We start from the raw sequence: 288358 nt of genomic DNA, 5'->3' as shown, positions 1-288358 counted from the left end.
TCAGTCTAACTATGGAATTGCGACGTTTAACGTTCGACAACTGTAAAAGGAGGTACCAAGGACTCAAACTAGGCTGGTTGTAAGGCGTAGTTTCATCAGAAGTTGGCGGTACAGGCTACACATGGCTGTAGTCTTTCTGTAAACACCAAAGAAGAAGAAGGAGTAGAGGTTGGTAATTTGAAACAAAACAAGTAGCTTTCACCATCTTTCACCGTCTACTGGACTAAAATGGACAGAGGTCCTCAGGAATTTGTTCCTATTTAGCAAGTTTCAATTGTTCTTCATGTTAGCTTGTATTAGCTCAAATGAATGCTTGTATGTTGGCTAGTATTCGATGCTGTCCAGGCTGGTTGTAAGGTGTAATTCTGTCAGAATTTGGAAGTACAGGCTACACTTAACACATGGCTGTCTTTCTGTGAACACCATAGAAGAAGAAGTCGAGGTTGGGAATCTGAAACCAAACGAGTCCCTTTCACCATGTAAGCCATCTACCGGACAAAATCAGAGGTCTTTTGGAATTGGTTTCTATTTAGCAAGTTTCAATTGTTCTTCTTTTTGCATTAGCTAAAATGAAAGTTAGCTAGTATTCCATGCTGTCCCGAGACAAAGACAAATTAACACAACTATTGTGACGCATGCAGCAAAGGTTAGTTTTCTTCCGAGTTATATGTCTTTAGAGGTAAAAGTTCGCAACGTCAGAAGGTGTTAAGCAAAATCAGTGCAATATCCCATTTAGCACATTAACTCACCAACACCTGAAGTCGGCATACCTTTTCTGTGCAAATGAGGAAGCAAATTACACCCACATTTTGAAACACAGCCAACAAATGCATCTGGAACTGGAATGTTTAAGAAGTTGAAAGTTGATGAGAGCTTAGAAAAGATACAGAAGTGCTCGGATTAGAATCACCACCACTGCAGTTTCCATGTGATGACACAGCAGTGCTGAGAATATACTTTTGTCTTACTCAATTAGAGAACGCAGTCCGGATGTTACGACAGCATTTTGTGTCCTGGTTTAATAGTTTACAGGCCTTTTATTTGTCTGATGTAAGCCTGGGCAGTCTTTAGTTTCCCTGCAGCTGCTACAATTTCCACAGCTACCTTCATGTCTAACTCACGCTATCTAAAGATCTTTGGATTTCACAATCTCTTAACTGCTGGAGAAGTCTTGTGCCATGTGACATCCTGAAAACACTCAGCAGAGGCACAACTCAAACTAAACACATGCTTTACCTGTCTGGGCCTGTGGCAAGGAATGATTTAATCGTTTAAAACACAGCAACACGTGTACACACTGCACAATTAGACCTCTGTACAATACAAGGATTAACATATCACATGTTTTCCTCCCAGCTACAAACTGTGTCGGAGTAAACCTAAAGCACAGGGATTACCGTGTGAATAAAGTATGTTCTCAGCACTTTGAATCCACTTAAATGTGACAGCACTGTGGAACAAGCGGTAATAGGTAGCCTATTTCCAAATGTCTTTTAAGGCCAAAAACCAGTCGGAGGAGTTTGTCACACCCTGCATTGTGAAGTCACATTAACATTCCTCCTCACTCCCATGTGTACAGGACGAGATCTGTGGTTTAGCACCATTAGCATGAGCAAAAAGTGATGCTGGCTCGTGGATTTGGTTGATAAGTCCATAAAAGCAGTTGTCCGTGGAGCAGCTCCAGGCTGTACATCACTTTGACTTCTTGGCTCTCTGGTTTTTCCTTTTTGCCAAAGAATTGTTCATGACGATTAAAGCTAAGTGGACTGTTCTCAAAAAAAAATGTCTCTTTTTTTATTTGAGATACATCCTGCCCTCTGTGGACACCATTAATGTCACCCAGCCAAGTTAAGACGTTGTGAAAGCCCTCTCTCACTCTGAAGTCATTATACACGGCAGCTTGGTCGGTTGCCCAAAGCCTCACAATGTGACGCTGTAGGTAGCATCATTTTGGATGCCGTCCTTGAGCTTACTTTTTGATTTGGTTTTGAAGTCAGGTGACATAGTGTGAAGAGTATGATGGTCCGGTGGGAGTCTTTCATTCAGAAGACAAGGGTTTCATTTACATGTGAGACACTTATCAATATTGACTTATTTTAAAGGGTTTACTTCGTTTTTAGTTTCATAACTTGCTGTATTTACATAGTTGTGTTTTATACTGTGTGTTAGTAACCTAATATACATTGGTAAGGTAACAGTGCACTTACTTTAAAACTTATTTCAACTCAAACCGCGGTCTTTTTCCCAAACCTACTAAATTAGTTTTGGGACCGTTTTGTAACGTTAAATATGTGTTTATGATTGTTGCCTATCCAGATGTCACAAAATGTGAAATGTTTGCGTAAGCTTTTGAGAATGTAACCGAACTTCTTTTGAAAGTTAACTTGACTGCCTTATTTTAAAACTCTAACCTAATGTTTTTTATTGCTAACTTGACAGCAACACCCTGCACAGGCCAAACTGAAACTGGAGTGGTACCTATGTCGTCATGTTTGGAAGCTTGTTGGTTGTGGCCTGATTAGCTTGTCAGAAGACCCACTTGAAAAACTCCACCAGTAAAAATTTTTACTGGGACTTTCCAGAAGAATGTGGAAGCTTTCTGGGTCCAGCCCACTGGAATGTCCTCTTTCATAGCCAGGCAATGTGTTGGAGACTGGCTTGGCTTTGGATTGGTGTATAGGGTGTGTTGGGTTTTTGGTATCTGTACTAGGCATAAAAAAAAGAAGTGAAAGTGAATAATATAAAACTGTGTACTTGTTAATCATTAGATCAATCATTCTTCCCAACATTGGAGACAATTTGACCTTCAACCTCCAAAGGTTAGCACCTTTGATCTACACGGAACAAACAGAGTGGGAGTGGTGAATGAGTGAACCCAACTAACACATTTTTAAGAGTTCTGTGCAGTTAAATTGAAAGGAAAAAAGTCATTTTTCAAATGACATCACCAAGCCATTTATAGACCGAGCATGTTTTCATTGTAGGGCAGGAAGTACATGACATGTTGTAAAGGTGGCATGGCTACAACTCTAATCTGGAATTCCTACTGAGAAGAACAAAGCCCTTCAGCCACCTGGTATGCACTTTTCTGATGGGTCTGGGCAATGAGATACATCTGGAACCAGTCAGTCTGAAGTCTGGGTCAACCTTCCCCCTTATCAATGCGCACACTGAGGGCAATGTGGCTGGAAGTTGAAAGAGGGCAGACAGAGAGACAGAGACAGACAGAATTAGCCAGAGAAAAGTGCAGTTACTACAGAAAATACGTCACGTACAGTATTCTGTCACAAGACATAAAACAATTTGATACATTTGTAGGACATATTTAAGTTTTATTGAGCTCTATTTTTGGCTGTTCTTTTTTGCTAGCTATCGTTGTTGCAGTTATCATTTTTAGCCATGCTAGCTAACTCCAATGCCCTCTAGTGCTGGTACTAACATTTATGGTCCCTTAACTATTTATCTACTTACACTATCACCAGGTCACTGATTTACAGCCTAAGTTTCATGTTTAATATTGCTTGTTAGCAAACTAACAAACATGGTGATCAGTAAGCTAAAATGTTGCATTTATGCCTTGTCATGCTGACTATGCTAGCATGCTGACGTTAGCATTTAGCTCGAAGCACGGCTCTTATTTCATGTCTGTTGATGTTTCCAATCATTCTTTCTTGTTATTTAACGGGAACTGGGTTAGTTAAATCAAAGTGTTTCCCAAATCATTTCAACATGTTTTAAAAACACATCTCAGCACTACCGTGGCCATGTTTTCATCAGCTTCAAATCCTTCCTGCCTCTGTATACTTGTTGCTGGCATCTGTAAATGATACTATTAGCTGACATGTCAAACACTGACTGAATTTCGGGAACCGGAGTAATAATGACATCTGTATTTCGCCCAACTGTTTATTCTCTGACGGCTGAAGAATGATTGTTTGAGCTCCGATGAAACGTGACTCATCACTTTCTGAGAGACTTGGGTCCCCTCACACGTCAGTTTGTAAATAAATGTTCACATTTAGCCTTTTAGAACAAGATAAAATAAAGTGTTTCTGTTGCATACATCATGATTTTTTCTGACTTTATTAAAACTCTTTTTGTTCTGCTGTACTCTTGTGAAATCTTTCTACCCTTTCAAACCTTCAAAAATCCTTCAAATAATCACTGTGAGCTGGGTAATTATTCTCAAACTGTTCACTAAAAGGGCACAAAACCTGCATTTTAATGTCACAAGTAGACTTAGCGTTGGTTTTATTGTGTCAAAAGTTGGCAACCACTGCAATAAAGAGGGATCTGGATATTCCCATGTGTTCCTGCATGAGACTGAAAAAGAACAAAACACTTTGCATGACTGCTTTTGAAAGGTCAAAATAAGACTATTGCATGATTATAGATTGCTCATGTCGATTTTTAAGTGAAAGAACAATAATCATCCCCAAAGACTCGCAGTGCCAGGATTCTCTCCCAAATTAACTAAATGGAGCCACAAATCTGGTTTGAATGTTGGCTTTTGGCCCTGCTGTGGAGTCGGCCCCGGCAGCAAACAGCAGGAGGAGGAGGAGGAGGGAATACCAAACCCCACATGTGTGTTGATTCAACCATCTGTTGCCTTTGTTTCCTTTAGATGCTCGGGGTGGAAGACGCTGTAATCCTTTGCACCGTAGGGGTCAAGTCCATGTCAAACAGTCAGACCAGGAATGAGACAGCAAGTCTGTCTGGTTAAGAATGAAAGTGAAAGCAACGAAAAATACAAAATCACACACTTCAAATAATTGCAAACTAAATTTTAGATTTAAAACTTGATATATATAAAAAATATGCAGACAGCTGCACTGCTGCTGGGAGCATTTGCGGCTGTGCTGTGGAGCTCAGACTGATTTTTCATTAAGGGAAACAAATGAGGACTCTGGGTACGTCGTGTCCTCTGAGGCATCCTGTCGAGGGGCTGGAGGTGCAGTTTTCTACCATGGAAACCCCTCCTTTCCTTCACTCAGCATCTTGTTTTTCTTTTTTTTTTCTTTTATAGACATCTGCTGGCACTTTAAGCCATAACGCTTTTACCATGTGCCCCTGCAGCAGCTCTGCAGACCTGAAAGAAGTCCACGCTTTTCCCTTAAGACGAGCCAAGCTGCGTCGATTTGGAAAGCATGAAAAGGAGCTAAGAATGTGCAAAGTAATGTAAATGTGACTCCCAAGCATGACCGGACCAGTAGCAACAGGTACATTACGTGTGATAATTGAAACACAGCTCTGCCTCCGGACATTTTGAGGTTTTTTATGGTACAACTCACATTTTTGCACCACTCAGGAGCCGTTTAAGTAACTGTTCTGTTCTCTTAAAAAAGAGCTAGTTCGCTTATTCAGGCTTCAGCTGTGTCTGATGGAAAAAGGCTAAAAGAAGGCAAAGTTGACTGGTTTTCATCTCCCCCACTTCCTCACAAATTGAGTCGCTAGTAGAAGTGCACAGTTAGCATTACTTTGGCAATACCTCAAGAACTTTTTCCAAGGTGTCATTTTCCTGCCATTGAGGCCTTTTTTCTTGCTCCACTAATACTCTGTGGTGAACTTCATAGAAGTGTGTGGCAGACAAACTTAATTCATCTGAAAATACTTTTAAAACTTGCTTTCACCACTCAAATTAGCGCGAGGATTTATGCTTCAAGTTCAGGTTTTTATTCCTCGTTCAGTTTTGGGTTTCTTACTTACCTTGATGATGTCTACTCCTGGCACGTATCATGAAGGTGACATCACCTTAACGCTCCAGTTGCATACCAAAACCTGAGAGAGACTGAAACACTCGCATCAAACCAGGGCACTGGGTTCGAATAGAAACATCTGGATTTCCTTTTCTTTTCAAGCTGAAAAGATTGCAAGTCATCAAGTGCATCTATAGCGTACACTCATACTTTGCTCATGACAGGCAGCGGAGCATCACATGTCAACACAAACGCTTTTAATAAAGCAGGAACAAAGAATAATTGTTTAAACACCTGCTGAAAAGAGGAAAACAGAAGAAGGAGCCCAATATTCATAAGCTCTGGGCCAACACCTCATTCCCTTTTACAACAAAGCTGTTGATTTGAGCCGAGCAAAATGAAGTGTTTGCTTCCGAAACATCTGGGACGCATTAAAGAGAAAGGCCTTTGTTTCGCTTTAACATGATGTTCTAAGCTAAATACGGCAATATTACGCCATTATTTGTATTCCAGGTATTTTCAGGGAAGTGTATATTTGTTACCCGTTGTTGTTGAGTAGAAAACTAAGAATTCATCCTGCAGGGGCCTAAAATCTCTGACGTATGTTTAGAAGCAATCAATCTAGTCGTTTTCTTGATAATTCAACCAAAACTGTCCTCTGTAGTGGCACTGGAGGAAAGGTACGGGGACCACATACCTCGGGAGGCTTCATCTCCTGGGTGAAATAAACATCTGTACAAAAATGCATGGCTACCCATCCAAGTTAAGATATTTCACTCTGGACAGCCCGACAGCCCAATGCCAGCCGCAGCGTTACCATGGTTAAAAACACTAAAATGTGCTTTCTGCTCAAAACATGGAGATAATAGAAATAACAGATCGTCTACTCCCAACCTCTCAACCCAAACCTTGAATCTGAAGTGAAAAATACTTCTGGACAGATGCGCACATGCTTCTTTGTGTCTCATTTATTTTGCTCTAACATCACTGTGTCAGTGTGTTTACATGTACACATAAATTTGGGCAACAGCTCCTGGCTGTTCTTGTTTTGATTACTTTCAGGACAAACTGTTTCTATGTGTCATCACATCCTGCTCACAAGTATTCGGATCTGATGAGTCTGGATTGAAAAACACTTCATGTAGACTGAAATCAAAGGCTCATTGCGTAAATGTGATGCTTCAGTGTCCACGTTTTTCATCCGTATTTCCTCAGTGAATCGTGTTTTCTTTACACTTCAGATTTTCAGTGGATTATTCTGAATAAAGTATGATGTGTTCCAGCTATAAAACAGAATACTTCAACAGTTTAGATATAATGTGTGCATGGAAACAAACTTATAAATGTTATTCAGAATGATGGATATGCCTGTTATATAAACCCACAAAGAAGAGAAAGACAGTAAGCGATCACCATCATTACTTTTATTAAGACTTTTTTTTTAGGTCCCCTTCCCTTAAATCATGTGACAAATTACTTCCTGCAAATCACCATCTGTTATTTCAGCGACTGAAACTCAAGCACAGAGCTCCTGCAGCTCACCAGGTCACACATCCATGTAAAGAAACAGTCACTTGTGTGAAATGCCTGGCGTTTAACTTAACGTGCAGCTTTGGAAGATGAGAGGAAAGTGTCATTATGAAACCTGATTGGGACTGCAAGCACTTTACTCAATGTTTTATTTTGCACCTTGCTTGTTTTTCGTTGCCTAAAATCTGTCCTCGCCTTTGGTGTCCTTTCTACTTTCTTTCTTTGAGGAATGTTTCTTTTCTTTTTCCAAATGTGCTCCTCACATTTTCCTCAACACAGATTCAATTAGAAAACCAGAGAGCACATATTATTTCACTACAACCAAACAGAGTAAAAAAAAAAAAAAAAAGGAAGCCCGGAAGAAAATATCTGACTTCTTTGGTCTTTGAGAAACTGCAATGAGTGCAAATGTGTACAGAAATAAAAACAAATGTTGAAGTATGAAAAGCAAAGGTTTGTTCAAACATAAACAACACCATATTCAGACAGCAAAGAGTTAAAGGCCGCAGATGTGGACCGAACAGTACCAGTAACACCACTGAGTCACGCACAAACACACACGCACAGACACACAGACCCTTTGTTCACTGAGAAACCTGCACTCTGAATCAGCACTTCTTCGTTTTGGAGGAATAAAAAAAAAAGGCTGTAACATCAAATTCTTTAATTCTGAATCCAAATGAACTTTGTCATCTCATTTTTCATGCCCTCACTGAGAAATCAGACCCTCTTCCATCAAAATGATGATTCACTGTCTCACCACTGGAAAATGAACTCTGGAAAACCTTAAAGAAGCGTGTAAAGCTCACAAAAACATCCCCTACATGTCTTGAGGTAATGCTTTTAATTACAACGCAGACTCCAAATAAAAACCTCTAACCCGACTCCAAAGATAGTCATGAAAACCGCAAATTGCCATTAAGTTTTTCTGTTGTTAAACTGGATGAGTAATGTTACTGAACAGCTCTCATTAAGTAATAAACACTCACTCAAACAGTGACGATTGGGAGAGGGAATTATCAGTCGCTCAAATCTCATTTAAATCTCATAAAGATTTGTTCACTAAATGTGAAAAACAAAAGGTAAAAAGTGACACTTCATTATGATCACAGCTGGAATAAAGGAATTTAGGAAATATGTATTATTGTTTCAGGAATAGTTCAACATTTTGAATAATTAGCTTTCCTCCCAAGAGGTAGACGAGTAGATTGATACCACTCTCATGTCTGTAAGATAAATTTGGTTAGCCTAGCTTAGCATAAATACTTTAAAAAGGGGGAAACAGCTAGCTTAGCACTGTCCGAAGGCAATAAAGTTTGCCATACAGCACCTCTAGATTTAACTTGTTAACTCTTGTATGGTATATTTTGTTAGTTTAATCCAAAGAAAAAACAAATTGTAAGAATGACAAGTTTGTCCTGGACTATTTTCTAATTGTGAGCAGTCCAGTGTCAAAACCCCTGTTACAGTAAACCTTTTTGTTTGTGCAAAAATAAAAAAACGTGAAATATTCCTTTTTTAATTTTTGAGTGATAGCTAAGTCAGGCTGGCCATTTCTCTTTGATTAAAGTCTTTATGCTAAGCCACGCTAACCAGATGCTGGCTGTAAATTGATATCCAACAGACAAGAAAGCAAATAAGTATATTTCCTAAAATATCAAACTATTTCTTTGAGTTATTAAGTGTGTGGTATCGAGCTGATCTGAATGGTATTATGTGGTTTTATTTGTGCATTAGATGTTTTAAATACTCGATATGAACATTAAATCATACAGTTTTTAAACACAGAGTACATTAAACACAAAAGTCTCATATAAGGACGAATGTGCTCTGGCATTAACTAAATGATTTAATCCAAATCCTGAAATGCCAAGTTGATGTTCTGCCTTATACAACCATTTTATCCACTTATCTACTTATCTCATACTTTTCCTACTAGTTAGCGAGACAAACCTGCTGCTACATAGTAAGATCATTTTAGGAATATGTATTATTGTTTGGATAATTTGCATATTTGCTTTCTTCCCGAGAGTTAGCGGAGTAGATTGATACCACTCTCATGTCTGTAAGATAAGTTGGGTTAGCCTAGCTTAGCATAAATACCAGAAACAGGGGGAAACAGCTAGCTTGGCTCTGTTCAAAGGCAACTAAGTTTGTCTAACAGCACATTCACTTGTTAACTGTTGCATTAAACGTGAAATATTACTTTTTAAAGTTGTGAGTTTTAGCTGAGCCAGGCTAGCCATTTCTCTCTGTCTGCTACGCTAACAGACAAGAAAGCAAATAAGTATATTTCCTAAAATATCAAACTATTTCTTTCAGTAATTAATGTGTAGTATCGAGCTGATCTGAATGGTATTATGTGGTTTTATTTGTGCATTAGATGTTTTAAATACTTGATATGAACATCAAACCAAACAGTTTTTAGACACAGACTAGTTTAGACACTCAAGTTCAATATTAGGACGAATCTGGTCTGGCATTAACTAAATGACTGAATCCAAATTCTGATGATGTTCTGCCTTATACAAACACTTATCCACTTCTACTATCGCGTACTTTTCCTACTAGTTAGTGAGACGAACCTGCTGCTACATACAAAGATATCATCTTTAGTTTTCCACTATGGAAAAGGGAATTGATCTGCACTTCGTCGACTCATTCCACTCACTCATGCACACGTAAACACCCCCCCCACACACACACATACTAGAATATAAAAACATGTGCAAACTTGTTTCTACATACAACATTCCTATAAAACACAAGCCATGCTACAGACAACTGGTCCATTTAAAATTATTCCACCAGAATGCCTCCGTTCCTTAAAGGCACTTGCTGCATGATATAAGAAAATGAGATTACTGAACTGAACGACATGATATCAGTGAGTCTTCTCCACGTGATGCGGATATTTGTTACTTGTACGATAAGACACCAAAGAAACTGACGCACCAAAGTATTGATATTATGGGCTTTTGTAGGATTTGACATATTAGAAGTGACTTGAATCAGTCCCAGCAGAAGCCAAAGTGCATGATGTTGGAGAGAAGGGGACAATATCAAAACAACCCGTTTTTTTGGTGGCATGTGTTACACTATAAAACGCTATAGAACCGCTATGAATTTGAAACCTATATTCTTATTTTAATGTTACAAACACTTTAAATTATGTAAAATAAACAATATGCTGCAACATTGCCTATGTGATGTGTATTTCAGGAAAAAAAAAAAAACATACAGTAGGTCTTTAAAAAAAAAGTGTGACTTTGAATCCATCAAAGTGAAAGACTAACTGGCTTTGTACGTCTTCCCAGTAACCACTGCTTCATTCATCTGCAGGTCTTTCCAAAGTGAACCAAACATGACCGACACAAAACGCCGTTAAAAAAAAAAAGACTTCCTTTCTTTCTTGTCTGTGTTTTTTTGGCATCTTGAACTGGGCAGCAGCTCGGCGTCCTTACAGACAGTCGTACATGCGCAGGGTGCGCTCCAGTTGCTGGACAACACGCTGGTAAAAGGCTATCTGCTCCCTGAGGTAGGCCTGCATCATGTCCTTGAAGTCCACCTCTCGCCGCTGATGGAAGTGGCTCATCTCTGCCTGGAGGGCAAACCCAACCGTCCTGCAGCGTTTCCTAATGCCGTCGGCCTCGTCCTGGTCCATCTTCCCCTCGTCGCTCATCCGCTGGCTCTCCTTCACCTTGGCAAAGGCACCTGAGAAATGATATGAAGTTATTATAAAAACAGAAGACTGATTCCAGGACAACAGAATATGTACATGTTAAAGCGTCAGTTCATCCAAATGACAAAATAAACACTGATTTCATTCACCTCTTGAGGTATTTGGTGATACTGATAGTTTCACTTTTACTTGCCCAGTTTTTGAGATTCTCATCTCTGAGGTTTTGTCTCCACCCAAATCCAACAGAAAACATAATTTACTTCTCGGAATGCAGATTGTTTTGGTTTTATTTCTAAGGTTTGGGAGTTTTCCACTCTTACTGTAGGATATCCGCCTCATTCATTGCTTGTCTAACAGAGTTAGAACTTAAAATGAAATTTAACAGCAATCTGTTCTTGATTAAACCTTCTGCACTGGGTTACTCTGGAGAATCCACAGAACACACTGTCATTTTCATAGACACTACATAAAACAAAAACATAGAGCAGTTAAAACTAAAAAAAAACTGGAAACAATCAGGGGATTTTATGAAGAAATTGACAAAGATTTTTGCTGTTGAAGTCTTTTTTTAATGCTGTGAGGACAAAAACATTTCCAGGCGCCTCCACTGTAACTGGTTGAAGGCGTAAATCTTAAAGAGACAGGAATATGTGGTAAATAAACCAAAACTATCAAAATGGCTCGACACCGCTAGACTAAAGTAAGAAATTATGTCTTTTTCTGTTTGGTTGGACTGGACTTTTAAAACCCCATCGTGTGAAAATCAAGTGTTTCACCTTGTGAACATCTCCATGTGGTGTTCTTCATGTGCTACAAGACATATCAGGGACAGCATGAGCAGTCATCTCCATGGCTGGGCCCGTCTGCTTTTAAACTGCAGTGTACCAAGGACAGGCTGAACAACACGTTTTCAGATTGGCAGGTTTGAGACGTCACAAACCTAAGGAGCCAATCCCGTTAATGGACGGGGTGACGGTATGCATATCATTATGTGTAACCTATGGCAACCACTTCAGCGATGTGCGAGCCAGCGGTAACAGGCATCGTCATTTTTGCAAACTCACTTAACGTTACTACTACTAATTACTACATTTCAAGCTAGCTGTTTTCATGATGGAGGGGGCGGTTAGAAATTTGATAGTGGGCGGGGCCTATGCATATTCAGGAATTTTTAATGAGGGAGAAGGAGGAGATTTCTTGGGAGGATTTTTAGGGAATTAAATGTATTTTGCAGAAAAAAACATATCAGACACAATTAATTATTTCAAGCAGAGCATTTTATATGTCTTAAAACATTACTGGAGCTGGTCTCTAAAGTACTTTCAACTAAATAGTCTATTTTCCGACCATGTTAAATCTCACAGAGAACAACCCGATAAGACTTTAGCAGCAATAAGAAGATTTATTGTTATTGAAAAGCTGTAAAATAAAAGCTGATAAACCCTGAAACAAAAGCTGCAATAAAAGTTAAACGCAGCCTAAAAACGGGTTTCAGATTTTTATTGCTCTCTGGGTGGGTCTGCATTACTGTACATTACACAATAAGGAATATACTGCTGCAGTAATGTAAATATCCCTGTCAGCATTAAAGACGAACATCGTAACTTCTCCCCCAAGAAGTTAACTGCTGCAAAGTTGTACACTTTATAGATAAATTATGGAACACACCACACAATTACTTTTTGTTTCATTGCATACCAAACGTCTAGTTTCAGTGCAATGAGGACAAGTTGTAACCACATTCACCCAGACTGCCATGACGTCACTTTCCAGTGAAGAACATGGCAGCCTGATGGCGTGTCGCCACGCTGCATTTCCCATCAGATCAGAGAGTCTTTCACAAGCTCGTACAAGCTGAGATGCAAACCAGGAAGGCGGCTGATCTTAGTCAGACATCAGGTAAATAGTCTAGTGCTAGTTTGGACAAGCTGGTCTTTAATGTATCCGCAGTTTTATCCATTAACTGTATCTGAGTTCATGCCGTCCTGGATTTCATATGGAATTCCTGGCAGAAGTCTGGGAAAGCATGAACAGCACTTCCAGTCTGTTCCAGCGAGGAGGCGTGTGGACTTCAGTCTGTGGTGCTGACCTACATTCATGTGTTCTGTTTTCCACATGAGAGGAGAATGTGCATCACCAGATAGCATGTCTGTGGGACATAAAGGGAAGGCGCTGTGGTCGTGTGCATATGTGTGCAGCGAGGAATAACGGGGGGGGTTGAATCAACATTTTTTTGGATCAGCTAAAGCGAAATCTCATCGCAAGAAAAGCTGAAAATGCTCTTCTCACAGCTAAATCTAACATGACGCAAAGTCTAATATGAACCCTGTAGAACGAAAGAATAAAAGCAAGGCTGTGTGGTTTCCTTTTATTCAGAGACACAAAACCTCTTTCAACAGCTGATGCTAAATCTCATCACAAAGGCGGCTCGATGTTCTCCTTCTCACAGCTAAATCTGTTCTCTAACTTGAGGCGAAAATACAAAACGAATCCTTCTTTCCCACTAAAGACTAAAGACTCTGCCACAGCTCTGTGATACACGGTCAGTGGTCTGGAAAGTCACCAGATTTGTTTATCTTGCCCAACCAGACTGGCTACCACATGTTTTATGGCTGTGGCTATAAGAGAGAATTGAACTATTTCGCATGTGACAGCTTCATGGGTCTGTGCTGGGGAGATATTAGAGCCCTGTAGGGGATAAAGGAGGGAGTAGAGGAGGGCTAAAAGGGTTTCTGCAGGGCCCACCAGGGTTAAAGTTAAATAGAAGAGCTTTTTAATACCAAAAAGAGTGCAAATTTATATGCCAAAGAATTACAGTGCGATGGAAATCCAGTTGGTATATTAAATAGTTCTTATAATCAATTAAATCTGAGAACCTGGACCCACATAAAAGGCAGAAATATGAATTAAACTGATGACTTATTTTAACAAATAATATGAGAGTGCAGATCTCCATCAGGTGTGTCCAGTGTAGGACTGTCAAATATAAATCTAAATTCAAATATATAACTGAATTGTATTAAAAAAAAACAGAAAATCGGTTATTAAAATTAATGAAAGGTTAATAAACAATCAGCACTACCGCTGCTGTCTCGCGTGTTCTTCCTTGCGGGCACTCTCTTGGTTACGGAGCATCTTTGAATGCACACCACGTCACTGTATATGTTAATAATTAACTTTAGTCTCACTGAAACAGGCTAATACAACAACCGTGTGGTAACGATAGCGGTCTAGCCCCGCCTGAGAGAGAGAGATTCTCACCCCCAGCGTAACAGACAGGCGTATGTATGTTTATGTTTGAATAAATATACGTCACAGCTCGAATGTCCGCTCGACGTTAACCTAAAAGGTGTGGGAAGCCTATGTTGATCTTTTAAAAGGCAGGTTTATGTTTAAATAAATATATCTTTGCAGGTAAGTTTGTCTCTCGTTGTATTGGTATGCCCTCTTGTCGACATATTGCGCAAAAATAGATATTCAGTAATTGGAACCTATGTGTTTTTTTAAAGGAAGAATCGAACGTCATTTTTGGCCAGTTGTGACAGCACTAGTCCCGTCGCGTGTGAAAAAAAAACTGACCTTCCTTCCTTTCCCCTTTCAAACTAAATGAGTTAATCGTAACTCAATTCCTTTTCCGTCAAGATGGCGGCAGGACAGCAGAAACAGGGATCTGTTCATGTTATATTTTGCTTAACTTAAGTTGATCATAGCAAAAATCTGATTTTTTAATCACAGAAACCATGGGCGGTTGTTCAGTACACAAGCATTAGTGTGCGTCTAAAATATCAGGCTAATGGGTCCAGTGGTTAGCACGATTAGCTGCAGACAGATGCACACACAAGCACTGACACACATAACCATAATAAAACACAAGATCCCCTCAAGACTTACACCTGGCTCAGATAATTATACATTTAAAGTCATTGAAGTTTACGCCAAAATGGACACTTGCACATAATGAAAGGATGCTGGCTACTGTAGCAAACCAAGCAGCAATGTTGGCTGCAGGGCTGCACGGTGAAGACTGAACCTCCTGCACATACAGTACATGCAGCAATGCAACTTTTACTTTGGAAAGGGTTTTAAAGTAAGACTTCTTAATATCTGCAGATACTCCGTCTAGTTTAATAAGTTTTGTAGCATGTGCCAGTATACGATAGAGAGAGGAAGAATGAGGAGAGTAGATTAAGCATGACCTCAACCCCCCCGGGTGACTTAACTCATGCATCTGTTAAATTCCCCTGTCTCCCACACGGCCCTCCCTGCTCGGCCCGAGGTCACTGCAGGATGAATTCAGGAAGTGAGGCACTTCTTCTACGTCTAAATCCATCTTGTGTGCTTAACATGTAATCTGAGAAAGGAAGTGAGTCTTTAAGCTATTTGTGTATGTTTACAGCTTGTATTTATGTATTATTGGTGATTACGCATCCCCCTTTCCTGTGTTCCTTTTAAGCAAAGGCCAGCATCATCATTCTGCAAACACTGCAGATTTTTTTTTTTAAAGATCCAAACATTAGCAGCTGTTTTAAGGGAGTCTAATTTTAACTCAATCTCATCTGGGGCCATGGTCTCCAGTCACAACTAATTAAACGGTTCTTCCTGTTTAACTATAAAGCGGAGGCATCATTAAAATGGAGTGGGGCCTCTTTAGTTGGGGCTAGTTTGTAGAAATCAGCTGACCCTTGTGATTTGTCTTTAATACATCAACATAACATAACATGGGCTGACAGGTGGTGTTAGCTTTCTGATGAGATATTTTACTGTAACTTGGCTCCTGCTGTATCACAGGATATGGTTGTGCTGTGCTGAAAAGCTTTATTTTTCCTACAAATTAATCAGGCTTTTAACCGCTATATTTCCATAACAAAGACATTAGGAAACTGTTATTTGGGTGACGTGAAATGACCCCATCATAACAAATCCGGATATGAGCTATCAAAAAAGTTCAAAAGTTTAATACAATCACATATTACAAAAACACATTATTGCTTATTGCCTCACAATCCTCTCGAGGTGTGTGAGTTTGTGTGTAAATGTGTGAGCGGTGAAACAGTGCGCGGCTGAAATGTGAAAGCATAGCCACTAGTATGTAATGACTTCACTGCTGCAATGCAACAAAACCACAAACACACAACACCCCCGTTTTTCCTTCGAGACTTGGAACTGGGCTAAATGTCTCTCTTTAAAAGTAAAAGGAAAAACTATTTGGCAGGTGAGGGCATGACGTTTGCAAATGCAAGATAATGGTCAACAGTCTGGAGATCGGAATGACTGAAACAGCCATTTCTCATGTGTATTATAAGCCTAGAATACAGTTAAGTAAAAATACTGCCAGTATGAAACTTTGAACTGCTTTCATGTCCAAATACTGACATGTGAACGTGGTGTAGTGCTCCATTTATCAGTATTCGGTTTGTGTAATCAAACAGGCTCTTACCGTGGAATAAACTAAACCGTGAAGAGGCTCAAAGACTTCTAACACAGGAAGACCTAACATGACTGGGTAAGATTAGGGGATGTTATCCGAATGACCAGATGAATAAACAGAAACATTTTTCAACTGAGGACAAATGAGGCTTGTTACCACAAAAGACTGACCATGAGGAAAGAGCTTTGAGTGTGTGCGGAGGGTCTGACGTCTGTGTCAAGCACCGCAGTGAACTGATGAGATATTTGTTCTCTGTTGATACCTCAAAAAATGTGAAAGAAAACCGCAACAAAAAGCAGTTTAACAGCAACATACTGGCATTAAAAAAGATGCTTTCTTAGCTTAAGTCTTGCCAAAGCTAACAGGAAGTGCCGCACAAACTTAGGCATGAAATAGGCAGCGTTAGTGGATGATAAAGCAGGACACTAGCTCGGGTGCTAGCAAGCTAACAGCCTACACCCTAGCAAGTCACAAACGCTCCTCAGTAAAAATAGTTCCCTAAGCTTCTTCTAAGCACAAAATTGAGTTCCTTTTTAAGTTATAAAAGAGGAACAAAAAGCTAAGTTAGGAGAGCTAGCTAGCACAACAACTAGTAAGCTAACTAACCGTAACTTTGATTTAGCACTCTTGTGAGCTTGGTCTCCAGTGGGAAGATAAGTTCATATAATGAATGAACAAAAGCACTATCAATACAGTGTCTCAACTGTCTGTTACCATTCCCAAACCTTGACGATACATTTATAATCTGACAGAGGAAGGATAAATTAAATTAGAGCAACATAGCTAGTCGGGTGCCATAGCTTCCTCTATTTGAACTATCACTTCCCTTAAAGGCCAGCAATGTCAAGACAGCAATAAATTACACAGTCAAAGTTCACCAAAGTGGAACCAAACACAAAGAAAATTGTGCTTTTTTACATCTCCACTGCCAGTGAAATTACTAATTACACTGATTCCATTTAAATGAACTGGCTGCTAAACGTTGACGTTTCAAACACTTGTACGAGGGCCTTTAGTCTTCTGACAAGACAGATGAAGGTAAATGCTGACACTTGATCTTGATGGATGAGAAGAACAGAGAGAAGTAAAGAAAAGGAGGGTTAAAAAGAGAAGAGAAGAGAGACACAGCTTGAAGAATGCCTGACGGGGTCAAAAGGACTCTTCAGTCGGCTCTCTGCCAGTGTTTTAAGGGGGGCTTTAAAAGCCTCAAGGATACACAAACATGGAAAAACCCTACTGCTGAGTAAGCTAACAGTAACAGTGTTTACAGCGGCCAATCACGTACACAGATAAAAACAGAGCTGGAGTTTATGTCCCGAGCTGGAATGAGCGTCACTGATTTTATCCATCTTAAATATCTTTTGTCCACAAGCTAATTTTCACTCTGAAGAGAGAGAGGATGGGATGGGCTACTGAAACAAATATTTCCAATACTTTGATTTTTTATTACTTCAGGGATGAGGAATGTTCAAAACAGAACCACCCACCCGAGCCTGCACGGGGAATTACTTACCAGAAATGTTTCATTTGTGACAGGGTAACTTCCTTTGCACGCTCGGTATTACTTTATGCACATCAACTACGTTTTTTTGTTGTTGCAACTTTTACACTTGCGGAAATAAGACATGAAGTCTCCAAAAACGCAAACTAAAGTTCTTAATTGAAGCCATGCAAAGAGATGTTCAACAGATGTTTGTAGGAGAGAGGCCAATCTCAAACTATTGTGTTATAAATCCACCCTCTTGTCCAACATGTTCTCATCAAGATGCATTTGTTTATTAAGAGAAATATGCTTATTAATAATCTTGAAGGGAAGAATTAGCACCAATGCTAATAGCTCCGTGTTTATTGGGATGCCCAGCTGTTATTTGAAACACTATGACCAGCTTTATTGTGATTGTTTTTTTTTTCTGAACTGAGGAAGCCTCACAAAGACAGGACATCTGTTATGTCACCATACATCAAGTGAAACACATGATTAAACTTAATATTAACTGTGACATCATAATTCCTTTGTGTATTACTACAATCTGTGCGAGAGAAAGAGTTGTGATCCTGAAATCCTCTCTGGAGCTTAATGCGGTCTGCTTTGATTTGTCATTAAATTGATTCATTACAGTTTAAACTCTTCTGCTATGTAGCAGTTGTATTATCCCCTCTGAGTGTTTGCTTTGTAACTATTGTCTACTGAGTGGTGTTGCAATCACTCAAAGGAGGCGGCACAAAGATGTTCCCGTGATGAAAGATGTTTCTCCGCGATGTGGAAATCCAACCTCAACTGACGATATCAAATACATGACAAGGATTTTCCAATGTCCTAACTTTTATGAATGCCCAGAAGAACGCTCAGTTAACAATGCTCGCTTTTGAAGGTTAAGGTCACAACCATGGGCATCTTTGAAGTGTTGCCATGACTACAGCAACACTGGCAAATGCACAGAATCTTAGTGACGGTTGCAGCTTCATTCCTGTGAGGGGAGGGGAAAGATTAGGACGCTAATGGGGTTACGCTTTGTAGCACGACAGAGACAAAGAAAAGGATACAGTTTTACTTTTGGGTTGGATGTTTAGCTGCACTGGAGGTCAACCGACATTGCCTGAAGAACAATTAATCAGTGAGCTAACTGGTGAACGTGACGCCAGAGAAAGAATGGATCAAAATATAAACAAATACAGATGGCAATGACTTCTAGTTTCCATTTATTCATAACAATGAAAGTGCATGGAGTCATCCTCCAAAACCACTTTTCCTGTTACGGGTTGATGGGGATTAAAGCTTCTCCTAGCATGCAACAACTGAGCAAGAGACCGTGTACACCCTGAGCAGCTTTGTAAACAAATAAATTCACATCCAAAGGCTTCTTCAGCTTTTCTGCTTAACCCAACATGTTTTTTGGGGGGGACTCAGGAAAACCCTGCTGGCAGAGGGAGACAGTGCAACCATGTCATTCTTAGCAGGCTTTCACATAGAAAAAAGCACTGTGTTGAAGCAGTATTGGTTTGTTTTGGCAATTTGAGTACAGTGGAACAACCTGAGAACACAACATCCAACATAAGTAGCAGAAAAAAGATGTTTTTACACATCCAGCAGACCCAGGGAAACATCCATCCATCCATTATCTGTACCGCTTATCCTGTTCAGGGTCGCAGGGAGGCTGGAGCCTGGACTGATTGCCAGTCAGATAAACAACCTTTATGCTTACATTCACATTAACCAATTGTCCTTACGAGCATGTCTTTGGACTTTGGGAGGAAGCCGGAGAACCCAGAGAGAACCAACGCATGCACGGGGGAGAACATGCAAACTCCAAACATAAAGGCGCTCTTTATCTGAACCGGGTCTCGAACTATTGGAACCTTCTTGTTGCGAGGCAACAGCGCTAACCAGTGTACCACTGAGCAGCTCCAATGCAACATAAGTAAACAATTAGAGCCATGTTTTACCTCCGTTTTGGTCTCCACCAACTTCTTGAGAACAATATCTGGCTCTTCAGCTGCTAAATAAAACACTTATCAATATTGACCAACTACTTGGTAACTTTGTCTGTTGCCTGATCATGGTCATAAAAACAACAAAGTAGTAAGCTGAAGGACACAAAAATGCCCACATTCCGAGCAGCACTTACATGCACTTTAAAAGCTTATGTAATGCTAAAAAAACGTAGCATTGCGCTGAGGAAAAACTTGGGTTGGCTTCATTACCCAGGGTTACTGTTTCCTGAAGTTAGCTAGGCTAGCATGCTAACGCTGATAGTCTGAGCATGATGTTTGAGTTTTGTTGACACTGTTAAATAGTGTTGAACTTTTTGTAGCTGAGGTCATAGTTAGCGCAGTTGTTTTAGACTATATTGTACACTAAAAGGCTTAATATGCCTCCATAAATGGAGCAATTCCAGTTACCTTGATGAGGGGGACAGAGTAAGGGACAATTAAATGGAATAGCTATGGAACTAGTCTTTTCACAAAAGCTGAATACCCTCTCGTACCCTGACCTCGTAACACCACTTAGCACCAAAACCTGTGTTTCTTAGAGAAGGGGAGGGAGGCGGCGGTGGTAAAGAGAGTTCTTGGAGACATCTGTAATCTCCTTCAGTTTGAAACAACAGTTCACTGGGCCAACACAGACAGGAATGCAGAAGCATGAGGGTAGACGGTGTGTGCGTGAAGACGAGCGCCTGGCCTCTGCTGAGATTTATGAGTAAGCAAACAGAAGAAAGAAAACATTTGCTCTCCATAGTCACCACAGTCAGCAGAGGGGACTGTAGCCAACAAAATAACATACAATCAACCATCAAAAGGTGCCATAACTGGGCCACGGCACGCTCCTGCTGACTGTGCAGCATTTTTTCTGTGTGCTGTAACCAATGTATGGAATTTTAATCGTCACAATACGATCATGAGCTAATGCATGCAGGCATAATCCCGAAACTGTAAGTAAGACCTCCTCCCTCTGTTATCGCTGCAGATCAAGCAGATCACACATTTCCTCAGAACTGCCAACAAAACATCTTTTCCCTCAAACTGACAGAGCCTGCATGTGGCTTTGTAACATGTTACCATATGGAGGACGACTAACCTCTTGTCCAGATTAAAAGTCTGGCTGGCGGGTTGGAGGCGTCCCAGGGGATGTAGCTCATTCTTTCTCTGAATAATGCTCTGCTCTGGTGTGGCTCACGGGAGGTTTTATCCCACTATCAGGAATAGCTGAAGGGAGGGAAGACAAGACCACACTTTCTACACTCAATCTAAATGTCACAAAATTGAGTCCAGATAAAAAAAGAGTACAGCTAAGGTCTGCCGCATTATATTTTGAAAATGCACTGCAGATTTCCACCGCCCATTTGTCTCTACTTTCATGGTTTTATGTCATTTAACTTTCTACATCCAAGATTTTAAACACCAATTATTCCAGCGTTGGCTCTTCCAGCTTAGCCACAAATTGAAGTCCAATTTAATGTAGAAGTTCTCCATTGTTTTAGTTTGTCCACAAGAATTTTACAGAAATTGTTGCCTTCCTCTGCAAAGCAAGTCATTCCGGGTGCACAGGTGAGGCAGCTCCGGGAGCTCGGGCCAAACAGCGCCTCAGATTTCACCCAACACAATGTGTGATCGGATCAGACTGAACTGACAAACACACGCGGGGCGGGTTAGTTTCACTCTATTGTGTACTTTTTAGTGTTTAGTCAAAGAGGTGGTTTTGTCTCGGTTGAGTGCCTTGGTTGTTGTCAGGTACAAAATCTACCGACATGGCCGCTTTATTCTCACTAATGCCTGTTACAATTACGCTCCTTAGAATCTTATTCCCACAGAAAGCCTCTTGAAATATAAAAAAAGTTAATATGATAATGTTGAGTGTCTCTTTATTTTCACTTTGATTGTTGTAAATGTTAAAACGTTCAGAACTATTAGCAAACCTAGCTCAAACTACAGTTCATTTTGCTGTTTAGTGTATTTCTCAAGACAGTGTAGACGTGGCAAATCATGCAGACTTTGATAGACATCTCCCACGCTCCACTCATAGCATGCAACTGCAAGTCCAGCTGTTAGTGTTGGGAATTACGGCTCTTTAAAGGAAGCCGGATCTTATGGCTCCGTTCATTTCAAAAGAACGGCTCATCATTCTTTTCTTTCAGGGGGCGGAGGTTAGGTTTATCTGCTGGTTTATAATGTTGCTCATCGTTGACACTATGTTGTAATGACCTGATCCCGCTGCACATGACCTGGTGTAGCGAAGCTGCAGCTGAAAAAAAGCCGTCTCATTCAGAATAATAAGAGGAGGTAGGACTCCCATATGATTAATATTAATTTAAATTGGTCAGTGAAGGTTGAGTTACAAAATGCTTTGCTATCCATATTTCTCCTGAATAGAATAGTTAGCAATCACATGCAACATTAGCTACTGACTGCCCCTATTTGACCTCAAAGGCAAAGAATGCTGTACGGTGCTTCTGTCATGTTTTCACTGAACCTTTCTCGAAACACACATGGAAGATGACTTCGAGGACAACTGCGATGTCACCACTCTTATATTGGTTTTCGGATTTAGGATTCATTTGATATATATCCAGGCATCACCAGGCCCAATTCAAACAACATATCAAGAAAGTTTAGAAGAAACATCAATGACAATGTTTTGAATTTAGGTTTGGATTTAGAAACTAACTTTAAATACTTTTTCATCCTTACTATTGTTAAGACCGGTGGTTCTCAACTGATCTCGCCTCAGGACCCACAACCACCTCCTTAACGACAAATCGCGACCCAAATTTCAGATTCTCAAATTTATTTAATGAAAAATGGTGCAGTTTGGACGTGATACTGAAGGAAACATCACAGTGTAAACATAACATAAGACAACAGTATAATAGTCAACCAAAATGGTGGCAGTGCATAAGAGGAAAATATTCCCTTTTCAGAAATATATTGCAACATAAATGCGACTACTGTCGGGCTCGTCACGTTGCATGAATGTAGCTGCGGCTGGGATTACCCAATCAGCTGATACATGGAGTGTGACTAAACTACGCAACTACTGCACGCAAGTCATAGGAAACCCATGCCCTTCAAAATAAAAGCGCAGCATCGACATTTTGCTTTTTGTTTCAAGCACACATCCGCGACCCACTGAAAACAGCTCCACGACCCACTTTTGGGTCCCGACTCACCAGTTGAGAACCACGGGTTTAGACCCTGTAAGGCCTGAATTACATGTTATCAGACCATAGCCCTTTTTACACTGCGGCCCCACCTCAGCGACGTAACGAAGCTCCACTGTCATGCAGCCTTTGCCATTTTACATTGGACCACACAGCGTTCCAGCAGTTGCTTGTTTTGTCTTGTTTTGGATTTGGGTCTCCAGTGGCTTTAAGACTCGATTTATTTCAGGGCAGCAGCATTGCTCATTTTATGATTATGTGCAATTATTCAAAATAAGTACGACTCATTCAACAGGAGACAGTGCAACAAGCAGTCGTAACAGGCGGTGCGGTTGCATTCAGCAGTGCTCACATCTGCCTCTGACTCAAGAGGCCCTTTTATTCTTTAGCAACCAAATGAAATTAACCCTTCAGATCCAAAATTTCAGTTGTATTCAAACAGGATCAAAGTCTAATCACAGGATTAGCTCTGGCAGAGGATCAAAGTACAGAAGTGCACTGTTAGGAGTCCAGGCCTTTGGACCAGACAGGATTTATTCCCTCCATTATTGAAACCAGGGCAGCTGCCCAGACAGGCACCTCTGATATGGATGTCTTCAGTGGTAAGCATGAGGGGGAAAGATGAAAAGAAGACAGACGTGAAGAGGATAATGAAAGCGAGGTGAAGCTGTAGTGACAGACTTTCAGGTTGAGCAACAGCAGAGACCGGAAGAGACGGGACGCAAAGATGTGTTGAGTAAAAACCAAAACAGGCCAAAGAAAAAGGGGAGAAGAGACGTGTGAGCACACCCTGACATTTTTCTGACATTACCCAAACCCTCTCCTCCCCAAATCCATTTTATCAAGGCCACATGCAGGGACTGCCCAACACCGCATCACAAAGACAGTTAACATTCCTGCAGTTCACATGCTCAACAGGATCACAGTTAAAATAAAAACAGCTCCTACAGACCTCAGTGAAAGTCAGGCAGGAAAGAAGCAATGAGGAGATGAAGAGGAGGAGGAGGAGAGCACCGGAAAAGGTTGACCTCAGTTCTGTGTGTTCTGAGTGTTGCCACAGCTGTATCTGGTTCAGCAGAACACAAGTCACATCAAGGGGAGTTATCTGGACCGGCAGGGGAGACTGAGCAGAGGGAAAAGGTCTCTGGCTGCACAGGAACACTGCTACACAACCTCCTCCTGTACAGCATTTGTTGTCTATAGGCTTATAGAGAGTTATTTGCTTTACGTGGCAACCTCACAATGACAACAAGACATCAGGAAGTTACTGAACATGGCCGAAAAGTAATCAAGCACAAACAGTAGATTGTCACGGCCCCTCTACTGTTGCTTTTGCCCCCGTCTCCAGGGCTGCAGGCCTGCTGGCTAATCAGGAGTAAAGGACACACCTGGGCCCGGTGTGCTGCATGCATTTAAGCCAGAGCAGCAGCCAGTCTGGGGCAGACCTCCTCTCACCACACACCTCTGTGCTGCTCTGTGTTTGCACACCACATGATCCATGCAACCATTTCTACTCATCCACACCGCACACAACTGACTTTACAGATTATTCATATCTACTTGTGTTTTTTTGTAGTAAATAAATGACTTTCTTAATAAGTATACCTGTGTGTCTCTCGTTTTTGTCTCAGTCTAAGAGCCAAATCGTCATTTTGGCACTGATTTTTTGCATGATTTGACCAAAGGATCTTCATGTGTTGTCTGATCTTTAGAAAGGCTGAGGATTGGCAGGATTAAGGATTATATTGGTGCTTTTGGACAGGGCTCCTCATACAGGCATGAAAGTAACATTGCTCTTTGCGTTTTAAAGATCATTGTTTCATTGTTCTCATTCTTTGCATGAACATGCATAAACTTATTTCCCAAATGCTTTCAGAAAACAATTGAAAACTTCTGAATGAGAAGATGACACTAGAAATGTGTTTGGCCTGTACAAATAATATACTTGACTATGTTCTTCATCTTAAATTAAAGTTGTAATCTCGAAGATCTCAGTTTGGTTCTCTTTGGCGCCACCTACGGCGATAAATGGTAATTACAGAAGCACACTTCCCAGATATCCAGACAGTGTTGCATGTGTGACGTCCACAGTTGGCTCCGGTTGTAATTTTCCTGGCTGGCAGTCGCTTTCCTTTTTAGACTGTTTGCCTTCATCTGAGCGTCCAATTTGTTTCTTTTTCTTTGGATTTTTACTTGTTTTTGAAGTTGTATCTGTAGTCATCCATCTTTTCTTTGTTTGTTCAGCCATAGTAGATTACTGTTTACTCACAACACTTGCAGAGACCGGAAAAGCAGCCGCTTAGCTCCGCCTACCCTCTCTGGCAGACCAACCACTGCTGGGTGATGGAAAACGCGTCACTAACTGGGCGCCGCTCAAGTTGCACCAGACACGAAGTCTGTAATACTGCAAATGCAAAGGCTTTCATCAGTGGGCCATAGGCTCAATCATTGTGTTACCTCATTCGGCGATAGATGACTGTGACTTAACAGACATTTATTTAAATGAAAATCATCATTTTTTAAAAATAGAATATTTCATCATTCTTTGAGGGTAAAATTAAATCTCTTGCTATAAGAAGAAACATTGCTGCACAAATCTTTCTATCCTTTTCTTTTCCTTTCCTCCTAATTTCGATACTTTTCCCTTAAAGTGACAGCAAGTAATTTTGGATGCAGAGTGTGGCTCCAACTCCAACACATCTGTGAGATGAATGCCATGTTCATATTTTAAAAGTTACACAGTGTTGCTTTAAAGGGTCAGTTTGCCAAAATTAGAGATGGAGAGGCCTATTTTTCCACAGCTGGTGCAGATCCAAGCAGATATTCTTGGCTCCATGTGCTCATACGCTGAGATATCCACCTTATTCATCCAAATATAATGAGGAATCTCCTCTGTGGAGATCTGAGATAAAAAAAAAGATATCTCAAAATGTAGACGTGTGAAGCCAAAACTAATATTTACTTTTTGTGATTTGAGTGGAACGACCCTTTAATATCATTCAGCTGGCTATGTTTATCTGGGTGGAGGGACTTAATGTACCCCCCTGAATACTATCACAGATTACCTCTGACCTCTGATGTTATAATGAGCGCCAGCTGTTTGAAGAAGATATCGTTAGGCGATAGCATTATTCCTCGCTGGTAGCAGCCCTTTCCTTCCTGCTGGACTGACTCCAATCAGCTGATAGGAGTATTTGTGTGAGAGCTGACGCAGAATGCTGATACGCCGGTTCTCTGACTGTCTTGGAAAATCTAACGAGAGTCGATGCAGAAAAAGCCGCAGCTGCAGACCTCAGAAAAACCAATACTTCACAGTGATCACAGACGCTACGGTGGCAGAGTAGAGGAATGTAACTTACAGGACAAGGGCACGCTTTATGATTTTACCCCAATGAGGTTAAACACCATCATGCTTATACATGGCTGTAAATAAGGCCTTCATGCACTGTTGTAGCACTAGTTTTCAACAAATGTATTTACTTATGGCCTCTGTTGCCCCTTTCTGCATTGTCATTCAAAGCTGTGAGTACTGATACCTGCAAACAAGAGGTTCTTGAAGGTGATGCATTAAATAAACATCACCTGACTCTTTTGGCACACATTTATCTGTGAGAGATCTGACTGTAAAGAGGGAATACTGAGAACTGAAACTTATACATCCGTCTACGTGTATATGTTTGGAGTTAATGAAGGATAAAATGTTAGGGATTTCAAGGATTACTACATTCTAATCTTGTGTGACGTTCACTATTGATTCATCAGTTTGGATCTACAGTAAAGAACTAACCAACATACTGATGGAGGCCTTGGTTTCAGAGTTTAAAGCTAGGGTAGGCAATTTATCTTAGAAGCGTTCTCTTTACATCTTGACAGCAAATTAATAACAAAGTTCTCTGCCAAAAAAAGGCCCAAATAAATGTATTGGTTGGCCTACATGTCTCTCTGTGGGCTTGAAGCTAAAGCTAGCAAGCTAGTCACACAGAATGGCAGATAAAGGTAGTTTGAAATGATTAGCGATGACAAGTATGCTCTGCTCCCAACTCTCAAGTGAAGCAGTGCAGGTGGATTTGTTTCAGGGAGAGTGGCTTTGATGATTTCCCCGTTTAAATTCTGCTTTCTCCAAAGTAGCCCACCCCAGCAAACCTGATAACACATCACCTATTCTGACCGCCAAGTTAAGAGGGCCAACCCCGCCTGTGTTACTCAGGTGTCCTCGGCACATCCTGGCTGTTGGCTGTAACATTAGACAGCGACAAAGGGCTTGCCATTTTGTCTCATCAAACTTTGAAGAGAACCAAGATAAAACCAGGGTGAGAAATAACCCATTTTACACACAACATGTAGCATCACTAGTTAGGTGTATTGCTGGATTATTTTTCGTAATTGATGAGAGCTATTGTCTGACTTCTATTGTTTGACTTCTTGATATAACAAAGTAACTACTCGGACAGCTAAAATGTAAGCTCCGTGATACATACACAATTTGGACTGTATGCTAAAGAGATAGTTATTGTACTTGAGCATATCTACATCTACTTACTTCCTTCGTAATATGACCAGTAAAAAGGGTAAAAACCTGGCATGTGACGAATAAATTCTCTGTTTGCTCACGCAGTCAAAGTCCATCATTGTTATAAAAGCTTTTGTTAAGCAAAGAGAATGTGGCTGTATGTACAGTAGGTGTGTTTGTGTGTGTGTGGTTGGGTGGAGGTCAAGGAGGTGGAGCATACAACCTCAGTTGCTTCAGGCTAAAACCCTGACCTAATATCCATCCCAGACTTACACATACTAACACTATGTTCATCACTGGGTTCAAATGGTGTGTGTCTGCAAGATGGGGAGGTGCTGGAAGCAGAGCCTGACCTAATCTGTCATCCAAGACAAAGTACCAGCACAGATTGTGAAACTAATTGTGATAATAGGCCTTTAACTTAGAGTGTTCCCATTAACAGATACTTTGTGTATTATTCTTGACTGTTGCTGAAGCTTGTGCAACTCTTTCCCAATTGTGGGATTTCCCAGCACTAATGCAGGACAACTTGTTTTAGAGATAATGGTGGTTGTTCCAGGATTCAATAATTATCTGCTCCATCCTTAAAGAGCCTTTTTCCTTAAATAGACGCATCCTCAGACTAATGCTGATTGATATGACATAAAAAGGCCACGATGTTAAGTGATGGCTGGAAAAAGCTATCACTTAAAACAGGAAGCTGTCTTTGGACACTCAAAATGAATGAAGCTGCAGGAATGAAAATCTGATGAGGCTGAGAATACATCCAAACAACTGTGAAACAAACACCCCACACTGACACTACTCATGGATGATTTTACCTTTCTGTAGATGAATGATGTCGGGGAAGTTGGCGAGCAGGCCTTGGTAGAGCGACAGCTTGTCCAGCATTTGGAAGAGGTCATACTTAGGTTGCTCTGCAAACATCTCTCCAATGTTCTCGTAGGTGCGGCCTGTGTGGGAGATGGCGCTGTTGAAGGTTTCTGAGCTGTGAGGAGGGTCCAGCATGAACGCTTGGCTGATAGACTGGAAGGCGTTTCCCAGCCGCTGGAACTCCTTCCTGAACCCGCCCAGGTGCTTACGGACCAGCTCAGAGGCAACATGCGTCAGCTGCATCACGCTGTCGTCCATTTTCTTAGCGAAGGCCTTAAAGGAGTCGATCCGCTCCTCTACATCCTGAAGGTCCTGGTGTTCGTTGGGGATCTGAAGGGTCAGCATGAAGTGTGCACCAACCATCTCATCCTTCTCCGCCCGTCTCTTGCCCAGTTTCCACTGCTTGTCGTCGGCACACATCAGAAAGTGCTCAAAGCCTTCGTACTGGGAGAGGACCGGGTGACTTGTCATGTGGTTCATCCAGAGTATCAGTCGTCTCTTCCGCTTCTCAATGAAATCTTCCTCAAACCGCCCCGTGGCCTGCTTCTCGGGCAGGTGAGGCACGGAGATCACAGTGAACTTGTGCAGCAAGCGGTTGTACAGCCAGTCAAAGTGTTTGTAACGTCTGTAGACGGGACGACCTGTGTGGCTCGGCGTGACCCGGTAGGAAATGTACGTCTTGATGCCCTTGAACTTTGTCTGTTTAGTTGGGTCTTCGATGGAGCAGGAGAAGGGCTGTGGACTCTCCTTCCAGCCAGGCCCCAGAGGGCCCATATCGATGGTGTACGACTCAGCTATCTTCGCCATCATTGGTACATCACCCAACACAAATGCTTCAACCCCTGAGCGGACGAAGCTGGAGAATCTGTTCAAGTTCCTGCCGACCATACTGCCTTTCCTTGAGCTGGAGATGCTGTCCTGCCTCTCCATGTGTGGTTTGGTCCGGTAGTAAACATTGGGGTTGTTGGACAGTGGGCTCTGATGCGCATGTCCATTGGCCCCGGGGCTCCTAGTGTGGTCACCATCATCCACCACCGTCGATCTGTCATCCCAGTCGTCCCAGTCATCGTCATCGTCGTCGTAAAAACTCTGCTGCAAATGCAGGGACGAGTTTGGGGTCGAGGGGAAAAAGGAGGAGTCATTTCCTAAAGATCCTGCCGGGCTTATGGAGCAGTCGGTCACGTTAGAGTTGGAGCGAGTGCGAATAATTTCCACATAGGATGCAGGGAAGAGACCCCTCTCCCCTCGGCTGTTCTCCCCCTGAAACCAGCCGTCCACTGAGTTCTCGTCAAAGATTACCAGTTCCTCATTCTCCTGGATGCTGATCTCCTCTTTGTTCTCACTTTGGAAAGTGTAGATTGCTTTGGCTTTCACTGACATCGTGATACTCCAGTGGGTCCTAAAGCAACAAATTCTACATGCACATAGTGCCTAGATTATTATGATGCTACTGTGTTAATGCATGCTGTATAGGAAACATCTGACACTAGCTCACTGTAATATTCAAACACATCTCAAATTACATGGCAGCTGTCGGATCAGGTGTGCAGCAGCACAGCATTTCCCATGTAAATTTAATGGTCGATCTGACTTAGTAAACAAAGGCAAAGTCAGCAGTTATGTAAAACCATTGCTGCTATCCGCCAAAAAAAAAGAGTCTAAAATATGCCTACTGTGACCACTAGCATCCTCAGCTCATTGAGGCTATCACACTATTATCTTGTGATCTATTGGTATTAAAGTCTAATAATAACTTTACGCGTTAAAGGTTTAAGACATTAACTTCCTCATAACAGACTCTGACGTTACCTCCTTTCAGATCACAGCACACAACAGGTACAAAAACAAAACTGGTTTCACAAAATAGCTCCTCCAAAAGCAGCGCCGGTGCTTTTAATCCTTAGAAACTGGACTGCAACCTCGCATTGTTCACTTGAGGGGCAACTGATTCTCATTTCGGAGCCTAAAACGATCCTTGATGAAAATATTTCCAAGACAAAGTGGCCCGGCGTGAAGAAAAACAGATGGATGAGTAATGGTATCCCCGTGCATTTTGAGCCTGGTCCGCATTCCCTCAGTCTGAAACTTGCTGCGTTTTCCTTGTAAACAGGTTCCTGCGCATCCTGATTAAATTCTTTCACTGTTACCAAAAGCAAAACCGGCAACAAAACAATCTCCTGCTACAAAATATCAACACGCAGCACGGGTCAGTGTTGTTTCTTTGGGTTTATTCCTGTGCGCGCTGCAACAAAGTAACTCTTTCCATGACGTTAGGCATGGACAATTGGAGGCAACTTCGCCTTTTTTTCATCAGCTCCTTTATATTCTTTGAAAGACGGGAAACTGGCTCGACCCCGCCCCCAACTGGACAAGGAGCTGTATAACCTCCAAGCGAATACATCTAAGGGGCACTTTTAGTATTATTCAAGTCATAGATGTAGCAGTATTTGCCTTTAGCCTTGACAATTCAATTTGAAAAGAATCAAACTGACTTTTTTTTTATTAGGGAAGGTTTTACAACAATTTACATCGGATACATACATAGAATCGTACATCCATAAATTGTATTTTCTTACAAAGGGTATAGTTATTATACATTAAGAACGGGAAAGGAGTGGTACCAATAAATACATATTTCCAAAGGCTGAAACCAAAATCTGCAATAACAGTGGTAATTTAGATTGCAGCATCTAGCCTAATACATCACACCCTCTAAATAAAATCGTCTTCCTTATTTTGTTCTACTTAATTGACCTTTTCTTAAGCAAATTATGTGCTATAGAACAGAATAATTTTCAAACTGACTTTAAGTGGAACTCACCCCTGGACTCACATATTCTGAATACAGATTTCTTGACCTCAATGTTCTGATTCAACTTCAAATTTTGTATTACAGCATTTCTTCTTAAAAAGCAGTTTAAAGTTCAAAAAGTCTACAGTTTATATAAATCCATCAATGATAATAACCCAATAATGGAATAGTTTAAAGGGGCAAATCCACGTACTTTTGATATATACTCTATAGTTTGTTGATAATAATTATGCATTTGCAATTATGTATTTGTAGAAAGTGCGAAAGTCCGATCTGCAAAACTCCGGGATAGTTTGCTGTATTTAGTCGGCCAACTAAAAAAGAAAAAAAAACGCCACTGGTGGGAAAGATGACAGCGTGACGTTTCAGCAGCAGCAGCAGCCTCCCTGGATGTCCAAGGTATGTTTTTAGCGAATGTTATTTTCTGGTATCTGGCATCTCTCGTCCAGTTGTAACAATATACCCGATGTTTATGTGAAGCCAGAAGGAAACAAAATAATTTACGTAACGCTCTGGAATGAGTGTCACGAACGGCTTGTAGGCCCACAGCATGCTAGCGAGTTTAGCACGATGCTAGTTGCTACGTTAACTGACTAGCTAGCTAGATGTAGCAGTCCTATCCAAGGGTCCCCGGGCTTTTTAAGTTTTAAGACCCTATAAGATTAGAGATTATCACTTGTTTACATTATTTCTCTCGGCTCGTTATATAACATGTACTAACATTACAGTGTTATTGTGGAAACGTCCTGTCAAAAACAGATAATATTGCATTTTGTCATATTAGTATCAGTATTAGCCACCTGTGTTATTTAAGTAGCATTGAAATTAATTGACCAAGTGAAGTCCTCAGTAATTCTTCTGTGGTGCCTGAAGTCCATTTGCAGGGAGTACAGTCAGGGACAAGTATATACAGAATCTGATGTTGTCAGTAACAGGCAAATTATGTGTTTACATGTATGCAATGGCTGGGTTATGAAGATCTAATGATGGTGTCCAGCTACAGACTGCAACAGGCCAACAGTCATTTATATCGTACATATATAATATATATAATAATTTCTGCTTTTCTCTACAGTATGTTGTTATGTTGTAAATTGAATATATTTTGATGTAAGGCAGAGCAAACACCATTGGCTCTGGAAAATAAAATAAAACATCTATTTTTTAACATGTTATAGACTAAGCTATTTAGAAAAACAATAAGAATGGATTAATTATTTGAAATTGATTTGCTAGTTGCAGCCCAAAACAATACACATACATCGGGATATCTGTGTTAACATTCACCTTAAAGGGTAAAATGATCTTTCAAAGGCAAAGCAGTTTAGGATTATATTCTGTGTACACTGTACTGTTTTTTGGGACAGTTACACCTTTATGTCAGACTCTAAACTTAGAGATTATGAATGACCTGTCCCAATAATAAGGCCACTGTTTGCATTTTCAGGCTCGCACATATTGATTATCCATGAACCAAAAGACCACATTTCAGTACAATATAAGCACCTTCAGAAGTTCCAGGGAAAGAGGCAGAAGCTTACATAACCACTGGTGTATTGATTAACAGAGTCCCCATGGATGACCTGACCAAAGCCCTCTCGACCAGCTTTGCTGTGTCTAAGGAGCCCAACAGTACGGCCGGCCCCCACCCTCGGCTGGCCCAGTACAAGAGCAAGTACAGCGTGCTGGAGCAGAGCGAGCGACGCCGGCGCTTCCTTGACCTGCAGAAAAGGTAAATGTCTGGAAGCATTTTTTCATTTACTTCTTTTTCTCCAGCCACACACATAGGACTACAGTAACAGATGTCGGCTACATCCTAGACATTATAATGCTCAGTCCTAGGAAGCCCTTAAAGATGGCTTCCCCCCAGCTTGACAGAATTGGCCAACCTGATGTTAGTTCAGGTTGTTTAGTTTAGGTCTTGTTTACAGGCATATTACACGTGTTTTTGTATTTAAAATCACATTGCAAGTATTTGAAGAATTTTTTTTTTTTTCAGTAAAAGGTTAAACTACGTCAACCATGCGCGGCGTCTGGCTGATGGGGACTGGACAGGGGCAGACAGCGATGGAGAGGAGGACATGGAGAAACAGGACGAGGGGCAACAAGAGAAAGAAGACAACACGGAGGAAGAAGAGGGGATGGAGATTGAGAGGAGGAAGCTGCCAAAACATTATGCTAACCAGGTCAGTGTCTGATGTGTTATTACCCAGAGAGATTATTCCTGTTCATGTGTGAAGGACAGCACATAACGCAGTTTGTTTTCTGTTGCATTCTAAATTTTGGACAGCAGAGGGCGCATGAGTTTTTAAAATGACAGTCCTACTAGGGTGTTAAAAGCCAACAGATGAACTGAAAACGGTGTAACAAAATAAAATGAAAAGCTGAGTTTGTTCATAAAGTTCTTCTTCCTCCTTAGCTCATGCTGTCAGAGTGGCTGGTGGACGTGCCGTCAGAGCTGGACACTGATTGGCTGATGGTGGTCTGTCCCGTGGGGAAAAGATCTCTCATTGTTGCCTCCAAGGTAAGACTGCAGTACCTGAATTTTAATATTCAGGGAAGAAATTTAAGGCAACACACACAGAGCTGTCAGTCAGATATAATTGAGATTCTGTTCACTGCTTCTGACTGGCGTTTGAAGTAGTTTCCATCTCGATGTGTTATCATGCAGCCCCGATCGAAAAGCCTTATCATATTCAAAATTTGATTTACGTCAGCCAGGATCTTTTTTTTCTAATATGAATGCACAGTCATGATCACATTGAATCAGTATTTTGAGAGGATGATGGTGCTTTATATTGTTAGTATTGCTGATAGTGGGGAAAAGGATGTGAGTTGTGCCTGTGAGTAAGATAAGCCTCCTTGTCTGAGCAGCCCTGCACAAAACTACATGTGTGAGCAAACGGGGAGGAAGAAACCTGTGATGGAGAAAGCAGCTAGCCTGAACAGATTTCAATATATAACACTTTAAAGAGGTCTATTTGTATAAGTAAGGTGCAAAATTAGCACCGTATGAATCCTAAAATGATCAGGATTTTCTTCGAGTTGGTATGTGAAGAAGCAGTTTTATCAAACAACAACTTGCATTTAATTGATTTAGACACTAAATAACACAATGGCTAACACATGGCTTCAAATGTTTACTGCAAAAGGTTTGGCCCAGTTCGCCTGTTTTCAACCTCAGTCCTATTATGCTATTATGGGGAGCTAATGCCATTATGTTGGAAAGAAAATGCAATTTCGCTCTCCAATGGGCTCTGGAAAACCTCCGCCAGACTACGTAAAATGCGTCATCGGGCGGACGCCAGGGAGCTTACTAAACTACACTTCCTCAATCTAGGACTCCTGCCTCCGATGTCATGTCTCGTTCAAAATCGTCAGGTTTGAAATGTAGACAGCTGAAGATTTTTGAGAAGATCCACCGATATATTCTTATTCTATATGTCCTTGACTGGAAAACGGTAGTATTTCACTCCAGCGTCTCTCGCTGGGCCGTTCCTTTCAGAGGGAGGGGCGCAATGCACGCTGGGTGTTGTAGGAATGTAGAATGGGCGAAACCACGAGCTGTTTGTACAACTTTCTCCACAGCTATGGCGGCAAATTCAAATATTATTGCTTCTATCGATTGCAGAGAACACCAGCTTTGACTGACAGCGGCTTTTTACAGGGGGAACTGCTCCTTTTAATATAATTGAAAAAGAAAGACATCCTGAAATCAAGGCGTGCCAGACACACAGGCAACACACATTGTGTAATGACGGTTGTATTGAGTCACATTTTGTCTTGTAATTTGGAAATACTGCAAGTTACTATCATGCTGATGTAAACATGAATCACATCATTGATGGTAATATGGAAACCAAAAGAAACATGACAATCAAGAGGTAAAATTAAGTAAGATGTTTATAACTTACTGTAAAAAAGATTAACTTAGCTTTGGGGGTTTCCAGTTAACTTGCATCACTTGTTTCTCGGTGGTAAAATGTGCAACGCTTATCTGGAATCAGTTTTGTGGTAAACTTCTAATGAAAAGGCTTGAAGAGATTTATCAGGATTAGATGCAGATTACAGATAACTCTGGTACAATATGTCTGTCCTGTCATACTGGCCCTACATTACAGATTTCCTTCCTCAGTACACACAAACCTTTGTAGTGCTAGTGTAACTGACACGTCCAGACCCTGTGATGCAACCATCTGTCGCAGCATAATGACAATCATCTGGTCGCTCATTCAATATTTCAGATCTTGACCTCATTGACGACACATCTGTGAAACACTGCGGCACAGCACTGTTTAAAAACAGCGCAACGGAAGAGTCTTTGAAACACAGAAACAGCAGATGGTTTCTGTTGCTTGAGGAAAACTGAATGTGACGCGTTTCATCTGCTCCAGAGCGTTCGCGATTGTTTGTCAGACGGACCTAATGTGACACTTTTTATCTTTCTATCCGTCCAAAGTTCCTGTGCGGCTCCGTGGCTGTGACGCCACCAGGAGTTAGGAATGTAATGGCTTCTTCATGACCAACAGCACTAACAAGCTGGCATGTGGATATAATTATATTACATTTGTATATTTGTAGTGCATGAAGGGACCTTTGAATATTGCTCCAGTGTTATATTGCTATCCTTTTCATTACATTCTTTTGTTTCATTCTCACTAAATTAGAATAAAAAACTGACTGTCGTCAATCCTCTAAGTATCGTCACATCCATCCATGTGTGTGAATTAATTTACCTTGGCCCTTTCCCAAACCGGGCCCTCCCCACTCTCCGTTTGACGTCACACTTGGTCCGAACTCCCCTCACTCCGGCGGAGACAGGAAATGTGTGTAACCATGGTTTCATGTCATACAAATAACCCAAGCTACGTAAATACCAGTGTGGCAGAGTCCTTAAAATAACTCCACATCATGAGGAATATCGATTTCATCCCGAGCTTCCTTTGTGGCTTTTTATCTGTAAATATGTTTTTAAACTCATGATAATGACCTGCTGAGTTTTTACAGCCGTCCTTGTTAATATAAACACTTAATAAACTTTTCACTTGTATCGTTTCCAGACAAGAAAACGGTTTATTAGATCCTGAATATAACGGAAACGTTAAGACGCTGACGTCAGTATATTAGTACATGTTTTCCTCAATTAAATCAGTTCTCATTTGTACGGGTGAAAACACAGAACTTAATTTTAACACAGCATTGCACCTGGTCAGTAAGTCAGCATCGGTGCAGACTTGCTGGCAGAGGCTTTAACAACCCACACCCACACCACACTCGGAAACGGCAGTCAATGTGGCAGACCGTCCATGCGAGCGCGCACACGGACTGGAAGTGTGTAGGGAGCGGTTTGGGAAAGGCCCCCTTATGTCTGTTCCTGTGTCTAAGGTTTAGAAAAACCTGAGTTGGATTTTTACTGTAACATTTCTCTTGGCAGCTTTTAAAAGCATATGTCACTTTGTCACACGTTGCTATATATAAGTATAAGTACATAAAGGAAAGGGTCAACCACCATGAGAAACACATTTATTCCAAATTCTGATCTTTTCTCTCTTTATTTTGGAGAGTAAACGACATAAAAACATGGCACAAGAAATTATACAGTTTAAAGTGACAGTGCTCTCAAGGGAAGCTGTTGTCTCTTCCCTCTTTTATCATCTCTGCCTTTGCCTGTTTTGTCTGAAGGGTTCAACTGCAGCGTACACTAAAAGCGGCTACTGTGTGAACCGTTTCCCCTCCCTGCTGCCCGGTGGGAACCGACACAACTCAGCCATGGGAAAAGGTAGGTGGGCCTGTTTGTATCTGGAGCGCAGAGGTTTATTATAGTGGACCAGTCTGGCTTTTTGGTGACACAAGAATGTAAACAACCTACAGTAGCTTCTCCTATTGGCTAACATGTAGGCCTACCTGTGAGTTTATGTCTGTGTCAGGTTATATGTTACAACATTTAAACTACCTGTGGGTGAGAGCAAATTCATGCCATGAAGCCAAGTTGTGTTGAAGCCAGTTTTATAGACTACTTCTACCAAAGCTCCTGAATTTTATAAAGTATAATGAATAAAATATAGTGGATTTTGTGTAAATTGATAAAATATGTAGACGGTTTCCATTCAATAAAACGGGGATGGAAGCTAAAAGGGAAACATGGATATCAAGTGTAACATACAGGCCAGCTCATACGCTTCTCTAACAGATGATTGTTACAGATTGTGTCTTTTGTTGACTTGTGAACAAGCTGTTTTTTTGCCTTTGTTGCTGAAATGTCTTGCAGCAGTTTGCGGTGGTGTGTGGGTTTAAGTGTCTTCATCTGGTTTATTGTTGCTCCAAAACACAAGCCAGCCCCTTTAAGGGATTTGCACAACTGACTATCAGAGGTCCTGTGTCCACTAACGGCGTTTTTTGTACTGGCATACAAAACCAATGCAGTTCAGTGCTTTCAGCACTCTGGGTCAGCTGTTTTTTGTCGCTGCACTCACAGTGCCCCCAGTTGAAAATAGTTTAACTTTTGGAACACCACCGCACTCGTCGTTGTCTCTTCTTCCTCACCGACCAGTCAAAACCAATGACTGTATATATAGATGGACGATGTGTCTCCATCTGCTCTCACTGTAGGAAATTGAAGCCAAAAAAAACCCTGTGACGGGCGCTGCCATCTTGCGATGGTGACGTCATTTGGAGCCAGAGCTGCGCATTGATCAGCAGGTGGCCACTTGCTCTAACCAAAACACACACTTAACTTACCGATAAAAACAGCAAGGATCCCACACGTCAGCATATTTAACAGCAGAACAGCTTCTTGAGTTGGTCTGAAGCAAACGTTCACAGATATGTAAACTTCAATGACTGTAGTGATTGTTTTAGTTACGTCTCTTCTCGACGTTCCTCCTCTACTCTGCTAATCAGGAACAGATCGGCTGCAGGAGCCGTATTTGTCAACAGAGCTGTCAATCATCCTTTTACAGCATAAGCTATAAGCATAGCTTAAAATAAATTAAAAACTTGGTCACAAATCAGCATGATAAGAACTAACTATAATGACAGAAACCATGTTTGAGAAAAATGTATTTGACGTGTATTTTGATTTTATAGTTTGACTCATGTCCCATCTGTTAACATGGAGGAGGCGGGCTTTATGACCTATACTGTGGAGCCGTCATGCCGTCCATCTTTAGTACGGTCTATGGTCAAAGCAAGAGGGGCCAGGTATTCCGTTATCAACTTTGTCAACAACAATGGCGGAAGAGAAGCTAATCCTTTCGTTTTTTTGAGGGTACAATTTCCAGGTGTAGAGCTGCTGCTGATGCCAGAGCACGATTTCTTACATTGTTTTAATGTTTTCTTTGTAAAATTACCTTGAATAAAAGCAAATATTAAGCATACAGAGCGATTTAAAACAGACTTAACGATCACTACCGAGGTAAGCAGAAGTGTGCCAGACAACTTTCGTAACCTAGCAACAGCAAGCTCCGGTGAGAAGCGCTAGGAAATTGAGGTCGTTGGCGCTGCCAGCGCAAAAAAACGGCATTAATGGACACACGCCCATATACCACTGTTATTAATATTATATTAAGCGATGTATGAATGATTGTTATGCTAGTGATGCAACATATCTGTAAGTGGCCGTCTGTGTGTGCCTTCATGTAGACTACACGATCCTGGACTGCATTTACAGTGAGGTGGACAGAACGTACTACATCCTGGACGTCATGTGCTGGAGAGGCCACCCGGTCTACGACTGCCCGGTAATGCTTTCTTCTAATCCTCCAGCAATCCAGGAATGCTTGTCTAATTGCTTAAGTAGTAAGGTCTGGGCCACAGATGTGCTTTTTTGCCACGTTGCCCATCTCATTGGCTCAGGACACAGAAAGGAGTTTTTTGTTTACAGTGCTTGTTTTCTCATCAACAGACCGAGTTCCGTTTCTACTGGCTCCAGTCCAAAGTGCAGGAGGCGGACGGCCTATCAGAAATCGCCAAACGCAATCCTGTGAGTAACAGAGCCAGGAATAGAGCCTCTGCACATCATGTCCCAGTTTTCCTTCCCAGTTTTTCCTGTAAAGACTTAGTTCAATCTAAGGCTTTTCTGCATTTGTTTGTTGTGCCTTGCTGCACCTTGTTTCCACATATGGGATAAATAAAGTCCTGAACTTGAACTTGAACGTCCTCAGGGGAAAATGAGACAAAGGACAATTTAAGCCAAAACTCTGCATTAGAGTCTTGTGATGATTAACCACAAATCTTGAGGATTATTGCGCTTTTAGGAAACCGAGTAAACTTTGACTTCAAGTTCCACCTCTTAATCTGCCGTGTTTGTGTACACCCGAGTGGGAGCTAAATTAGGCTTAGCCCTCGTAGAGTAAACTCACCATTTGAAAGCAATTTCTCACATTTGACAAGAAGAAAAATTGTGTTTGGAACTTACAACCTCGTGCTCTGGTTTTGTTTGCTCCAACAGTTCCGGTTTGTGAGCCTCCAAAGCACAGAGTGCACAGCGGAGCCGATTCAGAAAGCGCTGTCGGCCGAGTACAGCTTCAGCGTAAGAAAAGTTTTCTTGTCCTTCAACTGTTTTCTGCAAACACTTTACTGCTGCATTTGCAGGTAGAGTGAGATAAATGTTGCGTGTGATGATGGATTTTTGAGATACCGTGTTATCATTTAATGAAACTGAATGAAAATCAGTTTAATTCTGACTTTCTGGTTGCAGGTGGATGGTCTTCTCTTCTACCATCGACAGACCCACTACACCCCAGGCAGCACCCCTCTGGTGGGCTGGCTTCGCCCCTACATGGTCACAGACATCCTGGGCATAGAGGTTCCCGTAGGACCCCTCACCACCAAACCTGAGTATGCCAGCCACCAGCTGCAGCAGATCCTGGAGCACAAGAAAACCTCCAGTGAAGTCCGCCCGGCCAACAGAAGCGGAGGCTATGAGTTGGAGTATCTATCCACCCCGAGTCAGGACAGCGGGGACACGCTGAACTTCCTAAATCAAAAGCCAATAAGAGAGGCACACATGGAGCTCTAAGTGGGAGGCCTTAACAAGATGCAAATGTCGAACTCAGTGTTTCTGAGTGGTGGCGGCCCACATATGGCTCTTTAGAATGTCTGCTGAATGGTTTTGCAGATCTGGCCAATTGCGAAGCATGGCTAATTCTAATCCGGCACTGCTCAGGACGCCCTCAGAGTGCAGATTAGTAGAGCTATGCTATATGTGTTTTTACGGCTAAAAACTAATTTACATCTGAATTTTACCTGCTGCTGAACCCAGACACAGATTAGTTTCCCTGGCAATAATTGTGCAGTATTCAGCCACTATAATTACAAACTAATATTCTGTTACGAAGTTCCATTTTATAATGCCATCGGTCACACATACATTTACAAAAGAGAACTAGAGGTTCCTTATGTGAGATGTTCTGTAAAGTGCAGCACGATAGATTTTGTGGTCAAGTGTTATTTTGATGCTCTGCACTTTTTGCACTTGCAAACAATATCGCATAAGAAACCTCTTTACATTTGTCAGTTCTTTGTATTACTATGATTGATGCTTGATGAGGTGATGCTGACTTGTCAGACTCGGTGACATGGAAACTTGATGAACAGCTGCAGCATGGACTTTTACAATGTAATGTTAAATTTAAAATTGCTTAGAAAATGTTTTAAAGTGAGTGTTTCTGAATAAATGTTTTTTTCTATCAGCTGTGTTTCTACAGATGTTTAGCTGTTTTATTTTGAAAGGTCGAGTTCAGAATAAGTTGTAACCCCTGGAAGAGGCATTTAATATAGGATTTTTATTTATTATTATTATTATATTATTTATTATGCTAATTTCAAGCTTCATATTTCACTCTGTGATACCTGTGGAGTAGTTAAGCACAATTTAAGGTAAAAAAAATCACAGCCTCAGCATGAAGCGACTCGGTCAGCTCTGTCCCTTTAAGAAACCCCGCCCCTACAAGCCTTCTTTCTACTGATTGGCCAGCTCTCCGAAGCCTGCCAAGGGGCAGAACTCAGTGTTTGAGGCACGTCTCCTACCCTGTGGCAGTGTTACAGAGTTGTTGGAAAAAGAGTAAACTTAACTTGTTCAATTTGAAATAACGTCTGGTGCTCTCGTCCTCTGGAAAGTAAACACTGATGTCTTTCCTTCACAGCTGAACACTTTCTCCAATTTGACAAGCAGAGCCGTTGAGCAGTGGAAAACATTTCCGTGGCAGACTGAGCTGCTTGATGCGCGTGTCCTTGAACTGTGCCAGGGGCAGGAAGTTCTGCTGTCACAGATAGATGCCCAAATCTAGAGTTCCTCCACTTTGTGACATCACAAAGTGAAGTGTCTGGAGAAGTCTGGGGATTACTCCAACATACTTTTACCTACAGATTTGAAACGTCACCCGCGTTTAGTCTGGACATCCAACATTGTAATATTATATATATAGATAGATATATAAATATATCTAGATATATATCTATAGATATAGATATATATCTATATCTAGATATAGATATAGATATAGATATATATATGTCTTCAAATATGAAACATCATAATACCCCCTCTTTAAACTTGAAGAGTAAGGCTTGAACAGGAATTCTCTGAACTTGTATCCTGCTCATTTCTTTGGATCCTGGTTGTTTTTCACAACTTGTTTTTTGGATGCAATTGTAGGCATATCACCATTCACAAATATGTACATTTAAGGGAGTTGATATGTTAATTAAGTCTGTCAATAGTGCCAGTTCAGTGATAAAGCAGAGATCGATGTAGAAAGTTGAATTAAAGTTTTATATAATCCACGATATATCAAAGTTAAGTGGAAGTTCAGTTAAGAAGATACTCTGCCAATTTCAAATCTAACACCTCAGACTTGACTGTACATGCACAGTCAATATTTCTGCAAGTAGCTGATGTTCCAGTATATGGTTATAGACGTGACTCATACTGCTGATAGCAGTGCTCATCAGCAGAATTCATGAGCATCTCTTCCCCTCTGCGCTGAGCTTACTGTGCTATTTGCGTAACTGAAGAGCTGGGCGGAAACTGTCAACAGGAAAAGACGTGAAAGGGTCTGGCTGGGTTGAGAACTTGGTTTGTGCAACGTGTGCCAACACATCCTCTGAGAAAGAACGTCTGAAATCATTGCCTCAGGTTAAGACTTCTTGGCTGTAAAAAGTCATTTATAATATCTTAGGAAGGGAGGCAACCTGATTCCCTTTCTTCCCTTTGTTTCCCTATTATGAGCAGGAACAAAGAGAAAGTTCTTTCTGATTTCAATTAATTTTTAAATTCCTGGGAGCCGTGTCCACCTTTGATTCACTGAGGTCTAGATGTTTTATAATTAGTACACATATTTATAAAGGTAGCTGAGGTACTGGTGGCAACTTTAAAGAAACTGTATTGTAAAGTCTAGTAAAGTGTGGAGGTTCTAAACTGACTGGTGGGCGGAGCTAGAATATAAGCCTCTGTAGGTCATTAGTATGCTCATGAAGAAGCTTTTCAGATGAGAGGTGAAACGTCTTCAAGAACTTCAACCAAATCCAGTTGCCTTTTGGATTAAGTTTAGAACATAGTTTATGTGAGATTTGATGTGAGATTAAGTTTACAATTACCATGACCTGGATGACTGAGAACTTTCACATAATCTCAATGTAATCTCACATTTTTTGTACATACATTTATGGTCCCCAGATGATGCACGTAAATCTTAAAACACTACTATGAGAATGGGGTTAGTGAAATATCTTGGATATTTACGATGGATTATAACCACTTAATGCATCCTTCAGCTTTTATTTAGTCTTATAATGAAATGATTGTATTGACTAGCTTTTGTTTATGAACAAATATCTGCAAAACTGAACTTATTTTGGCCTGTTAGCATGCTATCATTTCTCAACAATAGCATGCTAACAGGCCAAATAAGAAGAAAATGTTCAGCATTATTGTTGACTTTTGAAAGATTAGCTATGCACTCAAAGAGATCCATATACTTCAGATTAAACATTATTATTGCGAACCAACAGCATTAAATGATACTGTCTTCAGGCACACTCGCACCGAGCCAAGGATTTAGTTTAAAATGCCTGTATTGAATCAGGGCATGTTTCGTAATAAGCAGTATCAAAGACATAATCGCTGACTGGTTTTGACCCTCATCGGGTCTTCCTCAGGGCAGAGAGAAAGGTGAGGTTCCCTTATACCGTCATGTGAAGCACCAGCATATGGATAAATAAATACATCATACTTAGTCAAATTTAAAAAAGTAATACCATAACACGAACAATGTGTTAGCATAAATATTCTGTATAAGTAGTCAATAAGAAAAAAACTGGACAAAGAAGAAACAGTCATAACACGTTAAATAAACGTAACATCAATGAATATTGTGAGGCATCACTTCAAATAGAACGTATAAGTCAATAATAAAGAGGGGAGTTGTGTGGACCCAGACATGTCTTGTTTCTCTTGAGGTCAAAGCGATCCAAATATTTCAAATCAAATGAAACATAATTGCTAACCAACAGCATTAAAGGATAATCAGCTTGAGCATGTTAGCAATGTTGATGTTAGCAAAGCAACGCTGTTCCAGGGAAAAAACACTCCGAGTCGCTAATGTGACTGTAGACTTGGTTAATTTCAAATCAATTTAACATCATTCTTGGGCTAAGTTTGTCATGTGTCCATTTTACAGATAAGACACAGCCATGTTACAGGATACACTGCTAACAATGTAGAATTTAAAGCTAGCTAAACAGTGCAGGATATTATGTGCGACTCTGAGAATCGGCGAGTATGAACATTGCACTGGAAACATCAAGAAAAGTGTCCAAAAATCACAGTGAGAAAGTAAACCGCCAGATTAAGCCTTTAAACCAGCCTGCACTGCGGTGAAAAGACATGCTGTGTCTTGTATTTGTGCCACGACTTACTTTTTCTACTCTGGAAAAAATATTGTTTTCTTCTTTTCTTGCTCCTACGATGGTATCGCTTTAGCGCTCACCACCTACACGGAACATTTACAGGTGAAAATAGAACATTTAAAACACTTCTGAGGCAGTTGTTATAACCCATTCTGGGAATTGTGAGTGCTGACTGAAGGGGAGGAAAAGGTGAACAATGCGGCTGAAGGAAACTCCACAATTACCACAATGACAAAATCTGATCATGTGATAACTCCTGGAAAGCATCAAACATCACAGACGTACAATATATAGCAGTAATAGAAGATAACAGCATTTAGCAGCAGGATCTGTACATATTTCGGTATCTTAATGTAGGGAAGGAAAATGAGATATAGGCAATAAAAGTGTTGTTTGTAATAAATCATTTTTAGAAGTCGATGTTTGTTCATCGAGTACAGTCGTACGTCTTCTCTTTCACATTCAGTCACATCTAAACCAAGAGAGAGAGAGAGCGTAGTCGGGGATGTGGTTACTGCAGGAATTCAGAAATTAGTCAGCAGCCCAGGTCACCTTCCAGGAACTGAGCACCTGTCAGTCAACAGTTACACTTCTCAGAGCACTCTTGGTCTCCCACACGTTGCCCACACGCACACACATGCAATGCTGGTTACTTATGGCCTTTCACATCTTTATGAAAACCCTGTCACAAGACTTGTAAAGAGGGAAGGAGGTCTCTGTTTCTCTTGCAAGTGTTGAAACAATGATGTTTAGCCCACATGGTTGACAAATTCTGGTATTCTTTGAAGTAAGTAGCCGATATGTGGGTCCAAACAGTGCTAATGTGCATTAAAAAACTGAATCCTATGAAGAAATTAACACTAGCCACCAATATTTAAATTATTTTCTAGAGAATTAAAATAGTGATTGAATTGTTATTAAAATGGTGCCGATTAGCTTAGCCTAGCAAAAAAGACTGATCACGGGAAAACAGCTAGCATGGCAAGTAGCTAACGCTATCCATCTACAAGTAGAGTAGTGCTAAAGTACTAAAAGTTGAACTCCCATTGATTATCTTGTTTGTTTATCCAGTACTAAAAGTTTAATATGTAAAACTAAAATGTGTCTGTTTTCATTAAAAAGAGACAGAAGGTGTTAGACAGACACAGCCAGACTAGCATTTCCCCCCAGATTCCAGTCTTTGCGCAAGCTAGGCAAAGCTAATTGACTTCTGACTGTTATGAAAACTGCTGAAATTAGAGTTGTTTTTTTCATCTTTTTTCTTGCTCTTGGCAAACAAAAACAAGTACTTCTCATAACGTTAACACACATTACCTTTTACCGTTCTGTTGTATTTTCTGTAAATGTTATTGTTACAAGAAATTCTCCCTCAAAAGACTCTTAAAACAGGTTGTCAACAGCACTAAGTTATGCAGCCCTGGGTCCCCAATGTTAGCTCAGCACAATTGTGATTCATATAAAACACTTAAATGCGTTCTATCTACTTTAAAGTTATTATATAGGGCCTGGTGTGGCTCATAATGAAACAGTCTTCCACAAACTGTACATAAGGCAGTTTAGATAATTAGACGTACCTTCCTCTCTATCATTTAAAAACTGCAAAGGTGGCTTAAACCAGGACTTTCTTTTGTTGGGCTTGATATTAGGTGGGCAGGGTTGATATTTTACAAATTAAATTTTCCCAAATTACATGATGTCAGCAGGTTATTCAGGAAGTCTATTGTCCACTCTCTTTTCCCTTTAGTGTCCAGGCCAGACTTTCTCACGCCTTATTATTTACATTTTGCCTATTGTGGGATTTTTTTTGGTTGTTTTTGTTGTGAATGAATGGCTGGACTGTTTGTGTAGCACAAGATAACTATGCAAAGGTTAACATGGCAATGATAAATCTTCCCAACTCACACACACACACACACACTACCTGTTCTGTGTCAGGTTTCTTTTATGGCCTCATTAAAAACACATCAAGGTATGAAATAAAGGCCATCAATAGTCTAACAGGAAATGCAATCTCCTGAATGATTTGAATGAACCTCCCTGATGAAATATATATCAGCAGAATAATACTCCTATGGAGACCTGTAGTGTGTCTGTGGGTCATATTACAGCAACTTTATCAGACTGTCGGGTATTTTCTGTTTCCTATGAGGTCATGCAATTCCTGTAAAAGTACTGGGTTATGATGTAGCCTGGGGGATGCATGACTTGAGAGTTTCACTAATTAAATTGCTATTCTTGCAACCCACTTTTGCAGAAGGGCCTGCTCCTATTATTAGTTATTTCCTCTCGCTTTATTTCCTTCATTAGCCATGTGCAGACATGGTTTGGAAAGTGCGGTGGTGTTGACAAATCTATTTCTTGTCAAGAGATATGAAAAGGAAATGTAGACTAAACTGGAAGATAATATGTTCTTACTTATCCTACAAATTTGTTAAAGCATGCTTAATCCTGTCTCCCTCATTGAAATGTTATAATCTGTGAATATGCGAATAGGCCTATTTTAGTTTCCAAATTTGAAAAGTTATTCACAACAACAACAAAAAAGTCTCCTGGTTTCAAGTTTCTGCATCACAATTGTGTACAATTGCAACATTTGACCTCGAAATTAGCTGTGATTTCATAAAATCATGCTCTCTTAAAACTAAATAGCTTCACATTTTTGGAAATATGCCTTTTTGCTTTCTGACGTAGGGTTAGATGAGAAGATTAATTGGCTACCAACATTATGTTTTTCTGTTAAAATATGAAGCACAGCAGCAGCAGCAGCAGCCCATTAGCTTAGCTTAGCATAAAGAAATGGGAAACATATTTATCTCTCCAAAGGTAACACAATCATTAGCCAATCTTGGTTATTCTATAAAAACTAGATACCACAATTGGCCCTTCATGTTAATTAATGGCTGAGAGCAGTCACTTCCCGTCGTCAATGCTTGTTAACTGGCAACTGCCCAGAACCATGAAATAATCTGCCAAATAGCTAGCTAACCCTCGACAAGGTGAATTGTTGTTCTAAACTTTGTTATTCTCAAAAAATATATATGTAACACATTATTTAGCTATGTTTAAATATTAATGAGTAAGCTTCAGAAGTTTTGAAGCCAGATTTGTGTGGCTTTTGACTCAGCCAAGCTAGGTGACTTTGTGCTAACTAAGCTAACCACTTCCTGAAGGTGGCTTATTTAACGTCATTGGACAACTAAAATAGAGTTGTATCTAACTTCTTCTTTTAATCTTGAAACAAAAGCAAATATATATTAACTATGTTTTCCAAAATGTTATACTTTGACATAGTCCAATTTTTACACAATAGCAACACGTTTATTTAAAATGTGAAAACATATAGTAGAACAACTAGCTAGGCTATCTAGCTAACTGTACTGTAGTAAGGACATGATTAAAGTAGACACTTTGAGTTGAAGGAGTCAGTTGTTTGTCCTTTGTTTTACTGAAATTCATTTGTAGCCCTATATCAGAAACCTCTTCGTGCCGCCAATGAAAGCTGACTTTAAGACGGTGATTTTCCTTGGTGGTTTCCTATTTTTATGAATGAAGGCGGAGGTCGTGAGCTTTTGTTATTTTCTAGTCTTAACCACCAGGGGGTAGAGCAACATGCAGAAAGAATAGCCTCCAGTCTCTCTCACTGTGTAGGGCTGTGTGTGTATGTGAGTGTGTGTGTCTCCCTCACAACATAAAGGCGACGTTCAGGGGCTAAAACTTGCAATTCATGGCATGGAGGACCCAGCGGGCCGCCGCAGCCCTCTGATCTGTGAGAGGTTTCATGGTGGATGAGCAGCAGATCATGGTCTGAAGTCAGTTATCATCGAGCCGAAGAAAAAAAGCCTCGTCTAGCTGTCCTCTTTTTCTCCCCTCCTTCCCTGACTTCTTTTCCTTCTCCTCGGTGAAATCTGACACAACATCAGCGTGTTTTCTCTCTCTAGTTTGGATGGCAGATTGAGGCTGATTGTTGTGCGTGTTTCGCAGTCAAACAGTATCGAGAGAGAAGAAACATTAAGCTCGTACTGCAGCGATTCAGATGCCTTCAACTTTGAACGAGAGGGACAACCCCTAAACCCCGTTTTTACACGAGGGACAGACACACAGACATCTCCGTCATCTTCCTCTTCATGAGAAGGACGCGTCTCGGTAAAAGGTGATCAGAGAGCAGACGGGGACCATGGCAGCTACTTTATCGGTGGAGGAAGAACAGGTAGGCCTTAAGACTCTTTATGCTTCTTTCTTTCTGTGTTACATCGCCCTGTGTGCTCCAGCCTCGGCCCTACCTGGAGGTATTTCGGCCCTGTGGCATTGCGTGAGCGCACCGAAGCGAGTGGCGATGGCAATGCGCAATGAATTTGTTGCGAAATGCTCCTGAATGCGGAGCGGAAACATTGTATCGATTTCTGGCGCTCTATTGCTCTCGTTGCATCACTGTCAGTTCCTCTCCAGCTAAAGTGAAGGGCTAAAGTGTTGCGAAACAGGCCGAGCTCGCCTTTATCAGAGACCACAGATGCCAAATATTCATTTTGGGGCTTTAGAGTTGCAAATTTGTGGGTGCAGACCGTGATATTACACCGGGGGAGAGTTGGAAACGCTGTCTGGCTCCACATTTGGCTCATTCAGGAATGTGTACAGTACAAACTTGATTTGCGCTAGTAATGTGGCTTTGAAAAACTAGGAATCATCAAGTGTGTTGTGAGACATATATTCACTTATTAAACTAATATGAAGGATAGGAAGTGCCTTTCTACTACAGTTGAGGTGATATCTAAGCCTAAACGAGTTTCATACTGAAACATTTATCTAAAACTAAAAAGCTGTAAACCTATAGAAAGTAGGGATGCATGATATTATCGGCACTTTATCAGTATCTACCGATTATGGCTTGATAATGACATATCGGCATTGGCAGATCTGTCATTTTTCTGCCAATATCTTCCACAGATAAAACAAGGCTTTAATAACGCCTGAATGCTCGATCATTCCCTCAACAAGCTTCATGAATATTACAGTTTTATTTGAAGAAAATGTTACATACAGATAGATATGGCAGTTTGTACCTAAGTTTAAGTAGTTTTCTTATATTGCCCAGTAAATGTGCACAAGGCGCCAGTGGGCCACTACAATAAGAGTAGGCATGATATCAATTCTACCACAGGGAGAAAAACATGTGCCTAATATATCGGTATCGGCAATCGGCAAAAAGGGTTGGAAAACATCGGCATAACCGATATTGGCAAAAAATTTCCCTTGTGTTACATCCCTGATAAGACATAAAATTGAGAAACGGCCGTAACAAAACTTATACATACTTTTTAAAAAAAATGGCATAGTCATCCCATTACTTAACACTTCATGTTTAGAGATGATTTGCATGTTATAGGCCAAGTTAGGAAATTGATAATCCAGTCTAAACTCCAAAGTTATTCTGTCTTTCTTGCTGCAAAAAGGACTTGAGTGATATACGTGATATTGTGCTTTTTGGAATGAACAACTTGACTTACTTTTCGGATTGAAAGCCCAAATCTGAGTCTGTGTAGGTCAACCTCCAGATGGCAAAACTCATATTTACTTGTGTACTCGAAAAATATACAAAGAAAAGTAGTGCGGTCTGATACAAGATTCATGCAGTAAATGCCACCTCCAAGGAGGTTATAATCGTTGAAAGTGTTTGTGATGATTCAACTTTCATAGGCATTTTAGAGGCTAAAGTCTAAAAATGAAAGAAGAGCATACAGTTTAATCAACACCTCTCTAAAACAACTGAGTGTTTATTTAAAGCATTTGTTTGTAGTTTAAATGTTACCAGTCACAGCTATAGTAGCATACGCAGTGCAAAGAAGTCCAACATAAGTAGAGCAAATTGTTAGTGTTCCAGTACATGGTTAGGTTCTCTCTTAGCACAGAACAGTGACTGTATGTTGGGATAAAATCAGTAGATCTTGAATCTACGTATGGTTTCTTTCAAGTCTTCTTCTTCTGTGGTGCTGGTCAGGCTCGTGCTTCTCTTCCCGCTGACTCCTCTCATCATCTGGCCAGCAGAAAGCCTTATCTGGCTACTCCATTTCCTGTGTGAGCCAGGGCCCCCGCTAGGGTACCGGACGCCCTCATTACATCCACAGCCTAGTGGGGGGTGTTTGGGTGGATTGTGTGTGTGTGCGTGTGTTTGTATGAATGTGTGTGTATAGGGTGGCTCTCTCGGGAGCGTACACGGCTGGAGTGGAACTTCATTCTAAAGGCAGCTGTTAAAAGCATTTCTACTAGACTCGGGGGAGGGGGGAGTTTATGAGTTACAGAGTGCGTGTGTGTGTGTGTGTGTGTATCATGTGCTTTAGAGAAAATGTGTGTGTTGTTTTTGTGTGTTTGTGTATGTGTGCGTTTGAGTCTACTCCCAGGAAGCAGTGCAGTGAGAGAAATTGGGGAATAGGGAGAGAGTGACGTTATTGACTTCCTGTTTTGGTATTGACTCGTGTAAATGGGACTGAAGTGAAGCTGCTTGGCAACAGCAGCCCTGTATTAGTAAATAGATCTGTAATCAACTAGATTGTGGACACAAAATGTCAAGGGTCGCCATGAATCATCATAAAGAAATGCATTAGCCCTGACTGTAGTGTGAAGGTGCAGTCATGACACTGCAGTAACCCTGCGCTACTTTCCATAAACCTCCAATGTAATTTCTTTCAGCTGAGACATTAAAGCAGTCAGCGTTTACGATGTGACTCCCTCATGGCTGGAATGTGAATACAATAGACGGTATGTCAATACTGAGACATTAATGACCCATTCTGTTGCAAGGAATCATGATGGAAGGGAGTAAGACAATAAAATAAATACATGTGTGTCGGGAAGTCAGCAGGTACAATACAATGGTTCAAAATCCTGGCTCTGACGCATCTAATGCAGCTATTAATAAAAAATAAGGCTACCCCATAAGCCTGTAAAGGTGTATTACAGGTTGGCAATTTGGATACAGTTATCTATCACAGTATTGGTACAGTATGTTAGTTTAGAAACTAGTTTTATAGACCATCTTTGGCTAATCTATGGATTTAAATATTTATAGGATCATGAGCTGACGTGATTAGTCAATAAATAATAAGTAAATCAACAGATAATTAATTGGTAACATGTTAGATAACTCATTTACTGTAAGTGAACCCCCTCAGGAGGCATAATCAACAGGTGAAGGCCAAAATGCCTCCCAAAGCAGTTGGCACAGCCTACCAAAACCGCGCTCTGATTGGTCTATCCAATTGCTAGACCCCCAACCAATCAGAGCCCTGTAGCGGTAGGCTGCTAGAAAAGATAGCTAGTCCCAAAATCCAATTCCTAAGGCTTCTCGTAGTTCAACATAATACACAGATGTCATTTTAATGCAACGTGAACCACTGTAGAGTTCTTTAATACTGGTCCGAGTGCAGATCCAGAACGTTCCACATAAGCGGCAGCCATTTTGGCTCGGCTTGACTATCGCCAGTTTAAATGTGTCTACATGAGTTTGCTTGTGGTTCCAAGGCTATCTATCTGATGTGGTTCTGATGTGATCTGGCTGGGTTTTATAGTCTTTTTTTGTTCTAGTTAACTGAATATCTTTGGGTTTTGTGCCATTGGTCAGATAAAAGGAGACATTTAAAGAATTTTTGTATTATTTTCTGACATTTTACAAACTAATCATTCTAAATCAATCAAAGTACTTCATCACATTTGTTTGAAAGTCCTGTAATTCCAATCCTGCTCGTTGATATGCAAAGCTGCTTGCAATTACCAAGTCCACCCAGCGCTATAGACGCCCACTACCACCAGTTGTTGCTTTGTCAGTATAAACAGTACAACAAATTCTCTGACGGTTGACATAAATCTGTTGTCAGATGGCATGTCCTGCAATATTGCCCAGCTGTAATTTGTACATTATGATAAATGCATTTATTTTAAAATCCCTCAGCAGCAGGAAGCAACAAGAGATTAATGTCAACAGTTTCAGTGATCCATACTGCCAACACTGCGGGCATCTGTTGCATAAAAAGCCTGAATAGAATATGGTGGGATGGAGCACAGCATCAAGTTGTAGGTGGCAATTTTAAAACCTCAACAAAACACATTCAGATGACCCTTTGAGGAGCCAGACTTAAACTTGTTAATCGAGTTATAATACTCGTAAAATTGTAGTTATAGATGAGGATGAACACCCCATTTTATAGTGGTTGTTGAAACACATAAACCTAAAACACTGCCTGTGATAGTTTATATTTATCTGTTTAAGTCAATTTATGTCAATTTTCAAGCAAAAGTGCCAACATTGTTGGTTCCAGCTTCTCAAATGTGAAGATATTTGGCTTTTCCTTGTCCTACATTTTACTGAATTGCATATCTGGTTGGATAAACGGGCTATTTGACGACACCATCTTGGAAATTTATGATTGACCTTCGTCTCTGTGTTCAGACTTTTTATAGCCAAAGCAATAAATCCAAGAAATAAAGTCAGATTAATCGACAACTAAAATAATCATTGCAGCCAAAATCCATGGCATGTACGTTCTTTCTGCTGAGTTTTCCTGTTCCTATGTGCAAGAGTGAAAATTAGAGTTCTGATGCTATATCTGTTAGTGACAACAAAATACTGCGGATTCATTAGTGTCTGAAATCTCAGTGAACTTCTCTCTAAGTAAGTGAGTAAATTAATGGGTAGTCTCTTATCATCACTAGGTTGTAGTAAGTAAGTAAATAAGTGAGTCATTTCAGATACAGCCCTGGACTCCATTTGGCAGCCACTTTTCTGTGACGTCAAAGCTGTTCCTGGTAGCAGCGAGTTCTCTGGGTCAAACTCTCTGACCCTTTTGGACTTGATTTTAAGGCCGTTTGGCAAATAACCAACATCAACGTCATCCATTAACTCCCAGCACAGCTGGTTCCTACCACAGTGAAGCTTATCAATTGGTTATTGACAGTCACTGTCAACACCACCAATGAACAACAAACAGGATTATGTAATGCCAGCTGTTTACTGAAAGGCCTGAAACCACTTGTTTCAAATGTCCCACTCTGCATTTGTCAACTAAGGGCTTAAAGAGAGCTGAAGCATGACAGAATAAAGACTTGTGATCTATAATTCTGTACTTGAACCGACCTCTTAGACTGTTACGATTCATGTCAGGCAGCATAAGCCGGATTTAAATGTTTCAAAATAAGTAATAGTGAACTTTCTAGGAAAAGAAATCTCCTGCAATATCAGAACTGGAGCAAGTCAGGCAAATATTTATGTATCCTCAAGGAATCAAATAAGTCACTCCTCCGCAGTGATTCTTCCACTGCAGTCCTCTGTGCTATCATGAAAACAAACCGGTTCATCCTCAAATTCCACTTTGGCGGATATGGCCCCTAGTGCAGAAAAACCAAACAAGACGGGCTTCTCCAGGAACACAGGGTCACTGCCTCGAGTTGGCTGGCTCTCCTTAAAAGGCTAAGAAGAGAAAGAGCAGCTGTCAGAGAGTTGAAATCTTGGAAGCAGGAGTGTACCTGACAGCAATCTGACAGGAAGTTATCTTTGGCCAACACCGAAGGATTAACGCCTCGCAGTGCAACAACAAAGGGAAGGCATTTGGTGGAATATGTGGAGTTAAATTAAAGGACAGAACCACAGAATCAGATTAGTCATTTGGTAAAGTCCAAAACAACAACAATCTCTCAAAGTATGGAAACGTAAATGCATCCTTATCCCCCCAAAAAACCTTCTTACCCTTCTCCATTATACATTCTCTGGGGTAGCCCCAGATTTCTACAATGAAACAATTTACAATGATAGTGTTAAGTTAGTTGACAGAGGTTGATTTTACCCAAGCTTGAACATAACCCTTTTATGTGGACGTAAGATTTAGCCACTGTTATCAATTATCTAAAGTACGTAGTCGACGTCTTCCTTGTTTTGTCCAGCTGGATCAATGGCAACAAAGAATTGCACGCCCACAAAACTTCCTTAATTTTAAACAATAAAACGTGACAGATGACAATAAAATAAAAAAGGGAAAGAAACTAGTCTTAAACATGTTTGAATACACTTAAAGTCTTTACTCCCTGATGGTCTTCTTCAGTGAACGGAGCTGGCTAAGATGCAGGATTGACATTGAAATTTTAAGTCATGGGATGACATGTGCTCGTATGTTCAAAGGCAGTCTCTTTCAGAGATGACCTCTTTGATGTTTCTTTGGCCGTTCACTGGCTCCTGATTCATGCCTTGTTTGAACCTTTCCGTATTGATGCCATGATTGTTGTTGGTCAGGTGTTCACAGACTTTGTTGAAGAAGACTTCGAGATGTGGTTGGACACTTTGGAAAAGTAACAAGTGCCTAGATGAGCCTAGATACTTTTATGTTATACATTCAAGTCCCTGGTCAAAGCTATGGGTTGAAAGAGACTCGTGCTCACTCAATGAGAACTATTCTATCATCAAAGTGTACCCTGTTTTCCCAACACAACAGGTCATTGTAGGTCTATGGTTGTGTAGTCCATAGTTCATTTGGGAGGTTTGGAACATTTACTAGTCAATTCAAGTCGATATATAATGCCAATATTGCTGTTTAAGAGGTCCATTCTCTACTTGACTAAAAAGCTCAGGATTCAGACTAACCCCCCCTCCACACACCCGGCCCCCATGAGAATCGGATATGAAAGACGTCAGGCCTGTCAGGTGCAATCATCCCTCATCCCTTGCATGTTAAGGCCTCTGAACAGAGCAGAAGCTGCAGGCCCTCCTGGCTGTGAAAGGCCCGGCTTTCCTGAGCAGAGACAGTGGCATCCTGTCTTCGGGGCTCAGCAGCTCGTCAGTGATCGTTTTGTATTCCTGAAGAGCGGTGGACTCCCAGAACTTGACTTCCTGTCTCCCATGCACGCCCCGCCACCGCTGCTGTGAGCCTCCACAGAGAAGCGGAACCCTGTGTTTAAAGTGTGAGCTTTCACTGCCTCCTCTGTCGCCTTTTGACGATTCACTGGGTGCTGACTCGCTAACTCTGCGGGTGCTGAGGGTGGTGTGGGTGGGTTCCTGAGGGACTGTATAATAGGAGCAGAGGGGAGGACAGGAAGCCCTTGAAAGACTGTTGGCTAAATGCGTAAGTTATTTGCAAGATGGGTGGAAGGCTTTCATGGTAAACACATTCACATACAAGTAAAAGTATTACATGAATGTGACTGGTTGTTTTTATTTAACCCTTATTTTACCAGGTCCAAGTCCCATTGAGATCAATGATCTCATTTTTTAGATCTGAAGCAGTGTCTTAACTCAGTTTCATTGAAAAAAGTTCAAAAACAAAACCAGCAAACTGTGCTCTTATTTAATCGTATTACTTTATGTGGCTATTATACATATTTTTATATCAACAATGGATCACATGATTTAATGTGGGTGAAAGGTGTCACGTAAAGGGATGAAACAACAGAGAACTAGCACCCAACTCTGCAGTCCCCTTGATCTCTATTGTTTGTTTGTAGAGCCCACAACTTAACTGTTACTACTGTTTACTGTAGTTTGTATTGTAAAAGCTCTAAAACCCACTGAACACTATCTTCCCAGTTAGCAGCTGGTAAACCTATACTACTTTCCCACCAAAAATCAAAAGTTGATGCGGATTTTTCAGAAAACCCACTATTAAATGCCGATTGTCTCTTTTCCCATCGCCAGTGGAGTATACTCCTTTCGGTCTCTTTTCTGCTGCGTCACCGTCTGACGTTACAAACGCACCGGAAACAGGGTTAGTAAACAGTGAAGATGTTACTGTGGTTGGGTCTTTATTAGGGATGCACGATATTATCGACAGGTTATCGGTATCGGCCGATATTGGCTTAAAAATGAACTATTGGATATAATTAACCGATAAAATAATGGGCTGCCTCATACTTGATTCAATGCCCGACCTCGGCGCAATGTTCCCGGCGCGAAGAAGACCTGCGCGGCCCAGCGTGATGACATCACGTGTGTTTTCCCTTTAGCATGAGAGAGTTAGAAGCCAAAGTGTCCGTGGTGTGGAAGTTTTTCAAAGTGTCCGAAATAGAAAGCAAAACTGCTATTTGCAATGACTGCTCAGCTTCGGTGATGCGAGGAGGAGCCAAGGCAAAGTCTTTCAACACTACAAACTTGATTAACCATCTCAAGACCCGTCACCCCGACCGTTGTAACAAATGTGATAAGAGTATCACCATTATACTGTACGCTTATTCCAATACAGAATAGAGTTGATGATCTCTGCTATTAGGTGTGCGGGAAAAAAATATCGGTATCGGTAATCGGCTAAATGAGTTGTAAAATATCAGCATGTCGGATATCGGCAAAAAATCCAATATCGTGCATCTCTAGTCTTTATTGTATCTATTACTCATTCAGTCTATTTATCAAACTCAGACGACAAGCGCAGACGAATTTGCAACAATGTTCGAGCGCTGCTCGGACGGAGACGGGCGGAATTTGTAGCTGAGATGACGAGGAGATGAGAAGTTACTGACGGAGCATTGCATCACGCTGGAAAGTGGGCGGAGATTATTGTGTCCACCCAGGTGTTTGTGTTCCCATCAATGCCGATCGTAGATGAGGCGATAATTACCCGGGTCTGCTGCAGAGTCATTTGACCCGGGTCTGAATGCTGATTGTAGCCTTTCCCATTAAGCATAAAAGCCAGGTGTTAGCGGGTTTTTTTGACCAGTGGGAAAGTGGCTTTAGTGGCTTTGTTGAAGGGGTGGAGACCAAAATGGGGATAAAAGAAGAATGATACTAGACATACGAACAGCAGGTGGTCAGAAACGTATCCCAAATGAATGCCTATGTTGTTTGGTATCTACTTGATGTGAAAACAATATCATATGTCCATTACAGGAAACTAACCAGCATTGTCATCACGAAAGATGGACATACGTAAGCTTTACCAGCACTGAGTATGATGGCTAGTTACTGGGAAGGAGGAATCGAAAACCAGAAGTGTGTTTTGAAAACAAATAACGCCCTTTTAATGTCATTTCCATCCATGCATGAAGAACTTCTCTGTAAGTTTTTATCTCAGCACTTCAGAGCTGCATGAGACTTGCTTAACTGCCAAGTACAATTAAAAGGTCTGAGTTTGTTGCCCTGTCATTATAACAGCTTCGTGTCATGAGCACCAGTTCAGCAGGATTCCATCTTGTTCCACGCTCAAGCTGTTGCATCTAAACATGTCAACATATTAGCTTCTAACAGGAAGTTCTCTAGAACCGAATGATATTACCTGTTTATACACATGCTGCCACTTTGACGCGTCACTCCCGGGTTTTGTTTTTTAGCTCAGCCATGCCCTGGATTGTTTTATGTCACTTCACGGCCTCTACAAAGTGCCAAAACTTTTCTTAACATAGCTGTGGTTAAGAAACGAGATGAACCAGCGAAACTGGGGACTAAGCTGTGTAAATGATTTCAGTTGGCTGCCCAAATTACAGCTCACACGTCTGGTTTGAACCTCCCTGTAGATTCTGTAAACACGCTCGCACTGATCGTCCCCTTCAGACTATACAACAGTATATGAAGCACGGTTGTAGATGACCATGCTATAAAGTTGTCAAATATTCTGTGAGGCTGCAGATAGCGCTTCCTCTGAGGATGTATCGAGTTTAAAGCCCAGTTTCACTTCCTTCCTGTTTGACCCTTTCGATTACGGGAGCACAGGGTTTGTGACCACATCTGTGTCTGTTTCAGGCGACCAGGCAGTTTCTGGAGGAAATCAACAAGTGGACCAGTCAGCATGGAGTGTCACCGCTGTCAAGGGAATTGGCCGTCAAGTTCCTCATGGCTCGCAAGTTTGACGTCCTCCGAGCTATCGAGCTGTTCCACAGCTACAGGGTAAGATCACACAAGAGGATCGTTTAGAATAAAATAGGATCTGTTGATGTGAACAGAAGCACCCTCTGAAAGCCTAATAGGAAGTTCACATGTTTTTAACAGTGGTTGTGAACAGATGAAATACCCGTCCATCCTAATACAGTCCTGTGTCAGAGGGAGTTTCCCTCTAATAGTTAATGTTTAATGTCAGCTTAGTAATTGGTTAATCAAGTGTGCATTTTACGCTATTATCAATTAACAAACAAATTATGTCAAAGCAATTTTGGTTAATTTCAAGTCTTAGTCGAGCCATAACAACTTTTTTCATTGTGAAATAATGCAGACGAGACAGGGGCCTATCCCTGCTGTCATTGGGCAAGAGGCAGGGTTACACCCTCGACAGGTCACCAGTCATTTTTAGAGTCACCAATGAACCTAACGAGCATGTCTTTGGACTGTGGGAGGAAGCTGGAGAACCCGTAGAGAACCCAAGCATACACAGGGAGAACATGCAAACTCCACACAGAAAGTTCCCCCTATGTTCCACAGCGGGACTCAAAACAGGAACCTTCTAGCTGTGAGGCGCCAGCACTAACCACTGCACCACCGTGCAGCCCGCAGATGAGACAATCTTTGAGACTTTTTATTAGTTTTTTTATCATTTTAAATTATTTCTACCAGGTCTGAACTGGAAGTTGGAACTTTTGAAATGGCAAACTTCGAAGTGAAATCTGCTACTTGTGAATCATTGTTTCAAATCACGTTATTTGGCCACAGTGCAGTTCCCAAATTTAGAAACTAATATTAAAACATTTTTTATCTGCACCTTGGTTGACATATAAAAACATATAAAGACTTTTTTTATTTAATAAAATGTGCCAAACTACTCAAGATATACAATTAAGAACATTGCCTTTGACACGAGGCTCTGGAATATGAAAACTTGTTTTATGTCAGGATACGAGCACAACCAAGCATAGTCAGATTAAAACTTTTCAATGCTGTTGTTCCTCCCTTCAAGTATTAAGGTTTCTTACGTCATTCTTAAGTTAAGAATATAACCACCCAGGTGTTTGTGTTCCCATCAATGCCGATTGTAGATGAGGCGATAATTACCCAGGTCTACTGCAGAGTCATTTGACCCGGGTCTGAATGCTGATTGTAGCCTTTCCCATTAAGCAAAAAAGCCAGGTGTTAACAGGTTTTTTTGACCAGTGGGAAAGCAGCTTTAGTGGCTTTGTTGAAGGGGTGGAGACCAAAATGGGGATAAAAGAAGAATGATACTAGACATAGGAACAGCAGGTGGTCAGAAACGTATCCCAAATGAATGCCTATGTTGTTTGGTATCTACTTGATGTGAAAACAAGCAGCCATTTGCTAGGACTGGTAATGTGTCCATTAAGTTTCCGATATCCCCAAGTAGTTTATTTACACGTTACACTTGATTTTGTGAAAACCCAATGCAGTAAAATCTTACTGGAAAATTAACTATAAAAGTACCAGCAATTAAAATTGCCACATAACCACCATTTTTCTATCATACCTTCAGGGGTCTTTTTAGCTCTTTTCCACTCTTCTCTTGCGAGGTTCTTTTTTTTCCATGGCTGCAGCAGGATCCCTACAAGTATTAAGGTTTCTTACTCAGTTCTGTCAGTCTTAAGTTAAGAATGTTAGCTTGAAAAAAAGAGATAGATTACCAAGTCTCTTTACACAGTGCGAACAGGTGTTTTCCTCAAAGACTATAAAAGACTGCCTTTGTTTCTTTCCCGTAGACCTAAGGGTCATTAATTTATGAAGGGAGGCGGTGACAGTGATGTGCATGGCAAATACTTCTGTCAACAGGTTATACCAAAAATAACCAAAACCCAAGGCTGCTTTTAAAATTGTTAAGCAAAAGAAAGCCAGAAGAGAGTCAGAGGAGGGAAATATAATTGTTTTTTAACGTTTTTAGATGAGCTGACTCATCTTAACCTTTAACTCAGGATGTTTAGGTTCAACATAGTTTCCAGTTTTCTGTTGCCTAAATTTAGAAACTCATCAACGTATAATTGAAACACCCACATTGGAAAAACCAATAAGCCTTTTTTCCACAGAACCTCTTCTATTGTATTAGAATCTTGTTTGCAGGATTGTGACAAACCTGTCACAGCTGCAGTTTGCTCTTTTTCTGCCGCCACTGATATGTTCCAAAGGTCAAGATATAATCATACTCTTTATATCTGCTGCATTTTACAATAATCTGCACCAAATTCAAAGTATTAAAATTCCATTCAAAGCAGAGGACGTCAGTCAAACGACACAGAGATACATGCTGACCCAGATGTTTAAGAGTAGAGGTCATATAGAGCCTCTTCACCGCGCCTACAGCTCAGAAACACGAGGCCTTTTTCATTGAACAAATGTCCTCAGAAGCTGTAGCCAAGCAAGAGATCGCCTTAACAGATGCACCAAAAACCTGAGGCCAGACACGCACACACACACACACACGCACACACACGTACACTGAATTATACACCGGGGGGAAATTTCAAGAAGCAGCATGCAGGCTAATTCAGCTTTCCAGAAAGCTAAACGCTTATTATGAAATACGTGTTCATTTGTAACAACTGGGATTATGAGTTATGAGGTCAGAGTAAATGAGGAACACGAAGTTTAAAAGGGAAGGGTGTGTTGGGCCTGCATGCAAAAATGTATTCATCTAAATAATAGAGCAGAATATTTGCAATGGCGGAATTAAAAGTCTGATAACAGGGTGGAGTGTACTTCTCCGCTTCATTAGTTAATTTATTTTTATGCTTTTTTGGTGCACAAAAGTTGTGCATGTCTCGTGAACATTGTTGATCTTCTGCTTTTTGTTTCCTCTTTGTTTGTTTTGCTCTGAAGCAGCTCCCTCGGGAGAACTCTTAATCGAAATGTCCAAATTTAACCTCCTGAGACTCAAACTATTGTTGGGTAAACAGTTTTACTTTCTCCTACATATGTTGATATGTTTACGTGCTAGTTCCAGAGTCCTTGAAAAAGTTCTTCACATTTAGCAGCTTTATACCTACTATCAATATAATTTGTAAAATGTAAATTCCAAATCAAACTACAAAAACTATTAAGCATGTGACGTGCTCTTTTCCTGTTGTCTCAGGATCGGCTTAAGGAGGACTTGGCAGGGAGGGCGGCCATCTTGTTTTTCACTGTGTTGTGGATGTGCTTTTGCTTTAAAGTGATAATCTCGAAGATTTTCCTTTAAATAAATGTCTGTTAAGTCACCACTTTAACAAGACTAGGTCAAAACCTAGTATGTGGCTGACCGCATCAGGCCAATGTGCGCTTTTGTGGGCAATGTGTTACAAGGACTGTCCTGATGAAGCCGATGGCAACGTGTTTGAAAGCAGGCGCACGCTGCGGACGTAGGTGAGGACCGCGGACGAGCAGTGGAGGAGCAGCCCCGCCTACTCCCCGAACAAAGTATCCAGAGCCGTATAGACAGAGAGTCGCGTCAGGGGAGGTCAAATATGCTCCTTGATCCGCCATTGTGATGGCGCAACTCTCTCTCTCTCTACGGCTCTGAAAGTACCGTCACTCACTCACTCACTCAGTTACTCACTCAGTTACTCACTCAGTTACTCAGTCAATCACATACAGACACATGTGTAGGGCTTTCCCTGCTTGCAAAAATACATTATGTGTGAAACTAAATAAAAACATTTACTTAAATTTGGCTCTGATTTATGTTAGTCCTATGATTCATTCAAAAACAGAAAGTCTCACCTGAAACTACTCACACTACAGTTGTACATGCCCTAAATTACCCTTAACACATGTCTGCATGTCAGCTTGGACTGTTTTGTTTGTCCCCCAAAACCAAACAAGCACTTCACTAGAAACTTTTCCTCTACCTTTGTTCAGACAGGACTGGTACCCAGCCTCAGTCCTGGTGCTGACGCAGCATTAAGCAGAGTTAAATGAACCGTGGCGCGGCAGGGGAGACTAATCCTTCTCAAAGTCACATTCAAGACACTCATTAATGAGTCGTGTTTATGCAGGGGAACTTTTCATTGCAGAAGTAGAACCCACCTCAGTGATTATGGGATTTTAAGGTAGGTGGTAAAATCCTGCAGTGTCTCGAAGCTGTTCAGGTCATTAGAGTCTGTGCGAGACGTTTGGGAACTTTCCGTTTGCTGCAGTGGATAAACCGGAGACGATCGCTGCAGATGAATCCCATTTTGCATGTTCAAATTTGGCCAGAATGAAACCTACAGAAGTATAGACCATTTAGGGACAAAAGGAGACATTATCCTCGACTCCCTGGTAGTTATTACGTGCATCAGAGGAGGAGGACGTCTTCATTATGTGATTATCCAGAGGTTATTTTCAGATCATAAACTAAATGAGACCTGCCGTTGCCCTGGAGGTTTAATCGCCATCATCATTTTCCATTTTGATGGCAATGATATCAACAAGGTCACCAGCTGCTACTTCACTGATAAGTAGGGAACACATTTGATTATGTCCTGCCCTCAGTTCTGCCTCTTATTGTCCCTATAGCTGACACTAGCGGATACACCGCGAGTTACTATGTATATTCTCATGTTCATTTTAACCTCCTGTGACCCTGTGTACTCAAATGGGGACATCACATTTTTGGGTTTGCTACATCTTATTCTTCATTAACCTTAACAGAGACCATTGGGGTTTTTTTGTAGGCACTTTTTGTGCCATAGTTTAATTTATAATGAAAAGATCGTTCTCTTTTGCGGCACCTATGGTGATAAACGGTAATTACAGGAGAGCACACTTCCCAGATATTCAGACAGTGTTGCATGTGTGACGTCCACGGTTGGCTCCGGTTGTAACTGATTTTCCTCGCTGACGGTCGCTTTCCTTTTCAGACTGTTTGCTTCATCTGAGCGTCGAGTTTGTTTCTTTTTCTTTGCATTTTCACTTATTGTTGAAGTTGTATCTGTAGTCATCCATCTTTTCTTTGTTTATTCAGCCATAGTAGATTACTGTACAGAAGAGACCGAAAAAGCAGCCACTTAGCTCCGCCTACTCGCTCTGGCAGACCAACCACTGCTGGCTGATGTAAAACCAACACTAACTGGGCACTGCTTGGCTTCCTTCCGCTAAAGTCACCACAGACACCCAGTCTGTAATACTGCAAATGCAAAGGCTTTCATCAGTGGGCCATAGGCTAAATCACCATTGTGTTACCTCATTCACTGATAGACAGTGACTTAACAGACGTTTGTTTAAATGAAAATCTTCAAGCTCAGCTGAGGAGGTGTTTCTATAGATCTCTTCTTTCATTCTTCACAAACTGTAGATGATGCTATAAAAAGGGTAAATAAAGATTTTGCCTTTTTTTTTTACACATTGGGTCCAAGTATTATTTTTCATTTAATCTCAAGTGAGAAAAATATGAATCTGTCGCTGCTTATTTTGAATTCTGCAGCCATTGTAACATAACAAGAAGCGAGACAAAAAGGATATTAGCAATGTTCACGGCCTGTGCCTGATATGTATATAGGCACAGTGAAACTCTTTAGGGCAACGCAAATTTTTACATTCTTTCTGAGAGTTGTCGATTCTGTCCATTCATTATGAAGCTATAGCCTGCATCCTGTTAGCTTAGCTTAGCAAAAAGACAGGGTGGACAGCTAGCCTGTCTTTGTCTAAAGGTACCACCTACTAGCTCCTTAAAACTTACTGACTGACATGTTACATCTTGCTTGTTAATCCATTCACAAACTAAAGTGTAAAACATGACATGTGTGGTGGTGTGCTGTGATTCCTGGAAGTAGCAACGCCCTCTAAGATATAGTCCTGTAAATATCCTCCCCTGACACTATAACACTTTGGTTTTTATGCGAGTTATAAAAACATGATTTAGGTGTTCATTGCTGAGCTTTAGAGGTGCTGGTTGGTGGATTAGCTTCGACCCAGTTCATTTTAGCTTGTCAGCATCCAACATTTGCCTTTTATTTCAGCGTCGTCAATCACTGACTGGACATTTAGACTTAATCTCAGCTGTCACGTTCACATCTTACAGGAAGACATTAAGTCTATCTGCAGAGCTCCAATATTACATTACGTGGAAGACGGCTGCCCTGCACTATGATATCCTTTCTGTTCTGAGACAAGTATAAAAGAGAGATGTAGTGCAGTTTAACATTACCAATAACACGTGATAGATTTAATAAAAAGGAAACTAGAGCTGCAGTAACTTTAGTACATCAATAGAGGCTGCTTCCATCATGTCTTCTAGCAACTAGAAACGCCTTCATGAAAGTTGAACCCGAGTTATTTGGTGTTTGATGACTGCTACTCCAGGCAATTTACAACAGATCCCTGTTGAAGTTTATACGTGCACCCCTTAATGATAGTTAAGGGCCCACATTATTTAGAAAAAAAGAAACCACTATTACAACAGTGAATGGGAATAATACCTCCTCTGCTTTGGCCTTAGAATGAGTTCAAGAAAACTCCCACACAACCTCCTCGGGGGAGGAATGGAAACCTTGAAGAGAGGGATCCTCCTGACAGGAAAGTCAGGCGGATAATTCTCTATTGTTCGCGGAGAGGAATTCACCTCAAAGCGAGGGCCTGTTATAGTTTCACCGCAGCCCGGCTTCACCTGCTGTGTTCTGTTTTGTGCAGGAAACGCGTCTGAAAGAAGGAATCGTCAGACTTCAGCCACAGGAAGAACCTCTGCGCTCGGAGCTGCTCAGTGGAAAGTTCACGGTGTTGGTAAGAAGTTCCAGTTAATCTCCACGTAATTTGTCATCCCTTCAATGGAAAAATCCAGTCTGATGTCATATTACAGAACAATTACATGATAAGGCATTCATTTAAAAGAAAAGACAGAAAGCAACACTGAAAGAATCCTCTTGTTCCTCTTTCCCATAGACCTCTATTGTTCCCCTAAACTTATTGAAGACACATGGCCAGTGAGACAGTGTTGCACCATGACTTTTTTTTACCATTGTGATAACATGCAGGGCTTTTTCCCCACATACACCTTCCAAGGCTGCAGTCCAATGTTTAAAAAATTGCCTTTCTTTAACACTTTTGCTTGACCTTAAGGAAAAGTTTACAAGGTCAAGGTAAGATGTGAGAGAGAATGCATAAGGACTAAGGTAAAGACAACAAGTGTTGTTCAAAGAAGGCAAAAAAACATGGACAATCTGGTGAAAAAATTACTGATGAAAGCCATAATCACAGTTAGTGACGCGTTTTCCATCACCCAGCAGTGGTTGGTCTGCCAGAGAGGGTAGGCGGAGCTAAGCAGCTGCTTTTCCAGTCTCTGCAAGTGTTGCGAAAAAAAACGGTAAACTACTATGGCTGAACAAACAAAGAAAAGATCAATGACTACAGATACAACTTCAAAAATAATTGAAAAAGGAACAAATTCTACGCTTAGATGAAGGCAAACAGTCTAACAAGGAGAGCGACCGTAAGCGAGGAAAAGAAAAAAGTTACAACCCTAACCAGCCGTTGTATTCCTGCAATTACCACTTAGCGCCATTAGAGGCGCCAAAGAGAAAGAAACTGAAATCTTCGAGATAAAGAAAATAGGCTACTTATAACAAAAGTAAATTGTAAAAGTTCTAATTGATTATTTTCCTAAACAGCCAAGTGGTATGTCGCTTTAAATGTTGCTGCTACTAGACCTAGCTGGAGGGTGAATGGTAAATTGGACTGCGACCACTCATAGCTGCTTTTACACTACATGTCACATTCACACACTGGTGGCAGAGGCTGCTACGTAAAGTGCCCAACTGTTAGTCATCATATTCACACACTGATGGCTATGCCACCCAAAGACACATAGACATGTAGACTGAGCTGGGGATCAAACCACCAACCTTCCGATTGAAAGACGACCAACCCTACCACCGGTCCACAGCCACCCCAGCCAAGAGCATTATCTCCTTTCCTTTCATAAAGGATGGTCCGGTGTTTCCTACGCTGAAGGAGATAAGAAAGGAAGAACTGCATCACCTTTCGTTAGCATTTAAAGAATTCCAGCAGCTCTTATCATCTCTGCCATTCAGATATTTGGCAGAATATGGCCCCATTTGACCTCAGCCTTAATGTCGTGTTTTCAGAATCAGAAATACTTTATGTATCCCTGGGGGTAAATTCAGGAAGTTTCTTTCTAGAACACCAAATGTTTATCAATTTACAGCTAAAAATAGTCCCTGTTTTGCTTTTAGGACTTCTTAGCCTTGGTGAAAACGTTAAATGAGTGCTTGGGACCTGATTTGCCTCTTCAGTAGAAACAAATGGGCTTGAGTCAGAGCGCCACATGCGTGTTGGTGAGTCAAAGTATTGAGACAGGCATTGTTTGGTTTGGTAATTTCACAACGTTTGGGAAAAGAGAAATACAGAATAAGTCTTATCCTTTTTTTTTTCTTGCTTTGGGTGTTTTTCCTCTTTCTGATGTGATACCATTCAGAAATGTAACTTCCTCCGTACTTGTAGAGGAAGTAGCTTAGATCGATTATCAATCAACAACTTACACCTCAAAGGATCCCAACTTGCTAATCTAATGAGCTCAGTTTTCATTGATAAGAAGCTTTAGGGTCCGAACTCTGAAAGCAGCCTCCCATTATGAGGAATTTCGGGTCCTTTGAGGATGCATGTTATTGATTTACTCAGGTGCCAAGTGACGTTTCCTGTGCCATGTAAATTTAGCCTTTTGTCAGCCAAATAACCATAAAAGATGCCCCCCCTCTTCCAGCACACACACACACACACACACTGCCACTCTCCTGTGTTTCCTTCCTCATTGACGTGCCGCAGCGGCATTGATGCTGCACATCCTCTTGTCTGACGTCGGAGACCTCCAGCCTCACCAGCGGGCTTCATATCCTGTCTGAGGTATTTTTAGCCCCCGCAGCCGAGGACACAGGCTTATTTGCTTACAACGGACGTTTCTATGGTAGATTTGGTCGGCGGCTCCATTCATGTGTGGAGCTTCCACTTCTATCAGGCTTGACATGAAAAATATCCTCTGGAAGAAAAAACAAACCTACAGCATCATCACTGACAACAATTGTTCCTCCTGCTGAATTGTTGACAGCCCTTTTTGGCCACATACCAGAGACCAGCATTTGAACCTAAGTGCCCCCCTGTGGTCATTGTTCATCCTCCATCTTTGCATTGCTTCCATTTGGCTGCCTTGCTCACACACTTAAACCCAGCCCCAGTTAGCTCCTTCGAGTGGCTGACAGTGCCACATGACTTCTATGAAAACAACTTCTCCGACAAACAACTTGTAACCATAATTCATACATCTCATTAGACGTAGCGAAAGAGAAGACGGTTTCTGCACCGTCTGTTTGCTTTAAATGCGAAGCCTAAAGCACCGAGGACAATTAACTTAGTGTTAATATTGTAGGAAGCTTGTCACACTAGGTTGAACGCTGATACAACCTGTCGGTTTTGTGTATTCCAGAGTGTGCGTGATCCCTCGGGGGCCTCCATTGCCTTGTACACGGCCAAGCTTCATCACCCAAACAAGACAGGGAACCATGTGGTGCTTCAGGCCCTCTTCTACCTGCTGGATCGGGCGGTGGAAAGGTGAGGGCCATGGACTTAGAGTTCTGTACATATATCATGATATATATACACATATCATTGAATTGTGTTTTTTGTGTGTTAAGTTTTCAATGATTTTTTTAATAAAATAAGAATAAAATAGCTGTTTTAAATCTTATCTGATTAACATTAGGCACACATTTTCCATGGAATAATAGATCCTGCTGAGGCACTGGAATTAGGTGCAGCATTAAACTTCAATCTCACCAAATATATCACCTTAGCGACCATTAAAAGACAGCTTTAAAGTTGTCCTTGCTATCTACTGTATTTAAAGTTATAAGTGTTACATGCTGTTCTTTTGCTGCCTTATTAGGGGTCTTTTTAAAACTAAGTTGACTTGTGTTTTGACATCCAAAACCTTAACACTGAAACTTCTGTTTGCCCGCAGCTTTGAGACCCAGAGGAATGGTTTGGTGTTCATCTACGACATGGCGGGCTCCAACTACACAAACTTCGAGCTGGACCTGAGCAAGAAGATCCTCAACCTGCTCAAGGTTAGAATTACTGTGCACCAACGAATGGAAAACAAAGGCCAAATTATTATATATAAATAAGCAATATCACACTCGAGGTCGTGATGTTGTGCTGAATATCATTAGGCTGTGATTCGGTCATAGCCACGAGGCCACAGGCAGATAAACAAGCAAATAGCAGTAAACAGCAGATTGTTTTTTGCTCCACTAACTTAACTGAAACTGGACTGTTGTTGCCGAGCAACCCAAACATTCTCCTGCACTCTGTGTCTACAGGTGACCACAGATCAGCTACTTTGTATGATGTATATTTATCTGTTTGATTTAATTTATAAAGCGACCAGTGAAATGGGAGTCTGCTGTGTGATTCAAAGGTACCAGCTTACAGGTACCAGGTACAGTATTCAGAACACCTGGCTGATGCGGAGTGATACACAGAGTGAAAAGTCCCAGTGATGTTCGCCACTCATGGAATGCCTCTTGTCCAATCAGATTACGTGGTCAGAACTAACTGTTGTGTCAATAAAAGTAGATGCTTGATCCTGATAAATGGACAGTGTACTATAACAGCATTAGATGCAAACCTATTATCTGCATTGAGAGGACACAGGTTGAGTTTCTACTTCCTCCTTCTCAGGGCCAGGTAACAACATTTCTCCTGAGTTGTGTCCCTCATCATGTGAAGCAGCAGATTGATTTAAAAAACGGACTGGTGTCTTCAAGGCCCGTCCGAAGGGCAAAATGAATGACTCACCGAATGACTTGACAAGTATAAGCATTATATTTATCCGTACACCTTTGCAATTGAATACTCAGAGTGGTGCTTTTATTGGCGTCTACCAAGAAAATGCCTCCATCTAAGTGATTTGTGCTTTAAAGATGGTTGTATGTCATGTGGAGTCAATAACAGAGACACTTATGTGGCCACATCAGCATCAATGGCTTGTATTTCATGCCCGCATATTGATCTTAAAGCTGCAGCTGAGACGTGCACAGGAAATCCGGTGTGTGTGTGTATATGAAGAAGCAGAGTGACGACATATAAAGTGGATAAAGAATGATTATGCATTTTTGTTTTGATTGCCTTTAAGATGTGTTTGTCTTTTTAAGTAATATTTAACCTCTGTAAGGTCACCGTGCACGTTGTGTTTTCCTACTTAATTTGAAAACCCCAAAGCAAGCACATGATTCTCTAAATAAGGATTTCCAAGTAAGAATTTCTTTTTTTAAATCTGTTGAACATGGGACATAAATTATTGTTTGTTTATAAGTTGCGCTGTCTCTCTCCACCAGGGGGCGTTCCCAGCCAGGCTGAAGAAGGTGTTGATTGTCGGGGCTCCTGTTTGGTTTCGAGTGCCCTACAATCTGCTCAGCCTGCTGCTCAAGGAGAAACTGAGAGAGAGGGTAAATACAGGAGCCTGCTGCTCATCTTCTAATACTTGCTCCGTGTTTATGATGGTCCTCGTGAACCAGTGAGCGATCCGGCAAAGAAGTGCCATTGATTGTTGCAAGTGATCATTTGATTAGGGGGCTTCTCTCTAACCACTAATGCCTGCTGCCTGGGACATTAATGCTGGAATCATTGGGGTCGATCGGCCCACCACATTACTGTCCCTGAGGAATTTCATTAGGATGGATTTCTTTAGAGACGGATCACCTGATGGTCGGCTGTAAATTGTGTTTCTGGTTTACTGGATGCAAGCAAGAATGAATGAACATATAGTTTGAATACTGATTGGCTGCAACCCCAAAGAAGAGTGCCAGAGTGGACTAAATCCCTGATCCCTGTCTTTTCTAACTCCAGGTCCAGATGGTAAAAATGGCCGAGCTGCGCCAACACCTCCCCAGAGACTGCCTCCCCCAGCACCTCGGCGGGCTGCTGCCTCTCGACTCATACAGCTGGAACCAGCAGCTACTGGCAGGCCAGAACGGCCGGGTAGACCCAGTGGACGAGCTGGTTGGCATCCCGATTGAAGATGCCTCTATTCACGTCCCTGGACCAGAGTCCATGCGCCCGCAGGAGCTGCTGACACACCTCGGCCGGCTTCAGCGCTCAGGCATCCATCTGGAGTATGAGGAGCTCCGCAAAGAACCGCTGCCTGGAACCTTCCACTGTGCACAGTGAGTTTACAGGGGTTTGGAGCTGTGTGTTGGGCCTTGGGCTATGGTAAATTATAATGTGCAGATATGGGACAACAGGTTACTATTGGATGAGGTTGGTTACAGCAGTAGGTTTCATTAGTAGTGTTTTTCATCCACAGATCTGTCTACAATCAGGAGAGAAATCGCTACGGAGATGTGCTGTGCCTTGATCAAACGAGAGTTCATTTGAAACCCAGAAGAAACGAGGTGAGTGCTTTTTAATCTGTTTATTACGAGTGTCATTCATATCAAAAGAAAAAGACAGTTTGACCAGTGATCAATTCTGTTCACAGTCGCTCTCAGCTTCCATGAAATGTGCCAAGCTCCACATTTTGAAAGGCTGCGACACTGCCAATATTCTGCTTTACAAGTGAGCTGGTACTTGTCCAGCCTGAGGGAGTGTAACCATTTTCATTCTGTTGTGCTTATTCCTCTAAAATAATTTAATACTCCATCAGCCACAGTAATATCTCATCATGTCAGAGAACCTATTAGGGTTTCTTTGAACTGACATGATATACTCTTGATTTACTCCAGTTGCCGCCGTTTTTGTAACAGAAATATGTTGTTTCCACAGAGATCAGACTACATTAATGCAAGCTTCATGGATGGCTACAAACAGAGGAGTGCATACATCGGTACTCAAGGTATGACAACTGTCACATACTTAGTATTTAATGAAGTACTTAAACATTGGTATCCATTTTTGTCTGTAGGCGGCATGGATGTGTCTGGCAATAAAATAAGTACTTTTAAAATCCAAAGGGTGGGTGTGGTCATTAGGCTAAAGAGCCATGTAGAAATCTGGGTTTGGGGGTTCTGAACAAAGCATTGAAAACAGACACGACAGCACAAGATTTAAAGAAAATACAACATAGAAAATAGTCAATAGCAATGGACCGAGCACTGAACCCTGTGGTACACCAATTTTAATGAGCATTTAGAGATTTCTGAGAGCTTCAGATCACTAGCCATAAATGCCAGTTTCTTACATTTAACATCTTTTAAATGTTCCTGTAATACTTTTTAGGATATCAGACTTTTCACATAGATCAAATGATCACTACCCTGAGGGAATATGGCACATTGTATTAAGTTAAAATATTGAGCAGAGCAGGGTCTACTAACAGAAAGAGCTCCTAAATGAGTTTGGTATGAGGTGGGTCAAACAGGAAGTTAGTTTGGGGATTAGGGACACCTCGTCACACTGACACAATATACCACATTGTTGTAAAGGTGTAAAGCAAAACACTCAGCAGTCAATTTTGTGTTTAAAGAATTAGCAGGGAAGAGTCTCCAGTTTGTAATCACGATAATATTAAAAGGTAATGGTTGTCTTTATTAGTGCTGGGTGCAAGCGTAGCTCATTAGGCTGCTATTCCATGTAATCAACTGGATATGCTCCATTACACTGATCACTGATGGAACTAAAGTCATTTTAATGTGCTTCAAATCTCCTCTCGTGCTGTGTAGGACCGTTGGAAAAGACCTACAGTGACTTCTGGAGAATGGTCTGGGAACAAAACGTGCTTGTTGTTGTAATGACGACCAGGTAATGATCTTTTTTTTTTTAAATGTCAAAAATAATTCTGAGTTGTTTAAAGGATAATTGTTTCTAATTTAAGGTCAGTCAGATTGAAAATTGTTTTAAATGTATTTAATCAAGTATGTCCTGTTTCTGTGGCACAGGACAGATGAGGGCAGTCGGAGGAAGTGTGGACAGTACTGGCCTTTGGAGGAGGGAGGGCAGGAGGTCTATGGCCACATGGCAGTGGTAAACCAGAGAGTTGACCACCACACCCACTACAACCACACCACCCTCGAACTGCACAACACTGAGGTATAGCCATGGACCACTGCATGAATTTGTTACTCAACAAGAGAGTGCATATGGCGGATGTTTTCCATGTGGCAACAATTTTCAGTTTGTCAACAAACAACTTGTAGTGGGATCTATTTTTCTCTGTTTATCCGGGTCAAATGGAGGCAGGATGAGAAATGTAGCCCAGATGTCCTTCCCTTCCCTTCCCTTATTTCTGCTCGCCCTGGTGAAGTGTTTTCATGATGTCTTGTCCTCATTACGAGGTGCCAGGAAAACAGCAAAGATTCCAAGTAGTCACTGCTTCCGGCCAAGAAATAGTTCCAGGAATTAACCAAATGGTGAAACAACGGCTTTGTGTGTTTTAAAAGTCTGTCTGTGTACGGATTAAAGAAATGTGATACAAATGGTTCATGGGCAGGCTGTTTTTTACACCCTGCACAGAGCCCATCTTGCAGTTGCAACATATTTCCAGTCTTTACCACAAGCTAAGCTAAACGCCTGATTTTGACTTTACACATGAAATAAAGATATGACTGATATTGATCTTCTCATTTAACTCTTGGCAAGAAAGCGAGAAATCCTGTTTCCCCAAAATTTCAAACTTTTCACTGGAGTCATATTTCAAGAGCAGAATCCAATTTTCTAAGTTGCAAGTGATGTATAACAAGCGTGCAACTAAAAATATGTTTTATTCATCCAGACATGTGAACAGAGACAAGTGAGTCATTTCCAGTACCTCAGCTGGCCTGACTACGGCGTTCCCACCTCAGCAGTGACTCTTATTGACTTCCTGGGAGCTGTGAAGAAACAGCAGAGGAAAATGGTGAAGGCTTTGGGACTTCAGTGGACAGGCCACCCACTGGGACCCCCGATGGTGGTCCACTGCAGTGCGGGGATTGGGAGAACAGGTGAGATACAGAGTTTGAGATTTACCCCCCGCCAAATTTTGACACAAAATGCTTCAATTTGCATCACATTATTTAAATCAGTTTTAATTATTGTGCTTCATTACCAATGATCCTGTTGTTTGCAGGTACCTTCTGTGCCCTGGACATCTGCCTGTCCCAGCTACAGGACGTAGGCTCACTAAACGTATGCCAGACGGTGCGACGCATGAGAACACAGAGGGCCTTCAGCATTCAAACCCCAGACCAGTACTACTTCTGCTACAACGCCATTTTGGAGCACGCCCAAAGGCAGGGCCTTCTCCCATCCAATCAGTGAGCTTCTGCCCTGACTTCCCAACCCCGATCCATGAGCCCTGAGATATCTGCAGTCAGTCTGTTAACTCCAAGCAGTGTTGTGTGACCAATTAGTGAGACCAAGTTAACTACTTCACAGAGGATGTCCTTTGGAATTAGGCCATTCTTCATTTGCAAGGCAGACCAAGACGAGACAGTGACAAGAAAAGGCTTCAGTTTTGATATCATGATGTTTCAATGTGATAACATTCTCACTTCGAACAATGTGAGGTTTTGTTGTTGCTGATCATATCTTAGAAAATCTGTGGCAGCCTTAACTGCTCTTCTGTTGTGCAGGTCTGTGGTCTTGGGTCAGGCACATTGGAAGAACATTGTTATATTAACCTTTTGTTTATTTATTTTCCACTTTAAACGGTGGTTAAGGGGACCTTTTAAGGAGTAGTTCATCCCAAAATAAGTGTTCTGATCCCATACCAGTTAAAACTTCACTCAATTAATTTGACTTTAAATTGCATTCAGTAAAATTCTCAGATACGAAGGTTAATGGTGACCATTTTGCAGCACAGAATACATGGACTTTTCCACAGCATTTGAATGGAGAAAAGCAACATGTTTTTTTGTAGTAAAATGGGAATTATAGTCAGACAATATCATCAGTCAGGTGCAAGAAGTTAGTATAAAACTTAGTTAGCTTTGAATAAAGCTGCGGTAGAACTTGGCTGGCTAACTTAGTATTTATTGGAGTTTTTAGTGGCATGGGGAAGCTACTGACACCTTTTCATTTTGGGGTGAAATGATCCTTAAACAAAGTACACACTTTTTTCCAAATAGGGCGCTTTATCTCTACTGCCATGCAACAATAATAGGTTTTAGTTGGGTATAAGTCTTTACACTTCCTGTGTCCAGAAATATTGCGTTCACTGTAAAACATTTTAAGCACGTGGTGTATGTCACACGGATGGTACGAGCTAGTTCTGCATAGTCTCAGGAGTGTCACACTGAACACGAGGAGGTGAAACTGCCCAACACGTTGCCAAAAACGATTTAGTCCGTTTCGAAGCCTTTTGCCAAGAAGTAGCTGCATTGCTTTGAGGTTGCCTCTGCCTCGGTCATCTTCCCTGAATAGCAGTAAAGAGGGGTAAAGCACATCTTAAATGATCCGGCTGTAAACTCCTCTCTGTTATCATCTATTAAATTGCTGTACATGTGAATTCCTCTTTTCTGTTTTGTGTTTCCAAATGTATCCACCGAAACCCAGACCTTCTGTCTCACTTACATATTGAGACTCGCAGTACAAACAAGTGTCTTCGCTCACTAGCGGTGCCATCGTGCTTTAGTGATGTGGGAATGTAGTGCTAAGCGCCCGCACAAATGCATACACGCACACATTTAGAGCAATCTGCAGTGACTATGCCATCTAAGTGTACATCTGTGGGAGTCAGCAGCCAGACCTCATGAGTAGTGCAATATTTTTGTTCTTGTTTTTTTTATTTACACAAAACATTTTTTAGCACTTTTAAATGACTATTCCCAATGTGTTCTGGTGTAAGTCACCACGGCCATTACAAATACACCTTTATAGTAATTCTGTAGGTCTACATGTGATGCCAGAATAATTGGATTGTTAAATTTAGTAATGCTAAATTATAAAACATCATTGGGACAAATGGGGAGGGTTTTCAAAGAGATCCTAAATTAATGATGGAATAGCTGAATAAGCATGCACAAACCTGTGCCTATAGAGTCCTTCTTGGGCACTTCAGAGTCAGAATTTTGTTCTGAAGTATGTTTTTATTATTTTGTTACTTTACGTTCTACAGACTGTGGTTGTAATCCGTACTTTCATCTGGTCCAAGTATCTTGCCATCATTCTAGAGTACACGTACAAAAACTGAGTGTCTGTGTCATATGTTGCATTACGTCGTTGCCAGGTGAAAAAAAATATGTGTTCTTTACTACAGAATTCATATTGAATTTGCTTGTAGTGAAGCATTTTTAAGTCTGCCATCTTCATGCACTCTGATTTTAGAATTATTTTCCTTTCAATGATGGACGCAAAAATGTGCCCTATTTTATTTTTCTATTGTATTCAACAACTGTTTTCATACGATTACCCAAGATATACAGTTATCTACATTAATTTTATATTTGTTTTATTATAACCTATTACTTTATCATTCGTATGACTATTGAATCAAGCTATACTGTATTAAATACAAACTATGTCAATGCACATTTGTGAAGGTGTCTTTTTTTTTTAGTGCATAGTTAACTGGTGTAGTCGAACCGCCCTGCAGTTTATGTGGGAATGTTTCTCATATTCCAACCAAGAATTTGTTGATTATGGTACTTCCAGTCTGGCATATAGTATCACACATTTAGCAGCAAAGCACAATAAATAAAGAAACTATGTATAGACATGGAAAGATATTAAATTCAGTTCATTCCAATTACACCTAAAATCCAATATGTCAATAATATCAAAGGTATGAATTGTGTTTGTGTGTAAATAAGTAACTTTAAAGTTGCACTTACCAATATTTGTATATAAACAACGGATCAAATGACAGAATGTAATGTAAAAGGCGTTACTCTGTGACAAACCCACAGAGGATTGTGACCCAATTCTGCTCCTCAGTTCACCGCATTTTTCCACTCTCTGTTTTGCTTTTGCAGCTCTTAAACCTCATGTTCAGCTGCTCTGATCTACCAGCTGAACACTTCCTTACCAATATGAAATAGCAGCCGGACAAACCTATTGATAAACAGCATGAGATTAGATTCTTTATTGTCCTTTCCGGGAAATGTGTTGCCACAGTTTGTACAATGCATCTCGGACACATAGATGACACAAATACCATGTAAAGAAGGAACATGACGCATATACACATAACATAACAACATGACATATACACACATAACAGCATTTTCCCTCCCTCAGTTACCAGAGGGTGTTGTTTAATGATGCTATAGCGGAGGGAACAAAACACCTGCCATAGCGTGGCCCTCGTACAGGGCAGAGTCCTGTACCTGCAACCTGATGGAAGCAGTGTGAAGGATGAATTGAAGGGGTGTCCGGGGTCGTGTGCAATGCCATGTGCTCCGTGTGTGATGGCTTTGCTGTCTGAGAGATTGGGGGTGGGGAGGGCAATTATCATGGAGGCGGTTTGTGTTATACGTATGAGTTTGTTGCTATTGGCGACAGTTAAAAGTTGATAAACTAAAGGAATATCGGACTTATATTTGTTGAACATCTCAGAAACCAGGACTCCAAGTGAATGATAAAGTTGCTATGCATCTGCAGGATATGTAAACAGGCAACTTTGCAAACACATTCATTCAACAACTTCATGAAGTGTCTGTATGTGTACATGTTAAGGATGCAGCGTGTTTTTCCTGCTCGTTAGCCACTGAAACAAGTTGGTTTACAGAATAAAATCAAGTTTTTAGAGTATATACCTAAGTAGCAAAAAGCTTGAATACTGATAGAAGATTCCATAGAGAGCATAAGACGTCACAAATACGTTTGAAATTGTGTAATTCTTATGCAATTAAAGGCCTATCAAAACACAGGGACAGTATATTTGGAAGAATTACTCACTTTTTACACTCAAATATTTCTCACTTTTGGTCTCCATATCAACTCCAGATCCATATCAGCCGGCCTCTATCATCTAACGTAGATGACCCCATGAATTTTAAGTTTTATACGCATCCTATCTATAACCATAACTAAACAAATCTCAAATTACAAGGCGATGTAATGATTACCATTCATTTCAGCTGACAACTGAAGGTCCAAATCATCACTTTGGTCTTAAAATACAGAGCTGGTGGTTGCAGTACGACTCCTACACGGCTGCTTACGCTCGACAAATGAGACTGAATTTAGTAAGACTGTGGGGCTCACCACCACACCAAAGTGAGCAGTGTAAGCAACAGTAGAGCGTACTCCCAAAAACACTGAAACTGTGATGCACGCTAGGAGCTGAATTCAGAAGAGTGTGTATTTCTCCCAACGATTTGAGGCGCGAAATGTTCTCAGGGCAAATAATTGCCTTTTATTGCAGCAGTAAATCGTACAAAGAGCTGTTTATTCATCGACGCTCCCTTGAATAATCATCTCTTTTTACAGTGCGGCTCAGAAAATGTTTTTGTAGGCTAAATTCACATTTGTGCTTTTATCTGACAAACCGTCTGACTCGAGACTGCCATCTATTGACAACATTAATAGACCGGTGCGATTTGTCTTTATAGAGCAACTTTAAAGTTTCACTGTGACAATTTTCAAGCACTTTTCATAATCATTGAGTTTCCCTTAAGTTACATCAAAAGCACATCCTACACCTGATGATATGATCGCAGACTAAACAGTAACAAGGACACTTCTTTTGAGATCTAAGACCTCCAATCATCCACTTCACTACATCAAAGAACCACAAAAAGACATCTGGTTTTTGTCACAACTTCTGTTCAGTCTTTGACTTAATCTGTCCAAGACAAAACACAAAAAGGTCGAAAGACTTTTGAAATTATATATTCAACCACACTACAATTTAGTAGGCTGGTTGTGCACTGTTATTGAGACATTGCACATCCTGATTTTATAAAAAGAGCCTGAGGAACAGCTCGTCGAAGAATTTGTTCTTAAAATAGGTTGATCCGCAGCAAAATTCACAAAGCATTTCTGTGATCTTGGAAGGCTCTTGGACAAATCGAGTGTTTGCCACCATCAATCAACGATTATTACAATGATTATAACATATTCACGTCATTAATATCTGGATATGCCAAGCAGTGGAGGAAGAATTCAAAATGTTACTTGTCTTAAAAGTACAAATTCAGTGTTTTCCATTACAAGTAAAAGTCTTACAACAAATAAGTAACTCAGTTACAAAAAGTAGTCAAGTAAAAAGTTCAATGAAATAGGAGAATCAGTGATGTATTGGTAGTTAACGAATCATCTCATGAGCCTGCTCCTTTGAGGGAACGACTGGAGTCAGCTCCCATCTGATGATATTGTTTTTCTTTTACTTAATAAGTCAATAAATAAAATATTATGTTAGAAACAATGCAGAACTTCTCACTTTGGAGCCATAAGGTGATATTTTATATGTTGCACAGGTGGCAAACATCCAAAAAATGTTTAAATATAAATAAAATACATGTGTAATAGTGTTTACACGTACCAAACATAGTGTTCAATTAGGCTATGGCATTTTTTACTAAATTATAAGTTTAAGTATAGCCTAATAACATTGAATAATTAAAGTAAGATAACACTAATGTGTCAAACCATTGTTACATTTGGCTAAATTATAAAGGGCTGCAGTGATTCTCAATTAAGAGCTGTTTGGGAGCTAAAAGAGCCGGCTCTTGATGTTACTTGAGCTGAGCCAAATGATCAAGCTCACTAAAAAGAGCTGTAATTCCCATCGCTAATTAGAATAAAATCTAAGTAAAGGACACTTAGTTAATTACAGAACTTGCATAAATGTAAAATAATACTTTCAACAACTGTTCCCAATCGTTTTCCTCTACAGTAGAGACCCTGGGTAGGGATTATACTAGTGCCTACACTGTTTTCATGAAATGGAGACTCTGCTGTTTCCCTGACGCTGCCTCCTCGGTTTTAGCGGGTGATATTCAAAATAAAATGACGTGTACTGTAGTATGCGCCAATGCCAACGGAGGGGGGCGTCTCCAACTATTTTGTTACAAACACGAATCCGGAGTAAGGAGTCTTTTTCCTGGGTATGTAACAGCTGTTTAAACTATATTATATTTACAGTATTGCTGCTACAACAAGTGAACGGTGTGTACTTAGAGCCGGAAATCGTAGCGTGGTCGGTCGCGCCTTTTGTGTCTTTAAATGAATTGACGGAGGCTTTTTAATGGTCGTACACGGGAACAGAATAATAAGCCAAAACATAACGTGGTAGACGGGTAAAATCTGCAGGGCGTCATTTAATCGGCTGGTAAACAATATGTCCCCGGGGCTGTGTGCTGATGTGCTGTCTGGAAGTGCAAACATTTTGTCTGCAGGGTTGTGTGAGCATGTAACGCTAATGGATCTGGAGGGGGAGGGAGTTGTTGTGGTGAGGCAGGTTAGACATTTTACTCCCGACTGCTGAAGTAAACAAAGAATAGGCTTGGATTTGTTCACAGCTCGTTCGTCCTAGGTGCAGGATAAACTAGGGCTGCGTTTTTTAGTGGAGGAGAATGGCGTGGCTCCGCGGTGTCGCCGTAGTTCTCGTTTCGTTTGACTTTGGCATTGTTTAGTAAGGGCAACTGGATCAGCTCTTGCCGCCCAGAAAAGATGCGGTGTCGATCGCCTAGGCCCTATTTCCCACTGCCAAACGGCGTTCAAGCAAGGCGTCAGTTTCCCAGCTGATGCGTTTTAGTGCCATGAGCCTTTTGTTTGGAGAGTGCACGTCGACTGACGCGGAGTACACGGGCTAGATGATCCTCCACACCGAGTGGCTCAGTGTTGTGGGGATCTCCACAGCCCGCACTGCGTTGTCTTGCATGCTTTTGCAAAAAACTTGACAAAAAATGCTAAAAGCACTCTTCATTGTGCATTAAAACCAAGCGTAATGGTAGTCAAAATCTGGCTTCGGATGTTTTGCAAAAAATGCACGCAATTATGCGGGGGAAACCAGTCGGGATAGTGGAGTACTATGCCTGTGTGTACGTGTGAAATGTGAGTGTGTGCTGCAGCCTACGGTCGCTGCAAGCTGAATCCTCCGCCTCGGCTGGAAGGAGGAATCCCGGGCTGGTGTTGCAGCTCCGCCTGTCGTGGGCGAGGGTTTATTTTGGAAGTTCCACCTTTTTGGGATTTGCAATGACGGTTGCATGCAATGATTGGCTGATGTGTTCACAAAGAGGAGGGACACAAGTGTAAAGACAGACTCCCTCCTATTCAACGTCACGTGTTAACAAACTCCAGGAAGTAGCTCGTCCTGTAGATAGATGAACATAGTAGTCAAAATTTGATTTCTAAAAATGACTTATACTCACCAACCTTAGTTTATAATAATATTACATTTGGTGTTTTAATGGAGGATAAAAAAGGGAAATTATGTATAATACCCTGATTATTATGGCCAAACAATTCATTCACAAAAGTAGATTTATGAGGACTTCTTAATCTTCATGAATGAGTTAAAAAAACTTCCCATAAACACTGAAATGTATTCAAACTAAACAAGCCTTGGAGATCTACAAAACTAGTAGTCTTATTTATTAATTTCATTCTGTAATTTCATTCATCTCTATGTTTTTGTTTTGTTCTACTGAGCCATGCTTAGTCAGTAACTGTTTTTATATGCCAATTCATAATTGTAATGGCCAGACTTTGATTATGCATAAAGATATGAAAAAAAGATGCCAATACTAGTAGATGTATAGGACACTCTAAATATTACTGTTGACCATTAGTTAATTTAACATTATAATTTTCCTCAGTGAAACTTGTTTACTAGAATTACCAAAGATTAACTCACACACAGAAACCAGGGGTCAGGTGGTAAGTATAGTACTATTAGTGGTTTTATGGGCGCAAAGTATTAAAAAGCTGCAAGCCATAGTGCGCTGTGTACTAACAACATTTTTTTGTGCAGGAAAAACAGTTGTAGTTATGATTGATGATTTAGTCTCAATGGATAGTATTTACTCAGTATTCTTTATTAAATTAAATCCAGTTAAACAGATACAATGAACATCAAACTGTATTTCTTCTCAGGGGAATCTAAGAGCCAGAGCTTTACTGTCAGAGGGGAGATCTGATCACTTAAGCAATACGGAATAGTTACAGAAGCCTTACTAGAAGTATTACTACTAAAACTATTGTTATTGATACTTGCAGAGGGTCTGTATTCCTATATACTGGCATAAATTGTAAATTAATTTAACATACAGATTTATACACACTATTATTCACCATACTTTAGCCAGTATTTTATTTTTATTTTGCAGGCTTACAAAAAAAGTTCCTTAGGAATATCCTGCAGACAATGTGAGGATGATCAATAATCATGCAGGACTAGTTAAAAATATATGTGCAGACAAAGAGGAAAGTCAATCCTTCAATGATAACGAAAAACATAAACATTGAGGACTTGGCGAAACACATTTACGTTTGCAGGTGTCTTACACAATCATAATACTGTTACCTTATATGTTATACTGTCCCCACATTACACAAGCGTTACTCCTCTCACTGCTGGCATTGTCGCGCTTCAAGTCAAAATGGGCGTGCGTGGTTACCGTGCAATAAATCCTTGATTGACAGTTCGGATTCACAACCCGGGTCCCATGCCCCGCCCTTCAGTGGGTCCTCCGAACGAACTGACCAATAGCGCGTGCCAGGGGGCGGAACTATATCTGAAAGCCCCGCCTCCCGCCACAGCGAACCGAACGGAGATTGTTTTCCTCTCTCGGGGAGATTTTCACTTTGCAGCCCCACAGCTTGAATTGTTTATTTTAAATCACACGCCACTGATAAGTTGCTTTTTAGCACTTACTTTGGTATCTTTCCGGTCAACCCACATTTAACGGATTATCAAAGCATCACTTGGTATCTTCAGCTTGCTTTTTTAGGAGAGGGGTGAGTTCATTCAGCAAGCTAACACAGCTAGCAACATATCAACCGTTAGCAGACGTTTTTAGTAAACCACACGGGAGATCGCCGTTTCTTTGCATGTCACTCACTCGAAACTAGACCTAGCACGAGTACTCTATTAAATCGATAGCTAATGCTCGCAACAGATTGCCTGTTTCAGCTGCAGCGATCGCTATTAGTTAGCTGCATGTGCTTTCCTGCTAGCCCCGGACGGAGATCGGTGTTGGGCTACTCATGTTGTTTACATTAGCTAGCAGCTAACTGGCAGCTCAAAGCGCCTGACGACCGAACTAGTTCTCGGCATAGTTTAAGGGAAAATACTTTTATATACTTTAGAGATATGTAGGCTAGTAAGACAGATATATTTCGTACTTACCTGCGTGAAATGTGGTGTAAATTGCTGCCCTCCTGCGCCACGCTCTAAATGGCGGGCGTGGGGGAACTCGAGGTCGGTGCTTGTGTTGCCAGGCCATAAAGGGGATGGTGAATCGCTGTTGTCGGCTAACGGCTGTTAGCATGTAGCACACATAGCTGTATTTGCCTCTGCTTGACTATATACCAAGTGGAGTTGAGGGTATCTATAAATACTGCTGCCTCGCTTTCTCTGCGCGCGCCTGTTCAGAGCGAGAATTCTGGTTTTCAACTGTCGGAAGTGTTACCAGCGCACTAGCTCTTCACTTTGACAGTCATTATGTCACTTTCGCTCCATATTTGGGCTTTGAAACGTAATTTATCCACACCTGTCGAGTTTCTCGCTTTGTCTTTTGCAATTCATTCAAATACTTAGGAGTTGTTGCCGTCTTGAGGAAGTTGTGAATGGCAAGCCGACTGACTCCCACGTTCCCACAGCACCTGTTTGTTGCAGCTGTGACGTAGGCTGTCTGTGTTTCATTGGCTACGCAGACTGCAAGTTTTACATTCAGCGCGTGTTAACATTTAGATGCATTTCAAGATGTGCTTCTTATTGTAAGTCATGGGCTTTTTTCACAGTTTAACAGCAGGAAAAGCACAGGTATTAATAAGAACTTTAACAATGGTTCTGTTCTATTCAGGTGTCTGAGAAAGCCATGACAGGCAGTCAGCGTGCACACAACCAGGGTAATTGAAGCAGTTAAATGGAATACAGCCATCATTATGCTACTATAAACACCTGCGCGTCTCCTACTGTGATATGCCAAAACGGTCGTCTGTGAAAAAGGCCTTTTGCTTCAGCAATTTGCTTCGTTGACAGTCTAAGGCAGGCAATGGGAGAAAACGTTTTGTCAGTGCAGTGCAGCATTGTGTATTCACAAGGGTTTTTGCAAGTTTTTGTATTTTGAAAGTGCTTCGATTTGATTCAACTTTATAAATCAATTATTTCAACTTGATCTATAACATGTTTTAAACTAATAAAATGTAGGCTAGTTTAAAATGCTGTACAATTGATTGACTAAGGATGAATGATGTCAAAGATATCATAGATGCAAAATTAACTGATTATAGTAAAGCAGTAAAATGTAAATAAAGTGGTGTAAAATACATAATATTGTTTACCAGTAAAGTCAAAACACAAGGTTTCAATGAATGAAACTGTTCTTCATAACAATGTGGATGAAATGTATGAAAGGTAATAATGTCATAGTGTTTTAGAGGCCCTTTCTGAGAGTTTTTCATAATCAAATGTTACTTTATCGCCCAAAGAAAGAGATCAGTAACTCAAAGATACACTAAATAAAACCTCCAGGACAGTGGCACAGAAGCAAGAGCTGTGCATTGATGTTAGAGACTGCTCTATTGTTTGTTTTAGCTCCCTAACTGCTTATTTTTCCCTAAATATCCCTCTGTAATCTGCCATGCACACACAAAGTTTTCTCATTTTCATACTGACGCTCCACCATCCCTGTGGTGACGTAGTAGGAGCTTAGTTTTGGGGCTGATAGCACATCTCTTGTGTATACAATCCTGGTCCTTACACTGGAGAGCTGTAATCAGACACTTGAAGTCAGTCTGCAGTGACATTTACTTGCGTAGTTCCCTGGAAAAAAAAACCCTAATGAAAAGCAAAAACTAAAGAGTACATGCACCATCACAAGCTAGTAAGCCAATACAGTCCCAATTTGACCTCAGGCGTTTTTGTGCAGCTAAAAGAATCAGATGTTTTGTCGGTTATATGGTCAGAGACCGTGTAAGAATTTTCTTCCTAAGCTGCATGAAAGTAGTGGTTAGCTGGCACTGTGTGTATCTATATATTCACTGTAAAAGAGAAAAATTACTGCCATATGTTCCTCTTCAAGTTCCTGAATGAAATCAACAGGCTGATTTAATGGATTCTGATCACTTGACAGAAGTCTGCCAGTTTGAAATGGGGTCCATATGTTCTTTCTTCCCAGGTCTCTCAGCTCTTACAAGTATGAGTTCATAATGAAGAGGCGACTGGAGGATCAGGAAACGGTTTTTGCGTCCCAGCAGCGGCGCCTCGCTGGCAACGCGGAGGCTTTCCAGCATCGGGTCCTGGCCCCTGCTCCAGCCCCAGCTGTGTATGAGGCCGTGTCTGACAACATGCAGCCCACAGCAGGCGTCCAGTACTCCGTCCCCCAGGGATACCAGGTAAACTCTGCATGTCCACGAAAGCGTAATGTGTTTTAGTGTTCAAAGTAGGTCAAACACAGCAGTGTAAGTCATAACTCAGACTGTTATTCCAACCCCTGTCAGTTTGTGCTGACTGTGAAGAGACTGAAGATCCGTTTTTTTCTGTCAGCACACAGCATATATCACAAGATAGATAGTTCTATGTGTTAATTAAAAGTATTCCTCCTTTAATATAATGGTCACAGTGCCGGCCACCACATCTCTTTCTACTAAAGTTTAACTATTTGCCGTTATTTTTGTACGTTTCTGCTTCCTCAGGTTCCCACTGTGGCCCAGAACAGTGGCGGGCATGGGCACACTCCGAGCCCGGCCGTCCATGGCGGGTCCCACCACCACAGCCCGGCAGTCCAGTCCCATGGGCCCTCAGTGATGTCAGGTCACAGCCATACAGCTGCTCCTCAAGCGTCAGCACAGGGCCAGCAGCAGTTCCAGAGGCTCAAGGTTAGTTTGCCCGTTTTATTTTGACAGGTGTCAGATAAAACATGCAAATGTCAAAGAGTTTGCATGCTGAAGAAGTTGGTTAAAAAACATATACATGCATTTAACCAAAAATCAGCTGCAGTAGAGATCTTTTAATAAACTTTATAACACTGAGAGTTAAATTTTGACTTTCTAGCTGCTCTGTTCTCAGCGTCTGTCAGCATTTTGAAATGTGATGGTGGGTTAAACAGCCGTTATTGGCTTGTGTAAGTAATTAGTAAGTATTTATTGTTTGTTAGAATGATTGGTGAAAAACTGACTTTTCTTCTTCTCTGCCCTGAAGGTGGAAGATGCTTTGTCCTACTTGGACCAAGTGAAACTGCAGTTTGGCAACCAGCCTCAGGTCTACAATGACTTTCTGGATATAATGAAAGAGTTCAAGTCTCAAAGGTGAGGCCACTGTTTTTTAATGGAAAAACACTGTGAGTTATTAGGATGCACACTCTGTGTAAGCAAGCTCTCTGGATCAAAATGTACATTTTATGAATTAATACGTCAGACAGCAGAATAATACAAATAATTCTCATTCAGATTTACTTTAGAAGATACGACATTATTATTGGGCAGATCAAGTCCAGTGTCCCAAAATACATGAAAAGTCCTCTTTCAATTCTGTAAAAAACATTAATTTTTCCCGCCTCAATAAAAGTAATTGGCTTTTATATATCAGTTCCCATTTTTAAAGAACAACCAGTCTCTTATCCCTCACAGAGAGTAGCCAGATTGTTCTAAACAAATGGCAACTTTAAAAGTTCATAGGTTACAAATGCACTCACATCCCAGGAATAATAGTATGAAAGTTGATGACTTAATCTCAGAGATTATTGTACAGAGGTGATATTTGTGTTACCATTGGTATTACTGTGATACAGGAGCAGGTTTGGTTTGAAACTTTTCTTAAACAGGTACACAAAAGAAGTGATTTTCAGGATATCATCCAGAGTAATTTTTAATTCATTCTCTTGTTTTTGTTTGTTTCAGTATTGACACCCCCGGGGTCATCAGCAGAGTGTCCCAGCTCTTCAAAGGTCACCCTGACCTCATCATGGGCTTCAACACCTTCCTGCCACCCGGCTACAAGATCGAGGTCCAGACCAACGACCTGGTCAACGTGACCACTCCCGGTCAGATCCACCACATCACACCGCACGGCATTTCAGTCCAGAACATCCCCATAACAGGAGCAGCCACCCAACACCAGCCCCAGCTCCCATCTGCTGCAACCACAACGGCTCCGCCCCTCCTGACGCAGCCAACCCCTGCCAAGATGAGCAAGGTGAGGATTTCAGAGTGGAAAGTAACTAAAGGTTACTTAAAGTTCTTAAAAATTCTGTGTTTTTATGTTGCTGCATCTGGTTTAAACCTTCAATGTTGTGGTCTTCCACAGCCTCTTCAGCCCCAGGCCTTGACACCCAGCAGTCAGAGCAATCCGTCCATACCTGCGTACACCTCCCCTCGCTCCCCGCCCATGCAGCTTCATCTGCCTCTCAGCGGGACCCCCACCGGGCCACCCATTCAAAACAACCAGCCTGTGGAGTTCAACCACGCAATAAACTACGTCAACAAGATCAAGAACCGCTTCCAGGGCCAGCCCGACATCTACAAAGCCTTCCTGGAGATCCTCCACACGTACCAGGTCAGTGGCAGCAGCTGCCTCTTATCTTAAAGTTTGTTTGCTGATAAAAAAAAAATGCTCTGTAAACTCTCCTATTCCTTAAGATTTCTGCCGTGAATTCTTTGTAATCTTGTGTTCATCCATCACAGAAGGAGCAGCGTAATGCTAAGGAGGCTGGTGGGAACTACACCCCGGCTCTGACGGAGCAGGAGGTCTACGCTCAGGTGGCAAGACTCTTTAAGAACCAAGAGGACCTGCTGTCGGAGTTTGGCCAGTTTCTCCCAGACGCCAACAGTTCGGTGGTGAGCAGATTTGTGATATCAAGTGTTTTTGTAGCCCTGGTGTTCGGAGAAGAAGAGAGTGTATTCATTAAAATGGTATATTTCTCCACAGCTGTTAAGTAAGACTACAGCTGAGAAGGCAGAGTCGGTACGGAACGACCACGGCGGTACCGCCAAAAAGCTGCAGCTAAACAACAAGCAGAGGCCCAATCAGAACGGCTGCCAGATCCGGCGTCATCCAACTCCGGGGAGCACAGCCCCTGTCAAGGTACGTACATGCATTTCGACGAACTATTAATGTTGTGTAGTCAACTCCTGTTTCCTCTTTAATTCCTTGTGTCGTGTCTGTCCGCCATCGCATCCTGTCTTCTCTTTGCTTTGTTGGTGATGCTGCAGAAGAAGCCCAAGTTACTGAATTTGAAAGACTCCTCAGTGGTGGAGGCCAGCAAGCATGGAGTCGGAACAGAATCTCTGTTCTTTGAGAAGGTGGGTTTTCAATGTGCTATCCTTTTGTGTGTTTATGTGATAGATAAACGGGGTACGTCAACTGATATATAAACAGGATATGAGAAAAGAAAACAAGTCATAGAAGTATGGAGATAGCCTTTTTAGGCAAAGCTTGTCAAAAATTTCACTTAACTCCAGACAACGCTGAAGATATAATCTAGTGTGAAAATGTTGAAATAAAGTAAGTTAGTAGTATGTAAGAGATAAAACTTTGAAGAAGATAGATTTTGGTCACTTTATTTTATGTCCATTTGGCTCAGTCACATGTTAACTAACTTTCTCCCCACAGGTGCGCAAAGCCTTGCGAAGTGCAGAGGCCTACGACAACTTCTTGCGGTGTCTGGTCATCTTCAACCAGGAGGTGATCTCCAGGGCTGAACTAGTGCAGCTGGTGCTGCCGTTTTTAGGGTTAGTACTCAATCATCGCACTAGACTTGACTGTTTTTTTTAACCGTACACTATAACATTATTTGTGTATTTCCCTTATTATGTCCTACAGAAAATTCCCTGAGCTGTTCAACTGGTTTAAAAACTTCCTGGGATATCGGGAAATGTCCCACATTGAAACGTACCCAAAGGAACGGGCCACCGAGGGCATCGCCATGGAGATCGATTATGCTTCCTGTAAGAGACTAGGCTCCAGTTACAGAGCCCTGCCCAAAAGCTACCAACAGCCCAAGTGCACTGGCAGGACTCCCCTTTGTAAAGAGGTAAGAGCAGTCAGAGTTGTGAATAGAAATCATCATAAAGATGAAAAAAAGTCACAAACTGTAAAACCTCTGTGTCGTACGTAAGTTGTTGTGGTAAATGTTCTGATACCTGAAACTCCAGCTGTCTTCAAAAACTGCTGAACAACTGAAACCAAAACATGTAAATGTGGACGTAAACAATTTGCATAAAGAGGAGCATGAGCACATCATAAGATACACATGTCTGTCAGTGGGAAGTGATGCTTTTTAGATCAGTAAGTGCTCAAAGCTACCTTCAGTGTCTCTTATTCATTGATATCATTTGAGTTGAACTTTTCTCATTCGGAGTGTGGGCCCTGATGATAACAAAGTGTGCCTTTCTGTTCTGTCCAGGTCTTAAATGACACCTGGGTCTCCTTCCCCTCCTGGTCTGAGGACTCCACGTTTGTCAGCTCCAAGAAGACTCAGTACGAGGAGCATATCTACAGATGTGAGGACGAACGCTTCGAGGTGAGCAGACACATAGTTTGTTTCTTTCTTGTCTTTTGTCCTAAAACATCTCTCAATGGCGAATGATGGCCGAAGAGAATATTTAACAACCCATAGACTTAGCTACTATAGCTAACACAGAAATAAATACTATAACTGCTGTGTTTTGTATCCACAGTTGGATGTCGTACTGGAGACCAACCTGGCCACCATCAGAGTCCTGGAGACGGTACAGCGGAAGTTGTCCCGCATGTCCGCAGAGGAGCAGGCCAAGTTCCGCTTGGACAACACGCTGGGCGGCTCCTCGGAGGTCGTACACCGCAAGGCCATCCAGAGGATATACGGAGACAAAGCGCCCGACATCCTCGATGGCCTGAAGAAAAACCCTGCTGTGTCTGTCCCCATCGTGTTGAAGAGGTGAGTGTCGAACCCCAACGATATCTGGTTCCACTTATATTATTAACTGTGCTAGCTTCAAGCTTGTGTGTACATCCCTTGACTTTTCCTTCTCTTCTAACCAGGTTAAAGACGAAGGAGGAGGAGTGGCGGGAAGCTCAACGAGGCTTCAACAAGATCTGGAGGGAACAGAACGAGAAGTATTACCTCAAGTCTCTCGACCATCAAGGCATCAACTTCAAGCAGAATGACACCAAAGTGCTTCGCTCAAAATCCCTGCTGAATGAAATCGAAAGCATTTACGATGAGGTAAACGTCATCGTCAGCTTTTTGTCTAAGTTATCAAGTCTGTATGTAACACATACTGCCTCAGGAAGCTGGTACACAGCCAGCATGACACTGAACAACATATCCTTTGCATCTAAAATGCTGACATTGACTTGTTTTTGCCCTGCAGCGCCAGGAGCAGGCGTCTGAGGAGAACTCCACTCCACCCACAGGCCCCCACTTGACGCTGGCGTACGAGGACAGCCAAATCCTGGAGGACGCCGCCGCGCTCATCATCCACCACGTCAAGCGGCAGACCAGCATCCAGAAGGAGGACAAATACAAGATCAAGCAGATAATCTACCACTTCATCCCCGACATGCTGTTCTCCCAGCGGGGCGAGCTCTCCGACGTGGAGGAGGAGGAAGAAGAAGAGGACATGGATCTGGAGGAAGGCGCTTCCAAAAAGCACAACGGCGTCCCCGGCAGCGGGAGCCCCTCCAAGTCCAAGCTGCTGTTCAGCAACACGGCGGCGCAGAAGCTGCGCGGCTCCGACGACGCCTACAACCTTTTCTACGTCAACAACAACTGGTACATCTTCCTGCGACTGCACCAGACGCTGTGCTCGCGGCTGCTGCGGCTCTACGGGCAGGCGGAGCGACAGATCGAGGAAGATGTTAGAGAACGAGACTGGGAGAGGGAAGTCCTGGGACTGAAGAAGGAGAAGAACGACAACCCTGCCATCCAGCTGAGACTGAAGGAGCCCAGTGAGTAAAACAGGAGGCAGACTTACCTTACGTTTTGGTTATCATCAATCACACTGTTCTCTTTTATTTTCCTTTTGCAAACAGAGAATAAATCCTCGGTTTCCACTGACTTTCGGCCACATTCCTGCTCTTTAACACATTGTTCACATTCCTCTTCTTTCTAGAGAAAATCTGAGTTAGGGTTAGTGTGTGTTTAACCAGGAAATCTCTGAGCTTTGTGAAGCATGATTGAATTGAAATGTCGTCAGTCTTATGCCATATTTATCTTTCTTCCCTTAGTGGACATTGAGGTGGAAGATTATTACTCAGCCTTCTTGGAGATGGTTAGGAATCTGCTGGATGGAAACATGGAGGCCTCTCAGTACGAGGACTCTCTAAGAGAAATGTTCACCATCCACGCCTACACCGCCTTCACCATGGACAAGCTCATCCAAAGCATCGTCCGGCAGGTTTGTTCCTTCACCTTAAAGTTGCTTTGCAGCTGCATTAAGCCTCTATTTGTCTGACATTTTCAAATAGTTGCTTTCCTCTTTAACTCATGTCCCTCTCTCTCTCTCTCTCTCTCTCTCTCTCTCTCTCTCTCTCTCTCTCTCTCTCTCCAGCTCCAGCACATCGTGAGCGATGAGATCTGTGTCCAGGTAACGGACCTCTACCTCTCAGAGAGCGCCAACGGAGCCAGCGGGGGAACCACGTCCACCCAGTCTTCAAGGAGCTCTGCAGAATCCGTCTACCAGCGGAAAGCAGAGCAGATCATGTCTGACGAGAACTGCTTCAAGGTAAATACAAGAAGCTCCTACAGGCATTAGAAAAGGAGATGTATTTGACTTTTTCATTAGTCCAGATATCCCACTCCCCGATCAGCTGAGAGCATGAAGATTCCTCTTGTTGTGTCTTATTTAAATTCTGTTCTTGGGTGTGTTAACAACTCATAAATATTCCCTATGCTTCTCCACATTATAACAAATAGAAATCTAAATGTCTGAGTTGAAAACAAAGAGAAAGCTGTACCCGTCAGCCTCAGATGTTTTTGTCACTCTGCATCTAATCTGTATTTAGGGGACAGGGGGCAGGGACGCAGATTTTAGGTATGGCAAGTGTTCTGGTTTTCCGGTCAACGCAGGAATGTCTGCGGTGTATGCAGGACATCCCGGCTCCCACCAGCGTCTATCTGGCGATGACTTAGCTTCTTATTAATCTCTATAAACAGACTTCTGCATGCTAACAGCTAACAATCTGTTCTAGATCTAAAATTCAGCTTGAGATAAATTCCCTTGATGCTGTGTCACGAAAGCAGCTCAGCTTTCAGATTTCCCGACTTCCTCGAATGCATCAAAAATGACGGATCCGACCTCTGTTTTAACAAACGAGCATTTTAAAAGTAGTTTTCTTCTCCTCTTGAGGACAGACCTGACAAAGCTTCATTTTTACTTTTTGCTAATCTGAATCATGATGTTGAAATTTCAGCAAAGATAGGACCCGTTAATTAAAGTCAATCACAAGAAAAACGGTTTATTTTTCTGTAAACAGCGCAGCACGTGGAAAAGGAAGTCTAACCGCTGGCTACACGCCGACATGTTCACCGTTGTCCCCGGAGGCCGTAGCGTCGTCAGACTATTCGATGGGATCCGACATTGCTCTTCATCTCAAGAGTCTGACATGAGCTCCAAACTTTCAAAACAGCTGGCCTGGAAAATATGAACACGGGGCCTGCAGCAGCTTACACATTATTCTAACATGATATAATTTTATGAAGATAATGTTGCTCTCATGGAGCACTGGCAATGTGGAAAGCAGCTTTAGGCCTCCTGCCACCTACAGGCTAATTTCCCTTTTGACCTACTTTTAAAGTTTCTTTTAACAGTTGATAAACTGCTCAGTTCACGCAAGGAATAAAAGATTGAATTTTGAAGAAAACAAAATTTTCTGCAGTGTCGGTTTTACCTCAAGCAGTTACATTCACTCCAGTTAGATGAAAAAGTGAAGAGAGAGACAAAATGTTTTCTGTAAGTGGTTTTTATTTTCACGTTTGCAACACCAACAGAAAATGTGGGTTCAAACAAGACGGTGATGTTGCAGCTCCCGTTGTTGCACCCTCTGAGCCTCAGGACACCCTGGTTATTTTCATCTCTCACACTGAATTAATTTCCCCTCACACTTCACCGCGTGTCTGCCCGTCTCTTTCAGGTGATGTTTCTGAAGAACAGAGGGCAGGTGCAACTCACAGTGGAGCTGCTCGACACAGAGGAGGAGAACTCGGACGAGCCCATGGAGGCCGAGGTGAGGAAATCGAAGAAGGTGTCGGTTTGAAGGCTCAGCTGTTGAGCAAAAGTTTGGATTCACATTGAACTTGAGCAGCAAGGAAGCTAATGGATGCTGCGCTATTTTTAGTTAAGTGAGAGGCGGGGCTTGACAGTGATTAAAGGTGTTAACATTATTTTTAAGATGAATCACATGATGTAGAAAAGTCTCAAACGCTTGACTATGTGTCGGCTTTGTCCTTGCAAAGTTCATGGTTAAAGCCCAACACATTTTTAATCGTGCAGTGCTTCTTGATTGATTCGGCTGCGTCTTTAATGTCAGGTAAGATCTGTGAGTATTAGCTTCATATCATATAATAGAATTAAATATAAAATGAACGGCTTTTTGTCTCCTACGAGGGTCCACTTTTCCACTTTTGTATTTGAAACACTCGAATTGACCTGTTGCCGACCTTTACACAATGCTGGTGTGAGAAGTCCTGGACCCACATTATGTCTTAATTTCTTTTTACATGTTTCTGTGTGCAGCGTTGGTCTGATTACGTCGGACGCTACTTAAACCCAGATTCCACCACACCTGAGTTGAGGGAGCACCTCGCACAGAAGCCGGTTTTTCTTCCCAGGTGAGTCTGCATCGATGTTTGTGAAATTTGCAAATAATTATTTGAAGTAGAAACAAATTGATTAATGTGAAAAGTTTATCTGCTGAACATCAGAGGGTTTATAAAACTCTCCCATAAATCTCTTCCCACAAATGGCTAAGTCCAACATGTGTCCTTTAATTGAATTTACTGTAATCGATTAGTTCTGACACATTCCTGCTGGGTCTCATCGGTCACACTCATCTCGTTTGTCTCCAAACTAGGAATCTAAGACGGATCAGGAAGTACCAGAAGGGCCGGGAGCAGCTGGACAAAGAGGCCTGCGAGGGAGGCAAGAAATCCCTGGAAAAGGAGAAAATGGAGTGCATGTTCAAACTCAACTCTTACAAGATGGTTTACGTCTTTAAGTCAGAGGATTACATGTACCGACGCACCGCCCTGCTGCGAGCTCACCAGGTATCCAGTCCTTCTTCCTGTCACTATCAGCTGGTAATGGCTGTTACTGGCCTCAAAATGACTCAATGAAGCAGCTACTCTACCGAATGGATTTCTTCATATCTGTGTTGGTGTTGGAGGAACAGTGATGTTACATCTCTAAATCTGTTGTGTGATTTGAGGGTGTAGGTTAGCCTTTGTTAAAACTTGATTATTACCTTTTTTTAAATAACAGTTCAAACAGTTCCGATTAAAAATAACAATAAAAAACAAGTGAAAACTTTTGAAATAGAGAAGAAAAAATCCAGTGTTTAAATATAACACCAAGCTCTTCATGGGGTTCTTCCAAGTGCCCTTCTTAGGTGTCTGTTTCAACCCTGCACATTACAGTGATTAAACAGGAAATATTCCTTGCAAAATCTTATTGTCAAAGAACTAAGTCGTAATCTCGAAGATCTCAGTTTCGTTCTCTTTGGCGGCACCTATGGCGATAAATGGTAATTGCGGGAGCACACTTCCCAGATATCCAGACAGTGCTGCATGTGTGACGTCCACGGTTGGCTCCGGTTGGAACTCTTGATTTTCCTCGCTGACGTCGAATTTGTTTCTTTTTCTTTCTTATTTTTGAAGTTGTATCTGTCGTCATCCATCTTTTCTTTGTCTGTTCAGCCATAGTAGATTACTGTTCACTTGCAACACTTGCAGAGACCGGAAAAGCAGCCGCTTAGCTCCGCCTACCCTCTCTGGCAGACCAACCACTGCTGGCTGATGGAAAACGCGTCACTAACTGGGCGCTGCTTGTGAATTTTTCTGCACAAGTCGCCACAGACACCCAGTCTGTGGCGACTTGTAAATGCAAATGTAAAGGCTTTCATCAGCGGGCCATAGGCTCAATCATCATTGTGTTATCTCATTCAGCCATAGATAGTGACTTAACAGACATTTATTTACATGAAATTGTATCACCACGCTCCTCATCGGGTTGTTCCAGGCTTTCTTGTTAGGTGTTTTAAACCTGCACATAACATTAGTTAAGCAGGAAATAGTCCTTGCAAAGAATTGACCTTAAACACTAACAAGGCTATAAAAACATTGTTTATAGGGTCACCAGCCATGTGGAATGACTTCACAAACTGAATATGGGCCGTTCGTTGAATGTTGGGGCTGTTAGTTTCCAGTGAGGGAAGCTCTACTGCATAAAATCTACCCAGTTTAATTTCAGGACATTATGAAAGATTTATGTTCATGTTTTTATCGTCTCACGTCACAATGTCTCTTTTCAGTATGATATCAACTTCTTGACAAGTGTCTCTCTTGTCTTTCCTCAGTCACACGAGAGGGTGAGCACGCGGCTGCACAATCGCTTCCACGCCTGGGTGGAGGCGTGGGTTAAAGAGCACGTCACCCGCGACATGAACGCCGACACCAACAAGTGGCTGATGGGCGAAGGGCGTGACGGCCTTCTGCCCTGCACCACCAGCCGGCAGCCAGAGGTCCTTCACTTCATGAACATCAACAAGTACCGCGTCAAGTACGGCACACCCAGCAAGGCGCCGTAGCCGAGGAGGAACGAGAGAGAGAGACTGATTTCTGGGGGTGTTTGTTCTCAAGTCAAACAGGTCAGGAGTAGAGGTAGGGACGAGGGCTTATTAATGTGTTTTTAAGGCCGACATGGGAGCACAATTAAGCTAGCTACCGTGTGTGTTGCACCCAGGGCGGCAGGATTACTGATTTTACCAGCGTTTTTAGCTGGGCCCATTTTTTCACAGGGCCTTTGGTGCCAAAACTTAGGAATCGTCACGATCCAGTCGCAGACCTGAGCTCTTACCAGCACTCGGAGCCATTTCTCAAACAAAGTTCCCTCGGGCCTTTTTTTTTACGACGGGGCTTAGCGACGTAAACGGTGAGCCTGTGAGAGATAGAGTGGTGCTTTTTGTACTTTATCACATCCGAGCTTTCGGGTTAGTTTTCGACTGATCGTTTTGTCAGAGTAAGAGCTCCATCAGAACCAATCTTACAGGGACTTCTTGTTAATAGTGTTATTCCACAGTATCCGTGGAAAACAATATGGTGGACAAGTGCACTTATTTAGGGAAGAGGAAAATGTCCTTTTTAAAAGTTTTGTTTCCCTGATTGAAGGTTTCAGAGGGAGCACAACAAAGTCTGAGAGATCTGGTTCAGACATTCCTGCGTTGAGGCCAAATCACGACTATGTATCTATCACTAAACGGAAAGAGGGACGCACTTCCTTTTCTGAAACACATGGCAGCATTATTAGAAACTGTGCCTGAGCCCCAAACAGTATTGTCGGGTTAACATCCAAAAGCACTGTCGCATTTCTGTAAAAAAAAAAGAAAGAAAAAGAAAAAAAATTAGCCTCACAACACTGTTTGGTCTCAGACTGTAAAATTGTATAGCTTGTGAATGTCAGATACTGACATGTATTCCAGTGTATGTGTTGTGTATATATATTATATATAGTTCTATTAACACAAATGATCCTCGCCGCCCTGGTAGTGTCAACCTTTTTAAACTGCCCTCCGCCAATACACCAGCTTGTACACACACACACACATAAACAGACACACACTCATTCTGGGAGGACTGTCCGCATTTATGCCGCTCACCTTGTACATACACTGTATATAGTCTCAGACTTTTTATGACAGATCCGTGTTGTTGTGCTAGTAATACTTTCCAAGCTTACTGTGGACTTTAGTGATAAATGGCTAAAGTTAGTATGTATATGAAAAAGACAAATGCAAGACCATTTATTACAGTTTTTACCAAAGGGAGTTGATTATAAAAATAGCTGTTTTCCCCCTTTGTGTGTTCCTTTATGTCTTTTCTTTTTAATTTCTGTAGTAAAAACATGTGGAAAAGTAGAAATGTATCCAGGTCTTTCAGTTTTTATATATAAAAAAATGTTTTTTTCTCCTCTGAATGTGACATTCGGTTAAATTCACTGCCCCCCCTCCCCTCTTTTTTTGAAAACCGACACCGTCCGAGGTGATGGTGGGACTCATTTCAAAGTTCAGTCCTCAGATGAACAACGGTCTCACCCTGTGATGCACGCTTCCCTCCTCCCTGGATAGATTTCTGCTGCAAACATTACCCCACACCATATTTTTGATAATGGAAGAAGTCACTCGAGCATGTCTTTAGTCCCTTTATTTAGACATTATTTAAAGTAATAATAAAAACGACATTTGTAGCCTATGGAGCCCTTTGTGTAGTTGTTGTCTTTTATTTTTTTCAACTTTCATATTTCACATTCAGTTATTTATGAGCCGTTCAACTGTCAGGAAGGAGGAAGGAGAGCTTCTCTGTTTGCCTCTCCATAAATAGATACACCGATTAGTCCTGGTTTTCCTGTCAGTTTCAGTTTTTGAATTGAATTGTTCCTGACGATTCACTCTCAAAGCAACATGATGCAACATTTTACTTGATGTGCAGGAGGCAGCTTTTTGTCTGTAGTAAATAAAGTATATTTAATACAGCAACTTTTTACAGAGCAAGTTCACATTGTGCTTCACAGGAGTGAAATAAAAATAAGACCACAAAAACGATAAAAAGAAAAACTAACAAGATACCAAAACAAAGGCCAGTAAAATAAATGCTGACACAACAGATAGCTACAGTTGGAGCCAACTAACTGAAATTAATTTACCATTTTTAGTAAGATAATTCTGGATTCAAGACGTAGTTAACTTAATAATTATATCACAAGGAAATAACATGGAAATAACTAAACAAGACTAGGTCCAAACCTCGTATGTGGCTGACCGGATCAGGTCAATGTGCGCTTTTATGGGCAATGTGTTACAAGGACTGTCCTTATGAGGCCGATGACAACCTGTTTGAAAGCAGGTGCATGCTGCGGACGTAGGTGAGGACAGCGGACGAGCAGCGGAGGAGCAGCCCCGCCTACTCCCCGAACAAAGTATCCAGAGCCGTATAGACAGAGAGTCGCGTCAGTGGAGGTCCAATATGCTCCATGATCCGCCATTGTGATGTTGCAACTCTCTCTCTCTACGGCTGTGAAAGTACCGTCAGTCAGTCAGTCAGTCACATACAGACCTGTGTGCAGGGCTGACCCAAAAATGATTTTATAATAAACAATTTTGCACCCGAAGGTTATTTAAAAAATGCTACTTGTGTCTGCATGACTGGTATTCAATTGAATTCTATGTGGTATTAAAAAGACCTTAAATGTAAGTCGACGCACCCTACAGACGGTGATTTAAACTGCGCTTTATTTCCTTATGTAACAGTGAGCACATAGAAAGTGGTTGCATCAGCAGGTGGTGTTCAGTACATAGATACTGTTCATGCACACCTCTGTTAAATTATCTATTTCCTTCAAATCCTGCAGAGGGCGTCCTCTCACTGTCCACCAACATGAAGGGCTCCCTGCATCTTCCACACAGTTTCGTCTTCACATGGGTCAATATTAAAAGATCCCTCCAAAGAATCATTGTAGAAACTTCATTGTTTTAACAGAAAGGATATAAATAAGTATATGTTTAATCTTTCCAACATTTACATTTTCAACACATTTATATTGAAGAGTTGCTGTTGAGATTGCAATCAATCCTAACGAACACGTTAGGATTGATTGCAACACGTTTCTTAAACCAGCACTCTTTCTAAAGGCCAACAGGGGCCTGTCGTCAAAATATTGAACCTTCTATCTCCAAAAACGCAAGAAGGCAGCAGCCAAACAAGTACAAAACAGACGGTGATGCTAGATGGCAATGTCCACATCCTATGTACAGTCAAATGCAATGGCTGATTAATGCTATAAGCTTATTACAGGGTTACATGGGTTTCACCATTTGCTTTTTTTCCTACATTACCATGCAAAATGGGGCACTTTAATACATTTTTTCACGAGTTCAGAAACTGTTTGTTTTGGTAACGGTGGTTATCATCCCAACACTCCCTACTTGTTACCTCTAACAAATTAGTTAAGTGATTAAAAAAGTTAAGTATGTATTATAATTTGGTGGAACTGTTTCAGCCTACTTGTAGCACCAAACAGGTGGTCCTCAAGATCTTGCAGTTTTTAGCGACTTCCATGAGAAATGGGACGTATTTGTGTAAGATCCTGCTCAGATGCAGGACAATCGCGCTGTGATGCTATAAACTAAATTCCACAGGGAAGCTGGCCCGCTTCCAGTTGGCCTCTATGGGTGGTCCTTCACACCGTACAGTGAACTGAGGGGAACAGAGAAGTGAGGCTGAACATGTCCCAAACCCAAACTTTCCATCACTCACAGTACCTGCAGCTTTCAGACCCTTAACAAAACACATCCTCTCAAACACACACACACACCCTTTACACACTCGGCCGTCCTCGTGCTGAGGCCCTGACGAGGAGTGAGGCCGACACATGCCAGCGGAGCCCTCCATGCCTCCCACTGGCAGCGCTAACAATGGGTTCCTCAAAGGCAGCACCGGCTGAGGGGGAGTGGAGGGCTTTTTTTTCTTCTTTTTTCACAAAGCTCTTCTGCGTGATTTCTTCCTTGGAGTGCACACTCCTGAACTTTCAACAGCTTTCAGCTCCCTAATGTCGGCGCTTCCGTAACTTCTGACTCAGAGAGCAGAGCTATTGTCACAACTACAGAGCCCGTATTGTCCCTCAAGTTTGGCACTCACAACGTGGAGCAATTAACTCACTGAGAGTAACCACGTACATTTCTGTTCTTTACTCTCGTGTGTGAGGAGGCGGAGGTTTTTACAGCATTTGCTGCATTTCAAAATTCAACAGGCACTTTCAATCTTTTACAGGCGTCAGAGCTTTCAAAAGGAACAAAACATTTGTATTCCTGTCCTGTACTTCTTGAAGGAGCAGACAGTCTTGGCAACCATCACAAGAAGTCTGCAGCATTTGGATGATGGCAGGTGCACAAGACTCTGAATAGCTTTGCTGAATAAAGACAAATCATCCCAAACTGTGATGTATTTTTGGAACGAGTTATAAGGTTTGAAGCGCATCAAAAGAAAGATGAAGCTTGAATTGGAGCAGCTTTTAATAACACAAAGCGCTCGTCATTTTCTCACAACTCATCCGTCTCACATCCACCACAGTGGGTGATTTCCCCCCGCTGCATCCAGAGGCTGTTTTTCTCGACATGAGAGGATGTTTGTGCGTGGTGGTGGATGCACCATCCAGCTGAGACATCTGATGCACTGGTTGATTTGTCTTAATGATGAGAGAGCGCCACCCTGCAGCCTCCTCTCCTCTGTAAAAGGATTAGTGAAGTCTGGCACTCTTACATAACAGCTGCAAGCTCCCGTGATGCTCATTTCAAGCAACTTCAACAGACAAACAAAATCTCTCCAACAACTCTTTTAACCTGTTTACAGGAGAGGTGTCAAACACTATGCAACAGCTCACACGTGTTGTAGGCCTGCTAGCAACGTGGCTTCACTTTGGTCGAGACTGCAATCTCAATTATTGGTTTAATTCCCATGAAAATTGCTGCAGACATTCGTGGTTTCAGGAGGATGAATCCTTATAACACTGGTGATCCTCTGACTTTTCCTCTAGTGCCGCCATGAGGTTCAAATTTATGCTTTTGTGTGAAATGTTGGAAAACGTTGGTGATCCTCTGGCTCTTCATTTAGCACCATCATCAGGTCACAAGGATGAATCTTACCAACTTTGGCATTTTTTCCTCTTGTGCCACTGGCAGGCTGACATTTTCGGCTTCTAGTAAAATATCTTGGCAACTATTGAATTACGAATTGCCTTGACATTTGGTGCATATGTCCCAAACTTTAGCGCCACCATCAGTCAAACTTGTGTCCAAATGTTTAGTTGTTGACCACCTACCTGCAAAACTAACAACATTCTTACAGCCTCATTGAACGTTGTGTTCAAATAAGCAACTGCATCCTAACAGACTGAGCTAACATAGTACCCTTACAGACATTATACCTGCTGTTGTATGTTGAAATTTGCATTTAGCCCAAAGCACCCTACAGCCTTACAGAGATGCTAGCATGGCTGTAGCATTTTTCTTGCTTTCTTGGGGGGGGCTTTTTGCTTTTATTTTGTAGGACAGCTTAAGAGAGTCAGGGAGCGGGGGAAGACATGCACCAAATGATCGGCAGACCAGGAGACAAACCTGCGATCAGTGCGTCGAGGACTCAATCAATCAATCAAATTTTATTGGTATAGCGCCAAATCATAACCAGAGTTATCTCGAGACACTTTTCAAAAAGAGCAGGTCTAGACCGACTCTTTGTTATGTTATTTAAAGAGAGGCCCAACATGAATCACCATGAATAGCACTTAGCAATATTCGGCACATTGGCAGAAAAGCTTCCTTTTGACAGGCAGAAACTTCGAGCAGAACCAGACTCATGTTGAACAGCCATCTGCCTCGACTGGATGGGCCGAAAATGGGATAGAAGGAGATGCAGGACAGAGACAGGCAAAGAGAGCAACAACAACATATGTTCTTGTTACATGAACAACAACAGACACTATTAGCATTACCAGCAACAATAATGATACTATGGTGAAGACTGAGTGGCTTCTGTATTTGTGGCGCCTGCTCTACCAACTGAGCTAAACCAGCGCCCCTTTTTCTTGCATAATTAACACAACAGCAATACCTTATAGTCATTTAGGTACAATGATAGAAGGTAGTCAAATGATAATATTTATCCTTCCTAAATTGAGCCATCTCTTGAACTTTGCATTTGCACTCTAAGTTTGTGAACTTAAACGTTAACATTGATTATGTGTGACTCAGATATGATGCTGATGTGTTGTTTTTCAAGTTACTGTCAACTTTGTTTCACATAATGAAGTTATGATCTCATAAACATTTCCAACGGGTAATGTGTTTCGAATCACATGAAAACAAAGACGAGTGACTCATGTTTAGATTTATTGACGCAGCTGTTGAACTGCGGCTCTGCCCTGATTGAATCGAGTTTATCAGAAGCCAAAGGGCAACGTTTCCACACGAATTACTGACATGAAGATCAATATTACATGTGTTCTTAATCATAATCAAAAAGCATCACTGCGAAGACTGTGAACCTTTATTGGCCTCTACGCCCGTTGAGTTGTCAGAATCGATTTTTCAAGTTCTCATCCCGATAACAGAGCACAAGAAAAATCACCCAATGTCGTTTTTCTGCCAGTAAACGTTGGGGTTTATGGGGAATAATAATTGTTATTGAACTTGAGCGTGACTAAATATATCACATGATGATAGTCATTGGGGATGTCAAAAGGCCCAAAGCATGCTGGGTAATTTAACATGTGACAACACCCTCCCCACCCACACACTTGGCTGAACGTGACCTTTCCCATCCTCCCTGAGTGTTCACATCTGACACATGTAAGTTAATGTGCTGCGTGTGACACCTTCTACACCAGAGCGGAGGCTCATTCAGCACCATCTGTTTGGGTAAAATACAGGTGCACTGATTTGCATTTTTGACACCCGTTCTGTTTAAGTTTAGCGACGTCATGTCAGGCTTAAGTTGGGAACACGATTTTAAACGTGTGCCGTGATGAGTGACCTTTCAAAGAAATGCAAAAGTTAAATTACGATACTGTAGACAAAGTTCTTTTTAAAGTTCTCTCTTTCTTAGGATGGCGGCTAAAGACAATTTACTTTATCACAACTTATTTTAACTTTATTTTTGTATAATTTCCCAGTTATAAAAACACTGAACCTCGCTTAACATAGCTTATTGCGTACGAAGTAACTTCAGTTTGCCTGCAAACTGTGATGGAAGGTGATGTTACAACAAAACTTAAGGTAGCAAATTTACTCTTTGTCTTATTTCTTCTTAATTACGTTGGCTGACCTGGATGTTTAAATCTTGCCTGACCGTCTGGCTGCTCATGTTTCTTACCCCATCGGACCTCTTTCTAAATCTTGTTGCTTCTTTCCCAAACCTTTGCAACTAACCAGGAACCTTTAGCCTTCCTATTACCAACAGGAATTGTGGTAAAAGCAAAGAAAATTAAGACCAAGGTTGTTTAAAAGTGGAATACCTAAGTATGCACTAATTAGTCGAAGGTATTATATGGAGGGAGCCCATTCACTGAAGCATCCAAAACCCAGTCAAGCCCTGGGAGGAGCTAAACTGGGACACCAAGTGAAGACGAGGAGGGAAACTTTTGTTTGTATTTTCTTCTTTGGGAAGCCACGTTGTACTCGACTGTACTCACAGAGGCTCCACTGTTTCGTGCCCAGAAGAGAGCAGTAAGACAGGCAGAGGGGCCCCCTTCCCTGCAAAATGGAGCAAAACACAACAATCCCTTTATTCGGCTGTTTGGACCTGCCATCTGAACAGCGGCTTGTCATTAAATTAACATCACAGCAGGCGCGCGCCCTGGCCCTTGCTTCCCGGAGCATTGTGGTGCACTCAGGAGGAAACTCATTCTTTCAGAGGATACCAGGTCAAAAAGCAGGGGTGGTATAGACTCGACCCAGCAGCCTTGGCGTTGAGAAATGGGAACAGTCGCCGTGCTACTGTGTCAAGTCCTCGCGAGGCCGAGTGTTGAAAGGACAACCTTTTAATCCCTGGCAGCCGTGAAGGACAGAGACAGATTTGCTTTTTGTTTTTGATGTTGGGCCACTTTGTGGCCACATCCACCCCGAGGACACGACTGTAGTCCGGGCCAAGGCCTCCAACCACTGACGGGGTTGCAACACATTCACCGCAGTGATTTTGTGGCTGTGTTGGCCCGGATCGTCGACTCATGTGTTGTGCACCTGCTCTGGGGAAGTGTCTTGCGTAAGTTCCCCACTGGTCTTCCAAGAGCAAGATTTGTAGGGTAGTAGGGTTGTGCTTGGCTTATGCACCAAAACAGTAAATTAGCCTCTGAGGCGCACTGAAACACAAGACAGAAAAGACGAAACCCAGACTTTACCGTCTTCGTTCTTCAAAATAAATAGGTTTGGTCATCCAATTGAAACAACTGTGCCGTGGAGTCCATCCCGTGTGAATGGGTTCATTTATTCTAGTCAGCCAATTCTCTTTTACCCCAAAACAACCTTTCTGGCAAAGACAACAAAAGCAGCCCAAGCTCACCAGAGAAAGAAAGAGAGTACTCTTCATACAAGCAAATGAAGAGGATTCTGAAAGTTGTTAACATATTTAGTTTTTATCTTTTCTCTTACCGTCGTCCACAACCTTTTCTCAGGCAGATAACCTCCAGCTCTTCCCGTGGGATTGCCTCACACTTTGAGGGCGGGCTTGCATCGTGAACTCTAGGTTAGACCGTCTTTAGATGGAGAACACAAGTAGTTCCTTTTTTTTTAGCAGGTTCCTGATATCTTGGACTGTATTCAACCCTCTGAGCGAGCTGAGGCTTGACACTAAGGTCCTCATGGTTGGCTGAAGTCCTTCCATGGTGGGGATACTCATTGTACTGAGGAAGTTGACAAATTCGGTTCTTTCACAACTGTTTTATGCATGAATATCGTGTGTGGAGTCCAATAATGACCAGGTGAAAGCCAAAAAATCAAGGAGGTGTCACTTAACGATCAACTGTAGTCCCCCTTTGTTTCGCTACCAGTCCCTAGATTCAGCTGTTAAAGGCAAAAATGTTTCAGATCTGCTTCCACTATTGTCTCTCCTGCTTTCTATTCACTGAACCTTGTATTTTACCCTCCTTTCTCCGACCACCTTGTTGGTAAAACAAGGAGCTGCACAGACAATCAGTTTAGAAAGGCTAGTGAAGCAAAAGAGGTCAGATAGACGAACTGACCAAGACGCTACTGTGTCTGTTCGTTCTAATAACATTGCTTCTACATGACAGGCCCTGAGGACAAGTCACATGACGACCAATTTTCCTGAAATACTTTGTGCAAAATATAACAAATGTCCCCGTGTGCCCCTCTGAATTTAAAACCCATTGCGAGGAATGAAAGTCGTCTGTCTCCGTGAATAGACGACCCCTGTTAATGTGATACTGTGGCATTAGTCACGCTGGAGCGACAGGGCCCTGCTTGGAAAGCCTTTGACTGTATTTGCTCCAGTCTGTCTGGTCTTATCTCGCCGCCCCACTCTGTCTTTAATCTTGTTGCCTCGGAACTGCATCAGACACAAAGACGTGTCTCTCGGGAGCGTCTGGGGAAGAAGCAGAGCCAGTGACGAATGGCGGGAGGGAGCGGGGAGGCTGGAGCATGATGGGACGTGAGGTTTTTTAACCCCCAGGCTCAGTTTAGGGTTTTCAAGACACGTCTCTGGGTTTTTCAGAAGCTGTTGTCATCTGTAGTTGTCGGATCAAGCCGCAATAGTAAACTGAGTGCAGCCTTTAAAGTGCTCTAAAAGTAAGAAGTAATTTCCCTGACAACCCGCTACTGAATCTTAAGGTGGCACTGTGATGTCCGTTTTTAAAGTTTAGATGATTGGAACATCCAATCATTGATCACTGTCCACTTTATGACCACTAGAGGTGCTGTGGAGCAATGTTTTAATCATATACTGTATAAAGAAGTGGATGTAGCCACCCTAGCGTTACAGCATTTCGGTCTTTACTGTCTTGTTGTTGTGGAGCTAGGAGTGACCATCTTTAGGCGGGAGGGCGGACTGCTGGTTTTAGGGACTTCTGCACTGGCTTCAATTTTGAAACCACAAGTAAATTAACAAGAAAAAGAGGCTCTGATACTGTTTGTTCCATTTTTTATTGTTTCCTGTCACTGAACATGGAGACATAATTGAAGCGACTGATGACTAAATACTACGTAAACAGCTGACACCAGGGTTGCAGATATGAACACCGACATATCCAGCTACTGTTCTGCTGAGCAATACTCACTACACATACCCAGATTACAGAGACATTGCTATTGTTTGTGGAGACTATGCAGATTGAGTGGTTACACAGGATACTTTGCAAATGTGTAAGCATGTTAGCTTGGCAGAGTGCTGTTGGGTTCCAAAGAAGCTGTGGTCCAACTGAGTTCCTGCCTTGTCCTGATGAAGGTTGCAGAGCTTTATTCCCGGGCGTAAATCCGTGTACACACGACGTCATCCGCCCCGAAAGTCTGGAGGAGACAAAAAGACAATTCTGCATTTTAGAAACGTGACAGTAATCTGTCCCTACAGTTAGTCGGCAATACTATATTGCATTAGGGTCACATTTTAAAGCTGTTTGCTTTTGTTGTAGAAACACCTGTGACAGGAGGCCTCTCAGATTCAGTTTGTCAGATTCAGTGTTGCAATGCAATGTGATGTCATCTGGCAAGGTGTTGCATCAGCCAGTCATATGGAAGCCCACATAGAACATTTTTCTACAGTTTACTTAGTAATCATATGACAAAAGATTAAATTATTGTTGGTGTAATAATTTGCTTCCTTAGATAACTGGACCGTCAAACTGTCACCAGCACCTAAAACAAAACACAACCCCACCAGTGAAACTCCTGGCATTGTCAAAACCAAAATAAAAACCAAGCTGGTAGTTCATTTGGAGTTGAACGCCTATGTACAACATACTAAACCCCTCCCCCACACCCTCCCTGACGTCTGATTTGAGGGTGACTTCATTCTTTCACTTGTCCAACCGACTGTCCAACAAGCACGTCTACCTCAGGTAAGATGAGGTTTAACACGCTCTCTTTCTTTTCATTTTACATGAATCCTTTCATTTTTTGTTTGAACAACCACGTAATCATCCCTATTTGTACCAGATAATATGCGTGGACAATGAGAGAGGACAGGGAGGCATTGTTTGCGGCCATTAGTATCAAGTATTAAAAGTTCTGCCTATAGATGTGGTCCAGACTACAAGTTGTAGAGAGACAGAACTTCTTGCAGTAATCTTTGGATTCTCCCAAACTTGTTTAAAGATTGTTGGATTAACATAATAGCACCATATTGTTTGTAATATGAGGAAAGAAACAAATGACAGGCCTGAAGCATGATTTCAGAATGTCTAGGAAATCCCATTAAGCAATGATTTGTGTCTCAACATCATATTCAAATGTATGCCCATCAATCTAGGTCATACTGCAAACTGTTGATGATGAAACCAAAGGTAACTGCTGATTTATGCGTCTCCTGGAAGAACAAGCTCGATGTGATCGAGTCCAATCGTCTGATGTGCTTTTCGTTTTTATTTCATACTTGATGTAGTTGGAAAAAAAAATCCACAAAACTTTGCCCTTAATGTGTTTTCAGACTAAACCAATTAAACGGATCATGCAAATCGTATGGAAATGTGCCCCACTTACAGTGTGAACTGCCACAGACCATCAGACCATTGCCTTATGATCGCTAGTCCTCCTTGTCCAGCTGAAGCTGGGCAATTGTTGGGTTGTCTCTCTGTGTCAGGGGCTTTTTTTGCAACAGATGTGATTCAGATTCAGTCAGACAGTGTTTTGTTTTTTCCAGTTGATTGTCCTACAAGAAAGCGGTTGTCTGGGTACAAAGATGACTCATGCCTCTTTGTTCCTCGAGGCAAACAGTCTTCCAGGATTTCGATGGTACAGTATTTATTTATTAGATTTATAAAAGGCCTGCAAGTTTTTAGCTTTGCAGTAAAACTTAACTGATGTCATTTCCTAACTTATTTTTGAATGAAAGTTTGGTCATCTGGCAGACTAGTCGATAAGGTTTCATATGAACACACGTGAATGTATAATAGGTTGCATATCAGTTGCATGTGTTTCAGTTTACAGGACTTTAAAGAGGGGGTATTATGCTGTTTCACATTTTAAGACATATGTATAATTTCACAATGTTGGATGTTCAGACTAAACGTGGGTGAAGTTTCAAATCTGTAGGTCAAAGTATGTTGGAGTAATCCCCAGGCTTCTCAGCTCAGTCTGCATGCTGCTGTGAACGCCAGGTTTCACACAGTTTTCTCTACATGCTGCGCTTTGTGACATCACAAAGTGCAGCCTCAGCAGGCTTCGGAGAGCTGGCCAATTAGAAGAAGGCGGGCTTGTAGGGGCGGGGTTTCTTAAAGGGACAGAGCTGACTGAGTTGTTTCAGGCAGAGGCTGTATGAGGGCCTGAACAGAGCACCAGTGTGAGAGAAATTAAGAGATTTTTTAACTGTAAATTATGATAAGATACTCCACAGGGATCACAGAGGGAAATGTGGAGCTTCAAATTAGCATAATCCCGCCCCTTTTAAGTTCTGTAAGATTGAACCAACGCTAACAACAAAAGCAAATACATTTTCTGTTGAATGTCATTTTGAATTAAGAGAAAGCCCTCACAGCAAACTGCATTTTGGGCTTCATTACTCCAATATACTACACTAAGCATTTATGAGTTCATGGACCGATGTTAAGCAAAAATGATGAGGATATAAAAGGTTATATTGGAGAAGAATTGTGCAACTTTTGAGTTGAGTTTGACAAACATATACTGTAGGTCAACCACGACAAATGCAAAATGCTTTACTGTCAAAGTCATGCAGGTTGGATTCCCTCCATCCACTTCACAGGATTTTGCTGCCCCCACATTTTAATTTGGAAAACACTTATATACATAAATATATCTTTTTAGATATATAGATGTATAAACATCTTCACCTAGCAAAAGGGTCTTTCTTGCTTACACCACTCAAGCTGCTGTGGAAGCAAAACTAGGGCAGACGTCTCAGGTGAATGATGACAAGATTCACTTGTTAGTGTTGCCATGGCAAAAAAATATAAGCTGCATGCTCCGAGTACCAATTTGACACCGGTTGCCTATCTGTAACCCTGATCCATAACTGAAAAATGTTAATACTTTTCAGTTGACACTGCTAAGAAGAAGGCCAAATTGCGACTCGAAACATGGGTTCTCTGCGAGGCTGTTAGATGGTGTGACAGCAGCCGAGTCTCTGCTCTTCTCACCTCAGTCCTCCCTGCTGTCACAGCTCGGCCAGATCAATCTCCTACACTACACGAATGCTTCAGCTCCTCCGGGGCAGCCGGGGCCAAAGTGTCACCACAGGGGCAGGCGCTTTAACACATTCTGCTTTTATCACCCAAACATCAGAAGAGATTTCTGCCTTCTTCAAAGTCTGAACAATGGCGAGCTTCTAGAGGAATATTAAGCTACTATTTAAGCACTGAACATATGAGCAAAGCTGCTCTATTCCCAGTGTTTGCTTCTGGTAGGTAATATAAAGCCAAGCAAACATCCTGTGATTACTTTTTGCAGCCCCTAGCTTCTACTTCTTTGGATATTCATCTTACAAGTAGTCAAGGAACAACAAAGCAGACCGTGGGAGCGTAGAACGATGAGAGAGCAAAGCTGTTGAGTCCCTGAGAACTGTTCGCCCGGTCCATTGGTCTTGGACTGCTCCCCTGCACATCGTTCGAGGGGCTTTAGACCCATTGACTTCTGCCCATATTAATCTGGCTAAATACAGGGGGTATTACTGCTATGTCAGCGTAGCAGCTCCTCTTGTTCTCCTTTCACATCTCTCCGCGGGGTGGATGAAAGCTCGGCTCCTTGGGAAACGGCCTCTCTTATTTCCTTTACGGATGAATCTCCAGGGCGACGTCATACAGACCCTGCCTCGTTTCATTAACCGCTTCTCATACAGAGCTGCTTGAAAAGCCCATCTTTATGTATCTCTCGTCTTCATGAGGACAAGCCACATCACAGACGAACCATACAGATCAGCTACCCATCAGGCCACAATCTGTCTGTACTTTTTAGAAACTATTTCTCCGTCTTCTCTTTGTTGAGCCAAGCTTGAAATAAGAGTTCATTAATCTACTGAACTTCCGAGCTTTTTGTCCTTGTAAAGAGTGTTTTTTTCCCTCTCTCTTTCCCGAGCAGTAATCTATTAAGAGGCTTTCAGTGAGATGATGAATCATCGCCGTGCCCTCACCAGTATGAGCTCATCGCCGTTTAGCTCTCGGGTCCAGTAGGTTTTGGGGCCATCGCCATCCACCAGAGTCTGCTTACAGTGGATCTTGTTCTCCGTCTCCCAGGTGGGGAGACTCTGCCGATGGGGAAACAACAAGGCAGCGAGGTTAGTATGATGTTAAAACACATTAGCAGGACAAATCTTTAAAGGGTCACTTCATTACGGCATCACTCATCGGTGTGGTTGGGCGTGGTAGCAAATGACCCTGTTGCACTTGTGACCACACCAAACAGTGATGTCACAATGTACTGACACATCATGTTAAGAGGTTAAAAATATATAAATGACATTTATATAATGATAAAGTATCGAATAATGATGTGAATGGGGTTGCTCGTAGTGTGAACCCGTAGAGAATTACCACCTGAAACTGCACCTGCCCTTGGCGCCACAGAGTTTTATACCGTTTGTCGTTTCGGTTCACTCTCATTGATCTCATAACCAATCAGAGCAATAAATGGCCCATTATCAGTTGTTATCACTACCGTTAGAAAGCTTCAGACGGGGCCAACTGCACCTTAAGTAGGCCAAAAGGTGCATATTAATCTTTATTATCCACATGTCCCCAGCAAAGCCTGATCGACAGACGGTACGTAACCTAATGACATAGATGTTCTATATTTAGGTTTCGGAAAGGGTTGTGGTTTTAGAAACAAAAACAAGGAAGTGTAGTCAAGTTAAATACATGACATAACATTTGTCCGTTAAGATAAAACTACATAACCTTTAATCTCTAAATAAACCTGATCTTCTGCGATTGTTTGGCCCAGAAAAATGTAGTTACAACTATCACCGTTACCGTCGGCTGCCAGCTACCGCTAGCTACCGCACCGCTAACATTTTTGAGTTACTGCTAATTCATTGGGATGAGTTACGTCAAATTTCTTTGAGGATTGAGTTAAGTTAACTTTTACTAAGATAGACTGTTAGGTTTTACAGTATGCTGGGACAGTTTACCCATACAGAGAAAAAGGTTTGTGTATAAGAGAGCCCTGACCTCAACTGAACACCTTTGGAATAAACTATAACATCTCCTATGAGCCAGGCCTTATCGTACAGATCAGTGGCTTTCCTTTCTATTTTTTTTTTATTGCTGAATGGAAATAAATCCCTGACCAGAGTTATAATAACTTGTAGATCCCTCCAAGATTAGTTCAGGCTGCAAATTCATACTTGTGGTTTAGAAATGAGTTATTCAACAATCATAGAGGCTACAGTAAGTGTGACTTTTCCACTTCCTTTTGGCCATATATTTCACAGCTGACCTAAAATAACTTCTGTCATGTGCTCATTCATCCATGGCCGGAGCTCAAGGAACAAAGAAATATGATATTATAAATGAGTTTTTTGGCAGACATAAATCCTCTTAGCGACGCAGTCATTCAGGGTCCCTCCTTTGCTAATTTGCTTGAATAATATTTCAGATGACTTCAACAGGATTAGTCAAACTTTGACTTCAGGATTAATTTCTCCTGAAGTAATTGACTCAAATTACCTCCTCGAGAGCCCAGAACTCATAAAAGACCAGGACCAAGGTGACCCTGTGGCGGTAATGTGTGTTAATGGAGTGGATTTATCATTTTGGTCAGCTTAGGGTCCATTAAATAAACTAGTCATGTCATCACCTCAACGATCCAATGTCACCAAATCTGCTCTGTTAGAGGAACAGCTTGGCAAACGAGGAATCAGTCTTAAAACAAATTAATTGATCTGCTAGTTGGCAGGTTTTCTTATGGTTGGAGCTAAGCTAAGCTAGGCTAACCAGACTGTAGCTTTATATTTACACTTTACAGTGTTGGGAATACAAACACATATTCTTGCAAAGTTTTAGCCAAGATTGGTTTAAAACTGTGTCAGTAAAATATGAATGTCCAGACAGGACAGTTATACCCCTTTCCCACCTAAATTTAGCGTGTTGACGCAGGTTTTTTAGACCTGGGAAGACCTGCTAATAAATATCTCTGTTCCCATTGCCAGTGGACTATACTCCTGTCTACGCAGCGGAGACAGGGTTAGTAAACAATGAAGATGTTACGGTGGTTAGGTCTTCATTGTATCTATTACTCATTTATCAAACTCGGCGCCAACAAATTTGGAACGATGTTCGAGCGCTGCTCAGACGGAGACGGGCAGAATTTGTAGCTGAGATGACGAGGAGTCGCAGAAGTTACTGACGTAGCATAGCATCGCGCCGGAGAGGGGGTGGAAATTAGCGTGTCGACACAGGTTTTGTGTTCCCATCAATGCCTATCAGAGCCGAGGTGTTGATTACCACGGCTAACCATCAGTGTGTTTTTGACCTGTGGGAAAGCGGCTTTAGAGTAGCTTAGCATAAGGTCCTAAAAAGGGGGAAACATGTCCTCGCTCTGCCCAATGGCAATCCAAAATCCACCAGCACCTCTAAAGCTCACTATTTACCATGTTATTACTCGTTTATTTAATCCATCAAAAAACTGAAGTGTAACAAGAAAAACTTTTAAATGTTTACCGACAGATTCAGACTCGCTGTGACCCCCTTTTTCCAAATCTTATGCTAATCTCTGCTAGCGCTCCTGTATGTAGCTTTTTGTTTTACAGACAGATAGAGTTTTATCAACCCTCTCGGCTAAACAATAAAGTGACTATGCTTATTCCCCCCAGGACATCAAAATGTTGGCCTCACATCGCTATCTGACTTTGATTTGATTTTCCCACCCTGCTGAAATTTGTTCCCCATAAAAACATACCCAGCTGTATTTTTCTTTTCCATGTAGCATCTTAAGCTAGTGATCCCGCTCCAAAGCCTGGAAGTGATCAAAGCTGCCTCTGCTTCATCCAACTCAAGCACAACATCCACGTCCAACTAAATCAAATCTGGGCAGGCCGATAATGAAAATGTTTTTATTAAACATTTTCTTTGCATGGTTGCAGAGTTGTAGTGTTGCTCACAGTCAATTTGTTTGGTAATTTGTCCGGTTTAGTAGGCGTAGAGCGGCACTGCGCTGGAGAGAGCAGCAGAGAAGAAAATCTTAATCACCATATCAAAGGTAAGGAAAGCCATCATGGATCCCTGCAGGCTGCCGTCCGCAGACTTTGCCAAGCTGAACAACAGCAGGGCTCTCTACGGCGTTCTACTGCTCTCCCTCTGATTTCTTTATTTAATAAAGCCGGAGCCCAGAGAGTCGATTAGCCACGGCTCCATTTTAACGTTAGCATCAGTCTTAGCCTCTGACTTGGATGGATTTTCTCTCATTGTCTCTGTTGCGCGTTAAGTCACAGACAAATTCTCACACATGGTCTTTCTCTTCCAAACATAAATTGAGAGCTTGCGCACACAAACAGTGAGACCAAGACAAATATGTCCTGCTTTTTCTGTAGGATCTTTATTTATCAGAGCATCTGCTGCCCTTGGCTTTGGTTCGGTCTGTTAAAGACTTTCAAGTCTCTGTTGTTCATCAAAGACAAACATTGTGCTGAAAAAGTGGAACAACATCTCATTTCCTGCTGGGTTTAAAGTTTTTATGTTACATTTTTTGTTACATTTCCTCCAGAACTGAAATAACACACTCACTGCCTCTTGGGATTGTCTTATCCCAAAGTTTGATCCCATTATCTCTCTTAAGTCAGTGTTTGCTTATCAGTTTTTAATTTTCTGGTGGATCCGTTTTACCCTCACTCGTGAACAAGACCCAAAGATACCTTAACGTTGCTCATGCTACACCTGGAGAAAGCAATCCACCATTACTTCAACAGTAAACCGTGGCCTCAGATATGGAGGCGCTGATTGCAATCCCATCTGCTTCACACTTGGCTCCAAACCACCCAAGTACCTGCTGGAGGTCTGGTTTGACGGAGCCAATAGAACCACATCGTCTGCAAAAAGCAAAGGTCTCCAATCTCGACACAATTGCCACCTTCTCGACTTCAGCTTGAGATCCCGTCCATGTAAATCACAGACAGAATCAGTGACAGGGGACGACTCTAATGGAGCCCAACACACACCAGAAACATGTTTGACTTTGTGCTGAAAAAACGGACATAGATCTCACTTTGTTTCTAAAAGGATTGGATGGTTATGAACCAGTATCAATCTCAAGGTGCGTCTTAGCAAATCGTAACCCTTAGAGAGAAGATGGACCAGTTCGTTTTACACTGCCTGTTCAAGGCGGGATTATTACGCCTCGGTTACGTTTCGTCTTCTATGTAAAACGCACGGAGGCGGAACGGTGGGTCGAAGCCGTTCTGCCTCTGAGCCGGCATCAGAGCTAGTAACAGAGGCGAAACAGCGTCTGTGTAAACACCGGAGCCAGCAGGGCGGAGCATCGCTGTGTGTGTGTATTTGAAGCATGTTTACACCTCGCGTATGATTTTCTTCCGCGTTGTTTGGTCCACTGTAAAATGACATCGGCTGCATGACGGCAGGAGCTCGTTACGGCGCTGAGGTGGAACCGCAGCGTAAAAAGGGCTAATGTCTGTCACCTCATCTGCTGGGATTCTGATGCAGTTTTTAGAATGCAGACTGAACTTTGTACCAATGATATAAAATTGTTGGTCATTGAACCAATATTTGGATCCTTACAGATTTAAAGTTACATCCCCAACTAAATGAAAGTTCCTCATCGCTTCAGGCTGCACTTTCCACAATAACCACTCACCACTGACAGGGGACAGAAAAATCTGAACATACAGAACTCCATTCAAATGAAAGCCACCCAATAAGCCAAGATTATAATTTTAAATAAGTCCCATCAGGAATGAATGGGTGGCTAAACCCACTTTTTGTCTGTTAAATTGCCGCTAATCTTGAGAGTTAATTACAAATCATCATGAGCAGCAGACAGACTGACAGGGGATTTTTCAGCCATGGGAGTAGCGAGACAGACTCTACGAACGGGGCCGCAAATCTCAAATCCAATAGCATGCCTCAGTTTATATTAGAATCAGTCCAAAAGAATCATCTCTTCTCTTTCAACAACGATTTTTCTGTCATTCGCCTCAGGCCTGTTCCTGCTTCTTCATGCCAAATGACACACTGTCAAAAGCAAAGAAACTGTGCGTCTCAGGCACTCAGGGCTGCATCTCTCCTGGAAATACATTCACCCCCAAAACCTGTGAACCCGCTGACCTCCATAGATCAAAATTACCCACATCATTACATTATAGGCTCACCTGTTGTGGGGATACTTTCTCTTGGGTCTGTGTAATACCTCTTTCCCACTAAAACTAGCGCATTGATGCAGGTTTTTCAGTCCTGGGAGAACTGCTTATAGATGCTGATTGTCTCTTTCCCCATTGCCAGTGAAGTATACTCCTGTCGGTCTCTTTCTGCTGCTTCACCGTCTGACGTCACAAATGCATCCGAAACAGGGTTAGCAAACAGCGTTTACGGTGGTTAGGTCTTTATTGTATCTATTACTGATTCACTCTGTGTATCAAACTCGGCGCAGACAAATTTGGAACGATGCTCGAGCGCTGCTCGGACGGAGACGGGCGTAATTTGTAGCTGAGATGACGAGGAGTCGCAGAAGTTACCGACGGAGCATAGCATCGCGCTAGAAAGGGGGTGGAGATTAACATGTCGACACGGGTTTTGTGTTGTGGAGCCGAGGTGATAATTACCCGGGTCTGAATGCTGATTGTAACCTTTCCCACTCAGCAAAAAAGCCGAGCGTTAGCGGGTGTTAGCAGGTTTTTTGACCAGTGGGAAAAGGGCTTATACATAACACCCTTTAGCTGATGCCACATCTTCTTTCTCTTTGTAACATTTTATCATTCTAGCAATCAGAGAGGATTTGTAACTGATCCATAGTGACACATCTCTGCTCCCCGTTGCCTCTACATGTAGCCCCATGGCCCCAAGGTGATTGATAGTAAAAGTCTGTCTCTAGCTACCAGCTGGTTTAAAACACTACATTTGAAAAGAGAAAGCAGAAAACTCTTCTGCTAATGTTTCTCTTTGAATTGTATCCCTCTTTTCATCAGAGCAGGTATGAAATCGCCTCATTATGACTTCTGCTCTGAGCTAAAGCCCGTCTGGTGTCTGTTTCTCTGTTGTCTCAGAGACCGACAGGAAGCGCCTTATCACTTTTCTCCTCCTGGAAGTGAGGAGAGTCCGTCTGATCCCACAGCGCTCCTGCAGATTAACCGGAGCTTTTTAACCTTGTGGCGTTGTTAATCAGACCTCTGCTCCTTGCCAGGCAAAGATCAGCGTGTAATCCCTTTAACCACGGGGGGCAGTCGCTCTCAGCCAAAACCCACATAGGTGCTCCTGCCAACCACCACCTGAGAGTCGGCCAACACCCCACGCACCCCGAACTGCCCCCCTCGCCCCTCCGGCACATGCTCCAGTGTCAGTGGGCGCTGCCTCCTGCAGGTCTCGATTCACTCTTGCGTATGATTGCATCACAAGAGCACAATGTGCTTGTTGCTTTAAGCCACCTCCCTCATTTCTTCTTGGTTAAAGAGCAGACTAAATATAATAGTACAATTAAATATTGTTGATTGTTGAATGGTATCCTCTGCTTCTGTTGTAGTGCGATTATATTCACCTTTTTCTCATGTTAATGCTACTCTTCATATAAAAACAGCAACCCTCTGACCCTCTGTATTATATACAGAGCAGCTTTTGCAGGCATATGCAGTCATGCTAACGCTCACACCCAAACAAGTGGATGTGGCAAATGTGTGATGACAACTAGACTTGTCGTAGCACTGAGAGTTCACGCGGCCAGGAGTCACACTGAGAGCCGTCTACCCCTGCCCAATACCCAGCATGCCCCAGGGCACAGACAGAAGGAGCGTCCTGGTATCTGAAATAGGTCATGTCTGCTCGCCTCAACTGCAACATGTAGTTCACACTGGTAAACACAACAATCTATACTGCATATTTTAGCTGTTGAATCCTGTAAATGATATCTAGTATATTGATATTGAAACCCTCAATCAAGTCTGTTCTGCACATCTGCAGATGGGCACTGTGGTTTTTCGAATAATCATATTAGGCCAATTTTTCCGACTGACTTTTGTTGACTCAGTGTAGTGCACGCATGCAATTACACATTTTTCCTTTTCCCTGTGCAATATTTCTTCTCCACAAGCATGCACAGCTTTTGTTTGCCCAAGAATTTTTGGGGTTGTAAAGTTTCCGTTTTACTGCGTTTTTTGAGGATAGGCCTTGAAACCAGGCGAGAAGCAACGCCTTGTTAAAGAACGCTTTAGTCGGGTGGATATTATTGTTTAGTTTTTTGTTACAGGTTACTTTTCTGTCATTGTCCGGAGTACACTCGAAGAACGGTTTCTTTTTCACCTGTCATTTAAACTCTTTACTTAAACACGTAAATGTATATAATACATAACTTGCCTTCAGATATCATCCGACCATACTCAGCTGTAAAATAAGGCTTTCCTCAAAGACGCCTGACGCCATTCATCTTAGAGAAACTTGACGAGTTATGCTGTGTCTGTCAGTAACTCCCCATCCTGCGTCTGTTATGCAACTCTCCTCTTCTCCTCTGCAACAGCCTCTGCAGTCTGGTGTACGTGAAGAGTATTTTCAGCCATATAATTGTAGCATACGCACCTATGGGCGGTGGGGATGGCATGCTTATTTCAAAGACTCTCCTGGTTCAAAGCTGTCCTGCTGATGTGTCATTTTAGAAGACAATGAATCACTACCAGCTCTTGGATTTACACATATAATTTTTTTTCCCAAATTTGCATCTATGGCACATGAAACTTTTTCATTTATGTCTTTTAAGTCACTATCTATCACCAAATGAGGTAACACAATGATGATTGAGCCAGTGGCCCCCTGATGAAAGCCTTTGCATTTGCAGTATGTCGTATTTTTATGGACTGGGTGTCGGTGGCGATGTTCGCTGAAAAAATCACACCAGCAGTGATTGGTCTGTCAGAGAGGGTAGGCGGAGCTAAGTAGCTGCACTTCCTGTTTCTGTAAGTGTTGCAAGGAAACGGTAATCTACTATGGCTGAGCAAACAAGGACATGATCGATGACTACAGATACAACTTCAAAATGATTAGAAAATCCAAAGAAAAATAAAAAAATTCAACGCTCAGATTAAGTCAAAGTCTACAAACAAAAGCGAGGAAAATCAAGAGTTAGAACCATGACAGAGCCAGCCGTAGACGTCTGGTTAAAGTGCTCTCATAGTTACCGATTATCGCCAGTGGGAAAAATAGAAATCTTCGAGATTGTTACTTTAAACATGATTTTAAAAAAGTTACCTATGCAACTCTAATAGTCTTATTAGAGCATCCCCCCCCTCTACTCCATGTGTTACAGCCTCCTCAAACACCCAACTTAACCCACTAATGGGATTTCTACAGCCCTACTGTTCCTCTCTGTAAGATTGTAATCAATCCATTATAACAAAAGCTATATTTTCTTAGTTGGTTCGAGTTTGAAAACATATTAAAACTGTTTAAGCATGCAGTAATTGTGCTGTTATAAGCCTGTATTTAAGTCTAGTACACCTTGTGTTTATCTACAGTTGTCCTCTCATCTGTCCACTTGCATAGATATAATAACACTGGATTACTTGTGAATGTTGTTTACCTGCTGTGTCCTCACTGTTACTGAATAAGCCTCTTTTTCTCTCCAGCTCTCCAACATCTTGGCTCTTAATTCATTAACTCCTCCTATCATTGTTAGGTGCAATGAGTGAATAGTGAATTATTCAAATAAACAGATGCATGTCATGGAAACACTTTAAAACTTTTTGGGAAAGTTTAAGGATTACCATTTCTTCCCCCAAGACCAATATACAGAGGAACTGTTTTTATGTACCAAATAATTTTTTTTTTAAATGACTAAATCAAAGGGGATTTTTTCTGCATCGACACAAACTAAAACACAGATGGCGGTTTCAGCTTTGCGGTTATCACGTTATCAGGCTCAGCCATCGAGTTGCCTCATCCCCCATTATCTAATTGTACAGCCTTCATATTTATTACACAGATGATGTAACTGTCTCCGTGTTGAGATCATGTCAGACCTCTCTTATTACGTATAACACAACTTTATGTCACATCTTGAATCGCTTTTCTAATTGTCGTCCTGCTACTTATTTGTAATCATTTTTACGGTCCTGTTTTTTTCAAACAACCTTAAAACCTTGATGTTCCTGAAAGTTAAACAAAAAGCAGACACGTCTCTACCTTCTTTCCAACCTGTGAAGCTGCTCTGACAGTGTATATGTGAGAATTCCCCATCGGGGAGCAAAGAGCTTCAAAGAGAAACTCAAGCTGTCCTTAATCCAACTGCACGGACGTGAGGGTGATACAAATGGATGAAACTGCAAGGAGGTATTAATTTTTCATTCAACCCTCAGCAACAAAAGCATACAGATAGCTTTGAGGACTTTGACTATACACTTATCAACACGGAGCGCATACCATGATAATGTTAAAAGTTCAGAGGTTAGTCGCTTACATTAAATTAGATGTAGATGTTAGGATTACAGTGCTGTTCCCTTTGTCAATACAGAAGCTAACACTTTGTTTTTGGAACTTGGGAGGACATTGCATTGACCTACGTTTATTTCACGGAGGCTTACACTTAAACCATAACCAAAACATGCAACACTGGAACACTTAATCGAAACTACATCTAATCATTGTCCTGACATAAGCATAATCCAAGTCTTTACACTGATGTTTGTTTTTTATACATTCAGGAGACTATACATTTGTCCCCACATGGGAGGTGAGTCCCCACAGAGTGACTGTGTCGTCCTTTCTGGTGACATTTTTTCTGTCACCATAAAGGAGTTGAATGTTTAAACAGTTTTTTGTCCCAACAATGTGATAAATACAATACACACACACCGTTTTGTTTTTGGCACTTATAACGACAATGCATTGACTTACATTTATTCCATGGGGACTCACCCTGACTCAGTGGCGGCTGGTGAAAAATATTCTAGGTGGGGCTGTGCTGTGCCATACTCAGTTTTTAACAACCATCCCACTACGACAGTTTTAAAAAGTAAACACGGGAAGCAAAATAGTGCATTTACATGGCTACATCCAGCTAGCCAAGCCTTTCTGGTGTAACAGTTGCAAGAAAATCCTCTGGTGTAGGTTTTACCTTTTTCACTCGCTTGTTGGTTGATTTTAATATCTGGCTGATCCGGTCCAGTTTCTTTAATCTCTAATTTACACAGAGGACACTTTTACGGAGCGTACAGAGTTTGGCGATTTCAGAATCGCCCTTGGGGGATTATTTCTACGACGCTGATTGGCCAAATTCACGTTGATATGCGTATATTGCCCCAGCAACAGTCCCTGATTGGCTACTCGTCTCTGCTTTATGGGCGCTTTTTCCAGCGCCCCTAAAGCAGAGACGAGTAGCCTTACGCTTGTTTCCCACATTTCCAATAAACATTAATTAATGTACATATTTTTTTTACATTTATTTTTTTGTATATATACATGTATATATATTACATATTTAAATAATTAATTTTGTTAATATTAGTTTTTAAAAATAAGATAAATAAAAATAAAAACACACTCTCCACTAGGGAGGGCGGCGCCCTAGCGCCCTCTATTGGCCAGCCGCCACTGCCCTGACTTATACACAACCACTACACACCAAACCTTAACACTTAAACTTAACTACATCTAATCATCGTCCTGTCAAAACCCTTTACACTGATGTTGGTTTTTAGTACCTTCAGGGGACTATACACTTGTGCCCGCTTTGGAAGCAAGTCCCTGCAGAGTGACTATGTAGTCTATTCTGGTGACATTTTTTCTGTCACCAGAAAGGAGTTGAACGTTTGTCCCTACAATGTGATAAATATCATATACACAAACTAACACGCCGTTTTGTTTATGGCACTTATGAGGACATTACAGTGGCTTAAATTTATTCCATGGGGACTGACCCCCCTGAATTTATACAATAACCACCGCACAACAAACCTCAAGATTTAATTTAAACTACATCTAATCATTGTCCTGACATAGCCATAATCCAGGGCTTAACACTGAAACTTGTTTATGTACCTTTAGAGGACTATACATTTGTCCCCACATGGTAGGTAAGTCCCCACAATGTGACTGTGTGACTAGAGTCCCCACAATGCCATCAATGAAAGCATATTTTACCACTCTATCTTTATGGTTTAGGATAAAGATTTCTCCCTCCACTCGTTTCCTGTCTATATTTGTGATTGTCATTGGGCAAAAATACCCACAAAAACCTTAAAACAAACCTTTAAAAAATACCTTAAAAAACAAAAGTAGCATTATTAACGTGAAGTAATGAATTTCTGAATTTATTTACCTCTCGTGTGATTTGTTGTTAAAAAAACTACAACCTGCAAACACACAGGTTTATAAGTAAGTGATAAGTTAATACAAAATATTTATCATTCTACCTTGCACTTTCGCCCATCCACCGTCTCTTCATCAAACTCCTCACCGACGTGGAAGTTGATCTCGGTGGTGCGAACGCTGGTGGATGTCTTGATGTAGAACTGCTCGCCGTCTTGACGGATCTCCACGTGGGGGTTGGAGGCCGCTGCCACGGCAACCTTCCTCAGCATGGTGTTTACTCCTGACCAAACAATAGGGAAAGACAGCGGCCAGTTTAACCATTTTAACAAGATTCATTTACTTATTCATGGGGAAGTTTGATTTTCACCGCCTCATTGGGTGTTATAGGGTTGTTAATTTATCACTCATGACTCAGTTATTACAACATGTTGACCTTTCTGTTGCTTTGTTAATATTTAAAACCTTCTTTGTTGGTGAAAACGAGCCAAGCAGACGCTGTTGTTATTTAACTTAATAACAGAAATGTGTATTATGATATTTATACAGTTTATCTTTGGTGCAGTTTAATGACTCATGATGATATTTGTGTCCCTTGAGGTAAACATGAAAGAAGCTTCCTACTGGTGACAGACGGGGTCAATAAGAATTATAGGTTTAATTCATGGATGAGATTAAAGAAGATTAAAGAAACAAGGGAAATAGTGAGATTAAGGTTGATCTCTGTACTGAAAGCTGTGAAGTCAAAGAGAAAATGTGCAATAATGGAAAGATATTATTAGTGGAAATTGGGTCCTTTTGTTTTAGATATAATACAATTAAACATTTGTCTGATAGAAAAGAGAATTAGAAAACTTAAAGTCTTTATTTTTGGATCACATATGGCCTCTTTTCGTTCTATTGGTGCAGAAATTTGCACCGAAACGTGGTCCAGTATGTTCTTTTGTCTTTCTATTCTGCCTTACCCCCAGACCCCACCCAAATTTAGACCTCTCCAGGCCCTCATGCCAGCTTCTATCAGACTCTGGACCTGAAATTCAGGGGCTCACGCTGGCTGCGTGTCTCCTTGTATTTCTTTTTGTGCTTTAACAGGGAACAGGGAACATCTCCAAGCTTAAATTTTAACCAAGAATGGCAGAAATGCAGACGTTTCAGAGTAAAGACACAATAAATTCTTTGTGGCTCTGATAGAAACCTCAGCTATTTCTCCAAACTGGGAGAAATCTGTGGTATTTTGGCACAGAGGTCTGTGTGAGGGATTATTTGGCCATGTCCGGAGAAAGAAAGCTAACCGTTGGGCAGGTCAGCGCTGACCCTTCCTCTGCTGGTTGTAATATTGGTGTTAATGCATGTGGCACTATAAGCTTTGGCACGCCCAGTTTCACTCTGCAAGACCATCTGGCTTTCCGTCATGCCAGAGTCCTAGATCTTTAATTTTATTCTCTACCATTGAATACACAGAACATCTTTACAAACAAGAAAAAGGATTTAATTTGGCAAAGTTTTCCTTAATTAGGCTTTGGAGAGAGATCCTCCTCGTCCAACGCGTCTGTGGTGTTGCTCGGTTAACACCCATGCAGAAAACACATCAATGTGACAGCTAACACTCGACCCCACCCATGATCTGAGGGATCACGCCATGTGTTTTTATAGCATTAAATATGTATGCGAGGGAGTGAGCCAAGCAGCCTGTCCCTTTTTTTCTGATAATTAGACATTTTCTCAAATTTTAATTAGCTTGCATTTTGGATATTTGACATTTTGCATGTCTGACAATAAGCCTACATTTCTGGACCATTAATACCTGAACAAGTTGAGAAATATTATTCAGTCAATTTTTTCCCACTTTTAATGTGAACTTTGATTCCAACGCTCTGTTTCATGCCTCAGCAGTTTGTACAGTCTTTCCACTTCTTAACTTCAAACCTTCAAAATTCACATTTTGGCTCAGTAGTCAAATTGTTCATGAAGTCTGTAGTTTTTTTTAAATCCTTTGATCTCAATTAGCAAACTGTGAGCCTGATAATTTTGTACAGCTCGGTTCCCTCAGCATGTTGCTCCGCTATCTGCAGCCTGGACCTAACGATCCCCTCCTTCTGTAGGGAAACCTCACATAATTATAAAGATGTTGATGGAAAGTGGCGGCACCGGAATCCACATTGCGGCTCTCCAAAAATATGACTGATACCTTATGTAAGAGTCAACGAGAGATTATCTCCAGCAGATGTGTTCATAAATTGATGAGGTGCTAACTCGAAAAGTGGCTGATTTCTTGTGGTGGTTGCCTTATGAACCGTGCATCAAAACAAAACAGGGACGAGGTTTTGAATTATTTTTGAGAGGAATTGTTTTATTGAAGCAAAATTAATCAAAACTTAACTGAAGTTTCGGTTTAGTATTATCTTAATCTTAAGATTAAGACTTAAAGTCTTAAAGAGAACTTTAGATGAAAGTAAAAGGCTGAAGTAAATTCATCGAACGACCTAAATGAACATTGATTTTCTGACTTTCTGAGTTATTTCTGTGTAACTGTTACTATGTTACAATGTTACACTCGTCGCTTTTGTCCAAAGCGACGTACATCTGAGAGTTTATACAACACAGGCGACGATCGAGACAGGAGGGAACGAAGTCAGTAAGTGCCAACAAACAGCTTCAAGTGCGACCGGACACTGCTCTCAGTCCCAAGCCAAATCGTTCCTCCTCAAGGCTTGTATCTCTAATCACAGATCACAACTCTATACTTTAATTCCTAAAAAGATGTTCACTGATTTAGTAAAGCAGCTGTGGTTTTATACAGAATGTTACTGAAACATCTGTAAATAATGCATTTGCTGCGGACTATTTTCAGCTGCGGATTAATACACATTTGGTGTTAACAGCCACAGGACAGTGTTTTCAAGATTTATTCAAAGTGAAAAACATTACTCAGGTTCATCTTTAGGAGGAAACATGAAGCCCAGTGCCTAGTACCTAGTACATCTGGCTGTAGCAACAAAGGAAGTAGTAGTTGGCAAGATAAATTCAAGGTTTTGGTTTATTTTTGGCTGAATTTGAAAAAAGTAGACGATCGCCGGCCTTATCCTTTTAGTGTGAAATGATACAGTGAATTATATGTATTTCAAGAGAGACTTTTAGGGCCAAATATTCACTCAGAGATTGAAGAAATCTTTCATGTGCGCTGTGACGCACTGCAGTGATGCAAAACTGTCAGTTGTTCTAGCTTTGCAAAGACTAAAACTTTCATTTTAGACATTCCCAAATTGTACGTAACAGGGAGTATTCTCGCCTTAAAAGTTCTAATGTAATCCAGTGTTATGTCAGCACTTCCTGGAGAGTTGTTGAAGCAGCTCCCTGCTCTCACACAGGGACTTCTCCCTCAAGATTTCTACATTATTCTAAAGACACGCAGCCTTTGGCCGTGCCCCGTCTGTTTCAGAAGTGCCGGCGTGACGAAAGGCTGCAACACAATTGAATGACCCAGTTAAACTGGTCCAAATCTAAACCATCACAATCATCAGCTAAGACTAAGAGGGATGAAAAAAGATAGGACACAAGAGAATAGCACCGGGCTGCAGAGACCTCCCCTGGCATTGCTAATGCATGCCCTACTTAAATGCTTAACATGAATAATGTTGTGCCCCCCCCCTCCTCTCTGCATGTAACAATACCACGTCTGTTTAGGCTGGAATTCAGCATCCAGTGTTTCATATCTCCTGTAAAGCCGAGGGATCTCCCTTCAGCAGCATCTCCCCGTAGATCTCTGCGTTCTTTTCCCAGGGAGCTTCTCCGAAACAATACCATGTTGTTGGAAGTCGGGCACGGCAGTCTCAAAGAACAAGAAAAGCCTTTTTCTATATGGACATGATGGATAGTCAACCTCATGCAGGGAGGGATGTGGAGCTAGTTAAAGAGGGGAGACAGGAGAAGGAGAAAAGAGGCAGGAGAAGGCTTACCCAGGGCTTTGAGAAGGTCATCAAAATTCTCACTCCTCTTCATCTTCCAGGTGCCGGCAAAGTTAGGCATGTCTGCTGAGGCTGAGTGCAAGAGCTGCAGAAAGAACCTGTTCCACGCTGTGATGCCTCTCTCTCTCTGTCCTCTTCCCCGTGTCTCTCTCTGACTCTTTCTCACCCTCCTCCTCCTTCCCTGTGCTCCTGTCTCAGCCTCTCGTTCACACTGTTACACCCAACTGTTTCTCCGGGTGTTTTTTATATACCTTTCTTTTTCTCCACACACTCTTGCTGCGGCTGCGAGGTCTCAGTGTGCCGGCTGCAATCTTGTCTTCGGCTCCTTTATAGCTACTGTCTTTAATGGGAGTCAGAGGAGGTCCCTCCCCCTGAAAGCTGTGTCCCATTAAAACAGAAGACGGCAACTGGCATGTCTGCGTTCTCCGGGGGCCTGACGACTAAATTCATTCTTATAGAGCGTATTTATAGTTTGTCAACAAGTTTGTTATCTACAAATGTTGAGGTTCCCTTCTTTAAGTAAAAAAGAAGCATCTCAGGTCACAGGTTCTATTTATTGAGATCAAAGCCAAAATGTTTCTTTGTCAATGATTTATAGTTCATAGAATAAGTTCTTGTTTATGTTGTATACGTGTTTACATCCCCTTTAAAACGAGCTGATATTGATATTAAATGACTTACTTTTAGACTTCAAGTACTTTTCTGATCCGTCTTTACTCTGTGATGTGTTTCACTGTTGACTAAATGTGGGCGAGATGATAAAACTTTGAATAAATTAGCCCCAAAACTACCCAGACAGTAAATATGAGCAAAGAGGAGCTTTAATATTAAACCATCTTTAGATGTTTCCTTGTTGAATCCTTTCAGACATGTAAAGAGATTTGTGTATTTCTTACACACCCCTGGTATTATGTTGTATTAATTATTGAGCAAACTGTGACCCTTGCCTACCCTAAGCTTGCAGTAAATGTCCAACAACTACACTCAAAGTGTTTTTTCATGTCTTTGGGTTCTCTTTTTATTTTTGAAGAGCCTTTACTCTCATATGTTTTGCATTGCTGACTAAATCGCAACAAGATATGAGCCTCAAACCAATCCAGCACCATAAACACCGACCAGAGTGGTGGCCTAAACAAGGAAATGTGTATTGTTTTGTATTGTATTAATTCGGTATTGTTTCGTTTATATGCGATCATTTTCAGGTTTTTCACTGTTGAGCTCTGGAGTCGGCCTAAGTGTTGGATCATGTAGTCAGCAGTGCTAAGTAGCAGTGTTGCTCTGTAAGAAGATTAGAGCTGAGGTGTCCTTGAGCAAGTTAACGACCCTCAGACCAACACAGGTGAGCTGCATGACCAAAAATGAAAGATCTGACACAGTGTACAAAATGTTACTAAACATGTTCGTGTTGTGAATTCAATCACATTTTTATTTATTGACTCAAAAAATTCACACATATTTTATAGCAACTGAGACTAACCGATCAGCCATAACATTATGACCACTGACAGGTCAAGTGAATAACACTGATTATCTCGTTACAATGGCAACTGTCATTGGGTGAGATATGTTAGGCAGCGTGTGAACATTAAGTCCTTGAAGTGTTGGAAGAAAGAAAAATGGGCAAGCGTGCGGATGTGAGCAACTTGACACGGGCCGAATTGTGATGGCGAGATGACCGGGTCAGAGCATCTCCAAAACTAACGCTCTTGTGGGCCCGGCCTGCAGTGGTCAGCACCTACCAAAACTAGTACAAGTAAGGACCCGCCAAGGCTCACTGATGAGCGTGGGGAGTGAAGGCTGGCCCGTGAAAGGTGTCAGAGCACACAATGCATCGCGGTTTGTTGTATTCGGGGCCGTGCAGCCACGGACCTGTCAGGGTGCCCATGCTGACCCCTGTCCTCTGCTGAAAACACCTACAATTGGCAAGCGGGCATCAGAACTGGAGCACGGAGCGATGGAAGAAGGTGGCCTGGTCTGATGAGTCATGTTTTCTTTTACATCGAGTGTGTGTGCGTTGCTTAATTGCGGAAGGGATGGGATTGGTGTATAATAGTAACATTGGTTTTGTAATCATTGGTCAATCTAAAAATGTAACATTTATTCAGAATATCAACACACAGCTATTAATGGTCATACATTTTATAATTTGGTCATCTAAGTTCAAACATTTCATAATTTTTAAGTGGGTTATTGGATCAAAATCTTTTTCAGGGGGATTTATGTGACTCAACCCCTCTTAGAAAGACACTTCAGCTTAAAAGTTTCAACTTTTTTATGGATTAGTCATTTTGATTTCCATTGACGCACTGAGCCAAGGCCAAATCCCACAATCAGGTTTGATCATTTAAAGGCCAAAAGGAGGAAATGACAATTGCATAAGGAGCCGGTGCTTTTAAAGACTTATTGCAGCTTTGGGCCGTGTTTCTGTCGAGCTGTGCTTAAATGACAGAGTCAGAGTCACAGAGGAACGGCTATACATCTAAAGATCAGCTTAGAGACTCAGACTTTATTCAGCTTCCTGTATCTTTATCTCTGTACGAGTAAATCCATCTGATCTTACTCTTTGTTGTGGATCAAAGAGACACAATTATAGTCCCTCAAATTGATGTGCAAACAGGATGCTTACAGAATTACATAGATATATATAGATGCGTGTATGTTTCATGTTTATCCACCCTCAAAGCACTTCATTTTGTCATATCAAAGATAATGACAATCTTTTTTAGCATGCTGCAGCTAATGCCATAACATAAGGTTCATTACCCACCATCATTACTGCCCTGAAAGTACAGATGAATCACTTAGCTGAAAATAGCAGCACTGTGATCATTACTGGCTGCAGGACCAACAAAAGAGGAACATACAAGTGCCCGAGGAGGACATTAGTGATTCCAATCAAGGCTGGGAGGGCACATGCATGACGTCATAAACTGTCCAAATTGTTCGTAGAAAAACCATGGAAACAAACTATTAAAAAAGAAGTCAGAGAGTCCAGTAAAGGATCCTGTGTTTCTGCATTTCAACAAGTGAGTAATTTGTTTTCTCCACTGGAAGGGCACCGAACATGTTTTCTCCATTGAATTAGTACCCTTTGGAAAGTTCATCATGTTTTCTCTAATAGAAGGAGCCCTAAGGCGTTTTATCGTGCACATTTGGCTGCTTTAGAGGACACTTCATCCTGTTTTATCTTCAATAATCTTCAATTTTTCAAACATGGGGTCCCCAGCAGTTCAATAATGTAAAGTATTTGTCAATAATTATAACTTCTCATTTGAAGACAGATTCTGTTTCATTCCAAATGTGTTTCACTGAATTTGTATTCATTTATCTATACACCTGTTATCCCAGAAGGAGTTGTAGTCGTTGATAAATAAAGTAATTAACACTGAAGTCTTCTGTCTATAACGCAACTTTCCATTACAACTTTTGGAAATACGTTTTTTTAAAACATGCTGGCTTAACTTTTTAACCTCGACTTGAAATAATTCTCTTGAAACTTTATCTTGACAAACAGTTTTCTGAGTCTGCAGAGCTCCAACTGCTGATGCAGCAACTGTCAAAACAGCACATGTTTCTGCTTACCCTTAAGGCCCAGGTTTGTCTCTCTGCATCAAAGAGGTTTGACTTTAAGTCTGTTTATTTTTGTCAAAACAGACCAGGAGCACCTGAACAGTCAATCTTAACTAAAATATTGATCATGTTTTGGCCTTCCTGTGCACCTTAGATAGGATGCTGCCAAAATCTGTGTTTCTAAAATCTCTTCTTTACACATCATCTGTAATTATGTGTGTGAAAAAAAAAGATTGATTTAATAATTTAATTTAAAATGGGTTGTCAATGAGAGACTCTTTTAAAAAAAGGAATAATTTCTAGTTATTGTCTTCCTGTCGGCAGACATTAAATTACCAATTTTTACTCTTTTTTATTCTATTCACAAATATATGTTAATCCCATTTGTGTTTTTTCTATTGTCAATACCTATTGACTGGATGTTTCCTGTCATCAAGTGTAGTGGCCTTGGCCATGTAGCTTCTCTTCACAGCCATAGCTTGCTTATTCTATACCTGAGTAGTATTATAAACCACACATCTATTAAACAAATCTTGTTTCAAGTGTTCTTTAATGGATGAATAGTTTCAAGTATACGTTTGAACTGTTGTAATCGTTTTACAAACACCTTTTCTCCTCAGTTCCGCTGGTGGCGTTAGTGCGCTTCAAACGCTATTCGCCAACCGTTATTGACAAACGAAGAAGAAAGAAAGCGGAAGTTACGCCAAATGTTGTCATGGCGTCTCACATGTAAATCTCCGGGCTTCAGAAATTGATTAAAGATCTTTATTAGCAGATTTGAAGGTACGTGGACGAACATAATAACAAAATTGTACATTAACAATCTTCTTTCAATGCATTTATTACGGAAAACTGAGCGATCGCTTGATTTTCTGGCAACTGTTAAACAGCAAACTGCACTTTGTCGCCAACTGGATGCAGCGCCAACCTGCTATGATAACCGCTGCTAGTTAGAGCTAGCTTTCTTTCTTTAGCCATTTTATTTGTTTGTTTGTTTTTTTGCATCCGTGCAACTGCACATATATGTTGCCTTTACCCTTTAGTTTATTCAGTTATTAATTTGTCCGTTCTCTATGGCAGGTCTACAAGCTTTTTACCATAACACCAAAGTAGCCAGTGACTGTCAGTTTCTAAAAATGAATGAACTTGTCCTGCTGTGTCAAAACTAACACTCTTAAGTCTGATTTTCAGGTCATAGTAAGAAATATAACTGGATGCAAACACTCGCGGGACCAAAAAATGAGCACTCAAGTAAGCCACAACTTCATTCAGCCTCATATTTACACTTATTTGCATCACCTCACGTTTTCTGAATGCAATCATTCAAAGATTAACTGTAAGTTTGTGCTTTGATTTCAGTACAGCATCCTTTTCAAGCAAGAACATGGTGAGTAACATTCTGGTTAAACAGATCTCAATGTACATAACAAATGTTTACTTTAAAAGTAACCATTGTTATTTAAAAGAAAGTCCTGTTATTTAGACCTGACTATAACTACTTTGTAGGCTAACCTCCCTTGTTCCTTGCTCCTTTAATATCTTTAGTTTTAGTTTGTGTTTAATTTGTGTTTTTCTCTGTTTAGCACACGATGATGCAATCTGGACAGCAGCATGGGGTAAAAGTGAGGCAGATGGGTCAGAAACTATCGTCACTGGCTCACTGGATGACATGGTGAAAGTCTGGAAATGGTGAGTGTTTTCTTCTCAAGACCTTGGAAGAATATTGTTCTGACAACCATTTCTCTAGCTTGTGGTGTTTTCTCGCCCAATATTATATTCAAGATTCTCTTAATTTGTAACATTGGATTTTAAAAGATTTTTTTCTCTACAATGACCTATTGTCTCAAAACACAAATACAAAAAGTAACACTGTGACTAATAAGGAAAAAGCTGTTAAAGATATGTACAAAAAAATACAAATAAAGGGAGATTAATTTTCATAATCAAAGCTCCAGTTCAAGAAAGCACTACTTTCAGCCTGCAAAGTCAAGTCAACTTTATTGTCAGTCATCCACATTCTAGGTATACAGCTGAGCAGGTGCTAAAAAAAATAGTGCACATAACAAAACAATAAAGAAACAAAACTACATACATAAAACAAACATAAGGAATGGCATAGCTATTTTAAAGATATGACGTATGAATATTATGAAAATATATACAGTATGTATTGCACATTTCCTGAATAAATAGGAGGCACAGTGGTGAGGATGAACTGTTTAAAAGCGTCAGTGCAGGGTGGTCCCTTGAAATGTCTGTTGAAAGGCACAGATATTAGATTTGATATTAGCCTGCCTCTCTCACTATAATCTATTATTCTGAGATATTGATACAATTGGGTGTCACACTATTATGACTATTATCAATGACCCAGTTCCTCATATATGTTTATTATCTGAGCTTTTGATTACATCACTCAATATTCATCAGCAGACAGAGATGCCCTGGCGGTCGGCAAAGTTCTGTTTTATACCGCACACTTTTTATTTGTTGGCTTAAAATGTCAGAGTTTATCTTACCTGACACGGCGGAATAATCTCGTTGACTCTCTGTTCCTGCAGGTCAGACGAGAAGCTGGAGCTGCAGTGGACTCTGGAGGGCCACCAGCTGGGCGTGGTGTCAGTGGACATCAGTCACAACGGAGCCATCGCCGCCTCCAGCTCGCTCGACGCTCACATCCGTCTCTGGGACCTGGAGTCTGGAAAACAGATCAAGTCCATGGACGCTGGACCAGGTAAGACCGGGTCTCACAGGAGTTTTTATATTCATTAATCTGTATTGGCTCGTAGAATGGCGTAGTGAGAAGAGATCAGGCTCCTCTACGATAAATTACAATGAATACTTTCTCTGCGATAAAGCTTCAGCAAGATTATATTTTGATGTTTCCCTCTCAGTAATTCTTTTTTATTTCCGTTGCATGTGGTTTCTTTTCTTACCCTTTTAATTAACATTTTTTTGGGGGCATTTTATGCCTTTTATTGAAATAGAAAGAGGACAGTGGATAGTGTCTGAGACAAGGGAACAGAGAGCGGAGAGTGGGGATGACTTGTGGCAGGGGGCCGAGGGTGGGAGTCGAGCCCGGGGGCCGAGGACTGTACCCTCTGTATTTGAGACGCGCGATTTCACCGCTGAGCTAAACCGGCGCCCTTCGTACCTCTAAATTTACCAAATGAATTTATTAACTTTACCAATCAACTTCTCAAATTAATTGTATTAATTACATGCCTGTTTGTGCCATTCCCACTTACAATAAACATGTTATGTTTTTATCGTAAATACTTTATGTTAGAGGTGAAACGATTAGTTGATTAATTATTGATTGACAGAAATATAATCAGCAAATTTTTTTGATTAATAGTTTAAGTTTTTTTAGCAGAGATACTGTATATCAAACATTTGATGGTTTCAGCTTTAATTGTAAGAAGTTGCTGCTGTTCTTTCTGTTGTGTGATCAAAGAGCAGCTCCAGTCGTGTCTTAAGACATATAACATGCTCTGCTTGAAATAATAAATTGTGTCTGATTTGTTTTTTCTGCATTTAATTACCTTAAAAATCCTCCTTTTCCCTCATTTGAATTTCCTGCCCACTATGCAAACTTCCAACCTCCCCCTCCATCGCGAAAACAAAACACGTCTCTGCCACAACTTGTTGAAACTTAGCTAGCTTGAAATGTAGTAATTAGTAGTAGTAACGTTAGTAGTCAGTAGTGAGGTTGCAAACGTTACGGTGACGGTTACAGCTGGCTCGCGCATCCCCGAAGTGGTTGCCATAGGTTACACATGATGATATGCATAGCGTCACCCCGTCCATTAACGGGATTGGCTCCTTAGGTTTGTGACGTCTCAAACCTGCCAATCTGAAAACGTGTTGTTCAGCCTGTCCTTGGTACACTGCAGTTTAAAAGCAGACAGGCCCAGCCATGGAGATGACTGCTGATGTTGTCCCTGATATGTCTTGTAGCACAGGAAGAACACCACATGGAGATGTTTACAAGGTTAAACATTTGATTTTCACTGGAGGGGGGCTTTAAACAATGATCATCTTTATCTTTTTGACTGTGAACATTTTTCTGAAATAATTGCTTAATTGAAAAAGTAACTTGTTGGAATTAACAGATATTATTATTAGTATATGAGACCTTCCAGAAGCTGAATTTTAAATAGCAAATTCCCTTGAAAGAGAATTCCTGCTGCCCGTAAGCAAACTCCTTTTAACGGCTCCTTAACTAAGTGAATGTTCTACAGCTGTGTCAAGACGAGACGTTCGCTGCACTTAGCTCTGAAAACGAGGTCACCATGAAGGAAATTGTCACCTAGTTTATGTTTCAAACAAACCTGCTGGAGGTGACAGCTTCTCTGCTCTTGCTCTGCTCAGCACACTGAGCTCGCTTTATTTTTCACTGTCACCTTTCAGAGACCCCACACCCACAAATGTGTGTGTTGTAGTTGTGTATCTTGAACCAAGCTTTACGTCATCTAAATGCCATGTCACCTTCAATTAGTGACACTTCATTTCTCTCAGCGGTTGGTCCGGGTCAGTGGATTTAAGACCTTTTTTGTTTCCTCTGTGGACTTACAGTATCGAGGCATATTGGGATTAATGTTACTGTTAAACCTGTTTTTATTTTCTTTTTCTGGATTCATGTTGAATATTTGGCTGCTATTGACTTGACCAGAGCAGACTGTAGCACTGTTTTTAGCTCAGGAGCAGTCAGACAAGACAGTCGGAAAATACAGCAATTATACACATTTAAAAATATACTTGAAGCAGGTGACAGAGCAGTATTGCAGACAGCTAAAATAAACCTTTGTTCAGCCTTCTCTCTGTCTCTCTACTCTCTCTGCAGTTGACGCATGGTCGGTTGCCTTCTCCCCCGACTCCAAATACATCGCCACAGGAAGCCATCACGGCAAGGTCAACATCTTCGGTGTGGAAAGCGGCAAGAAGGAATATTCCCTGGACACTCGAGGAAAATTCATCCTCAGTATAGCTTACGTAAGGAGCCATGAATTGGTATTCTTGTCAGCTCGGCTTGTGATTGCAGAGCTCAGAGTCAGCCTGAAACCTCACTGCCTCGACTTAACACCAGCTCATTTTAATTACGTCTCACTCGCTCCAAGCTTTACTTTTGTTGTATCCCCTTGTTTAAAGTTTGACTGCAAAGGCTTTTAGAAGAGGTTATAGCTCATCATGGAGGTTTCATTTATTATCAATAATGTTGTCAGTTCAATTCTGTTTTGCCCCTTAGAGTCCTGATGGTAAATATTTGGCCAGCGGAGCTATCGATGGAATCATCAACATCTTCGACATTGCCACCGGAAAGCTTCTCCACACACTGGAAGGTGGGTTCAAACATGTGTTTACCTTACTGAGGTTAAAAACAGACACATCTAGAGCTGCAACAACACACTTGATATAGTGCATATATATAATAAATATATGAGACTAAATATAATTCAGGTTAGGAAAAAAAACTTTGGGAAAACAGCCTAAAGCTACAGAAGAATTTAAATATGTTGCAGAGCATCCAAGATAAACACGTTTTACATAATACTTGTTTTAGTTTAAAGGATGCGGAGGACTCTTGAGGTAATCAAATATTTCCTTCCTAATTAAATGTCTCCTTCCTCTCTTCAGGTCACGCCATGCCCATCAGATCCCTCACATTCTCCCCCGACTCCCAGCTGCTGGTCACAGCCTCCGACGACGGATACATCAAAATATACGACGTGTGAGTTCAGCTGAATCCGTGAATCCATTTTGGTTCTTTTGATATCGAGGCAAATGTTAATTCCAAAGATTTATTTATTTTATTTATAGTATTTTATTTAAAAGGGACCATGTACAGTTTAAAACATAAATGTCACCATTTGATGCACCGTACTAGATTATAGCTTTAAGCTAATTCGCATCTGTAGTCCCTTGGCAGGTCAACACAGGACAAACAAAAAACAGGACAATAACAAACAGTACAGAGTAAAGTATACAACAAAGTTACACGAGAAAGAACACACCGCACGAGAAAGAACACACCAAAAATGCAAAGCTACACACAGAGTAGCACATCCTAAATGCATGCCTGTCAAATAAAATCAAGCCATAAAGACTATAACATGGGAAGCAAGGTCATTGAGTACAGAGCTGAGCAGCTTTTAACAGACTTTTTAAGTTGGTTTTGAAGATGCTGATAGAGCTGCAGCTCCTCACAGCATCAGGCAGGGTGTTCCACTGATTTGTGGTTTTTACAGAAGAAGCTGATTGCCCAAAAGCAGTGCGGCGAAATGGTATCGTACAATCATTTGTAGAGGATATTCTTGAGGATCTAATAGAATTTACTGAGCGAATATACACAAAGTCGCGTAGAGGGGGAGGGGCCAAACCAATAATACTAGTATAGTATAATGAAACAGAAATATAGGCACACAGGTCTGTTGAGAGGCAGGTTGCAGCTGTGTTGCCATGTTACAGATAGAACCATAGAAATAAACAGTATAGAAGGGAGAAAAAGACGTTTTTGTTTGCGCTAACAAACTTTGTTTTACAGGCAACATGCTAACCTGGCTGGCACGCTGAGTGGACATGGATCCTGGGTTCTTAACGTCGCCTTCTCCCCAGATGACACCCACTTTGTCTCCAGGTAAAATGACGCACCGCAAAACAGCTTCAGGCCGCTACAAGTGAGAGCTTTAGCTTAATGCTGCAAACTAGTTTTTCTGTGGTGATGCTTGAACGATGTAACAAAACAGTTTGATAGAGTTGAAACAGACTCTGCTGTTGTAACTTATTAAAATATAGAAAGCTGAGCTAGGCGTGTTTTCATCCGTCTGCTTTCCCATGCTTTACCTCCTGGTGTGCAAAACTGTTGTCAGACAAAGTTTCCAGCTCACAGTGCCAAGATAAACCGAGCAGGTCAGCCAGACAACACACAGTTTAAATAAGACGAGCTGTAAAACACGTCGAATGTTCTCTCTCTGTCCTCTGTTGCTCTCAGCTCGTCTGACAAGAGCGTGAAGGTTTGGGACGCCAGCTCCAGAGCGTGCATCAACACTTTCTTCGACCATCAAGACCAGGTGACAAAAATAACCCTTTAACTTCCTCTCTAAGTGTGTTTATAATCAGATCCAAAGTGAGAAAAGACGTCGGCTGTAGGTGCTGATGTGTTGAGGGGGGAAATCAATACGTCCAATGTCTCTCACATGACCCATCTCTGGTGATTCAGCTCAGGCTAAAGCAATAATCCCAGCTGTCATTAGATCTCTGGTTGCAGGCGCCTGTGGGGAGGTTTTTTTCTCCAGCAAAGCCTCTAATTGAAATCACGGTTCCTCAGAGGAGCAGATCAGACGCGGCCCACTCTGCCATATTGTTTTTGTGTCTCATGAAAGGACGGCAAAGCCAGCACATCTGCAGGGACGAAGTGCAGCCAGTGAATACTCAGCTTTGCTTTGTTCTTCTGTGGAGGGCGGCGTTTTTCTCAGCTACAGCTGCAACTAAACATCATTTCTATCATCAGTTAATCCCCTGATTACTTTCACAATTAATCTTTCAGTTTGTAAATCTTCATACAGTTGTGTAAATGTTTATCACAACTTCAAAGAAACAGAAGTTTCTTTTTCTCAAACCAACAGTCCAAAACCCAAAGACCTTTCATTACCGATCAAACATGAGAAAGAAAGAAAGAAAGAAAAGCGCTTAACCCTGACATTTAAGAAGCTGCAAACCAGCAAATGTTTTGTGTCTGTTTGTTTGTTTTCTTGGCCTTTTTATGCTTTTATTTAGAGAGAGGACTGTGGATAGTGTTGGAAACAGGGAAGAGAGAGTGGGGATGACAAAGAGCCGAGGGTGGGAGTCGCCGCATCAAGGACTATAGCCTCTGTATATGGGCCGCGCGATTTAACCGCTGAGCTAAACCTGCACCCCGTTTTTGGGTTTTGCTTAACAGGATAGTTTGGGTTTTTTAAAGTGGGGTTTTATGAGGTACTCATCAACAGTAAGTGTACTACGTACAGTAGATAACAGTCAGCGCGGCCCATGTTAGGGGAAGCCGGCTGGAGTTCCTACACGGAAGCTAAGCTAAGCACTGCTGCATGCAAACAAACATGTCAGTTTAAGTGTACGATGTATTTGAGTTTCTTGTCATTGCTTCACATTGGTGTCAGACAGCCCTTGTCTTACTCTGCACAACGGCCTGTATACCTACACATGCAGCGCACAGTATCACAACAGCTGTTCAAGTCAGCGGTTTGTAGAAGAGTAACTAAAGTAAATAAAAGAAAATATAATATTATGGAAACAACAAAATGCCGTTCACGGTGGGCAAAAGAGGACAGTTCTGAACTTTTCACTTCAAACTGTCCCTTTAAAAATGACTATAAGGTAAATAGATTTGATTTTCTTTGTAGCTCCCTTCTCTGTATTGTTCCTGAAGATTTAAAGCACTTTGTTGCATTATTTGGCAAAATCTAAAATCCATTTGATCTTGTATACATATGAAGTGTGCAGGTGTTTGTGTCCTTTCTGTGTTGTATTTTTTTCTTGCAGATATAATGTCTTTCTAAAATGTAAATACTGGCTTGTGATTATGGAATAAAAGTAACTCAAATCCCACATCCATCCTCTCTGCTCCCATCTTCAGGTGTGGAGTGTGAAGTACAACAGCAACGGCTCTAAGATCATCTCTGCCGGAGACGACCGCGCCATCCACATTTACGACTGTCCCATGTGATGGAAGAGTCCATGGGTGGAACTATAGGAGGAGAGGAGCTTCAGAGCTGTTTACTCAGATCATGCAGTTGAAGTTGGTAATTAGTGGGAGGGGGGAGAGGGGGAGTGGGCGAGTGGGCTAACTGTAAATGCGATGGATTATTTTGCACTGGCCTTATTGGGTCAAATAAAAGGGTTGCTTTTGTAATTTTGTTTCATTGTATTTTTTTCATTTAACGCAGTTATTTGTCATTTTCATGTTGGTTGGTCTGGTCTGGTTACACGACTGTTAGACCATAGTTTGGAGAGAATAATATGCTAATAATATTTTGTTCTATCATTCTACGACATCATTCTACACATGGCCTGTCTGTAACATGACAGACAAAAGACGTTCCTGCTACAGTATGCAAGAGATGAGCAAGTTCTCCCTCTAGTGGCTGCGCAGATGTACTGCAGCTTCATGATGTAGTGACATTGCAGGGTGTTATTATGAGGGGCCGTTGGGGACATTATTCAGAGTTACCATGCATACACACAACTGAAACACTCTCACATAAACAGCTGAAACATTATACGCTCAAATACACAACTGAAAAGCTCTCATATAAAGTACTGAAAAGCATTCACACGTACACATACTAGTAAAAAGCTCTCATACAGTATACTGAAAAGCGTTCACACACACTACTGAAATAATTATTGTGCCCCCTCAGTCAATAAAATGCTTGAGAGCTAGCATTACATGTATAATGATAGATCTACAACCTACCTGACAGAATACAAACAAATTGCCAGACTGCTGTTCTTGTTTACCAGTAGGCAATTAGGAAAACTTTAACGCATAAGCAGCAGACCAATCAATCACAACGCCGATGTGCACTGCTACTGTTGTGTCAGCACATGAACAGCGACCAGCAATAAGAAAGTTTGTTTTTCAGTCACACGTACAATAACACATTCAAACTGGGCCTTTCCTCCTGCAGTACATTCATTGTGAATGAAATCACACTGTCAGCAGATACATGACATATACTTCAGCCAAAAGGAAGTTAGTAGGTTTTGTAGCTGTAGCGTCGTGTTTTTCATATCTTTAGTCTCATCACTTTCCATCTTAACTTAAATCATGTTTTAAAATTAATTTGTTGTTTTTTGTGTTGGATTGGATTTAAAGACACAGGTTTCATTAAAAATGTGAATGTGATCTGTCTTGCAGAATATTTCACAAGTTGTTGTGAGTTTGAATCAATTTATCGGACAACAACAATTTCAAACACCACAGAAGACTGAGTGTAATTATTAAAACTATGTTTTAGGGCTTTTTTTATTTAATTATATCATGTCTAAAAAACAAGGCAGACAGTTATAATTTAACTTTTATATATTGCGTCAGTACAAACTTACAGACTGCTGGTTATTGGTGTTGGATGGACTTTCTACGGAAGCCCTAAGTGGACATGCATCCACACATTTTATTCACTCCTTTTTCCCGTGATCAGGAGTCATTTCCGCTCATTTTCTCGAGATCTTGACTTATTTACTTCTTTTTGACTCGTATGCACCGCTGTAACGTCAGATGATCACTACTCGTGTCCCCAGAGTTGCGAAAGCACAAAACAAACATGGAAACAGGCTCAACTTACCTCATTAGAATGGGCAATGGCAGCATGGCATGTCGTGGTCTGTAATATCACAGTGACCTGCCTCTTGTTTTGTTTTCTAGATCGCCAGAAAATTATCCCGCTGTCAAGAGAAAAAAACACTTTTCTAGAAACCTGGAAATGGCTTGTTATCACAGGAAAAAGGAGTAAATAAAATGTATGGATGTATGTCTGCTTAGGGCTTCGGTAACATGCCGACTTTGAAGCACTCTCCCACTAAAGGTTTCAGGGCTCACAGCTGTCCCATAGTGAAAAAGTCAAGTGCATAAGGTCGTGGATGCAGACTTTTCAACGCCAAAATGTGCCATTTTCTTGAGTTTGCATATGGGTAGACTTGCCTATAGTTTTATAGAGAATATGGTGACGTTTAAAAGGTAATTTTCCACATTTGGAGTCATTGACTTAAAGAAGAATTTTAAATTTCTCAGTCCTCTCATTCAGAATTGTTGCATCAGTAGTGTGTAAATCAGACAGTTTGAGATCTGGCCACAGGAAGGCGCTGTAGATGAGGAGAATCAGGGTTTTACTGTCACACATATTTTGGCATTTGAATTCCTTTGTCTGAAACTCTCTGTAGAGGAATGTGAGTGCGAGTCTCCACAGCTTCACACACTGGAGTCTGTCGTTTATAGACATACCAGCTGGTCTGGAGAGCGTGATGCAATTTAACAGAGCCAGTGTGTGAATGAAAGGAAGCACTGTCATCCACAATAACTGTGAGCTGACGCATTCTTGAGTCCTGCAAAACTGCAAAAAACCTGCCAGTCACTAGTTCATCCATATTAGATACCTCCTAATACAGACCATCAGAATACCTGCATAACTATACATAATGAAAGCATGATGCAGCAACTCTGCACCTTAACAACTTGAATCAATACTTGATATGGACTTATATTTAAATACAAGATTCACATCTACATATATTTCTCATGGGAGAGCGAGACATGGAATGATCGTAAGAGAGAGAGACAAAGGTTGTATATATCCAAAGTTTTCATTACTCTGTGACAGATGTTATTGCTTCACTATGTTTCTAACTGCTGTGATTTTGATGGTGATATTATTCAATATTCCATTATGTCTTATTTCATGTACCCTTTACCCTGAGTGGGCTTCATTTCTGGATTGGTCTAACAGAAAGGCAGTCTTGATAGATGACTACTTGAGACGGCTAGGTCTTGAAACTAAGGACTATTGTCTCAACACTACTGTGTCATCCCAAAGGCAAGTGAAAAAGCGGCCTATTTTTAGTGCACAAAACAAAAAGCAAATGAAACAATCTCTTGGCTGGTAAAGATACCGTTAAAATGCTATCTGTTTTAAGCTCTGCATCCTCCTTAAGACCTTTCCTGACCGATGATTGATGCTTTTCCTATAAGGTTTATATGTGACTTTAAACTTACAGCTTCACTTCCCTGAAGGCCTTACATGAACAGTGTCTAAATACATCTCAGGTCTGTCATCCAGGCTAAACTTCTTTACAATGAGCTGTCTTATTTACCATTAACTTACAACGTAAACAAGGTAATACAATGGTGAACACATGAGACACATTTCTTAAATAGTTAAGAATCAATTCTCAGCAAAGGCACGATCATATTGACAAACACGTGGTCATAGATGAAAAGTCATGTTGATCACAGGAATTTCCCTCACAGAAATAACCACAATAACACAAATTGTATTTAATTTTATTATTTATTTTCAAACATAAGGTAACATTAACAAACATTAAAAGTAAACAGGCAAATTTAAACTGTCTGTAGCTGCTTGGAAACTACAGACCGAACGATGTCTTCCAAACGGTCCGTCTGAAAGAAAGACCGAGAATATTTGAGCCACTACTTCAAAATGTTCTTAAATACAGTTGAAGTGACTGTATTGTAAATCATTATAACAGCATAACATAACAAATAAATAAGTGTTTTGGAGCAGGCTTCATGTAGAATATCACATTGGCCTCGGTCTCAGTTTTACCTGATCGCCTTCTCCCACACTGAGGTTCTTGATCTGGTAGACAGTCACCTGCCCATCACTGTCCCCCACCAAGACACAGTCTGTCCCTCTGGGAAACTGCAGGGACGTAAACCTTACACCAGCCGCAGCTTGGTGCACTATGGCTGGATAGAGGCTAAAACAAGAGGTGGACATATGATTATTTCTGGCCCACATGTCACATCAGGTAAAGAGATGAAAAGACATTAAGTGAGACAAAATCAGTCTGACGCACATGTCTGAATTCAGGTCCCAAATCTCCAACTGTCCTTCTTTAATGGCGCCGAATACTGTGGACCAGTTTGGGGACCACCTGACTGTTTGCACGGCCGTCTGAGTGGACGTGAAGCTCAGCACAGGAGTAGAGAGGTCCTGCCTCCACAGCTGGATGGTCCAGTCAGAGGAGCAGCTCAGGAACACATCAGGGCTAAATGGAGACCATTCAATGGTGTGAACAGGGCACTGAAAGGGAGCATGATGGAATATGGGGTCAGTGTACTGCCATGACAAACCTCTATGTGGATTTTTAGAATGCTTTCCTTTTTAGATGACAGTAATAGATTAAACAGCACATTTTATTTTGAACTATTTCTGCCTATATATTAGATGGTTTATGGAGGGCGGACATCCCTGATCTGGACCCAACTTTTGATTGGGATAAAGTCTGGACTAATATAACGCTAGCCCTGATCACCAGCAAATACATTACAACTTTGTTCACAGAGCCTACTTAACACCTAGGAAGCTTCATTCAATGAAAACGCTTGCTGACCCTACATGTACTCTGTGTCCCAAGAAGGCTACTGGCACTTTTCTTCTGCTGGCAGTTACACTTTTGTACACATGTTCTGGGAATGCCCCCCAGTGGCCAGATTCTGAGGGATTGTCGCCTTCAACTTAGCCAAGATAGTTGAGATCAATTTACCTAATTTACACTTATTTTAAATGATCTATCTAACACAGACTTAACAATGGGGAAAGGGCAAACGGCATTAGCAGCTGGCCTCACAGCAGCGAAGAAGCTCATTGCCACACGCTGGAAGCCCCCATACTTACTTTCTTGTCAAGTATGGATATTAACGTACTTAGACATTGTGAACCTAGAACTATCCGCAGCTTGAATACATGGGGCCAAAGAGGCAACTGTGGAGATGTGGCGATCTGTACATCTCCAAAACCTTCTGAGTTGATCCTCTCTTGGCGCAGTGGCCTGGGATAGCGGTGGGTGGGTTTACTGGTTATTTATTAATTTACATTAACAGCTAAAATCATGAATTTATTTCTATTTATTTACCTTTTTCTTTCCTCTAAGTATTTTTTGTTTTTCTCTTCACTCCTTTTTTTGTTTTTATTTTTGTCATTATAGAGCTTTAATTTTGACATGCATACTGTAAGTTGTGCATTGTACTACTTACTGTAAAAGTGTGATTATCTCACTTTTGTTTTGTATCGGTGCGTATGCAAATGTCAATAAAGTAAATATTTTATCGCCAAAAAAAATATCTCCTCTATAAATCCTCTTATCATAGAGAGGTATTGAAATACACAGTCATTTACAATGCATGTATTTACACATTGAGTCAAAGGTTCGATACTGAAGAACTTACAAAGTGTTTTTTGTAAGTGACCAGAAAATGCTGACTGTTCGAGATGGAGCACTTGTAGATGTTGCCCTCATGCGTGCCGACAAGATAGACACTGGAATCCTGTCAGACAAGAAAGAAAAATTATTTCTTAAAATTTAAATTCTCCTCATGAATATTGAGCACCTGGATGAATGAACAGCTTTATAGCAAGGTAAGAAAAAGAATCGTCTCAGTTAAAACCTGAATTCTCTTGTCAACTTACTTTTGGATGGAAGTCGATACAAAGACCAGGAGTCATTATACCCAGAAGAGTGTCTTCTGTCTTCTCCAAATGTTGAGTCCTCTTTAGCTTCATTATGTCTACGAACAGGTTTTTAGAAAATGAACAAATATTATGATTATAATTACTGTTTAAGAGTGCTGCTACAAATGGATAACCTGTCAATAACTTACATTCTTACGGTAAATGTTATATATAAACTGTTGATGTTTTGTCCTGCCAATTGCCTTTGAAGTTGTAAAAATGCCATGACTATGTGGAGCTTCTTTTGCTACTTAATCATAGGTAACAATTTCACTTTTTACTTCTGAATGTCTCTCTCTCTTTTTTATCTCTTCAGAAGCTTTTATCATACATCACTTGCAGACAACAGTACCTCTGCAGTCAAGAGCATTGCTGCAGAGGACCCACTTGGAGACCCGGCCATCATTCGACACGGAGACGATATTTTCTACACTGTCCTCCCCTGACAAACTCATCTGTTGTTTGGTCCAGCTGACCTGCCACACTGGATGCACGTGCTTTCCGGAACACTCACTGCAAAACAAAAATAGAAAGAAAGCTGTGTTTTATTTATTTAAAGGGTACATGGTCCATCACACACGCATACACACAGCCCTCACCTGCTGTTCGCGATACATGGCTTGGTGTTCGTACTCGTGACAGTGTAGATGGCCACGGTGCCGTCGTACATCCCCACAGCCAGGAGGCCAGGGTTTTTGCTGGAGAAATCCAGGGATGTCACACTGCTTTGACAGTGGAGGACACGATCCGGCCACTGTACAGGGGTAAGCATTTACAATCACTGCACCTCAAAAAACCAAACCCCAATGGCAGTGAGTTATCAAGTAAGCCCCTGATCTGACAATTGGGAATAGTTTAGGGTTTAGTGTCTTGCCAAAGTTTCAAAGTAGATTTTAAAGTTATAATCTTGAAGATTTCAGTTTCGTTCTCTTTGGCTGCACCTGTGGTGATAAACAGTAATTTGTCACACTTCCCCGATATCCAGACAGTGTCGCATGTGTGATGTCCACGGTTGGCTCCGGTTGTGACTCTTGATATTCCTCGCTGATGGTCGTTTTCCTTTTTAGACTGTTTGCCTTCATCCGAGCGTCAGATTTTTTCTTTTTCTTTGGATTTTTACTTATTTTTGAAGTTGTATCTGTAGTCGTCGATCTTTTCTTTAACACTTCTTAACACTTGCAGAGACCAGAAAAGCAGCCGCTTAGCTCCGCCTACCCTCTCTGTAAGACCAACCACTGCTGGCTGATGGAAAACGCGTCACTAACTGGCTGCCGCTTGTGATTTTTATCACAACCAGTCCGTAATACTACAAATACATCAGTTTTCATCAGTGGGCCATAGGCTCAATCACCATTGCGTTACCTCAATCGGCAATTGATAGTGACTTAACAGTCATTTATTTAAATGAAAATCTTCAAGATTATTACTTTCGACTACTTTGAAAACTTACAGAAGAAAAAAGCATTTCAGATATTTCTCTGGAAGCTGAAGGCTGAAAGGAAAAAAGGGCAAAATATGTATAAATATACCGCAGGGTTTTTGGGGGACCAGCAGCAGATAAAACCTGGTTTCTGGTTGAAGGATTCAAAGTCACCGTAGCCCACAGCCAGGAGATCCTTCCAGAGACAGCAGAGCACAAACAGAGAGTGAAGTGTGACACATTTGACCAGTACAGGACAAGTTTCAGCTTTTTAAACAAAGACATGATAGTAAAAAACTACAAAAATGCCTGTTATAACTCTGAGTGGTATCAAGGGCAACTCCTCCTGTTTTGGTAATCTTACCATAAACTGCTAGACAAAATCTAGGCACAGTTGATAGAGTATAAGACCATCAAATAACATGGATGCTGGTGTGCAGCTACTGTTAGACACTAGCAGCTGTTTATGGTGTTCTGTGTTACCGGGTTTGCTTTGTTCAAGGCCATGCTTGTGATGTTGCGACCTCTGGTGAGCTCACAACCGTAAGACCAAAGAGGTTCCAGAGTAGGAGATGAAGAGCTCTCCTCACACTGCCCGCTCTGTTCCTCAGTCCCAGGCTTCACAGTGTTGTCAGGGTCTTACACAATCAAAGAAACAAGACGTATTTATTTAAATACATCTACATTTTATGACACAACACAATATTAGTTGTTTTCGAAGAAGAACGTGAGAAAGCAGTGATAACCTGAGTTTACCATCTAGTATTGGCAGCTGTCTATAAGCAGCCAGCTTGGGTTGGAGGAGGTTTGCTGCGATAGTCCTCTCCATCACTGATAAGCTGTGTTGGAATGACTCTGACAACATGATCAGCTGTGGGTCGGGCTCAGTGTTTAAGCCGCTCCTGCACTTATCCGTCTCAATCAGTAAGCTAACTGTACTGCCTGAAGAAATTAAACAAACATATACCTGTTATTGCAAAATGTGCCTTAATAAAAAACAGTCTGTGTTACATATTACAGAATATAGAATATTTAGGACTTAATACTATGAAAACAATGTTTATTTGTTTATTCTTTCTACAAAGTCGGTGTTCTCCCCGAGGCTTTTACCTGTGGTCACTGTGCTGCAGCTGCTGCTCTTTACATCTCTCTTCTCTTGGCCATTGCTGGTGTTAACAGTACTTTCTGGAAAATCAGTCTCTTCACTTTCTGTTGTTTTATCTTTGTCACAGAAAGAGTCGTAGATGTCCCAGATAGTAGCAAATGTGCCTGTGGACATGATCGAATTACAACTAAATCTTCACCTTAAAAACCTGAACTCTTATTAACCTGACCAAAATATTGGTCCATTCTAGAAACTGAATAATAATAAAAAGTAGAAAAATAAATATTATTGGTGTGAATGCCTTCAGCATTCACACTAATAATTGATTGAGGATAATTAAGATTTATTTACCTTCATCCACCATGACAATCTTGTCGCTCTGGGTCTGTTTGTCTTTAGATGCTCCGTTGAATGTCTGCGTTGATCTGACCACGTACTTATCGTTGCCCACTCTGTTCTTGCAAAGCTCAGCATATTGGATGTTTTCTTTTCTGTAAGAATGGTGAAAATGTCAACAGCTTGTAACAAACAAAGACGAATACTAGCATGTTTACACATAAACTCACATGCATCTCTTCACATTTACTGCACAGTTTATATTCCCAAGTAAAAGAAGCCTAAACTTTTACAAAAATCAACAAGCAGGGTACTTCACTCACTCAATAGCTTCTGCATCCTCAGCATCCTCAGACACAATAGTGCTGGGTATGTCAAGCAGTGAAAAGGTATCTGTCTCAGTGAGCATGATATCTATTATCTCATCCAGCATCTCTTCTGTCACCTGTTGTTTCACATGGTCTCTTTTTCTTGGCACCTCTGGCAGGGCAGAAAGACAAAAAACACAGAATATAAAAGTATGAAATGCCACAAAGAATATTTGCTGCAAAACTGTCATTTTGTCCAGATAAAAAAATGCATTCTACTGCATATGTAAATATTTATAGTCATACATTCTCATACTAAATATCAAAGACTTATTTTAAACAATGTAGGTTACAATAATAACCAGGGGGAAATGGTGATTAGAGATAAAGATATTAGTAATGTAGATTTTAAAAAAGGAATATTTACCAAATGGAGCAGGAGGGTAGGTGGGTATGTCTAGAACACTATCCTCACTATCCTTAGACATTGATGCTCTCATGCTAGATGGAGGGCTGCTACCCAAAACAAAATCATTATTGAATCAGATAACATTTTTGTGGCCATAAATGAATAGAAAGCTACACAGAAACAACTGTAACACATATGAAATAAAGTTAGATTAGCTAAACTTAGCCTTATTTATATTTATATAATTATTATAACGTCACACTTTTAGGGTGAAAATACTATTGTTCCCTCCGCTATCACTATCCCCTTTTGAAATGCTGCCTTTCTTAGTGTTTTCAGATTTCAATTAGTGCCACAACAAATAGCAGATCATCTGGTCAGAATGCGTATATGACGGTACCTGGCAGTCGGCAGATTGAAGGTTGAAGTGGATCTCAAGTGGTCTGATCTTAAACTGGAAAAGATTTCATCCAGAAATTTGTTTTGTTTGAACTTATCTCCTGGCTCTTCTTGATGCAGGGGCAGAGGAGTGACATCATTGCCATCATCATCCAACACCTGTAAATTTCACATACACTGTTTAAGTTTTTTTTGTATATATATATAAATGACTTTTTGATAGAACCTATTAACTCATACATAGATTAATTAAGACTTAAAACAGAAACAAATGCATGAATAAACTATGAATAAGCTGTTTTGGTATACCCCTACTGAACCATTTTAATTTGTATTTATTTACCTGGATTATATTTGTACTTTTAGTGCTAAATTTTCAGAAAACATTTAGCCAATGGTGAAAAATATGAGTTTTATGTCATTATGTTACTTTAAACTTCTATTCCACTACATTTCAGCAAATGTCATGATGCACTTTTTACTCCACTAGATTTATACAGCATTTTAAGTAACTGGTTACTTTTCAAATTCATATAATTTCATAAAAAATATAAGTAACAAATAAATCCTATTGTAAAATAATCCTAATGCATTATCATAGTTTTGGCAGTATATTAAATAGTAAAAATTACCCCCACCTTGCTTCTACATTGAAATGATGCTTACACGTGAATGCACCAATAACTGTGTTCTTTAAGACTTAAAAGATAACGTTACCTGAACTGCGTTGGGAACTTCACTCCTGTCATCAAGGACGCTCAGTTTGCTGCCTCTGTGTCCGGCCAGGATGGAGCCTTTGCGAGTTAGTGAACCTGTCAAGCTCCATTTATTTTTTGAACTTAAACCGAACTTAAAAGTTCCTGATGCTGAATGAGACATTACTTGAGAAGATCTAGGAAAGCAAAAATACACAACAGAAATACAGTTAAGCTAGGCTACTATTGCCAACACTATATGTAGGCTAACTATTGGTTAGCTTCCTAGGTAGGGTTAGTTAGTTATATGCTCCTCGACATTAAAAGCACGTGTTGTTGACGATGAAACTTACGAATTGAGCACCAGACTGGCTTTCTTCTTCTTGTTCTCCACTTGGGTGTACATTTTGTGTTCTGTATGCCCTCCATACAGTAGAGAAAACACCTAACTAACTGAGAGTATATCCGAGAGACTCCAAACGGCTAACGGATACAGTTGTTCAAAGTTGCCATGGCAACGTGACGCCCCGGGCGCGCGTGTCAGTTGCTGGACATCCTGAAGTTTAGTTTGGCTTCAATCTGCTCTTTATATTCGATTTCAGAGCGACAGTTTAATGAAATCAAGGGTGTAGTTTTCATTGTAACATTGGAGGGGACAACAAATTTTAAAATGTATTTAGTTGACAGAGAGTGAGGACGGAATGATTTTGCTGCTTCATCTCTCCCTGCCAAATTATTATTGTTTCATCATTGCTAGAAACTGAAAAGAAGAAATGACTGTAGTATATGAACGCCAATCTCTGTGTCTTTATCTCCACTTCAGTAACTGGTATTTGTAGCAGTAAATAGGTTTTATCCTGTAGTTTATACGTTAATTATAATGGTGTCACATGTCACAGTCGCATGCAGGGAGTGAGAGGGGTTGTCCATGATAGATGTTAGCTTGGCCAACATCCTCCTCTCACCCACCTCCTCTATGGAGTCCAGAGAACAGTCCAGCCCCCTGACCAATTTGTTGAGTCTCTTCCTGTCCCTTTCTGTGCTCCCTCCTCCCCGGCAGACCACCACATAGAAGAGTGCAGACGCCACCACAGTGTCATGAAAAGTCCGTAACAGAGTCCTGCACACTCCAAAGGACCTCAGTCTCCTCAGCAGGTGCAGACAACTTTGGCCCTTCTTGTACAGGATGTCTGTGTTGAGTGACCAGTCCAGTTTATTGGTTGCTTTTGCAGCTCATAGAGAGGCATCTGTTTTAATTTCAGTCTGTTTCTTAACCAGCTCAAAACTCCTCACAGGAGCTTTATTGAAAATGTTTTTGACAATCTAGTCTTCTTATATCATTAACGCTAAGAACCTTGGTGTGTATGGTTTCTTCTTTTTTCTTTTTTTTAACAAAATAGGTAATGTGTTAAGTACATTCCCATTAGGCCTGTGACAGTGTAGTTTAGTGTATCAATAAAAAAAAACATCATTATTGATTAACTTAAGAGTCAAAACTTGCATAATTTGCTTCACCAGGACTGTTTGGATATGGTTTGACCAAATTTGATTGACAGCAACCGAGCAGCCAACTGTCTCAGATTATATATAAACCTTTCACTATCTAATGCATATCGCTAATTTCGAGAGTCATAATCAGCTTGAACATTGAAATTGAGTAATAATACATTTTAATAATAATACATTTTATTTGTATTGCACTTTATATTTAAGGAATCTCAAAGTGCTACAGAGAAGAAAGATAAAACAAGACAATTTTTATGTGTTAGTCACCTTAAAACAAGGACAACAAAGCTGAAAAAAGATAATAAAAACAATTCTATTATGTACAAGTAGGTAAAAAATAGTTGTCAATTTCATACAATGTCTTTATACAAGTTTTGTATATTGTAAACAAAAACAAATAGCGCACAGGGGCTTTAATTTGATGTTTCTAACTGTGAAAAAGAAATGGAGACTATAGATATAGCCAATAGGGGGCAGCACATGACATCCTCATTTCCACTTGGCCAACAGATTGAAGTGTTATGGACCAAGGTTCTTAGGTAATCACCTATTTACTGAATACAAACATACTCTGTAAAAGTAAAGTTCTATACTCAAAAATGTCCTTAATCATAATTATAACACGTAATACCAATTAAAAAGTATCAGCATCGAATTTACTCCAAGTGCCAAAACTAAAAGTACTAACTATGCATAATAGCTAATTTAAAAAATAATGCATATCGTATTATTGCATTAAAATTATCCATGCGTTCTTGTGTACATCACAAGTTGCAGCTGGTCAAGTTTGGGCTAATTTCAAGTACTTTGTTTAGTGAGTTGTGAATCTTATCAAGCAAGGGGTACATATGTGTCAAAAAAAAAAGTGGATTATTAGACACTTTGCTGTTTAAACAGCATTTTATGTTGTAGGGGGTCAAAATTAAGCTAGGCTACATCTAACTATGTTATACTGTATGTAAAACCTTTATCATCAACTTGTAACTGCAGGTTGTCTGATAAATGTAGTGATAGAAAATAACAATATCTGCCCCAGAAGTATAATTAAAAAAGTAGCATAAATTGGAAATACTCAAGTGAAGTACGAGTATCTCAAAGTTATACTTAAGCGCAGTACTTTAGTTAATTTATTGTATTTGTTCGTTTTCCAATACTGCATGTGGGTAAAAAAAACATTAAAGAACCCCCCAAAAACGTTATTTCACAATTTTTTTTCTTGTTCATCATAAGACAAAGCTTCTTCCTCAGGTTGGGCATACAAGCAAAATGAAAAACAATGAACAAAAATAAAGATAAACAATAAACAAACAAAAAAAGTTATTTATGAAGTAAGTGACAAGCACTTCCGGGTGTTAGGACTACAACGTCACGTGACCGGTGCATCATCCCTCCACCCATCAGCCCCCTCTAAACCGAGCATCTCACAGATAACGGTCGTGTGCTCGTGCGCCTTTAAGAGCCGTATATCCTGCTGCCCTCTGCACTAAATCTCCATCCCTGCTCTGTGAGGGGGAGCGAAAAAAAAAACACAACAGAAAGACAGCCACCGCAATGTCCGCCAGCTCTGCTTTCAACGACGAGAAGGGGGGCTCGTCCAGCGTCGGAGAGCCTGAATATGGTCACGACCCGGCGAGCGGAGGGATTTTCTCCTCCGACTACAAAAGGTACGGAGCTACCTTCCGCTAGACGCCGATATTAGCTATTTGTCATACAGTGGGGGTGTATACCCGGCTAGCTAATGGCGGGGGAGGTGCAGCAGTATGGCCGTGATTTCCTGTCTTTTAACGTCTGAATGAAACACATAAACCCCCTCAAACTGAACTTTGTTTGCAAACAGGCCCGTGATTTGAGGCTGCTTTTCGTATTGTGGTCCTGAATCTCTCACCGTGATTTGGTCGTGGTGTCAAATTACGGCCCTTTGCTAGCGTTTTACGTGAAATATACACGCATTATCTGGTCTGTGTTTAAAACAGCGAGGTTCTTGGTGTTAATATTGGTTGTGTTTATTTCCTGTTGTGTGCTGAGATATTTTAAAGGCCTGTTGTTAGAGACTGGGGATGCCAGGCCTCAGCTGCTGCTTTTCAGCACCACCCCTGCTGGACAGCGCGCAGAGCGGCAGCAGCTCACTGTGAGCAATTCAGATACACATTTTACAAGGATTTTCAAGGACCTAGAATAGGATTAAGCTTCAGTCATGAGTGAAAAATTACGAGTGAGCCCTTATTTGATAACTGTATTTAAAAAATAATTTTGAAAATGGATGTTTGCTGAGGTTTTTGTCAGTGTTCTTGTAAGGGATCCCAGTTGTGTTCTTGTATCTTCTCGTCAATTCAGTGGCTAGACAAACATAATGATATTAATTAATAATAACCATATCCATAATTATCACAGCAATGCTATCAGTAATACAAATAAAAACAACAACAATAATAATGATAATGCCCAACAAGCTCCTGCAGTTAAATATTATTTGTATGCGTGTTTGTTGTTCAAATTTCACGCATCATATTATCCCCATAGCACAACCAATACTGGATTCTATTTAGGCTGATACTTATATTTTAATGATGCATGGGCTGACAGTAATTTTCATTTTAACTGAATCTTAATGGATCCCATTTTAAAATAATTGGTGCCAAGATATTTACCTAGTAGGGCATTTTAAAGATGAAAAATGAAATTGTCTGGATGTTTTGGAACTATGTAATGTAGACAGGTTTCTAAATGACCTCAAACCTAAGTTGGGATTTCTGATCAGCCATTTCTAGTCACTTATTGGCAGACATAAATACCCCTATGATATATCTGAATGCTGATATCGGTATTGCTACTGATATTTTAGTCTGGCATATTTATCAGTCTGACTCTACTCTTAACTCAGAGGTGAAATAAAACAATAATAAAACACATTGTGGAATCTAGACACAGAGAAGTCTTGTCTTTGATGTAGGTAATACATGCTCATTGATCATTGCAGACTGGTTGTGTGTTTAAATGCACTTTGCTTCCAAATACAGAGCTTCAGGGTTTCTATTGGTCGATTATGTGCATGTGTTGGTCAAAGGTGAACCCAGGCGAAATCCACCTTCTGAGGAGCTGGCTGCAGAGTGAATGGAAACTGGAAGTGCGTGCTTTGGTTTGTCCATTGTGCAGGCTTCAATAGTTTTAATCAAGCTAAATATGTCAAAACAGTGAGGTGTTACCAAAAAGTGTTATCAGGACTGTAAATAGAAAATGTACCATTTAAATTGTTGCTAGCATATTTAGGCTTTTTTTTTTATCAATGTGTCAGTTGTACAGCTATGCTGACTAATGCTACTTAATGCATTCATATGACTCATCAGTGCCTCTGTACTGTGTGAGTTATACAGTGTGCTCTGTGCATCACTGTCCGTTTAATTTACATTACTTTTATCACATCTTTATCAATCTGACTAAAGAGATACTCTGTTCTTGACATATATCACTTTCATACTACTTCAACATCCATGAATTCTTCAACATAAAGACTTTAAAAGGGTTAATTGCATATTTTTTTCCCCATGCAGACCGTCCTTTTGTGTAATCTGAGTGGAGTCTTGCTTTGCTAAGTTGTGGTCAGTATAGGGCAATATTTCTCAGGGTTTCTCTGAGTTTTAAATGCACTTTTCAGTTCAGTGCATCTATGCCTGCTTTCTCCTGCCTCTTCCACCTGTTGTCAATGCAGGTGTCTCAGTTCAGAAACATCTTTGATGGAAAAGCGTTGTTGTTTGTTGCCGTCACTGTTGCTCAGGTGAAATCGGTAACAAGGCTTTGCAGAATAAGCAGCAGCATCACCAACAAGCTTCACGATTATCTAGGACTGCTTTACCATTACTCACCAGCAGAGGGAGCTCATTGTTCATACATGGTGGATGGTAAGGTGGAGGACATATTTGCCTTGATGTTGTTTGCCATTATTTTGCCGTAGTTGTAAATTACATGTGTGTAAATTCTGCCTCCATAGTTGATTCAGCTGCCGGCTGGGTGTTGATCTTATCTATAGTAGATCTGTGTTTGCAGGAGTTGATGTCTCCTCAGTGAAGGTAGTTCAACCAGTTTGTCTGTAAACACGGCAGTAAAAGCACCTACTCGACCTTCACTGTCGTCTCTTTGGAAACATGGCAGAATTGTTGCTTCAGTCCTCAAACCATGTCAACCTCTCTGGTTATTACTCTTAGATTGAAAAAAAGTTTTTTCTCTATTTTAAAAGGCATTTACTGTCCTTCAGGATGAAATCACTTTTTGTAAGTTTAAATGGTTTTTCATCGTCAGGTCAGGTTTTGAGATCATAATTTGAAAAGCTCGGTTCATGGCCTGCGCTGTTTTGTAGAAGGGCTTTGCAGCACATGTTACTCTCAATCCATACAATCAAATGTTGAGGATGAATTGTCGGATCTGGGTTCATTCTGTGACTGGTTCAGGTGCCTGTACTTTTCTTAAATTATAACTTTAGAATTCCTGTCAAATCATCACATTAGCAATGCCAAGGATATCTGTTGTTTTGGTTTTCTTTGCCACTCAAAAGGTCGATAAAAGTCAACCAATATCTCTTTTATTTAATTTAAAACAAGAATTAGCTTAGCTTAGCATAAAGACTGGAAAACAGGGGAAAACAGACACCCTTGATCTGTCCAAGGTAACGAAAGTAAACTTGAAATGTCTCTAATCAACATTCCCTTTATCTCCTTTAAGATGACGGAAAAATTGACAAACAATCTGCATTCCTCTCTTTACAGTATTTATGCTAAGCTAAGCTAACCAGGAGCTGCAGCATTGCTATGCAAAGATGAAAGTGGTATTTATTTTTCTTATTCATCCACAACCAAAAAGCAGGAAGTAAGTGTATTACCAAATGTCAGTCTAGTTATTACCTTTATGTGACCAGGCAGGAAGTTACTGCACATGTCCAAGAAATAGTTCGGTACTTTACCGCTCATAACACCTCAATTTGCAAACAAGATATAGGCTAACATTACTGATATTTAAAGCTGTTAGCTGACGGCTTTGTTTCTTTAGACAAAGCCAGGTTAGCTTTTTCCCCCAGCTAACTTTACCATCTGCTGAATGGAGCATTTAATTTAGCATACAGACACAATACATGGATCATATAACTCTAAACACACATGTGCATTAGCATTTTGAAAACCATTAAAGAAACCTCGATAAAGCTAAAAGGCTCATTTCCATTTTGGTCCCAATGGATGAGAGGATTCATTCGACTCATCCAGCTTCAGGACTTAAATACATCTTTCAGTTTATTAATTCATGAAAGTCTTCGTATCTCTTGTATCTCTTGAGAGTTTCCTTCATTTAGGGAAAATGATACCACAGCACTGCACCCAAAATCAGTTTTGAGAAGAAGACGAGAAAATCTAAAAAATGCTTGTTAGTAATAATTTGCAGCAGCAGTCTTTTGTAGTCAGAAAGATAAAGAGATTTACAGAACTGGATGTTTTATTTTTGTGTTGTTAGATGGAGATTATTAAGAGTTCTTTCAAACATGTTGAGAACTTAAGAGATGAAAAACTCCAGCCTGTTCTCTGTTTTATATCCAGCGTTTACTTTACACCAGGATTGTCACCGTCAGTGTTATTCACACTAAAAGCTGCAGCCCCGGGGCGTGTATCTTGTTGACATGACCGGTTAAAAACCTTATTAGTGTTTAAGAATATCAACAAATCCTGACTGAGCTGTTACAGATCACAGGAAGAGCATATGTGAATTGTGCTTCAAGGCAGTTATTTTTGTTCCAGCCAAAATGAAATGAGTGGGAGAGAGAGAGAGAGAGAGAGAGAGAGGGAGAGAGGGAGAGTTGTCCTCATCACGACTCTGCCAAGAAAGCTGAGTCACGAAAGACCAGAAAAGAAAAATAGGACCTCACATAGTATAAAAAATGAATAGGACGGAGACATTTTTAAACCTGATGAGCAGGAGGTGTGAGTGATAATTAAAAGCATCTGTTATATACGGGAAGAGGTTTGTTTGCAGTGAGACGGCAGAAAAAGATAGAGCTCTGTGATAGAGCGAGAGTTAAGGTGAATGAAGGAAGCGAGATGTGAAGAGGCGGAGCAAAGATGACAAGCGTGGAGGGGAGGGTGTGATTACGTGGCAAACGATGGGAGAGGCTGTGTCATTGTTGGATACATGGACGTGTTGTACAGGGAGGCAGAGAGCGACCGGTGCAGCAGCAGCAGCAGCAGCAGGGACCACATGAGCAGCGGGAGGAGTCGCGAGAAGAGAGGAGGCTTCACGGCGAATAAAACTCCACGCCCCTCTCTGCCGAGCATCCATTTACTGAGCAGCTGATGTCTGCTGCTTCACTGCATGCGTACAGACTCAGCAGTCACAGGAAAAAACCTACAGTGCACAGGGGCTGTAGTGGATTTGGATTACAGCAGCAACCTTGTCACTGTGGAGAAGCCTTTCAGCAGGCACTGGAGCATTTCTGAAGAGGTTTCTTGCATCATTTCAGCAAAGAAGTGTCCACATTGGATCTACTTAGCCTCAAAGGGAAGGAGTATTTATAACTGAAGCATCTCTTTGCTGCGTGAAATCTATTCAAGGAGGATTTGGAGAATTAACACAAAGGAGTGGCTTAAGAAAACTATACTCTTTGCACTTTGTCCACTTGGGATTCTACAGGTTCCTCTCTAAAGCCAAACATGACCACCATGCAGAAGCTGCTGCAGCTGCCGGTGAACGCAGTGAACATCGTGAAGACGGTGCAGAGTCAGGTCCAGGGCCAGGAGGAGGACAAGAGCCCCGTGCTGACCCCTGACAGCGGGCAGCACTCCTGGTACAGCGCCCTGCAGCCGGACGAGCTGCGCTACCTCCGATCTGGAGGTACAGGTGGTGGAGGAGGAGGAGGTGGTGGAGACCATGAGGAACGAGCACCACTGGAAGAAGGTGGTGGAAGTGGTGGTGGCAGTTTCCAAAGTCAACCTTTGCGGTAGGATGATGCAGGAGGATCCAGAACTGTTCAACACTTAGAACTCTTACTTTTTAGAGCATTTAGCTGCTTCCTTTTCAGGGCAGATTATAACTGATGCAACTGATTAGCACACTTAAAATATTGGGAGAATAGTAATTGAGGATGTCATTGTTTCTCGGCCCAAGGGTTGGCAACCCCTAACGAGTCGAAAGATCAATTTCAAGTGTCATAAGACAATTAACAGCACAGAAAATGTACATACTTCTTAAATACAAATTCTGTTTATTTTCAGGCCTTTCTAGAATATTAGCTTTCGTATCATGAAAACTTTGATCGTTCTGTCTTCCTTTGGTGGAATTGTTTGCAACTTGCAGACATATGCATCATATGACAAGGTTTGACTACTATTAGATGCTTCATATTAAAGAGTTGCCAAACCTGCAAAAAAAGCACCTTTATAAAATGTCAAAGTGCACAAATATGAAGTGTAGCTAGCATATATATAGTGATGTTAAGGCTGCAACTAAATGATTTTTTGCTGATTACTCAGATGCAGACTTTTGACTTGGTTTGTCTGATGTTTGTCTGGTCTTTAAACTCTCAGTAAACACTGAAAATATCCATTTGAGTTTCACAGACTCCAAAAGGTTTTTCTCCAACCTACAAAAACCCAAAGGCATTCAGTTTACGAGTATATAAAAATATAAAGAGACTAAAAGTCCTATTTCCAACCGACTAACCAATTGTCAAATGACAAGTTGTTTTTGCTTAACATGTTTTTTTAACCGTTAACTTTTAACCGTTAACTTTTAACCGTTAACTTGCAACTTGTGAAACCGACTTTAATGTAGACAAAACTTCAAGTCAAAAGATGGAGACCTCCTGGCATTGGACCTCATAGTGCCCCGAAGAAGCAATAGCCAAAAAGGAAAGTGAATAGACTGTACCAGTACAAGTTTACCTTTTCATGCACATACAGTAACTCTGGCATGACACATAGCTTTTCCTCAATATTGCTCTTACTCACACATCACATGTATTTACATACTGTTTGATGAATCAGACCTCTGATGTCATTCAAAGGCTATAGAAGCTGCTGTGCTCTTAAATTAGTGCCACTGTAAACCAACCAAAGACGAACATCAAAAGTGATACTCAGACTCAGTTTAGGGTTGAGATAGATATAATTGCACTTATGGACCTTATTGAGTCATACATATAAAGTAGGTAATTTTTCTGTTTACAGGATGAGAGCTTTACTGAAGTACTCTCGTGGTTGGTTTATGTAAGCAAACTTTTCATCTGCCACCAAGAAAAACAAGAAACTTTTTAAGTCTCTTCTAAAAGAGTCGGCTTATGTAAAACAGCCTCAGCAGCTGCTTCCAAATGCAAGCTTTCCTCTGATTCATGCAAATACATTTTCATATCTACTCCTTTTAATGTTTTTACAGTCATACAGAGCTCTTTTCTTAGTGGACAAAAATTACTTTTTATCTTGTGTTATTGAAGACAGGCAAAAAGACTTTCCAGCTGTAGAGGCCTGCAGATCTCTTGGCTTTGGTGCCAGGTAACCTGACCATCGGTGTACTCTGTTGTACCACAGCGGGTTAAATAATTCAGAGGTGTTTGTACATTCAGCTGTCGTTCGGCAGGAGGACCAGCCAGAATCCAGGGAAATGGGAGAACCAATGTTGGTGTAGAGTTACTGCGAGCCCTCTGGGCAGGAGCTGAGACGTATGAAGCATGTCAGAGGGTCGTTTTTCCTGCAGGTGCTCAAGACGAGGCTTTATGTCTGAGATAATTCACTGAGGTGGCATTTATAGTTTGTTCAAATAAGTCATGGTTGAACAGAAAGACTGTGGAGACCTGGAGGGGTTCGCTTTTGTTCCTGAAACTTCTTTGAAGTATTGTACAACAGAAAAGACATTTTTAGTTTATCTTTTTTCAAACTTTTTCTTCAGTTCAACTCTGTTTTTAGGCAACTGTTTGCCACTACTAATACTAACATTATTAATATCTACAATGGCAGCTTGAAAGGCCAAGAGTCTAACATCTTCAAATCAGCATGTGCAACCACCTTAAAGGGCCAGTTCGCCGATTTTCAACCTCAGTCCTATCATGCTATTATGGTGGTCATCTGGTGGAGGCCATGGAGCTTGCTCAGGCCCACTGCTTTCAGCGAGAACAGTAGTATTTCACTCCAGCGTCTCTCGCTGGGCCGTTCCTTTCAGTGTGTTGTAGGAATGTAGAATGGGCGAAACCACGAGCTGTTTGTACAACTTTCTCCACAGCTATGGCGCCAATTTCAAATATTATTGCTTCGATCGATTACACAGAACACCAGCTTTGACTGACAGTGGCTTTTTACAGGGGCGAACTGCTCCTTTAAGCAGAATCACCTTAGCTGTGTGTTATTTCTACAGTGCTGTTTGGGTTGGCTGTTATTTCTGTTGTATGTTTAGTTACGCCACACCTTTCACATGGCCACAGACACCAGTGTTACAATCTGCTCAATATTATTACTTGTTTGTAAGTGAGATCCTGCTGACAAATGGACAAACAGCACCTGGGAAAATATGGCTTTGTCCAGCTGAAGCGCCATTGTCTCAGCTGTGCTCTTAACATGTACCTCCAAATTGGAACTATTTCACATAATGTAATATACATTTTTGGAAAAGCAAAAAACACTTATAATCAGGTACAGAATAAAGTACTTAGAGTGAAATAACAAAATTGCTAAATTGGAGCTTAATTTCAAAAACAGCTGTTATGACAAAACTTTGTTAAGGAAAATTTGACTTAACCAAATAGGAGTTGCATCTGCTTTCATTGCTTGTACGTGAGTCGCATCCAGTCCAATATTTAATGGGTACTTCCTTTGCCCATGCTGTATCTTTCCACCAATTTTCCTGAAAACTAGGCCCGTAGTTTTTCCGTTATCCTGCTGACCATCAGACAAACCTTCTTGGTGGAGGTCATACAACATGTGTAACCTGTCTGCGGTTGCAAATTGTAATTAAGTAATTACACAGTGACGGGTTTAATGTTTGGCCACTGTTGCAGCAAATGTAGTCAATGTTTTAAGGTTTTAATTAGATCTTCAAAAAGCCTGTTTGTCATCACACGCCACATGAATCCCTGTCACTTTATTAATTAGTGAAGCTGAGGAAGGTGGCAAATAGGCACAAGCCCGAAAGCTAATCAAGTGTTTGGTTGATATGTGTCTCTACACTGCTGTTACATTTTGGCACTTTGAAAGTGCTTGGTATGTTTTAAAATTGAGCTGTCAATCATAATTTAGGTTGTGATTTCCCCGTTTCCTGGAATGTCTGTTAATAACTCTCAGAGAAATTATGTGAGCTCTTTGCTTTAGGGAGTGAGAGTGAGAGTGAGACATACTGAGAACAAGGTCAGAGCAACATCATGTAGCAGCAGTGTGTGTGCTTCAATGAGGTTGTTGTCAATGGAAAAATCTGTCTCTTTTGCACAAGACTGTTTCCTGTACGATTTCTGAATATAAGCCTAAACTTGTGGAAATTGTTCGGGCATCAAAAGGAGAGACCTACATTTAGTGATTTACCATCGGTTTCATAGCCACAGTAGTGACATGGCTCAATAGGGAGGCTGGGTTGGTCTCTAAACTAAAAGAGTTTCATTGGGGTCCAAAGGAAGAGCCCTATGACTTTAGTTAGTTTAGCTATTCCCTGAGTTATCCTCTTGCAATGCTATTAGGTTGACATTTTTGGTATTGAGTGAATTATAACAACTATCTGACGGATCTTCAGGATATTTGGTACAGACATTCATGTTGCTCTTAGGATGAACTGCACCAAGTTTTTGTAAACCCTTAACTTTTTATTTAGCGACATCATCAGTACAATTATTTAGTTTTGTGCCCTGATTGGAGCAGTGGTTAACGCTGTCGCCTCGCAGCTTGAAGGTTCCAGATTTTAATCCAGGTTTGGATGTAGCGGGCCTTTCTGTGTGGAGCTTGCGTGTTCTCCTCGTGCATGCTTGGGTTCCCTCCGGGTACTCCGGCTTCCTCCCACAGTCCAAAGGCATGCTCGTTAGGTTCATTGGTGACTCTAAATTGCCCGTAGGTGTGAATGTGAGCGTGAAAGGTTGTTTGTCTCTGTGTGTCAGCCCTGTGACTGACCGGTGATTCCAGTCAGTCCAAGGTGTACCCCGCCTCTCGCCCAATGACAGCTGGGATAGGCTCCCCCTGCAACCCTGAACAGGATAAGCGGGAGAGATAGTAGATGAATAACCGCTAAACTAATAACATTCGAGCCCAATCACTACTCTGTGTTTAGTGCTAATTAGCAAATGTTAGCATGCCAAGCTCTAAACTAAGATTGGGAAAATGTTAGTGATTATAAATGCCTTGATATCAATATGTTAGCATCAATACTGTGATCGTGTTAGCATACTGCTGTTGGCATTTAACTTAAAGTCACCATACTTGGTCTGATAGCATTTCGTGGCTGTGGTCAAACAGCCTTTTTTGCCTTGTTTTATCTCCTTTCACTTGCATGATGCCCTATTGGTGCATTTGGATTCTCATAGCATTTTCCTAGGTACTGTATGAATTCTCCTTTTTTTGACCTCTTGACCTTTTCCTTGGAGTTTAAGAAAAGGAGTTTAGGAACAGAAGTAGGAAGCAGTTCATGTCACGATTTAACTCCAGCCCATAACGATTGTATTTACATTATATACATTTGTCCATTAATTCACAGGAACAGGAAACAATCCACATAACATCTATCACCACTGGTTGCTGTTTGAGGTTTGACTTTTTGTCTTTGTGTTTTGTTACGAAAAACTTCATACGACACATCAAAGGCAGTGGATGGAGGAGTTTTCAGGCTGTAATAAAGAGACTACTTGATAGAAATGTTCACATTTCTGGAGTCATGGCCAGAAGCTGTGACCCATCATCACAATTTCACAGGGAGAAATGAACCAGTGGGACCTTCATTTTCTGCTGGAAATCAGCATCAGCGTTGCTCATCCTCATGCCTGGGCTTTCAGCGCTTTGGGCAAGTTATCTTTACGTTTTTCACACAGTTTAGTTTTTAATATGTTTTGGGACGCAGCCACTAATATGCATCCAAAAAAACCAAGAGTCAGTTCACTGCAGACGTCCAAAAATATTCCATCAGAAGCAGCATTTTATAGATTCTGTCAGCTTTTAATTCGACAGTCTTTGATGAATTTAGGTTTTGAAGTGTGTGACAGAGTGAACTATATTACTCATGCACTGGATTTATTAACACTTTGATGCTTGATGCAGACGAAAGCAGACATCTTTCTCAGCACATATGAAAACTTGTGAACACACACACACACACACACACACACACACACACACACACACACACACATTGCTTGAGTCGTGATAAATCAACTGTGCTCTGCAGTGGCCACCTCCTCACAGACTGCAAGGCCTCCATTCACTGCTGTCACACCACCAAAACAAATGAAATATATAGTACACCCCACCAGCCTCCCACTCACGCAGAGGAATGATGTAAAACTTATCACCACAGTTGGATCTAAGAGTTTGGTGTTGTTGGATTTTTAGTCTGTTTGAAGTATGTGGTATTCACTGCATGTACAACCAGGATATAAAAACACCACAAAGTAAAAACAAATTATTTACACATGAATTAACTCTAAAGATGACTAATCAGAGAACATTTCCAAGCCGCACAGTCCTCTTAATGTGCGTTGCTAATAGTAAACATTTTTAAAATCTGCAACTAGATTTGGATCATTGGAAAAATACACATTTTTAAGCTTGGGTTAAAAAACTGCTGAGGACGGTAAGTTTTTTTAATAACCAAAATCTGCCCAGGAATATTCAGACTTTATACAAGGATGAATTTTGAGAATGCTACACATGACATGGCTTTCTAAATATGGCTGTGATTTAAGTACAGTACATCAAAAGGGCTAATTTAGTTTCTACAGGCGCATCCCAAACTTTTAATCCACCGCATTTAGCCAAGATTGGGTGACATTTTAGAGCGGAGGGGTGGATACTTACTGAGGGAATAATCTACTTTTATACATCTGAGTTTATGATATATTAGCCACTCACATGTTGACGCTAACACACCAAATCCAATCTGCTCTTCCTTGGCTTTTGGCCTTAACTTCCATCCATCCATCCATCCATCCATCCATACTGCTTATCCTGTTCAGGGTCACGTGGGGGCTGGAGCCTATCCCAGCTGTCATTGGGTGAGAGGCGGGGTTACACCTGGACTGATCGTCCTGAAGTCAATCACAGGGCTGACGCATAGAGACAGACAACTTTTCTCACATTCACACCTACAGACAATTTAGAGTCACCAATGAGCATGTCTTTGGACTGTGGGAGGAAGCCGGAGTAACCGGAGGGAACCCACGCATTCACGGGGAGAACACGCAAACCCCACACAGAAAGGCCCCTTACGTCGAAACCGGGATTCGAACCAAGAACCTTCTAGCTGTGAGGCAACAGCGCTAACCACTGTGCAGCCCTGGCCTTGACTTTTTAATGCTAAATGTTGTTTAGGTTTTAATGAAGGCGATCTTGCTACTTGACTTGATGCATCAAGGGTTTTGAATCTTGGTTCAGTCCTTTATGTCAGGAATCAAAAACCGGTCAGAGCAGTTCTGACAAGTTATTTTTGTTATTCCCGTTTTTGCCAGTATTTGATTGCCGTAGTTTTGACAGACTTACAGCCCATGATCCAGACAAACCCTATTAGACAGAGGTATTAATAATATCTTTATTTAGATAAGATCTGGGTGTCTGGACTGCATTGTATCCGCCATGTTGCATAGCGGTGAGAGTGGCATGAATCAGGAGCCTGAAGTCCCAGGAGAAGATCGCTGTGTGTCTGCAGCTCGGCTCCACAGACCTTCAGTCCCTCATGGAAAAACTGCCAGATGCAACAAAGGCTCTGCAGGAAGGCAGGAAATCACTTAACCTTGTTTATTGCGTCCTTTGTTGCCTTGGAAACTAGTCGGGGGGGAAAATGAGCAGCTCTGCAGTATAATCACTCCGCCCACCACGGACCGAACCCCACCTCTTTATTCCCACGCCTTAAAATGACAAGTTTTAGCAAACTGATGCCAGCACAGACACCTCACATGGAAAACACTTCCTAAAATGTGCTTACTAGAGAAGTGTGTTGTGCTGTATCAATAGTATAGTAAACGGACGTCTTGTGGTTATGTCATATCAAAGTTTAAGCAGTAAATTCAAAGGTTTGCATGAATTGGAAGCATATGAAATAATGATTGCTTTACTTGATGATAGAAGTCAACAAATCACTCCAAATGCTTGTAAGAAATCGTCTTATTGATCAGCATCTCAGTGCGTAGGCTGGTGTCTTTCCGTGGCAGCTGTATCAGTGATCTGCTGCCTCTGACAGTCGCTGTCTGCAGGTTCCTCCTGGCAGGTTTTGGTACAGACTGTCGTTGTTGTTTATGTGTGTTTGTATTGCAAGCAGGGTGGAGATGTCAGCTTACATCCACTCAGACACAGATCCTGCTGCTCGTGCGTGAGGTAGCTGGTGTGTTGCCATCATCTCTTACACGGAGGATGAGCGAACGTGGCTGCAGGGTTACATGCAAACTGGGTTACAGAAGCTCTTATGTGGTGACAGACATGACAGCTGTGATCCTCATAAACTGGAAATACAATAAAAACATGCAGTACATTGTAGGCCGTTTCTTTTTTTAGATATGGAGAAATCCATGTTGCTTCTGTTCTGATACTTTACCATGGTGATTTCTTGTACATTATTTACCTAAAGAATGTTATAGAAGAAGAGGATATAGAGGAATCTTGCTTACACCAGACTTGCAAACATATCTATAAATTCTCTTAGATCTCAACATGTTTCAGGTATTATGTCACTTTCCGCTTACCCCGCTTTTTACCCACAATTTCAAAGGTTTCCATATTTTCTAAGCGGGAGTTCCCACTTCAAAGAGAATAATTTCTGGGTCACACTTGCAGACTTTGATACATTCAGAGGGCTGAATGAGAAATGGTAAAACAGGTCTGCATTTCTTGTTTGAAGCCTCGGTAATTTAGAGTTGTTTTGCTGTTTACTGTACCGCTGAGGAGGGAAGAAAAAATGCCAAGCTGTGAGCTAATTTTGAGCGTTTTCCTCCCTCAGACACGACGACTTGAAGGAGATGCTGGACAGCAACAAAGACTCGCTGAAGCTGGAGGCAATGAAGCGGATCGTGGCTGTGAGTATGAATAATGTTTACTTTGGGATTTCACTGATCAGCAGGTGCAGCTGCTTGTCGAGTGAAAGACAAAGGCACGGGAGGCTTTGAGAAAAAAAACGTCATGTACAACACAACATGCAACATTTTTAATTCTTTCAGACAAACATGAAGACCCAAAACTTCTTCTCTGTACCCAGTTTAGTTAAAAAAAAAATGCAGCCATGGGAGATCTTATATAAACTAACTGTAGTTTGGATCCTGAATCATATGAACACAGTGGTGAAAGATACAAACTGTGCAGTCAGCTGTTAAATATTCATAATCTGTGTGAGCGTCCTCCTTCTGAAGCTCCACACCCATCTCTCCATATCTTCCCTGCAGGACCGAGGAGATAAAACGGAAGCATGAAAAGAGAAAATATAGGATAAAAAAAGGTTCCCCTCATGTTGATTTTGTCACCTTGTTGAATTTTCATTGCTTATTTTTTCTGTGTGTGTGTGTGTGTGTGTTTTCTGCAGATGATCGCCCGAGGTAAAAACGCATCAGATCTATTTCCTGCTGTGGTGAAAAATGTGGCGTGTAAAAACATTGAGGTATGTAATGAGCTCTAGTTTCAGGTATAATTTGCCAGCGTAATTGTATGTGTTAAAAAAATGTTTTTTTATTTTGCTTGCTTGTAAATTATGCATCATCTTATCACATCTTTAAAAGCCCCGTGGTTTTTTTTGCTTTATCTCACCTGAACAAAATTGCAATTTCCCGCTCCTCTTTTTAAGGTTTTTATCGCTTTGCTTCATCTCCTCTCTTCAGATTTATCCCAGTGAAAATAATTGAGTCAATCTACATAATTTGGATTTAATCTGTCTGTGTTCCTGCTCCCCTCTACAGGTGAAGAAGCTGGTCTATGTTTACCTGGTGCGTTATGCCGAGGAGCAGCAGGATCTTGCCCTGCTTTCTATTTCAACATTTCAGCGAGGGTTGAAGGTACAGCATTTTCACAAGTGATAATTCAGTCAGATATTGACTTCAGCATTTGAGGTTATAATGAGCTAAATAATGGTTTACTTAATGTACTGAGTCATGCTAGCAGAGTATATAAGAATGACGTTACCAACTGTTGCCTGTTGGTTTGTCTTTTTTAAACCTTGAGTTTGGCATGTTGGCTGTTAAAAAAGGGCGGAAGTGACCATAATTTGACGAAAGGGTGGAAAGGCATCATTACCCCTTATCCTTATTGCCAAGTTGATAAGTCAATGACAAGAGAGCCAGGCTTCATGGGGAGCTGGTTTAGCTCAGTTAGTTGGTAGAGCAGCTGCCCTTAATACAGAGGCTACAGGCCTCGACGCAGCAGGTTCCATTCCCACCCTCGGCCCTTTGCTGCATGTCTTTCCCTACTCTCGTCTCCCCGTATTTCCTGTCTCTCTTCAGCTGTCCTATAAATAAAGACAAAAATGGACAAAAAAAAGAGATCCAGGCTTTTGGCAGTCCCAAATTAATTTCCAGAATTATCATCATGCTAGATTTAAAGATACTTAAAACCAACTGACCAATCACAATTTCATTTATGTATCAGCAGGCTTCAGCAGGAAAAACACAGTGTGGCAGGCGGATGTAATCTGCTGTAATGACATCCCGGCTCTCATCGGTGGTCGTCTGACAACGATATAGCTTCTTATTAATCTTTATAACAGACATCTGCAGCAAGTTCAACTAACAATCTGTTAAAAATTACAACCCAGAATGCACCAGAGAGCCGACCTTCAATTTTAACAAACAAGCATTTTTAGAGGAATTTTCTTCTTCTTTTGAGGACAGACCGGACAAAGCTCCATTTTGACTTTTTACTAATCTGCATCATGATGTTGTAATTTAGGCAAACTTAAGAGCCATTTATTAAAAGTAAATCACAAGAAAATCAGTTTCTTTTTTCTGGTTCGTACCGCTGAAGTAAGCCAGAGCACAGGCTCTGTGTAACTTACTATTTACAGTCAAACTGAGACTCACCACAAACAGATGAACGGCCGCTCCTCTGGGGGAAGTAATGAACCATGAATTGATGCCGTTTATTTTGCTGACATATCTGGACTTTTGATCTGAACGCATGGTTGCTTCTCAAGTTGCTAACTGGACTGTAAACAATGCACGGAAGAAGAAGTCCTGGCTGGAAGGCCTAATCACTAAATGCTAAACCTGAATGCCTGACATATTCACTCCCAGAGGCTATATAGTTGTCACTTTGATGCTCCCCTGACTTTTCCTCTAGCACCCTTTTAGGAATAAATGAATGGTTCTGAGTTTGATTTTTTCACTGTTGGAAAAATTCATGTGAAAGATGCCGCAGATTGTCCCCGGAGGACAACAGATGGTGTATCATCAAATGCAGCCACAAACTCAAAGTTTTATGACTTCCTTCTTGAAAAACTAACGGCATTCCCCTTAGCCTGGTACTGCTAAGTAAGCAGCATTCTAACATCAGAAATCAGCTATAAAAATCTGAAGATATATTGCTCACGACGTTCTTGCTCTGTCCTTTTGCAGGATCCGAACCAGCTGATCCGAGCCAGCGCCCTGCGAGTCCTCTCCAGCATCCGAGTCACGATCATCGTCCCCATAATGATGTTGGCTATCAAAGAGGCGGCATCGGATATGTCTCCATATGTGAGGAAGACAGCTGCTCACGCCATTCCTAAACTCTACAGGTGAAATACCAGGACTCTTCTCCAGAGCCCAAAAAGACGATGATATATGTTCTCTTTGTAGATTATTAGTGCCTACTAGTTACATATATCTCTGCTTAAACAAATTATGACTTAGTTTGAAAGTTAAGCTTTTAATGGCAGTAGAAGAAGACGAAAAAACACTTTGTTTTTGTCCTCAATAGTGTAATCTTGCTAACTATTCCTCGAACATCCTTGTTTCATGCATTTAAATGATTTATTCTCCTCTGCTCTCAGTTTGGATCCAGAACAGAAGGACCAGCTGATTGAAGTCATCGAGAAACTCCTCGCCGACAAAACCACGGTGGGTGTTTGTTCCACTGATCCAATATTTTCTCCACCAGATTGTTTTAAAAAAAGATGCAAATAAAGGTATGAAAAATGCAAAGTGCACAAAATATTCAGAAGCGGCGTCTGTGCACAGAACCAGATGGAATTCAACGCCTCAGTACAGTTTCAAGGCTTATCATTGTTTAACCAGTCTTCCCTACCTTGCTGTTTTTGCACAGGATGTTGTAATTTCCAAGTAAAACATCCCAGAAACAGGCTGAAAAAATAATTCAACATTCAGGTTTCTTGTTCATTTGAAGATGTCATTTTAGCGTGCATGGGTAGTGTTTTGTCCCACAGCTATCCACACACTCTCCTGACATACTCCCCTGTTGTGTGATTGGATCTGTGCTCAGCTGGTGGCAGGAAGCGTTGTCATGGCTTTCGAGGAGGTTTGTCCGGAGCGCATCGACCTGATCCACAAGAACTACAGGAAGCTGTGTAATCTCCTGATCGACGTGGAGGAGTGGGGGCAGGTCGTCATCATCAACATGCTGACCCGCTACGCCAGGACCCAATTCCTCAACCCAAACATGAATGTGAGTGAAAAGCACACACAGAATCAGTATAAAGTACTAGTATACTATACTAGTATAAAGTATAACAATGATATCAGTAGTTGATAAGATCTATTTAAGGTTTTTTTAAAAAGATATAATAAGTAGGATTTTCCTTAAAAAATAAACTTTAGACAAATATAATATAAATCATCACTTATGGGCCTCTATACATGTGTGTCGGTGAGTGTGTGTGCAGACCCTTGTGCGACCGTTCCCTCTGCATCTATTCTTTTGTGGTGAAAATTCTGTTGGCGCTGTCGTGGTTCCCTGAGCCAATCACAGCGTATAGGTGAGTGTGGGAGTGGTTCAAATGAGCAACTGGGCCTCGTTCAGGCCGGCGAACATGGCGAGAGAGCGATGCAGAGTTGGCCTTCTTTCTGTTGGACAGGTAGGGGCCTCAAACCGGGTAGAACAAGCTAACTGGCGCTTAGCATGCTAGCGCAAAGGCAACCCTGTTGCTGTCGGTGTTAGCTCTGCGGGGTAGGCGTGTTCTCGCATGAGAGAGTGAGCTTCTGGTGATGAAGAGCCCAGGAGGAGGGGCCCCGTTTGAATGTGTTGTTGACAAAATGCAAAGAAAAATCCTACTTATTATACCTTTAAGATAACGGCTTTTGCCTTTATTGGATAGGAAGCTGAAGAGAGACAGTAAATGTGGGGAGTAGACAGTGTGTGATGACGTGATCGGCAGACGGGGATTCAAACCTGCTATCAGTGCGTCAAGGACTGTAGCCTCTGTATATGGGGCGTCTACCAACTGAGCTAAACCAGCGTCCCATACTTATCGATTTTATGGCATTTAACTCAATTAAGGCTACCTAGCTTGCCAATTAAATAGCTTACTTAGCAACTGTGTAACAGCTAACAAAAATACTCATAAATGATTACTTTTTGAGAATATTTTTCATCACTGGCAAGTATCTTGATCTCTAAAATGACCCAAAGACTTGTGAAAATATCCTTTCCAATTCCTAAGAGTCCTATGTGATGTCTTTAAATAGGCCTTTTGTCCGAACAATAGTCCAAAATCCAAGTAAGGGATAAATTACAGCAAGTGGGTCATCTCTCTTCATGTGTGGATTCTGCATCGGTCTGTAGGAGATTACGTCCACAATAAAGACCCACTCAGTGTAAATGTAAAAAATGTTTTTCTGGATTGACATGCTGAGCCATAGAAGAAGCCATAGTTATTCACAACAGCAGTTCATAAATAACAGAATACCTTATTTGATAAATGTTGATTGGGCATTTAACAATTTTCCTTAATGCTTTGACCATTCCTCTGAAATCTAATTGTAATTATTATTATTTTTTTTTTTACAATTTTAATGATGAACTTAACTATTTGAGTACATTAAATGTTTCTTTGTTTCAAAATCAGCCAGTGATTTAAATCCTTCTGTCTTCTGGTTCATTTAACGCTGTCTTTTTATTGCGTTTTTAATGGACTCGATGTCATTGTAAATAAGGGATGCCCCTCAATGATCTCTTGAGTATAAATAAAGATTGGTTGATTCTTACCCACTATGTCCACCATGTTTTACTCCATACGTTTTTTAAACAGACTGTGTACACTGAGTGGTGTATCACTGCATTTAATCACAAAGAAAGACAGAAAGAAAATATACTGTAAAGGTTATTTTATTGTTGCAGGTGAAAACAGTCCGTGCAAACTAACAAACCTCAGGACCAGGGGTCCGTTTCACGAAGCAGGTTTATTGAAAACTCTGAGTCTGTTAACCCTGAAATGAGGGAAACTCTGAGTTTTCCGTTTCACAAAGGGAGGTAACTCAAACCAGAGAAAGAGGGGTAACTCTAGCCTGTTTCACAGAGAGAGGTAACTTAAGCTCTCGGTCAGTTACCGTAGTAACAGACTCTATGAACCAAACCTGGTCGGGAGCAGGTTTTCTTCAGGAAACTCAGAGTTTCGTTCCGTCTCCTCCCTCTAGAATACAAAAAACCCTCATTCGACTTCCTCATTTATTCAGCCCGTCTCACGCGTATTTGAGCGGTTACAAATTTAAAAAAAAAAGAAATGTTGCGTCTCTGTGCTGCTCTGACCCCTTTGAAAAAGTATTTTATAATTATGATAAAAAAAATCAAAAGACAAATCTGTGTCAAAGTCATAACTTTTAGATTTTTCCACCGCTATTGCCGAGAGCACTCAAATAAGATGTTTAATAAGTTATTGGATTTGTTTTAAACTAACACAATTCAGTTTAATCAACATAAATTATAATGTATGTGAAGTCAGCATCATGTTAGGGATAAAGCTAATGCACATTAAAACTGGCACTGAATGATATTTAATCTGTTTAATATTTAAAATATGACTGAAGTGAGGTTCAGCCATGAGCCTGTTCTGCCTGAGCCGCACCTTTGAATGATGTTCTGGTATTTTATTTTTAACTGCTTCCATGTACGTTTTTTTCTCCCGCTGGATTGCTCCTAAATTAAAATACATTTTAGCTTCCGGTCGTGATTAAGTATAAAATAAATAGACCAGTTCAAACTTGCGCATTAACTCGAGCAGCAGTTTCTTCCCACGCCACTTCTCTCTCTTTTGCAGCTGCAGCCGTGTTACTTTATTTTTTCTAAAAACATGCTCGCATTCGCTGAACGTCCGCATGAGGATTTCGAGCTCCGCTGGTGTGACGTAGGAGGACCTCTTTTTGTGTACCGTTGCCATGGTGAATCGTGGTGTCGGGGCTCCATTAATGCTGGCTTTTTACAGGCAGCATGCACGCACTTAACTCCGGGTGAACCTACTCAGAGTTGATTGAACTAACTCTGATCAGCTGTTCTGGAACCGAAAACTCAGAGTTTCCTATCTCAGAGTAGATCAACTCAGAGTTCAGGGTTAGACTCAGAGTTTGTTGAACCTGCTTTGTGAAACGGACCCCAGGTCTCTTTGTTTTGCTTTGTCAACAACTGCTAATTTGCATAATAAAAGGATTTTGAGAGATTACAGTGCAGCCAAAATGTACAGGTGCATTTATTACGACTAAACAATACAACTTTAATTTGTTGGATTAATTGTTTTCTTTCAGTTCTTCCATTGTGACTGTGCAGAGGTACAAATTAAAAACCATTGTCTTACACGGTCGACAACTTGAATTTTTTCTCTGTTTTATCACTTGTTTCACACCCACCTGTCGATTTACTTTCTCATAAGCCACTAGAAACAAAATAGAGCAATTTTTCACGCGGTGTTGAACATTAGTATTGTAGTAATACCCAGCACATGTGGAGATAAATTGGAAGAAATCTTTTTGCTCTGTAATAATGATGCTCCTCACACAGTATTGCCAAAATACCAACAGGCTTTTTATTCAATCCGTCAACATCTACTTTCCATGCAAGAAAAAGTTTGTCCCCCAGCCTAATTTTTACTCCCCACTGTGTCTGCAGGAGTCTCTGCTGGAAGAGGGCGGGGACAAGACCTTCTACGGCTCAGATGAAGACGACGAGGACGAGGAGGAGGACAAAGAAAAGAAGGCCGAGGCTCATGCCTTGGCCAAGAGGAAGCCGTACGTGATGGATCCAGACCACCGACTGCTGCTGAGGAACACCAAGCCGCTCCTGCAGAGCCGCAACGCAGCTGTGAGGCTACTGCACTTCTGAATAATACACACAACCTTACATCAGTATCACACATCACACCCTTTGACTCTCTTTGTGAATCAGCTGCCATTGTAGAGATCATACTTTTTTATTATAACCTTTATTTAACCAGGAGAAATCCCATTGAGATTAAGAACCTCTTTTTCAATAGAGTCCTGGCCAAGATAGGCAGCAGCGAATACAAAACACAAAATTACGAAGTTAAAACACAAACAAAAGACGAATACAAAGATTAAATTTACAAGCAAATTATGAAAAACAAGTGCATGTTGTGGAGTTGGCCTCAAGAACTCTCAGTTTGGATTTAAAAGCGCTCAATGAGATTAACTAAATTAGTTTCCCGTCTTTCTGCAACATATTCCATGCAAAAGGTGCAGAGTGAACAAAAGCCTTTTTAGCCAATTCCGTAGGGGCATGTGGGACAGAAAGCAACAGATGGTCTTGTGAACGGAAAGAGTAAAGCTCAGCTTTTCTCTGTGCAATTAAGATACAAATGTAGGTGGGCAGTAGCCAGAGTATTGCCTTATAAATGAAAGTATACCAATGATGGGTCCTTCGGGTGGCTAGAGCAGGCCATCCCACCCGAGAGTATAACTAACAGTGGTGTGTCAACACTTTACAATTGGTAATAAACCTCAGAGAAGCATGGTAAACAGTGTCAAAAACATTGAGCAGAAGCATTCATAAACAGAAGATCTCCAAAATCTAACACAGACAGAAAAGTTGCAGCGAGTTTTCTCTGCAGCATCATTCCACAGTGAGCAACAGGTTGGTTTTGCATATAGTTTACTTGAAATGCATGACTTTGATTCATCTTAAAATGGATCCATTCAGCTGAAGTGTCCTTTAGCAAGACTCTTAATCAGATCTGATCGCTCACTCTGAAACAGAGACAAATTACATTTTCCCAAAGGAAATTAAGTAATGGTCTCAAAGATTAAATTCTATTTGGTGGCAACTATGGCAATAAACACTGATGCAAGTGTGATTTTTGGTAAGTGTAGTAACAGTTTACTCACAACAGTTGCAGAGAAAAGAACAGGAAGCTGATTTAAACAATTGAAGATCAGCTGCGTCAGAAATTGCATATTAAGCACCCACTTTGTGTACTTCTGTAACAGAACTGCCCGCCGTGTTATTAACACTTCCTGAGAGGTGCGTCCACATGAAATCCATCCATCCATTATCTATACTGCTTATCCTGTTCAAGGTCATGGGGGGCTGGAGCCTATCCCAGCTGTAATTGGGCAAAAGGCGGGGTACACCCATCAATCACAGGGCTAACACATAGAGACAGACAACCATTCACGCTCACATTGCACCTACGGGCAATTTAGAGCCACCAATGAACCTAACGAGCATGTGTTTGGACTGTGGGAGGAAGCCGGAGTTCCCGGAGAAACCCCACGCATGCACGGGGCAAACATGCAAACTCCACACAGAAAGGCCCCCTATGTCTGAACAGGGATTCGAGCCACCGCTAACCAATGCACCACCGTGCAGCCCCCACATAAAATCGTGTGAATTAAAAAAAATGAACTGATTAAAAAAATATAAGTCATTATTTATTTCATTATGCCACAGCTGTCGGTGTCGCTATTCCTCCTTGTTAGTTATGTTGTCATAACTGCTATATTGCATAGTAAGATATTTATGCTGTCATTGTGTCCAGTGCTAATGTCACCATTAATTGTGGCCACTTTTCATACCCATGGTACCTTACTAAGGTGTGCCATAGGCTCAATCAACATTGTGTTTGTTTATTCAACAAAAGATATAGTGATTAACCTTCTTAGAGAGATTTCGTTCTCTTTGGCGGCACCTATGGCGATTAACGGTAATTACAGGCGCACACTTCCCAGATATCCAGACAGTGTTGCATGTGTGACGTCCACGGTTGGCTACGGATGTAATTTTCCTCGCTGACGGTCGCTTTCCTTTTCAGACTGTTTGCCTTCATCTGAGCGTCGAGTTTGTTTCTTTTTCTTTGGATTTTCACTTATTTTTGAAGTTGTGTCTGTAGTCATTCATCTTTTCTTTGTTTGTTCAGCCATAGTAGATTACTGTTTACTCACAACACTTGCGGAGACCGGAAAAGCAGCCGCTTAGCTCCGCCTACCCTCTCTGGCAGACCAACCACTGCTGGCTGATGGAAAACGCATCACTAACTGGGTGCTGCAAAGTCACCACAGACACCCAGTCTGTAACACTGCAAATGCAAAGGCTTTCATCAGTGGGCCACAGGCTCAATCACCATTGTGTTACCTCATTCGGCGATAGATAGTAACCTAACAGACATTTATTTAAATGAACATTCTCCAGATTATTTCTTTAAAGACCATTTTTGTTCAGTGTAAGCTGTTATGAAATTGCACTGTCATGCATTATTCGGCCTCTGTTCTGCTTAAGTCACGCTGCTTGCTTCAAGGTGTTTCAGTGAAAAAGCTCTGATATACTGTTGCAACCTGCCCAGTACCAAACAGCAGACAGATAAAGTTAGCAATTACTTTGCTACTAGCTGCTGAACATAGTGGAGCAGTTATTGGCTGAAGGACCTGATATATTTCCCTGAAGTAAGCAGAGGCCGAACGCTGAGATAAAAGAAGAATAAATATTGGACCGACAGGAACAAGACTCCAGGTTAAAGCTAAAGCTGCTCCGTTTCACAACAGCTTATTTATATGGTAATACATACTGTGTTTACAACTTGATGTGCAAGCAAAAAAAGTCTGTGAATGCTGCAGTATGCTGAGTGAGTGCTTAAAAAACCTGAAAAAGACACACATCGTTCATTTCAATACGTGGACAGATTATCCCTTCAGTTCTTTCATGCATATTCAGCACAATAGCAGAATAAATCCAACACAATCTCCTCTGAGACACACAGCAGTGAAAGCCAGTGGTGCATTTGTGATGGACTGTTTCGTTGGAAATTATTGTATTTTAAATGGAGAATAAAGTCTCTAACCACCACCACTCTGTTTTCTCGTTCCAGGTGGTGATGGCTGTGGCTCAGCTGTATTTCCACCTTGCTCCGAAAGCTGAGGTCGGGGTGATCGCCAAGGCCCTGGTGCGTCTCCTGAGGAGCCACAGGTGAGCTGTAGCTGCTGTAATTTAAAATAAATTGACTGTTCAAATTTCTGTGCCATAATTGTGCCAGCAGGGTATTCTTAAATTAATCGCAGTCAAGCCAGTAGTTTGAGACGTCTCAAAGCGTTAACATGGATGAGAATGGAGCGAGGGGTTAAAGTAATGACAAAAAAACAAGTCGAATGCCGAAAAGAAAAGCTGTTTGTGATAAGAGAAAGCTTTAATAACCATGAAACTCAGCAAAGTGGAAAACAGTTCGACAAAAAAATAAGACAAGTGAGGGTAGTAAAATAAATCTCTCCAGCCCCGGAGCAGAGAGTGAAATTAAACAGGGAGCTCAGTGAGACTGAGGTAAACATGAAAGCATAAACCATGAGGAGTGATGGTGACACATCGGTGGCCTCGTGGCTGTTAGTCCTGAAAACTGTCAGCTTCTTATTGAACAAGTGCTCCTGTGGCGCTGGTTGTGTGTGTGTAATGGGATCATCATTCAGCAGCGACCAAACAGCAGCGGCTCTCTGCGGGGGATTTGTCAGGAATCCATTGTACTGTATGATATGTTTCATCAGACAGAATAATTGGTATGGAGTCAGTGGCGTCTCAGCTCAATTACTTCCACCACGTCAGTTCGCTGGATTGAAGAAAAATTAGATGTTTCACCAGAAAACTTGCTGGTCATGTTTGTGTGAAACATCGTCACACAAAAAGGAGATGCAGATGTGAAGCTCCACACATTTACAGCTTACTTAATTTGTGTAGTCAAATAAAAAATGCCTTATGTGGTATGCACGGAGATTAATTATTAGCCTTTTGTAACTTAGGAAAGTCTATTTTTTTATGCTGCATTTAGGCAATGTCGGCAGTGCAGAACCAGGACGCAGTATATCAGTTGAAGAGGTTTTAAGATATAAGGTTCATGTGGCCTTGATTGCTCGGTCGTGTCGATTTGCCCCCAAAACTGCCTTCTTCCACCTCAAAAACATTGCCCGTCTTCGCCCCTCCCTCACTTTCTCACCTGCTGAAACACTCATTCACGCCTTCATCACCTCACGACTGGACTATTGCAAAAGCATTCCTTATGGCACATCCTCCACAATCCTTTATAAACTCCAGTACATCCAAAACTCTGCCGCCCGTCTGCTCACCCACTGTCGCACCAGAGACCACCTGTGTCCTACAACACCTCCACTGGCTTCCCATCAAATTTCGTATACAATTCAAAATCCCACTAATCACCTACAAGGCCCTTCACAATCTTGCCCCCTCCTACCTCACCGATCCTCTTTCTCCAATACACCCCCACCCGCAACCTAAGATCAACTGATGCCAACCTCCTCACCCCTCTCACCCGAACCAAATACCGGACCTGGGGGGACAGAGCCTTTTCCACTGCTGCCCCCTCCCTCTGGAAGTCTCTCCCCCAACACCTCAGAACCTCTCCCTCTCTTCCATCCTTTAAAACCGCACTCAAAACCCACCTATTTAAATCTGCTTTTAACCAGTGACCTGTTATTTGTGCATTGTATATGTTCTTAATGTATTTGCTATTGTTGCTTCTGTTCTTTCTTTAATGTAAAGTGCCTTTGAGTACCTTTTAAAGCGCTATATAAATAAAGTGTATTATTATTATTATTATTACAACATCAGGAAGATCAGACCCTACCTTTCAGAGCATGCAAACTCCATTCGGTCCGCAGAGTCTCTTTCACCTTTAAGAAGAGCCAGCTCTTTCATCAACACCTCTGCACTTACTTTAGAAATGTGACCTTGTTGATGTTGTTGTTGATGTCGCACTTACTGACTTCGTTCCCTCCCGTCTTGATCGTTGCTTGTGTGGTTTTAGCTCTCAGATGTACGTCGCTTCGGACAAAAGCATCTGCTAAATGAAGTTGTAACATTGTTAATTTGAGATGGTGGCTGTGTAGGGGAATGAGAGGTGGACAGGCGGTGAGTGGCTGGGAGGATAAACTGGTGTCTCGAGAGCTCGAAGGCAATGGTTGATCCTAGAGCACAGGAGAAAGAAGTATTAAGAGGCTACAAAACAATTATATAAAGCACAAGAATATGCAAGCTGGCCTTAGCGTTGTACCGCAGAGGAAGACTGAATGATCTGGCAATGAATGACTGAAGAACCAGGGTATATATACACTGCAGGCTGATGGCTTGATGAAGAACAGGTGAGCCGGCTGAAGCAGTCAGGAGGTGGTGATTGGCAGAGCAGGTGAGGAGTCCATTTTCAGTGGACTCAGAGGTCAGGCTTAGGGTCATAGGCCTCTCCAGGGACAGAGTAGTAGTCAGGAAAGGCTAGAGACTAATCTGAATAAATTATTAAATTACATTAATCATATCCTACCTTTTCTCCATCAACCTCTCCTGTTTCTGTCTCTTCCTCCAGTGAAGTCCAGTATGTTGTTCTGCAGAACGTGGCGACGATGACGATTAAGAGACGGGTAAGCTACATATTTCTGATTGTTTGTGGAAGTTGATATAAAATGTCGACAGAGCTGCAGATTAACTGAGGTTTTCACTCCTCCTGTCTTCATGTTTCACAGGGGATGTTTGAACCATACCTGAAGAGTTTCTACATCCGCTCCACAGACCCGACTCAGATAAAAGTCCTCAAGGTTCTTTTTTATTCTATCTTTAATCTTAGCTCTGACTCAATGACAGACTATTGATTCCCTCAGCTCTGACGTATGTTGGTTGTGCGTATGGTATATTGCAGCATGTTTTGCCTATCCTCGATCAATTTAAACCCACTTATATTGAGGCATTATTATATTAAAAATATTTTTTTGTCTTATGCAGCTGGAGGTTCTCACCAATCTGGCCAACGAGACGAACATTTCCACCATTCTCAGAGAGTTTCAGGTACAGAGAAACAAAACCGTGGACGCTTTATGAAAAGTGAACTTTGTCTACAATCACAGGAACAAAATAAAAATTGTTTATGTGTCGCGGTTCTTTTTGGCAGACGTACATTAAAAGCATGGATAAAGACTTTGTGGCTGCCACAATCCAAGCCATCGGCCGCTGTGCTACCAACATTGGAGAGGTGAGGGACACGTGTCTGAATGGCCTGGTGCAGCTGCTGTCCAACCGAGACGGTGAGTATCTCTGTGTGATGCTATAGACAGAATTTAGGTGATACAAATTGCTGTTTTTTAATGTGATAATATCGAAGATCTCAGTTTCGTTCTCTTTGGCAGCACCTATGGTGATAAACGGTAATTGCAGGAGCACACTTGCCAGATATCCAGACAGTGTTGCATGTGTGACGTCCGCGGTTGGCTCCTGTTGTAACTCTTGATTTTCCTCGCTGACGGTCACTTTCCTTTTTACACTGTTTGCTTCATCTGAGCGTCGAATCTGAAGTTGTATCTGTAGTCATCGATCTTTTCTTTGTTTGTTCAGCCATAGTAGATTACTGTTTACTCACAACACTTGCAGAGAGCGGAAAAGCAGCCGCTTAGCTCCGCCTACCCTCTCTGGCAGACCAACCACTGCTGGGTGATGGAAAACACGACACTAACTGGGCGCCACATTTTTCTGTGAAACTCGCCACAGACACCCAGTCTGTAATAATGCAAATGCAAAGGCTTCCATCAGTGGGCCATAGGCTCAATCACCCTTGTGTTAATTCTGCGATAGAGAGTGACTTAACAGACATTTATTTACATGAAAATCTTCAAGATTAGCACTTTAAAATTAATTGCTCCTGCTATATTGCAATCGGTAAATTCTAAATTTTAATATTACCATATTTAGCACAGCGAAAAATTTAAAAGGAGAAAATATACATTTGTAGAATATTAGATAAGAATCTCGAAGACATCCAAATAAGCAGAAGAAAGAATTATTTTTAGTAACTTAATCTAATATGAAAATAAAGGGTGCGTCAGTTTACCTCCGCGGTTTAGGCGCATGCCCCATGTATAGAGGCTCAGTCCTTGAAGCAGCAGCCCCAGGTTTGACAGGTTTGACTACGACCCTTGGCTCTTTGCTGCATGCCCACTCTCTCCTATCTAATAAAGGCAAAAGCCAAAATAATAATCTTAAAAAAAAGAAAATAAAGACTTATTGAACATAACATTTATAATCTCAATGAGCTACTCTTCCTCCTGTTGCGCAGAGTTGGTCGTAGCTGAGTCGGTGGTGGTTATTAAGAAGCTGCTGCAGATGCAACCAGAGAAACACAGCGACATCATAAAGCACATGGCGAAACTCACAGACAACATCCAGGTGAGAGTCTCATTCACAAACTGCTGTCAATGTCAACAACAGCTGTACTTTTTGCTCTTAGCTATCCTTTTGGATCAGGAGTTACACCCCTGACTGGTACCAGAAGAGGTTCTTGCACACAACCGTTTCATGTGATTATAATTGTTCTCAGGTGCCGATGGCGCGGGCCAGTATCCTGTGGCTGATTGGAGAATATTGTGAACATGTTCCTAAGATCGCCCCGGATGTCCTGAGGAAGATGGCCAAGTCATTCACTAACGAGGAGGACATTGTCAAGCTACAGATCATCAATTTGGCCGCTAAGCTCTATCTCACCAACTCAAAACAGGTGTGACGGCATGTTTTTCTATCACTAGTATTGAAAAGGCTCCAAGCCTTGAACAACATTTTAAAGCAGACAGGTGTGCTCGGGTTTTAATATTGTAATTCTTTTTGAGAAACGTATTGCTCTTTTCAGACATTTCAGACACTGTTTCAACTGCTTCACCATTTACCTGTGATGGAGAAGTACTCAGATCTAATACTTGAGTTAAAGTAGCAATACCATAGAGTAGAAATACTCTGTAACAAGTAAAGTTCACAAGAAGTACTTTGGTAGATATATTTAGTTAGTATCCACCACTGGGATACATACTCTCAACATAGCAATTAGGGATGCACGATATTATCGGCACGTTATCGGTATCGGCCTAAAAATTAACTATCGGATACCGGCCAACGCTGATATCTGCCGATATAATTAACCGATAAAATAATGGGCTGCTGCATACTTGATTAAATGCCGGACCTCGGCGCAATGTCCCCGGCGCGAAGAAGACCTGCGCGGCGCAGCGTGATGACGTCACGTGTGTCTACCTGCAGCATGAGAGAGTTAGAAGCCAAAATGTCCGTGGTGTGGAAGTTTTTCAAAGTGTCCGAAATAGAGAGCAAAACTGCTATTTGCAATGACTGCTCAGCTTCGGTGATGCGAGGAGGAGCCAAGGCAAAGTCTTTCAACACTACAAACGTGATTAACCATCTCAAGACCCGTCACCCCGACCGTTGTAACAAATGTGATAAGAGTATCACCATTATACTGTACGCTAATTTCAATACAGAAGAGAGTTGATGATCTCTGCAATAAGGTGTGCGGGAAAAAAATATCAGTATCGGTATCGGTAATTGGCTAAATGAGTTGTAAAATATCGGCATATCGGATATCGGCAAAAAATCTAATATTGTGCATCCCTAATAGCAATGACATAAAAACCTACTAATTCACCCTAATTACTACCTTGTACCACCATACCAAGTATCAAGAACACCATATAAACAACCCACTACTTCACCAGAGTAACTACCTAGCAGTGGCCCACCAGATCCAGGAATCTCATCCTACTTCATTTCCCTTCTCCTCACAGACCAAACTATTGACGCAGTATGTTCTCAACTTGGCCAAGTATGACCAGAACTACGACATCCGCGATCGGGCGAGATTCATTCGCCAGCTCATTGTGCCCACCGAGAAGAGTGGAGCTCTCAGCAAGTACGCTAAGAAACTGTTCCTCGCCCTCAAACCTGCACCGGTGCTCGAGTCTCCCTTTAAAGGTACAGTACCATTTAAAATATTGCTCACAACTCCAGAACTTTCCATCATGTTTTCAAGTTTTCTTCAGTATGAATATAATAAGGTGATAGTTTTCTGTACATCTACTGGTATACTGGAAACAGAAACTGCTAATAGCTAATTCTGTGCAGCGCTAATTAACTAAATGACTCAACTGCAACATTGTACTTCCTGTTAACATCACTTAAAGCCCCAACATTACAGGAATTGTAGTCCAAAAAATATAAGTATCCACCGCATAAAAGAATAATAAAAGAAGTAGATGAACTTCGCATTAATACACTTTTTTTCTTGCACTGTTGCAGATCGAGACCACTTCCAGTTGGGTTCTTTGTCCCACTTGCTGAATGCCAAGGCCGGCGGCTACCAGGAGTTGCCTGACTGGCCTGAAGCCGCCCCAGACCCCTCCGTGCGCAACGTGGAGGTGAAGGAGTCTGTGCGTGCAGTGGGAACAGTAACATACAGAGACACAGGGGCCCTCTGGGCTCTCCAGGGGCCCCAAATGGTGGAGGGGAGCGACGGTTGCTCCTGCCCCAGAGCAGTGCCTCAGAGGGGCCGGACAGAGTCACCCAAGCTTCACATCCAATATAACATTAACTCCAATATAACATTGATTCCTCTCTCACTGGCCATCTTTCATTCATTAGCATTAACAGCTCATTGCTAACATGCATCCTTTTTGGCCTCCATCTGTCTGCAAACGGATGCTGCTTGACAACAGCTCCCCCCCTCCATGCAGGAGAATGAGTCTCAAAGGAGAAAAGAGGATTAGAGCCTCTATTTAGAAACCTCTGATTCACCGTGAAAACTTGTAGTGAACTCCTCACCCTCTCTGCTGCACTTGCTTCTGTTTGGCAGCAGCACACTCGCCCCGTCCAGGTGATTCCTCACCAGTGTTTGAGCCAATAGCACATGCGATTCAGAAAGGAACATTTTTAGAAGCTAGAGTTTTCTCTTCAAATCAATATCAACAGCAGTAAACTACACCTCCTGTAGTCCCTGATAGAGATCTAAATCTACAATAATATCATGATTCGGTAATCAGTGTGAAAGACCAGTTTTACTCTTCGGGACTACAGCGAAACAAACTTGAATTCAATCACAGTTTTTTAAGAGTACGCAATCCTTTCCTCCGTAGAGCATCGTCCCTTCTCACCAGATTCCCTCCTCTTCTTCTCCATGCCATTCCCTCCATGTGCCATCGGTTCACAACCAACAATGTGATCTGATGAAGACACAAATCAAAACTTGAGTCACTTCTGTGTCAAAATCAAGACGTAACTCATAAAACCACTTGATTTAAAATGCTCGGAGTGACCTCAAGACTTGATTTTGTCTTCGTATTTGTTGATTATTGTTATAATAGTGAAGATTTTCTAACTCACAGCTCGATGTTTCATACCCAGTTTTAACTTATCGTTTACTTGTGATGCAGATTTCAAGATGAGGCCTCAGGTGCATTGCCTTTTAACTCTGATTCGGCCGGTGGTGCACAAGAGAAATGCTCATTAAAGACCATACCAGCAGTTTCAGCCGGCTAATAAGCAGATTAGTTACATTACTGTCGTCTGTTTTCGACCGTTGTCCAAAGCATTTAATTTACATCTAATTCGATTCCCCGCCCTCCGGGCAGATATCTGTTTCCTCTGCAGAGGATTGATGCTTGCTTCAGAGAGCCTTTCCCTCACAGTGAACAGTTTCTTGCCTTCACTTTGTTATCAGAGTGACTTTACATCGTGAGGAAATCCAGCTGTTAGCAGGCGATGTTTTGTTCTCTGGTGCTGCATTCAAAGATGCTCCGACATCATTTTCTTACAGCAATCCTACTAACTAGAACAAGGTTTGCAAAAGCATACCCCAATTTGACTTCCCTTGTTGTGGTCATGCAGGAATCAAACAACATTAGCTTGTGACGTAATGTGTTGCAGATGCTCATTGACCGCAAGTTGATCTAGTTCTTGCCCAGACAAACTCGTGTTGGTTTGATCTTTGCTCACAGTTTTCAAACTGGAATAACAAGGACGCTTTTCAGTAATGATCTGCTAACTGACCAAACTCAATTGTATTATTTTAGGTCTCTAAAATGCAAAATGAATGATACTTTTAACAATTAAGTTTAAGTAGATATTACATTTGGATGTATTATGTCTCTGCTTTGTCTTGCATCCATCAGGCCAGGATCATTCAATTATTCTCTGTAGTTGTTTTTCAGACTTAAAGTTGAGACATGGCAGGATTTAAGATCACGTAAAAAAATGCAAATTATGATTTGGAAAAAAAGGTTTATTCTAAAGTGTTTACAAGTGGAAAAACTACAGAAGCATATTGCAATCACTGCAAAAAAAACTGCTCCAAATTAGCGAAATGATTCAAAACCCTGCGAGAGGCACCTGCACACACTAAGGTTGCTCCCTGCATGGAGTCATCAAACTAACAACATTACCATCTATATTAAAGGCACCAGTATCTCCCAGTGTCTCAACCCCAAACCAAAATAAAACAGGTGGGACATGCTCGCTTACATTAAATCAATCTTTCGTGTAATGAGAGCTGATCGCAGGATTTTGAAGTATCTCGTTAATTCAGAAAAACAAAGCAGATTTTTTTTTCTCAAACTGTGCAAAACGCTTCCTTAAATATACACCAGAGTAACGCTACATATTGATTTGAGGCTGATCCCTCATAAAATGATGGTCCCAATAACTAATAACTACGAGGTATAACAACCCTCCCCCCAACCTCTTTTAGCTTAAACCACCTGCTGCGACTGAAAGTAACTTGTTAGGATGCAAGTAGAGAACCTAAAAATTTGGGATGCACGATATTGGATTTTTTGCCAACAGCCGATATGCCGATATTTTACAACTCATTTAGCCGATTACCGATATTTTTTTCCCGCACACCTAATTGCAGAGATCATCAACTCTCTTGTGTATTGGAATTAGCGTATAATGGTATAGTATAATGGTAGTATAATGGTGATACTCTTATCACATTTGTTACAACGGTTGGGGTGACGGGTCTTGAGATGGTTAATCAAGTTTGTAGTGTTGAAAGACTTTGCCTTGGCTCCTCCTCACATCACCGAAGCTGAGCAGTCATTGCAAATAGCAGCTTTGCTGTCTATTTTGGACACTTTGAAAAAACTTCCACACCACGGACATTTTGGCTTCTAACTCTCTCATGCTGCAGGTAGACACATGTGATGTCATAATGCTGCGCCGCGCAGGTCTTCTTCGCGCCAGGGACATTGTACTGAGGTCGGGCATTTAATCAAGTATGCAGCAGCCCATTATTTTATCGGTTAATTATATCGGTGGATATCGGCGTGTTGGCCGATATCCGATAGTTCATTTTTAAGCCAATATCAGCCGATACCGATAATGTGCCGATAATATCGTGCATCCCTACTAAAAATATTTAAATAAGATGAATAAGTTGTTGAATTGTTAAAACTTCTGCAACTCCAAATGCTTAAAGCGCCAACGCAAACTGGACCAACACTTCTGATGCAAGAGAAAAAAGAGACAAAGTTCAAACATTAATAATCCCAGGATCACAGTCTCATGAAATAATTAAAGATAATTAATAGCGGCAAATAACATCAAAGCAGTTATTTAACTCTTTTATTGGGAATGTGGGATCTCAAGTATGTCTCAGATCTCTGCCAGTTTTAATTCAAAGTGTAATTAATGGATGAAAATGGACAATGGACTCCTTGTAGGGGGGAAACCTTGCGTGTGCTTTGAAAGTGACCAGCAATGATGTCAAATATACTTGATTTCTAGTAGAAGAGCACAAATAAGCAGAAACTCCTGGTATGATCCTTCAGTTGAGTCGCTCAGAAGCCTCTCTGGGTCATTATCAACCTGAGTGACCCGTTACATCCTCTCATGTTGTGGCTGTAGAAGCTGCGAGGGTCAGTGGATCCTCTGAAGCCCCGACCTCTCTAACAGGCTCTCCCTCTGCACATTACGCATCTCCACAGATAGAGGAAGTCGTAACCACCAGCGAGGGGCGGATCGGCTTGCTAGGAGACTGGCGAGAGGTGCCCCCTCCTCGGTTTGAGAGTGCGGTGGTGTTTGTTTGATGACTGCGCTCTCTTTCCTCTATAAAACCTCTTTCTGGTTGTCATCATGCAGTAACTGATGATGATCAAGCTGACAAGATAAGATTAACGTGATTGGACTCTGAATCAGTGCAGATTAGCCGAGGATAAACATGGCAGCTGTTTTTTGTCCCTCAAGTGAAGAGAGATTATTCTTAATCCTCTTTAAAGAGATACAAATGGAGAATTTAAGACATAAAATAAGAGTTGGTGCTAAAACTTAAAGGCAAAGCTGATTCAAGTAGCAAATTACACCAGTCTGAAGGATTAGAAAGCTGAGCTTGACAATTTATTCTTCCCCTTAGACACAAAAGTCTCAGTGCAAAGTCCATCTACTTTCCAGTCCTGGAGCTTTGTACATGTAGCAAAGTGGACATAACCACTGACATCACCCGTCGGTTCGTGGGCTGCTGTTTTAAAGCTTTCATTTTGCCGTTTTGTCTGTTGCCATCTTGGTTTTCTAAAGACAGAAGTGACCGTTATTGGACGAGAGGAAGGATAATATTGGTTGCTGTGGAATGTGTCAATCACAAGGTAGCCACGCCCTTAAGCACACCCTTCTTTATCATCTATTTTGTTCTGAATGGGAGCATGAATTTACAAAGTGAAGATCATGAGGTATTGAAGAAGACTTGAAACAAAACCGTACATTTATCAGGAAAATGTTTTCTGAGTTAATAAATCATCTGAGACGTAGGCTCGTTTTTTGTAAACTTCTAAACAACTTATTTTTGCATCCAGTGGAGTCGCCCCCTGCTGGCCGTGGAAAGACAGCTGGTTTATGGCGCTTCTGCATCAGCTTAACTTGTCGGTTTAAACTCTAGTTTCAAGTTTTCTTCAACACAGCATGATGTTCTTTTGTAAATAATGCTCCTATTTAAAGTTATAATCTGAAAGATCTCAGTTTCTTTTTCTTTGGATTTTCACTTATTTTTGAAGTTGTATCTGTAGTCATCGATATTTTCTGGTTTGTTCAGCCATAGTAGTTTACTGTTTACTCGCAACACTTCGCCTACACTCTCTGGCAGACCAACCACTGCTGGCTGATGGAAAACAAATCACTAACTGGGCGCTGCTGTCATTTATTCCAGCGAAAGTCGCCACAGACACTCAGTCTGTGATACTGCAAATGCAAGCGTTACAGACTGGGTGTCTGGCTTTCATCAGCAGGTTACCTCATTGGCTGATAGATAGTGACTTAACAGACATTTATTTACATGAAAATCTTCGAGATTGTCGCTTTAAAGGTGAAAAGACAATAACGCAGGTTATACTTAAGGACGTGATTATGTGTGATTGCTGAGCTGGTACCAGGCCGAGAGATGTAGCAATAGGTATCCACCCTCTTGTCCAAATATGGTCATTTCTGGCTGCAAAAAAACAAGATGGCAACGCCCTAAAAGACGAACCCAAGGCTTCAGAATGATCGTGCACAAACCAATGGGTGATGTCACAGTGGTTGCGTTCTTCTCTTATAAAGTCTATGGCTTTCAGCACATCCCATGGTCTTCATGAGCAGAGGAAATTTGCTAAGATTATGACATTATTCTGAGCTAAGGATGTTGAGAGTGGAGGTTCATTCTTTAACTAAAAACCAGTTGACGAGCGAGTCTCCACTCAAGGTCCACTTACCGTCTTATTTACGCTTTAGTTAAAATCCTATATGTGTTGAGAATTATACAGATTATAAACTCTACAATTTCATGACTTAATAAATTCTGCTTTTACAACATGGCATGGCCTACAGCTCCAGAACAAGCGAGTTACTGGACCTTGAGTTGAGATTGTTTCCTCTTCTGCACCTCTTTGGTCTCACGTGAAATTTGTGACACGGTTTGTGGTTGTGTCACAAATGTTGTTGTGCGATCCTGAGTGATGTGATTTCGTCCTCCATGACGGCTTTCCCCCCCTCTCCCGATCCGTCCTCATTTAACTCATTTGAACCCATGCTGCTACAACATCCTGCTTTGTCACTGATGAAGACATTTATACTAAATGCATTGTTGTGTATTTTGTTTAGTAAGTAGTAATGTTAACGTTGACTTTTTATTTCTTTATTTTGATATATTTAACTATATATTTAAGTTATATTGGAGTGTATAGATTAAAACAATACTCGCTACATAACTGCCAGATATTGTGGTAAATACGTGTACTGTGATAAATCTGGGGTTGATTTCTGTCTCTGTGTTTTCAGAACTGTTCTCACACGTCTTCTCTTTAGACCCAGAAACCTTCCTGTGCCTGTTTCTCTTGCTTTCCTGACGTTTTTCTAAAATCTTCCCTTCTTTTTCCTTTTCTCACCTCCATCCCAATCTTTTTCTTTTCTACATCTGCCAGGTTTTTACGCTGCTTGAAAGAGTCACAACACTAACGAGTGTGAGTCAGTTAGCGGCAAAGAGCCCAACTCCTTTAGCCTCAACACCCACATAACGGCAAAACCCGAGTGCTTTTTGACACCCCGCCTAACGTAGTCGCTGTTCTGTGCTTAGCTCAGCCAAAGCTACCCGAAACACAGCACCCTCTTCCTCGGTCTCTACCATTAAAGAAGTGATTCTTTTAGCAGCACGCGTGCTCCTCTGACACGTCGAGATGCATTAGCAGCCTTGTGGGTTTTAAATGGGGTTTGGAGACGTCCACACTCATTAGCTGATGGTTCTGGCTAATGAGTTTGGTCACAGAGAGAGCGAGACAGATGGCCTGTTTTTTAGCGTGTGGGAGGATGGTCACGGCTCCTCGAAGACATCACTTCTCTTAATGGAAACGCTCCCTGTATTAAAAGAAAAGCCTTTCTGCAACTGGTCATGAAGGCATCCCCTGGTGCTGACATCTATCTGTGCAAAAAAAAGAAGGAAAAGCTTCGTACAAGCGTTACTGTCTGTACTGAATCTGTTGTCTGACTGTCAGATCTAAAAGCAGATCTGACCGCTGGCTTTATTTGGCTGCATCACGCCCAGGCAGAGGCATTCATGGCCATGCTACTGTAATCTGCCCACGTCTCTGCTGCTGTCTGAGGGGTTTTTTTCCATCCGAGGCAGAGCCGAAGGCTGACTGTTTGAACTCTGCTTCCAGGTGCCTGAATGGACCAAATGCAGCAGCCGAGAGAAGAGGAAGGAGAAGAAGGTGGAGAAGCCGTTCTACTCGGACTCAGAGGGCGAGTCGGGGCCGACGGAGTCAGCCGACAGTGGTAACTTTAGAGAGCTGCTGGCTGGTTGTCCTCTTTGTCAAACAAGTGTCCACCACATGTTTTTGTATGTCTGGGTATGATATTTTAGCTCATTAAGCTAGTGGGAAAAAATGAGACATAACCATCGTCCATTAATGGATAAAGCCTCCATCCATTATCTATACCGCTTATCCTGTTAAGGTTCGCGGGGGCCCGGAGCCGATCTGGAGCCTCTCATAGGCTGAGAGGCGGGAGAAAACCCTGGACTGGTCGCCAGTCCATCACAGGGCTGACACACAGAGACAGACAACCTTTCACGCTCACATCTGCACTTACAGGCAATTTAGAGTCACCAATTAACCTAGCGAGCATGTCTTTGGACTGTGGGAGGAAGCCGGAGTACCCAGAGGGAACCCACACATGCAAACTCCACACAGAAAGGCCCACTTTGTCCGAACCAAGATTCGAACCAGGAACCTTCTTGCAACAGCGCTAACCGCTGCACCACCATGCAGGCCCCCTTCCTGTGGATAAAGACTCTCTAATTCAAATTCCTTATTATTGTTAACAAGTCCTTTGAAAAGACAGAACCAAATCATTTGTTAGGTCATGTTTCAATTACTTTTTTCTTCTCGTTATGTCCAGCTGAAATTTTAAGTGTTAAAAAAGTCGGCCTACACAGGTTTTCAGTTTTATTATAAATATATACTAGAACATTTACAGCTGGGTTTCCTGAGTCAATTGACTATCACATTTGACTATAAAAATTTAACTTTTAAGACATTTGATTATAAAAACTTTAACTTTTAAGACATTAAAAATTTAACTTTTAAGACATTTGATTATAAAAACTTTAACTTTTAAGACATTTGATTATAAAAACTTTAACTTTTAAGACATTAAAAATTTAACTTTTAAGACATTTGATTATAAAAATGTTAACTTTTAAGACATTTGACTACAAAACTTTTCATTATATAACTTTAACTCTAAAACATTTGATTATAAAGTTTCAACATTTTTTCCAACACGCTAAATAAGTCCATTTACAGTCCATTTATTCAACATGCTTTCGTAATATACAAATCACGGTGTCCATTAATCAGTCCAAAATATGAAACATAAATGCATAAACTCAGGTTAGATACACCTCGACACTATCCTAGCCTCCATTGGCACACCTGCCTGCAATTACCTGGAGCCTTAGCGTTATGCACGTAAACCCAGGCTCTACCCAGTGTTCGGTTACACAGTGTCTCATGGCAGGATAAAATAAACACAAAATAAAAACCACAGTTTGTCTTTCACTGTCATTGTCAACTTCTGCAAAATTATTATTTAAATATAAAAAATATTTATAAGCTGTAGCTCAGAATTGTCTCTCTAATCTCTGCCTTTAGTCATTTTTGTTATTCGTGCGCCGCATAAAATTTAACAATTTGAGCTGTGCTGCTCCGTCTTTTTTATTGTAACGTGTCCCTGGAGAAACATCAATAATACAAGACTATTGGTGAATGCCGAGGGGAAACAGAAGTTAAGAAGTTACTTTAGATGTAACGCTTTCATTATTCCAGTGGGTTTGATCATGATTCTTTTTTACTTAACTGAACTAAAACTAAACTAAAATAACTGACCTGTAAACCTGATTCTGTCCCCTTCAGAGTCGGACTCTGCCAGCGGCTCGGAAAGTGGCAGCGGCAGCGAGGAGAGCGGCTCAGGATCAGAGAGCGAAGAGAGCGAGGAGGGCTCTGAGTCTGAGGAAGAGGAGGAGGAGGAGGAGGAGGTAAAGGACAAGAAGAAGAAAAAGAAGGAGTTAAAGAAGCCGGTGCAAGAAAGCGAAAGGTAGCACATAATCCAACCTTTTAAAAAGATTTTTGCAAATACCTGTTCATACTTTATTTTGAGATGTACTTCTATTATAAATCAGACTTCTGATATTCGGTTTCATCCCTTATCATAACATAACGGGACCTCCAAACATTGCTTTCCTTTCCAGTGAGCAGAGCAGCGAAGAGGAGAGGAAGCACGCGAGGAAGAGCAAACCACGAAAGAGCGACTCAGAGTCTGAATCTGAGGAGGAGGACGAGAGCGAGTCTGAAAGCAGCCCCTCCGAGTCTGAAGAGTCTGAGTCTGAGGCAGAAGTCAAGAAGAAAAAAAAGGTTAAAAAAATGTTACATTTAGGTCAGAAAGACATCGAAACTAAATCTAAAACTGCATTCCTGTCATTGACTTCTGGACCACATCTTCCTGGATTCAGGCTGCACACAGTGACGTAAAAATCTGCACCTTTTCATGTCAGTTTTCTGTCATCTCCTCCCAGGCAGCTGAGTCCAAACCTCCTTCTAAGCCCGTCAAGAAAGAAAGCAAGAAAGAGAAGAAAGAAATGTCTCTGCTCGACCTTGACGACTGTGAGTTGTTTCATCTGTGTAAGCTCTGACAGAAAGTGCTGAAGTATTGATCCTACCTCAGTAGTCAAAGTCAGTCGACAAGGACGATTATTTCTAAAAATCACAGATAGCAGCTCGTCTGGTTGTCAGGGAACTATATAAAAAAGTGCTTGAAGAGATGATAGATGTTCTTACACTCTCTTCTTATCTCCTAGTTGAACCCACTCCGTCTCCTCAAGTCACACCCGTAAACACCTTCCTGTCCAACAGCCTTGTGACCGACCTGGAGGGACTATCTTTGTCTGACTCTGTTCTCTCTCCAGCAGTGAGTACTTCACGTATCTCCCACCTTCCTGAGTATCTTCACTCCATCAGACAAATGCTTAACTGTGCGGCCTCCTCCTGTCCAAGCGTGCAGTTGTGGGTTCATTTAAATGTTTTTAATATGTATTTGTTGCATTTCTCTGCTAGGGAGGTGGGCATGAGTCACACCACTTCTATATTGTTGCACCAAACCTCGATGTTAGTGTCCTCTCTGAATTGACAGGCTGAAAAATCTTACTAGGATTGTCTGGATAGTTTAAAGGATGGATAAGAATATAACGTTTTCAAAATATAAATAAGGAAATCTCAATATTTAACACATCAGATAAGGCTTTGTCCAGGACATAACATGAAGCTCTCAGTCCCTTGTCAAAGTCATCCTAGTGGTACACAACTCCTATACCGTAACATACAGTATATAAATTGTACCGGAACATAAGAAGTTAAGTTATTTCAACACTATCTGAATTTATTTTCATTTGAAACACATTCAAAACAAACACAAATTACAGCCTTCCATCTGTTTTCACCGTGACGAGTTTGCAATCCTGCTAGCTACCGGAGCGGTAGTTGAGATCAGCCTACGATAGCGTTGATTGTTTTGAGGATAGCGGCTGCTCTGCCGATCACGACGCCGCATGTCCGTGACAAAGTTTTAGTTAGATTATAGCGCCATCGTCCTAAAATACCTCTCTGCATTTCATGCTGGTATATTGGTTGCACCGGCACATAGGACGCAGCCCACTTTTTAGATGAAAAATATGTATTAAAAGTGCGTCTTATACACCGAATTTTACTGTTATGTCTTTTAATGAACACAATATGAGAAGCTGACACTGGGTGAAAAACCATTACAAAATTGGGCAACAAGATTGGGGAGAGTATCTGTGTTTTTTTTACTTTAATGCCCATTAAATAGTTTGTTTCTGTCAGTGGCAGCGTGTTTCTGACTGCACACACACTAATGACACAGATATAATCTTAAGATCGGACTTTTGATGGCTCTTAAATGTATATTGGACCTAATAGCTCAGGCTGTGAAGATTCAAGAGCAATTTAAAGCTTGTGTGATCCTCCAGATACAAGTGTCAACAGTTTGAAAAGGTCTTTGAGGGTCTGACGGCATCATTAGACCTGGATTTCGCACTTCTGCAATGCAGCGATGTTAAACTCTGAACGTCTGTTCATTTTGTGTTGGTTTCGGCGGCCCCTGTGTACCAAGCATTATATATATCCTTGCTGATACTTTCTTTAAAGACAAATCTCATCCTACAGCCTAACATTAAGAAATGTGTCTCATCTGTTTGCTGCTGTTTAATCCTGGTGGCAGCGGTTAGAGGCAATAAAAATAATCACAACGAAATAGTCTGTCTGCATTGGTTTTAAATGGAATCTGTTTAGCAGCCCCGTGCTATGTAGTATCAACCCTTTCCCAAAACTAAGACAGTCAGGATTGTTAACGATTCTCCGTCTCCGCCTACAGACCATCGCTCCCTCCAGTGCGCTGAAGAGCTACGAGCTGCTGCACCGGATCACAGGGGAGGGTCTGTCAGTGGAGTACTGCTTCAGCCGACAGCCGTTCAGCCCCGACGGAAACATGGTGGCGGTGCAGATGCAGTTCACCAACAACGCCACCTCCGAGACCAAGAACCTGCACATGGAGGACGTGAAGCTGCAGTCAGGGATGAGGGTCAAAGAGTTTCCTGAGATCGGTGAGCGACGGGCTAATGGTGGGGGCCTGAGAGGAACTGTTTTATGCCATGTGATCCAGACAAGACACCTGAACCGCCCCGGACGCTGCAGTGTGTTACAATCCCAATCGTTTTATGATATGCTCTCCTGATGTTCTCCTATTCTCTACTTCTTGTTGGAAGTAGGAGTAAGAATGTAAGATTAAAAACAAAGATTTATCCCGTATATTTCTGGTGCACTAGCTTAAAAAGGAGCCTGATATGTGCGCTCGAGTACAGGCCAGGTGATCTCAAAGACACTTATGAATCAATCAATCTCTGATGAGGGCGACTATCACCATAATGTCAACCTGTCCTGTAGCTGACGGGATGCCTTGGTGTGGTCAAATGGGCATGTGGACCCACAGTGTGTGCATAAAGAGCAGAGAAGATCACCAGAGAAACTAGCAGATGAATAACCAATCCAACAGAAGCATTTTGTAGCATAAAAGTGAAGGTAAATATGTCGTTCAAAGTGTAACATTCACAACAAAATAAGCAGTAAAGACGATAAAATACAGGTGAAATATTCGAGGCAAAAAATACGAATACAAACTGTATTTAAAGAAGCAGGATTGGATGGATTTATAGGGTTTTGGTGCATAATTAGCACCATTTGAATACTTCAAAAATGTGCTAACAACATGCTAATTGTACGCAGTATGTCGAACTCACTTATTGCCATAGTAATAATAATAACTTTATTTATAAAGCAGCTTTAAAAACAGAATGTTTACAAGTGCTTTGACAAACAAAGCAAAAGCAGGAACTCAGGAAGATTACGGAATACAAAACAGATTTAAGGAACTTTCAACAATGAGGCCAAACCGAGGGTGTTCAAAAGAAGAAAAATTATAAATGAATGAAATAATTAAATAAAAATAAAAGCAATGAAAGACCATAAAAGGTTATAATAAATAAATAAATAAAAAGACGACATCACATCAGAGGAAGAGAGATAAAAAATAAATAAATAAAAAAAGGGGTTGGGATCAATAAAATGAAAAAGAGGTAAATAAATAAATAAAGTAAAATAATTAAAATTAAATTAAAGCCATAAATGATGGTAGGAATAGGAACAGATGAATGCATATAAAACATTTTCATTTCATCATTTAAAAAGAAAAACATCACATAAAAGAAAGTCTATAAAAATGAGTTTTAAGAAGTGATTTAAAAGTATGCATAGTATGCTTAATGTTTTGTAGTGAATACTGTGAAGCACAATTTTGCACTTGTTACGCCCCAGCTCATGAGGGGAAAGGGAAGCAACATAAAAACCAGTTGTTTTTGGTTAAAGCAAAAGTTATTTATTAAGAAAGAAGTAAAATTGGTAACAATAACAAAAAGTGAGGATAATGTAACTGAAAGTGACGGTGGCTGCTGCTCAAATCAATGAGTAAGGAGAACAAACAGAGGACTCTAACCTGGAGTCAAAACACTCTCTTTCTAATCAGTGTAACAAATAAATGGAAATAAAAATTAACTAACTAAACTACCCGAACAACAAATGAAACAGCACCCCTAAATCGAGTGTGTCTAAAAAAATAGATATCCTGCATGATCGAGTGTGATCTTAAAATATACTAATACCCGGCCCAGAACTTTTCTGACGCACAGAGGCGAGCTGGTCTCGATCATAAGCTGCCTTCACTGTTCGAGCTGCACAGGTCCTTAAAGGCTGGTAGCACAGGTGGATAAAATATCCAGCCTGGAGGACACAACACACACACACACTTTCACAGAACACTACAAAAAGAGGTTAGTCACACACACAGGAAAGGGGCGCAGCTGTGGCCGTAACACACTTTATTGAGGTAATGCAACACATGAGCCACAGGATGTTCTTCATTGATATGCGACAGCTGTCTCACCAACATTCACAGTTTGTTTAATTTTATTCTGAGCTCTTAAATTTCCTTTTCTGCATTTCATTCTGGAGCAAGTGTCCATCAACCCCACACTTAAATGATCGAGAGGTTTTATGTGTTTGTTAGAATCAGCTGTCTTTTATTGTATTGTAACATTTTTATGCAGATACAAGGAATTTGACTCTGGTTTAATGTTCCGAGGCCAATCTGCAGGAAGGTACAAATGCAGCTTAAAAACAAAGCTGAACGAGGGGAGATTAAAATAAAATACAACAATTATAGTTTAAATGTTTTTTTAATCGAGGAAGCAGTAAAAAAAAACATTCCATATTGCTGATTTGTCCTCTCTATAAAATTTAAGGAAACAAAAAGCAAACACAAAAGTCAACAAGCAAAATAACAAGGAAGAAAAGACAACAAAACAAGCGTACACAGTTACCCCCTTATTTCACTTATTGTTAAAGTGCCTTAGTTATACTACTATATAGAACTATTATATACAATAACTTAAAGTATGTTAAAAAATCAAGTAAAGTCTGACACAGGGATCTTAGCACATATTCAAAGTACGCCTCCTATTGACCCACACGTAACAAACCACACAGAGCAGAGCAGGAAGCATGTTTCATCTGCTGCCGAGCTGCTGACTGACGGGGTTTGTAATACAGTTACAACACTGTCGCCTCTTTGTTGTCGTGTGTTGACAGAGCTGCTGCCAGCGGGCGAGACGGCCACAGCTGTGATGGGCATTGATTTCTGTGACTCAACACAAGCGGCGAACTTCCAGCTGTGGTGAGATTTGTCATCTCTCATCCAGGATTTGTGCTCTGAAGAAGAAATACAAAATATTATTGATTCAGTAAAAATAATAATGGTTCTCCGTCTCTATTTTCAGCACTCACACCAGGAAATTCTTTGTGTCGATTCAGCCGCCCGTCGGGGAGCTGATGAGGCCCGTCTTCCTGACGGAGAATGAGTTTAAAAAGGAGCAAGGTGAGTGCACTGAAGAAAACTATCTAGGCTGTGGTCCTGAACTTTAGACATGAGCTACTAGTTTTAATTTACGATCCTCTTAATAATTCTAAACTGGCACCAGAGGGTCATGGTTTGTTTCAGTAAATCAGACCTGAGTGAGCTTCAAAGTGTCACTACAGTAAGAGACAGAGGACACTGCACCTTTGTTGATCAAAGCTGCTCTGATGTGTGCATCCAATAACACAATATAAACCACACCCTCTGATGAAGCGACTGTAATCCGGTCAGTTGATGAGGAAACATCTTTAAAATTTCATTACATTAAAAGAACAATATCAACATCACTGTCATGTTTTCTCATCGTCAGCATTCATGTTAAGATTCTGTCCCCGTCAGCTGTTCACACGTTTCATGTGAAGTGCGACACGTTCATTATTGAAAAGTATAAATAAATACACCTTTATTAGACACGTGTATTTATTTCATGAAGTTTGTGTTTCCATTTTGTCACATTTTTTATTCTTATATCATTGTCCATAAATAAACATGACCTTTACAGGAGACTTTATCGTCACATGAACAATCACAGTCTTGCACGATGTTTCTTTTTTTTCATTAGTAAACCTTGTGATGTTTGCTGCACAGGAAATTGAAATGTCTCAAAACACACACCTGCAGTATCTGCGAGTAGTCTGCTGTTGACTCATCATCGCTTTCGGGTTGAAACCTTGTACAGGTACATCTCAAAAAATTAGAATATCGTGGAAAAGTTAATTCATTTCAGTAATTAAATTCAAAATGTGAAACTTGTATATTATATAGATAAATTACACACAAAGTGAAATATTTCAACCCTGTATTTATTACAATATTGATGATTATGGCTTCGCATTGATGCATTAATTCATGCAAAAGGAGCCCCGACCAAGTATTGAGTTCATACATGAACATACTTTTCAGAAGGCCGACATTTCTGTATTAAAAATCCTTTTTTTAATTGGTCTTATGTAATATTCTAATTTTCTGAGATACTGAATTTTGGGTTTTCATAAGCTCTAAGCCATAATCATCAATATTAAAATAAATAAAGGCTTGAAATATTTCACTTTATGTGTAATGAATCTATATAATAAATGAGTTTTACTTTTTGAATTGAATTACTGAAATTAATTAACTTTTCCACGATATTCAAATTTTCTGAGAAGCACCTGTATCTCCGAAACCACTACTTTTCAGGAAGTGAAAAAAAAGAGCACTGCATTGTCGCAGTTTGTAGTACGCCTGTCTATATATTCAGTTACCTGTATGTGTCATGATACCTACAGACGTAAAGGGTGACCAAAAGAATTGGGTTATGAAAAAAAAAATGCTGACACATATAGATGCAAGGTTTCTGCCCCGACAGGAGCGTTATGTGAAGTATTTCCATTATGTCCATGTGCCCGTTAAGACCCGCCCCCGACAGTCCAGCAAGTCATTAACATCAGCTTCTTCATGTTTGATGATTGTTGTTGGCCACAAAACGAGCTTTTTGTCGTGCTAACACTCGCAGCTGGACTGATTTTCAACAGTGGTGCATTGTGGGATATATTTAGCTTTTGAATACTTCAAATCGGTGTTAGAAAAGTGTGGGTTAATTGCAACGTGGGATGTACCCGACTGCCTTGCTGCAAGTGTGTGTGTTGGGATGCGTCCTAAGTGTTTACGGCCACTTTAAAACAGGTTTTTTAAATACAACATGATCATGAAGTGTTTGTTAGAGCAGCTACAAACACCAGTTTCCAGCATGTTTCTGTTGTTTGGTGTTTAATCTCCCGTCCTGACTAACACTGAGCCAGTCTGAAGCTCTAACAGACCCATAGTGACTCTTTAAACATGTCATATTCACGGTTCCTCCCTCTCCGTACTCGCCCCCATAGAGAAGCTTTTACAGAGTCTAGGTAAGTTGGCTTTGATAGATTTTGTTTGTTCACCTGCCTTTTTAGCTAAACCTCAACCTCACACAGACCCCCTCACTCCCCCCACTCCCCTCCTCTAACGCCCCCTGCTGTCCCCTCGATGCTCCCCTCCTGCCTTGGTCAGCAACACTAAAAAAAAACTCACCTGCATCTTAAAAAGGCCGCTCACACTCCGCTGCGCCAGGAATGACTGGACATGCTCATCCACTGACCCTAAATCACTCCTCACAGCACCATGAGAACAAGAAGGGATGATACCAGGCTCAAAGCAGCACTCGATCATGTGCACCATCGCTCATTTGTCTGTTCCCTGAGCTTTCAAACCGCTGATAACCACTGACCATGCTGGGAATCTGATGTGCTGCAGTGTCACAATGCATTGTTCTTTTTGTCTGATTTGTGCTCAACATTCATCCCTGTGATTGGCAGGTCAAAAGACACCTTGATCTGTATGTTAGAACTATGTCGTTTGACCTGCAAATCTCTTAAAATCAGTGAACCCACTTTCAAAAAAGACTTGTTACAGATGAAACGGCTATAGTGCTGAATTTCTAACTTTTAAACTACGGTATAAACTCATGAGGCATTAAACAGGCTTGCACAAATGTGCCTCTAAATTGCTTTAAAATGACTCAGAGGGTTGAGTCACTCCTGTTTTGTGTTCAGTGGGAAGCATCAGTGCATTCCGGTTTAAGTTTCGGCAGCATTTTGTAACTGTTGATGTTTTACATCAATCTGCAACTCGACTGTAGGAGATGCTTGTGTGTAAATCACTCTGTTGTAAGCCGTATATACAGTATCAGTTAATATTGATGTATATGTCTGTAGCTGATATCCTGAAAATTAATATATCTATCCACTGATACTGTACAAGCAGCACTCTTGCTTTATTAATAATCGCTTTGCGTTTTATGCTACTGTAGAGAGAAAATGAGCAGCAGCTAATTTCAGAGCTTCCCACTTTGACCAGCGCTCTTCTCACTCCTCTGCAGGCCAGCTGATGGGTATGAATGAGATCACCGAGAAGCTTACGCTGGACGCAAAGTGCCGGAATGAGCACGCCATCGTCCAGAGGGTGACGACCGCCGCCAACCTCAGCAGAGTCCCCTGCGGTTCAGACAAAGAGTGCAGGTGAGAGAGATTAAAGTCCGCCTAGTTGGTGTTAAATTTAACTGTAAAGGATCAGCCTTCTTTCCTTGTGTAAACTTATTGAAGGCGTTTGTGGACAGCAGTCAGTCTTGGCTGTTGTGGTATTGAACTCTTAAAGGATAACTTTTCAACCTAGACTCTATTTTCCCATGTGTTTGTGTGTAAGTGACTAGTGGAGATAACAATTATTGAAATCGATCCAGTATTCAGGGAGGGAGCACCGGCCGGCAGCCGCCAAATGAGATACAATGTAACTAAATGGGGCACCGCGCATACGCCAATATACAGCCACTAGTCACTTAAACACAAACACATAGAGTCTAGGTTGAAAAATCCCAAAGTTATCCTTTAAGTAAGGTCATACAAGGCTGTAAATTGTTTTACTTAGTGCCAAACTGTCTTTAACACCTATGGGGAAATTAATCGAGAATTTTCTTACAAACTGATGTGTCTATTTGGGTGCTCGTATTGTACCTGGTATGAAAGGTCATTTTCAGGAGGTGACCGTTGTAACAACAGCTGCCATGAGTTTGGTGCTCAGTTGAGTTTTTGGCTTTTGAAACATTTGCAATTAGTTTACTTATAGCCCTTTTCTAGTCTTCCGACCACTCAAAGCACTTTTACACTACATCTCACAATCACCCATTCACACACTCAAGGCCACTCAAGGCTCACACAAAGGCCTGAGTGCCAATCTAGTAAAGTATGCAAACAAAAGCAAATGTGCACTATGCCAAAAATACCCAGATGTCGCACTGATTTGGAAAAGATCTCCAGTATGCATCGGACCAGTCTGCCTCGCCTGCTGTAGCAGCATTCCAGCAGAAGGGGGCGCTTTAGCCAAGGAAGCGGCGGTTATTGTTTACTTCAGCGCTTTCAAAAGCTCCTCCATACTACTACCGCCGAACACAGTATGCAGAATGTAGTATGTAGTATATAGTATATAGTACAGGATTTCGAACACAGCCATGTCTTGGCCAAGGACACTTTGACATGTGACTGTAGCAGTCAGTGATCGAACCCCCAACCTTCTGATTGACAGACGACCGACTCTACCTGTCATTTACTTGCTTAAAATGTAATCAGTGGAATTATTTTGAAATGTTGTTATAAGCACCCCCATTTGGTTAATTATTAGCCGATGAACACAAAAGCAAAATCTGTATACACGCCTTGGTGCGAGTGAAGTTCTAAGTACTTTAATTACCATATTGAGGTTGACTACAAAATTTAATGATTTGACAAAAAAACTCATCACAATCATTAAACCTGATGAGAATACTGAAGACTTATTTATTTGATTTAAACATTTATATCAAGCGATCACACAGTATTTCATCTTATTCATCTTTATTGTAACACCATTAAAATTGAGGTTGTGGTGTGTTAGGGTTGGATGTCCCCTCTTTATTTTACGTTGCATTGTTTTTTTCCCATCATGTCAAATTGATCAAATTGAATCTGGACAGCAGGTCTGACCATCACCAGTTTACAAATCTGATTTTAAATTGATAAAGGTAATGTTGTGCTGATTATAATGTGTCTGTGAGTAAAATAAATTTTGTACGTACGTACGCAGCTGTTCACAGTCTTAATTTTTGCGTGTATTTATTCATGAACGATTCTGTGCTCCATGTACTTTTTATTGAAATTGACACGTGTATCCCTCCTTTATTTCTGCGGCTTCATCTTTACTTCCGATCTTTGCTGCTTTGACCTCAGTCCTCCTCTTCCTCCTCCTAAACATCCTGTCCACAGGTTCGCCGGCAGGACGGTCACCAGCAGCAGCCTGGTCTTGGTCACCGTGGCGACCAAAGAGGAAGGAGCCGCCCAGCTGACGGTCAACTGTGAGAAGATGGTGATCGGCACCATGCTGGTGAAGGACATCCTGCTGGCTCTGACGCAGTGACCTTACTGTCCTCTGGCCCCCTCACCCCAACGCGCCTCCCACATATCGTCCGTCACACCTGTAGCACCTCCTCCGTCCTCCTGTTAACAGTGAGGGAAGTTTCCAGAATGTTTCAGTCCAGCTTGTTGTTTTTGTTTAAGAGCCCTCTACTTTTAGAAATTACTCACTGAATGCCGCAGCTGTACGTGATATTTTTGACAATCAGACATGACTGATTTTAGACCTGTCATCAGCTCCCTCTCCCTCCTTTAAAGTTGGTATCCAAAAACACTTATTTTCCTTCCTCGAGTTAGATTTATTGGACTCCAAACTTTGAGTCTACAAAGAATAGAGATTTGTGCATCTTACATTTTCTTTTTACAAGGTCCACTTATTAGCTTTCAGCTACACCTTGTGGCCTCAGCAAATAGAGTCAATAGAGACGATTAATATAGACGGTTTATCATCAAATAGAGTCTGACGCAAGGCAAGTTTATTAATCTAGCACTTTTCACCAATAGTGCAGTTCAGAGTTAATAGCACAAGACATAAACAGACATTCAGACATGAAAGAAATGAGTTTAATAATGTCTCAGGGGAAATAATATGTGAAAATATATTTTTTTTAAAAAGAAATTCGGAAAAAAATCATGATGTAAAACACTCAATATAAAATAAATTTAAATATAAATAATATAATATAAATAACATTTTAAAGTAGAAAAATACATCTCCTAATCCTAATTTAATTATTTCTTCATCTCAAGAAACTGACCTTTGTTATCTTGAAATGACGAGATAATAAACCCGTTATCATAAGAAAACAGACTCCGCCGTCGGTAGATAACTGCATTAAAGAAATTATCATAGCGCTGCCATTCTTTGCTTCCGTACAAAACAGATAAAACAGGATAATGAATTTTATGGAGCTACAGTGCAGTTAAATATGAGAATGAGTAGTCCCAAAATGTAATTTGATAAAAGGGCAGCTGCATTCAGAAAAACTTGGAGGAGCACAACATTTCTCTGGGAGTTTTTCCAGATATGTGGTTCTTACAGTCTGAATACTGGGAGGAATGTAAGGTTCGTTATGTTCGATCAGAGATATACATCGGAAATGGAGAACATATTCTGACTGTAAAATTGAAAACCAGTCCAAGAATCGACAAGGAAGAGAGAAATAAAAGACGGCATTCACATCCAATGATTTCTCCCTCTAGGCCACGCAATAAACGACACTCTGATAATACCAAACGTACACACTCCATCTGCTGAGATACGCCATGAGATGCGGATTTGAAATCACAAAGTTAGTGGATCTTGTGTTGAGAGATTCTTTGTCAAAATAAAAGGAGGTCTTTCTCTCACCTTACTCGGACGAAACGTTAAACGATGATCCACTTTCACCCACAGAATTTAGTTGATCGTCTTTAGAAATAATTAAGCAATTCTAATTCTTTGACAGAAGGATGCACAAATCTGTCACCAATTTTAAGCTCTTTATTTATAAGCTATCAGACTATTATAATAAAGTAGATATTATAAGTATTAGGCTTTATACTGTAGGTGTACATTACCCCCTATAAAACACCACAACTAACACAGACTTTAAAATCTGTATAATCAATTTTCATGCAGTTATTTAAAGTCATTACGGTACCTGAATGTAGCATCAAGGCTCGACTGAGACAACAACTACCTACAACTCAATCTTTCCATTTTGGCACAATAAATGTTAATGAACACCTGAACAATCCTGTGAGTAAGGAAGGAGATCCATTTCAAATTCTGGCGTTTTCCTTGCCGTCATAGTGCACATGTTCATCCTAATAAGTGGGGCATTTATAAAAACTGAAGATGTATAAATGTTATTGTATGTATTGCAACATGTAATACAGTACTACTATAAGTAAGGTGTGGTGTGTTTGAGCGTGAGTGTGTCTATGCGTGCGTGAGTGTGGGCATGTTGACACTGAATATCAACCTGGCAAACATAACCTGGCTGTTTTGACTTGAAATCATCATGAAGCATCGTCATCACCATCAGTCCACTGGACAATAAGGAAAAAATCATTCATCTTTGGTGACTGCTACAAGCTACAAAGATTAAGCAATGCTTCACTGGCAATTTTCTAATGCAAATTTTATTTATAGCTGAAGTGCAGAGTGTAGAAAGATCTCTCCAGACACAATGTTTAGGGCCTGAATCAACAGTTACTTAATACTGATTAAGCAATGCAACACATTTTATTTTCTCAAAACACTGATTCATCATTGATTCGATTCAAAAGGGTAAAAAAACACCTTCTGACATCATTTTTATTTCATTTTAATACCATATAAAATTAAGAAAACAAGCAAATATAAAATTTCAGAAGAACCAATCAGTCTTTTTTTTGCTTTAGCCCTAAGAAAGATAAGTAATCTCCAATATCAAGATACCTGTAGAAAGGTAAAAATTTGTTTGACCTAATTAACATTTGAAAATGTGTCCTTCTAACAGCCTTTAATTGATTTGTTTAGGAATAGTTTGACACTTTCTTTGCTGACAGTTGATCGCTGACTGTTAGCTAAGATTGGGAGTCGGTTAGCTTAGCTCAGAGCAGCTAGCCTGGCTTTGTCTTAAAGCAACAACATAACACAATTTATCTTGTAAGCTGTAGTTGGTGAAACGTATATAAGATATAATGTGTTATTTATTGAACTTAAGGCTAGTTGACAGATTAAGTTGCTTTTGGACAGAGAAAGCCTAGCTGTTTCTCTGTTAACAGTCTTCGTTTTAAGCTAACAGGCTGCTGCTTTAGCTAGCTAACGGTAGCCTACATATTGACCACACAGGCATATGAACGGTATCGATCTTCTCGTCTTACTGTGAGCAAGCAAGCAACGTTGGTTATGTCTTCCTTACACTTAAAACACGCTCACGGCTTGTACTCGATACGTTTCCTTTTGGCTCTACGATAGGGTTTCGTTATAGCACCAACAGATTAATATTGAAATCATGATGATGATGGTCATGTCAAACATTTTCCAGTTGTGTTGAATTCATCTTATTTATCGGACAATACTGTTTTCATGCCTTTTTTGTTTATTCTGATTTCAGCTCATGTTGCTTTTGTTTGTGTCCAGCTGCTGCATGTTTCTTATCTCTGTGTTTATTTATTGTTTCTACACTGTTGTAAAAGTAACAGCTGTGTTGACCAAAGGAGTATATTATAGTCAAACTCTGAAGAAAACTGAGCATCAGTGGACGGTTATATTTTGGCCTTTTTTTACCTGTCGCATTGTTTACCATGAAACCACTCACACCTGACATTTCCAGTCACTGCAGCACGTCATAACGAAGAATGTAAAAAGTAAGAAATTCTACTTTTAATGTATAAAAATCCACAGAAACGGCTGGATAATTTATTCTCAATTCACGTCTGGAACCTTGTTTTATCTGCATCTGCTATCAAATATCCAAAGTATGGTTAATCATACTCTGTGTGTGGTTGTGAAATGTGGTCCTGAAGTATTACAAGTTTATTTATTATACAAATAAAAAATACAGAAACATCAGTCATGTGTCATGTGTCAAAAAAAACCCAGCTGGAATGTAGAAGTGTTAAATCTCAATATGACGAAGGAAGTGAAGTAAATATGTAGAGCTTAACAGACTCATTGTTTGAGTGATGATTGAAAAAAAGGAAGTTCAGGTTACGTTGGCTCAGGTTCCTTTTTGTACCCTGAGGTAGAATTGGTTTGCAGTAATATACTGCAATACACTATAAGTTATCCATGTTGGCACACAGTCGTAAAAAAAAAAACCCACAAAAGCCAAAAAAGCTAGAAAAATTGCATTTCCTGCAGAAAATGTGTGGGAATGCTGAAAGCTGAAATGCAATTGCAAAACGCAGCTGAAAATGCAGAAATGTGAACTAAACTGCTGAAAGCTGTTAAAAAGATTAAAAAGGTGTGGAAGATGAAGCTTAAAGTGAGGAAGAAGAAGCAGGAGGTGTGGAAGATGAAGCTTAAAGTCAGGAAGAAGAAGCAGGAGGTGTGGAAGATGAAGCTTAAAGTCAGGAAGAAGAAGCAGGAGGTGTGGAAGATGAAGCTTAAAGTGAGGAAGAAGAAGCAGGAGGTGTGGAAGATGAAGCTTAAAGTGAGGAAGAAGAAGCAGGAGGTGTGGAAGATGAAGCTTAAATTGAGGAAAATGAAGCTGAAAGTGAGGAAAATGATGCAGAAAGTGAGGATGAGGAAGCCGAAGGGGCAGAAGAGAAGTTCAACATTTGAATGTTTTCTGTAGCTGAAAGTATGAAGGAGTTTTAGCAGGGCAAAAAACTAGAAGAAGAACAGGAGAGAGGCAGAGGGAGAGAGAGAAAATACTGTGTATTCAATTGAATATAGTTTGAAAAGGATTTGCAAATTACTGTATTCTGTTTTTATTCATATTTTACACAACGTCCCAACTTTTTTGGAATTGTGGTAGTATAACTATACAGTATAGTACAGCAGGATATCATAGAAAAGGAAACGTAGTATGGTGTATCTCACTTAATATCACAGTATAATATAAATAAAGAAATATATATACATGAATCAAAGTATACAGAAAAACAATGAGTGGGTGTGTTTGTGATAAGGGGAGGGCAGAAGTGAAGGAGGGGGGCAGGAGGAGTGGAGGAGGGGCAGGGGAAATCATGACAGTCTGTGCTCTTCACTGCACTGTCTGATGGCAGTGGTTACAGGTGAGAGGTGAGAACATGCTCCTGTGTGTACCTGGATGGAGTGATCAGGAGCTGAGGAAGGTTTTGCTCCTCATCTCCTCTACTGACTGAGTCTGCGCTGTCCTTCATAAAAGGGGTGGAGTTTGTGTGTCGTGTTATTTAATGTAACTTTTTTAAAGCAGAACGTCAGGTATTTTTGTATCGATACTTACTCAAGTTCAGAAACCCGTAAAATCTGGTGATTTAAACTTAAACACACACACACCGCTGATATGATAAAAGTGTCTTTATTAAAAAAAAACCCAGCTTAAATAGTCACAACATATGTTGAGAACTATCTGTAAACAACAAGCTTCACAGAATCACTGAAAGGAACACGAGCCCTTTATCAGCAACTTAATCTCTAAGGCTAATGCAAAGGTTTGTACCCCTGTGACACTTCTGGTCCTTTCACATTGATTGTTTCACAAAGATTTGGTCTTCTTTTGAAATGATGCAGGAAAACGCCAGCTCTGAAAATGATCCTGAGTTGCATAGATGAACACGTGATTAAGTGTTTTTGTGAAACTTTACGAGGAAGTGCTCGCCGTGCTCGTCAGTGAGTTTAACATTAAAGCTGCAATTTTTATTATCAATAGAAAATAAATTGCAAGCTATCTTTTTATAATCAATTGATCTTTTCAAGGAGAATGTCGAACGTCTGCTCGTTCCTTTTGTCTTTTAAGGAAGAGCTGTGTTTTGGACAAAAGAAGAAATTTAAAGACATCAATTTGGCTTCTCAGAAATGATGGCGAGTATTTTAACCTGAACAATTTTATCCACTTAACACACTTAAATCAGTCGTGAACACTTAAATCAAGCATAAAAATAAATAGCAGCTTAATAGATAATAATCTGTAGTTGCAGCCGTAGTTTAAATAAAGTAATGCAGGAAAGATATGGAATGATTTGTTCCATTTAAGACATGTTTAATTTAACATCACAGCAGAATACCTCCGATTATCAACCACATAAAGACATCCTATGAGTGTTTTCACGTCAAGGTGACAAAAAAGATGTTTTAAAGAACTAAAGTGCACAAAGCCTCTAATCCATCACTGTATAAACTCCAGAAATCTTGTCAAAATGTGGTTTTAACTTAAAAGATAAGATTTTAGAAAGTAAAAATACTGACAAACTTCAAAACGTGTCCTTGACGTTTCATGCTGCGACTCGCTTCTGCTGAGGTTTTTAATCCTCACCAGCTCAACACATAAAACTGTAGTGAAAGTGTATTTCTTTTTCTCCTCGCTTTCCTGAATCTAAACTCTTAGAAGTTGGAGAGAGCCAGCTTCCTTTTGACAACTTCTCTTATTGTTGGATTTTTTAAAAGAGGCACCATAAAAAGGCACAGAGAGAAGACAGAAGGCACAGCTGGAAGCACAGACCGTAGATATGAAGGCAGCAGTCCTCCAGTCTGCTTACACGAGGACATTAACACAATGTTTGCTAATAAATTATCCAGCGATGATTCTGAGCCATCAGGTGAGCTCTGTCTGCTTGGTCTGCGGAAGCAGCAGACCCACCAGTCCTCCGGTCAGCAGGAACGCCGACACCAGCAGGATCGGCACCGAACAGTTTGTGTCCACCAGATTTCCAAAGACTATGTTACCCAAGATCGCTGCCACCCGGCCCACGCCTGTGAAGAAGCCGAGGGCAGAGGACCTGAAAGAAAGACACCGGGACTTTAACTTCACAATTTTCCCTTAAAGTCCCAAGACTCCTGCTGATTTATTTTGTGGATTTTATTTACAACTACTAAATGTTTATCTGCTGAAAAAATTTGCGATTTTGGCGCCCTCTGTGGACAAGGCTCTCTTTGCTCCTCTTGCTTCATTTGAACGAGCTAATTTATCACTCGTTGTGAATATTCGAAGAGGAAAATGTAAACAAAAGCTCCTTCAGCCTGCGCTGTAAATCAGGTATTAAAAATAACAATGTAGAAATATATATAGACAGATATTTAGACAGGCTATTATTTTTTGGCCTTTTGCCTTTTTTAAATAGGACAGGGAAGATGGACAGGAAGGGGAGGAGTGAGTGGGGCTAGACATGCATCAAAGTCACGAGAGTTTGAGTCGAACCTGCGGCCGATGTGTGAAGGACTTTGCCTCTGTTCATAGGGTGCCTACTCTACCAACCAAGCTAAACCAGCGCCCTGTATGTCTGACTTTTGTAAGTGTCAAAGACGCTTTAGTATTAAATTAAGTCTGTTTCATAACCAGTTAAAGCTCCTCACAGTAAGTTTAATCATTGCACTGTGTACTATCTCCATTTTTTTCTGTCCTGTTTTTCCTGCTGTATAAAAAAGACAGCTAATATTTTATTTTGAAGGAAATAAAGTACTTCATCTAAATCTAGGCTGATAAAAGAAAAAGCAAAGAGAAGGAGGTAAAATACCACATCATACTGTAGGTGACAATATAAACAAATGACTGTGGTATTTTCTTTTAATTCGTGTTTCATTAGGGGATCTCGAAGAAGCGAAAATGTGGACAAAGGTTTGGGATCATGTAACTGAGTTTTATCAAAGTCGGTCTATAACACATTGGAGAAGAGGTAGGTAGGGGAGCTAAAGAGGTTTAAAAATACTGAACTTCTCCTTTAATCTGGCAACCAATTTTTGTTGATCCTAGGGATAAATAAACAAATAAACAAAAGAAAAGACAAAAAAAACAAAGTAAAAGAAAAAGTACCGTAGCTGTGTGGGGTAGAGCTCTGTTCCCACCACGTCCAGGGCGTTCCAGGCGATCACCGACACACCGCTGAAGACACACGACAGGATCAGACTCTGGTACTTTGTCTGGACCACGTAGATGAGGAAGACGCTCACGCTGGACACCAGCAGGCTGGAGGCTGTGACGCAACAAAGGACAGAGATTCATAGTCAGGAGGCAGGTTATTTACACTCCCAGCAGAATGACCTTCTGTTGGTGTAACAGGGGTCAGTTAATGATCAGCATGTGGTTAAAGTTATAGTTGGAGGTAGTTGTGAAATGATGTCCAGAACTTTTGGTATGTGTGTAAAAGGTATTAGTAACTATAACTAATCAGGCCTGAAGCTCAGTGTTGACAAAGAGTGCATAAAGGTTTACATACCGGATATATTACTCAGCATATATTGATCTTGAAGAAGAACACTTGACTTAAGACTTGGCTAATATACATTTATTTCGACGTCAGACTCACAGAGCAGGGCCTTTCCTCCCATGCTGTCCATCATCAGGATGGTGAAGATGTTTCCTGGTAGGTTTGAAGCAGCGATGATGAAACCCTCCATGTACACTGTCAGGAGAGGAGAGACACAAACAGGAAGGTCAGGTGAAATCAGGAAAAAGAAACACCTATTGGAGCACTGGTTTAGCTCAGTGGGTAGAGCAGGCGCCTTATACACAGAGGCTACCGTCCTCTGTCATGTCATCCCCCACTCTCGTCTCCCCACACTTCCTGTCTCTCTTCAGCTGCTGCCGTCGGGAATGCATTTTAGATAACATGTATGTGACAAATAAACCCAAGACTGGTTTTGTTCCAGAAGCCTTTAGGGCCTGTGTCCACTAATGGCGTTTTTTCTATAAATTTCTATACAAAATCAAAGCAGTTCAGCATTTTCAGTGAAAAAAATGCCCTCTGCCTCAGCCGTTGTTTGTCGCTGTTGAAAATAGTTCAACTTTCGGAACACTGCCACTCTTGTCAGTGTCACTTCTCCCTCACCGACCAATCAAAATCAAGAAGGGGCGGTACTTCTGGTATCAGCAACAATGGCGGAGAAGCTAATCCTTTCGTTTTTTCGAAGGTCTAGAGCTGCTGCTGATGCGAGGACATGATTCCTTTACATTGTTTTTACGTTAAATATAATATAATATAAAATATCTGTGAATTACATCAAATATTAAGCATACAGAGCAATTTAAAACAGACTTAACAGTCACCACCGAGGGAAGCAGTAGTGCTGCCGGACAACTTTTGCAGCAACAGTAAGCGCTCTGTTTGAGGTCGACTGAGGTTGTGGGCCCTGCTAGTGCAAAAGCACCATTAGTGGACACAGGCCCTTAGTCTCTTAAAAACTCAAAGTACAAGAAAAGGTCTGCTTAATACTCTCTACTTAATATATGCTTTGTGGTGGTGGAGTTTTGTTGGCCAGATATGGATTAGCCACTGCTATAAATCCTTTTTATTTAAGCACTTTCTAACACCCTATTTGTGCATGTATTTTTACATTTTCGTGTTTAAATGAACTGATTATGTACTTGTGTTTGCAGGCTCCCTTGTCCTGTTTTTCCCCTTGAAAGATAAATTTCCTTTCATTATCTATACCACATATCCTGTTCAGGGTATCCTGTCTTGTGTTACCTGCTTAGGGTCGCGGGGTGCTGGAGCCTATCCCAGCTGTAATAGGGTGTGAGGCGGGGTACACTCTTGACTGATCGCCAGTCAGTCCACAGGGCTGAGACACAGAGACAGGCAACCTTTCACGCTCTTACTGACACCTACGGGAAATTTGGAGTCACCAATGAACCTGACGAGCATGTCTTTGGACTGTGGGAGGAAGCCAGAGTACCAGGAGGGAACCCACACATGCACGGGGAGAACATGCAGAAAGGCCCACTTCGTCCAACCCCGGGTTTGAGCTAGGAGACTTCCAGCTGTGAGGCGACAGCGCTTACCACTGCACCACCGTGCAGCCCGAATTAAAAATTGAATTGAATTACATTACCACCACATGTCTAAAAATACCCTGAGCTCAGTGTTTTGATGGTGTTTTAATCATCATGTTTCATTTTGTCCTGTCTTAGGTAACCTTTGTTTTGAAAACCCCGCTACATGTGACCTCTTTTTTATCTTTAAACTATATCTTTTGAAATTATATGTTTATTGTTCAGAGTCACTTTATAAGAATATGAGGGAATTTAATAAGTCTCAGGTGGATGATGATGATTGTTAATTTTAACCTAATTCTCAAACTATATTTTCTTGTCTGAGTTAGCTTTAAGTGTGTGCTTCCTGTCCAGCCCTCTGTTTGCTGACTGGAAGAAGGAGGAGGAGGAGAGCTGACAGCAGTAAATAACATAAATTCTTTGTCCTCTTAGAAACAAACCTGCCGTCTTCACTGGGTAGCAGCTGTGGTTGCGCAATGGACGCAGTGTCTCGTTCATGCAGGGCGAACCGCCATTCTCGAGTCTCGCAAACAGCTCCGGGAACCACATCCACAGCCCGTAGTAACTATACACACACACAAACACACACTTTAGATCAGATTCTGGAGCACGATTAAGGCTACAGCAGGCATGTTTTTACTGCTGAACCATAGAGCTTGACCTTACACTAAAGCTGCAAATTAAAGATCTTTCTCAGCAGTGTTGTAACATGATTCCTGGTTGTTGAAGATAAAATGATATCGGTTATCTCTCACTGCCATTCAAAGCCGCAGAGCTGCCTGCTGTAGATTTATCACATCACTAGTGTTAAAAACACATTACAAGCTCGGAACTTGTGCACAATCCTGACAATAGAAAAATAAAGTCTGTATGTGGACGATGCAGATGGGATTACTCACCCAAAGGAGATGCAGAAGAAAATGATGAGCAGGACGATGCTCCTGATTCTGAGCGAACCCTGAAACATCTGTTTAATGGGCATCAGGGCCTGCAAGTCCAAACAAAGACATTATTTCTTATATCATCTGCAATTTAAAGAGGAATTATTAATCAGCACTAATCAAGAGAAGATTATCTGATTGCCAAAGGAATAAAAATATTTAATGTTGACTTCTTCCCAAGGCTGGATTACAAAAATGTGCTTCAACTGTTTTTTTCCTCCAAATTCATTGAAAATAAATTTTGGAATGTGCGAATCTAAACCACTATAAAAGCTTTTAGGCGTCATTCTTCATTCCTTTATCTTAAAGATGGTTTCCATTTGAAGGCAATGTTTGACCTTTACTTTATTGCTGTTGCATATTTATCAATCTACATGTTAAATCTAATAACCACACAGTAAAGCTTGTTTAAAACAAAAACAGTCACACAATGAATTAATAACGGGTAATTAGCATCCAGTTTAATCAGTTTTAATCAGTTCCAGCTTCTCAAATGTGAATGCTTGCTGCTTCTCTGATTTAAAAGCTTATTAATTGAATAGTTTTGTTGTTTTGCAGTAGACTGAGCACCGCAGAACGCCACAGGAAGCCTTCTCTACCTGTGGCCATCAGACTGTTTAACTCCTCTCCGTTTAGCAGGAGGAAAATTGAGCTTAAAGGATCTTTTCATCCTCAGTCCAATCCATCACCTGGTGCAGCTTCTCCATTAGAGCTACAATACAACTTCTAATATCATGTGCAATAACACCTTCTAATATAAGGTTATATTATGTTCATTATTATATGAGCAATATCTCCCTCAATATCAGAGGCTTTATTTATATTTATAGAGTGCATTATTATGTGCGATACTGCCACTTATTTATTACTATGTGGAAATTACTTAACTTTCACTGTCCGTGCAATAATTTGATTTTGTTTTCATTTCTTATTTTCACTGCAAATAAGACTGTCAATGTAACTGCCACCATTTCTTTTTACTAAGCTTTATTTTGTAAACATGTTATTGTACTATTGTTATCATATAAGGCGCTGTCTCTTGGCATTTAACCTCTAAACACTTTATATTTTATATTTCACTTATAATTGAGTTTTTTGTATTTCTCGTTTTTGTGCTGTAACTTTGGATTAACAAAGTTCTCTTCTATTCTATTGTAGGAGTATTTTAAGACTAAAGTAAAGTCTATTTTAAGACTTGTATTTGAAATTACAATGGCCATATTTGACTATTTTCTTCAGTTACTTGTTCATCTATAATAGCGAATAACAGCCTAAGTATTACGCTTTGGGACAAGGTAATATTACAGCATTGGCAAACTTTGCACATGAATTAGGACAGGGTTATTAACAGGGGCTTAAAAGGAGCTTAGCAGGTTTTTATGTGGCCCGATAGCAGCTTAATTCAACCGTGCTAATACAGATACAATAGGCATATGACATACGGAACTTGTGTATGACTCTTTGAGTCTATTACAGATGGAGAAATGAGCATCTCACTGGAATATATATAGCTGCATTAGACGAAAGGGTTCTGTCTCAGTCTCTCTTTTAGTCTCTTTTGTGTTATTACCTTTATCAAAGCACAGGCCAGCCCTCCTTTAGTTCTGGTCTCCTCCGGATCTTGCTTTGGGCCGGTAAGCAAAGCAAAGACCTTCAAAAGAGGTCAAGATGAGATTCCTTTAACTTCAGGTGCATTATTATACTGAAAAACAATGTTTTGGTTGTCTTCTGTTGTGTCATTAACATCTCTATCGTATGTTACATCAGTGATAATTTTCAACACTATACTCCTGTGTTTAATAACTGTGTAATTAAGCTAAAGCACATGAAATATGTACACAAAACAATGATAAAAGAGGCCTATCATTCACTTCGTACCGGGAAGTCCTTATCCTTCCCCCTCATGTTCAGCTCAAACATTTGTTGGAAGACACGCAGCGCCTCTTTCTCCCGGCCAGCCTGGCAAACACAGAGCACACATTTCATTGGCAGCTCAGAATAAATAAGCCGCCTGCAAAACACACAAAGCACCAGCCTCTAAATACCTCCATGAGGAACTTTGGGCTCTCGGGAAAGAGCAGCAGGAAGAAGAGGGCCGAAGTGAGGCTGGGAACTGAGCAGAGCACCACAAATAGTCTCCAGCTCTGAAAGTTCAGTGATCCCACAGTGAATTCTGTCCACTTTCTGGGAATCACCATCCAGGCCAGACCTGCAGATGTAAACACACACACACACTAAAACACAAGGAGCTATACACCGTTTATAATACCAGTGGTGCAAACACTTTTAAGACATTACATTAATCCTGCAAGACTAATATTGTTATATTTGAGTGAATCATGTGTGTTCACACCTGCGGCCACGATGTTTCCTGCCATCCAGAAAGTGGCCAGAGCGCTGATCATTGTGCCTCTCTTCAGTCGGGGCATAAACTCTGAGAAGTAGGAGAAGATAACAGGGATCGATCCACCGACCCTGCAGAGGGGGAAAGAACAGAGTGGATTCTTGAGCTATACACTAGAAATCTAATTAGTTTTGTTGAAAGTGATGAATTTTGGAGGCCTATTCTGGGATTATTAAAAACTACACTAGCTTGCCTTATTAGGGCAATATGAGGAAAGGTCAAACTTTCAATTTGATTACATTTTCTGTGATTGTTTCAAACTGTCTTTCCTGGAAAAAGGATTGTAAGCATAAAAACTGTGATCCTTTGGCTGCAGGTGCTTATCCATCCAAGCACCCAAGCATACTTCATTCAGTGTTTGGAAGCTTAAAGATCACATGCAACAAAAATAATGCAAAAATATGCAAAAATCATATGCGCACCCAATGCCGCTGATGAACCGCATCAACAGGAAGGCAGAGAACCACGGAGCCACGCTGGACAGACATCCGAACATCCCGTTGACTGTCAGGGAAATGACCAAGACCTTGCGGCGCCCCTTTTGGTCAGCCAAGTATCCCCACATGTAGCCGCCCACCATCATTCCTGGAAAACAGGACGCAGGAATATAACTTAAAGTTATAATCTAAAAGATCTGTTTCGTTCTCTTTGGCGACACCTATGAACGATAAATGGTAATTACGGGAGCACACTTCCCAGATATACAGACAGTGTTGCATGTGTGACGTCCACGGTTGGCTCCGGTTGTAACTCTTGATTTTCCTCGCTTACGGTCGCTTTCCTTTTGAGACTGTTTGCTTCATCTGAGCGTCGAATTTGTTTCTTTTTCTTTGGATTTTCACTTATTTTTGAGGTTGTATCTGTAGTCATCCATCTTTTCTTTGTTTGTTCAACAAATCAACCTATATTTACATTCTTCATATGTGTTTGTTTTTTTGTGTCTATTTTTAAGACACTCTATGCTGAAAAATGATGTTGTCAGTTAGCCTCCAAGGTTTTCATGAATTTGTAATGCTGCCAAGAAAAATGTGTTGACAAATTTTGTTTGTGTCTATTGTTTTGTTTGTGACATTCTACCAAGGTTAAGAGACATGCTTCTCTACTGCTCAGCAGGGCTGCAACTGTTAATCTTTTAGTCTACAAGAAGTTTATTACTTTCAAAAGATGCCATTCACTTCACTGGCTGTGAATGCTCTGGATTGAAGCTTGCCGCATTCACGCATCGGCTCATCCCGACTTCACGTTTACTTCCTATTAGGGAGCTGGCAGGAAAAATTCTGTTTAAAATTCGGGTCAATGGATTTTTGCGTTCTCACATGCAGCCTAGCTGGGGTAATATCAGGAAGTGTTTACAGGTGCATACACAGGGGCTATAGAGGTATGTCATTCAGTTCAAACTGGGAAGTTCTTTCGTTTCCCCCAAAAGAGAGAGATACTTCCGTCCTGCTCAGTAGGGCTGAAAATATTAATTGCTTAGTGTATAAAAAGTGAATAACTATGAGAAAGATGCAGTTGACTATTTCTTAGCACATGCAGTGATGTCATCAGTCTCATTTTTGGCCAACCAACTCCAAACCAAAAAGATTTCAAAATTACAATCATATATTAAAAGTCAAGTGACAAAATCTATTATTTAAGACCCTGCAACAAGAAAAGATTCTGCATTTTATGATAACTTATTGATTGAATGATTGTCATTTACCGAGGAAAATGCTGGCCGTCAGCAGGCCCATGTCTGAGGAGCTCAGCGACAGATCGCAACGCGCCGTTGGCAGCAGAAACGACACACAGAGAATCTCCACAGCGTCACTGGCATTGGCCCAACCACAGGCCACCAACAGTACATAGTGGAACAAACCAAAACCTGAGAACAGAGCAAAAAAGTGGATAAACAGAGACAGAAGTTAACTATTAAAGGGTCACCTGAGATCTCTGTTTGCCTGTTTGAGATATACTCAACTGGAATGTAGTCTAGCTGCCCTGCTGATTATGATCAACAACAACAAGTGGTAAGGAACATTAAACTTCCATTCTGTGAGGATCTATAACACTGTAATAATACTGTAAGATCTAATGTGACAGAAAATGAGTTCTTTCAAAATGATATCCAAAAATTTTATTTTGAATATGTTGTCACATTTTATAGTACGTACTGATGTTTAAGAAAAGCACAAAGATTAAAGCCAAAATTAAGTTCAGCACCATCAGACGACATATTACCTGCTGCCTCTACTGCTTCCTCATATGTGAATCTCCTCTGTGCAGCCTCGCTACCATCATTGTTGACACTTGATGTGCTCCTGTCGAAAATTATGACACCTGAAAAGCAGCAAAAAACAAAGAAGCAGGTCAAGTGAACCGAGTTACAGATACAAGGGATATTGAAGATGCTACAAAAACTTCAGACCTTCTTAAATGAGATGAAATATTAATGATAGCTGATGTGAAATCTGACCTCTTCTCTCACAGTGGAGTCATGTAGGGAACATTTACTGTAGTTAGTTATTGTTTTTTAAAATACATAGAATAAAGCGGGATTTTTTTATTAGATGAGAAACATCAGGTGGTCAAAATGTGTATCGGGGCGCTGATTTAGCTCAGTTGGCAGAGTAGGCGCCCCATATGCAGAGGCTACAGTCCTCGTTGCACTGATCGCAGGTTCGACTCCCACTCTGATAGCATTTGGTGCATGTTTTTATGCAGTTTGTAATCGATTGATCTTGTAGGAGCCATAAATTAGTTAATTCTGAAATAAGTACATTTTTATTATAGTATCATAGTTTTGATGGTATATTTAGGTATTCTGTTTCATTTGTGTTCAGGATTTTGTTATTTATTATTCTTTAGGTATCGCAAGGATTATGGAGATTCGGGTCACAATGGATATGGGCGGTGATAATCATAGTTAATAAATTCACCTTTTCACCTGTGTGGGGGGGAAAGAGGGCGAATTGGGTTGCTGTATTTTTTGTTGACCGCATTTCTTTTGATCGCTGTTATTACTTTAAGTATAGTTTGTGCACGTTATAATAACTTAATTCTTTTCATTAATAAATCCTTTTTTTTCAAACTTACTTTTGAATCTCAGCAAATCTTTTGTTAGCGCGTCACAGATCATCCAGGCTCAACCTCAGCCTCTAAGCGACTTTAAAGTTTGTTTCAGTCGCTACAGATCTGCTCATTATTTTCTAAGTAATCAATAAATTCTTTTGGCCTATAAAAAATAGCGAAACATGCATCACAAGCTTTAAATCCAAGGTAAGGGAAACCTCTTATGTCTTGTTTTGTCCAACCAACAGCTCAAAAACCTAAAGATAATACATTTACTATGATTAGAGTCAAGGGAAAAATGTCACATTTGAGAAGATAGGACCATAGCTGCTTTCTTTTTCTGTTTAACAATTAATCAATCAAAAGTAGGGAACAAAAGTAGTTGGTAATTACAGCGGTGTGCTCTGTACTTAATAGGAATTTAGGGGTATAAAAGCTCAACAGCAAAACAAGTTAATCCAGCCATGAGAAACCACAAAGATTGATGCCAGACATATTCTTAAGTAGCGGTACCAATACAACAGCATAATAATGAATTATACACTACAGGTGAAGTTTGGCATTCAAAAACTTAGTTAAGAAAGTATTATACATATTTGCAACAAAAAATAAGTAGCATATCAAGATTAGAAGCACTGGCTCTGCAGTAAAATTATATAATCTACTCTGACATAATAGGGTTAGTGTGTAACCAGTGTGTCTGGTTGAGCTTGTTTGAACTACTCTATTTGTGGCACAAAACACTTGGTTGTATCTTAAACCTTGTATTCTTATTAAATGTTTGTATATGTAAAATCTGAAAACTCACTACAGCTGTCAGATAATAAATAAGGGAGTGAAGAGTGCAATATTTACCTCTGACGTGTAGTAAAGCAGAAGTATAAAGTATTAAAAATAGAAATAGGACAAGTAAATATCCTCACAATTGTAATTCAGTGCAGTACTTGCACTAAATGCCCTTTCGGTCCTGTGTCATATAGCCTGAAAATAAGACCTTCAGATATGGCTGCTTGGATGAAGTATGTCGCACTGATAACAGTTTGTTTTGGTGGCTTTAAAACCGAAAATAATGTGTAACGTGTAGGTAAATGGGTTCAAAGCTACTGAAGGATATTTGCAGCTGTTTTGTGTTTATTGCTGGTTAAAAAAAAATACATCAAATGCAGTTAATGAAGAATTGAAGCGATACTGTGGCACGATTTTACCTTCATCCGAGTCCACCTCCTTCGACTCCTGTGAGTAACGGGTAAGAAGAGGCTCTCTTGCCTCAGCGTCTCCTTTATGCACGTGACGAGCCATCCCAAAAAGTCCGGACGCTTCTAATATGGGCACTGACTGAGCTGTGGGTAGATTATCTAAGTGCACCCCTGGTCCAGGTTCATGTCACTGTCTCCACCGCTGGATGTGTCTCATGACTGCCAAGCCTTCGGACTAGCTAACCACCTACCCCAGAAGCTAACCTGACAAGAAGAAGGAGGACCAGGAAGTAAAGAGACAGCGCGAGGGCGGCGGTTGGTTCGCACGTCTCGAGCGTCTCCTCCGGTCAGTCAGTCGGTTGTGTTTGTACTCAATCCTGAGCGGAACTGCTGCTACCACAGTGTGTTGCACTGCTTGAGCCTTAGTTAGCAGCTAGCTAGCTTACCGAGTCTGACCGTTTGTGTGCGCGCGGTGTGAGTGAGAGGGGAGCCGTTGACGTTGTGTTCCAAAAAAAAAAAAGATTGAAGATGGCGACCAGCTCGGAGCGCAGTCCTCCTCCGTTCCCCGACTCCGAGGACCAAGATGTGCTGGACTCTGAAGAAGTCGGAGGCCGAGACAGTGATGAGGACGACGGGGAGGACCTCTTCTTGAGCGCAGTATGTGTCTAACTTCACGCGAGCTTAAGCCGACCCTGATTAGCCCAACTGACATTAACTGTCATAGAATGTTGGAAGCTTAGCTAACGTCAGCGAAGAAAGCTAATGAGAAGCTTTTAGCAAAAGTTTGGTAAGGTAACATTTAGCTAGTTTAGCGTCGAGGAAACAGTCAGACAATAATGTTGACAGAGGTAACTGTCATGCCAAATAATGCAACACTTAGAGCATTTACTATAACTTAAATTACCAAAGCAATAAGGGAGATTTGTTTGAGGAAATCTGTTCCCTCTACCTAAAGTTTTCTGGCATTTTACAGCTTGTGGTGATCTTTGAAACCACTGCAAACGCCCATAGTGGTATTGATTTCTTCCTGAAAAAGTTGCAATGTGGAGTGCTGTCTCTCTGTGATTTAATCAGGTCGATTAGGACACCGGATGACACAAAATGCATCCAATACAGTTCCTATTTGTCTATCAAGAATATCTCTTGGCATCTCTCTCCCTGGTTAACTTGCAGTAAAATGTATCCTCTGTGCAGACTTTTTAAGGCCATGCAATAATAAAGAAAGCAGCAATCTCCAGAGAATTAGATATTTGTGGTTTTTTGACGGTTTATATAATCGAGGACGTGATTTTTGTTACTCATATTAATTGGTGGTTTTAAAATTCACACTCTTCACACTATTTGAATGAGCATTAAAAAGCTGGCTCGAGCAGCCTCCTGTCATGTGAGTGAACTGTGGTCACATGGTCAGAACCCGGATGTTTTCCCACAGTCAAAGTTCAGAGGAGAGATTGGAAAGTTGCTGTCTTTTGATTTTTTTTTTTTGCGCTGGACTGAACTGCTGTGCGAAAAAAAGCCATTACTCAGCAGTTATGCATGTTACACTTAACAGAGCCTTAAGCTGAAGTCATGTTTGTAGATGGACTAGGGAGTGGTTATATAAGGATTCAGAACTGCCTCATGCAATAAAAAGTAATTCACTCTTGCTTTTAGTTATATTGTAGTTGAATTGATATAACTTTTTTTTTTTTATTGGGTGACTGTAATTGTTTAAGACAGACCTGTCAGATGAATTTACGCACCCCTGAAATGGTTCTCACCTATCATGAAATTTTTGAGACTACTGATTGTTAAGAAGTAGATATTGTTACAACATTTTGTTCATTCAATTGAAGTTTCATTATTTAGGACGACTATGTCAACCATTTATCTGTAGCTTTTAGGTTATGTTCTTAACTGCTTTTCTATAAATTCAGCTATATCAGGTGTTTATCCATAACTTGTAACTGATGATAACTATTTAAAACGTTTATTCATTTAGCTAACTTTTTGAACTGTATAATTATTACTTTTAGCTAATTATTTCAACAAATTTAATACTTTTAGCTATCCGTTCCCAATATTTATCAATTTCATTAGCTAACTATTTCAGATATCCAATACTTTCAGCTTAAGAGTTCAGCCATTTATGCAATATATAAAGCTATCTATGAGTTAAGTTATCCAATTTATTGATTTATCCATTAGCCTACCTTTAGCTAATCATTTGAATTGTTTACCCATTTCTGGTAACTGCCCAGTTAGACTTCTGTCCTTGCTTTTTAACAATTCTTTACCAGTATGTGGTGTCCAAGTGTCAACTTTCAACACCCATTTATAGTGGCTTTACATTCTTATTTTAGTTTACATTTTTTATTTCTACTTAAAATGAACAGAGCAACTTCACAGTCTGTTTGCTAACACCAACCCTAACCTATAACAACTGCAGAATTACCCCCTGGGCCACAAGTACACCTCGATGAGACTCCCTGTTTTAAGAAACAGGGAGTATGACTCTAAAGAGTTTGTTAGCAAATACACCCCAAATCAATGATAGAACACTCAGTTGCCAGTTTATTAGATGCACATAGCTGAGAGGTTTTGTTCGTGTTTCAGAGGTTCCACTCGAGATCACTCCTCTTAGTATACCATAAACCATAAAATGTTTTTTTTTTTTTAACCTTTATTGAACCATTGAGTCCTTTTGAAATTGACAGCACACCAGTTACAGTTTCAAATGAACATAAAACACACAAGACCGAGAACACAGATTCAAGCACACAAGGAGAAGACAAAATCCAGCTCTGTGAAGGCCAATGCATTTGTCATTTATTTGTCATTTGATTTTTAACAGGGCCTTACATTTTTTGATTTGAAAGTGTCATGCACATTATCCCAAGTTCACAGAGCAAAGCAGAAAAAGATCACATTTCTTGAACCCTTGGAACCTGGTGAGAAAACCACCTGGTGGACTGTGACTAAAAACTGCTGCAGGTCTGGGTCAGGAGATTACATTAGAATGATGGCAGGTTACTCAGTTGTGTGAAATGCTTTCTAAAACCTCCCTAAATTTAAAAAAAAAAAAAAAAAAGACTGAACTTAACAACCTTTAGCAAAGTAAGATTTATTTCAGGAGTCCTTCCCCACAATGCCGTAGTGTTATTTTGGTGTACCTAATTACCTGGTGACCATTCAGTGTTTTCTTTGTGAGCAATGAAATAATGTTTCAGCATGACATTTCTTTTTTCCGTCACAAGGTACACACATTTTCCTTTAAAAGGAATCATTTTGTCATCAGCTACACACCCTGTAGCCTAGAAGGACAGAACATTGTTGTTTTTGTTGTTGTATTCTCCACAGAAAGTAGAGCTTTCGAAATTTGTCTGATGGCTGAGCTCAGAATCAAGTTGAACAACATCATGCAAATGAGTATAAAAGCAAACATCAGGCCGCTCACTCATTAATCCAGAGCAAAAACAGGTAGCCACATTCATGATGCACAAAGCTCACACTGAAGCCATCGTATTTGTTACAACTTGTTTGAGTCCCCAAGGCAAAAATACATTACAACCTTTAAATCTTAATGTGGTTGGCTTTCATTAAGGTTGGTGAGATGAGACCAGAGACATGCAGCAAAAACAGTTTATGAAAGTTATATGGCCAATGGATAATTGAAAAACTATTTGGACTGTCATGATGACAGTCACATAGACAACATGATACTACATAAAGAGAAAATGATTAGCTGTTAAATTCATTATGCCCATCCATTGGCATGAAGTTTATTGACAACTATTTAGACAATAAATTAGTTCTTTTAGTGATTGACAAAAAAAATTGTAACACATTCAATCATTGCAGTTTCTTAAATGTGCTGCCTCTTTCTGTTCAATAAAGAAATTAATATCTTGTCATTGACATATATTTGAGTTTTGGACTGTTTGTCTGACAAAACAAGCTGCTAGGTGACATCACCATGATCTTCTTTTGCTATTTCCTGATCATTTTTGGCTTGGCGATTACTCTAGAAAATTATTAGGTAATTGTAATTTGCAGCCCTTTTAAAATACTGTAAATTTAATCATTTTCTCCCATTTTCCCATTTCCAGAGCAACCCTCCATTGATCGACATGGACCCCACACTGCCACCAACCAGTCAACCCAGTGATGTTTTAATGGAGCCCCCCAGTGACATCATGAATGAGCCCTTAATCGAGCCCATAAGCAGCCAAACACAAAACAAACCAGAGAGTGAAGCCATCAGCGAACCCTCAGATGATTTCGTCGACCTAACAAACAACATAACCGACTCTCCTGATGAATCAGTCGAGGCAGAAAGTGCCGTTGCTGATGCAGCAAAAGACTCAACTGAAATCCCTTTAGATGAACCCTCAGAAGAATTTGTCGACATATTTGGAAGTGAAACTGAAGCCCCGCAAGAGGAAGTTGCGGTAGCAGATATGGAAGCGTTGGAAACAGAAATGAATAAAAGTGAAGTGATCAGCGGTGTTACAGATCCACCTGGTGATGAGGACACAGGAAGTGATGCTGAACAGGAAGCAGAAGAAACTACAATTGCTCCAGTTATCGACCTCAGTGTTGATTTGCCAGCCACAAACACAGAACAGCCACCTAGCAGTGACACATTTGTTGACCCTTTGGTTGACCTCCTTAGTGATGCGCCACCCGCTGCTGAGGCCACAAAACCAAGCCGGGCAACAATGGATCTGTTTGAAGATGAGGGAAGTGACTTGTTCACAGAACCACGGCAGACAAAATCTGCCAAGCAGCCACAGAAAAGCCTCTTTGGCGAACCTGATGAGGATCTGTTTGATGAGCCACTCGGTGCAACCTCAAAGAAAACCGTCATTAAAGAGCAGAAGGAGAAAACTGTCACAACCAAAGCTGCTGGGGAGGTTATCATCTCAGGTGGGCCTCTCCTGGACAGCAGTCCGACAGAACCTGCTGATATTTTCACTGAGGAGGCTGTCACCACAGTGCCCATCATCACAAACGCCAGCGCCGTCAGCTCCAAGAGTAATGGAGTCCACTCTGAAGAGGAGCCAGACATTTTTGCAGGTGAGAACGCTTTTTGTCCTCTTATGTTAAATTATCAGGGTTGTAGGAGTTAGTGGTCTATGGACTTTAGTAACTAAAGGAACATTCTCATTAAGTACATTTAGAGCAGTTTATTCAGACCCTGAAGTGTTTATCCTCTTATTACAATTATTTTGGACATGTGAGAACTGTTACAATTCACATGAATAACTGAAAGTTGAGAGGAAAGTGTTGTTTTGCATTCAGTTTCAGCAAGAGATCTTTTTGGAAAAAATAACACCTGAAGATACTACATTAAACAAAACACCAGATGGTTCACAAGAGGGCATATCAGACAGTTATTTTCTGCTGTGTTTTTGGAGTTATGTTTGCCCTTTATTAAATATTGGATGGTAGAAAGTGAACAGGAAATGAGAGGAGACAGATGGAGGATGACACGCAACAAAGGTTCATGGACAGACTCGAACCAGGGATTCATTTCATGTGGAGCATCTTAAACCCACTAGACCCATCTGTTTTCTTCAAAGAATACTACTTCACACATTCTTCTTTCTTGTCAAAACCGGTCGCATAACTTTACCCACAATGCAACTTGATCACTGGCAGTGCAGCCAGTGCTATCACTGAGTTATGCTAGTTACAGCTACAGAAGCCTTGAGCTGCTTGCCTCAAGCAGATATGGAGAAAGGATAACTGCACACTTCAACATTTTTTAAACAATTTTAAACTTGTACTTCTTAGTGCCTTGACTCATGTGACATCACTTGAGGGAGGCGATGTATCAGACTAAACGCAGCTTGCTCTGCATCCACAAAAGCCTTTTATGCAACTTTTGAAAACACACTTTGATGGGTACAAACAGGGGAGTTCCTCTTTAACTCATTTTAAAAACAACAGAGAGACAAATGACAAAACGGAAACATTGGTCCTGCCTGACTGAAGGCCATTTTGTTTCTGTTCCCCCACATGACCTGTCACTTAAACAATAACTGAGGTACTTGTGACTTCAATTTAGGAGCACTTGTCTGCTGGTCTCAGTGAGTAATATTAAGCTTCAGGCTGAAAGCAGAAAAGACAAACTGTAGGTGCACTGGGTTCATCTGTGCATGAACTTGAATATTTATTAGTGTCAGGTCAAGGTTAGAAGCCTTATTGCCTCTCACAGAATGTGTTGCTCTTTAAGATGAAATCCTGTTTACTCTTCTCTCAAAATACCACTCAGAAAAAATATAGAAACAAGATATTATGTAATCCAATACACACCTAAAAACTAGTCGAAATCTTGCACACGGTTAACACAGCTAAAAGAATCAAACTATGCTTGCAGTGTGTATGAGTCCAGAACTGACACTTATGAAACCTGCAGTTCAGAGGGTGTGGCGGGTTAGCCATTAATTGTGTTTTTTGTGGTTTGTCACCGGCCTCCTTCTGTCCACATGAAGATGTGTCAATGAGAATAACACTAGTAAATCCCACAGTACTCCTGAGGAAAAATGGGTGTTGTTAAAAAACTAAAATATTTAGGATGAAAAAATGAAGTACAATTCAATAAACGTATGAATAAATACATTATTGCTGTTAAATAAGTCTGTATTTTTCTTTGTCCAGTAGTACAGAAAATACAACTGTTTGCCTTCAGAAGCTGTATGTTTCTCCCACATTGACAGTTGTAGTACATTTTTATACCGTAGGTAGGTGCATAACAGGGCCAGGACAGTCAATCTTTTTACACATTTCTATTCAGTGTGTAATGACCATAGACTGAATTCTACTTTGTTACTTTTCCTCCCCTACCAGAAGCCACAGTGGAGCTCTCTCTTGACAGCCCGCGGGACGAGAGAAAGAAGGATGCGACAGCCAAACCGTCTGTGTCCGCCCCCTCTCTGTCAGCTGCTGCCAGCCTGGCCAAGCCACAGTCTGCTGCCCTGGAAGAGGTACGGATGCATATTGAATCCCAGAGTGAAATTCACAGCGTATGTGCAGCATAGTTACTACTGAAAAATGCTCAGGGATTTTCTCTTTCATTTAGTCTTCCGACCACTCAAAGCTGCATTTACACTACATGTCACATTCACCCTCTCCCACACTGATGGCAATTCATACCCGTTGGCTATGCCACCAGGAGCAAACTTTGGGTTCAGTGTCTTGCCCAAGGACACTTCGACATGTGACTGTAGCAGTCAGGGATCGAAGCACCAACCTTCCAATTGAGCCGACTGACTCTACCACTGAGCCACAGCTGCCCAATAAGTGCTTGGTAACAGCAGATCATTGTGAACAGTAGTGTTTGACTTTCTGTTTACTGTTAATTTCAGTTGGAAGAAGAGGAAGAAGAAGAGCAGGAAGACAAATTTGACATCTTTGTCTCTGTCAAAGACCCTGAAAAAATAGGTGAGGCTTACAATGTTTTTATGGTTGGAAAAAAATCATGTACGTTATATTATCACAGTGAGGATACAAATTAACTTGTGCACTGTAAACCTCAAGTAAGCAAAGGTTATTTCTGAGGTGTCCTTGATTTTAAACTCAAAGGACCTGTGAGACAGACCAGTGATAAAGTATTTTGTCCTAAATTCTCTTCTGTAAACATTTAAGCAATTTCTGTCTTATTTTTATTGCACAATCTCACTTCATTTTCCCTTTTTTTTGCAGGGGATGGGATGAACGCCTATATGGCCTACAAAGTATCCACACAGGTAAAACATACATTAATATACAGTGTTTAACTTGAAGTCATTTATCTTTGGGAAATAGGAAATACTGGTAAATGTATTATAGAAAAAAAAACTGGCACTGGTCTCAAAGGGGCAAACATATATTACATCAGAATGTAATACTTGTAATTGACCAAACTAATATTGTGTGAACTGTGTTTCAGACCACACTGGCCATGTTTCGCACCAAAACCTTCACAGTGAGGCGACGTTTCAGCGACTTCCTCGGCCTCTACGAGAAGCTCTCTGAAAAACATGGACCAAATGGATTAATTGTGCCTCCTCCACCAGAGAAAAGCATCCTGGGTAGGCTGATTTCACTGCTTCCTCTGATACTTTAACTCTAAATATTAAGCCCTTTTTACACTGCGGTTCTGCCTCAGCACCGTAACGAAGCTCTGTTGTCATTCAGCCTTTGCCATTTTACATTTGACCGAGCAACGCCGTCGTTAAGCTGCTCCAGTGTGTGTTTTTACATAGCGTGATGTGCGAGGTGCAAACAAACAGCGCATGCTTCAAATACAAACACACTGCGCTGTTCCACCCTGCCGGCTCCGCCATTTACACAGACGCTGTTTCACCTCTTTTGCACCTCCTTTACTACCTCCGACGCCGGTTCAGAGGTGGAACAACTTCACCCCACAATTACGCTCCTCTGTGTTTTACGCAGAAGACGGACGCAACAACGTAACAGGCGTAATAATCCCGCCTTGAACTGGCAGTGTAAAAGGGGCTTTAGTCTTCAGCAGCTGTAAGAATGGATGTTGTCTTGTGCAGGAATGACAAAGGTGAAGGTGGGAAAGGAAGATTCCTCATCTGCAGACTTTGTTGAGAGGAGAAGAGGCGCTTTAGAGAGGTAAGGGAGCAGGGAGGAAATCAAAGCTGCATCGTGACGATTCAGTTACAATTATCGTGTTCTTTTTGTCAGGAGAAAATTTAGCCTTTCATCAGATACTCAGAAAAAAAGGTGTTCTCTTGATTGACAGGTATCTCCAGAGAGTGGTAAATCACCCGTCACTTATCCAAGATCCTGATGTCAGAGAGTTCCTGGAGAGGGATGAAGTAAGCTCAAATTGAGTTTGTATTGCCTGATTAAATTTGCCTCATTAATATATAAATACAAATAAGTGAGACAAAAATGTTATTTTTTAATCCTGGTGATATACTTTAAGAACATAAGACTGTCTGGCACACAACTCCACCACATAATGATTTTCTGATTAAATGATCTTTTTGCATCCAGACATATGGGGTCAAAGGGAACACTGTCTTCTCTGCCATTTACATCGTGTGTCTGAAGTTTTACGATATTTATTTAGCTGTATTATAATGTGTGTGTGTGTGTGTGTGTGTGTGTGTGTGTGTGTGTGTGTGTGTGTGTGTGTGTGTGTGTGTGTGTGTGTGTGTGTGTGTGTGTGTGTGTGTGTGTGTGTGTGTGTGTGTGTGTGTGTGTGTGTGTGTGTGTGTGGTCAGTTGCCAAGAGCTGTGAGCACCCAGGCTCTGAGCGGCGCCGGCTTCCTGAAAATGATCAACAAAGCAACAGATGCTGTCAGTAAAATGACCATCAAGATGAATGAGTCAGACGTGGTGAGTTCATTTCTGCTCTTCACAACCGTTTTCATTCCCAGGAATTGACTGCTGCTTAAATGTTTATATTTTCAGGTTTCTTTATTCCTCTGTGACCAAGAGTTAGACATCTTTAGGTTGTGGGGAAAATAAGACAGTTGGTGTCGTCCTTTCTGCCTTTGGGAGACACTGATTGCCATTTTTCACATTTTCTGATGTTTTATAGACCAAACACCTAATCCATCAGTCAAGAAAATATTCCACAGGTATATAAACAATGAAAATAGTCTTTGGTCTCAGCCCTTAATGTCAACATAGTTCAGTAAATACTGAATGTGGGGCAACCAGTCGCACTGATCAAAGTTTGTGTATAAAAAAACTGAGCTCAGATCAAAGGTGAATCACTGTCTAAGCTCGTGAAAACAATCAGATTACTTATATCTTTAAATAAATGTTTATTCTTGCTGATTAAAGTGTTCTTTGCAGCTTAAAGCCTTTACAGTAAGCTGAAAGCACCAAAAGCCCTGTTTCCACCTGGTATTATTATGTCTTGTGTGATCAGGTCAACAACCACAAGTACATGTGTAATCACATCCAGATGCATTTATGACAAACGGAGGACATTTTTTGATAGTGTTCGTGCATATTTGTCCTTGGACACACATAAGGTTGCTTAGTCTCTGCAACCCGGGCAACAATGACAGGAAGAGACAGATTGTGTGATTTTGCCTGAAAACATTTACATGTGGAACTCACAGGGGTCTGGATTTTGTGGTTGTATTAACGGTGTGTTTTGCTGCAGTGGTTCGAGGAGAAGCTGCAGGAGGTGGAGTCAGCAGACCAGCAGTTCAGGAAGCTCCACGCGCTGGTCGAATCTCTGGTCATCCACAGGAAAGGTTTGTTTTCTTCCTTCAAAACACTATAAGAAATGCCTTCATTTAATGTTTGATGCTGATTATTTGTCAGACAAATTTATTGATAGGCGATCAGACATGAGCTGGTATTAGAAACTTTAAAAGTGCAGGAAAATGTATAGCTTCCTTAAACAAGTTTCATGGGAGATTTGACCAAAGTTAAGTTTGTGCTCTGCCTCAATTAAAACCTTTACCCTAAATCTCTTAGTATAAATACATAACAGTAATCTTCTCTAAAGCCTAAATGGACACAAGATTTGTGCTTGACTTGCTTTTTTCCTTTCAGAGCTGTCATTAAACACAGCCAGCTTTGCCAAAAGCACTGCCATGCTGGGCAGCGCAGAGGACAACACCGCTCTGTCCCGGGCTCTCTCTCAGCTGGCTGAGGTGGAGGACAAGATGGAGCAGTTACACCAGGACCAGGCCGCAAACGACACCTTCAGCTTTGCTGAGGTCATTGCAGATTACATCCGCCTGCTCGGAGCCGTGAGGGTGAGAAAATCTGAAAATCAGTTTGAGTCATTTCAGGACGTCAAAGCTAAATCCGCTTCTAGATTACTTTTGTAGGGTTTTGGAGGAGTTAAATTTCATTGCAATCTTGAAAACATCAAGCCTATAGTGACATCTGTCTCCTGGGTTACTAACATTTACAGTGAGATTTAGTGTTTGTGTTGAATCCTCCTGAGGAGAATCTGAAAAACTAGGGCAGTGAGGATGGTGGGGTTGATCAGTTGTATTTGTAGTAGACGGAGGGTTGCAGTATCAGAGTGCTGTTGTACTGCGTTGTCTATATCATTCAGTATTCTATTGTGGTTAATTAAACGGATTACACGCCTCTACAACAAGCATAATGTCCTGTCACAACAACAAAAGGCTGTTTTGAACAAGAGCCTGAGCCTTATCTCTAAAGCAAACATTATCCAAACATAAACATGAAATGATCCTGACCTGCAGGGGTCGTTTGATCACCGGATGAAGGCGTGGCAGCGCTGGCAGGATGCTCAGGCCGCTCTGCAGAAGAAGAGGGAGACCGAGGCCAAACTGCTGTGGGCCAACAAGCCGGACAAACTTCAGCTGGCCAAAGAGGAGATCGCTGAGGTACGATACAGGCCAAAACCAACACAGTGAAAATAACCGTTGCAAGGCTGGAGTTTGATTTGATCGAGAACAATCTTTGAATAAGGAATGAACCACATGAAAAGCTTTCATACTGTTCCTTTCATGAAGATTGAAATTAGGATGAGGATGATTCTTAGTCGGACTATTGTGCTACTGAGACGCTTTAACTTTCTGTATAATTTTGACTCAGACACCCATCTTAAACTCACCGAGACTGTCAATTTTATCACTCCTTTTCTCTTTTTTATTAAATCCTGGCTTGACTGGGCTTCTGTTTGACTTGTCTCTTCTTGTTTAGTGGGAGGCCAAAGTGACGCAGTATGAGAGAGACTTTGAAAGAGTTTCTGCTACTGTGCGCAAGGAAGTCGTCCGCTTTGAGGTACCAATGTTTATCCATGTTGCGTTCACATCTGTTACCGGACTGCTGAAATTGTTACGATGGCTGAGTTTCTTTTGATTCAATCTTACAGAAAGAAAAGGCCAAGAATTTCAAAAGACAGATAATTAAGTACTTGGAGACGCTGCTTCAGTCTCAGCAACAGGTGAGTGTCTCTCTAGTCAAATGTGAATGTTTCATATCTCCTTAATCAAATATTCTTCTTGACAAAAGAGGTTTGTGTAGAATATTAAGTAGTTCTGATATTGTAAAGGGCAAAAGTAGGGCTTCAAGTAAAAATGTATTTTAATGTTACATAAAAGAGCCCAAAGTAATGGCTTTGAACTGCTTTTATGTCCAAAATGTATAAATGAGAAAAGCAGCAAATATTCTGTTTTAGAAAGTCGATTCCATTGGTTGTCTTGTATTAGATAGGACAGATGAAGAGAGACAGGGAAGAGAGAGGGGGGTTTACAAATGGCTGAGGGTCTGAGTTGACCCGCGGCCGATTGCGAAGACGTTGCTCCACCGACTGAGCTAATCCAGCGTCCCCTATGAGCTTTCTTTCTATTGGCAGATTGATTCAGAACTAAGAAAGATGCAAAGTGATCTGTTGTAAATCCTAAATAATCTCTGCTTCTCTTCCTGACTCTGTTGTCTCTCTTTTTTCCAGCTGATTAAATACTGGGAGGCTTTCTTACCAGAAGCAAAAGCAATCGCCTAATGATGTACACCAGCCTTTTGGACGCTGAACAGGCTGCCTTTTTCTTATACACTTTACCTCTTGCCTTTAAACCAAGGAAAATGCATTGTAAAGGGAGATACAATCAGCCAGTTTTTTTAATCACCTTTAACATATAGCTCTGTATTCTATTGTATTAATAATTGTATATTTTCATTTAACCTTTCACAAATATTTTCTTATTAGATGAAAAGAGTTTGCATATACAAAGATATGGATGCGCGGAAAGAGAGAAGTGTAGAGACGAATTATTCCATTAATTTCCACCAGAGAAGGGAAATACGCCGAGTGTGCTGTTCTCAGGATTTCCTCCCTCGTGTGATCAGGAGCTCCTTCACATCAGCAGTGGTTAAGTGTTTACAGCGGCTGCTCTCTCATCAAATCTTTCTGGGGACCCAGATGTAGAAAGTGGCCAAGAGTCTCACTCTGTTTCTTCTTTTTTTTTTTAAATGAGTCAAAGGGATAAAATAACAGTTAAACGAATAAGAATTGTGAGCACTTCCACCAGGTGGATAAAGTACTTAATTACCAGCCGTTTTTTTTCTTTCTTTCTTTTCTTTCAGACTTTTGATGCTGAGGGGAGGGGCTGCAGGGTGTTAAGAGGCATTAGATTAGCAGGGTCTACAGCTGTGGTCAAGGGTTGCATTGTAGGTCAAGCTTTTGAGTTTAACGTTTTAGATTATGATTTCGATCATTGTGCAAACTTTACTCGTGTAACTACACATCTCTGTGCCTTTTCAGTCTGAAATGTGTTTTTTGGTATAATCTAGTTCGGGAGAAAGTTGGACACAGTGGTGGTCAGTGCAGAAGCTCGAGAACAGTTACTTTCAAAACAGCCATAATGATACAATAATGGTCAATAATAAGGTTGGAGAATAATACTGGTGCTTTCATGTTTCAGCCCATTTACTACAAATGAAATGTTTCTTTCCCTCTTTATTCTTGCTTAGTACTCTGCAAAGACCTGCAGAGACATGACATATAAACTCTGACAGAGAACTTCATGTCTGAATCTGTTTTTTTTCAAAGATGCATCATCGCTGTTCTGTAAAGCATTATAGTCAAGTGTCAGTTGACACTTTTTAGAGCGTTACCAAGTTACAGTGACAATAAGCGCTTACATGTGCACTGTATGAATCGGCCTTCTCAAGCTTGCTTCAAGTCTCTACTTGTGTTGTAGCAGTTTCACTTTGAAACTGAAGGCTGCCTGGGCGATAGGATTCTGCATCCTGCTTTGACGTTTGGTTGGGAGTAGTATTAGTGCAGCAAATTTAAAGTTATTTTTGTAATTGTTTAATCACAATAATATCACAAACAATAAAAGAATGTTTCCTAGACCTCAAGGGGACGTCTTCTAATAGTTATATTTGACTTTGTATAAAGGTGTTACAGCACTTTGGAGCAATGTTTTTAGGTTTGCCTTACCGTCTTTGTTAGTGTTCTTGATACTCTGGTGCTCCTGCTGATGTTCAGCTGTCGATAGAAACACGCAAGGAAACGCAGCAATGTGCCAAAAAAGGCAAGGATGGAGATGACTGCTAGCTAGTAACTAAATAACGCAAACTTCGATTTCAAAGTCTTCCCCCCCAAAAAAGGCTTTGCAAATGTTTTATTTGTAAGGAAATGCATTAAATACCTCTGTTGGACCTCTTTTAGACAAGTGTATTTTGTGGGAAACGGTGAATGTAAACATAAGTTTGTTTACCTGAAGAAATCCACAGGGTACCTTTTAGTCTACCATAAAACAGAGAAAAGAAACAAACATTTGATGTCGTTGAAACAAGTTGGGGATTACTTGGCTGTTATTTGGAGTATGTGTGATTTGTAGTAAATGGGCAACAACATGCAAAAGAAAAAATACTGAAATGGTCCTTTAAAAAAGCACCAGGACTGGGCTATTAAGGCTCTCTTGTAGGCATGAGATTAATGTCGAATACTGATGTCATCATGAACTTAATGCTTCCCTGAAACCTCAGTTCAGTTTTAAAATCAAACAGTAACAAACCTGAATCATAGCTTTCATGTGACAGGGCTCCCATCTTTTGATTACAGCTTTAAATCACATGTGCACACACTTTAATTGAAACCATGTAGTGATGAGCTTCACTGTGTCATCTGTCGTCATCACGTAACCTGCAGACATTTCTGTGCACCTTTTTTGTTTGTTTTATTTTTGACAGTTAGATGCTTGCCTGTTTTCAGCTGTTTCAAACAACACTCGAATAAACGGGTTGTTGGCGTGGCTCATACTGTACGTCTTCATCTCTTGTCAATGTGCAGAGCAATGTCAGCAACGTGCACTGTGTCATAGAAATTTCTTTCAAAACAAATCAATAAAAGTTGCACTGTTTACACTTAGAAATTTCAGTAAGAACTTGAGACTGCAGTGTCTTATTTCTCCACTTGTGTCATGTTTGTTTACCGTTTCGTTAGGTACTTATAAGCATAGATATTTAACTCATATCTATAGTTATAACAACATCTAGAACTGGAGTCTGTGGGAAAAGATTTCTGGAGACAATAAAATGGTAATCACACCTGATTTTTACCCTTTTACTGATCAAATCACTGAACATTGATTAAAGTACTACTATATCTGACATTTAATTTGTTGCAGCAGTTGTCAAGACGCCATCTATGCATGCTAGAATGGCAGAACTTATCTCTGCTAAACATAAAGAATAAAAGGGAACAACCTATTTTCTGGGGATAACAGCTTGTTACTACCTCATTATTCAGAGGCAAAACAGCCTGTAATGTTGGGATAACGGCATAGATAAGAGGAAATAATAGCAAGCAGCCTTTCTTAGCAAGAAATTGCAGATGAACTATGCCAGTTAAATTAAAGATCATTTATAAACAGTGTCTCCATTACAGAGATTTGCCACCAGAGTGCAATGGTAAGTTAGTTGTTAATAGTAGCTGCTCTAATCATTCCAAGATACTGCAATTCCTATCCTACCAGAGGAGGGTAGCTTTTTGTTCTGCTTGATAACTGGACTGTCATACATCTTCAGCATGAGATTCTTTGTGGGCTGCTCGGTGGTTCAATAGTTAGTACTGTCGCCTCACAGCTTGAAGGTTCCTAGCTGCTTCGAATTAGATTTCGGGGGCCTTTCTATGTAGAGTTTGTATGTTCTCCCTGTGCATGCGTGGGTTCCCTCTGGGTACTCCGGCTTCCCTCCCACAGTCCAAAGACATGCTGGTTAGGGTAATTGATGACGTAATTGCCTGTAGGTGAGTGTGAATGGTTTTCTGTCTCTATGTGTCAGCCCTGTGATTGAGTGGCGATCAGTCCAGGGTGCACCCCGCCTCTTGCCCAATGACAGCTGGGATAGGCTCCACCCCCCCGTGACCCTGCCTGAAGCTGCTGGCTTCTAGCAGACATGGAGCGGGCTAAAGGTCGGAAAAGCTCACTTCTAAATCCACACCTGGAGATCTTTTTTTCACCTTTCACACTTGTAATCTTTGGCCCTTACTGTGGCTTACTCAAGTGGCATCACTTGAGGCTGCTGTTGCATTCAATCAAAACAAGTGTAACTATAGCCAGAGACACCTCAAGGTCACTTAAGTTGGCTAAAAGTTTTGATTTCTAATGTTGCTCTTTGATAATATACAACAGTTAGTTCAGACCAAGTAATCTGATTGGATAAGAGGCATTCCATGAGTGGTGATACAGAGAACATCCCTCCGCCTCAGCACAAAACAGCTGATCTGTGGTAACCCGTAGACACAGAGTGCAGAAGAATGTTTGGGTTGCTTGGCAACAAAGGTCCAGTTTCAGTTAAGTTGTGGAACTAGTTGGGTTGGTGGAGCAAGGAAGCACAAGGCTGCTATTCGTGCTCAAAATTAATGAGCCATTGGAAGTTGCTGCTTTGTGGATTGATGAACCGACTCTTCAGCCTGAACACTTTTATAATTTACCTTTAATGTTATGCAGAAGACGCTCTGTAGTAGTTGGAGACGTCTTTATGCAGGGAGCTCAGTGATACAAGCAACAGCAAAAAAAAGGGGGATTTCACATTTTCACATATGAAAAAAAAAGAGTATTGGGAGGCAGATGTACTTTCCAAAAAGGCAATTTGATATAGAAAGAAATATGAACAGACCTTCATTTACATACGTTAGCCCTGATAAGAAATGTGGGCGGCTGACATCAATTCTGCAAATGTTTGAAATTCACAAAATTAAACTTGGAAAAAAACAGGCTTTACTGCACCCTAAAAAAAACCAAAGTATTCATGCTGTAGTACCTAGCACCATGTTAGCCTCACTAGGCAGAATTGTTTTGTAGTTTAACGGCAACAGAAGCAGAAACAGAATTCAGACCTTCGTAAAAGAAATGTCCCCACTCGGCACAAATTCTGTCTCAGACACGAAACACAGAAAACACCGTCTGAACAGCGTCAAGGGTTCAACCTCCTTCTTGAGTGAATGTCAACACTTCCTCTTGGGCTGGTTTAGTGTGTCCTGTGAGGAGAATCCTGCAATTGAGTGATGGAAATGAGCGATGGAGACAAGGTTCAGGTACAGGTCCGCATTACTCTTAAGGTCTGGAGCTGCTGTCCGGCTCAAACAGACAACTCATCCGCCTTTATGGTGCTCCAAAGAGCTGTTATTCGTCCATGCTGAAGACAAAATGATGAAATGATGAGCGCTACTGTTCATGAACTGAGGGCACATTCTGTGAGCTTCAGAGCTGTTTCAGAGCAAAGTCCGAGCCACGTATCTTAGGAGCCCTCCCTGTTGGAAGAATAAAACGTCCATCTCAGTGTCAAAGAGTGCGGTGACGAGGAAAGACTTTCCTTGGCTTGTCTGCAAGAGAACACAGAAACAAGTCAATTAACAGTTTCCTAAAGTGGTTTTATTCACATGCATTTTTTTACACTTAATGAAGGTATCACTCTGCCTGAATACTGCTTTCATTTCATCGTGATATGCAATCCACATTACTTGTGAAAGAACTGAAATCAAGCTTAATAAAGACAGAAGGAACCGGGTGCGAATATAACCGTACATTTCCCTAATTACAATTGTTGTAATGAATCAAATGGCCGTGCGTACTGTGAAAGGGTCACTCCCAAAAATGTCTAGCCATGCAGAGCTTTTAAGCCTCAATATTTTGGTTCAACAGAACCTTTATTGTACTGTTTAGTGTCAGTGCTGCACATTACGTTACAGGAAATACGACACATGACAAAGATTTTTATTAGGAGTTAGTGGAGACCAACATGGAGCTAAATGCAGAGTGAATAGTGGCTGAAAACACGACTACAACAGAAGGATAAAGAAGACAAACATTTGTGTCTGATGAAACGCGTTCTCTTGCTTTTAAGCTATGTGCTGGCTGCGTGTCGCCTACCTTGACCGTGAGCTGCTGCCTCGGACTCAGGCTGTCTGGCAGGGTGATGGTGAACCTCTCCTTCCCGCTGAGCTCCAGTGAGTCTGCGCTCTGACCTGGCAGGAACTCCAACGGCATGATGCCCATTCCCACCAGCTGGTTCTTGTGCAGCGTCTCAAAGCTCTCAGCGATGACCGCACGTACCCCCTGTGGGCCCCGGAGATACAGGAAAGTTTAATTTGGAAGTAAGACTTGCAACTTGTTGCCCATCATGCCGTGTGTGTACTGTGTTTACCAGCAGGTATGGTCCTTTGGCGACCCAGTCCCTGGAGTTTCCAGAGCCGTAGTCTTTGCCTGCCAGGATGATGAGGGGAATGCCTTCTTTCCTGTAGAGATCAGCCGCCTCGAAGACGTCCAGCTGATCGAGCAAACAGGAAGAGGACGTGTTGTTAGCAGCAGGTCAGACATTGAAAAAAAACCTCTGCGTCACTGGTGTTAATTAATGTAAACCCACTGTCTGGCTCGAAGGAATGTGCAGAGTCTTGGGGCCTGGTTTGCCGATGAATCGATTTTGGAGCTTGATGCTGGCGAACGTGCCCCTGGTCATCACGGCGTCGTTTCCTCTGCGAGCACCGTAAGAGTTAAACTCCCGCGGCGTCAGGCTGAGGGAAATATTCAAAGTGAGAGGTGAGTGAATTTGCATTTCTGCAGGGACAGACAACCTTTGTTGACCTGATCAGACAACTTTCACATTATATCTTTGTCTTTATAAAATGTATTTGTTGTTCTGTTAACCAAGATAACAAACTTTTTTATTCATATTAAAGGAAAATGTTTGAGTTCCTTAGTTGTCAATGGAAACTGACCGCTTGCTCAGCAGGTACTTGGCGGCGGCGCTGACTCTGGCGATGCTGCCTGCCGGTGAGATGTGGTCCGTGGTGACTTTGTTCCCGAGGAACAGTAAGACATGGGCGTTCTCTATTGACTGAGGAGGTGGCACCTCTTTACTCTGAGAGAAGACATAGAAGGAGGAGGAGGTGGAGCTTATTCTCTTAACTGCTGCTGTTTTTTCAGGAGGCACAACGAAATAATGAGAAAGGAAGACTTACCAACTTGCTGAAGAAAGACGGCGAGCGGATATATGTGGACTTGTGATCCCAGGGGAAAACCACCGAATCTGGACATTCAATGTTGTTCCAAAATGTGTTCCCTTGCTGGAGAGACAATGGGGAGAAAAAACACGTTAATAATCATTAATTCTCTTGACTTTATACGTGAATGAAAGAAAGAGATGGTATCCTCACCTTCATCCTTCCCCTAAGATCCTTAAAAATGGAGGAGATGACTGTGTCCTCTTCGGTCTGTTGGACCTCCTCCCTGGACGGCCAGATGTCATGGAGGTACACCTCCTTCCCCTCTGAAGTCACACCTGCACAACAACAGGATGTTAAGTGTTTGCACCATCAGAAAAAAACGTATAACAAAAGACGGCTCTTAAACTTTTGTCAACTTCCCTGCAATACTTTTAATACATGTTTACTAAATAAGCAGATCACTACCACAGCTTCTTTGTCACATGGTCTGTGTCTTATGCAAGACTGCACACACACTAAATGACTCAGACTTTAGAGAAGCTGCTCATTAGATCTCCTGACATGTGTCTTCCTTACCCAGAGGCTCTTTCTCAAAGTTGATTCCCACAGTTCCTGCGAGGGCATAAGCCACCACCAGCGGAGGGGAGGCCAGGTAGTTGGCACGCACGCAGTCACACAGGCGGCCTTCAAAGTGCCTGTTTCCTGACAACACACCGCAGGCCACCAGGTCCCCCTGAAACAGTCCATCATCAAGATGTTGTGAGATGCAGATTTTTAAAGATGTGCACAAACAGCTTCATCAAGTGTTTAAGAGACCACACCTGTTTGATTGCGTCCACGACAGCTTCAGGTAGCGGAGCCGTGTTCCCGACGCAGGTGGCACAGCCGTAACCGATCACCTCAAACCTGTGGAGGGAATGAGTTAGTTATTGACTGCTTTAATTATAACAGAGCACACAGGTGCGATGTGTAGCTCTGTGCCGACACGACTCAACCCTGAAGTCTTCTTATTAAACGTTCGTGCGAAAGCTTACAATGGAAATCATTCCAAGTATGTCTGAAATCTAGGAGCCTGTTGCGCCAGCTTCTCATACGATCAAAGTGTTAAGTGTTAGCTAAGTCGAGATCACAGAAGCAGCTATTAAATAAAACAGGTTTAAGCTCGGTTTACATGAAAGAAAGTGAGATAAGCTTAATTGTTGACTGTCTCAAAACCGGTTAGACCTAAAGTTCACTTCAGTCAGGAGCAGGTTTATCAGCAAATGACGGTGCATCCCAGGTCATTGCCTTTGTGTTGAAGGGGTATCTGTTTATGTGTGTGTGTGTAAACTCGCTTACCCCAGCTGGCTAAAGTAAGGCAGGACTCCACTGGTACTGAGGTAGTGAGTGACCATGCCACTTCCAGGAGCCAGGCTGGTCCGGATGTAAGGCTTGACAACGAGTCCCGCCTCCACAGCCTTTTTGGCCAGTAAACCTGTCAATCACAAAAAAATACAGCTGCATTACGCCAATTTATTGGTGGTAAATATTTACACAGAAACTAGTCGTATCATCAAACAGGAAATTAGTTTTTATGAGGAGGAACGGCAAACAGAATACGGGATGTGAAAGTGCCGCTATGATTAGAATCAAACATGAAGAATAAACTGAAGTGAAACTGAATTTTACTTTAAAGTTCAAAAATATTACTTCTAGATATAACTAGAAAAAAAGCCACCTCTGAAAGAAGAAAACACATTAAAAATGCTGTTTATATCTCGCCTGTCTCGGCCCTGTACCTGCAGTCAGCATGACAGACGGGTTGCAGTTGTTGGTGCAGCTGATGACGGCGGCGATGACCACCGAGCCGTGGGCCAGCTGGTACTCCTGACCACAGTGCAGGAAAGGAACCAGCTTGTCCTGCTTCTCCTTCGAGATGTGGAAGCCTTTGAAGCCGACCTGCAGGGAAACAAATTCCTTGTCAGGTGATGCTCAAGATGTGAGGTAACAAAAAAATGTCAACAAACGACTGTATGAAAACACAACTCTGAACCCGGCAGAGTAAAGACAAATAAATAATAAAGGTTTGATCTTGTATTTTCTGTGTGTTACCTTCTCATCAAGACAGCTCTGGAAGTCTTCTTTCATGCTGCTGACTGCCACTCTGTCCTGAGGCCGCTTGGGTCCGCTTACATGGGGTACCATGGAACTCAGGTTGATTTCTATCACCTGAACGAAGATCAGTGGTTTCATTTTAGTCTCTTACAAAACTCTATTCCTCTACTGCTGCAGCCTTGGCCTTCATTAGACAGTTGCAATAATCACTAAACAATAAAGGGGTATTTATCCATGATCTGTTCTGTCTTCTTAAAGGGCCAGTTCGCTGATTTTCAACCTCATTCCTATCATGCTATTATGAGGAGCTAATGCCGTTATGGTAGGGAAAAAAATGCTATTTCACTCTGTGCCTTCGGACGATGCTATCCGCTTCTCCAACGGACCCTGGAAAACCTCCGCCAGACTATGTCAAACGCTGGCGGAGGCCAGGGAGCTCGCTAAACTACACTTCCTCAATCTAGGACGCCCGCCTCCGATGACATGTCTCGTTCAAAATCGTCAGGTTTGAAATGTAGACTGCAACCTGACGATTTTTTAGACGATCCACCGGTATATTCTCATCATATTTCGGATTCTGTCCCGCTCTGACCCGTTGCCTGCAGCGAAAACGGTAGTATTTCACTCCAGCGAATCTCTCTGGGCCAGTCCTTTCAGAGCGAGGGGCGCAATGCACTCTGGCTGTTGCAGGAATGCAGAATGGGCGAAACCACGAGCTGTTTGTACAACTTTCTCCACAGCTATGGCGCCAATTTAAAATATTATTGCTTCTATTGATTACAGAGAACTCCAGCTTTGACTGACAGCGGCTTTTTAACGGGGGCGAATTGCTTCTTTAAACAAGAACAATGTGAAGTGTTTAAGAAATTAAGGTAACTTTTCAACATCTCTTGTTGAGGACAGCAGCTCTGAACCTTCCTCAACACTGAGTATTCATTTTTACTCCTCTGAGAATTAATTTCAAGCTTTGACACATTACCTCAGAATACTGGGGGTCTTCTGAGGGGTCTTCATAGCTCCGGAAAAGTTTTACAGCCTTCATGTAAGACTCCAGCAATTCAAGTTTTTCCTGGGTAAAATCTGGAAGGAAAAATGTATTGGAGGTTTTAGCCATAAGCCTCAGTTAACATACATAAAATACAACGGCTACTTGTGAGCATAAACACTCAGCAGTAAAGAATAAATACTAAAATAAGAACTGTTATTGTATGAATAAAAAGGGCTGACTCACTTGTCTTGTTAAAGTGCTTGAGTGTGACTTGGTCGACGGGGAAGAAGCTCACAGTAGCGTTGTACTCCGGGCACATGTTGGCGATGGTGGTTCTGTCTGGAGCCGACAGCTGGGCGACACCGGGTCCAAAAAACTCCACAAACTTACCAGCGATCGCAGCTTGTCGCAAGTGCTGGAAAACCATCACATGTGACACATTAGCACACATTAAAAGGTTTAGTCTTTTTCCTGTACACAGTGGCATCTATTACTTCTTATTGATGTAGATTTTTATCGCACATTAACAGGGAAGCATCGGTTACCTTTGTAATGCCGAGGACGACGTCTATGGAGGTGGTGAGGGGATTTATGGAGCCCACCAGTTTGCAGCCCACCACCTCAGGAAGGGTCAGAGACACCGGCTGACCCAGCATCACAGCCTCTGACTCTATTCCCCCAACACCTGGTGGAGTCAATACATATATAAATACACTTACGGTCATGTTTAACGAACAAAGGATGCATTGTTAATACATTAATAGTCTCCTTCAACTCTTTAAAGTGGCTTACCCCAGCCCAGGATGCCCAGGCCGTTAATCATGGTCGTGTGCGAGTCGGTTCCAACAACACTGTCAGGGTAGATGAAGCCGTCGCTAACCTGGATTACTCTGGACAAATACTCCAGATTCACCTGGTGGACGGCGCCGACATCCGGAGGAACCACGTTCACATTCTTAAAGGCTTTTGAACACCACTGTTTGATTGACAAAGAAGAAAAAAAGACAACATTCAACTTTGTGTCCCGCTGTTAGCTTTTTATTATTTCTTATATTTATGCTTAGAAGTAAGAAATAGAAGTGTTGTTTGTTTGCTGAAATAAAGTATCATAAACCTTTGTTTGTCACAGAGCTTATTTAATTTAAAGTAATCACCTCGAAGATTTTCATTTAAATAAATGTCTGTTAAGTCTCTATCTATCACCAAACGAGTTAACGCAATGGTGATTGAGCCTATGGCCCACTGATGAAAGCCCTTTGCATTTGCAGTATTACAGACTGGCTGTCTTTCACAGAAAAAATCACAAGCGGCGCCCAGTTAGTGACGCGTTTTCCATCAGCCAGCAGTGGTTGGTCTGCCAGAGAGGGTAGGCGGAGCTAAGCAGCTGCTTTTCCGCTCTCTGCAAGTGTTGCGAGTAAACAGTAATCTACTATGGCTGAACAAACAAAGAAAAGATCGATGACTACAGATACAACTTCAAACATAAGTGAAAATCCAAAGAAAAAGAAACAAACTCGACGCTCAGATGAAGCAAACAGTCTGAAAAGGAGAGCGACCGTCAGCGAGGAAAATCAAGAGTTACAACCGGAGCCAACCGTGGACGTCACACATGTGACACTGTCTGGATATCTGGGAAGTGTGCTCCCGCAATTACCATTTATTTACAATTACCATCACCACCGATTATCACTTTAATAATTAAAAATCTGTTTTTTTATCAAGAGAGCCACAGCGATGCAAATTGTCCTCCCTGCAGCTCATTATTCTGATTGTCTGATATAAAAATCTGACTTGGCCTTTTCCTTACCTTAAAGAACTGAAGCCTCTCTTTGTTTCTGATGAGTTCCATTTCCTGGTTTTTCATAGCTGTGTCAGTTCTGCAAAAAAATTAACAACAAAAAAGTTACTTAAGAGGAACTGTGTTTGTCAATCAGTGAAAATATGTCCACTCATAGGTGTGCATGTCCTCTTTCAACAGGGCTGAAAGGAGTGACATGTCTCCTTCATTTCCCATCATCTCTCTCATATTAGCAACATTATAAACTTGTAAACTGCTCAACATCAACAACCCAACGTTACACTCACTCAGACACAGGCTTTAGGTGAAAAGGACAGAGGAGAGGCGTATTCTCGATCTGCTGGACAGAGGCTGCAGGTCCACCAGGGGAGGCTGGAGGGTCACTGCAGGCAGCTTTGCTACAGGAGCCCCGCTGGCCCCCACACTGCGAGCCGCCTCTGGACGGAGGCCTGGAGGACGTGGAACGAGAAGGACCCTGGTTCGGGCCGCCCCCTCCACCTGGGTTTGGAGCATTCTGTATGGCACTATGGACACACGGTAAGAATGTTATATGTTATATTCAGCTCTCTAGGAAAGAATAAAAACATCTTCTAATCAAAATAAGTCCATCCTTCATCTCTGTTAATGTGTACAGTATAGAAACTCACCATTTGCTGTAATCAATCTGTAATGAATGGTCTACAATGAGGTCTGTGGGGCATTTAGGGTTGACCACGCCGGGGTCCACGCCATGTTTGGCAACTGCATCCCTCATGGCTGCCAGGTCCACCATGGCAGGAATACCACTGTCAAAGGAATCCAGGAGAGGAAGACTTAAACCTAATCGTTCTCTGTATTTATAGGAGTGTTCTATAAATCATTAACTTAAAGGGATTCAAATGGAACAACTCGTTATGGATCTGCTATCTACCCAAATCGTTGTGACACTCACGTGAAGTCCTGGAGGAGGACTCTCGCTGGAGAAAATGGCACCTCGGCTTTATTCTGCTGCTGCTGCCAGTCCAGGATGTTCTGGACGTCTTCTTCTTTAGTGTAAAAGCCATCGCAGTTACGGATCGCTGCTTCCAGTAAGACACGGATGGACAAAGGCAGCTTGTCTGCACAGAGGGAACAAAAGACACAGGTTATTTTCCTACAGAAAACTATGTGTAATTAAATCTAATTTTTTATGAACCTTTTACTTGATGTGCAATGAAAACGTGGAAAACCAATGCACGCTATAAGAGGTTGATTAAAAAGATGTTATATAAAACTGTTGATTGCCTAGATATGTTCTTCAAGACAGTGCACGTACATACATACATGCTTAGACCGCAATCTTAAGAGATACCATTTGAAAACATCCATATTATGTAGATTTTATGGCATACTATAGATATATAATAATTGCTTCCTGTAAAACGTCTTGAAAGCAGAGCATATGTGTTTAAAATCTCTGTGTCTTTTCTTTTACTCACCATATCTTGGATCATTTAGCTTCTGTGGATTGTAGAACTTGATTTTGCCATCTTTCAGGGTGTCTACTAGATGGCTATATGGGTGCTCTGCAGAAGGAAAAACACATTTGTCAATACAACTATAAATAAGTCCAGCATGCTTGTTGCAAGTACAGTAAACCACAGATGTGATCACCTCTGCAGGGCGGCCTGGTTTACTTTGAGAGAATTAAAAAAAGGAGCCTGGCCTTCCTTTCAACATTTACCCAGAAGTAGGGATGCACGATATTGGATTTTTCTGCCCATATCCGATATGCCGATATTTTACAACTCATTTAGCCGATTACCAATATTTTTTTCCCGCCACCTAATTCATCATCATCATCAACTATCTTCTGTATTGGAATTAGCGCACAGTATAATGGTGATACTCTTATCACATTTGTTACAACGGTCGGGGTGACGGGTCTTGAGATGGTTAATCAAGTTTGTAGTGTTGAAAGACTTTGCCTTGGCTCCTCCTCGCATCACCGAAGCTGAGCAGTCATTGCAAAGAGCAGCTTTGCTATCTATTTCGGACACTTTGAAAAACTTCCACGCCACGGACATTTTGGTTTCTAACTCTCTCATGCTGCAGGTAGACACACGTGACATCATCACGCTGTGCCGCGCAGGTCTTCTTCGCGCCAGGGACATTGCGCCGAGGTCGGGCATTTAATCAAGTACGCAGCATCCCATTATTTTATCGGTTAATTATATCGGCGGATATCGGCTAGTTCATTTTTAAGCCAATATCGGCCGATACCGATAACGTGCCGATAATATCGTTAATCCCTACCCAGAAGGGATTGCTTCAGAAAGAGGCACACCTCTAAGAAACAGGCAAGAGGAGGCCTCCATGTTTCTGTGTGGCTTATGCACATACCTCATCCAAACCTTACTGCATACTATGTTGTATTAGCGGTTATTAGTAACTGAGCAGTTGCACTCATGAATAGCCGAAAGACATTGCATTGCAGTGCATTGGGGGCAATGTAAATGCAGAGAAGAGAAATGATCTTTCTGGTCTCATTTGTTCTATTATGACCTCTAAGTGTAGTAACATGAGCTCATGGAGGATGTGGTTACCGAGTCGAAACGGTCTTAATATAAAGATTGCTGCAGCCTGCAAAATATGTTTGGTTGTAAATGTATCCTATCCATCATATTGAACGTACTAAATTTCTGAGAGGGTAGTAGGTTAGTTAATGTATGTTGTGTGGCTGCTTTAAATTGATGAAATGTTACTTTAAGACTTAAAAACTGAGCCAAGCAAGTGCCGAGCTCTTAAGGACAGAGTAATCTTGGCACAGCTCTACCCGTCTATCTCCCAACAGGACGTCATGCTGTATCTTTGGCTCTCAGGTTACCAGCTTTGTGAGCATCACTGTTATCGTTATTAAGCTGAAAGTGTACATCTGGTGTGCAAAGAACACTCTAGATGTAAATATTAAATATCGTCTTTCCAAGGCTTGCGCAGTAATTAAGTTTCTCACACTCACTGAATAAACAGTAAAAGAAACAATCAAGGAACAATCACTATACCCTCAAGGCTCTCACACTTACATGGGGAAAAGATGTACACACACATATCACAGACCTAGTTTAGCATTATTCCGACATATCTGATAATAAACAAATGTGAATGACACAAGGGAGGTGGTTTCATTTCTTCCTCATCTGTAACATTTCCTCTAAACAGGCTCACTAGTGTTGGTGCACTGCAGCAAGAGCATCATCACTGCTGAAGATGAAGAGAAATAAACAAAACATAATGTAATCTATCTAACTTGACCTAACTGGGGCATTAACCAAAACAAAGTTTGTGTTGTAGTCAATATACTGATGTGAGAACAGTGTTTGTGCTCTCGACTCCACTGCATCATATTTAGTAACTAAGTTAATGTAGGAATCAAAATAAAATGCTACACTCATATGACTGAGGAATTGTAATGTTTGTTCATGCATTCAAATATGTTGAAATATACATTTATTTTTTGGCTTCTCATGGTCAGTCAATTTACAGATGCTTGCAGATCACTCCCTCATTTTAACAACCATGTTACGTTTTTTTACTGACTGAAATGCTACTGTCAGCTAGTTCAAAGCCTTATCAAAAAGCAACTAGACTTGGTTATGGTCAAGTCCAGTCCTTTAACCAAGTTCAGCTGCCTTTTGGATAAAGCTTCTGGATGATTGAGAACCTATAGTCAGCTTGCGTGTTACTAAATAACTGTATGCAAAAACCTCAATGCAAATCAAGCAGAATGGAGAACATTTTACTACGTGCACTTCCCGAAACAAAACCCAGCAAAAACACTGGCTGATCGCAAGTGAGATCCTATAGAGATTAATCCTTGTGCTACACAGTGTCAGTGCTACACTATCATCTGAGTTCGTGCCATATTAGAATCAGAATCAGTTTTATTGGCCAAGTATGTGGGCACATACAAGGAATTTGGCTCTGGTTTTTCTCAACTCTCAGTGGACAGACACACAAATTGACATACGCCATTTAAAACAAGCACAAGTTAGACAAAGGTAACACAGACACTTAGACACTAAAAACTAAAACTACCATACAGGCCTATGAATACAAATGTATAGTACAAAGTATTATACACACAACACTTACAGACAGGAGACAATAGTGTTATAAATCAGGTTGTTAGCTACAAGAAGTAGAGGGTTGTAGTATTTTCAGTATACAGACAATGTAATTGTCATGAAGCCTTTAATCACAATTTCAGCAGATCGTTTAGGGGTCAAAATAATAAGCAATCCTTATCGTTTTAAACAATACATACTGAGTGATATAACACTACGGTGTGTACAAGCTGATAACGTCCATATATATTAAATTACCTCTATATGCATGTGTCCTGATGACAGATACAAAGCTAGCTAATGTTCATGTTGCTAATGCTGGTCCTTATCGACAGGAACACTCACGCTAACTAACTACTTATCGTGCCACTGACTGCACGTCGTGAAAAGATAAGAAATAGCCATGTAATTATCACACAATTTACGTTTAGCTAGAGTACGTTAAAGTTGTGACATTTTGGGACAGAGCAATGACACCATTAGCCTGCGGTGTTAGCTAATTTAACAGCTCTTGGTTAGTGGTAGAGCAAAAACTACAAAGCTAGCTAATGTTAGCTTTTATCTCTCCAACAGTTTAACGCCGGGCACACTTCATGTAATGTTAACTAAAAGCGAACGACAGTCATTTTGAATGAAAGGATGTCTGTTTTAATCGATTCCTGTCTGTAAGGATAGAGGGGCTGGTCTGATGTTTGCTTGCTAGGTAAGGTTAGCAGAAGACACCTCTTTACCTTTCAGTGGAGCAGTGAGCGCCATGATGACTTCTGAAATCAACACGACCCGTTCTCACCACTGCACTGGCAACACCGAGCCGACCAATCCGAGCACAGGGATATACAGGCACGCCCATTCACCGATTACTTACAAAATAATCATGAAAACATTCAATAAACGGAATTTCATTAAGATGAATCCGTTTTATAATTCTAAACGGGTACATCTTAAATCTTACGATTAATCAACTAACGTTATAGAACTTATGCGTTAATAAGCAACCATTGTATTTCATTCTAACCACTACTAAATAGGATCACTAATGTTTATTCTTTACTTACTAGATGCATGTTTTAAATTACAGAACTACAGAAAATGTAATTTAATGTCCACTTTTGAACTTTAAGCCTAATCTTACAGTCTTCACGTGGTGACGTTTTTGTTTTTTTTCCAATAGTCTAGGAGACGATACTTCCTACGTCACCGAAGTTTGTTTGTTTTTGTTTTGTTTTTGTCAGAATTAACCCTAACCCTAAGATAAAATAAGATAAGATAAGAAAAGATAAGCTTTATTGATCCCCCACAGGAGAAATGTACTCGTTACAGCAGCTCACTAAACAGGCAAATTAAATAAAGTACAGGTGGCAATAAAAAGATTAAAAAAACAGTAGCAGTAACAACATAATTAAAAACTATTCACACTATGTACACATGTTTCTTTGTCGAAAAAAATGCAGGGGTTATTTCTCTGCACAGAAAATTATACTTAAAAAAAAATCTAAACACACATGGTGTGTAGTGTTATGACGAGAACCAGAACGAGATACAAAAATATTCCTGTAATATTGCACAGTGTAGCAGATATTATTGCACAGAATCATGGAATTTACTTCTCTTTACCCAAGAATATTGTTATTGTTGAGATTTAATGTGCATTAATTCAGTTTTCAAACAATGATGCTGACATTGTTTCAAAGTAAAAAGATAAGTAAACAATTCACAAAATTAATCATGACATACAAGGCATACAAACATGTTTAACATTTGGTGGTCATCCTGCTTGAACAAAGGCTATTGTTAGGCTAAATGGCTGTTGGTCTTTTTGATTCCAGGCTGGTTTTGGCTGAACCAGCCAGGCTGGTTTTGGCTGGTTGGGTTACTATTCAACTTCAACTATACTTGGACAACATTTTTTTGCCATTTCAATTTACTCAAAAATGTTGATAGATAGATTTGGAGTCAGCCCACTGGTTTAAGATTTAAAGCATCTGTCACACTTTCAACAAAACAAAAGAAGCAGAGACATTTACATTTATAGCCTTCAGAAAAATGAATATGACACATCATTTAAATATATTATTTTAAAAATAATAGGGTGTCAACAAATCAAGTCTTAATGGCTTAAAGAAAACATACAGTCATATCCTTATTTAAAACTTGTGCAGGGATTAATTTAAGAATATGACAGTGGCCTACTTGTCCATGACTGACTAGGACCTTTAAAGTGCTGTCGTAAAACATCCCACGTGACACTACAGATGCGCTCGCGGTACCTTCAGGTCCCCTCCGACTTCCAACAGCTTACAGCACTCAAATCCGAAGTAGATATAACATCTTACTAGAGTACTTCAGCGTTTTGCTTCTTGATAATTGTATTTCTTACAACAAACTACAGCATTGAAATGTGGCTTAACTTTCAGCTCAGGTCAATTTGATTTTTGTAGAACATATATTACATGAGTTGACTAAAGTGCTTTGCAGACACGGACAAAAGAAAACAATGTTGATTATGTGTTGATTATGGTGACCCCTGTGGACAAAGCCGCATCTGAACTCTTTGCTGATTTTGTCCTGTACATGCTGAAGTGGTGTTTTTTTAACAAAAATCGTATCCCTGCTGTCTTTAACAGTCATACTTATCACTTGCAGCGTGCAGTCAATCGCTTCGTCTGACACCTACCCCCCACCAGCAGTTTCAGACATTAAAAATAACTACAAAGAAATCATCAATCTTGTTGCTGATGATCTGATTTGCTTTTGTAGCTCTTATAGAGTCATCAGAATTATTTTCAGTCTGTTTCATAACCACTGAAAAACTCATGACAACAGCTCTCTATCAGACTCTATGTGTTACATTAACGTGCACTGGACTTTTATATTGTCTGTTCACAGTGTACACTGTACAGTTTTTAATTACACCTGTTGTACATACTTTTTATTATACATATTATTTTTCATATTTTTATTCGTATTGCCTATTTTTATGTTATTCTATTTAAGTATTTTACTTATTTTTATTCTAGTTCTGTGTTCTGAGTTGTCCTGATTTCGAGTTGTTTGTAGTTGTCTGATTTCCTATGTTGTCATCGGGACCCTGAACGCATCGCTATCGTCTTTTTAAACTAACAGCTTCCTAAGTAAACACAACCGTTACAGGGGCCAGCTGGGGGGAAAACGACCAACAGACCACATTACTTAATCCAGGAAAACTTTGTGGTGACAGTAACACCACGATGTAGTGAAAAATAACATATGACCTTTCACCTTTGACAATGTTTGTTCCCAGCAGTAATGGACGGGAGACATGAGCCACCTTGCTGCAGAACAGGCCGTATGAGTTTAACAAAACAGCTCAGCTTCGTAACAGCGACTGTGCACGCGGAAATTGAACCCGAGCTACATGACCCTCTCATAGGTAAGTTTGAACACAATTAAATATCTGGTGTATATCTGTGTCACACATGTTGTTAGCTACTTTAGCTAGCAAGTACACACCCCATAGAACACAATGTGACATTGCACGTGCTTCCCCTTTTTTTCTTCATCAGCCGCTGCAACACAATTAAATGTTAGATTGGCTGATTGGACGCTTATGTATCAGTTTTATGGGTCTGTGCATGATCGCTAATGTGTAGTTAAATATGAGGATGCCGTGAAATTTATATTTGTATACCAGATGCACAGAAGCTGTTGTGCCCTGCACGGTATGGTACATTTCGTTCTAGTTTGCGGGCTAGTCCATGCAGACAAACTTCCCCTCTTTGTCATAACCATTCGTAAAGCTATGTTTATAATGTAGAATGCAATTTCCGAGTTGATGCAGGCAGTTACACAAACTCCTGCATTCATCCTGTCTGGATGTTTGATTGGTTTTGCTGATTGCAGATCAGGGAGTCAGTCCCCTTTCGGCTGTGACATGTTTATCAGGTCTATCAGGTTGTGACTTGTACCTTAAAGCCCCGCTGGTTATGAAACACACTTAAAATAATTCTGATTACTCTATATGATCTACAGAAGCAAACCAGGCCATCAGTGACAAGCTTGATTTTTTCTATGTAGTTATTTTTAATGCCTGAAACCTCTGACGGGGGGTAGGTGTCACGAAGCGATTAACTGCACGCTGCCTTTGTTTACATTCCCCAGGGGCAAAAAGTGAGTGATACATATGACTGTTAAAGAAAGCAGGATGACATTTTGTGTTAAAAACCACCACTTAAGCATGTACAGGACAAATAAAAAGAGATAACATGTACGGTTTTGTCCACAGGGGGCGCCAAAATCGACACAAACCGAAAGCTTTACATTTTTTTAACAAAAATCCTGCTTTCTTTCACAGTCATATGTATCACTCACTTTACATGTTTCCCTGGTAAATGTAAACAAAGGCAGCGTGCAGTTAATTGCTTCATCTGACACCTACCCCCCACCAGCGGTTTCAGGCAATAAAAAGTACAATAAAGAAATCATCAATCTGGTCGCTGATGGTCTGGTTTGCTTTATTTTTTTAGCTCATATAGAGTCATCAGAATTAATTTCAGTCTGTTTCATAACCAGCTAAAAACTCCTCATAGGAACTTTAACGAAATTATTTTTTCACTGCAAATACCCGCTTTTACACATTTGTACTAGTATATGTGATAATTGCAAGGTCAGTCTCTGAAATCAGCCTTTTCATTTCATGATTGAATCAGAAAAGAGGAGGTGAGAGAGATTACACTGCTTATTAATGATTCACAGTTTCCAATGTCCAGTACCTAACAGTGTTAGAACTTATTTAAGGGATCAGACAGCCCAAATTTGGAATTAATAAATGAATGAATATTTGTTTGAATCCTGCACTTTCCTTCATGTGATCACAGAACTTTACTAATGCCAAGTGTTCTTCTTTACAGGTGTGATGGCAGTAGGAGGGTTGATGACCGCAGATACGAGGCTTTAGGGGTGCAGCGCTGGCCTAGCCGGCACCATGCAGCAGAAAGGTGCGATCCAGATTATAGAATGGGAGGACCTGGACAAGAGGAAGTTCTACTCCCTGGGTGTGTTCATGACCCTGACCACCAGGGCCACAGTGTACCCAGCCAGCCTCATCCGCACTCGGCTCCAGGTGCAGAAGGGGAAGGCCCTCTACTCCGGCACCTTTGATGCTTTCTGCAAGATCCTGCGAGCCGAGGGCGTGCAAGGCCTCTACAGGGGCTTTATGGTCAACACATTCACCCTGGTCTCAGGACAGGCTTACATCACCACCTATGAACTGGTGCGCAAGTATGTATCCCAGTACTCACCCAGTAACACAGTGAAGTCAGTGGTAGCAGGAGGGGCAGCATCCCTGGTGGCCCAGACAATCACTGTGCCCATTGACGTGGTGTCCCAGCAACTGATGATGCAAGGACAGGGCGAACACCTGACCCGCTTTAAGGCCAAACCTAAAATGATGCTCGCAACGAGTAAGCGCAGACTGACTTTCGGGCAAACCCGGGAAATTACTGTGCAAATATTTGCAGCTGATGGCTTCAAGGGATTTTACCGGGGCTACGTGGCATCGCTACTCACGTACATCCCGAACAGTGCACTCTGGTGGCCTTTTTATCACTTTTATGCAGGTAAGTAAAGATCCTGCTAATGGTGGTTTATAGTAACTGCTACATGCATGAAAAAATATGACTCTTGTTCACCACTTAAATTTAAACAAAACCGCACCAAATGTCAGTTTTTCTAGAAAAGACAAGTCAAGCGATATCCATAGTTCTCTTAAACATAATTAGCTTACACCGTTTTTATATCCTTTGCCTTCCAGAGCAGCTCTCCTTGATGGCACCCAGTGAGTGCCCCCATCTGATTCTTCAGGCCATGGCAGGACCAATGGCAGCAGCAACCGCCTCCACAATCACCAACCCAATGGATGTTGTTCGAGCAAGAGTACAGGTATACTACGAAAACCACCATTGTGCAACACAGAGAAGCTGACATTTCATCTTAGGGCACTGAGAAGATTTGAGAGAGTGATTGGAGTTTTTTGGGGGGGCAAACAACTTTTTAAAATAAGAATAGTTAATGTTCAATATTTACTTGTCAGGACCTTTTTCTAGACTTATTTATTGAAGAGTGGAAAAGACTTTGAGATATCAGTAGCTCCATGAAGTAGGGTCTCTTTATTGGTCGGGGGAAAACTATGGCAAAGTTCAAATTTGATTCCAGGTGTTGTTTTCTTGCAACAACAAAACATAAGTAAACAGGGAAAATATCTAAATAACTAACTTTTCCTGCCCTGTCCTCACTTACAGTGAAGTTATGACCATTTAATAATGTTGCCTCCTGAGAATTTCACTATTTATTTGGCGCTTTTCCAGATTTTCCACAGAAGCAGGCTCTCGATGAAGATCTCTCAACACCTAATACAGCTGGAGTCAGCTTCTTTTCTCTGTAGTTACACTTCCTCTATCTCCTGCCGTTGCTCAATAGTTTCTCAACATACTCTTGCTGGCAGCGTGGCAACATCAGACTGACTGGACAGCTGGCGGACATGATGAGCTTTTGTTTTTGTAGATTCTGCTGGTTTTGCAGTTTCCACTTGTTTTGATTTGATTTTCTTTTTATGTTAATATACTCAGAACAAATGGCTTAAATAAAGAGATGTTGTTTTATGTTTTTGTAAGAGATATGATATGTTAAGAAGAAATATCGCTCGATTTAACATCCTTGTGTCTGTTTTAGGTGGAAGGACGATCGTCTGTGATCGAGACATTCAAGCAGCTGCTGGCAGAGGAGGGCGTCTGGGGGATGACCAAGGGGCTGTCGGCCCGCATCATCTCCTCCACGCCCACGTCGGTGCTCATCGTGGTGGGATACGAGACTCTGAAGAGATTGAGCCTGCGAGCTGAGCTGATAGAGTCCAGACACTGGTGAAAAACTGGAGAAGAACCAGGCTAAACCTCAGTACAGGCGGGGGCAGGGACTGATCGCACAGGAGGAAACTGCCTGGCTGTGCAGCTGCATCTACCTCCCTCTTAGACCGGTTAAATGTAGGTTTGATGCAGCAGAGATCAAGTGGTGATGTTTGTCTTTAGGTACACTTCGGAGTTATCACACTGCCTTTTTTTGACCCATTTCTTCTGGTCTTAAAGGGTCACTGTGAAGAAAGTGAAAACAATGTGAAATGTGGCTTCTTAAAGGTTAGTAGATTAAAAAAAGACCCACTGAAGTGTATATTTTAAGAATGTGGGATGTACCCATGTCATTTCTTCTGCCTGGATATTTAGCTGTTCAGGGTTGTAATTTTTTTACAGTGTCATAATGTCACAGCTCCAAGGCAGGTTCAGTTTGTGCACCCTTTGAGATCACTCCCCAGCTGGGTTCAGTTATTTTTAAAAGCAGTAAATTATAATCTGTATTTCAGGAGAGTTTGTGACGAGGCCAGTCGACTGAGTTTTCAGTGTGCCAAAATATGATGACACAAATGCCGTGTTTGTACTGTGAAGCAGGTTGAGAGCAGAGAGTAGAAAGCTGTGTGCATTCCAGTGAGGAGAGGTTTTTCCCAGAATCTCGCCCTGTTGTTTAGGCCTAAGTAAAAAAAGATTTGTTATTGAATGAAAAAAAGGCTGTTAAATTGTACAGGAGAAATGAGTATATCTTTAAAATGTGATGATTAAGCTACAGGGCAGACACATTGAGATTTATCACAGGGTCTTTGTTGTGTAAATCGATCTAAAGCCTATCTGTAATGTAAGTAGCTGTGTTTGTGATTTATTTTCCAGCAGTCTGTGAAGTAGATGGTGCAGGTGTAATGATGAATTCTGGGTATAGATTAGTTGATGTGGCCAATCAGGCAGTTGTTCACGCTTGTTTTTGCCTCTGTCTGTGTAAGTATGTTGCACAAAACAACATGGATATTTGTAGAAAACAGGCGATGTAGTAAAAGAGATGTAAACTTACGGAACTTAAACCCCTTCGAGAGGTGGGAATCCTGTATTTCCGCACGAGTCACTACCATTGTTGCCGTTTGCCGCTCGGCTGTTTGGCCGTAGCAAACACACAGAGGCAGAGTAAAGGCAGCAGCAGCATCACGACTGGACTCCAAAGTTGCCTTCAGGTTTCACATGTTATGTACTTAGTCTGAGGAGCATCAGTGAGGCGACTGTAATGTCAGACATGGATGGATAATGCACAAACAGCCATATTTTTAAATGACTAGTTCTGCCAGGATTTTTTTTCTTACAAACATCTTCACGCAATGATTGAGAGAAGATCATGGACTCGACATCCTCCAGTTTCTGAGCTCTGAAAAGGACATTTGCCTGTATGTAGGAGGTGTTTTACCGATATTTACCAACTACCTGCTGTGTGTTAAATCAGAGGATTGTAAAAAGTACAGTGTGATGTGTTTTAAATATGCACAACTTGTGGACCTTTGATGGAAAGTAATAAAGAATTCTGAATCACTACAGTAGCTGGGTTTTAGTATGAGGGGCCGTTAGGGACATTATTCAGAATTACCATGCATACACACAACACTCATATAAACAACTGAAACATTATACGCTCACATACACAACTGAAAATCTCTCATATAAAGTACTGAAAAGCATTCACACGTACACATACTAGTGAAAAGCTCTCATGCAGTAGAGCATTTCAGTTGAAACGGAAGGTAGCGCGAATTTCAAAATAAAGGCGAACGACTACTGTTCGTTTGCAGTCAGGAGCCAGTATACCAGCTAGGCAAAAAAATAGGTCTCATCTCGTACGTCCGTCTTAGCTAGGACCGACGTCTTGATTGGAATTTACACCGAGTGCACTAAGTCTAACTGATACCGGTCGTAGCTGCGCCCGGTCTCATGATGCGCCCGATCTCATGATGCGTGTCCACGTGAACACTCGAAAAGCGTTGACCGTTACCAAGCAACACACATCTCCACTCGCTAACTTCACTCAGGAAATGATCGACAGGAGATGTGGATAATAAAACAAAAGTACAGAAAAATACATTTTTTGAATAGTGAAATAAGGAAACATAAATAATCGAGCATGCCGTTGTCCGATGTTAATTTATCATGTCTCCCTTGGCGTTCTGAAAGGCCTTACTGGCACAAAATCTGAGCTCAGTCAGCACCTGCAGGCAGTGTCGGCGCTACGGGCGGGCCTCGTGGGGCTGGGCCAGGCCAGTCAGGTCATTGTGCCCCCTCTGATGGAAATGAAGAAGGTGAAATATAGTAGCTACTTCTGTGTAAATAAATCAGACTTATTGTCCGTTAATATCATACTTGTGTACCAAAAAGTATAACATTTTCTCTCTGTGGAGTAAAAATATGAAGTACCAGAAAATGGAACGACTTAAGTACTTACACATAGATGTAGTATGTAAGTAAATGTACTACTTGTATTGAGAAACTGTTCAGTGTTTTATGTAAAAATACTACTGCTGCTATGTTTTAGCCTTTAGCCTGGTATTCTAGACATAATTTTGGCCCTGTGAACCCTGACATAGCCGTACACAAAATGATTAGAACAATAACAGAACAAAAATGGTTAGGCTACCTCCACAAAGCAAAAAGGAAAAAGGAAAAACACATTGCAGAAATAGAGAAAAAGAGTAATTTACCGAGTCATGAAATCAAAAGAAGGGGCCCGAACAGCAAGGTCAGTGTTGGCTTGCTAAATGGGGAAACATCAAATACAACAAATATAACATATGATTACAAAGAGCACATTTTATCCAAAATATGGGATGTTTTGAATGATTTTTGCCAGACAAACATTATTTAAGTAGATAAATGTCTGTTTTGGATTAGAGTTACTTTCTGGGTGTATCCGTGAACTTTCCAAGAAGCCACACTTTAGAATCTTTAAAAAACAACAACAAAAAAGCAGGACCACTGACTCCTTCAGTCCTTTCAGTCCAGAGAAGACAATGAGGATAAGTAGAGGCGATCTTTCTCCAGGAGGGGGCAGTATAGGGACATTTAAAGAAGTGGAGCTATTGTCTTCCTCATTGTAACATGTGCACTGTGGAAAATGTTGTTAATGTCAGTGTGAAATCTATGAGCTATGTCTTAACTTTGTTTGCCAGTAAAAAATATGATTATTGTTAACAGCTCAAAAAACAGTTATAAATACAAACAATAAAAGCAGTGATAATTATAAAGTAATAATAAAAAATAACAATAATAATTATATATACATTATTTACACCCTTTTACTTACATATGTAAAAAAAATATTGCACTGAAAAATATGCATATGCATACATATAAGTACTTATACATATATATGTACATATATAGGTAGTGAGTGAGGGGGGATACTGGCTGAGAGAATTGAGATCACAGTGGTTGTAATGCCGTAATGCTCGTGTTATAAAGTCTGACTGCAGATGGAAGGAATGACCTGTGGTAGTGCTCCTTCTTGCAGGGTGGATGTAGCAGTCTGCTGCTGAAGGAGCTGCTTAAGGCCCCCACAGTCCCGTGCAGGGGGTGAGAGGGGTTGTCCATGATAGATGTTAGCTTGGCCGACATCCTCCTCTCACCCACCTCCTCTATAGAGTCCAGAGAACTGTCCAGGACCGAACCGGCCCTCCTGAACTGGTGCCCCCTCCTCCCCAGCAGACCACTGCACAGAAGAGTGCAGAGTGTCATAAAAAGTCTGTAACAGAGTCCTGCACGTTCCAAAGGACCTCAGTCTCCTCAGCAGGTGCAGACGAACTTTGGCCCTTCTTGTACAGGATGTCTGTGTTGTGTGACCAGTCCAGTTCACCTCAACAATAAACTGGAATGGTCACACAACACAGACGTCATATTAGCCTGTACAGCATTGTAGAAAATCCCACCCACAGTCACTGATACCCGTGTCCCTTTACCTGAGGGAAAATTACGGCCACACCCGCCTGCCTTCCATTCTCTTGTGGGCGGAACCAGGAAGCAATAAAAGCCGCCTCCTCCTGAGTGCTTACTGTGATTTGTTTAGTGAAGATAACCTTTGTTAAAATCCTAATTATTGTAATGAGAGACCATCTGTTTAGTTTAATATCCTTTATTCTTTGTCCTTTTCTGTCAGATAAACTGCTCAAAACTTTCAAAATAAAACTCATAAACCAGACCCGAGACTGTGCTCCTCTGTTCTAACCGACACACCACTGAGTTGCAAATAGCCCTTCCAACCAGCCCAACATCCAACAGTTGCAATATTCTTCAAGCATGGTGCCCTCTTTATATCTTTCGCCCTTGCAACGCAGACAGCCTGAGTTCGCCCCTGTTCCAGACAGTGAATCCAGCTGTGCCAAAACTTAACAGTTGAATTGTTTAGATGTTTGTCTTAAAATGTACAGTACTGTGCAACAGTTTTAGGCAGGTGTGAAAAAATGCTGTAAACTAAGAATGCTTTCAAAAATATAAATAATTGTTTATTTCTATCAATTTACAAAATGATGATGATGAAAGTGAGCGAACAAAAGAAACATCTAAATCAAATCAATATTTGGTGTTACTACCCTTTGCTTTCAAACCAGCATCAATTCTTGATATTGGGATTTTGTAGGATTATAGTCAGGTATATGATTAACCAATTATACCAAACAGGTGCTAATGATCATCAATTTCACATGTAGGTTGAAACACAGTCATTAACTGAAACACAAACAGCTGTGTAGGAGGCTTAAAACTGGGTGAGGAACAGCCAAACTCTGCTACCAAGGTGAGGCTGTGGAAGACCGTTTCATGTCAAAGGTCATACACCGTGGCAAGACTGAGCACAGCAAGAAGACACAAGGTAGTTATACTGCATCAACAAGATTTCAAAGCAGATTTCAAAACTGCAATGTAAGAGTTTAAATCTATTTGCCCGTTTTATTTTTAACCTACCATGAGTGGCCTTATGTTTAAAAATAAATACTAGAATTAAATACAATTTGTGTTATTGTGGTTATTTCTGTGAGGAAAATTCCTGTGAACAACATGACTTTTCATCTATGACCACGTGTTTGTCAATATGATCATGCCTTTGCTGAGAATTGATTCTTAACTATTGAAGAAATGATAAAAAAATCTTTTTTTTTAACCGTAGGCTTCAACAAAAAAGGCAGTGCAGTGCGCCTCGCGTTTTACTGCCTGCAAAACGCGCTCTGTCTGATCGGGCCCTAAAATAGTATGGTTATAGTGTGGTTCATGACAGACCTGAGATGTATTTAGACACTGTTCATGTTAGGCCTTCAGGGAAGTGAAGCTGTAAGTTTAAAGTCAAATATAAACCTTATAGGAAAAGCATCAATCATCGGTCAAGAAGGGTCTTAAGGAGGATGCAGAGCTTAAAACAGATAGCCTTTTAACGGTATCTTTACCAGCCAAGAGAAGGTTTCATTTCCTTTTTGTTTTGTGCACTAAAAATAGGCCGCTTTTTCACTTGCCTTTGGGATGACACAGTAGTGTTGAGACAATAGTCCTTAGTTTAAAATACAGCCGTCTCAAGTAGTCATCTATCAAGACAGCCTTTCTGTTAGACCAATCCAGAAATGAAGCCCACTCAGGGTAAAGGGTACATGAAATAAGACATAATGGAATATTGAATAATATCACCATCAAAATCACAGCAGTTAGAAACATAGTGAAGCAATAACATCTGTCACAGAGTAATGAAAACTTTGGGTATATACAACCTTTGTCTCTCTCTCTTACGATCATTCCATGTCTCGCTCTCCCATGAGAAATATATGTAGATGTGAATCTTGTATTTAAATATAAGTCCATATCAAGTATTGATTCAATGCATTCATTATGTATAGTTATGCAGGTATTCTGATGGTCTGTATTAGGAGGTATCTAATATGGATGAACTAGTGACTGGCAGGTTTTTTGCAGTTTTGCAGGACTCAAGAATGCGTCAGCTCACACAGTTATTCTGGATGACAGTGCTTCCTTTCATTCACACACTGGCTCTGTTAAATTGCATCACGCTCTCCAGACCAGCTGGTATGTCTATAAACGACAGACTCCAGTGCGGGAAGCTGTGGAGACTCGCACTCACATTCCTCAAAGAGTTTCAGACAAAGGAATTCAAATGCCAAAATATGTGTGACAGTAAAACCCTGATTCTCCTCATCTACAGCGCCTTCCTGTGGCCAGATCTCAAACTGTCTGATTTACACACTACTGATGCAACAATTCTGAATGAGAGGAATGAGAAATTTTAAATTCTTCTTTAAGTCAATGACTCCAAATGTGGAAGATTACCTTTTAAACGTCACCATATTCTCTATAAAACATATATAAAACTATATATGGGACAGCTGTGAGCTCTGAAACCTTTAGTGGGAAAGTGCCTCAAAGTCGGCAAGTTACCGAAGCCCTAAGCAGACATACATCCATACATTTTATTTACTCCTTTTTCCTGTGATAACAAGCCATTTCCAGGTTTCTAGAAAAGTGTTTTTTTCTCTTGACAGCGGGATAATTTTCTGGCGATCTAGAAAACAAAACAAGAGGCAGGTCACTGTGATATTACAGACCACGACATGCCATGCTGCCATTGCCCATTCTAATGAGGTCAGTTAAGCCTGTTTCCATGTTTGTTTTGTGTTTTCGCAACTCTGGGGACACGAGTAGTGATCATCTGACGTTACAGTGGTGCAAATGAATCAAAAAGAAGTAAATAAGTCAAGATCTGGAGAAAATGAGCGGAAATGACTCCTGATCACGGGAAAAAGGAGTAAATAAAATGTGTGGATGCATGTCCACTTAGGGCTTCCGTAGAAAGTCCATCCAACACCAATAACCAACAGTCTGTAATGGATAAGTTTGTACTGACGCAATATATAAAAGTTAAATTATAACTGTCTGCCTTGTCTTTTAGACATGATATAAATAAATTAAAAAGCCCTAAAACATAGTTTTAATAATTACGCTCAGTCTTCTGTGGTGTTTGAAATTGTTGTTGTCGATAAATTAATTCAAACTCACAACAACTCGTGAAATATACTGCAAGATAGATCACATTCACATGTTTAATGAAACCTGTGTCTTTAAATCCAATCCAACACAAAAAACAACAAATACATTTTAAAACATGATTTAAGTTATTTTAAGATCGAAAGTGATGAGACTAAAGATATGAAAAAAAGGACGTTACAGCTACAAAACCGACTAACTTCCTTCTGTCTGAAGTGTATGTCATGTATCTGCTGACAGTGTGATTTCATACACAATGAATGTCACCAGCTGGACAATGATTCACACGATTCATAGTAAAACACGCTGATGACACAACATGCAGACACGCAGATCACTGTTATATTTTTACCCGGCTGTGATCTATGACGAGGTCGGGTCACATTTCCTCACACAGAGCTGCTTAAGTAAGCTTTTCTGTCTGCTTCATTTAAAACTCAGTGAGCAACAACAGGGATCGGAAGATATAAATCCCATGACGGCAGGTCACAGGCTGCAGCATGTGATTCTGCACATGGAAAGTTATCTGTTTGCACTATTTAAACTGTGCAGGAGGAAAAAAAGACTGAGGATTGTTGTTTGTCAAGCATTTTATTTCTTAAAGATCTTTATATGCAATGTGACACCTTTTTTCTCCTGCTTTTCCTTCGCTAAACTAAGTTTGGTTTGAACTTTAAAACAGACTGAGAGGATGTGAGTACGGTTTGTGTTGCGTACTCCGGGTTTACATCCCTTTTTATATCCAAGCGATTTTCTTTTACTTTGTGTTTCAAGTAAATTAGGAAGTGAACCTGGATTTGAAAGTGAAATGTAACATTTAAGCCTTGAGTTTATTCACATGCTGTATTTACTAAGGAGATACAGTTTAACCACCACTGATATAAATGTATATATTAGAGTAGTGTCCTTAGACGTTATCACATGGTCTAAGTACGCATCTTGGTCATATGTTACAAGTGGACCTTAAGGATTTCTTTTTTTAATCAAAAGATGCTTGTTGGTAATTTACTATTTTTTTTATTGTGGAGCAGTGATATCCTGCAGTAACTGTCTTAAAGAAAAGATAGTTTCCTTGCTGGACCTGAGATCAGGTGTTTCCTCTTTAAATGCTCCAGATAAGCTCCTGTGCTGCGTTCAGGATCACAGGTTGAAAATGTGATTTGTCTTGCTTTTTGTGCTGGCTGGTGTTTTATTCATCAGTAAAGCATGCAAGTTTTGCTTTGTAGAAAAAAAAGTTTGTCATCATAGTTGGTAAAATAAAAGAGAGCCTACTAATAATAAAAACATTTTTGTACATGGTAACTTTCAAATGAAATTCAGTCTGTGGTTCATGATTATCCAAATATAAAATAAAACTGTACTAGTCACCTGGCAGCTGCAAATTTAATTTTCAAAATTTATAGAGCAGCATTAAGTAGTTGTGCACCTAATATGGAAGTAAGAAACCAAAACTTTTAATTCAGGTTTCAAAAAAATGTTCTAAATTTGTTTTACTGTTACATGTGCTTCACCATATTTACCTGCTGTTTTCAGCATAGAGCGTTTTTCAGTTTATTTCTTCGTCAAAAAAAACTCTGATGAATCCAGCTGTTTAATGTGGATATTAAAATTGCAACACATAAATGATGTTAATAACGAAAAAGCCCAAACTGTACGTAAAGTATAATTATTCAGTTTGTTGATAAAGTGAAGCATAGAAGAATCAAAATAGTTAAAACATTTTGGGACTTTTCTTTTTGCTTGTGAGGGGTTGATGGGGCGCTTTAGCCCCTGCTACCCTTGAGCAGGGACCTTTTAAGAAGGTAATATAAAAGGTCCCCAGGGGTTCATTTAGACCCTAGTAAAAATGCACTGAGTACCTCCGAAAGTTCCTCGTCCCTGGGGAAAGTTCCTGCAGTGGAAACACACCAAGTACTACAAAAAGTTCCTATTCCCTGTGTAGAGTTCCTGCAATGGAAAAGCACAGAGTACCTCCAACAGTTCTTAGTCCCTGGGGAAAGTTCCTGCGGTTGAAACACACCAAGTACCACTAAAAGTTCCTATTCCCTGTGTTAAGTTCCTGCAATGGAAGTGACAGAGTACCTCCAAAAGTCACTTGTCCCTGGCTAAAGTTCCTGCATTAGAAACACACTGAGTACCTCCAAAGGTCCCTAATCCCTGGGGGAAGTTCCTTTGGTGGAAAGGCACCAGATACCAGCAAAAGTTTGTATTCGCTGTGTAAAGTTCCTGCAATCAAAACACACTAAATACCTCCAAAAGTTCCTATGCTGTGGGGAAAGTTCTTGCAGTGGAAAAGCAGCTATTACCAAGAAAAATCCTGATAACAGACGTTATGTAGATAATAGTTAAAATAATTTTCCCACTAGTGTTAAAAACAAAAAAGTTAGTGAAACAAAGTAGTTCAACACAAACATGAAGCAATGTCAGTGCATGTTGATGCCAACCAGCAACACTAAACTCAAACTTTCAGTTTGCCAACATGCTCTCCGCCCACTGAACGTCACATTTCACATTTAACAAAGTCTAGCTCTGTATTATTGTAGTGTCTCTGATGAGCATTAAACTGCTCAACTGTTCTCCCTACATGTTGGACTGCACCTTTAACGCTCCTGTCTCGCGCTTGGGTTTGTCCAATTAGTGTGTAGGTGGAGCACAGGACGAAACCGAGCGGAGAGCGACAACAGACACGTTTAGTTTTTTTTCTAGATCCTGGACGAGGAGAACCCGAGTGAAGTTACCTCTCAGTTTGCAGTCAGCTGCAGAAAGTTGCTCTCAGACAGTCGATAGAGTCTGATGGTTTTGGAGAAAGATTTCCTGATGATTGAAGTGTCGATACCTTCCATGGAGAAGGAAGTGGACGAGTCGGGAAAGACCAAAAAGGTGAGAACCCTGTGAAATCTGTTGTTTGCTTGTTGTCTTATCTCGACAGCGTTAATACACTTAAACTTATCATATCTTAATTATTTACTCTACTTAGCTGTGTTATAAATATACGGTCTCTTATAGTTTGGTAGTAAAGGTGAACTGCGACATCAGGTGAGCCAGGTAAGCTGCAGGAAGAGTGAAAGTGATTCAGCTCAGCATGTATCCGGTCGATCTCTTGAGTAGACAGGCATTTTGTGAAAGCAAAGGTGACAGTTGAGGGGAAAAAATGTATCACTTAGTAAGTAAAATTAGTAATGGTACCACACCTGCCTATAGCAACACTAATTTCAAAATAAAAGCTCTGCATGTAATATCTTTTGCTACATAAAAGTTAAGAAGCATTGGCAACAAAATTAACTTCACACATCAAAAGTAAACGTACTCATCATGCTAAACAGACCTTGTTATTTATACTGTTTCATGACTAGATTCCAATAGCTGTAGTGCAGTTAAAACTGTTACAACTTTCCTGTGAAATACTGTAGACTGTGCTTAAAAGCAGTACGTTGTACTGTTTGTTTTTTGCTCGACCTGACCTAAGGTATGCTCACACACCTCCAGGCATTTCTCTAAACAGGTAGGCAGAGTCTTAAGTGGAAGAAGTATCACTTTACTTCAGTAAAAGTAACGGTCCTGTTTTCAAAGTCACACATACATGAAAGAACAGAAGTTTTAATTGCTCAATAACTGATAAAAAGGAGCAAAATGTTTAACAAACTGCCCTGTGCTTACTATATTTGCTGATTTTTGAATTTGGTTGAGCGAACAAAATGAGTTTGTGAAATGCAGGAGGTCCAGCAGCACCTGCAGCACGTCTTTCATTCTCTGTGAAATGTTGTGCATTAGACGTAAATGAAGTACAAGTATAACAAACTTGCACTTCAGTACTTTGGTTGAATGTTACAAGTTAAATTAAACCTCAGGGCTTCATCTGACGGATGTTTTTGGATTGGATTGGATTAGATTTATTTCGAACATGTACAAAACAAGGTCATACAGAAGACAATAATTACACAAATAGAAAGCATAACGCAGTAACAGATTGTCGAATATTTGATGACTCTGTATACACATCTGAAAGGGAGTGGGAAGAAGTACAAACTTATTTAATCCCACCCCCACTCCATAAGTCATTTTTCGATTATTTTCGAGCTTCCTAATATATAAATCTCAATAATTATTTACCTAAACTTACCTATATATATAGTTTTAATACAAATATATTACTAATATGTTCATATATCAGATATATAACGTCATTATTTACATAATTATTTATTGTAACCAAAAATATGAATTCACTATTGATATAAATGTATATAAATAACAATGAGCGAGGTCAGACGGCTTCATCCACTGCTGACGTGGAAAAATGAAGTACCATCATCTAGTAATATCCATCTATGCACTTTAGCAAACGTTTGTAGTCTTACAAGATTGAAAGAGTGATACATATGACTGTTAAAGAAAGCAGGTTGAGATTTTATGTTAAAACAGGACGAAATCAGCAAAGCAAAAAGAGGTACAGCTTTGTCCACAGGGGGCGCCAAAATCAACACAAACCCTAAACAAGTCACGGAAAAGGGTAAAATTAACTTCTCTGTCATAAGACTTTATTGGCAGGACTATAAACTTCAGTGCAAACTTCCAGAGAACAGTCACCCAGTTATGAGTCTGTACTAATTGTTTTCTCACCTACTTTTTAAAACCGACACCTGCCTGAGGAATTTACTCCAGCTGAGGAAGACACCGGCTAACAGACCTCTGTTTGGTTTTATCCTCTCAGTCTAAAAGCCTCCAAAAGATGTTAGACTTCCTATAAACCCACAGACACGTAAACAGTTATAAATCTTAGCATGGAGATAATAGGAAACCGCTTGATCAAGGTGCTAGTTGGGGTTTATCACTAGATTTAAGTCAGTGTGTCGGCCAGAACAAAGCTCAAGAGTAGGTATTGAAGAGGCGAGCGATGGTTGATGCTGCTTTATTTCCTCCTTAGTAGTGACAGGCTTACAGGTAATCCAGCTGCAATACAAGATAACGTGTGTGTGTGTCTGTGTGTGGTTTTCTTATGCATTTACACACACATCACTCTTCAAAAGTTATTGCACCGCGCTGTCCCTCACTCATCCATCACTCTGAAGCAGCCCGCTTATTAATGTGAATGACATCAGTGAATACAGCAAGCCTGCGGGTAAGCTCCCAATCGTATGATCTTAACGATATACACCAATAACCAACACAACATCAAAACAAAAGACCCCACCCCGGGGCGGCTGTGGCTCAGTGGTAGAGTCGGTCGTCTTTCAATCGAAAGGTCGGAAGTTCAATCCCCAGCTCCCTCAGGCAACATGTTGAAGTGTCCTTGGGCAAGACACTGAACCCCAAATTGAATGTGATATCTGATTGACAGGTAGCAGCACTTTAGGTAGTTAGGTTGCATCAGTGTGTGAATGGGTGAATGTGATATGTAGTGTAAAAGCAGCTTTGAGTGGTCGCAAAGACTAGAAAAACGCTATATAACCATAGTCCATTTACCACATAATTAAAGGCACTTAATAATAATTATTAACACACTTGTCACTTTGCAGCCTTTTCTACAAGTGTATTGAGAAATACACTCACCGGCCACTTCATTAGGTACATGAAGTTTAGTTTTTGTTGACTTGTGTTTTGTTGAGAGTCTGAAGTGTAAAATTCAATGATCAAAAAGTTATCAAAGTCTTTTTCAGGTGTACCTAATGAAGTGGCCGGTGAGAGTATAATAAGTGTATTAAAGGTGGATAAGTGTCGGTTGTGTGACACCATATTACAGGTGCATAATAAAGATAACTTTTATAGTCATTGCTTGAGTTTGAATCTGAAGCTCTGTGTCTCCGCCTGGTGGACAAATATTGACGTTCAAGACTTCAAGAAAACAATCCTCAAACATTGAGTTTAAAACTGGTATAAAGGAAGAATTATGTGTGTTAGTTTATTTATATATTTACATTACAAACTTAAAAACACTCAGCAGTAGCATGACAAACTTTTATGTGCTATTTAAATCTAGAGCTTAAATCTGTTAGTTCAGCAAAGACAGATTGATAGTCAGTGAATCCTCTGTGTGTCTCCTTCTGTCTGCAGCTTTTCAGAGTTGAAGTCTTGTTTAACGAGAGGAAACATTATGTGCTGAGAAGAACCAGCGAGTTCCAGGCTCTCCACAGAAAAGTAAGTACATCATAGTAATAATTACCGTGAGCGTGCAGTTCACGTGGATATGAGGCCACGCTTTGCTTCACTTTGAGGGTCTCTTAATATGTGTTGGGAATTGAAACAAGAGAAGAGGAGCTCAATAGTTCTGAAACTTTGGCACACATTTTAAACTTGACATACAGAAACAAAAAGTGTATTCTTCAGATTAAATAGGAAATAAAACCTTTTAGCCTTTTTATTTAGCATGGGCTATAATGGTATTCATTACAGTTCATCTGCAGCTTCATGTTGTATAAATCTTGTGGTACCTGCAGCTCAGGAAGATCATCCACACCCCCGACTTCCCGAGCAAGAGGAACCCGCACCTGAGGACCAAACCTTCGGAGCAAAGGAGACAGGAGCTGGAAGACTACGTCCAGGTAACACAACACCATGTTTGCACACTCAGGGGAAAGGATTCAGCCCTCACCTTTCAACCTTTGGGACTGTTCGCATGTAGCGGAGATTTTTGTCCTCACTAAGAAAGCAACCAAACTTTGTTCATGCAGAACTTTCAAAATAAAAGTTTAGAAGTTATTTACAAGAATAAGAAAAGTAAAATAAGTTAAGTAAGTAAAAAGAGCAGAAATAACAAGTGAAATCGTCTTCGTATTCCCGATGAATATTGATGATTATCATATTGCTGTAGTAGTAGAGGAACTGCACAAATCTTCAAACATAACATTGACTTCTTTTTAACAACTCCTAATTCATACAGCTAAATAATAAAAAATACTAAGTACGATCATTCCTCTCTGTTGGTCCAGGAGATCATCTATCAGAATGAAGACGTGCCGCAGGTGCTGCTGGACTTCCTGCACGTTAAACACTTTCACACGGGGAACAAGATCAGCAGCATTGAGTAAGTCCTTCAGCCCCCCTCTGGCTGCACCCCGAGATGTTGGACATGTTGCTATTTATAGGTGCTCTATTTATGGATCGGGGGCAATGCAGCTGCATAATAAAAGTTCGAAGACATTTCTCACAGTGGTGCAGCGCTGCCTCTAACCCAAAATACAGACAAATGAAGGGGACATGTACAGAAATATGACGGCTTCTCTAATCTGTATTTATAGTATTAAACATGCTTTATTTTGAAAGTGTCTTTGCAAGTCATCTGTTATATGTTTGTGTCTATTCATTTCAGGTCACTTGATGAACTGGACAGTCAGGATTACAGGTAAATGCTTTACTAGTGTTGTCCATTTCTCTGTGTTTTTGAGGTATAGATTTGATATGCACTGGGTCTCAGTTTCCCCCCTCTAAAGGACGGGCTTAGATCTGGGCCAGCACAGACCTCTTAACCTGCTTGTGGCACATTTGAAGTAAACCAGAATGTGCACATGACTAGTTAGAACATGAAATGGTTCACCGGTGCAGTTATACTAATAGACATTGTATTTTTTGTCACAGGAACATTGAAAGTTATTCACGTTGATTTATCAATCTTCTTTTACCTTCTTCCCTCTCCTCAGTTATCAGTTACCACATCAGCGAGTGTTTGGTTTTTTTAAGGATCCGTATCTCTCTGACAGCACATCAGGTAACGTTTTGAATTAATCTTTACTTTCCTGTGTTGTTTTTATTGTCTTGTTGCCACAGTGTAAAACCTGAACTCTGACTTGCAGGTCTTCCACATGTTGTCGTGGACGGGGTTCTTCAGGGTTTCTACCCCCGAGACATCCGGGTCACCTTCACTTCACCCACTGCCTCCGGGCCTGACGCTCCCACATCTATAGAAGAAGTCTGAAATGATAGATAGTAGTTTGTAAGATTATTTTTTTTAAATGTAATATACAGTAATGAGAGCAAGAAAGGTGAATGAAAAGCCATCAGCGCACAGTTGCAAAATGCAGAAGAAAGCGGTCATCTTTCGGTGGATGTTTTTTTTTTTTCTTTCAAAAATTTGCAGTCCCAGTGGGATTTAAACCTAAAAGTTCTCCTGTTCTTTTGTTCAAGTGCTAAACTCGAAAATCTCCATTCCGTTCTCTTTGGCGGCACCTATGGCGATAAACGGTGATTGCGGGCGCACACTTCCCAGATGTGTGACGTCCACGGTTGGCTCCGGCTGTAACTCTTGATTTTCCTCGCTGACGGTCGCTTTCCTTTTCAGACTGTTTGCTTCATCTGAGCGTCGAGTTTGTTTCTTTTTCTTTGGATTTTCACTTCTTGTTGAAGTTGTATCTGTAGTCTTTAATCTTTTCTTTGTTTGTTCAGCCATAGTAGATTACTGTTTACTCGCAACACAACCGCTTAGCTCCGCCTACCCTCTCTGGCAGACCAACCACTGCTGGCTGATGGAAAACGCGTCACTAACTGGGCGCTGCTTGTGAATTTTTTCCGTCTAAGTCACCACAGACACCCAGTCTGTAATTACTACGGATCCAACTTCCAAAATAAGTGAAAATCCAAAGAGAAATAAACAAATTTAACGCTCAGATGAAGGCAAACAGTCTTAAAAGGAAAGCGATCGTCAGGGAGGAAAATCAAGAGTTACAGCCGTAACAAAAGGAGCCAACCATAGACGTCATATTGCCTTTTGTCGCTGCCAAATAGAAGGAAGCTGAGAACTTCAAGATGATATCTTTAAACCTAAAAGTTCCCCTCCTGTTGTTTTGTTAAACCTCATTTTAGCTCTATGAAAAACTCCACCAAACGTCTTCTTGAAACTCGATTGACTTGATTTATTAGCAAAGGTAGTCACTCAGAATATGTTTCTGTGTTTAACTCATGAGTAAAGGTGTACGTTTATGTAGCAAACAAAGGTTTTTTAAATGAGGATGAATAAAAATGTGTTTTTTATTCATTTCCTGTTTACTTTAGTTTTTAAATAAATGAGAAGTGTGGGTTTGTAGAAAATGACTTGAAGAAAAGGGGTTAGAGAGGGTGTAGTTTTTAAGATCTTTGAGATTTTTATTGATCGATACAGACTTGAGAGAAATGGGTCAAAAATATGTGTTGGTGGCATTTTCTTACATACACATACTTTTATAGTAATTGGGGGTAGGTCATGCTGATGTAAAACATCAGGTTTCAGGTCAAACACATGAAGGCCTTGGTACCTCAGGTCAAATACTTGTGGCAAGGTTTTTGTATTTTGCAGCCTTTTTTGTGTAAACAAATGTTTGTGTTGTTGGTGCATATGTACGTTTGTATCATTTTGTTTATATTGAAATTATAATAAAGAATAAAACATGACTGATCTTATGTTTATTCTCTATTTCAACCTGAGCAGTCAAACATTCTGCTGTATGACAAATTAAATACTCGAGAAGCCGGTTGGACACCGTGTTCTTTTAACAGTGTTCTTCCGTTCAGATATTTGACATTATTACACCGTACTTAGAGTGTCTGATCAACTTCTTCAAATTCTTCTACTTGAGATATGCGTTTGTGTGTATGTGTGTGCGTCAAGGTTTTATTTAATTTTGACTTTGTGTTTTCAGTTTCAGTTTAGTTTTAATGCTGGTTTGTTAGTTTTAGTTGTTTTGTAATACGGGAAACTTATCAGGGGTGAGACCAAATGGGCCAGAGAAAATAGTAAAAACTCAAATCATCCCCTTTTCTTAAAAAGATGAACAACCACGACCATTCACAAAAGACAAACCATACAGGATAAGTGTCAGTCCGTGTGCTTGTGTCATTAACCAGAAAAAAACAACACATTTCAGTTAATGAAAACCATTTAGGTCTCTAGGTTTCATTATTATTATTATTATTTTAGTTAATGTTAATAACCTTAGAGACTGCGTGCTTTTAAAACAAAACCTTTCCATTAAGCCCGTGACAACTTGGTTTTAAATCTGAATTTTTAATTAAGATTTGGTGCCCATTTATTCATAAAACATTAATGACTAAATTAGCACCCATCTGATTTTAATGTATCAATAAAAAAACCTCATTACTGAGTAATTTAAGAGTCCAAACTCACGTGAATTTCTTCACTAAATTTGATTGACTGCAACCGACCAACTGTCGTCAGATTATGTTGGAAATGTTTCTAAATCCTTCTAATTTTTATCCCAAAAGAGCCTGGCCTCTTCAAACCGGTGAAATACAAAACTGCACAGAAATACAGTGATGATTTCAGTTTGTTAGATTTTCTGTTACAGACAGTCTGCAGGTATAGAAGGTCTTACTTTTCCCCCACGGCAGCCACACCTCCCTTCAGCCTCGAGCAGAAAAGTTTAACGAGCAGCAGCAACGATCACTCAGCATATTTGCCTGAGGGAGAAAAGACAGGAAGAAAAGGGTCTGAGTCTTTAATTATGTTATTTGTTAGGGGTTTAGTGGCACTCAAAAAGCCCCCTGTTGTGCTTAGACCTGAAAGACCTGAAAGAAATAATCACTCTTCTTTCTTAAAAGGTCAAGAAGTCAAAAGCAATGGTATGGCTGGTGTTATTTACAAGTAAAATGTCAGAATATATCAGAATAAATACACTAATGATGTATCGTTAAAGTAAATATATATTATTTCAGGACTTACAGTCAACCTATTGACCCCACAGCTCTGTTCTTCACACTCTGTACCATGAATGTTCCTTGTAGCAGCGCATGCGCGGAACGGTAACCGGAAGCCGTTGTTCTGCTGTGTGCTGGCGGTCTCTGGCTGCTGCTGCTGTCTCTACCAATCACTGCTCCTTCAATGACTCGTACAGACGCTGACTTCTTCAGTTACCTCTCCCTCCACCGGCGGCGTTCAGCGAGCTACATGCTGTTAATGTGATTAACCAGGAAACAGGGTCCTCTTACTGATTAACGAAACTTGAAGCCTGCACATTAACGGTACGTGCAGCTAACAACTCTTAAGCTTTGGCTACTTCGATTTTAACCAAAGGTGTTGTGAATTTGAGACGTACATTCATGTAGTCTTTGGCTGCCAGACTCTAAATGAGATTGCTTGCTAAGCCGAGCTGGAAGCTTCCTGCTACTTTCAGATTAGCTTTGATAAACTGAAGAGGCAAAGATACTCCCTGTGTGCTGTGTGCTGGTGCTAGCATGTTAGCTAACAAACTGTATGTGTCCACGTTAGCAGTAACTGAACCCCTGGATACTGTACCATAAAGTGCATGACACAGCTGCACCTTAAAGAGAAGTGCAACTAATTATGGTCATTCATTTTTATTGACTTAAAGACAAGTCTAATGTTTGCTAAGGGAGTTAACTTTTTGTACTACTAAAAGGTCTGTCCTACATCCTCTTCAACTCATTCATTAATTTTGGGTAATGATAATTTATAGTATTATTCTTTTAATTTCCTAGCCAATTGCTGTTAAATACACTTAATAATATGCCCTGTAAATCTGCAACATTTAGTAGATTAATCGTATCTGCAACTTTTTGATAATCAATGAATTGTTGCTGATTTTCTTGGTCTGTTATCCTACATTGAAAAAAATGATTGTTAGTTGGACAAAAATCATGTCCATCACATTGTGGTAGGAACATTGTGATGTTTTTGTTTTGTGTTGTGTTTTTCATGTTCTGAAATATTCAACATTGGTGCATCAGGAACTTGGTGGGGTAGCACGTCTGCTAAACACTTCCCTGTAATTCAGAGTAGGGCTGCAGCTAATGATTATTTTCATTAATGATTAATCTTCCGGGTTAATACAACTAAAAACTCAAAATGAAATTATCCTAGACAATAAATGTTGTTGTTTTGTCCAGGTAACAGCAAGGTTTAATTTTTTATTATGTAAGACCAAGAAAAGTTGCACATTTTCACATTTCGAGAGCCTGGAACCATCATATTTCACTAAGTTAATAACTGCAAGGCAGAATGAGAAATTTGTCAGTTGAAGTGTGTAAACACAACACAAAACAAGTTGTCCCCTCTTCTGGGCTCAACAACACCAGAGCATTTCTAAGGTTACTTGTATACTATTTGACACCTGCGATTTTAGAGTCCCATCCTCGCATCCTGCACGCTGTTATTAGCTACACACCCTGTACCCAAATGTTGACCGACAGATATGTCCCGAAGACAGCCAATAATAAGACAAATAGAAATGCTGGCATAGGGCTGGGTTTCTGCACATACAGACACACACTTCCAGTGTGTCATGAGGGATGATTGACATTTCTGTCCAAGGAAATTATACAAAAAAAACTGTCATTCAAATCGAATCAAAGGTTTTGTTCTACACACATCAGTTAGCAGCTTCTTATTGCTCTTAACTGATTGATTTCCTTTGTTGCAGGACTGCGTGGGAGCATCATGTGGAGGAAGGCTTCCGCTGCGGCCCTGCTGGCGTTAGCTGTTGGCTATTTCTACCATGGCAGCCCAGACCTGCCGGAGCAGATTCTGCAGTATATCGGCCTGCCAAACTTTCAGTCTCCAATGCAGAGCCAGAACGACCAGAACAGCCTGGAGCAGGTGATCTCCACCGCCTGGGAGACTCTGATCACTCTGCCCAGCCGGCAGTGGAGCAAAGTGGCAGTGGGGTGAGTCAGAATCGAGCTGTCTTTTTTTAGTCACCTGGAGTTTATATTTATTACACTGCAGTTACTCTACTGTACACTGTGGCATGTTTAGAGGCTGTATTCAGTTCTGCTAGTGAGAAGGAATGTGTGATCCTGAGCTCAGATGGCTGGGTCCAAGATGGTGGTGCCCCAGTGAGTTAAATTAATGTCTACACCTATCAGCCTGCAGGCTGCTTAGAACAGCCAACGCATTGGATGGATTTCATAAAGAGGTGGAGGATGATGATTGGGTAGACCTGAAGGACGGCCTCTCAGGGGAATGGACTGGCCGTTTAAACAGAGGAGAGAGACGTGAAGGAGAAATCCTTGTATATTTAAAGGGTAAACCAGGATGTGTTTGTGGGGCACATTACGGGTTGACTTAAATAGACCAAAATAGTTTAACTGTGGCCCTCAATAGCCACAGATACCAGATTTTCTTAGTTTTCTTTCTGTCGAAGCATTTCATAAATTGATTGCTGTCAAACAGGACTTCAACAAATATAACAAAAAGAAATTTCCTACCCAACTGTAACAATCAAAGAACCCATACTCAGTGTTTCTGTCTTCGTCTCTGTGTTCAGGGTGAATGCCTGTGTGGACGTGGTGGTTTCAGGAGTGGGACTGCTGCAGGCTCTGGCTGTGGACCCGGGCACCGGTCTCGATCATGAAGTGTTGCACTCTAAAGAGGACTTGAGGGAGGCTTTCATCCACTACATGGAGCGAGGAGCAGCAGCTGAGCGCTTCTTCAGCGACAAGGAAGTGTTTCAGATGATTGCACGTGCAGCAGCGGAGTACCCCAATGCAGAGGTAACTTTACCTCACTCCCTTCACTTTTTCAGAGGACAACTTGTTGTTTTTGCTATGTATTTTTTTTAAGTGATCTTCTATAAACTTCACTTTTATTTTCTTCTTCTAGTTGTATGTGGGAGGAAACGCTGCCCTCATTGGTCAGAAGCTCGCCACCTACCCTGATCTGATGGTACAGTCGCATATTTGTTCTTGTATACTGTGTTTAACTTTTGGGATCTCTTCAGTATTAATTTTGTTAACGAAAATAATGACGAAAAATGTTCTTCAACGATCTATTTTCCATGGCGAAGACGAGACGTTGACGAGCTAAAAATAGATCGTTGATAGTAAAAACTCTGACGACACATATGTTGCGTTATCGTTAACGAGACGAGACGGGACTAAAATGTTAGCGGAGGCTGTTCGGAGATTCAAAATGCACATTTCCCCCACTTTGCGTCTAATCTGTCTGTCAAAATACAAGCGATGCATTCATGACCAAAATGTGATGACTTTTTATTGACTCAAACTTTAAAGAGTAAAAGTGACTAAGATGAAGACAAAATGAACACTGGATCTTTTATACTAAAATTATACTAAAAGCTTGTAAACATTTGTCTGGGCCATTAAAATAAACATTGTTCAGTCAAATCTAAATAAGGTACTTAAAGTTTTTGGGTGTTAGAATAATAGAAAATTGATTGCATAGCTAAAATACAGTACTGTGCAAAAGTTTTAGGCAGGTGTGAAAAAATGCTGTAAACTAAGAAAGCTTTAAAAAATATAAATACTAATTGTTTATTTTTATCAATTTACAAAATGATAAGTGAGCGAACAAAAGAAAAATCTAAATCAAATCAACATTTGGTGTTACTACCCTTTGCTTTCATACCAGCATCAATTCTTATAGGTACTTTTGCACAGTACTGTATGTCCCCTTTGATATATGTTGAGTAATGTTTTGGATGCTTTACATTGCAGAGATCCATATAAAATTATGAGATAAAATAAACATGGGCAAACATATTCTTTACATTCATACTTTGGATGACGATGCAGTTTTATGATAAGAAAATCACATTTTTTAAAATGTAGATATAAACCACAGTTTTCTGTCCCTAATTCAGTGTTATATGGTAGACAATTTACTCTATGACATCCCAACAATAGAGCAGCATTTGAACAGAAATGCAGACTGGTGCTTATGTATGAACATTTTTTATACCACAGGTTTTGTTATGCGGGCCAGTCGGTCCTAAACTGCACGAAATGCTGAATGAGGAGATAGTTGTTCCCCCCACATCTCTCCAGGAGACGGATGAATTTCACCTCATCCTGGAGTATAAAGCAGGTAAAGAGAACAATTTTCAGCTTTGACGGGATCTGTTTAACCAACAATGTCCCCTCAGTCTGTTAACATGTCAAATAAAACATTTGCATTTGTCCTTCGTGTCTGCCACCAGGTGAGAAATGGGGTTCGACTCAGGCACCTCAAGCCAACCGCTTCATCTTCTCTCATGATGTGTCTAACGGGGGGATGAGCTCTCTGGAGACATTCGTGGCGAGCTTGGAGGAGTTTGACCCTGAGCTGGTCGTCCTGTCGGGGCTCCACATGATGGAGGGTCAGGGCAGACAGCTGTGGGAGGAGCGACTGAAGGAGGTCAGTGGCTGAAAGCATGAAAGTGACTCAAACTGCAAAAATGTTAGACTAGCTTATTCAATACTTACATAATGTATCCCTCTCTGCAGGCCGTGTCAGCCATACTTGATATTCCTCAAGATATTCCCATCCACCTGGAGCTGGCGAGCATGACCGACAAAGACTACATGAACAGCATCATGCAGGAGGTACATGTCGAAAACAGGGCTGTCTGAGAGAATCTCTCGTATAGTGAACTTCACAAGTCCTCAGTGTGCTCAAAATCCACAAATCCCTGAAGAGTTCTCTATATTTAATTAAAGTTTTTTTCCTTTGTTTCCTGTTAGCAGGTTATCCCCATTGTCAGCTCCATTGGGCTGAACGAGCAGGAGCTGCTCTTCCTCTCTCAGGCTGCTGAGGGGCCTCACGCAGAGATGGATGCCTGGAAAGGCATCCCAGACGTGGGCCGTGTCAGCGACATCCTCCTCTGGATCCTGGAGGAGCACGGTCGCAGTGACCCTTTGTCGGAAGCAGACTTGACTCGCATTCACTTTCACACGCTGGCCTACCACATCATGGCTACAGTGGATGGGTTCTGGGGGAACCAGGCGGCAGCGGTGACAGCTGGAGCTCGAGTGGCGAGCAGTCAGGCCTGCGGCCTTCAGTCTGTAGATGTTAGCAAAGTGGAGCTAAAAGCACCGCTGGAGTTTTACAGCTCACACACTGAGCCACGAGAGAAGCTCACACTGAACCCAGCTGAGCCGGTGGCTGTGTGGCGCAGAGGAAATGTCACCTTCCACATGACACCGGTGCTGGTCTGTAAACAGCCTCTGCGGACAGTTGGGCTTGGGGACGCCATCTCAGCAGAGGGACTAGTTTACTCTGAGCTAAAGCAGCAGCAGCCGTTGTAAGGTCTGTTCTGAATCTTACACTCCGTTTGTCTGGAAAAGTATGATAGGAAGTGCTGAAGACTCAGTGAAGTCTCACTGATGCTGTGGCTGCGTGTTCTGAACCTGGTTCTGTCTTCCTTCCCGAAGCTCCACTGACTTTAAGAATGTGATTGATGGTGTTGGTTTTAAAATCCTGCCTGATAAGTCCTCCTGTCGGCTCTGCTCTCCTCTTTTCTCCCTCCTCCAGTAGACACAGAAAACTGAGGTCAGAGTCACGCGTGGATCTGACTGGGCTGTGAGGATGCCTGATTCTATGCACTGGGCGCAGCTTAAAGCCGCCTTCACAAACTCCAAAGAGTTCTGTTGGCTCCCCTCAATTACTTTCACTCGCATACCTCCAGTATGCTGTGCCTTGAGATGATAATGGTTATAATTAAATATTTTATTCATACTTCATAGTCAAATAAACTTAGAATTAAACACTACTTTAGTTATACTTCTGCTATAGGTACACACACATAGAAATGTGTTGTCTGGAAACTGATGACGTCTTACTATATCATAGAAGCTAAGTGGTATCCTTGATGTTCTTTGTCTCTGGTGCGTTCATGTGAAATAGTCACTAGATCAGTTGAAAGCTCATTCTCTCATCGGTGTCTGACTTCTTAACATGTAATAACGTGTAATAATGGTTCTATCTAGATATACTTGACATTTTTGTTATTTGTCCTGTGAGGATAAAGTGCTAGAGAAGTATGACAAAGTTTTTGTTTTCTCAGTTTTTAGCCGAAACACTCCCATCTTAAACATGCAGAGCTCTGCATAGCTCAGACAACAGTTATTATATGGTAAATATAGTCTTGTTGTTTGCTCTACCTTATTAATTCCTGATCAAAAAATGAAATGTTACGCTTATAAATGCAAAGTTGTTTTGGAAGGGGGTCCTTCTTTATGCAGTAAAACTCATTTTGCAATGAAATGCTAATAAAACGTTATGTTGAATCTTAAATGAAATCTCAAAATGAGACATAGGTCATATGTTATCAGGGTTACTGTACTCCTGTGTTTAAATTTGTTGTCTGTAAAGCCTTTTACTTTTTGCTTCCCCTCAATGAAACATGATTGGCTAGAAAGCCTTGAAACTGGCCATTGTAACAAATCATGCTTCTTATTTCAAAAAGCATATGGGTAAATTGTGCTTTTTTTTCATGGATCATTTGTTGTTTTTTTCTGACCTTACTTGGGAACACCTCCATCATGTTAGATGTACAGTATGTAACTGTCAGAACAGTGTCTTTGTATACCTCACATGGCCACTGAAGGCATGCAATAATAACGAGTCTTAATGCAAACATACAACAAAGAGATGTATGGCATTTAGTTTAGCAGAATTAATTTGCACTAGTAGGAAGTGGCAGGTGAGCCTGCAAAGGTGAATGTAACCTTAACTCCGAACCCGCCTGTTCTTTTAAGCAAGTACAATCTCCTCAACTTTACTCTTTTCATGGTTTGTCTCTCATGTTTTTAACATTCATATCTGTCAACAAGTTTCATTTACTTTTTGTTTGTTATTAAAATATGTACAGAGGGAAGGACTTGGCTTAATTGTTGTGCATATTCTTCAATGTTGAAAAACTTTTCTTACAGGAATTAGTGCTGAAGTTAATAGTTGGCTATCATTGACCGGTCGTACGACTTTTAAGAACTTTTTTGTGCATCTTATCCCAGTTACTCCTCTTGAAGATATTTATAGCTGTCATCTTGGGCTCTTAGCATTTTCTTTTTACTTTTTTAGCACAATGTAATCACTAAACACGTCTGTAAATAAGAAATACACGTTAGTTACAGCCCTGCTTAAAATAGTAAGTTGTAATTGGTTTGAATTTGATAGACTATATTGGGCAATCTATTTTTGTTTAAGCTTGAATAGGTTTCTAAATGTTTTAAGGGTACAGCAAAAACTGATCAGTGAATCAGATGTAGATGTTACATTTGTACTATACCAGAAGCTTCCAATGTGTAACATAAAAAAATGCTGTCCATCAGCAATGTCCATTTGAAGGTGACAGGATACACACATTAAATCTGTAGCAAATCATATCAGAAGCATTTAATAGGGGATCTCTGGTATCGATTTGAAGTATTATTCAAGTAAATTAAGTATCTGTATTTTGTGCGGGAATTAGGGGTAACATGATGTGCAAACATGGGAACAAACTATGTCCTTCAATTTTTCATAGTTTAGGATTGCTGGATCTCTGACAACCCGTTGTTACGCGTCTGCATCTGATTGGTTTACACAATCCGTGTCGTGAGCCAATCAGAGCGCCGTGCGACTGTGCGCTGGGTTTTTGAAGCCCCGCCCCCGTGTCGTGGAGGCATCGCAGCCTGGAGCGGCCGCCGCTGCAGTCTCCACCCCGGATACCATACTCCTTCCCCTCATATATAAAGGTAACACGACTGTCAGGCCTTCCCCGGGCTTCTCTTTTTTCTTGTTGATGGTGAGGCTGTGCGAGAGAAGGATGAAGTTCCTTGTAGCCGTTACAATCATTGTGGGGTCGTTGATTTTTCTCGCTTTCCCCAATGGCTCATCCGCTGACGAGAAGAAGAAAGGCCCCAAAGTAACTGCGAAGGTAGGTGGTAGCTCGATGGCTAGCTTGCTAATAGGTCATGATGAAAAATCAAGGCTCTTCCTTATTGCTAACCGCTAGCTGCAAACTGTAAAGCCACGTCATACGCCGGATAGCCTCTAACGGTCCTTTGCTAAAAGCCTGGATTGGTGGTTGTTAGCTGGGAAGCTAACTTTAGCTAGCAGACGGCTAATGTAAAATCCGTGGTCAGTCGCTGTTAGTGCTGTAAACTAGGACATTATAATCGTATTAAATGATGCATATAACCGGGTTAGCCACTGTTGCCACACCAGGACATCACGCTTAATGCAATGGACATGTCTTAACTCCTGGCTTATCGCTGGCTAACCGAACTATCATTGCCAGTTCTTTGGCCTTAGCTAAGCCAACTGTCGGCATTCAAAATTTACCAGTTATCGATTCCCCCTCATACCATTTAAGCTCCAGTTATCATTTCAGTGGTAAGTTAATGAGGTGTCTCGTTGAGCTAACCGTCCTGGCTGCAGCACAGCGAGACTCAAGCATATTTTATTATGTCTGGGTGCAGCAGGTTTGTCCACGTCTACAGTAATGAGGAAGCTTTGAGATATGCGAAATGCGAAATTATTCTACTTAAAGTTGTGTTTTAGGAAACAAATCAAACGTTCGTCTGAAAGTTAAACAATAATGTATGTCCAATTCGAGTCTGTAATTTCATCTTTTTAGCAAAAAGGAAAAAAACATTGAGATATTGTCGTTTTAAATAACCTCCATGACTTGACTTCTTTCATAGGTGTTCTTTGACATTAGAATTGGAGATGAGGACGTTGGAAGAGTTGTCATAGGGGTGTTTGGGAAAACTGTTCCCAAAACAGTCGACAACTTTGTAGCTCTGGCGACAGGAGAGGTGAGAATGTTACATCTCATAATGTCTACACAAAGCGCAACGATAAAGCCTATGATTTCATTCATTGTTAGAGCAAACCATATAAACCATATACCATAGTTGGGCACTAAAAGAATCAGTGGATACTCTATAAAGTATGTATACATTAAACTTGTTGCTACGATCCTTGTTTACTTTCCCAAACAAAAATTGGCATATTCAGGAAAGGCACTTTTGAATAAGTCATTTGACTCTCTGAGTGCACTTGGTCTTTATATGGCAAACACTGGACGCTGATGTACATTCTAATTAAACAGAAAGGATTCGGCTACAAGGGCAGCAAGTTCCACAGAGTCATCAAGGAGTTCATGATCCAGGGTGGAGACTTCACCAGAGGAGACGGCACTGGAGGTAAGATGGCCACTGACAAACACCTGCAGGAAGGAATTTCTGCAAGAACAAACTTGCTCACAAGTGTCTGAATCAGTGCTGTCCTGCACATTTAATGACTTGAAGCTTGATTCACAAAAAACGCAGTTCAACTATGTAAACTATAAACTGCTTCAGTATTTAAAATCTGCTGAGGGTCTTATGATTTTATGAATTGAGTTAATTGTATCTTTTTAAAACTTTGTGACCCAAGCACAGAGATAACCACCTTTTTTGTAATAAGGTATGCTGAATGTTTTGCCAAGTGTGGGCTATTTCACAAGGGTCACTTTGCCATTTTGTGACAATACTAACTACATTTGACATTTGGCTTATACCCTTGATCAGTGTGGCCTTCAGCACTGTTAAGTCTTTGCAGAATGCTCATCTTGATGACATTTTTTTGACAGATCAATTCACCTGAGTGATATAAGGCTCTACAGGAAGGGAATAGGTGTGGAAATTACAACACCAAACATCAATTAATTAAAGATTAAAATGATACAAATTTAAAATGTTCTTCTTTTCAAATGAAGGCAAGAGCATCTACGGAGATCGCTTCCCCGATGAGAACTTCAAGCTGAAGCACTACGGCCCCGGCTGGCTAAGCATGGCTAACGCTGGCAAAGATACTAACGGCTCTCAGTTCTTCATCACCGTCGTTACGACCACCTGGCTGGACGGAAAACACGTCGTCTTTGGAAAAGTCTTGGAGGGCATGGTGAGTGTCCGGCCACAGACAGTCTTTACTTAATCAGGGTCACTGTCTCATTGAGATAAGGGAAGGTAAAAACGGCCGCAATGTAGGTTATTAAACAACCAAATCAAGCATCTTTTGAGATGCCAAAAATAGCAGTCTGACAAAAATAGACTCTTGCCTCCTGCTCTGTGCTTTCCTCTGATGCAACCTGAACAAGAGTAACAAACTTCCTGGTCGGCTTAAATGAACAGTTTGTCAGTCTGCCACTTTTCTAAATGTCTTTGCAAATAATGGAAAATAGGATAATGGAAATTGCCACATTTCTGAATTCACATAATGAGAGCCTTTTATCGCTTTGACGTCAGTAGCAAACAGTGCACAATGACTCAGAAGAGAATCTTGAAATATTATTTATATTTATTTTATTTTTTTATTTATTATATTTACTTATTTTCTAAGCAACAGCTATTATTAAATCAAATGCTCTCGGGAAGGAATGAGGACAATTTGGTATCTCTGGCTGTCACAGGACTGTAACAAGCCTGTCGAATCAATTAATTCATCGGTGAAATGATTAAATAACCATCCTGCTCCACCACGTTCCTACCTGTATACCTGTGTGCACTCTGCCCCTGCAGTGAGTAGAGGCTTCCAGAAGCTATAGCTAGCGAGCAAGTTGCACAAGAATAGTTTGTTTTGATATGGCCGGTGCTTTAAGGAGAACCCAAGAAGTCACGGAAGAATACTTTATGGTTGTGTGAGGTGTGTATTTAGCCGCTTTCCCACTGGTCAAAAAAACCCGCTAACACCCAGCTTTGTTGGTTAGTGTGAAAGGCTACAATCGGCACTCGGACCCGGGTCAAATGGCTCTGCAGTAGACCTGGGTAATTATCACCTCGGCTCCGATCGGCATTGATCGGAGCACAAAACCCAGGTCGACACACTAATCTCCGCCCCCTTTCCGGCGCAATGCTATTCTCCGTCTGTAACTTCACTGTTTACTGACCCTGTTTTGGGGGCGTTTGTGATGTCAGGCAGTGACGCAGCAGAAAAGAGACCAAAAAGAGTATACTCCACTGGCAATGCGAAACGAGACAATCGGCATCTATAAGCGATTTCTGCGTTTCTGATGACCTGCGTCAACGTGCTAACTTTGGTGGGAAAGGGGTCTTTGTCTGGCTTTGTGTGATTTGGATTAAAGTGTTATGTAACATTTCTTTAATTTTGTTTTTCAAGATTTTGTCTGTGTTAAACCATTCTGATATCCTCCTTATTTATATCTTACAGGATGTGGTTAAAAGGATCGAGACGACAAAGACAGATAACCACGACAAACCTCTTAAAGACGTCACCATCCACGATTGCGGGAAAATCGATGTGGAGAAGCCATTCGCAGTGGCAAAGGAGTAAGAAGGCTGCTGGAAGAAATCAGGACTGGGGGTGGGGGGTTGTTCGGGGCGGGGAATCGTGTAGGCCACCTTGATTTTTCACTAACAGCCCCGTGTGGTCCTAAAGGGACGGGGCTGCTGATTATTCTGTGTCGGTGGCTGCCGTCTTAAAGCACCAGAAGAGCATTAACATCGAGCAATCATGACGACACTCTGGGTCCATTTACCAACGAGCATTCCAAGGTGCACTTACTGTTCGTTGTTGTTTTTGTAAAAAATGAAATCTCAAATAAAGGTTTCAAGTTTTGTTAAAATGTTCAGTGAATTTCATCAGACACTGTGACAAGACCCATAAAAGTTCAACTGTTGGAGCTTTATGTATGTCTTGTTCTGGCTTTACTTTCTTACTGTGGACGAGTTAAAAATGTTCGCTTCTCTTGTATATAAACACAAAATATTGTTTTGTGTAGTAACAACTCCAGACACAACAATGAGAAGTCTACCTGTGACCACTAGGGGCGCTATAACCTCAAATATGCTATTGTTTTGCCATCAACCATTGAAACCCACAGTTTGGTGAGTTTCAAAGTGGCGGCCATGTGCCGACAGATTTACAACAAGCTTTAAAAAAAAAAAAAATCACTGGCTGCCCGGCCGTGGGTTGTTCTCAAACTACTTGGGAGCCTTGCTAATGAGAAATGAAAATACCTAATCTAATTTCAGTACCTTTTTAGGCAAACAACATTCTAAAAAATCCAAGACATACATCAACAAGCCAATTGTATTCCGATAAAGTTATCACCTGATAAAGGTAGACTTCTTCTCACCTTTTTCTTCCTCTGATCTTTAAATGACAAACTGAAGGAAGAAAGTCAAATTTACCCCACTGTAGAATTTGCATTCCAAATTCACATTTAAATTGGTCACATACAGTTATATATAAAGTACAAAGCGTAGTGAAATGCTTTTGGTACCTGTCCAGCCAAGGAAATAGACACATTTATTTAAAGCATACAACAAATCAATATCCCGGAATCATTTCTCATTAATTGACAGCATGGATGAGCTTGGGCTGTCTAATGGGTAGTGTTGAAAAATAAATTAAATGGGCACCGTTATTCAGAGACAGGGTTCCCACGCGTCCTGGAAAATCTGGAAATTTAGAGACTAGTTTTCCAGTCCTGGAAACACCTGGAAGTTGATTAAAATGACCAAATATCCTGGAAATAATTTATGTTGTCCTGGAAAATTTAAATTTAATTTAGCCCCACTCTCAGCACAAGTTTGCCACCTCAACTCCGGTCGGGGCTCCCAGAGCTGTCACATTCACAATCGAGTCCTGCGAGCGATGTAAGATCGCCGCCTTTAGACGCTTTTTAACCAACTGAAAGATGATAGAAAAGTATGACACTTGAATTTTATCATCTTTTTTTATTTTCCAATACATTGCTATGTCCTTTCAGGTGTAACTTGGATAGATGTAGGCTTAATGAATGACTTCGCTCCATCATTGCGCCTCTGTGTGTTTTACACAGAAGACAGAACATGACAGGTGTAATAATCCCACCTTGAACTGGCAGTGTAAAAGGGGCTTGAGACACTTCATCGTGAACCCTGCATCATCAAAAAAAGGAAGAATAAAACTGGGGTTAAAAGTGTCAGTACTAGGCCTACCGGTAAATGATATATTTGAGAGCAAGTGCTGTCCCGTATTGTCAGGAAAAACTCCTAGAAAATGTCCTGGAAAATAATTTAGTAAAAAGAGTGGGAAACCTGAGAGAGACCTGAAACATTTATATCAGAAAACTCCTTTCTGCCACGAAGAGCAGCCTTTATTGAACTGCATCACGATTTGTCTGAAACATCTGAAGGGCACCTTCAGGGTTCAAGTATTTTGAAAGATTTGTAGATCAAAGTAAGTCACCACTATGAAGATTACACCAGGGACAACATAACCTAACTTTGAGCTTCATGAACTACCACGTAATAATGCTATGGGCATAATAACTGATTCCAGTTTAAAACCAGTGGAGCAAAGTAGAGTAACAACGTACATTTACTCAAGCACTGTATTTCAATACAAATATAATGTAATACTTAATACTTCCCCCTTATTACATTTCAGAGGGCTTATTCCACTTTTTACTCCAGTTTTTATTTTAAAGCTTTAATAACTTTTCAGATTTTGATTAATAAACAATAAATACATTTTAATGTATGATTATTATTAAACCTGATGTTTACCTTGGTTGTTTTTCTCCAATTGACCTTCCTGAGCTAAATTCTCTGAGATCTTCGTCTAAACCATCAACCTGTCTTTTAGACCCGATTCCAACCAAGCTGCTTAAGGAAGTCTTTCCCTCAATAAGCACTTCTTTCTTATCAACTGGCTATGTACCCCAGTCTTTTAAACTAGCTGTAATTAAGCCACTTAAAAAGCCTACCCTTGATTCAGGCACCTTAACTAACTATGGACCTATATCTAACCTTCCTTTTATTTCAAAGATCCTTGAGAAAGCAGTCGCTAATCAATTATGTGACTTTCTTCATAACAACAGTTTATTTGAGGACTTTCAGTCAGGATTTAGAGTCCACCACAGCACTGAGACAGCACTTGTGCGAGTTTCAAATGATCTACTTACTGCTTCAGACAGAGGACTTCTCTCTGTACTCGTCCTGTTAGATCTTAGTGCCGCTTTCGACACGATAGACCATCACATCCTGTTACAGAGACTAGAACATTTAATTGGCATTACAGGATCTGCATTAAGTTGGTTTAAATCTTATTGATCAGATCGATCTCAGTTTGTTAATGTTCATGATGTGTCCTCTATGCACACCAAAGTTAGTCATGGAGTTCCACAAGGTTCTGTGCTCGGACCGATTCTTTTTACCTCATATATGCTTCCTCTGGGTAATATTGTGAGGAAACACTTCATTAATTTTCAATGTTATGCAGATGATACTCAATTATACTTATCAATGAAGCCAGACGAAACCAATCAGCTATCTAAACTAGAAGCATGCCTTAAGGACATAAAGATCTGGATGACTAGAAACTTTCTGCTACTTAATTCAGACAAAACTGAAGTTATTGTGCTCGGCCCAAAACACCTTAGAGACTCTTTCTCTAATGATATAGCTGCCCTAGATGGCATCAGCCTGGCTTCCAGCACTACTGTTAGGAATCTGGGAGTTCTATTTGATCAGGATATGTCCTTCATCTCCCACATAAAACAAATATCAAGGACAGCCTTCTTTCATCTTTGCAACATAGCAAAAATCAGACACATCTTGTCTCAAAACGATGCAGAAAAACTAGTCCATGCATTCGTTACTTCCAGGTTGGATTACTGTAACTCGTTACTATCAGGCTGCCCTTATAAGTCACTAAAAACTCTTCAGCTGGTACAAAATGCTGCAGCACGTGTGCTGACAAGAACTAGGAAGAGAGATCACATCTCTCCTGTATTAGCCTCTCTGCACTGGCTTCCTGTAAAATCTAGAATAGAATTTAAAATCCTTCTTCTTACTTACAAAGCTCTTAATGGTCAGGCACCATCATATCTTAAAGAGCTCATAGTGCCATATTACCCCTCTGGAACATTGCGCTCCCAGGATGCAGGCCTGCTTGTGGTACCTAAAGTCTCTAAGAGTAGTGTTGGAGGTAGAGCCTTCAATTACCAGGCCCCCCTCCTCTGGAACAATCTACCAGTCAAGGTCCGGGAGGCAGACACCCTCTCTTCTTTTAAGAGTAGACTTAAAACTTTCCTCTTTGATAAAGCTTATAGTTTAGGCTTGGACTAGCCCATAGTTATGCTGCTATAGCATGTCCTTGGAGTACCCAAAGGGAACCCACGCATGCACGGGGAGAACATGCAAACTCCACACAGAAAGGCCCACTACATCCAACCAGGATCCGAACCAGGAACCATCTAGCTGTGAGGAGACAGCCCTGACCACTGCACCACCGTCCAGCCACAATTCAATTATACGGTCAAAATTATTTTTAAATATGCCATTCTGCATAATAGGTTCTTTTTCTTATGGTATTCGAAGCATATTTAAACTGCCAGTTTTGCACTTATACTCGAGCAACATGGAAGTGTGAAATGAGCACTTTTAAACAAAGGTCTATAACTACTTTAAACTAAGTAAAAAATCTGAATACGTCTCCCACCACTGCTTCAAACAAATAAAAACATTGAACATTCACATTATAAACCTCCTGCAAGAACAAGTTTCATATTTAATCCTTATTTTGACACCGTTAAACACAGGGTGACGCCTCTGGAGTGAACACTTGGGGCTTTTTAAGATGACATGAGAGTGTGATTGTGGCCTGCAGAGGGCGCCATCACACCGCACACACCGGCTGCACAGCAGAACGGAGGCCGTCCATGATTGTGGTTTCACACGTGATTTAACTGCAATGAAATGAGTATTTGTGCATTTCTGTGGTACTCTGCCTGCTCATGATTGGTGAGGACAGTAATGGACTCCTCTGCCTTTGACCGGTTTGTTTCAGATCTGTTGCACATGTTTTCTCTATGGAAAAAAAGTTGTTTACAGAAGAATCAGCAAGAATGTTACTAAATATGTTGAAGACAAATTACTGATACTTTTTATGCAACTTTATACTTCTACTCCACATTTTTCTGATGCAATTATTGCATTTTTTACTTCACAATGTTAATGTGACACTTTAAGTTGCTTTTTAGATTTGCATCTTTCATATCCTTCCCGTCCAGGTAACACCCTGTATGTCCAAATTTGATTATTTATTTTATTTCGTTATTTTTAATTGAAATGTTTCTGATAAATGGAAGGATGAAGTGTTCCTTTATTGGTTGTGAACATGTGTCATATTTCTTAAGCTGAAAATCAAGTTCAAATCTTATAAGCCATTTGTAAGTAAGCGCAGTGTCTTCAGTAAGATGACGTGTTGGACAAGAGACACAGGTGAGCTCACTCTTAAGAGTGCTAGATGCAAAATCACCTCTAATAATATAAAGATTAAAAGATGATTTATGAGATAAATAAAATATAATATGTATACATACATATTCACCTCTTGGATTAGCTGGAAACTAGTTCAGCATTGTCACAAAGCTGAAAACAGGACAGTTTTTCACACTGAAGTTCATGTTAGAGTAGGGGTGTAAGAAAATAGACAGCTGGGATTGGCTGCAATCCCCCCGCGACCCTCAACAGGATAGGCAGTATAGATAATAGATGGATGTAACAGAATATTAATTACCTGGAGTAATCCAGCATTATGGGAGTTTATCACGTGGTAGATTTTTATTTCATTAGTAGTTTCATGCAAAGTTTTTTTTGTTTTACTGATAAAAAAAATCTTAGTTCATTTGATCAGATTGCACAAAAAGCAGAGCTATGATGTTGGATGTTACAGATATGTAAGTACACATACAGATATTGCTGTTCTGATTGCATAAAAATACACTTATTTCTAAGACATTAAGAATATGTTGAGGTGTCCTTTATACCATTATATGACATGATAGAATAGTTATTGTAACGCAGTATATCACAATATGTAAAAACATGACTTATGTATCGTGATACATGTGATATCTCCAATAAACAACCCTGTGTAATAGAATATGATGCATTTCTAAAACCTGCTCTGTAGGGTTAGTTTTATTGCTTTGATATTTACTCTGCATTGCAACATATTACATACACCAGGGGTGGCCAACCCTGCTCCTGGAGGGCTACCTTCCTGCATGTTTTAGGTTTCTCCGCACTCTAACACACCTGATTTGAATGATCTGCTCGTTATCAACCAACTGAAGCGTCTAAGGGGATTGATAACGAGCGAAACATTCGAATCAGGTGTGTTAGAGTGCGGCGAAACCTAAAACATGCAGGAAGGTAGCTCTCTAGGAGCAGGGTTGGCCACCCCTGACATACACAGTGCAAACTTAATATTAGTTCAACACATCATTACAGTAAAACCCTGGCAGCGACATTTTTTCTTCCACTTTTGATGCTTCAAGTACTTTTCAAGATTAGTATTCTAACAATGTGGTTTTAGTACTTTGAAGTAAAGTGTCGTAATACTTCTTCCACCACTTGTTGCTCTTCTCCTCTTCTTCCATGAGCGGCGGATTGCACCGCACCAGGACACTGTGGCTAACGCTGTCAAATACAGAAAATAAACATTAGACACACCTTCCTGTGATTGTCTGATCTTCCTGATGCTCATGTGATAAAAACCACTCCCACCTGCAGCTTCAAGCATGTTAAAACAAACACTCTGCAGAGAAGTGCAGGTCGGACGTGCTGCCGTGTCTGTACAGTATGTTCTGCTCCACTGGATGACTGGTTTGGCTGACAGAGTGAAATGCTTGAATAAAGAAGTCACATGGGACTAAAATAATCAGCTTTCTTTGTACAAATATCGAGGATGCAGGGGTAAATTTGGGCCTTTTAAGAGCTCTTGCAAAATAAATCACACAATATTTCAACATGCCACATTTACCCTCGTCAATTTTCAGCTATCCTAAACGATGCCCCTGATAATAACTAATATAATTGTAACATAATCAGATTTTTTCCCATGTAGCCATTTTTGGAAACAGTGTCTGGAAGCATGTTGAGGCCATGGGAACAGAGCTGGCGGAGGAACACATAACTGACCTCGTCTGCTCTTGTCGACTCATCTGAAATGTGTTCCCAGTTTTCACATCCCAAGTGGAAAAGTTTAAAACTCATCTGTTGGTTTCTTTTGATTCTTTCGTGGAGATGTTAATAACCTGAAAATAGTGTCTGGGCGTGAATCAGCCTTGAATCCTGTTGTTGATATCAGTAACAGAAAGCTGTAAAGAAATTAATTGCTGAGAGTTTGATGAGAACAAAGCTACCACACCCATGTCTGTACATTTAACATGTTAGCATCCGCTACGGTTAGCATCTGCTTGGCTTAGCTTAGCAGAGGGAAACAGCTAGCCAGGCTAATACCAGAAAAAGCTCACTAATTAAAATGTTGACTGTAGCTTCATATTTAGCAGCCTGGTCTCACCAGATGGTTATGTCTCATCTTATCACAAGGCATTTTTTGCTTTTATCATGTCAATTCATTCCTGTTTAGTCTATACTGACTTATACTAGAGAAGGCGTTTTTACACATGAACCAGAGCATAAAAAGTGTGAGACCGAAAGTAAATGTTGACCTATTTAACCTAATGTATATTAGTAAACCTATGTTACGCAATTTAATTTAATTTAGGTATGTACCTTATAGTGGTAATCTCGAAGATCTCAGTTTCGCTCTCTGTGGCGTCACCTATGAGGATAAACGGTAATTGCAGGCGCACATTTCCCAGATATTCAGACAGCGCTGCATGTGTGACGTCCACGGTTGGCTCCGGTTGTAACTCTTGATTTTCCTTGCTGACGGTCGCTTTCCTTTTTAGACTGCTTGCTTCATCTGAGTGTCGAGTTTGTTTCTTTTTCTTTGGATTTTCACTTATTGTTGAAGTTGTATTTGTAGTCATCGATCTTTTCTTTGTTTGTTCAGCCATAGTAGATTACTGTTTACTCGCAACACTTGCAGAGAGCGGAAAAGCAGCCACTTAGCTCCGCCTACCCTCTCTGGCAGACCAACCACTGCTGGGTGATGGAAAACGCGTCACTAACTGGGCGCTGCTTAGGATGTGTAATACTGCAAATGCAAAGGCTTTCATCAGTGGGCCATAGGCTCAATCACCATTGTCTTACCTCATTCGGCGATAGATAGAGACTTAGCAGACATTTATTTAAATGAAAATCTTCAAGACTATTACTTGGTAACAAATGTTCTTAATTTAGCCAAACCACAGTCTTTTCCTCGGCCTAACGAAGAGCTTTTGGTGACAAAACCAAACCAAACAGTTTTTGCGGGCTAAATGAGGCTCCAGGTGACATCATGACTATTCAAGGTGATCCTTTTAATTTGGACACACCTGCTCTCCGCAGAAGTCAATGGTAAGGATTGTCATATCACCTGCACAAAAAATGAAAAGACACCGGAAGATGTGAGTGTGGCATAAATCTTGCCATCTAACTTTCAAACTATTCATTAGAGCAGCTCTTGCAGTTGCAGAAACAAGTTCCTTACATGTACTCGCATTAAATCCTCTGACTCAGAAGTTAGATATGATTTTCGACGGTCGGATGTTTTCCTGCTATGATCCCGTATTACTGCAGGTACACGCCCTGACAGAAAAGACTTCCCACCACATGGGAAAGTCCATCTTTATTTTCAGACGTGGTTTAGTATGAAGAAGTTGTATAATTACAGAGGAGTGTGTCAACGCTATGATCAGAGTATCATTTAGAAACGTTATCCCGCTGTGAAATGGGTTGTAAGTTGTAAAAATGAATATTCTGCAGCCA

The 288358-nt window shown here is 40.9% G+C and overlaps 15 protein-coding genes across 19 annotated transcripts; 10 read left to right on the top strand and 5 right to left on the bottom strand.

Annotated features, from left to right (window-relative positions):
- Positions 1–6881: 6881 nt before the first annotated feature.
- snx33 (sorting nexin 33) lies at positions 6882–30639 on the bottom strand. Its single transcript, XM_069686809.1, has 2 exons — positions 28324–30639; positions 6882–10940 (listed from the first exon to the last, which is right to left on the bottom strand). Exons 1-2 carry the CDS (start codon positions 29753–29755, stop codon positions 10687–10689), a joined length of 1686 nt encoding a protein of 561 aa, XP_069542910.1. The 5' UTR covers positions 29756–30639; the 3' UTR covers positions 6882–10686.
- An 888-nt stretch (positions 30640–31527) lies between these two features.
- On the top strand, positions 31528–40879 carry snupn (snurportin 1). Its single transcript, XM_069686671.1, has 9 exons — positions 31528–31586; positions 32755–32919; positions 33187–33373; positions 33607–33711; positions 36870–36966; positions 38829–38926; positions 39091–39168; positions 39637–39717; positions 39886–40879. The coding sequence occupies exons 2-9, from the start codon at positions 32762–32764 to the stop codon at positions 40204–40206; spliced, it is 1125 nt and encodes a 374-aa protein (XP_069542772.1). The 5' UTR covers positions 31528–31586; positions 32755–32761; the 3' UTR covers positions 40207–40879.
- A 6930-nt stretch (positions 40880–47809) lies between these two features.
- ptpn9a (protein tyrosine phosphatase non-receptor type 9a) lies at positions 47810–75379 on the top strand. Its single transcript, XM_069687101.1, has 13 exons — positions 47810–48303; positions 57796–57939; positions 64570–64659; positions 67373–67497; positions 67907–68012; positions 69285–69395; positions 69796–70112; positions 70253–70340; positions 70711–70780; positions 71607–71685; positions 71823–71973; positions 72656–72863; positions 72989–75379. Exons 1-13 carry the CDS (start codon positions 48271–48273, stop codon positions 73177–73179), a joined length of 1713 nt encoding a protein of 570 aa, XP_069543202.1. The 5' UTR covers positions 47810–48270; the 3' UTR covers positions 73180–75379.
- A 3497-nt stretch (positions 75380–78876) lies between these two features.
- On the top strand, positions 78877–96571 carry sin3aa (SIN3 transcription regulator family member Aa). 2 transcript variants are annotated; one of them, XM_069686352.1, is made up of 21 exons: positions 78877–78911; positions 84150–84366; positions 84667–84849; positions 85172–85278; positions 85870–86164; positions 86276–86524; positions 86653–86805; positions 86897–87052; positions 87181–87270; positions 87581–87699; positions 87791–88001; positions 88374–88490; positions 88648–88886; positions 88991–89174; positions 89323–89899; positions 90179–90348; positions 90502–90675; positions 92084–92176; positions 92686–92780; positions 93023–93215; positions 94523–96571. In XM_069686352.1, exons 2-21 carry the CDS (start codon positions 84181–84183, stop codon positions 94751–94753), a joined length of 3822 nt encoding a protein of 1273 aa, XP_069542453.1. In that variant the 5' UTR covers positions 78877–78911; positions 84150–84180; the 3' UTR covers positions 94754–96571. The 2 variants fall into 2 exon arrangements, with proteins under 2 accessions (XP_069542453.1, XP_069542454.1); XM_069686353.1 differs by lacking the exon at positions 78877–78911 and adding an exon at positions 81729–81765.
- An 8290-nt stretch (positions 96572–104861) lies between these two features.
- crabp1a (cellular retinoic acid binding protein 1a) lies at positions 104862–124621 on the bottom strand. The gene is made up of 4 exons (XM_069686582.1): positions 124299–124621; positions 120447–120625; positions 109023–109136; positions 104862–105229 (listed from the first exon to the last, which is right to left on the bottom strand). Exons 1-4 carry the CDS (start codon positions 124366–124368, stop codon positions 105179–105181), a joined length of 414 nt encoding a protein of 137 aa, XP_069542683.1. The 5' UTR covers positions 124369–124621; the 3' UTR covers positions 104862–105178.
- Positions 124622–129082: 4461 nt separating this feature from the next.
- On the top strand, positions 129083–136785 carry skic8 (SKI8 subunit of superkiller complex). The gene is made up of 10 exons (XM_069686704.1): positions 129083–129128; positions 129237–129264; positions 129461–129566; positions 130439–130611; positions 132724–132872; positions 133126–133219; positions 133515–133608; positions 134422–134514; positions 134869–134947; positions 136510–136785. The coding sequence occupies exons 1-10, from the start codon at positions 129117–129119 to the stop codon at positions 136597–136599; spliced, it is 918 nt and encodes a 305-aa protein (XP_069542805.1). The 5' UTR covers positions 129083–129116; the 3' UTR covers positions 136600–136785.
- A 3207-nt stretch (positions 136786–139992) lies between these two features.
- On the bottom strand, positions 139993–147204 carry dnai4 (dynein axonemal intermediate chain 4). Its single transcript, XM_069686010.1, has 17 exons — positions 147152–147204; positions 146821–146995; positions 146105–146262; positions 145723–145811; positions 145311–145539; positions 145003–145142; positions 144657–144815; positions 144303–144488; positions 144030–144184; positions 143656–143742; positions 142726–142880; positions 142479–142639; positions 142085–142182; positions 141844–141942; positions 140472–140698; positions 140219–140372; positions 139993–140052 (listed from the first exon to the last, which is right to left on the bottom strand). The coding sequence occupies exons 1-17, from the start codon at positions 147202–147204 to the stop codon at positions 139993–139995; spliced, it is 2385 nt and encodes a 794-aa protein (XP_069542111.1).
- Positions 147205–149826: 2622 nt separating this feature from the next.
- On the top strand, positions 149827–202777 carry LOC138612546 (AP-3 complex subunit beta-2). 3 transcript variants are annotated; one of them, XM_069685865.1, is made up of 28 exons: positions 149827–149968; positions 163437–163512; positions 164013–164087; positions 164383–164478; positions 166033–166193; positions 166449–166515; positions 166898–167080; positions 170510–170701; positions 173718–173815; positions 176208–176262; positions 176365–176436; positions 176621–176683; positions 176787–176919; positions 177945–178054; positions 178206–178382; positions 179455–179641; positions 179966–180096; positions 186109–186147; positions 186841–186955; positions 188596–188776; positions 188931–189093; positions 189255–189342; positions 189537–189646; positions 191129–191357; positions 193954–194038; positions 194142–194239; positions 197172–197310; positions 199051–202777. In XM_069685865.1, the coding sequence occupies exons 1-28, from the start codon at positions 149856–149858 to the stop codon at positions 199235–199237; spliced, it is 3423 nt and encodes a 1140-aa protein (XP_069541966.1). In that variant the 5' UTR covers positions 149827–149855; the 3' UTR covers positions 199238–202777. The 3 variants fall into 3 exon arrangements, with proteins under 3 accessions (XP_069541966.1, XP_069541967.1, XP_069541965.1); XM_069685864.1 differs by lacking the exon at positions 149827–149968 and adding an exon at positions 155245–155274 and having other exon boundaries at positions 199087–202777; XM_069685866.1 differs by lacking the exon at positions 186109–186147.
- Positions 202778–204199: 1422 nt separating this feature from the next.
- Positions 204200–216467, bottom strand: sv2 (synaptic vesicle glycoprotein 2). Its single transcript, XM_069686597.1, has 13 exons — positions 216221–216467; positions 214185–214283; positions 213667–213828; positions 212387–212549; positions 211914–212035; positions 211606–211769; positions 211439–211519; positions 211131–211211; positions 209519–209607; positions 209060–209184; positions 207154–207249; positions 206661–206820; positions 204200–205629 (listed from the first exon to the last, which is right to left on the bottom strand). The coding sequence occupies exons 1-13, from the start codon at positions 216312–216314 to the stop codon at positions 205446–205448; spliced, it is 1620 nt and encodes a 539-aa protein (XP_069542698.1). The 5' UTR covers positions 216315–216467; the 3' UTR covers positions 204200–205445.
- A 65-nt stretch (positions 216468–216532) lies between these two features.
- snx1a (sorting nexin 1a) lies at positions 216533–230537 on the top strand. The gene is made up of 15 exons (XM_069686385.1): positions 216533–216868; positions 220300–221269; positions 223046–223182; positions 223564–223639; positions 223901–223944; positions 224127–224268; positions 224740–224818; positions 224949–225024; positions 225436–225549; positions 226331–226424; positions 226729–226934; positions 227397–227540; positions 227860–227940; positions 228032–228103; positions 228611–230537. Exons 1-15 carry the CDS (start codon positions 216740–216742, stop codon positions 228659–228661), a joined length of 2415 nt encoding a protein of 804 aa, XP_069542486.1. The 5' UTR covers positions 216533–216739; the 3' UTR covers positions 228662–230537.
- A 2050-nt stretch (positions 230538–232587) lies between these two features.
- Positions 232588–244832, bottom strand: ireb2 (iron-responsive element binding protein 2). The gene is made up of 22 exons (XM_069685867.1): positions 244808–244832; positions 241452–241538; positions 240926–241091; positions 240642–240779; positions 240282–240518; positions 240004–240073; positions 238989–239172; positions 238742–238881; positions 238440–238611; positions 238188–238288; positions 237206–237322; positions 236893–237052; positions 236453–236588; positions 235936–236020; positions 235691–235847; positions 235325–235449; positions 235130–235234; positions 234887–235029; positions 234535–234682; positions 234316–234438; positions 234042–234227; positions 232588–233494 (listed from the first exon to the last, which is right to left on the bottom strand). The coding sequence occupies exons 1-22, from the start codon at positions 244830–244832 to the stop codon at positions 233384–233386; spliced, it is 2916 nt and encodes a 971-aa protein (XP_069541968.1). The 3' UTR covers positions 232588–233383.
- A 2399-nt stretch (positions 244833–247231) lies between these two features.
- On the top strand, positions 247232–252495 carry slc25a44a (solute carrier family 25 member 44a). The gene is made up of 4 exons (XM_069686549.1): positions 247232–247485; positions 248963–249670; positions 249865–249992; positions 250782–252495. The coding sequence occupies exons 2-4, from the start codon at positions 249037–249039 to the stop codon at positions 250971–250973; spliced, it is 954 nt and encodes a 317-aa protein (XP_069542650.1). The 5' UTR covers positions 247232–247485; positions 248963–249036; the 3' UTR covers positions 250974–252495.
- An 8236-nt stretch (positions 252496–260731) lies between these two features.
- Positions 260732–267325, top strand: snx22 (sorting nexin 22). Its single transcript, XM_069686891.1, has 7 exons — positions 260732–260878; positions 264050–264133; positions 264433–264537; positions 264925–265019; positions 265305–265337; positions 265633–265700; positions 265786–267325. Exons 1-7 carry the CDS (start codon positions 260792–260794, stop codon positions 265905–265907), a joined length of 594 nt encoding a protein of 197 aa, XP_069542992.1. The 5' UTR covers positions 260732–260791; the 3' UTR covers positions 265908–267325.
- A 1534-nt stretch (positions 267326–268859) lies between these two features.
- Positions 268860–275524, top strand: adpgk (ADP-dependent glucokinase). Of its 2 annotated transcripts, none has more exons than XM_069686658.1 (8): positions 268860–268942; positions 270361–270604; positions 271207–271432; positions 271542–271604; positions 272645–272765; positions 272878–273074; positions 273164–273262; positions 273404–275524. In XM_069686658.1, the coding sequence occupies exons 2-8, from the start codon at positions 270378–270380 to the stop codon at positions 273962–273964; spliced, it is 1494 nt and encodes a 497-aa protein (XP_069542759.1). In that variant the 5' UTR covers positions 268860–268942; positions 270361–270377; the 3' UTR covers positions 273965–275524. The 2 variants fall into 2 exon arrangements, with proteins under 2 accessions (XP_069542759.1, XP_069542758.1); XM_069686657.1 differs by having other exon boundaries at positions 273401–275524.
- Positions 275525–276358: 834 nt separating this feature from the next.
- On the top strand, positions 276359–280262 carry ppib (peptidylprolyl isomerase B (cyclophilin B)). The gene is made up of 5 exons (XM_069685982.1): positions 276359–276576; positions 277346–277459; positions 277756–277849; positions 278404–278588; positions 279855–280262. The coding sequence occupies exons 1-5, from the start codon at positions 276442–276444 to the stop codon at positions 279975–279977; spliced, it is 651 nt and encodes a 216-aa protein (XP_069542083.1). The 5' UTR covers positions 276359–276441; the 3' UTR covers positions 279978–280262.
- The last annotated feature ends 8096 nt before the right edge of the window (positions 280263–288358 follow it).

This window comes from Semicossyphus pulcher, unplaced genomic scaffold (assembly GCF_022749685.1).
Source record: "Semicossyphus pulcher isolate SPU_LCO1_2020_fin unplaced genomic scaffold, fSemPul1.0.p SCAF_8, whole genome shotgun sequence".
NCBI classification, from domain to species: Eukaryota; Metazoa; Chordata; class Actinopteri; order Labriformes; family Labridae; genus Semicossyphus; species Semicossyphus pulcher.
Note: the sequence above shows the minus strand (reverse complement) of the source record. Positions and strands in the feature narration are given on the sequence as shown.

Bases quoted from the DNA above. Each gene is read 5' to 3' on its own strand.
- crabp1a (XM_069686582.1), bottom strand. From the start codon at position 124,368: ATGCCTAACTTTGCCGGCACCTGGAAGATGAAGAGGAGTGAGAATTTT. The intron at 120,626-124,298 runs GTAAGCCTTCTC...TTGTTTGGTCAG, and splicing joins TGACCTTCTCAAAGCCCTGG to GAGTAAACACCATGCTGAGG. The intron at 105,230-109,022 runs GTGAGGGCACGG...TGTCTCCTCCAG, and splicing joins ACGGCGATGAGCTCATACTG to ACTTTCGGGGCGGATGACGT.
- sin3aa (XM_069686352.1), top strand. From the start codon at position 84,181: ATGAAGAGGCGACTGGAGGATCAGGAAACGGTTTTTGCGTCCCAGCAG. The intron at 84,850-85,171 runs GTTAGTTTGCCC...TCTGCCCTGAAG, and splicing joins AGCAGTTCCAGAGGCTCAAG to GTGGAAGATGCTTTGTCCTA. The intron at 93,216-94,522 runs GTATCCAGTCCT...GTCTTTCCTCAG, and splicing joins CCCTGCTGCGAGCTCACCAG to TCACACGAGAGGGTGAGCAC.
- LOC138612546 (XM_069685865.1), top strand. From the start codon at position 149,856: ATGTCCGCCAGCTCTGCTTTCAACGACGAGAAGGGGGGCTCGTCCAGC. The intron at 178,055-178,205 runs GTGAGAGTCTCA...AATTGTTCTCAG, and splicing joins AACTCACAGACAACATCCAG to GTGCCGATGGCGCGGGCCAG. The intron at 180,097-186,108 runs GTGCGTGCAGTG...TACATCTGCCAG, and splicing joins ACGTGGAGGTGAAGGAGTCT to GTTTTTACGCTGCTTGAAAG.
- dnai4 (XM_069686010.1), bottom strand. From the start codon at position 147,204: ATGTACACCCAAGTGGAGAACAAGAAGAAGAAAGCCAGTCTGGTGCTC. The intron at 145,540-145,722 runs GTAAATATTCCT...ACAAAATGACAG, and splicing joins CTACCCTCCTGCTCCATTTG to TTTTGCAGCAAATATTCTTT. The intron at 142,640-142,725 runs GTGAGGGCTGTG...TTTGTTTTGCAG, and splicing joins CCATGTATCGCGAACAGCAG to TGAGTGTTCCGGAAAGCACG.
- snupn (XM_069686671.1), top strand. From the start codon at position 32,762: ATGGATGACCTGACCAAAGCCCTCTCGACCAGCTTTGCTGTGTCTAAG. The intron at 33,374-33,606 runs GTCAGTGTCTGA...CTTCCTCCTTAG, and splicing joins CAAAACATTATGCTAACCAG to CTCATGCTGTCAGAGTGGCT. The intron at 38,927-39,090 runs GTAATGCTTTCT...TCTCATCAACAG, and splicing joins ACCCGGTCTACGACTGCCCG to ACCGAGTTCCGTTTCTACTG.
- ptpn9a (XM_069687101.1), top strand. From the start codon at position 48,271: ATGGCAGCTACTTTATCGGTGGAGGAAGAACAG. The intron at 48,304-57,795 runs GTAGGCCTTAAG...TGTCTGTTTCAG, and splicing joins TATCGGTGGAGGAAGAACAG to GCGACCAGGCAGTTTCTGGA. The intron at 57,940-64,569 runs GTAAGATCACAC...TGTTTTGTGCAG, and splicing joins AGCTGTTCCACAGCTACAGG to GAAACGCGTCTGAAAGAAGG.
- skic8 (XM_069686704.1), top strand. The intron at 133,609-134,421 runs GTGAGTTCAGCT...TTTGTTTTACAG, and splicing joins TACATCAAAATATACGACGT to GCAACATGCTAACCTGGCTG. The intron at 134,515-134,868 runs GTAAAATGACGC...TGTTGCTCTCAG, and splicing joins GACACCCACTTTGTCTCCAG to CTCGTCTGACAAGAGCGTGA.
- ppib (XM_069685982.1), top strand. From the start codon at position 276,442: ATGGTGAGGCTGTGCGAGAGAAGGATGAAGTTCCTTGTAGCCGTTACA. The intron at 276,577-277,345 runs GTAGGTGGTAGC...CTTCTTTCATAG, and splicing joins GCCCCAAAGTAACTGCGAAG to GTGTTCTTTGACATTAGAAT. The intron at 277,460-277,755 runs GTGAGAATGTTA...CTAATTAAACAG, and splicing joins TAGCTCTGGCGACAGGAGAG to AAAGGATTCGGCTACAAGGG.
- snx1a (XM_069686385.1), top strand. From the start codon at position 216,740: ATGGCGACCAGCTCGGAGCGCAGTCCTCCTCCGTTCCCCGACTCCGAG. The intron at 216,869-220,299 runs GTATGTGTCTAA...TCCCATTTCCAG, and splicing joins AGGACCTCTTCTTGAGCGCA to AGCAACCCTCCATTGATCGA. The intron at 224,819-224,948 runs GTAAGGGAGCAG...CTTGATTGACAG, and splicing joins AGAAGAGGCGCTTTAGAGAG to GTATCTCCAGAGAGTGGTAA.
- snx22 (XM_069686891.1), top strand. From the start codon at position 260,792: ATGGTTTTGGAGAAAGATTTCCTGATGATTGAAGTGTCGATACCTTCC. The intron at 264,538-264,924 runs GTAACACAACAC...CTGTTGGTCCAG, and splicing joins AGCTGGAAGACTACGTCCAG to GAGATCATCTATCAGAATGA. The intron at 265,020-265,304 runs GTAAGTCCTTCA...TATTCATTTCAG, and splicing joins AACAAGATCAGCAGCATTGA to GTCACTTGATGAACTGGACA.
- adpgk (XM_069686657.1), top strand. From the start codon at position 270,378: ATGTGGAGGAAGGCTTCCGCTGCGGCCCTGCTGGCGTTAGCTGTTGGC. The intron at 271,433-271,541 runs GTAACTTTACCT...TTCTTCTTCTAG, and splicing joins CGGAGTACCCCAATGCAGAG to TTGTATGTGGGAGGAAACGC. The intron at 271,605-272,644 runs GTACAGTCGCAT...TTTATACCACAG, and splicing joins CCACCTACCCTGATCTGATG to GTTTTGTTATGCGGGCCAGT.
- slc25a44a (XM_069686549.1), top strand. From the start codon at position 249,037: ATGCAGCAGAAAGGTGCGATCCAGATTATAGAATGGGAGGACCTGGAC. The intron at 249,671-249,864 runs GTAAGTAAAGAT...TTTGCCTTCCAG, and splicing joins TTTTTATCACTTTTATGCAG to AGCAGCTCTCCTTGATGGCA. The intron at 249,993-250,781 runs GTATACTACGAA...TGTCTGTTTTAG, and splicing joins TTGTTCGAGCAAGAGTACAG to GTGGAAGGACGATCGTCTGT.
- sv2 (XM_069686597.1), bottom strand. From the start codon at position 216,314: ATGGCTCGTCACGTGCATAAAGGAGACGCTGAGGCAAGAGAGCCTCTT. The intron at 212,036-212,386 runs GTGCGCATATGA...CCCCCTCTGCAG, and splicing joins CGGTTCATCAGCGGCATTGG to GGTCGGTGGATCGATCCCTG. The intron at 207,250-209,059 runs GTTTGTTTCTAA...CTCTCCTGACAG, and splicing joins CTACCCAGTGAAGACGGCAG to TGTACATGGAGGGTTTCATC.
- ireb2 (XM_069685867.1), bottom strand. From the start codon at position 244,832: ATGGCGCTCACTGCTCCACTGAAAG. The intron at 241,092-241,451 runs GTGAGTAAAAGA...CCCTCTGTGCAG, and splicing joins GCTAAATGATCCAAGATATG to ACAAGCTGCCTTTGTCCATC. The intron at 234,228-234,315 runs GTAAACACAGTA...CGGGGCCCACAG, and splicing joins CCAAAGGACCATACCTGCTG to GGGGTACGTGCGGTCATCGC.
- snx33 (XM_069686809.1), bottom strand. From the start codon at position 29,755: ATGTCAGTGAAAGCCAAAGCAATCTACACTTTCCAAAGTGAGAACAAA. The intron at 10,941-28,323 runs GTAAAATCATCC...ATCATTTCTCAG, and splicing joins CATCATTCATCTACAGAAAG to GTGCCTTTGCCAAGGTGAAG.